Here is a 272,784-nt window from a genome sequence, read left to right as displayed (position 1 = left end):
AGACCGATGGCTGGTGTTTTTCTTTGCTTCATTTTATAGTTCTACCCTCGTGAAATAAACATATAACTTCCCTTCAGGATGGTTCAGTTGAGTGGTGCTCTCTCTACAACGGCCTCAGATGTGTGGATGTATGGATGTGTGGATGTGGGTCTGGACGCATGTGCACTTCATTCCCTGCTATACTTACCAACCTCTGTGAAGTGTTGTGAGCCTTCAGTGCTTTGCCAGGAGACTGGCAGTTTGCTATGCACTGATAAAGTTGTAGTCTGTGTGTGTGTGTGTGTGTGTGTGTGTGTGTGTGTGTGTGTGTGTGTGTGTGTGTGTGTGTGTGTGTGTGTGTGTGTGTGTGTGTGTGTGTGTGATATTTTTGTGGCACTGAAAAGGGATTGTCAGGCTTTGTCTTGATGCATGCTCAATAACCAAGGTAAGGAGGTCCCAGGAAGTTGAACACATCTGGACACAACGTTAAATGGCAGAAACTGCAGCAGGTATCCACAACCTAACCAACAGCACAGCTGCGTAATGACCGCAACCAACAATCGGTTTCGTACGCAATTTGACGTGACCATTAACTAGAATTACAATGGTCATGTGTGCTATTCACAGATTGGGGGAAAGTTGCAATCACGATATTGTAAGATGGTGACAGATTTACTCTTAGCACCCCCCCCCCAGTTCAGGGATGGTCATACCCTCTTCATGGCCTCTTTGACTCCCCGTTCAAACCAGTGTTCTGATATTCACAGAGGATTGGGGAATAGTTGCCACCACTATCGGTTCAGGGAGGGAACGACCATCCCTGAACTGAGGGGGTGCAAGAGTACATCTGTTGCCATCTTACAATGCTGTCATGGCAACTGTTCCCCAACCCTCTGAACAGTACACATGGCCATGGAAACTCTAGTTAATGGTCACAGCAGTTTGCATATGAAACAGATGTTGTTTCGGTTGTTATGCCGCTGTATTGTTTATGAGGGTGGGGATACCTGCAGTCAGTTGAGGCTGACGAAGTCCCTTAGATGAGTGTTGAAAGGTTTCTCCTAATAAACACTGTGTCCAGATGAACTGATGATACTTTCTGGGATTACCAGACTTCATGTTAATAGGCCATTTGTGCATTATGGCCCCTGTGTCCATATCCATATATGTCATTTAGCTTGCCTATATTTCTTCGATATATGTGCATAGATAAAAACAGACATACACACACCATACACCCTGGTCCCTCTTCATTAGGGTAGGGTAGTCTCAGGACACAATTGCCGAAGAATATATGAGTGTGGAGGAAAGACTGCCACTGAGCCCTTTATGCAAATTGTGAAACTGATGAGGGATGAGAGGGCTGGAAGGAGCAGTCCATGGCTCTCAGTGTTACTCAATTGAGCAAGTTTGCATGCACACGGACATACATAATTGCACACGCACACACATGTTCACTATCTCTCTCTCTCTCTCCCTCTCTGTCTCTCTCTCTGTCACACATACACACACACACACACACACACACACACACACACACACACACACACACACACACACACACACACACACACACACACACACACACACACACACACACACACACTCCACTTCTGAAGCATAAGTCCAGGTCACCGCTCATGCCCTGTGTTCATCAGCGTAGCGCTGTGTAGCAACAGAACAGTCAGTTGCATGTCCTCTGCGCTGCTGTCCGCTCTACATGCTGGCTCAGTAAACTTACAGTTGAGCAGTTAAAACGCTGCTGTGTCGTTGAGTCACAACTGGCCTCGGAATTAGATGAGCAAGTCAAATTCGGTGTGGCTGTGTCGGGTTTGAGATCAGATGGAAAGAAGCCGGGGCTTTAGCCTAGCATGTCTGGCTCACATGTGTTGCCCTGGGAGAACGACCGCATCGCTCACATGCCGTTTGGCCCAACCAGGGGAGGCTGAGCTGTGAAGGATACGGAGGGCGAGCGAATTTTTTTTCCCCCCATCAAAAAAACATACTTTTTTGTGCGTCTATGTTTTGATGAAACATTAGATTTGGACACAACTGATGATGTGTCCTGGTGGTGGCAATGTCACCTTGGCAGACATCTCCAGTTTAATTCCCAACGAAACTGTTGCAGTGCAAACACTAGGGATTTTAACAACCAGTCCTTTTTTTTATCTTGAATATCTGGAGTAAACCAGTGACTGCTGCGAAAGGGCAGCTGACAATCAGAGAAACACCAGATGATGGCCTGGAAAGACTGCTGAGAGGAGGGAATAGACCCCCAACGGGGCTGGTATGGGCTAGCGACTCATACTAGCAGGACCCAGCGCTAGTTAGCGTTCCTGGATCCACCCAATATTGCTACGAAAAGTTTAAGGAGAAGAATGCCCCCAGAGTCTGTGAGTGCGAGGGCACAAGATGACTCACAGGTGGATCACATGGTAACGGAACAAGGAAAGGATTTAACAATGAGTCGGACAACCAGCACTGCAACCGATGAATCATCAGCACTGGCAGGACAAAAGCTGCACAGCTGCATCTGTGGCTGGTCAAAGGTTACATCAGTGAAAGGTCTCAAGATCCATCAAGGCAAAAAGAAGTGCCTTAGTGAGCTCGGTAATGGGCCTCACATTGACCAATACTTTTTAAAAAGTAGGCCAAATCAGTCGAGTGAAGCCCGGAGGCAGGAGAACCCCCATAGTCCTCAGGGTATCAGCACCCCAGACGAAGTTCAGCTTTGCATAGACCCTCCAGTGGACTCTGGTCTGGAGCCCGGCCAGCCACAGCCAGCAGCAGAGAGGAAGATGGAAGGAAGAAAACCTCAAATCCTGTGGCCCAAGTCCAGCCAGAAGATTGAGTGGGAGACCATCAACTCTGACCTTGTCCTCTTGCTAGAAGGTCAAAAGGGAACAGTTGAAAGAAAACTGGAGAACATGGGAGCCATAATTTACAGCTATGGCGTAGAGAGATTTGGGGTAAAGGAGAAGATACCCAGTAGGCAGAAAGACTCTTCAACCCAGCCCAAATCCAGGAGGCAGTGGGAAATTGACAGGTTGGTGAAGGAGAGAAGACAACTGAGGAAGCAGTGGAGGAAGGCCACAGAGAGAGAGAGGGGGTTGGGCTTGACGCACTGCAGGCTGAAATAAAGCTGCATTTGACAAAGCTGCGAAGAGCAGAACACCTCAGACGACAGCATAAGAGGAAAGAATGGGCTAGGACTTGCTTCTACAGCAACCCTTACAGCTTTGTCAAGAGCCTTTTTGACAGTGAGAAGAATGGGAGTCTCAGAGTCCCCATATGAGATCTGGAAGAGCACCTAAAGAAGACCTACTCTGATGTCCGGAGACATGAGCCAGTCACCATCCCGGATGACATGCCACCAATTCACCCACCTGACCACCATATGGACACAAGACCCCCCCACATGGAGCGAGGTGGAGAGGACGGTAAAGCAGGCAAGATCGATGTCAGCTCCTGGGCCCAATGGTATTCAGTATAGACTCTATAAGAACACTCCTGGAGTCCTGAAGCTGATGAAAGTGGCATGGCAGGAAAGAGTCATACCCAGGGCATGGCGAAGAGCAGGAGGCATTCTGATCCCCAAGGAGAAGAACTCTTCCTGCATCAGCCAGTTTCGCCAGATCAGCCTTCTAAATGTAGAGGGAAAGATCTTCTTTAGCATGATTGCCGAAAGGCTCTCCACATTCCTGCAAAGAAACATCTTTGTCGATACATCAGTGCAGAAAGCCAGGAGGGATCCATGGCTTCTCCGGATGTCTGGAGCATGCTAATATCATCTGGCACCAGATACAAGCTGCCAAGAAACGGAGAGACCTGCATGTGGTTTTCTTGGATCTCGCCAACGCTTTTGGATTGGTTCCTCACAAGATCCTATGGATGGCGTTTGATTTTTTCCCATGTCCCCAGAAACATCACAGAGTTTGTCCAGACCTATTTTCAGGATCTCCAGTTCTGTGTCACAACACAGAACACTACCACCACTTGGCAACATCTGGAAATAGGCATCATGGCGGGCTGCACTATTTCCCCTTTGGCATTCACCATGGCAATGGAGCTTTTCATCCGTGCTTCTCGATGGGTGGTGGGAGGTGAAAGGTCCAGGAATGGCCTGCATCTTCCACCAATCCGGGCGTACATGGATGACTTGACCACCATAGCAACAACAAAACCATGCACCAGGCGCCTGCTGCAGAAACTCCGGGAAGACATCAAGTGGGCACGAATGGAGTTTAAACCAAGCAAATCTCGAAGCATCTCCATTGTTAAAGGCCAACTAACAGATGAACGGCTCTGCATCAGTGATCAACCAATCCCCACAGTCCGGGAGAAGCCCATCAAGAGCCTCAGAGGGTGGTACAATGCAGACCTCAAAGTCACCCAGCAACTGGAGCAACTTTGTCAGGATACAATCAGTGACCTTAGACAAATCAACAACACTGTATTGCCCGGGAAGTTGAAGCTCTGGTGCTTTCAGTTTGGGCTGCTACATCGACTCATGTGGCCAATAACCATGTACGAGGTCTCACTATCTCATGCCAATCGCTTGGACAGGCTTGTGAACTCGCAGGTGAGGAAGTGGCTCGGACTGCCAAAGTGCCTCAGCAGTTTTGGACTCTATGGCAATGGAGCCCTCACACTGCCAATTTCCAGCCTGGTTGAGGAATTCAAATGTGCCAAAGTGAGGCTGGACATGTCCCTCACAGAATCCTGAGACCAGGTAGTGAGAGGAGTTGCTCCAACCCTAGCAACAGGGAAGAAATTGACCCCAGCTGTAGCTGTTCTGGAGGCGAAATCTGCCCTCCGCCACCAAGACGTAGTAGGCCATGTTCAACAAGGCAGAGGTAGCCTTGGCCTGGGAATAAAAACTCCTACCTGGCAAAACTCGACTACTACCGAACGGTGAACTATGGTGGTTGAGGAGGTTTGCCGACAGGAAGGAGCAGCCACATGTTCTAAAGCCGTAGCACAAGCCAAACAGGGCCGCTGGATGAGGTGGGAGGGTGTTGAAAAGAGGAAACTCACATGGAGTGAGCTCTGGAGCATGGAATCAACAGGCTGAGTTTCATCATCAAAGCCACATATGATGTCTTGCCCTCTCCCACAATTCTAAATCTCTGGTTTGTAGAGAATCCATCTTGCTCCCTGTGTACAGCCCCAGCAACCCTCAAGCACATCTTAGTTGGCTGCAAGACCAGCCTTACCCAAGGCAGATACACCTGGCGACACAATCAGGTGCTCAGGTGCTTGGCAGCTGAACTCGATCGCAAGAGGGTTTCCATCAATGCCCAACCCTTCAACAACCAGGAAGGGCCCCGGCGTTTTCCAGCTTTCGTCAGGAGGAGGATAAATTGAAGGCCAACCCTTCACTTCCCAAACCTTAGGCTCACTAAACTCAGCCAGGGATTGGGAAGTGCAAGTGGACATAGGCCAGAAGCTCATCTCCCAACAGAGATCGCAACAACCACCTTGAGACCAGACCTCGTCTCTGGTCCAAATTCTTGCCAGCTCGCTTACATCATTGAGCTGACAGTCCCCTGGGAGGATGCAGTCGATGAAGCGTATGAGCGTAAGAAGCTGCGGTACGCCAACCTAGCAGCCGAAGCAGAGGACAGAGGCTGGAAGGTGAAGGTGCGCCCTGTGGAGGTGGGTTGTAGGAGCTTTGTTGCCAGCTCCACAGCAAAACTCCTGAGGGAACTAGAAGTCAGGGGGCAGGCCCACAGGAGAGTGATCAAAGAGCTAGCCAACACTGCTGAGAGGACTAGCCACTGGATCTGGATCAAAAGGAGAGACGCCGTCTGGGTTGCCAGGGTGAACAGCTAACCACAGATCACACACCCAGGACCAACCAACCTGTGGTGGGCCTGCCTCAGCGGAGGATGTCTTGTGATAAAAGGCCAAAACACCCTGTTGATGCTGAGGTACACAACTGATGATGTGTCCTGGTGGTGGCAATGTCACCTTGGCAGACATCTCCAGTTTAATTCCCACTGAAACTGTTGCAGTGCAAAACACTAAGGATTTTAACAACCAGTCCTTTTTTTGAATCTTGGTCTCCACACATTTCCTGGTCATGCCCTTTGAGGTTTTTACTGAGTCATATCCCCCCTCAATGTATCGATTCATCAACCTCAACTAGTCACAGTGCAGACTCAATATTTCCATTTGTTCTCTCTCCTCTCTCTCTCTCTCTCTCTCTCTCTCTCTCTCTCTCTCTCTCTCTCTCTCTCTCCTCTCTCTCTTCTCTCTCTCTCTCTCTCTTCTCTCTCTCTCTCTCTCTCTCTCTCGCTCACTCTCTCTCCCCCTCCCTTTCTCCCTAGTCAACTCTGGAGATGGCATTGACTATGGCCAGCAGAAGAGACAGAACATCGGCGACCTGATTCAGGAGACTCTGGAGGTGCTGGAGCGCTTGGAGGCGAGACTGCCTTCATCAACATCAAATACATGGTGCCCACCTACGAGTCCTGTATGCTCAACTGAGAGGCGCCCAGCACAGCATGAACACAACACTTCCGCCTCTCTATTACGCTCCCTCCTGCTCGCGCTCTCTCTCTGCTTACCCTAGCGTTATCTCAAAACCCTTTCCTTCTCTTAACCTCTTTATCACTTTACCATTTCCTCAACATCAACCCCACCCCTGTTGGCCTCCGTTCACATCCTTTGCACCTTTAGTACCTGTCTCACCCTGTCTAAGTCTGTTCTACCTAGCTAGCTCTGTTGTGCCTGAGTCAAATCCCCTCTCTCCTCACATGCTGCATTTTGACCTCTATTAAGTATACTTCAGCAAAACATTAATGATTTGGCTGTGTTTTAGGGGAAAGCAAATGTGTTTTCATCTCTTTAAACTCTTTAATTTCAAAACAACCTGTTCTTATTAAAGCTTACCTATCTCATGTTCTGTTTTCCACATTTTACTCTCGCTCTCTCTTTTTTTTTTTTTGTTTCTTTGTGGTTTTCTTTAACAAGCTGATATAGAAATCATCGCCCATTTCTATATTTTGGTCCAATGTGTGAGGAACTTCCAGCAAAGTAGGGCAAGATAGCTGAACTGATAGCCGTTAAGGCGTGAGGCCATGAAATGAAATGGTGATGATATGATTTGACAAGAGAGCAAAGTGAGGGATTTCATTGAGCCGGACCAGCTTTTCCTGTTGTCTGGCTGCTTTGTGTTCCCTTCTAAAGTGACACAGCACCACCGTAACACTGCACCGTGCTTGTAGTGGTGTGCTCCCGTACCCATTCTGTCACCAACCCAGCTGGAGATGAAGCCTGTCTGAGCATGTCAGCAAAGACCCTAAGGAATGAAGGCTGGCAACATTTCTCCAAACACACATGTATGAAAACACACATACATATATACACAGGCACACACATGCACATCTGATAACGTGTTCTTTGAACCCTGTTGTGAGCTCTGGGATACTCGAAGTGTGTCTCTTTGTACACATATATACTTTGTTTATCTGGTGCTTAGACCATGCCATTAACTTTGCTCCACTTTCTCTTCATTCAGCAAGAAGGAGGGAGGTCTCTGTGCTCCCCCCCCCCCCACACACACACACACACACTCACACACACACACTAGTCCCCTCCACTGTGTTCCTTAAAACTCGGTAGCTGGTAGCTGGAGAGTTGCACAAGAGTTAATTAGATCTGACTCGGAGCTTAAACTCAGAATGAAAACCTCTTCCCAAACACAATGGAAGTATCACCCAGCCGCGCATGCGCGCACACACACACACACCACACACACCAACATCCAGGTACAATCAAACAAGCATACACATTCATACAACCCCTACGACCCAGAGGGGGAGTGCAGTGTAATTGATTTCTGACACTCACAAGGACAGTCTCACTGTCTCTTATTGTAAGTCATGTCTCCAGCAAAAGCAACTTTACAAGCCTGCAGAGGAATCTATTCTCAACCAGAAGGCAGGTTCATAATGCTCATATTTCAACCTCAGCACATCTTAAAAGGACCATTACTGAATAGGTGTTCCTTGCTGCAGAACCTGACCAAGCTGCTCCCTCTCTGTGCCTGGGTGGCACCCTGCAGCAAACCGCTCCAACCGTCGGAAAGACGACCCGGAGCACGCAAGACATTGCTGATTTTGTTTTAATAAGTCTAAACTGCAGTTGAATTGACAAACTTAAATATAGTTTGTTGAAAAGAAAAAAAAAAGGTACAGAAACACTTCCCCTCTCACTTGGTGACTGATCGAACTGTGTGTAGCCTGCAGTTCTGTCGAAGTGTATCAGTGACACCCCGCCGCCCTGCTCCCCCTGTCCAATTTTACTGAGCCACAGGCTAACAGTGGGCTCGCAATAGAAGGAGGTGGGGTTGGGCCAGCGAAGAATTATAGGTACTGTGTGTAATTCTACTTGAATCCTGACCTATGTCATTCACCGACATGAATAACAACAGCAAATCAAATCAGACAAGACAAATTCAAATGGAAAGGTAGAAGCAGACACAGTATATTTGCCACTGTTTTTTTTTGGGGGGGGTGGGGGGGGTGGGAGGTGGTCTTTTTCTTTCATACACCGCTTCAAAATGCATCATGGTAGAACAGAACTTGTCAGAAATTTCCTCCACAGCGATCTGTCACATCATCATCACAGCCCTTCCTGTTAGACTTCAGACTACACCGGTACTGCTGAATGCAAAGTCACACATCTAATACAGAGAAACGGCTTTGAGCTCACCTCACTTCTCCACACTAAAGAGACTAAGTGTGGACATGCTCTCAGATTGCTTTGGCTCAATTAGATCACATCACAGGCGCTAACGGGCGTTAAATGCTAAACGCTGTCCATTGTGACCTCTTCAGGAACCCACCACAGCTCATTAAGGAAGGTGAGGGTCTTGAAAGGGACATCGGCATATGTGGTCTCCTCCTGTGGGTCACAAGCAGCAAAGGCACACAGACATGCACATATGCATGCTTGGATGCTCGCAAACACACACACCATGACAGCCTTGTCTACATCCAAATGGCAATAGTTGCTCATGCAAGTAATAGAGTGTGAACTGTGAAATGAACGGGAAGGGAGACAGCCAATAAGGTTATCTGGCCTATCAACGGTGTCATCGCATGACTGAGCCAGACCTACTGGCCAGAGAAGGCTCAGCATTGACATGATTTGTCTCTCTCTCTCTTTCTCCATCTTCCTGGACATGAGAGAATGCTTCAAAACAAATCTTGTTTATAGCAAAGATTGTACTGATAATAATATTGTGACCCCTTTGCCTTCACTGTAATGGGCAATTGATCGCTTTGTCGCTGAAGGAAGCCCTTACAAACACAGGGATACAAATGGACTGTCGTTCATTTTATTTCCCCCCGACCGTAGGCACAGGTTATAACATCATGCTCTACTTCCCCCTACAGCAGATAGCATCTGTTGCAGATAAAGCCACGCTATACCTTCCCCCCCCCCCCCCCTCAGTTCATAGAATTGTAGAGAGTTTGTTTGATTCTCCGCTTATTGTGAGACATCTGCCCACTGGTGTGCATAGGAGATAATACAGATCTGACGTGTAATTTACCCAACTTGCAAAACATCTGTTTGTCCAGTGCCTTCTACAAAGTTCCTCTTTCCTCAACTCAGATGTGTGTGTAGGAGATTAAGAAGGTTCTGGCTTTGCTGAATTAGCCTCGGCTCCAAATCCAAAGTAAGGAACTTGCCTTGATCCCACTTGTGCCGTTTTTCACTGCAGGGTTTTCCATCTTCTGAAAGATTGGTGGGAGAAAAACCTGGTTTGTATCTGTCTCTGTGTGCAGTGTGTGAGTTCTGATCGGTGTGTATTATACACTCCTGGCTGACAGGATTTGCGAGAAAAACAACTTATACCAAACAAGACCCGAGTGTGTATTTCCCAAAGTTTTGCGAAGTTTGTCCCACTACAGCGCTACAGCCTCAGCAGTACACAAACACATGCATTCACCACACAAAGGTGAAATACCTTTCCTTAATCCACAACCTGACCTAATCCTCACCCTCTATTGAAACTGGATGCCTGGGGGTCACCTCTGAGCAATGTGGGCCCCATGGTCTCTCGATTAAGGAAGGTTATTATTAGTCTAGCTAGCTCAGCCCCCCACAACAGCTGCCACTGCCCTGCAACCAGTAAACCCCCTCTGATAAACTCATACATCCAATTTCCCTGAGGGGAAACAGTCAGAAAGACAGCGACACTGTCAGAAATGCTTCGATTTGGAATCAGAATCCGTTTTATTTGGCCAAGTATGTGGAGGCCTACTCATACAAGGAATCTGACTCCAGTTCCTCCATTGCTTTCCATGTACTTACAGAGAAAAGACAAACAGCTAAAAAAGACAACAAGGTCAACATAAACATTTAACTCCTATGTACAGATATAAATGTAAATAAAAAAAGTGTATTATAAAAAGAAAAAAACCCGACAGTGACGTAACAGGAAGACAATAGTGCAATGGTGCAGAGTGCAAAGATGCTGCAATAAATATGTTAACGGGTCACTGTATATACATGAAATAAAGCACGCGCTCACCATCATAGAAGCATAAATAAATAAACGTCTGCATACACGATTGTGCAGACATGCACTCTTCCACTCTCTTCCACACACAGACACACACTTATGTGTTTCTGTCTAGCTCCCCATGCTCCTTTAGCAGGGTGAGCTGGCATGTCAGAATGGAAGGTGACTTTCTCAAAGCTGGATCTCGGGAGCTCAAGTTTGTCCTTGTGCATCTCCGTCTCGCCACATCACAGTGATGGCAGGCCAACAGAGGCTTTTGCACGGCAGTGAGCTGTAAGACAAAAGCTTCACAAACAAACTGATAGCGTTCTGTCGACAAAGGGGAAGAATAACGACATCGAGCAAAGTAGCGGACGGCTAACAACAGGCTAAGAAGAAGAAAAAAAGGTAATTACTGCAGAGAAAGGCAGCATGCAAACGTGTGCGCTTGTGCGCATGCTACAGAGAGAACATCTTGAATAGCGAGGAAGGGAGAGAGAGAGAGAGAGAGAGAGAGAGAGAGAGAGACAGAGACAGAGAGAGAGAGAGAGAGAGAGAGAGAGAGAGAGAGAGAGAGAGAGAGAGAGAGAGAGAGAGAGAGAGAGAGAGAGAGATATTGCAGCCAAGCCTGCGGACACACCAACAGCCTGAGATGAATCTGGAGAGGAGAGACAAAGATAGAGAAATTGAACAATTGAGGGAGTGTGTGGTCGCATGGGGATGGATGGATGGAAGGAAGCCGGCTGTTGTGTCACCTGGCGGAGAGAGCTGTCTAGCTCTGGCCAGCCAAGAGATTTAGGAGCAGTCAGCTGCAGAGAGAGGGAACAAGGAACCAGGGAAAGGAGGTGGGGGAGTACAAACTCTGCCAGTCGTCCCCCCCCCCCCTCACTCGAGGAAAACACAACAGAATGGAGTTGACAACTGGCACGTTGCGTCATGGCATGCCACACTCCCTTATTTGAACAGGTGAGCTGAATGCGAAGGTCCCAGTGTGTTGCAAATCCAATCGTTCCCCCATGCTGGCCACATTTCATGTGATCAGAGTCATATTATGTGTTGCCTGTTGTAATGCGATGTGCCACACACTGGCAAACTTATTAAGTATTCAAGAAGTCTCTTTTTGCTGGTACTGTGGATCACATACATTTCTTTATCTATCTTCTCTCATCACTTTCTTCCCTCTCTCACATCTTGGCCTCTCTCTCTCTCTCTCTCTTCCCCCTCCTCATCCCCTTAAATCCTCCAGTCTCAAAAAGCAGATTGTTAGAAGCAGCCATGAGACAGGGGATTGCGCCATGCAACAGGAATAAATGTCCCCCTGGGAATGATTCGTCTTGTTCAAGTCTGCTTGGCAGAGGCCACGCTCAAACACGAAGAGCCACCGAGCATGTGCGAAACACAGCAGCACAATGGAGATTTATCTGTGTGCCTCTCCACACACCGGGTGTCTCCTTCACAGGCTTAATTCAGGAGCGGGGGAATAATGTAAACACTTTGAAATGGGAGCTGGTATTCTATTTTCCTCGCACAGTGCCCTGTAAAGCATCCCTTCAATATGAATAAAGTTAGAGGCTTCTACGGCCCTACATGTCCCTGTTTCCTTGTGTCCTTCCACCTGTGTGTTTAGTTTTCTGAGGCATTCTCTTATCTGTGACTGGCAGCGTGTGCGTACGCATTAGGTCCAATGTGTGTAGGTGTGTGTGTGTGTGTGTCCGTGTGTGTTTTGTGCATGCCAGTGTGTTTAGATCTCAGGAGACCACACCACAGGATCAATCCTTCTCCGCAAAGATTTGATCAATGAAGACCTCTCTTTCTCTCTCTGCCCTTGTCTCATTCTCTCTCTCTCTTTTTCCCTCTCTCTTCTTACTCTGTCCTTGTCTCATTCTCTCTCTCTCTTTCTCTCTCTCTTCTCACACTCTGTCCTTCTCTCTCTCTCTCTCACTCTCTCTCTCTTTCTCTCACCTCACTTTGCTCTTCTTCCTCTCCTGCAGGTCTTATCACTCACAGACACTCATTTCTTTCTTTGCTACTGCAGCGGACAGACACACACGCACAAACGAGCATGCAAGTAAACACACAGATATATGCTTGCAGCAGGGGCAGGAATAGATCCACAATGTTAACAATCACCTGGGACAGATGTAGCATTGGCTGGACTTCTGTAAAGTGTATTGACACCTGTGGTGTTTCCACCAGGGACACGATTTGTGGAGGAAGAGGAGGTAAGTGTTGTTTTTACTCAGCCTTCAGCCTCTCAAAGTGACCCATACTCAATACTCCATTCCAGCCTCCCCTCGAAAGGTGTTTTCAGCTGTCCTCATTCCTCCAACCCTCCTACCCCCCACTGGGGGCGGGGCCAATGTAATTTTCAGTTTCCAGACACCAGAGCCTCTTGCCAACGGGACCCAAGGTGACCTCTGACAAAACAGAGGGCCATGGACAGCTGTGGTGTGGTGGTTGGAGCCAGAATGGGTTATTGGAAACACAACAGAAGTGGAATATAAGCTGAATTGTGATCGATTTTTCACGTCCCTCTCCCCGCACCTGAGCACTCCACCAACCACCATTTATCTGGCTCTCAGCAGATGGATAACCAGGCTAAGGCTGGTCCCAACCCGGTATCAGGCATTCCTCACTCAATAGGCTTATTTGCACTGGCCCACCACAATATCAAGCGGCCCCATCGCAAATGGATTTCCCAAGAAAATACAAGTGCCGCTTCTGCAACATGCCACATCATTTGTGCACTCCACCTTTGTGAGCATCACAGAAAGTTGAATCAGTTCATCTGGACACAACGTTGATTGGGAGAAACATTTCATCACTCATCCAAATCACCTCTTCAGTCTCAACTGACTGCAGGTATCCCCACCCTTATAAACAATACAGTGGCATAACGACCAGCATCAACAATCGGTATCATATGCAAATTGCAGCGACCATTAACTAGAGTTATATTGTAACTCTAGTTAACTAGAGTTATATTGTAACTTTAGTTATTGGTTATGGTAATTTGCATATATGAAATGGATCATTATGCCACTGTATTGTTTATAAGTGATTTGGATGAGTGATGAAATGTTTCTCCCAATCAACGTTGTGTCCAGATGAACTGATTCAATATTCTGTGATTTCCTTACCTGAATTATTGAGCATGCATAAAGACACTTTTGTGTACCTTACCATCCCCCGTGTGCTGCCACCACCACCACCACAAAATAACCCAAGAATCTGTGGGAAAAATAGTTGTGTCTCCGTGGGGTCCAGATCAATGTTGTAAAGACCCTCTCCGTAGCAAAAGATAGGACCGATGCCCAGAGTTTGAAGGGAGCTATGAGAGGAGGGCTGGCTTTGAGGAGAAATGATGGGTGTCAGAGGCCTCCATCCACCATGTGATATCTACATTGCCTTCCTGCTGACCGGATTGCCAGAATAAACACAGGAGAGGTGGCCAGCATGCCCCAGCACCGCTACCATCAACACCACCTTTCTTCTGCCGCTTCTCATTCATCCTTTGCACTTGGAGTGATTGCAGGAATAATATCTAATCAGTGAGTTTTCACAATCACTGACACTAACAAATGATACACGTTCTTGAATGCTGTAGCACACATACACACTAGCGAATGTGAGCGCAGGCATACAAAGGTGCTCACACAAGCACACACAAACACAAATAGGGCATTTATCATGATCGTGATAAGAGTTACAATGAAAAATGGGTGCATTATGTATTTCTCTGTATGTACTAGGTGTATGCTGCGGTTGCCAGAGGGACATTTATTTCTGTTGCACTGCGCTCACACCTTCCTCAAAATGTAAATGACCCAGATTCTGTCGGCATGTTTTTCCCCATAGTCCCAAAACTGGTTAGTCAAAAGAAAAAAGGAAAAGCTGTTGTATTTGTTTGTATAGATTTTATATCTATGTATGTATGTTTGTATGTGTTATTAAAGCCTATGAGGCTCTGTTCTCCTGTGCCAGAGCCATGGCCCTTATTACAAACAGACTTGCCTCACCAGAGTCGCTGGCTGCCCTTCACTAGCCTGTGGCTGGTGTTGATGGGGCAGGGTGCAGCTAGGTACAGAACCCATGCTGATGGGGGGGCAGGGTGCAGCTAGGTACAGAACCCATGCTGACGGGGGGCAGGGTGCAGCTAGGTGCAGAGCCCATGCTGACGTGGGGCAGGGTGCAGCTAGGTACAGAGCCCATGCTGGTGCGGGGGAGGGTGCAGCTAGGTACAGAACCCATGCTGTGGACGGGGGGCAGGGCGCTGCTAGGTACAGAACCCATGCTGATGGGGAGCTGGGTGCAGCTAGGTACAGAACCCATACTGACAAGGGACAGGGTGCAGCTAGGTACATAACTCATGCTGACGGGGGCAGGGCACTGCTAGGTACAGAAACCATGCTGACGGGGGGCAGGGTGCAGCTAGGTAAAGAACCCATATTGACGGGGACAGGGTGCAGCTAGGTACAGAACCCATGCTGACGGGGGGTTGGGTGCAGCTAGGTAAAGAACCCATGCTGACAGGGGGACAGGGTGCAGCTAGGTACAGAACCCATACTGACAGGGGGACAGGGTGCAGCTAGGTACAGAACCCATACTGACAAGGGACAGGGTGCAGCTAGGTACAGAACCCATGCTGACGGGGGGCAGGGTGCAGCTAGGTACAGAACCCATACTGACAGGGGGACAGGGTGCAGCTAGGTACAGAACCCATACTGACAAGGGACAGGGTGCAGCTAGGTACAGAACCCATATTGACGGGGACAGGGTGCAGCTAGGTACAAAACCCATGCTGACGGGGGGCAGGGTGCAGCTAGGTAAAGAACCCATACTGACAAGGGACAGGGTGCAGCTAGATACAGAACCCATGCTGACGGGGGGGGGGGGGGCAGGGCGCTGCTAGGTACAGAACCCATGCTGATGGGGGGCAGGGTGCAGCTAGGTACAGAACCCATATTGACGGGGACAGGGTGCAGCTAGGTACAGAACCCATACTGACAGGGGGACAGGGTGCAGCTAGGTACAGAACCCATGCTGACAAGGGACAGGGTGCAGCTAGGTACAGAACCCATGCTGACGGGGGGCAGGGCGCTGCTAGGTACAGAACCCATGCTGATGGGGAGCTGGGTGCAGCTAGGTACAGAACCCATACTGACAAGGGACAGGGTGCAGCTAGGTACATAACTCATGCTGACGGGGGCAGGGCACTGCTAGGTACAGAAACCATGCTGACGGGGGGCAGGGTGCAGCTAGGTAAAGAACCCATATTGACGGGGACAGGGTGCAGCTAGGTACAGAACCCATGCTGACGGGGGGTTGGGTGCAGCTAGGTAAAGAACCCATGCTGACAGGGGGACAGGGTGCAGCTAGGTACAGAACCCATACTGACAGGGGGACAGGGTGCAGCTAGGTACAGAACCCATACTGACAAGGGACAGGGTGCAGCTAGGTACAGAACCCATGCTGACGGGGGGCAGGGTGCAGCTAGGTACAGAACCCATACTGACAGGGGGACAGGGTGCAGCTAGGTACAGAACCCATACTGACAAGGGACAGGGTGCAGCTAGGTACAGAACCCATATTGACGGGGGACAGGGTGCAGCTAGGTACAAAACCCATGCTGACGGGGGGCAGGGTGCAGCTAGGTAAAGAACCCATACTGACAAGGGACAGGGTGCAGCTAGATACAGAACCCATGCTGACGGGGGGGGGGGGGCAGGGCGCTGCTAGGTACAGAACCCATGCTGATGGGGGGCAGGGTGCAGCTAGGTACAGAACCCATATTGACGGGGACAGGGTGCAGCTAGGTACAGAACCCATACTGACAGGGGGACAGGGTGCAGCTAGGTACAGAACCCATGCTGACAAGGGACAGGGTGCAGCTAGGTACAGAACCCATGCTGACAGGGGGACAGGGTGCAGCTAGGTACAGAACCCATACTGACAGGGGGACAGGGTGCAGCTAGGTACAGAACCCATACTGACAAGGGACAGGGTGCAGCTAGGTACAGAACCCATGCTGACAGGGGACAGGGTGCAGCTAGGTACAGAACCCATACTGACAGGGGGACAGGGTGCAGCTAGGTACAGAACCCATACTGACAAGGGACAGGGTACAGCTAGGTACAGAACCCATGCTGACGGGGGGCAGGGTGCAGCTAGGTAAAGAACCCATACTGACAGGGGGACAGGGTGCAGCTAGGTACAGAACCCATACTGACAAGGGACAGGGTGCAGCTAGGTACAGAACCCATGCTGACGGGGGACAAGGTGCAGCTAGGTAAAGAACCCATACTGACAAGAGACAGGGTGCAGCTAGATACAGAACCCATGCTGACGGGGGGGGGGGGGGCAGGGCGCTGCTAGGTACAGAACCCATGCTGATGGGGGGCAGGGTGCAGCTAGGTACAGAACCCATACTGACAAGGGACAGGGTGCAGCTAGGTACAGAACCCATGCTGACAGGGGACAAGGTGCAGCTAGGTAAGAACACATACTGATGGGGGACAGGGTGCAGCTAGATACAGAACCCATACTGACAGGGGGGCAGGGTGCAGCTAGGTACAGAACCCATACTGACAGGGGGGCAGGGTGCAGCTAGGTAAAGAACCCATATTGACGGGGACAGGGTGAAGCTAGGTAAAGAACCCATACTGACGGGGGGCTGTGTGCAGCTAGATAAAGAACCCATATTAACGGGGACAGGGTGCAGCTAGGTACAGAACCCATACTGACAGGGGGGCAGGGTGCAGCTAGGTACAGAACCCATACTGACAAGAGACAGGGTGCAGCTAGGTACAGAACCCATGCTGATGGGGGGCAAGGTGCAGCTAGGTAAAGAAACCATACTGACAAGGGACAGGGTGCAGCTAGGTACAGAACCCATGCTGACAGGGGGACAGGGTGCAGCTAGGTACAGAACCCATGCTGACAGGGGGACAGGGTGCAGCTGGGTACAGAACCCATACTGACAAGGGACAGGGTGCAGCTAGGTACAGAGCACATGCTGGCGTGGGGCAGGGCGCTGCTAGGTACAGAACCCATGCTGATGGGGGGCAGGGTGCAGCTAGGTACAGAACTCATGCTGGTGCGGGGGAGGGTGCAGCTAGGTACAGAGCCCATGCTGACGGGGGGCAGGGCGCTGCTAGGTACAGAACCCATGCTGATGGGGGGCAGGGTTCAGCTAGGTACAGAACCCATGCTGACGGGGGGCAGGGTGCAGCTAGGTAGAGAGCCCATGCTGACGTGGGGCAGGGTGCAGCTAGGTACAGAGCCCATGCTGGCGTGGGGGCAGGGTGCAGCTAGGTACAGAACCCATACTGACAGGGGGGGCAGGGTGCAGCTAGGTAAAGAACCCATATTGACGGGGACAGGGTGAAGCTAGGTAAAGAACCCATACTGACGGGGGGCTGTGTGCAGCTAGATAAAGAACCCATATTAACGGGGACAGGGTGCAGCTAGGTACAGAACCCATACTGACAGGGGGGCAGGGTGCAGCTAGGTACAGAACACATACTGACAAGAGACAGGGTGCAGCTAGGTACAGAACCCATGCTGATGGGGGGCAAGGTGCAGCTAGGTAAAGAAACCATACTGACAAGGGACAGGGTGCAGCTAGGTACAGAACCCATGCTGACAGGGGGACAGGGTGCAGCTAGGTACAGAACCCATGCTCACAGGGGGCAAGGTGCAGCTACATATAGAACCCATATTAACGGGGACAGGGTGCAGCTGGGTACAGAACCCATACTGACAAGGGACAGGGTGCAGCTAGGTACAGAGCGCATGCTGGCGTGGGGCAGGGCGCTGCTAGGTACAGAACCCATGCTGATGGGGGGCATGGTGCAGCTAGGTACAGAACTCATGCTGGTGCGGGGGAGGGTGCAGCTAGGTACAGAGCCCATGCTGACGGGGGGCAGGGCGCTGCTAGGTACAGAACCCATGCTGATGGGGGGCAGGGTTCAGCTAGGTACAGAACCCATGCTGACGGGGGGCAGGGTGCAGCTATGTAGAGAGCCCATGCTGACGTGGGGCAGGGTGCAGCTAGGTACAGAGCCCATGCTGGCGTGGGGGCAGGGCGCTGCTAGGTACAGAACCCATGCTGATGGGGGGCAGGGTGCAGCTAGGTACAGAACTCATGCTGGTGCGGGGGAGGGTGCAGCTAGGTACAGAACCCATGCTGATGGAAGGCAGGGTGCAGCTAGGTACAGAACCCATGCTGACGGGGAACAGGGTGCAGCTAGATACAGAACCCATGTTGATGGGGAGCTGGGTGCAGCTAGGTACAGAAGCCATACTGACAAGGGACAGGGTGCAGCTAGGTACATAACTCATGCTGACGGGGGCAGGGCACTGCTAGGTACAGAAACCATGCTGACGGGGGGCAGGGTGCAGCTAGGTACAGAACCCATGCTGACGGGGAACAGGGTGCAGCTAGATACAGAACCCATGTTGACAGGGGGGGGGGCAGGGCCCTGCTAGGTACAGAACCCATGCTGATGGGGGGCAGGGTGCAGCTAGGTACAGAACCCATGCTGATGGGGAGCTGGGTGCAGCTAGGTACAGAACCCATGCTGACGGGGGGCAGGGTGCGGCTAGGTACAGAGCCCATGCTGACGTGGGGCAGGGTGCAGCTAGGTACAGAGCCCATGCTGGCGTGGGGGCAGGGCGCTGCTAGGTACAGAACCCATGCTGATGGGGGGCAGGGTGCAGCTAGGTAGAGAACTCATGCTGGTGCGGGGGAGGGTGCAGCTAGGTACAGAACCCATGCTGATGGGGAGCTGGGTGCAGCTAGGTACAGAAGCCATACTGACAAGGGACAGGGTGCAGCTAGGTACATAACTCATGATGACGGGGGCAGGGCACTGCTAGGTACAGAAACCATGCTGACGGGGGGCAGGGTGCAGCTAGGTACAGAACCCATGCTGACGGGGAACAGGGTGCAGCTACATACAGAACCCATGTTGACGGGGGGGGGGGGCAGGGCCCTGCTAGGTACAGAACCCATGCTGATGGGGGGCATGGTGCAGCTAGATAAAGAACCCATATTAACGGGGACAGGGTGCAGCTAGGTACAGAACCCATACTGACAGGGGGGCAGGGTGCAGCTAGGTACAGAACCCATACTGACAAGGGACAGGGTGCAGCTAGGTACAGAACCCATACTGACAAGGGACAGGGTACAGCTAGGTACAGAACCCATACTGACAAGGGACAGGGTGCAGCTAGGTAAAGAACCCATACTGACAGGGGGACAGGGTGCAGCTAGGTACAGAACCCATGCTGATGGGGGACAAGGTGCAGCTAGGTAAAGAACCCATACTGACAAGGGACAGGGTGCAGCTAGGTACAGAACCCATGCTGACGGGGGACAAGGTGCAGCTAGGTAAAGAACCCATACTGACAAGAGACAGGGTGCAGCTAGATACAGAACCCATGCTGACGGGGGGGGGCAGGGCGCTGCTAGGCACAGAACCCAAGCGGATGGGGGGCAGGGTGCAGCTAGGTACAGAACCCATATTGACGGGGACAGGGTGCAGCTAGGTACAGAACCCATACTGACAGGGGGACAGGGTGGAGCTAGGTAAGAACACATACTGATGGGGGACAGGGTGCAGCTAGGTACAGAACCCATACTGACAGGGGACAAGGTGCAGCTAGGTAAGAACACATACTGATGGGGGACAGGGTGCAGCTAGGTACAGAACCCATACTGACAGGGGGACAGGGTGCAGCTAGGTACAGAACCCATACTGACAGGGGGACAGGGTGCAGCTAGGTACAGAACCCATGCTGACAGGGGACAAGGTGCAGCTAGGTAAGAACACATACTGATGGGGGACAGGGTGCAGCTAGGTACAGAACCCATACTGACAGGGGGGCAGGGTGCAGCTAGGTACAGAACCCATACTGACAGGGGGGCAGGGTGCAGCTAGGTAAAGAACCCATATTGACGGGGGGCTGTGTGCAGCTAGATAAAGAACCCATATTAACGGGGACAGGGTGCAGCTAGGTACAGAACCCATACTGACAAGAGACAGGGTGCAGCTAGGTACAGAACCCATGCTGATGGGGGGCAAGGTGCAGCTAGGTAAAGAACCCATACTGACAAGAGACAGGGTGCAGCTAGGTACAGAACCCATGCTGACAGGGGGACAGGGTGCAGCTAGGTACAGAACCCATGCTCACAGGGGGCAAGGTGCAGCTACATATAGAACCCATATTAACGGGGACAGGGTGCAGCTGGGTACAGAACCCATACTGACAAGGGACAGGGTGCAGCTAGGTACAGAGCGCATGCTGGCGTGGGGCAGGGTGCAGCTAGGTACAGAGCGCATGCTGGCGTGGGGCAGGGCGCTGCTAGGTACAGAACCCATGCTGATGGGGGGCAGGGTGCAGCTAGGTACAGAACTCATGCTGGTGCGGGGGAGGGTGCAGCTAGGTACAGAGCCCATGCTGACGGGGGGCAGGGCGCTGCTAGGTACAGAACCCATGCTGATGGGGGGCAGGGTGCAGCTAGGTACAGAACCCATGCTGACGGGGGACAGGGTGCAGCTAGGTACAGAGCCCATGCTGACGTGGGGCAGGGTGCAGCTAGGTACAGAACTCATGCTGGTGCGGGGGAGGGTGCAGCTAGGTACAGAACTCATGCTGGTGCGGGGGAGGGTGCAGCTAGGTACAGAACCCATGCTGATGGAAGGCAGGGTGCAGCTAGGTACAGAACCCATGCTGATGGGGAGCTGGGTGCAGCTAGGTACAGAAGCCATACTGACAAGGGACAGGGTGCAGCTAGGTACATAACTCATGCTGACGGGGGCAGGGCACTGCTAGGTACAGAAACCATGCTGACGGGGGGCAGGGTGCAGCTAGGTACAGAACCCATGCTGACGGGGAACAGGGTGCAGCTAGATACAGAACCCATGTTGACAGGGGGGGGGGGGGGCAGGGCCCTGCTAGGTACAGAACTCATGCTGACCGGGGGCAGTGTGCAGCTAGATAAAGAACCCATATTAACGGGGACAGGGTGCAGCTAGGTACAGAACCCATACTGACAGGGGGGCAGGGTGCAGCTAGGTACAGAACCCATACTGACAAGGGACAGGGTGCAGCTAGGTACAGAACCCATACTGACAAGGGACAGGGTGCAGCTAGGTACAGAACCCATACTGACAGGGGGACAGGGTGCAGCTAGATACAGAATCCATACTGACGGGGGGGGGGCAGGTCGCTGCTCGGTACAGAACCCATGCTGATGGGGGACAGGGTGCAGCTAGGTACAGAACCCATACTTACAGGGGGACAGGTTTCAGCTAGGTACAGAACCCATGCTGACAGGGGGACAGGGTTCAGCTAGGTACAGAACCCATGCTCACAGGGGGCAGGGTGCAGCTACATAAAGAACCCATATTAACGGGGACAGGGTGCAGCTAGGTACAGAACCCATACTGACAAGGGACAGAGTGCAGCTAGGTACAGAGCCCATGCTGACGTGGGGCAGGGCGCTGCTAGGTACAGAACCCATGCTGATGGGGGGCAGGGTGCAGCTAGGTACAGAACTCATGCTGGTGCGGGGGAGGGTGCAGCTAGGGACAGAGCCCATGCTGACGGGCGGCAGGGCGCTGCTAGGTACAGAACCCATGCCGATGGGGGGCAGGGTGCAGCTAGGTACAGAACCCATGCTGATGGGGAGCTGGGTGCAGCTAGGTACAGAACCCATACTGACAAGGGACAGGGTGCAGCTAGGTACATAACTCATGCTGACAGGGGCAGGGCACTGCTAGGTACAGAAACCATGCTGACGGGGGGCAGGGTGCAGCTAGGTACAGAACCCATGTTGACGGGGGGGGGGGGCAGGGCGCTGCTAGGTACAGAACCCATGCTGACAGGGGGACAGGGTTCAGCTAGGTACAGAACCCATATTGACAGGGACAGGGTGCAGCTAGGTACAGAACCCATACTGACAGGGGGGCAGGGTGCAGCTAGGTACAGAACCCATATTGACAGGGTGCAGCTAGATACAGAACCCATGCTGACGGGGGGGGGGGGCAGGGCGCTGCTAGGTGCAGAACCCATGCTGATGGGGGACAGGGTGCAGCTAGATACAGAACCCATGTTGACGGGGGGCAGGGTGCAGCTAAGTAAAGAACCCATATTGACGGGGACAGGGTGCAGCTAGGTACAGAACCCATACTGACAGGGGGACAGGGTTCAGCTAGGTACAGAACCCATGCTGACAAGGGACAGGGTGCAGCTAGGTACAGAACCCATATTAACGGGGACAGGGTGCTGCTAGGTACAGAACCCATACTGACAAGGGACAGGGTGCAGCTAAGTACAGAACCCATACTGACAGGGGGGCAGGGTACAGCTAGGTACAGAACCCATACTGACAAGGGACAGGGTGCAGCTAGGTACAGAACCCATACTGACAAGGGACAGGGTGCAGCTAGGTACAGAACCTATGCTGATGGGGGGCAAGGTGCAGCTAGGTTAAGAACCCATACTGACAAGGGACAGGGTGCAGCTAGGTACAGAACCCATGCTGGTGCGGGGGAGGGTGCAGCTAGGTACAGAACTCATGCTGGTGCGGGGGAGGGTGCAGCTAGGTACAGAACCCATGCTGACGGGGGGCAGGGTGCAGCTAGGTACAGAACCCATACTGACAAGGGACAGGGTTCAGCTAGGTACATAACTCATGCTGACGGGGGCAGGGCACTGCTAGGTACAGAAACCATGCTGACGGGGGGCAGGGTGCAGCTAGGTACAGAACCCATGCTGACGGGGGGCAGGGTGCAGCTAGGTAAAGAACCCATACTGACAGGGGGACAGGGTGCAGCTAGGTACAGAACCCATACTGACAAGGGACAGGGTGCAGCTAGGTACAGAACCCATGCTGACGGGGGGCAGGGTGCAGCTAGGTACAGAACCCATACTGACAGGGGGACAGGGTGCAGCTAGGTACAGAACCCATACTGACAAGGGACAGGGTGCAGCTAGGTACAGAACCCATATTGACGGGGACAGGGTGCAGCTAGATACAGAACCCATGCTGACGGGGGGGGGGCAGGGCGCTGCTAGGTACAGAACCCATGCTGATGGGGGGCAGGGTGCAGCTAGGTACAGAACCCATATTGACGGGGACAGGGTGCAGCTAGGTACAGAACCCATACTGACAGGGGGACAGGGTGGAGCTAGGTACAGAACCCATACTGACAAGGGACAGGGTACAGCTAGGAACAGAACCCATGTTGACAGGGGACAAGGTGCAGCTAGGTAAGAACCCATACTGATGGGGGACAGGGTGCAGCTAGGTACAGAACCCATACTGACAGGGGGACAGGGTGCAGCTAGGTAAGAACCCATGCTGACGGGGGGCAGGGTGCAGCTAGGTAAAGAACCCATACTGACAGGGGGACAGGGTGCAGCTAGGTACAGAACCCATACTGACAAGGGACAGGGTGCAGCTAGGTACAGAACCCATGCTGACGGGGGACAAGGTGCAGCTAGGTAAAGAACCAATACTGACAAGGGACAGGGTGCAGCTAGGTACAGAACCCATGCTGACGGGGGACAAGGTGCAGCTAGATGCAGAACCCATGCTGACGGGGGGGGGGGGCAGGGCGCTGCTAGGTACAGAACCCATGCTGATGGGGGGCAGGGTGCAGCTAGGTACAGAACCCATATTGACGGGGACAGGGTGCAGCTAGGTACAGAACCCATACTGACAGGGGGACAGGGTGGAGCTAGGTACAGAACCCATACTGACAAGGGACAGGGTGCAGCTAGGTAAGAACACATACTGATGGGGGACACGGTGCAGCTAGGTACAGAACACATACTGACAGGGGGACAGGGTGCAGCTAGGTACAGAACCCATGCTGACAGGGGACAAGGGGCAGCTAGGTAAGAACACATACTGATGGGGGACAGGGTGCAGCTAGGTACAGAACCCATACTGACAGGGGGGCAGGGTGCAGCTAGGTAAAGAACCCATATTGACAGGGACAGGGTGCAGCTAGGTAAAGAACCCATACTGACGGGGGGCTGTGTGCAGCTAGATAAAGAACCCATATTAACGGGGACAGGGTGCAGCTAGGTACAGAACCCATACTGACAGGGGGGCAGGGTGCAGCTAGGTACAGAACCCATACTGACAAGGGACAGGGTGCAGCTAGGTACAGAACCCATACTGACAGGGGGACAGGGTGCAGCTAGGTACAGAACCCATACTGACAAGAGACAGGGTGCAGCTAGGTACAGAACCCATGCTGATGGGGGGCAAGGTGCAGCTAGGTAAAGAACCCATACTGACAAGGGACAGGGTGCAGCTAGGTACAGAACCCATACTGACAGGGGGGCAGGGTGCAGCTAGGTAAAGAACCCATATTGACAGGGACAGGGTGCAGCTAGGTAAAGAACCCATACTGACGGGGGGCTGTGTGCAGCTAGATAAAGAACCCATATTAACGGGGACAGGGTGCAGCTAGGTACAGAACCCATACTGACAGGGGGGCAGGGTGCAGCTAGGTACAGAACCCATACTGACAGGGTGCAGCTAGATACAGAACCCATACTGACGGGGGGGGGGGGGGCAGGGCGCTGCTAGGTGCAGAACCCATGCTGATGGGGGACAGGGTGCAGCTAGATACAGAACCCATGTTGACGGGGGGGCAGGGTGCAGCTAAGTAAAGAACCCATATTGACGGGGACAGGGTGCAGCTAGGTACAGAACCCATACTGACAGGGGGACAGGGTTCAGCTAGGTACAGAACCCATGCTGACGGGGAGCAGGGTGCAGCTAGGTACAGAACCCATGCTGACGGGGAGGAGGGTGCAGCTAGGTATAGAACCCATACTGACAGGGGGGCAGGGTGCAGCTAGGTACAGAACCCATGCTGACAGTCTCCATTGTCTGTCAGCAAACTGTTAGCTGAAAACCCAGGGCGCTCTCCAAGTACACCTCTAGCAAGCTAACAGCCTCTCTACAAAAAGGGCTAAACGCATGTTCATTAATTATCTGGATCCCTGTTAATTGGATTAATTGCTGAATAGAAACCCGTGTTATTAAAAATGACGAAAACACAAGGGCTGGGGGAGCAATGGGGGGATTAATATCAGTTCTGTTCACTCCCAGGCTGTCAAGAGACTCGCGCGCACACACACACACGCATAGACATTCTCTCACACACGCAGACACGCGTACACACACACACACACAAACTCCCTCTGTCTTTCTATGTCTGTCTCTCCCCTTCTATTTCCCCCCCCCCACACACACACACACACACACGCACGCAGCAGCGTACTGTATAACCCAACACAGAAGAATCAGCGCTAGGCAAGGTGCAAATTACCATGTGTGTCGTTAGAGATAAGAACTAAACCCATTTTCAAAGCTGGGAATAAATGCCAGATTCTTTTTTGATGCCAAAAGTCTGTGACTTTTCCCATCAGTTACATTCAAAGAAGAAGGGTGGGAAAAAAGGAAAAATCTAAAGTGAACACCATAAGCAATTTAGCTATCTCCAAGTTGCTTGAAAAACAGGGTTTCTCATCCCCCCCCCCTGCCTATATCTTCTTATCACAATTTGAATTCAAAGGATCTTTTATAATCTGGATGTTCACAGGACACGCCGATATTTGAGGTGTTTGCAAAACATAACATGTAGAATACAATTGTTAGCCGTGCTAAAGACAATGAATTATGCAAAAAGCTATAATAATGTAACGTGCATGGATAAATAGACACGTTGGTCATTGTCTAACGGGTCGGACCCTTTAGTCGACTGGTTAACGTTGTCGCTTGTGGAGTTGAAGATATGGGTTCGCGTCCCGACTGTGGCGGTTCCCGGGCTGTCCCCCTAATTCGCTTTAATAATATTGTATAGCCATCGGTGAAAATGGTGGCAATCAAATGTCCAGTGGTAAATCTAGCACAATACACTAGCTAACAAAACGTAGGGAGCTGCATTTCCATCATATGTCGTACGATGAATACCCATGATGACGAAATGAACTCTAATTTTAAGTAATTGATGTTCATGTCTCAGTGCATGCTCAATAATCCAGGTAGGGATGTCAGAAAGTTGAATTAGTTCATCTGGACTCAGCGTTTCTCTGACATGTTCTCTGCACCATTGCACTTTATCGCCTCTTATTTTGCCTGTATAAGTCAATCCTTGTGTATATATCTGAAGATTGTTATGCTGTAGTGTAGTTATTCTACGTTAAGTGCACCGAGAAAGCCACCAAACCGGAATCAGATTCCATGTATTTGCAAACCTACATGGCCAATAAACATGATTCTGATTCTGATTAGAGAGAAAAGTTTCATCACGCACGTGACCTCCTCAGTCTCAACTGACTGCAGGTGTCCCCACCCTTATAAACAATACAGTGGCATAATGACTGAAACCAACGATCAGTTTCATATGCGAATATGCGTGTGACCATTAGTTGACATTGCATCTTCTAACGTTGTTTAGAAAGGTGGGATATAAATAAAGTTTAATATTGACTTGTTCGTATGAAAATGGTCACGCCCATATTTGCATAAGAAACTGATCGCTGGTTTCGGTCATTGTGCAGCTATAAGGGTGGGGATACCTGCAGTCAGTTTAGAATGAAGAGGTCACTCAGATGAGTGATGAAACGTATCTGACATTAAATGTTCCAGATGAACTGATTCAGCTTTCTTTGATTTTCTTACCTGGATTATTGAGCATGCATAGAGAAACCAACTGTAATGAGTTCGGGGGCAACCACAGGAGCTGTCGCAGCCGGGACGCGAACCCGTACCTCCCGCACCGCGGGAGACATCGCTAACCAGTCGACTAAAGGTTTGGACCAGTTAGCCAAGGGCCAATGTGTCTCCTTGTCCATGACGTTACACAACGAACGGTTTCGTGTGCAAATTAGTGTGACCATTAATTAGAGCTTCAATGGCCATGGGTATGATTCACAGAAGACTGGGGAATTGTTGCAAAAACAGCATTGTAAAATGGTGACCGCTGTACTCCCCCCCCCCTCCCGTTCAGGGATGGTCCTTCCCTCTTCACATAGATGGCCTCTTTGACTTTCCGATGTTTAGTGCGCTGTCATTCTGGTTAATGAATTTTGGTTTCACCAAACATTTTTAAACAATTAAACTGGAAATAAATTGGCCACAATGATGTAACCAGGGTATCACAGATAGTTGAATCAGTTCGTCTGGACACAACGTTTAAAGAGAGAGAAATGTTTCATCACCCGTCTAAGTGACCTCTTCAGTCTCAACTGACTGCAGGTATCCCCACCCATCTACGGGCCAGTGGCCACTCTTTCAAGGATGAGGATGTGCGCATCCTTGGTTGGGAGGAACGCTGGTTTGAACGAAGAGTCAGAGGCCATCTATGTGCAGAGGGAACGACCATCCCTGAACTGAGAGGGGGGCCTAATATTACATCTGTCGCCATCTTACAATGCTGTGATTACAACCATTCCCGAATCCTCTGTGAATAGTACACATGGCCATTGAAAGTGGCGCTGCATATGAAACCGATCATTGCCACTGTATGGTTTATAAGGGTGGGGATACCTGCAGTCAGTTGAGACTGAAGAGGTGACTTAGTTGCGTGATAAGACGTTTATCTGTCAATAAACATTGTGTCCAGATGAACTGATTCAATGTTCTGTGATTTTCACACCTGGATTATTGAGCATGCATAAAGACATGATGAGGATAATTAAAGAATATGCTATGAGAAAATATCTCAATGTCCAAGTACTCTTCCTCTGATCTAAAAGCACAGGATTAATGTGAACAGTCTTAAAGTAATAACGGTTATGGATGCTGCAGTACTTTGTATGCCTGTTAAGAATGCAATTTTAGGTCTTTGTGTCACCTTAACTAGGCTTGATTGAAGTTTGTACCGGACAGTCTGAGACAAACCTTGATGGAGTCTAGATGGAGTCTGAGACTCCATCCAAGTTATGACTCTAACCCTCAACTCCATCCTAATATCAGAGTCAGAATCATGTTTGTTGACCATGTAGGTTTACATGGAATTTGACTCCGGTTTCTTGGCTCTCTGTGTACTTAACATAGAATAACAACACTGCAGCACAAAAATCTTCAGACACATACACACAAGGATCGACTTGTACAGGTGAAATAAGGGGCGATAAAGAGCAGTGGTGCAGAGAATGTATCAGAGATGCTGAACAGATGTTAGCAGGTTACTTACATACATGCCTGAGGTAGCTGGGCATGACAGAGTGTACCAGTACACGTACAATGTACAGTATACGTATACCAGCAGTGGCTAACCATGTGCCATGGAGAGCCATGTGTATGCAGGTTTTCATTCTAGCCAGACTCCACACTAGGTGATTTCGCTGATTAGCAACCCTTCAGCCAAAGAGGAAGAATGTATCAGTGAAATCACCTGGTGTGGAGTCCGGCTGGAATGAAAACCTGCATACACATGGCTCTCCATGTCACATGGTTAGCCTCCGCTGGTATATACAACTAATATAGGCCAATGGCAACCTTATCTGTTTCCCTGCTTTGGTCTGAAGGGTGCTGTCACCTACCATGCTCCTGCTTAATGCTGTTATCTGTGCCGGAGGAATGTGTCTTTGTGTATGCATGCATACTTTTGTGTCTGCATATATGTATGTGTGTGTGCTGATTATGTTATTTTTGAATATACAGTATGGCATCTTGTGAGATAATCAGATGAACAAATCGGCATGAGTGTCACTGGCCATTTACTCAAAAGACGTCCAACAAAATGATGCTGTTTTCTTAGGGGGGGGGGTCCATTTCATCAAGTTGGCAAGCATGCCAAGCTGACCCAGAACTCCCTGTGTCTCCAAGTCCTATCACCCAATCTGACGCAGTGGGGCCTTACTGAAGCCAGGAGGTCATAGTGCAGCTGCTTGAGTATTCATGCGCCCAGCCCGGGGACTACTTTTACAAAGACACGAGGAGGCAAGCAGTAAACGGACAAATTGTATGAGGGCCAAGGTCAGGGCTCAGATTTAGCCGGGCCCCTCTCAGCCGACAGCTGTTAAAATTAAGCGAGCCAGTTCTGGTTTATATAGACGAGGCTGGATGAGAGAGACCAAAGGTAGCTTGCCTGTGCATGTACCAATGATTCTTCAGTTACCTTCTCTTCAGAGGATATACTGAAAGACCTTCTCAAGGATGGGACACTGAAAAGGCTACACTGATAATCATTGATTAATTGATTAATTGGTCCTAAAAAAGAAGATATGCTTTATAGGACAGGTGCTACAATGGGCATCCTATGTGATAATGAATACACAAGTTCATAAATTTTTAACACGTCGGCACCATCATTTAAACCTCGCATATGAAGGCAGCCTGTATGTAAGCTATAAAATAGGCTGTAGAATGTAGGCTATAGGATATCGAAGACAAGGCTTTACAAAAAAGGTCTGATTCTTGCTCGGATATACAGCAATACTACTCATAACATTTTTGTATCAGTGGGCAAAGGGGGGTTAGTGAGTATGTGCGGTAGCCTGCCTGTGAGTACGCCTCTGTTTAGGCATATGTGTCGATTGGTTCTGATACCTGTCGATCATTTAACCAACGGCAACTACTGGCATTTCATCGCCCTCATGGCTCAATCCTGCCCATCTATTGGTGAATCCGTCTATCCCTTCTAAGCACCTCTGACCAATCAGCGCTGAGGAGGACGGACCCTGTCGGCGGATAGCACAGCTTTAAAAGCGGTGGAGTGACCGTACACACAGTATCGAGGAGAGTAACGGCGTACGACTCTGCACGGAGATAACGGCTTCGTTTCCCCCCTCTCCAGTCAGACAAGCGAGAACAAATCCAATCACATTTTCGGTCCAGAGGGTCGTCTAACTGCAAAGACCGAAACGTGGGGGGGAACAAGGGATTTGATCCGCAAGTTTTTTCTTTTGCTTTTTTTCCTCCCTTTTTCACGAAAGAGGATTCTGTTGGCGGCGGTTTTCATCACACTCTGGTCGCAAAGATGATGGTCGGGGAGATCGAAGTGAAGGAGCGACCGAGGCCGAGTCCCGAATATTTGATGCAATTACTGAACGAAAAGAAGCTCATGACCAGTTTGCCAAATCTCTGCGGTATCTTCACACATCTGGAGAGGCTTCTCGACGAAGGCAAGTGGACGTCTGGGGCGGCCGGCGGGGGGGAAGCGTGACCGCAGCTCAGCCCGGAGCTGGTTCGGTGGGCATGCCTGCTGCATTAAGAGGCGCAGGCACGCACTAGCTTAGGCTACCCGTGTTATTTGGATGGACCTGGCACTTCCGTCTTAACCGAGCATTAATTTTAGAATTAACAATATACGACAACGTCTTGGGGGGGGGGGGAGTGAATTGTTTCTGTGTGAGCCCAGAAAAGACGCGAGGTTTTTAGACATCGTGGCGGAGTCGCTCCAGCAACCGGGGCTTGACTCCGCGAGTTTGTTTTGTACTCCGTGACGACGCGGGGCAAACTTTATATCGCTCATTGAAAACGGGGGAAAACTTGCCTCGGCAGCGTTGCCGCAAAACAAAACACAAAAAACAAACAAACAAAAAAAGATAGCCACTTTGATTCGTGAACAGTTCGGAGTTTTTATCTCGTTAATATTCTCAATTACGGCCTGATTGCACACACGAACCAGCGCGACTTAGCTTAGCCGCGATGTAGCCGCGGCACGAGGAACCAACGCTAGCCGATGTGCGTCCGCGTTCCATCGAACTCTCGGAGCGGAAGGGCTGCGTCAGCCCGCATCCCATAATACTTAAAACGTCTCATCTCAGACCACCTCGAAGTTAGATTCACCGCCTACTATCCCCATGTTGCCGTCGGGGTAATGTTTGGGCAGTTTTGCCCCGACAGTCGCACTCTTTAAAAAAAAAAAAAAAAAAAAAAGCGCATCGGAATGTGCCAGGTCGTCTCTCAGACAATGGGAGCGAGTAACCGGGGCGGTTTACGTTATGTGAGCTGTTCAAGTTGCTGTGTGAGGAGACACGTTTCGTCTGCGGCCCCCCCTCTCATCCCGCCCACTGAAAGTTGTTAAACGATCACATCGCATCGTTTCTCGGGTGACGATTGTATTGTTGGCCCTATTTACTGTCGTCGTCGTGTTTTCCTTTTCCTGCCCGTCTGCCTCTTACCAATCGCATCGCTTCTGTCAACAGGACTCGTAACAGTGCGGATAACGAGACTCATTTGTTGTTTTCGGTATCGGTAACCGTAACCGGGCTTGGCGTGGGGTTTGAGTCGGGGTTTATGTAACGGAGCTGGGGACACTAGAGAGCGCCACCTCCCCTGGCAGACTGTCCCCGTGGTGTGCGGTGGATGGCGGTGGCCGTGTCACGCGACGGAGTCCAAGTCTTTGGTGTTAATTTGAATCCAAACTTGTCCTGCGCACATGTCGGGTTAAGGGGCGTTTAAGTAGCGTTCGGTTGTTTCGGTGAGCAGACCGTAGCAGTGTAGTTGAGAAACCGGTCTGTGAAGATTGTCTGCGTTCCGGGACAAATGGTAAACAAGCTGTGTTTTTTTCTTTATCGTAAAAGGACGTACGGACGCTGTTGGTTTCAGTTTGTTTTTTTTTACTCCACCGGTTAAAACAATAAAAGTCTACGCTTAAGGACATTTTATCTTGTAATTTTCCAGTTTACTTTTGCCCCATAGCCTAATTACAAAATCAGTAGCCCATCAGCCAATGGAGACACAAAGTTCCGATTAGTGCGCAACTGTTTTGTTTTTTTTTAACCTAAAATTACATAATGCTTTATTTTATCTTGGTGGTGGGCACGTCGAGGTGATTGTTGTTTCAACTGGGGAGAGACAGGAAACAGAATGTTTTTTTCATTCCTTTTCCTCTGTATGCTACCCAACCCCCACAGGCCTACACCCCAACAAATCTCTTGTGAACAATAAGGGGAAAGGGTTGTGCACGGTCTGCGTGCTCTCTCTCATCTGCTCTGGCAACTCGACCGTGCTTGAGTCTGAACACGGTGCATGAAATAATCCCATCGCAGTTGAGGAATACTAGCTTTGCTTCCTTGTGTAGTGTCTGTGTGGATAGCGATTGGATTTCTCTCTTTCACATGCACACTCACTCTCCTCTTGAGTAAACACGCACTTCACTAAGTCGTACTATATATATAATCATGAAACCACGGCTGGGTCCCCTATGTCTCATCCACCCCTTTCTCTTTTGTGTCTCTCTTTCTCTCTCCTCCAAAGCCACACAATTCTGGTTTACGGGGTTTCCACGGCACCAGCCCAAATGTCACCCCTCTGCCAAATGTAACGTGTGTGTGTGTGTGTGTGTGTGTGTGTGTGTGTGTTGAAAGGCACCCCAGTGTATAGGAGGCCTGTTTCCTTTTAGAAGCTGTTTGGTTTGCACACACCCCTGGCCTCGGTCTGAGCTCTGGTGCAGTATTTAGGGCCATCTTGGTTCCTTGTCCCACCCTGGTGTAAACATCAACCCCATTCTCGAGGTTAAGACACTGAAAGAACAACTTGTATGACTTTCGATTTATTATTTTTATTTTAACTCTTGTCTGAAGTCATTCTCATTAAAAAAGTTAAATTGGATCAGTTAAACTGACAGTTCAGTGTAATTATAAGTGGTTTTGGGATTTGTGGCATCATGGTACATCCCGTCAGTGCCTGCTCAATGCTGATGTTGAGGTGTGGTGTTTGTGTGTTGCACAGCCTATGCAAATCCAGAGCAAATAACAGTGGCCACAGCAACCCCGTGTTTATAATTCACTTCACTGACTTCAGTCAGCCACAAGACAACAGGCTTCCTTTAGGTACAGCTGTGGAATTTGAGTCAGTCTTTTTTTAATTATCAAATTATTATCATTATATTATTTACCCACCAAGGCTTTCGTTGAGTCTGTGCCGTTTGTTTGTTCAGAATAGCCTTTTGCCTTGGAGAGGCTCCTCTGACTGTCCTGTTTCTTTACAAGTGGGTGTCTAGAGAGGGTGACGAGGAGAGAGCAAGTGCTGCTTGAAAAGCTGCTGATGCGGAGACGGCAGTACAACTGAATTGAGTTGCCTTTTTTTTTTTAAACGGAAAGTGGCAAAGGTGAACTTGGGAGAGACAGAAATTGAAGCATTCTCTGTAAAACAAAGTGTGGGCAGCTTCTTCTCCTCCTGATGGAAAGTATCTTATCGATAAAACAAAACACATCTCGGGACAGTGCTTGCTGTGATTTGAACAACGGAACTGTCCTTCCTGCGTCAAACTAAAGAGTACATGGTAAGTGCCAGAGGCATTAAAATTGCTGGTTTTAACCCCCCAAAAAAACATGTCCCAAATGGCATCCTCGAAAGCAGTACACACGTTATGCGACATCTCCATCTGCCCACCCATAACTTTGTGTGTGCGCGTGCTGCTGTTTTCTATGGTGGAAGAAAGCCGACACCATGGGGTTTACCCGCCTGCTCCTGTTGTGTGGATGTCCATATAGTGATCCATGTATGGATATTGTCCCGTCAAGGTCACTCTGACTGAGTTGACAGCCCCCCTTTTGAAATCCCCTTGCGTTGCAGTTGTTCATCTTGCTGAGGTGACAACCACTGTGCCGTTTCTTTTCCTTTTTTTCAAACGATTGCCGATTTACATAGCAGCCAACTTGATGCTTCAAACTGCTATATATATATATATGCTCTTGGCAGAAGGAGACAGCTCATATAGCATGCAGAGCCTGTTGCAGCGAGGTGGGGCCCCTATTGTGAGATGCAAAGCACTTTCTTGCTCTTCGTGTAAACAATTGTAAGATTGACCTGGATTGTTCCAAGTTCCTCTTTAGCTTTGCAGGGTTGATTCTGACCCTTGTTTGTGCAGTAGATTTAACAGGATATTGTTGTCCGGTGCCAGGTTTTACATATTGGAACCCCTTCAGACTGGAGCTCCATTGAATATTCAGGATGCGAAATTAATGCTTGCCAAGCGCCACATGCCGGTAGATTTTCCGTTTGGCGAGTAAATCTGGGAAGGGTATCCGCCACATGGCGGGTAAATGTTTGTACCAAAATAGTCGTGTAATGAAACTATGCCGTGAGAGTCTCTAGTGCGTTTTTGGGTTACGGGTGCGCTGCTGCAGGCTCACGCTGCAGCGTCGGTCCTCTGCTGACGGAGTATGACAGCGGGCAGGCTGAGCTACTGCACACACATTCACACACACACACTCACTGGCCACCAGTCTGCTGCTAGCTACTGGTAGGCTAATTAAATAGCTATTAGGTGGCGCTGTTGACAAGGAGAAAGGCTACTGTCACACATGCGCGAAATTAACATTGGCAAATATTCACGTCCCGTTCACTTCCACTCTGTGCGAGCGAAGGGGCGAATAAAACATTCACTTCCGGTGGCGAAAGAAATTTGCATCTTCGCTTCGCGTGGAGTTGAACTTTGGTGCGCTTTGACCGGTGAATCTGCAGCCTCAGCCAATAGCAAAGAAGTGTGTTTGGTTGACCCCTCTTGGCTGTAGTTTTTCTTAGTGAGCCAGGATGGAGGACACTTCGGTTGTTGCTGTTTCTAACCAGCCATTATTGTACAACATTGCTCATGAAAACTACTAACTGCCCCACAAGAGCGATGCTGGCAGTGAGTCCGAAGACAGGCATTGAACGTAAATAAATGGAAAAAAAATATTATTTACAAATATAACTTGTACACCAATGTTCTTCCTCCGTATTTGTTCATAAAACATTATTATTATTATAATAACATGTATAAGTGAGACAAGTCAAATCATTTATTTATCTTTCGCTGGACTTAAGTCATTTTCCCGTCACAAAACCAACAGCCTCTCGCGTGTGGCCGTTAAACTACTTAAATGGACTATAAACCAGAGGCACGTACAAAAAGAAAGACCTCTAAATTTGCTTTCATGTAAAATATATAAGTATATTTAATAGCAAACGCTTGAGTAGAATTTTGAGATCTAGACTTCTTGAGTTGTATTCAGGCTTGAATTGATCAGTATATTAAAATAATTTTGCTTCTAATTTTGCTCCGGCATCTTCAAGTTTGTGTTCAATATAATACCTTATCTCCATTAAATATACTGAAACGAATATGCTTGTTTACGTAACACCAAAAAGACATTATTTTGGCTGGTAAAAAATATGCTTTGCTGGTGGATTTTCTCATCTACCATTGGTCGTCAAGAAAGTTAATTTTGGGCAATGTTTGTTCTTTTATATTTCTGTGGCCTGTCTGTCACTCCGTTAATCTAATGTCTATTTCTCCACAGTATTCCTCTCTCTGGCTTTTAGTTTCTCTACATTGTTCCTGGCTATTACACTCCTGCCAGCTGACCCTGGGTCAGACCTGCACTAACCTGTGACACACGATCGTTTTTGCTAGCTAACAAGATTTGGCAGAGTAAGACGCAACTAATGGTTCAGAGACAGCAGAAGTTGACTGACACACCGCATCCACAACATACACCCGCATCATTGAAGGGTTGTTGTGCAAGCTAAAACCTGTTGTGTAGCCCCGCACCCCATTCCTCTCCTCCCCTCGCTCCCAAGGCACCACTTATAAGCTGGAATTTAATTAACCAAGAGCCATTCTGTGAGCTGCTTTACTGAGCTGCCGCCACCACCGCCAGTCGTAAAGCTGAGTCGAATGCGTATCCTCCCGCTTTGTTCCGTGTTGTTTTCTTCGTTCCTTCTTTCTTTTGTTACTTTCTTTCTCTTTTTTCATTTCTCTTTTGCTTTTCCTCCTCTTCTGTTTCCTCTGTAACCCTGGTACTAAAAGCGAGAAGCCACTTTATTTTTTTCATTGCAGTTTTCTCAAAACACATTTCTTCTCTGCATTTAGCCCAACCTATTGTATAGGAGCAGTGGGCACCAACTCCAGTTCTTCTCCCGTTGTCTTGGTCAGGGGCACAGACGGGAGTATTAACCCTAATATGCATGTCTTTTGATGGTGGGAGGAAACCCACGCAGACGTGGGAAGAACATGCAAACTCGACACAGAAAGGACCCGGGACGGGCTGGGGTTCGAACCCAGGACTTTCTTGCTGTGAGGCAACAGTGCTGCCCACTGACTGGGCCACCATGCTGCCTTTTTTCCTGTTTTTTTTTTTTTTTTTAAATGAAAGGTGGTGACTCAACTCTGTCAGGGTGAGGTGAAGGGGACATGGAATGGCCCCTGTGTTCGTCTCGCCCAGCAAGAACGTTTTCTCTGGGAGCCCCCCAGTGCCACAACCCCACCACTGTGCCTGTATGTGCACCCCCCCCCCATCTCTCACAGACACTCACCTCCCTCCCTTACAGTACGATAAAGTCATCCAGTGATAGCCCCAGGTGTTTATCTTGGGCCTCTATCCCGCGAGTGCGAGGGCCTTCTTATCGCTGCAGCCTCTGCCTGCCCTCCTGTCGCCTGGCCTGGCTCTGCTCTGCCTGCTTGACTATCTGGCCAGTTGACTGTCCCCAGAACTAAGCCCCCCCCCCCTTTCTTTCTTTCTTTCTTTCTTTCTTTCTTTCTTTCTTTCTTTCTTTCTTTCTTTCTTTCTTTCTTTCTTTCTTTCTTTCTTTCTTTCTTTCTTTCTTTCTTTCTTTCTTTCTTTCTTTCTTTCTTTCTTTCTTTCTTTCTTTCTTTCTTTCTTTCTTTCTTTCTTTCTTTCTTTCTTTCTTTCTTTCTTTCTTTCTTTCTTTCTTTCTTTCTTTCTTTCTTTCTTTCTTTCTTTCTTTCTTCTAATACTGCTGGCTGTGAAGCAACACATTGCCAGAGTCTAATTCCCTTCTCTGTGTTCTTTTGCTTAATCCTCAAGTTTTAAACAGAGGTTTTCTTTTCCACTAACAGCGAAGGGAGATGACTGTGTTTCCTGTTGAGAGAGAAAGTCATGGGCGCTGTCTGTTATTTGTTAGTCTGGCCATGACACGGCTGTGTGTGTGTGTCCCAGATGACTACTGGTAGCATGAGAGTGAAATTTGGGAAGGTGGTGGGGGGAGTTGGAATGTTGTAATGATAACTTCCCAGAAGCTTTTTGGCTCAGATTTTTTTTAAGTCAACGTTGGGTTGTGTATTACATTCACAGGTCGGGCAAGGAATGCTGGTTCCACACTAGAGTTTAATCGGGCAGATTTTGGGTCTGATTCGACAATCGAGGGGGGCATTCCTGATTCGAGGATGGTCTGAACCAATTATCTGCCTGAATGGTCCTGTAGTGTGAGGAGTTTACATATATGATCTTAATGATACTGACTGGATAGGAGTCTCCCTGAGTTAGAATCTTAGATATCATAATAAGTAAACATAATTAACACCATGTTTGATATTTACGACTTAAAATCCTGTAGTGTGAAAGGAACAGTGATGAAATATTGAGCAGAAACCCGAAATAGCCAATGAGAACGAGCTGACCGGGAAGCGTCACCAACTGGATGTTGTGCACTTGTGTAGAATGGAAACATGGCTGCCAACAGCATGAATATGACTTCTGTCTCCCGAGCCAAGTGGACAATGGAAAAGGAGGACAATCTTGTGGAATTATGGCAACAGCATGAGTCAACATTAGCTTGTGGCAGTAGTTTGCACTAGCCCCGTTTGAGACTAAGAATAAAACTTAAATTCAAAACTCAACTCGCCTCCAGCTCGTGCTGCAAATTGTATAAGCCATGCTGATTCAGTCTTCTCAGCCATGACTTCATCCACAGCTTTTTTTCCTTTTTTTTTTCTTCCCCCTCAGTGCACACAGACACACATAATGCAACCAGCTGACGACGATGTTTGTTTTGCTCTGAAGTCACATTTGATCATGCGAGTTTCTGTCCTTGGAATCGCCGCTCTGAAATCGTTTAGTATAAATGCCAAGTGGTCCTGCGTCTTGACTGAATCTTCTGGTGTGTGTTTTCTTGTGATTAGAATATTAAAAATCGGTTAAATCTGTTGTCGATAAATGCAGCTCATGTAAAGCAAAATGAATTTATTGATATTGCTATTTTTGATATTCAGCAATATTGCGGTGACATTAAAATGTATAGTTGTCAGTGCAGTTTCGTGTCATAGCGATCAGTGTGATGCATGCTGTTTTGGTCAAATACACAGGGCCAAGATGTTGATTCAACATGCAGCATTTCTCTAACAATGTATACCGTGAGTTCTTTTTCAATGCTTTGTCATTCATGTTATGGGAACTTTTAACTGTGACGTCAAGTCAAACGTGCAGCGTGAAACTGTGAGGGTGCTAGTTCTGTGTTGAGACATTATGAATGAAGCACGTGTGTGTCAGTAGGCAACATGAATGTGAATCAAGAAAAGACAAAAAAAAGTGTGTTGTTTCCTCATAATGTCCACTGTTCTCTCCCCTGTCGTTCTCTAACACGCTCGCACTCAATCTAATTCAGTTATTGAATGCTGTATGTATGAAAAGTATATGGACAGTGTTACATTAGGTGCTTTACCCATCTATTAGTATATAGAGACTCTTAATCTGCAGGGAATGGTCAAATAAAATGTTTAAAAAAATCTGTGGTTAAGTCTGTTGTCTGCCATGTTTTTCAAATCAGTTAAGAATTGAAAATCCTCTAGTGTGCATCGGACAGAAACTCCTTGGCACATTACCCAGGCCTTGTGGCCCTGCTCCTCTTGTGTTTGTGTGTCTGCGTCACAAAAACATTCACAGGAAATGGTGTCTGTAGCAGACCGGAAAGCACCGTGATACAGATATAATTTTTTTTTCTTCTACATACAGAAGGAAGAAGGGAGCCACCTGCTTGCTTTCTTCAGTGACTGGAGAGTGGTCTGCTTTTCTTTTTTCTGCTGCTTTTCCTCTCCTGTCCTCTTCCACTGCGGCGGTTGCAGCTGTCTTTCGGCTCTCCCCTGACTAATTTAGAATCTGTTGTGAAACCCCCCCCCCCCCCAGCGCGCAAGCGAACAACACGCATACACCAGTATGCACCCAATTACATTCTTTGACTGCTTAGAATAGCGCTTCCTTCCACCCACACTAACTATTAGTTACCCCCCCCCATCATTCAGTTTCTGGCTTTCTTGTCTTTTGAGCTGTTGTTACAGATGTGGTTTCAAACAATTAGACTGCTTGGCAGTTGCGGCAGCAATATTTGTAAGTTTCCCTCCTGTTATTTTGCGTTGTTTTGTTGTTCTTCAGCAGAGAGAGGTGAGAGAAACCAGCCCTCGCTCTCTTTGACGCTCTTCTTCACTTTTTTTTTTCCTACCTTCTCCCACCCCGCCTGTATTTTCTTTCGTTTTTTTTCTTCTCCCTTCCTCGAGGTTGGCAGCAGGCTGAGGAATGTCTCTGAGAGCACAATCGAAGCACTTGACCTCCAGGCTCGTGTTTGTTTTCCTGCATGCACGCACGCGCACACACACACACGTACGTTCAGTGTGTTTAAACTCTGCTTGAGCTGTGTGCCTTTTACAAGCCAGCATAAAATGACTTGGGCTATCTAGTACACGACTAGGAACGGCATATCTAAGGTTGTGAAGAGATAAAGCTGTTGTCTTTACGACGCACTGTAGCAGACTGTCCTGCACTCTTACAAACATCAGAGGCCAGCAGGCGAGTCTTCCCTCTTGTTTATCTTCTGCCATCTTCTCATTGTTTTGTGACACGCTCGCACAGATCTTTGTTTTAAGCCTGTGTTTACCTGGAATGACTTGAAGCCCCGTTCATAAGGGCTTAGTCACCCCCCCCCCACTATGTCAAAGCCCCCTGTCTGGGAGAGCTTTCAGTATGTCCCCTTTTTGTCCATAGATACTGATGGAGAGATTTGCCGCAGTCACCTGTTTCTTGCTAGCTAATTTCCCACTGATACATCAAGGATAGATGATTTCACCTGTCCCCGTGCAACCTGTGTTGTTTCTCTGAGCCGCGTCAAGAGCAGCGGGCCCCTCCATAGCATTTACCTCAGGGCAGAGGCGGGCAGTGGGAGAGACACTAATCGGTCGTGGTTATTTTTGCCTTAAAACACATACAGAAGACTCTGACCCCAGCCAGCTGCTTCCCCTGTGTGTCAGTACAGCCTGGATGTGTGTCCTTATCCCTTTTTACATGTTGCTCAATCCCATATGATACAACGCAACATCCAACACACCCACAACCACTCGTTTCTGCGCTGTGGGTATGATGGGGGCTGTGTGTGTGTGTGTGAGATTCCTAAGTGGGTACACAGATCTGTGCATGAGTGGCACTGTATGTGTTAAAAATGAGCCCTCATTGTCTTGCCCATTTTTCCACGTCGGTGCTTTTGAATGCATGTGCTTTGGCTGATGGTTGGTAAGAGCTGATTTTTAAAGATGGTGGAACAGGTTTGAGCACATGTCAAGTGTGTGACTGAAAAAGGAGCCAGGGTGGTAGAGGGAAGGAATGACAGCCAGATGCAATCGTGTTGGAGGGCTTCCAAGAAGGGAGTTGTGTGTATGTGTGTGTGGGGTGGGGAGGGGGTTGTTGACAGAAGAGCTCCCTCATTCCACACTGCAGTTGTTGGAAGTACACAGTGTTTTCAGTGGCTCCACCCCTACCTCTCTGTGCGGACTTCTGATTGGATGTGTCATCAGATCAGGTGATGGTAGCATTAGAAAGGTTTAGTGGGAGCTGGGTTTTTTTTTCCAGCACCTTGTGATGAAACGTTCATAGCAGTTTTTAGAAAGAAATGTCAGACAGAGCAGTCACTTGTTCCATGCCACTCGGGTGACTTTTCTGCGCATTGCTGCTCGCTGTATGTTCTGAAAACATTCTTCGGTTTCTGAAAACAGTTTCTACAACAGGGCCCACCTTGTCTTGTAAACCAAGCAATGCAGCCTCTCTGAGTACTCTGTAACGTCTGTGGCTGTTTGCCCTGCAGTTTCTGCTTTAAAGGGATAGTTCGGGTTTTTTTGAAACGGGGTCGTATGAGGTACTTGTCCATAGTCGGTGTATAACCCACTGTAGATCGTGGTCAGTGCCTTTTTTAGGTGGTTAAAATAGGTTTTGTTTTTGGTCCCTTCCTCAGCAGTACATTGCTTGCTAACCCTGCCTATAAGTCAGCCTGCTTCTCAAAACTATGGGCCCGCCAACCGAGACACAGACTATAGATAAGTACCCCATACAATCCCACTTCAAAAAAATCCGAACTATCCCTTTAATGTAAAGCAGAATTCACACGGCAGAATGTGTGCCGGTGCTTGACGCAGGCTACCCAGAGCGTCACGACTGGTGCACGAATGAAGTCGTACCCATTTAACCGCAAGTTAAACAGAGCTTAGTGTCCCTGCTATTTGTTTAGCATTTGTCGCGGCATGTCTGTTTATGGTTAAGCTTGAGTCCGCCTGTCCTTATCAGCGCATTGGTCGGAGCCAGATTACAGGGCAGAAACAATGGCTGGTTTTTGCATAATTAGGCTTTAATTGGTGAAACAAAGAGCTTGTTTAGTGCCTTTCAGGACACAGAAAAGGCAGGCATGAAACCTCGTAGATAACTAGGGGGAAGGAATGTGAAATCATTGCGGTCCATATGAAAGGGTTAGTGAGCATGCTTCTGGACTCAATTGATTGATTGTGCACACTGAAAGGAAACAGGGTGAGCAAGGCCGCACAGAGCGAGGGAAGGATAGTGAGAGTGATAAGAACGGGAGAGAGAGAAAAACTCCTATGTGCTGTGAATGAGGTCATCTGGTCGGCCATGAGGAAGGTCACTGACCCCTCCCCCATCTCTTTCGCTCGCTCTGTCTCAGTCTGTCTGTCTCTTTTTCCCTCCCGCTCAGTTACTAACACACAATGGGCCTTTGTGTTGTAACAGACCAGACATAGGCCTACATGCACCGAGGGCCAGAACCAGTTCACATCCAACCAAAAGCACACAAATGCAACGGCCGTAACTTTACCCAAAGTCGAGTTTAACTAAGCCCCATAAATAAGAAAAAAGTAATTATAGCTCAGTATTTAGGTGTGCATGAGAAAGTAATAACAGTTTTGCAAAATGAAATTAAAACCAGTAACCACAGTGGTTAAGCACATTGTAGTTGGAGCACAGCCTAACCCTTTCATTGCAGCTTGTTCGGAGCTAGTGGACGCTGCTCCGGTGCACCCTGACCTCAGCTGCCACCCGTCCCGGCAGCTCCGAGCGCTGCCGTAACGGTGGAATGTCAGCCATAAAAGAACTTACAAGGTGTTGTTTTATTGTTCTGGATGAGATTACAGCTGTCCCTCTCTGTCTGTAATAGACAATTTCCTGCCAGACTTGCCAAGGCAGGCAGGCCCACTAAAGTGCTGCACGGATGTTTTGGAGATGGTTATTTTTGACATGTGCAAAGAAGAAGAAGGGGGGAAAAAATGTGATGGATCTTTTTTCTTTTTTCTTTCTTCTTTCTTTTTTTTGTTGAATGGTTTATGCACAGTTGGCTGTAATTTGCAGCCCTTTTGAGCACAGTTGTGAATCTGTAGTAACTTTTAAGTATGCGTGCCATGTATGAAATGATGAATTGAAAGCAACCTGACGTGAGTGTATTAATTTAAAAGAAGAAAGTTGTTAGATGATAAATTACATATCTGAATACTGTGTAATATGGTGTCCTGTAGGGATGGGCAAATGAAGCCAGGATAGACTGTAGGTGTGCAAGGTGGGAAGACAGGTGTGGGCATCAGCAAGGTGCCAAGGTACCAGCTGCTGTTGCCACCTTGAAGGGGGAAATGATCGGCTGATGGACCCCCCCCCCACACACACACAGACACACACACATGCTTCCAAGCTAAAACAGAAGGGCAGACACACGCACACACACACACACACAAATGCAAAGTTTTCTGTGACAATAATTTTTGCTGTTTGTGATATGGGAGTGTTCCTGTGAACTTATATTTTATTGAATGTGTTGCCCAGATATAGCTATGTCTATATCTCCTTGTCACAATGTACAACCTCCTCCCATTCTTCTGCCTTCTCTCCCTCTTATTTCTAAAACACTCTTTGCTCTCTCATCTGTTAGTTTTATATTGCCATCATTTCTTTGCCCAAGAAGGGCTAGTAACTGTACCACTGGCTCAGAGGGATGTTTTCATAATTTTCCAAAAGGAGGAAATCGGTATCTGTTCTTTGTAGGGAATGGCTAATTTTTCCTGGCTTTGTCTTTTCTACCCGTTTGTCTTGGCACAGCGACTCTGTAGACAGTATTTCCTCTTGTCTGTTTGTTCTCCTCTCTCCTGCCCAAGATCCCTTTGTCCTGCTCTCCTCCTCACTGTTTCCCTCGCCGCCACTTCCATCTGTTTTTTCTCTTCCTGCGTTCCCTTTCTTCTCATTGTGTGTGTGTGTGTGTGTGTGTGTGTGTGTGTGTGTGTGTGTGTTTTGTAGCAGTATTGCAGCCTTGGGGCTACGTAGCCTGTCTTTCATGTGAGGACCAGCAGTCACATTAAAGGTCTTGTAACGTGGCCTGTCGCTTCACATCAGGCGCTGGCCCTCAGTCTCTCTGCACGTGGGACTCTTTCAGACATTCGCTCGCCTCTTCTGCAGTGGCCTTCTCCGATTCGCTCACACACACACACACACACACACACACACACACACACACACACACACACACACACACACACAGTCCTATGTTGGCAGGGAGTAACATGTCTACACACACTGGCAGTAATTGCACACATATGCACTGGTAGATTTCCTGAGCCCTCACACCCAGTGGCTCTGAGGCACCTCTGTGATTGGAGGCTTCGTGTGAGTGGATGCCTGGCTAATAACTGTTGAGTTGGTGATTAAGGTTGATTTGTCGCTTGCATTCTACCCATCTTTGGCCTCCTCATCCATATAGACACGGTTAGATGATAAAGACCAACAGGGCACTCACAAGGACTGGACTCCCCTGAATCGGCACACCCGCAAAAGATCAGCTCCTCTTGCAGGAATCGCTGGGCGAGAATCGAGTTTGGAGGAGCGTATTCCTTGTCTCCTCTTTTTGATTGCATTTCGCTTAAAGCATCACTTGGAGGTGTCCCAGGGAGGGGGGGAAAACTATTTTGGCATCCCTGACAGCACCGGCATTGTTTTTTTTTTTCGTAGGGAGAGACATAAAACTAGTTTGACAGAGAACTACAGGCCAGACACTTGTTCACACGCAACGCCTCCCTCCCTGGATACTTGGGGCCCAGAATAATCAAGATGTGGCAGTAGCCCATACACAAACATCCACATATTAACCCCCCCCTTTTTTTATTGCATCTAGGCTGTACTGTGTAAGAGAAGGTATTTTGAAGCAATGGCGTTCATAACCTAATTTGAAATCCTCTTGCCCAGAGACGGTTACAGACTGGGTGTTGAACTGCAGATGTAGACAACTGCAGTGAGCCAATGCACCTCGGAAGGAAATACCAGCTCCCTTAAAAAAAAAACACACCCATCCTGAGGGTTGCATTATGGGGAATTTTCTGTCCTTTGCTGAATTTCAATAGAGTTGATGGATAATTCCAAACGGTAACTGTCATTTTGATGGCATCAACTTAAAGACCACTTAGTTGATGTCACTATGCTACCCGGACACCTCGGTGTCCGGGTAGCATAGTGGTCTAGTCCATTTCCTACCAACATGGGGATCGCCAGTTCGAATCCCCATGTTACCTCTGGCGTGGTCGGGCACCCCTACAGACACAATTGGCTGTGTCTGTGAGTGGGAAGTCGGATGTGGGTATGTGTCCTGGTCGCTGCACTAGTGCCTCCTCTGGTCGGTCGGGGCACCTGTTTGGGGGGGAGGCGGAACTGGGGGGAATAGTGTGATTCTCCCATGTGCTACATACCCCTGGTGAAACTCCTCACTGTCAGGTGAAAAGAAGTGGCTGGCGACGCCGCATGTATTGGTGGAGGCGTGTAGTAATCTGCAGCCCTCCCTGGATCGGCAGAGGGGGTGGAGCAGTAACCGTGATGGCTCAGAAGAGTGGGGTGGTTGGCCGGATACAATTTGGGAGAAAAAGGGGGGGGATTGTAGGTGACAGCCTCTATTCGCTTGGCTCTTTTATGGTACTAAGACCTCCTTGTTATTGGATGTCCTCATTTGCTGTTAATGAGAGGGGGGGAAAGGAATATGTTAGCTCCTCAACCCCCCCACCCCCCATTTCCCACTGCCGAAACACACAGCGATTGGCTGAAAAGGAGTTATTAAAGATCCTTTTGTCATGTCCTTTTGTGGTTGAGTGTTTCTTTCCTCATACCATGATTTTGGCTGATTCTTTCTCTTCTCAGCTGTGCCTGCATCCCAATTTACTGATTACCGCTGATAAAGAAGCTTTGCTCCATGTATAATATTTATAGTTAACACAAGTCTTCTGTTTCCTTCTCCCTGTAAGATGCCATTTGATAATGTGTTGCTGTTATGTGAGCAACAGCCCAAATATCCTCCACCTCCCCTCGATGTCACAGCTCTCATCTTGCAGTCATACGCTGGCAGCCATTTTGTGTCCCTAGTCTGACGTAACTTGAATGGTGATGGAAATGTATGCCGTGTTTAAAAACCCACACAAAGCATGGCCTGGCCCTGCCCTTGTTTATTCTGGCTATTGTGGTGGAAGTATTTGGAAGGAGGACAGTTAAGTGCCGCCCTTGGCTCACAAGGGACAAAGATGAAGGCCAGATGAAAAGGGGACCTATAGTTAAATGTCTCTCTCCACTGAGTAGCAGCGAATACAACAATTTTGCCCCTTTCCCTCCCCTCATTGGCTATGGGTGGAGCAGTATCCATGGTTACGGGCCGGGACAGGAAGCTGTGATCTGGTTATCGTCTCCTGTCACATTGACAGTCAAAGACCTTCCTTCCTCCTCTTCCCCGCTCGCTTCCCTTTCTGACAGCTGGACCCTTCCTGCCTTTGTACAGGGTTTGGGGAGTGTCTAAATGTGTTTACACCACACAGAGGACGACTGAAGCCACACACACCCCTTGCATTGCTTCCATGTAGTGTTGCGGTTCTATATTTGTTACTACGAATGGTATGTCCCTCTTTACAGGTCATCCTTATTTACACCCCGATAAGAGTCAGTCTGCCTAGAGAAAGGAAGCATTATTCATCCTGGACCCCCCCTTCTGGTAGTGAGCAGAGGAAAGGCTTCCCCATAGTGCAGAGTAGATGGTTCCATGGCTACTACAAAATAAAGGGAGGCCAACACGCATAGACACACACACATTCTCCCAGTCAGCCTGCGTCCTGACTCCATCCTGTTATTGTCCTGGTTCCTTATCTCATATCCTCACATCTCAGTGTGGGCGCAGCGTGCATCCTGCGCGGCACTCCGCACAGCAGCTTTCGCATTGTTTTGGGGTGCTTGTGTGTGTGTGTGTGTGTGGGAGTGTGCTTGGGGGCATAGTGGATAAAATGGTTTGATTGATATACGTATGTGTAAGAGTGTGTATGTTTGTGTTCGCGCTGTTAACACATTCCCGCTGCTGTACCGTGCTGCTAACACATTCCCGCTGCTGTACAAGTAAATGGGTTAAAGCGAAGAAAAGAGGATCTCTGCAGTAGTGCAGAATAGCTCAGGTCCTTCTTTTGTCTGAGTGCCTGATTTCACTGGCAGGTGAAGTCTGAAATGAGTTCCCATGAGACACCCGCAGAAACTGACAACCTGTTTTTGTGTTCGCACGCACACCCATGTTCAAAGTATAGGGTTGTGTTTCTGTGTTCGTGCTGATTGCACCCCAGGTTTGAGTGAGGCTGCTGCAAATTGGCAACCTTGTTTTGGATTGTGATGGCCCCAGACGACACTCGGCACAGACACTTTATTTTGTGGAATGAATTGAAATATAGGGGTTACTCCTGGTACAATGCCCTTGTTTAACAGGGCTGTCTCCTTTTTCTTTTCTTTTTTATGTTTCCTCCTACCAAGTATATCCTCTCAAATATGGGGGGACCACTTTCAGCTTATTAGACTGTCCTTTTAATGCCAGCCCCTTAAATCGCTATTGCTACACCTTCCAATTCAATGCTACATATCCCTCTCCCCATCACCCCACAGATGGTGAAAGCGGCAGTAAAATAGTTGTTTTAAAAGGGAGTCTGAGTCTGCATTTGTTTGCAGCAGGTTGGCTGTTCTCAGCTGAGTTAGGATATTGGGCCGCTTTAAGAGGAGCTGAGGAGAGAGAGGGAGATTAAGCTTCTACCATGTTGGATTAGAATTTCTGTATGATAGCTGAATAATTAGTGGTATTATGAAACAGCTATGAAAATGGGCTTAAGCAATCTGCCAACTACTATACATAGCTGACCCGCTCCCCTCTGTTGAAGTAATGGCCTCTGAGATAGGTGTGTGGGTGTGCTTGTTCTTTCCCGCTCTCCATTGCATATGTGACTGTCTGTGCAACGTTCTTTCTGTAGCTTCCCAGCTTGCACGCTCACCCTGGGGTGCCCCCACCCCTCAAGTTCAAGTGTGTGTGTGTGTGTGTGTGTGTGTGAGTGAGAGCATGTTCACCCCAGGATCTTTCCTGAGGTCCCCCCACGTGGAGAGTAATGAATGCTGCCCCCAACCCCACACCACCCCTGTGGCGGCCATTAAGGGTAGGCCATTACGGTTCAGCATTGAGCCAGCCCTCCTCACAAGTTTTATCCCACACTATGGCAGACCCCCCCCTGTGTGTGGGGAAACTGGTACTCCCATGGCTCACTAAGCCAACAGCATGCCCCCTCCCCTACACACACACACACACAGTGCTCCATAAAGCAGTTCCACATCATCAAATGTGATGATCCCTCTTTCTAATTTTAGTCTGATGTCTTAATAGCTCTGCAGAAAGACTGTCTGAAACTGGTCTTTGTTCATTTGTGGGGATTGTCTCATATGATTAGAGGCTGAAGGAAGAAAAGATTTTTACTTTAATCCACGAGGAATCACATTTCTTTTTTTGTTTTTTCTGTTTGGGCTTTTGTTTTATTTGTAACAACTGAACAGTTGATCAAATGGTGACTGACAGAGATATTGCTGGTTTTCTGCAAGTAGAGTTTTAAGTCTAAATAGGTTAACCTTCACCCAACTCTGTTGCCTGGATCTCCTCAGTTGGTGGTGACTAGCTGAATATTGCCATTTATAGTCTCCACAATCAATAGTCATCGACTGTTGGCATGCAGACATAAGCCAAAGCGTTCACTTGAAAGCCCCAGTACAATAATGAGGATTATTATTGTGGTTAATTGTCTTTTGTATTGTTAACAGCCTTTGTATTGCCTGGCTTGTTTACCCCTGCCCATTGTATTGCCTCTGCCTCCATCAGGATCAGAATTGATATCTCTAGGCTGTTAAGCATGTTGCAAAAGAACCTAAATGCTGGAATTGGCTTTCTGCTCTTCCCTCCCCTCATTTCACCTCCCTCGCCTTCCATTCCTCTCATCGTTAACCCCTTCTTTCTCCCCTAGTAGGCGGAATCTGTTTGGCCCATGGTGACAATTACGTTTTCAATGCGACATTTGCTATCAGATCATACGATTTTACAGTTCTACATATGTTTTTCTTATGTAACCAGTGCTGAACATGGCAGCAATCATGAAGGTTGCCATAATGATTATCTCCCAGCAGCACACAATTGATGATTATCATTAATATTCTTAGTACAGGGGGTGTTCGGGTGGCGTGGCGGTCCATTCCATTGCCTACCAATACGGGGATCGCTGGTTCAAATCCCTGTGTTAACCTGTGGCTTGTTTGCGCATCCCAACAGACACAATGTGCCGTGTCTGTGGGTCGGAAGCTGAATGTGGGTATGTGTCCTGGTTGCTGCACTAGCACCTCCTCTGGTCAGTTGGGGCACCTGTTCACGGGGGAGGGGGAACTGGCGGGAATAGCGTGATCCTCCCATGTGCTACGTTCCTCTGGCAAAACTCCTCACTGTCAGGTGAAAAGAAGTGGCTGGCAACTCCACATGTATCAGGAGACGTGGTAGACTGCAGCCCTCCTCGGATCGGCAGAGGGGGTGGAGCAGAGGTCATGACTGTTCAGAAGAGTGGGGTAAATGGCCAGATACAATTGGGGAGAAAAAAGCCACAATTTTTTTTTTATATATTCTTAGTACAGAAAAGGGGAAGGCAGTCTCACACCCAAGTGCCATAGTTTCTCGGAGCACCAATTGCACAGAAGCATCAGGTCTGATCACTATCTGAACAGGCAGGTGGCGTTGAAGTGTGGAAACACACATGCAGACACGATTGAGTTCCGACCTGGCGCATCCGATCACAAAAGTCTCATTGAAAAGACAAGTTTAACAACAGCTTTTGTTATTGTCTAATCACCTTTCTAACATGTTCCTGTAGCAGGGCTGCTGCCACTAATGCCAGCAGCCACATAAAGCCACATTCAGTTTGGCAAAGCCCCCCACCCCACCCGAATCAGCAACTCTGCTAATGACCTCCACACCCACACAATCTAGTTTTAGCATCCATCTGCTCAGGGGTGCAGTCATAATTGAGGAGGAGTGGTGACACCAGCTCGCATCGTGTAATCGGTAACAGTGATGACTGTTGGCTATTTTCTGGCATAGCCAACACCTAGGCCACTGTTTGCACCTCATATCAATACCATACAGCAGCTACCTTCTCCTCTTCCACCAGTCATAGCACCTACCCTCACTGTGAAGTGACTCGAGCCAGGCTGCACAGAGGGGCTGGCATAGGTCGCCAGGCAAGAGAGTGGGGATGTGTGTTTAGATAGGCTTTGTTTTCCTTGCAGCTCTATAGCCTCAGACAAAATATGTGAAGCTCTCTGGCTAGTTAGCGCTGTAGCTCTCCAGCTTACTTACTTCCTTTCCGTATCCTGTCGTATTTGTTCAGTTGCCTTTAAAGGGGCACTTCTCTCCGTTCTCCTCTCCTCTCCCTCATTCTCTTCCTCTTGCTCCTTTTTACCCGCTTCTTGCGCAAACAGGCTCATTAGCTGTGTGTGTGTGTGTGTGTGTGTGTTAATGTTGGACGTTTGTTTTGTCTGTGAATGTTCTCATTCATCCAGGTCATGGTTATCCAAAGGAGTTGAATCAAGTGCAACTGGACTTGGTATATATCTGTGAAGATGTTTCGCCTCTCATCCAAGAGGAAGCCTCTTGGAGGAAGCCTCTTGGATGAGAGGCGAAACGTCTTCACGGATATATACCAAGTCCAGTTGCACTTGATTCAACTCCTTTGGATGACGTTTGTTTTATGTGTGTGAATTGTATGAACTTTCATTAGTGTCAGAGCACACACATTTTTCATTGCTGTGATAGCAGACGCATAGATGATCATCAGACAGAGGTTTTTGTGCATGTGTGAGTGTGTTGCTTTCAAAAAGGTAGCTGGCTGGGATAACACCCCTACTCCCCTATACTCACATACAAGCAGGTTTTCACTCTGTCCGCCTTTTTTTTTTTTTTTTTTTAGTAGGGCGCATGAATGATAGGATTCCGAATTCTTGTTATGCCGGTCGTTTGAGTGCCCTATCCGCTTAAAGGGTCAGTTCACCCAAAATACAGAAAAACCCTATTTTTTTCCCCCGCTTACCGTACTGCAACTTATTCAACCAGATAGTCTCATTGCGATCTGGCAAGGTGTGGATTTGTCTGCGGTAGCGCTGTCTCCTTTCACCCCAGTACAATGGAGTTGAATAGAAATCATTTGTATGGAACTCAAAGCGGAAAACGAATTACAGTTGAAAAACTCAACAGCAACGTCTCTTTCCCCAGAAAAATGACAGTTATTCGAGATAATCCAAAGACCTCATAAAAAGTTTGGTTGAGAACTATTTTCAGTTGATGAAAACCCACCAAACTGTCTATGTCTGACTGGCTTCTGATGGCCTTTGATTTCTTTTTTTTATATGTATACTTTATTAATCCCCATGGGGAAATTCTTCTCTGCATTTAACCCATCCTAGCTGTGTAGCTAGGAGCAGTGGGCAGCCGCCGTGCAGCGCCCGGGCACCAACGCCAGATCTTTTCCCATTGCCTTGGTCAGGGGCACAGACAGGAGTACTAAGCCTAACATGCATGTCTTTTTGATGGTGGGGAAAAGTAGAGCACCTGGAGAAAACCCATCATAGACATAGGGAGAACATGCAAACTCCACACAGACAACGACGTGGGATGAGCCCCAAGGTTGGACAACCCCGGGGTTCGAACCCAGGACCTTTTTGCTGTGAGGCAACAGCGCTAACCACTGGGCCAACATGCCAGCATTTCTTGCAAGAACACCACCAATCTGCTATTGTTCTGTTATCAGCAGCTCTGGGTCAGCTGCAGTAGCACCCACTACTTCTGTCTGAGCTCTTGCTGCCTCTGCATCCATATTCACTCGAGCCCGACCGATAGGGGATTTTTTAGACTGATACCAATTTTAGAGGGGGAAAAACCTACATGGAGGCCAATATAGTGACTTTTTAAGCTGGAATGAAAATAGACCTTTTCTCTATGGATTTTGCATGTATATGACTATGCAAAGGTACTCAGAAGGAAGCTTTCTCAAACAACGTTATTAAATAATATTTAACATTATAGATTGTCAACCAATTCTATAAATGAACACTGAGGAGAAAAAAAAGAAAAAAATAGCTAAGTAAACATCAGTACTGTATGTTCACTATCACTCAATTGCTGACTATGTGTAGCTAGATAACTTTGTTTGGCTACCAAGCCATGTTACATAATTGTTCAGCTCGCGTTTATTTACGTGTCCCTCTGGTTTAACATTTTCTAATGCACCGACTGTAACCACAGACATGGGAGTTGCAGATATATTTACCATCGCTTCATTTAGGCAGACTAAAATGCTATAGTTTAACAGCTCATCAACGTTAGCGGTCTTGCACTGATAAACATGGCATTAACTAGCTTTGTGGCTAACCTAATTTAGTAATGGACAGTGTTGTAAGCTGCTGTAAGAGATGTCTCCGGAGAATTTTTAGAAAGTGACGAGGGAGACATGATAGGACTACTTTTTTTGTTGACTTGCAAGAACTGCCTCACTGTTTCATAAATAAGCCTACAGTCAAGTTTGTCAACAGCTTAACCTACACCACTCAGCTACTGTGATGTTAAATGTAATTTTGATGTTTGACTGACGGTACCGGCTTCCAAGTTACTGCAGCCAAACAAGGCATGGCTGACATGAATGTTGTCAGGCTTACGTAGGCTAAGAGAAGTGATGAGGGATATTTGTTATTTAAGTAATGTATTTCACATGACAATTATCAATTTACCAAGAACACAGATGATCTCCATTTTGGGCTACTCTGCTTAAGTCAGTTGGTTGTTGGGATTTGTGGCGTGTTGCCACAGTGGAGTTGCAAACTATACAACGACAAGACTGATAACATGGTTAAAGGATCCACTGTCAATCCTTTGCGGTCATTTAAATCCCTCAGTATATATATATATGTGTGTGTGTGTGTGTGTGTGTGTGTGTGTATGTGTGTGTATGTATATATGTGTATGTGTGTGTATGTGTGTGTATGTATGTATGTATGTATGTGTGTGTGTATATATATATATATATATATATATATGGGATTAGCAGTTATATTCCGTGTTAAAATAGATAAAATTTCTTAAAGGATTTTAGAGGCAGCGGGGGTCCTAACTTTTTAGTCTCATTTACCATTTTGTAGATTTTCCCTAGATGTGAAATGGTCTAACACAGATCATTGTTTTCTTCTTATACGGGTGTATACCCTATTGTAACCCCCCCCCCCGCCAACCTTGTTTATAAGGCTTACAAAAAAGTATATTGTTCATTTTTTTTCTGTGATGGGACAGTCTGTTGAATTTGCAGTCACAAATAACTTCTGTGGAAGTTGGAAACCAGGGAAAGCCTGAGTTTGAAGGGTTATGGGGTACCTGAAATGTTTGAGCCTCCTCTCATAAGCCCTGCTGAATTGTATTTCAGAAAGACGCTGCTCCCCTGCTAGCTCCTGGAGTGCTAGACCTGACTGACCTGACTTTTTCAAACCCGCTGATCGCTGGTTTCTCCTCATGCATCATGAAGGTCTTTGATACTAGCTTCCCCCACCAGCGGCCTGGTCAAATAATTCCTCTGTTCTGACCAGAGATGATAAAACATGGGGGACTCTTTTTTTAAACATTTTTTTTACCCATTATTTTACTGGAGTTAAATATAATAACATCTTGTCCGCAATTGTAATGTGAATGTGGCTCCTCAGAGGCTCTCACCAGATGCTGTTAGACAGCCTCCCAAATGAGGGAGATGCAGATTTATCTCTTACCTCTCGAAAGGACCCTGTTAGTGTCTTAAAGGGTCAGTAATAGAAATGTAAGTGTCCTAGGGAACAGCTCTTACATGTCTGAAACCTGAATCACAGTGGAATTCTCTTTTTAGCCATCTCTGCGAGGCTAATATTAGAGCAGGCTCATTAACAGTAGTGGAATAGTTGCGTGAGTATCAAAGACCCATGCCGCTTTAAACCTACTGCAAAATCAAAAATCATGGAGTAAAAATAAGACACTATATCTCCTTCCCCGTTCATCAAGAGAAGAAAAGTAGAGACACACAGCTGAGTGTTGACGATAAGTTCGAGAAATGCATACGTTTTTCATGGCTCAGTCATCCCTGCGGGAGCACGCCATACCTCTGTTCTCCGAGACCCCCCCCCCACCCTCTTTCCCCAGTCTCTTATATTGCCCAGACTGCCAAAACCCCAAACCGTTGAAGTGGAGCGTCGCCTTGGATAAAGTTGTCTGTGGAGTGAATAAAGGGAGGGAACGTGCTAAAAGCCGAAACCCTTTCTCCTGCTGCGGGTAGCCAGGCTTTGTGATTGCTTAAGTGCACAGCTTTAAAGTGGAAAAGCTTGTACCTCGCCAACGTCTTGTCTCGCCCTTCTACCGCCACACAGGTATATATTTGTGACGGTCCTCATCCGGTCCCTACCTCCACCTCTTGCCTCTGCTATATCTACCTAACTCCTTACCACTGCTTTTTACTTCTCATGCGTCGTGTTTCAGTCACACCTCTCTTTGTGCGAGTGTGCGTCTGCATGCTGAGAAAGGTGGAGTGGTGTTTGAGCACTGTAGGGTTTTGATCCTCAGACGTGGGGAATAAGCACCTGTTGGGCCTCCCCTGCAGAGTTCAACATTTGATCACATTCACCATTTACCTGTAAGTTTAATTGGTGTTAAGACACCCATCCATTCCAGGTGCCAGGTATTATCAGCCTAATTCCAGGCATCACAACACATTTAATGCTGCTTTACTGATGACGCTGATTTCTCAGGGATTGCATTTCTGTCTGTCTCTGTCTGTCTGTCGCTCTCTCTCTCTCTCTACATGGTCAGGAGGACGTTTCATGTTGAGGTACAGGGTAAGGACAAAGCAGTTAAAGTGTCCCTGCAGAACCTGTCTATTTTAGTCCTCTTAATGGGCAAGCTCCCTTCTCTCTCTAATGGGACACGTCTTGCTGGTTGAACTCCGGTCCTAAACCTGATTATATTAGCTCCCTCCAGACCTCCCTTTATATTTCTCTCTCTCTCTCTGGCGGGTGCTTCTCTCTTTCTCTCTCTCTCTCTCTCTCTCTCTCTCTGGCGGGTGCTGCACTCTCCCTTTGATCCCTCCTCTGCCCCCTAGTCCCCATGCACTGCTTATCCTTGCACTGTGTTTACACTCATTAGATCATGTCAGATCAGTGACCTGAGGCCAAAGAATATGTTCTTCTCTTGCTTGGCTATTTCTTTTTTTTTCTTCCTTGTCATTGGTGTCAGTCTATTATGTGGGGTCTCGGTTGTTTTGGTTTGGCAATGCTGTCATAGTGATATCGGCTAATATATGAGCCTTGAAATGATCTATTGTTGTACCGAGACACCTAAAGCTCCCCTCTCGTAACCCCTGATCCATACATTTCACATTTTGCTCTGCTGCACCTCCCCCCACTTAATAATACAAGTCAACAGCTCCGCAGAGCTCCCCCAGACTCTTCATATGTCCACATTTTCATCCTTGACATTCTGACCACCCTGCTATTCACTCATCTTGCACAACTTTTAACCGCCGCTCCACCCCTCTTCTTCTCGACGTTCCCAGTCCTCTGCTACAAGCAGGACCCTTTACTCCATTTTCCTGCATCATGTTGTAAGGAGAGATGAGGACAAATCTCCCACTGTGAATTTACAGGGAGCAGATAGGGCTTGGCAGCCATGGACTGTGACACCCTCTTTCTTCACACCACAGATTGGAGAAGAAAACTGCAGAAGTAGTGGGCGTGAGAGATGAGATGAAATGTTTTAACTTGCATGAAAGCAGTGAATAGCCGCGCGAATCAAAGCAGTCAAAAACCGCTCTCCTCTGTCAGTGTTGGGGTCGTCCTTCTTTATTTTTCTCTGACCGTTTCCCCTCCTTAAGATCGTTCAGTTCGTCCTCTGTCTGCCTCTCAAGGTCGATGTTTCTTTCTTTCCTGTCAGACGTCTGGGTAAAGCTGTACAGTCATTTTAGTGTGTGTGTGTGTGTGTGTGTGTGTGTGTGATGCTGGTGAGTTTGCTGACTCAGGCCTAGAGTGACACATTAGCAGTGAGCACAGAGATGATGGCTAAGGGGTAGTAACAGGAGATCTGTTGCTCCCCCCCCCCCCCCATGTGTGGTGCAAGTGAGTATGGCTTTGTTAATGCACTCGTTTGAAACACAGCTGATGGCTTCCTTATCTTCCCTCCACTGCCTTTCTTTTCTTTCTTATTGCATTCAGTTCTCTTTTTCTCTGGGGTGGACAGCTAGACAAATGGTTTTGTCGGTCACACAAGGCAGGGGGTAATTTTTGGGTGAGCACAGCGCTTCAGAAAATGCTTGGCGTGGAATCCTTGCTGTGCTGAAATTAGAGGTTGTCAAATGTCGCAAGTCTCTGCTGATGCCCCGGCACAGTCCCCTTATGTTAATGTGGCATTTCAGCTGTAGGAAAGAGAAGTGAAAGGAGAATGAGAGCTGTAGGAAAGAGAACTGAATGGAGGGGGGTCACAAGGATGCCCCCCCCCCCACACACACACACACACAATTTCCACACACACCTTCCATGGCTTTTTTCATGGCCACATGGAACTTTTGGTAAATGTGTGTGCAGGCGATGGTGAGTAATAGTCTTGTGCATTGACCTGATTTTATCAAACCCGCTGACCGCTGGTTTCTGCTCATGCATCATGAAGGCCTGCTAGACACGGGTTCCCTCCACCAGCGGTCTGGTCACCAACGCCTCATAGTTTATTGATGGCAGGTAGAAGACAAATTGAGAAAGCATTCTGCTTCGAAGCATTATATTTGAAACTGCTTTTTTTTCTTTTTTCTTCTTTTTTTGGGTGGGGGGTGGGGAGCATTTCCAGTTTCAAATGGTAGCCATTCAGCAAAGGCACTTTTGTACCAACTTGCATGAACACAATCTCATCAACTATCAGTACGAGTCATGTTTAAGATTTCGTGCTGAATATGACTCAGGAAGGACTCAGCCAAAGATTTCTCGGTTCTCAGTTTAGATTGACGGCGTAGCGCCGCAACACGTCTTTCGGTTTAATTATAAAGGCATTAATTTTTTTTTCTCCCCAATTGTATCCAGCCAATTACCCCACTCTTCCGAGACATCCCAGTCGCTGCTCCACCAACTCTGCCGATCCGGGGAGGGCTGCAGACTACCTCATGCCTCCTCCGATACATGTGGAGTCGCCGGCTGCTTCTTTTCACCTGACAGTGAGGAGTTGCACCGGGGGACATATACGTGGCAGGATCACGCTATAAGCCCCGACCGATCAGAGGAGGCGCTAGTGCAGCGACCAGGACGCATACCCACATCCGGCTCCCCACCCGCTGACGCAGCCAATTGTTTCTGTAGGGATGCTCGACCAAGCCGGAAGCAACATGGGGATTCGAACCTGCGAACCCATGTTGGTAGGCAACGGAATAGACGGCGACGCTACCCAGACGCCCCTAAAGGCATTAATTTTTAAGGATTCTGCTATTCTACAGTATTGTTGTTTGTGTTATTTGTTGATAAAAAAACATTTCCAGAAGGGTTTGGTGTGTTTGGTACATCTTTGTAATCCCGAGGGGTTTGGTTGAACAAGGTCCTGTAGTATCTATTTACTTTCTGTGATTTTTCTGCTTGTGACAAATTTTGTTATCTTGGATAAATTTATAGACTTCCATAACTGCTCATTATAATAAGCTGTGAATCTGAGACAACACCTGGCAAAGCGTTGTGAAACAGAAATAGCAGCTTGAACAAATTTAAGATTTGAGATATATATTAATAATATATTTATTTACAAGTTATTTACTGTCATTTCTCAGTACTCATACACTGAATCAGAATTATGTTTATCGGCCATGTACTAGGTTCACTCATACATGGAATCTGACTCTGGTTTCGTGGCTGTCTGTGTTCTTAACATAGAATAACAACACTACAACACAACAATCTTCAGATACATACACAAGGATTGACGTTAAACAGGTGATATAAGAGGTGATAAAGTGCAGTGGTGCAGAGAATATATCAGAGATGAATATATTAGATACACTGAAATGAAATGTGGCCTCTGCATTTAACCCTTCCTATACACTAGGAGCAGTGGGCGGCCGACTGAGGATATTTGGCACACTGCGTTGTCATTGCTCAATTTAAAGTGTTCCCCCACAGCTGAGGTCTTCGGCATTTTTTCTTCCCTTTAACAGCCAAGGTGAACTGAAGCGTGATGTTCACTGCTATGAGTGAAAGGGATGTCAGATGCCTAATCTGAGATGGTATATATTCCCACAATTAAAAAGAATAAATATAGTAAAGAAAGTGCTGACAGAATGTATGTTGCAGGTAACCTATATTGATAGCCTACATCTAGCGAATAAAAAGGATTATCGGAATCCCAAAATTGAAAACTGAATTCTCATCGAGTGAATGAATATCTGAATAGTTGAATATTCGGGCCTAGCCCTAGTGTGCGCTGTCATATCATTCGCACAATATCTTTTGTGAATCGGGCCTTGAGACGGGGCAGATAGCGGTTGCAAGTGATGCGCAGTTCCCGGTGCCATCAGCGGCCACAGTCCATTCTTCATGAATTCACCTGTCAATACAGTCGTAGAAAAATGTGACATCTGCAGATGGAAACAGATGAAAGAGGAAGGACAGATATTTAGAATAGTTATAATTGAAATTAAATTAAGTTCTCTTTCAAATCAAACATTCCAAGATGAGTGGAAACTATTGTTCTTGCAATTAGGGGTGGGAATCGTTTACGATTTTAACGGAACTACTACTCTTACCGGTTCTGCTTATCAATCCGGTACTTCAAGTGAAGTTCATTTTATTTGTATAGCCCAATATCACAAATTACAAATTTGCCTCTTCTCCTTAATTGTATCTGGCCAATTACCCCACTCCTTCGAGCCTTCCCAGTCACTGTTCCATCCCCTCTGCCGATCCAGGGAGGGTTGCAGACTACCACATGCCTCCTCTGATATATGTGGAGTCACCAGCTGCTTCTTTTCACCTGACAGTGAGGAGTTTCGCCAGGAGGATGTAGTGCGTGGGAGGATCACACTATTCCCCCCAGTTCCCCCTCCCTGAACAGGCGCCCTAACCGACCAGGGGAGGCGCTACTATTGCAGCGACCAGGACACATGCCCACATCCGGCTTCCCACCCGCAGACACGGCCAGTTGTGTCTGTAGGGACGTCCAACCAAGCTAGAGGTAACATGGGGATTTGAACCGGCGATCCCCATGTTGGTAGGCAACGGAATAGACCGCTATGCTACCCGGACACCCCCTTTACACTACCTTTTTAAGAGGAAAAACGAAACAAATTAAGAACAGAATGAACATTGCTTTATTTTCTCATGTCTGGGCAGAGCGTTACTTTTAATCATCAACCCATGTTTGTGTAATTTTGTTAACTCTGTGTGGGCTCCAGGCTGCTAGCATACATAACGTACCTGACGTGGATGGCCCAACGAGAGAGGAATTATGAGCTAGGAAGTCAAACTGCATTTCTCCACCTGTATTTGATGCACTTTCGATAGATATTTTGAAAGATTGCTTGTTTCTGCCCTTGCATGCAAAAGACTTGTTGCACTTGTGGCAACGAGCATTGTCAGCATGGACTCTAGTGAAGTGTAACCAGACTTTTTATCATTTAGCGCTCTCTCCGCCATTGTCACTAAGAGCAGGCTGTGTGTGTTTGCGTGTGAGTGTGTGTGAGAGACTGTGATTAAGGCAGAGAGAGCTGGCCCCGCCCCCCAGCTCATATATAGGACAGGCTCTCTCTTCTGGATTGGGAATGGCAAGAATGCATCGTGACAAACGTCTTAATATTATTGCAAATTAGAAACGGAGTTGGTGAGATAAAAGGTGCAAGATAACATTTATGTAGCCTAAATAAATAGGAAAGTCATTTTCTTAATTTCTCCAATACCGATAGAAGAACCGTTAATGTCGGAGCTTATCAATACTACAGTATTTTCTTTTTTTTTTTTTAAATAAATTTATTTCTAGTTTTTACCCTTGTCGAATAACTCCCCTGGCTCACATTTCCACAGGAAGGAGATACTCGTAACACCAGCTTCCTTCAAACTCGTGTCGGCTGCTCTCGCTATTTTACACACTGACTCCTCGCATGGCTTGCATTACCTTCAGGCCGCAAAGGAGGCGTAGGGAGAATGCTTTCGGTTTCTTGGCTGCAGGTGCCTGGATGGGCCAGAGGGGTCGCTGGAGAATGACGAGTCCCTGAACACCACCGATTTACACCCACTATCCCTCAGGTAAGGGTGGCCTAATGAATGCCTTACCCCGTGGACGCTCTGGCCGTGACCGGTTACGGCGAGTCTGGGATATGAACCTCCCAGCCACATGACGAGCGGATTGCAAACACGGCGGTTTATCCACTCGGCCATCAGAGCGGCCCTATACTACAGTCTTTTAATAATAAAGCACCACTGCCCGTTTCATACCAGGTTTTGGTACCCATCCCTACTTGTCCAAAGGAGTTGAATCAAGTGCGACTGGACTTGGTATGTATCCGTGAAGACGTTTCGCCTCTCATCCAAGAGGCTTCCTCAGTTTGTGCCTTTCTGACTAGACCAAGCTAGTCTGGCTGGTCTAGTCAGAAAGGCACAAACTGAGGAAGCCTCTTGGATGAGAGGCGAAACGTCTTCACGGATACATACCAAGTCCAGTCGCACTTGATTCAACTCCTTTGGATAACCATGACCTGGATGAATGAGAACATTCACAGCCATCCCTCCTTGCAATCGCACTGTTTTTAACCCAAACGTAGCTTAACCATGTTGTGATATGCTGCTACAGTACACTTTCACAGCAAATATTACTGGGACCACTGTAGAAATTGCAGATGAACATTTAATATCTTGGAAGTCACATTACAGACTACCCGCTAGCTATTCCTGTAACAAACTGGACACATTTTTGAACATTGACCATACACGGTCCAGCCATATTCTAGGTTTTGACCTAGTCTCGTTTTCCTTTTTAAAGAGCCTACAACCATTTTCCTGAGTTGAATACCCCCTTTTTGAGGTCCTGGTCATCCCTTTTATGTTGTTTTTCTCCCAGGCTTCAATCCACCCAGAGCCTGGATGTGGCCTGAAGCCAGTGGTGTCGGCTGGGACTGGTGTAACTTGTCCTCCCCCTAGCCCAGGGAGGATGAGTTCATTTGGGTTTTAGGGGGAGTACGGGAGTGTATGTGTGGACTAGGGAATGATGAGGGTGAGATCATGCGGTTAGGGTGGGAGTAACTCTTAACACCAAGGCTCTCCTGCCTTTATTTGTGAAGTTGTGATGTGTCCCACAGGTGTTTCTTCACTGCCGGTCCACACAGCTGCATGCCAGATGTGTCTCTATAGGTCTGGGTTGTGTGCGTGTGTCTTAGTTTGGGTCAAGGATCACATCAGTAACAGACCTGTCTTTCCCATAGCAAACACTTTTTTCAGATTTGACAGGAAATCTCAATGCAACCCATTCACTGTCAAATCCCACTGCAGCAATCCCACTATCTCTGTTAATACATGCAATATTTGTCACCACTGGTATAACACAAGCCACTGACAGGAATATGCTAAGGCCTAATTCTGTAATTTTATTTTCTTTTGTTGTTTTTTTCACAGCAGTGACCCGTACCTTCTAGTTTCTCCAGCCCAAGGCTCCAGCGGTGGGGGTCATGTTTGGGGATCAGGCATATGCTGGGGTGTTTTCCCCCAGCTGGAGTTTAAATAGACCTCCTGCTTGCCCAAGAGGTGGAATTACTACCCCACCTACACCCACACAAAATTCCACAGTGGCATTGCATGGCCCACTTGCTTCACCAGTTGCTTTCAGTTATTTCCGAGTCACGCATTTACCCCCGCCATCTTTGGTTTTCTCCTTCCCTCTCAACATGTTTTTCCTGCATTGATAGCGGCTGCTTACCCTTTCGGTTCAGGCCCGCATTGTGTGATTTTGTCTGTGTGCGTGTGTGTGTGTGAGAGCGAGAGAGACGACTGTGCAGTGATGACATACATGGGCAGTGAGAGCATGACCTGTGAGTGTCATGGGGTGTTACAATCACACACACATACCAGATACCAGGAAGTATGAATGATCACTTTGTCTCTCCACCTCTGTAACATCGCATTCCTCAGCCGTGTGTGTGTGTGTGTGTGTGTTTCGTGAAGAATTTTTTCTCTCTCCAGTCTTTTTCTAGAGCATGTGTGTAAGGGAGCGCCCATCCCTTAGGTCCATTAGTTTTATCTGACAGGGGGATCAGATCTGAAGGCATACACCTCAGCCAGAAGGATTCCATGTCTTTCCTCTCCCCTCCTTTCCTAGTCGCTCAAACAGACTGCTATATTAGAACAGCCCCTGGGGAATTGGCAGGCAGGGAGGGAGGGATGTGGCCTTAACCCCTTGTGCACTACACAAGGGGTTAAGTATTTGTTTTATTTATTTATTTATTTATTGTAGTTGAAGTCCCATTGAGATGGACTGACACCTGAGCATGATAATGTTTCATTGTTGTTATTGCACGATCTACATTTTTGGGGTTCTTGTGGCAACTGCATTGTCAATTTTCAAGTCAATTTTATTTGCGTAACCCAATATCACAAATTACAAATTTGCCTCAGGAGGCTTTACAGCAAGACAAAATTCTGTCCTTACAGCCTCGCATAGGATAAGGAACAATCAATTCTTCTTTTGCAGAGTGATTTGGCAAGGCTTTTTGTGGCGCTTCCTGTTTTGTCTGAGGAAAAACTGAGGGGGCAGTGTGGATTTAATAATAATGTCTAAATCAAAACGCTGTTTTGCTACATTACCATATGTGTCAGGGAATGTTTTTGTTTTGTTTTTCATGCAGTTTTCATTAGAGATAGACCGATATGGTTTTTTTCAGGGCCGATACCAATTATTAGTAGTCAAGGAGGCCGATAACCGATATTTGGAGCCGATATTAATTTGCAGTAAAAGGGAGAATATTGGCGTCAAAATTTTGAATAATACAAACTCCAACACTTCACTTCGTTTAAATGCCTTTAAGCATATGTTTATTAAACAGCTTTTCAGATTTGCAACATGTTAAAGGTTTTTTTTAAATCTTGGACAATAGACATTTTTGTTTTAAAATTCTAACAAAAAGTGCAGGGAGCTCCCAGGCTCAGCAGCATGTCTTATAAAGTTAAATGAAAACTTAAACAAATAAATAGCTCCCTAAAGTTGTCTACAGTAAATAAAGTTGTCCAAAATGTCACTATAACTGAAATATTAATCTTTCACTTATCTTTGTTTTAAGTTCAAACAAAAACAAAAAGTGCAGGGAGTTCCCAGGGTCAAAGTTTTATAAAGTAAATAAAACAGATTTAAATAAAATTTGCACAGAAATGTGAGTCTAAAATCAATTAGTAGTCCCAATTGAGCAGCACCAGATTGTGGTGCAAAAAGCAGAGTTGTTCAGCGTGCTCTCCAGTGAGACTGCTTCTCTTGCTCTCATAAATTGCAGAGACTTCACTGAAGACGCGCTCACTTGGGACTGATGAGGGTGGTGCACAAAGAAACTTTCTTGCTTGTTTCGCAAGTAGCTTGAAGCGCCCATCATTCTGTCTCCACCACTGGAGTGGGTCCCCTTTACGTCTGTCGATCACTGGCTCCTTGAGGTACAGATGTAGCTCATCCTCAACGCAGCTACTGGCCAGCAGGTCACCAGTGTCATGTGCCAGCAGAGAACTGAACATCTCATCAACACGGCTGCAGAAGGATGTGTGTTCTCTCTGTTGCCTTTTGTGGGTGTTTCCGTCATTCTCGTGTGTCCCATACTGGCTCCTTCTGTGGCAGCCTGCTCCTCCATATTGGCTCCTTCTGTGGCAGCATGCTCCTCTCGAGTGGTCTGTTGTGTGGCAGCGTCCTCTTCCTCTTTCAACCATCCTTTGGCCTTGCTCAATGTCGTGGCAGAGGAGAATGCATGACTCTTATAACAAGGATCTAAGAGACAGGCCAGCACCACAGTTTTTGTGTCTTCTACTTTTGAGAAACGCTTGTCGAGGCTCTCCCTCAAGGCTTGCCTGAGCATTCTGATGCCTTTTGTGGGGGGCCCCTCATCATCTTGAAGAAGCATCTTCAGCACAGTCAGGCATGGAATGATGCAGGATGCTGATGAGTTGCTGTGGCTCACCTGAAGTGTCACTTCCTCTATTGGGAGAAGAGTTTCAATTAAATTGGACACAAGGTCCCATTGGTGAGCATTAGGACCTGCAAATCCTCCATGTTCACCACAGTAGATGGTAAGCGCACGATTTTGCTCCAGCATTCTTTGCAGCATGTGGAGCGTTGAGTTCCACCTCATTGGAACAGCCTGGATTATGTTGTGCTCTGGCAGGCCAAGTTCCCTCTGAATGACTCGCAAACGCTGTTTGGCCAGAATGGAGTGGGGGAAATGTGTGGCACACTTCTTAAGCATTGCAATGACATCTGTGACGGCTCTTTGACTTGCCAGACCGTCATTCACCACAAGTTGCAAGGTGTGCGCCGTGCAGCTGAGGTCTGGGAATTCAGCTAGCCTCATTCCCTTCACAATATTTGCTCCGCTGTCTCGAAGCACTAGTGCTACACGGTCTTTGCTTATCTTCCAGTCCTCAAGCATATTGAGGAATGTCTCTTTAAGGTATTCCCCAGTGTGGGACCCATGCATCGCTCTTGTATTTAAGATGACCTGCTTTCTTGTTCATTCAGCGTCGATGAAATGGCATGTCAGGCTCATTAGAGACTCTGTCACACCAGACCAGCAGTCTGTGGTGAAGGAGAGAAAGTAGCCAGCATTCTCTGGTTGAATCAGCGCTTTGATCTTGTCCACAATCTTGTGGTGAACTTCTTGCAGCTTCTCAGTTCGGTAATACTTGTCATTTTTCAGTGCATATCGTGGCTCTGCTGCAGCCATGAGGCGCTTAAAGCCAACATCAGACACCACCGAGAACGGTTGGTTGTCAGTGACTATCATCTCTAGGACTAGTTTGTCCGTTAGTTTCGACCTGTCATCTGAGTTTGTCCACTTTCTTTGTTTCTCTATTGTTGGCTGAGATGAAGTTGCCTCATCCTGATGAGATTCAGATTCCCGTTTCTTCTGTGCTGTTTCATACAACTCAGGGTGATGAATCCTAAGATGGGACCACAGGTTTGAAGTATTTCTGTTTTTCCCAGTTGTTGCTCCCATGCTGACACCTTCATTGCATGTATTACAGACTGCCTTCCCTGGTGTTGGTTGAGTGTAATACTTCCATACTGCACTTTTAAACTGAAGTCTATCCATCTGCAATAAGGGTTTGAAAAAAAGAGAGAGTTAAAAGTGGGGCCACATGCTGTGACATATGCTCAACTCATCATGCTTCATTTATCACAGCATTTGGGAAGCCTGTAGTTGATTTTATTATGTAAATGTTACATTTTAACAACATGTGATAGTGGGGACCCTGTAATTCAAAACTAGGCTGCTACATTAATAATGATTAATGTAACTATATCTGAAAAAATAGTACAATAGCAATAGGAGAGACTATTCATCCCTGAACACCATGCAGTTCATGTAGGCTTTATGATGCAGTTACATTATGTCTTAAGTCTTAAACAGCAATATCCTGCTCCTCTCTACAAGAAACTATCAAAGACAGCTGCGGGACACACTTAATCTAACAACATGTCATTTTCTGCTGCTTGGGATCTCTCAATCAACACAGAAAAAGGTAAAGTAAAATAACTTGGTAGTTAAACAGCCATTATTGCCTTACAGTTTTCTCTCAGACAGACGGTGCTGTGCTTACTTTTATCACTATTTCCCTATCAATATTATCAGCAACCTTGTTTCAAGTGATTAAACCGTTAAAAACACTAAATAGCCTACAGCATCTTCACTGTAATAATCAGTTTATCATAGGAACAGACAGCTGCCGCTAACGTATTTGGCCTCACAGTAACGTTAGTAGTAGTGAATTGTAGAGTTTCTCATGTGGCTTCCACACAAACACACTATTCAGACATTCAAACAGACATTCTCCCCATTCATAGTATTCCATGACGTCACTCAAAACGAACCGCGGCCAGTATAACAGCACGACATCGAGTGTGATATTACTTTTATACAATATTCTACAAGCGCCATTTATCAGTTAACAGTAATAAGCGACAACAGATAATGATTAGCTAGTTTATTTAATCATTTATTTGACTCCGCCAACACAAATACTGCTGCATAGCACTAATTTTGCACTGTTGGTGCATTTCTAATGTTAGCTTTTGAACGCTGGTATCTTCTTGCTGTTTCTGTCCCTGTTGGTTAGCTAGCTGGCTGGTTAACGTTAGCGCTAATGCTCCTGCTAGCGTTCGCTAATTTACGTTAGCAGAGAGCGATCATTATCTTAAATGTATTTGCTATGGCAATGGCTGTATGTTTACTAGCAGAGTGGCCAGTGTGCTCATTTAAGATAACGTAAGGATATCTCTCTGCTAACGAAAATTAGCGAACGCTAGTTGCAGCATTGGCGCTAAAGTTAACCAGCCAGCTAGCTAACTAGCTGGCTTATGGCTTGTTACCCTGCTATACTAACGTGACGATAACGTTAACATTAGTTGTCAACACTGGCATTAATCCATTTGATCTGGCTAGATTATAACCTCAATGAAGGTGCTCAGAACACACTCTGCTGCTTTGTGAAGGCAGGAAATTTTTCCGGTTTATTCTGGCTAGCCTCCTGGCTTGGAGAAGGAGAAAGCGGACCGGTGGGCTAACTTTACGCTAAAAGCTGATAAGCCTTCACCTCAACATGCTTCCCTGCAATAAAACTGGACTGAATTGAGTTCATTAGGTTTTTACTCTCTCTCTCACTCACACACACAGACTTCTGCTATCACGGACTATTTCCATATCGATATTATCAGCAACCTTGTTTCAAGTGATTAACAGGCACGTCTGGAGGGACTGCGAGCGAGCAGAGCTGCCGCTTATGTTTATATAACGTTAATGGGCTCACAGTAATGTTACTAGTAGTTGTGAGTTGTAGAGGACTGGGATGTTTATTACAATTTCAGGAGAGTCTGCTGCCTTAACTTACCTTCGAAACATATATCTGCTCTCCGAGTCCGGACCTTCTCCAGATTCGGCAAAACTTTTTCTCCTCTCCCCCGTGTGTGAGCACCGTGCATGCACAGCTATCACTGCTGATTGGCTGTTACCCGTGCCGTGGCTCTGCGTGTAACCAATCAGATAGTGCTGTGGGTGGGACAATGCTGGAGAGACAGAGTAGTGACAGCAGACAGAGAGGCGCGCCTGCATCAGAGCCAAAATAACCCCGTTTTAAATTGATCTCTTATCGGCCGTTGGATTTAAAAAAAAAGGCCGATGCCGATATGCGTCAAAATGCCAAATATCGGCGCCGATAATCGGCCCGTTCGATAATCGGTCTATCCCTAGTTTTCATGCTTTTATACATTTCATACACACACACACACACACACACACACACACACACACACACACACAGGTCCATGCATGCACAGAGGCAGTAGTTTTTTCATTCTTGTATTCAGTTGCTAACCACTGTGGTCATGTTAATTTTTGTGTGTTGCAGAGATCAACAGAGTTCGTAAGGACATGTACAATGACACGGTGAATGGCCTGGTGGACAAACACCCCTTGGAGCTGCCTGAGCCTGTGGGACCCATCATCCTCCTGCAGGAAAAAATCTTTGTGCCTGTCAAAGAGTACCCTGATGTAAGGCTTACAGCAGACGTGCGCGCGCGCACACACACACACACACACACACACACACACTGGCTTGCTTGTTGGTGAGATGCTTGCCAGCTATATTTGTCCCTTCTTCTATCTGTCTGCCTTTTCATCTCTTACTCACACACCGTCCGAAATTAACGTTTTGGCTTACCAGCCAAGGGGACTGGTAGATGAAAAAATCTACCGGCCAACCATATTTTTTACCGGCCAAAATAATTGGTAGTTTTTTTGCACCATACATACATTTTCAGGAGGCACTAGTGCAGCGACCAGGACACATACCCACATCTGGCTTCCCACCCACAGACACGGCCAATTGTGTCTGTAGGGACGCCCAACCAAGCTGGAGGTAGCACCGGTATTCGAACCGGCAAGCCCCGTGTTGGTAGGCAATGGAATAGACCGCTACGCCACCTGGACGCCCGCCAATTTTTCCATTTGACCTACCATCAACATTGGCCAAACAAACAGAACATTTGTTCCCTGAAGTATGTTTATGATCAGTTGGTAGGTTGTGGTGAATGACAGGAGAAACATATTCAGCTAGGTAGGAGCCACACGCGGTGCCCGACCACCTGTTTAAAAAAATCAACCCAGTGTCTCTGCAGCTTGTCTCCCTTTCAACTCGGCAACAAAGACCCCCCCGGGGCCAGCTGGGCTGGAGGTCAGAGGACTACACAGCTGAAAGAAGCAGGTGGACCAGAGAAGACATTCCGGTGGAGCAGGAGGAGCAGGTCTTGGTAGGTGCAGACATGACTGTGACACCAGAGAGTGACAGAAAAAAAATCGCAGATCTGTAGTCAAGGTGGCTGAGTGAAAAAGGGAGACAAGCTGTGGAGACACTGGGGTTTTATAGGTGGTTGGGCGCTGGGTGGCTCCTACCACTTGACTGGGTGTTGAGGGAAAAGATCTGTCTCAAGTGCCAAGGCGGAGCCTTGAAGGGGGTAAACCAATAGTGAAGCCTGTTGGAGGGTGGCGCATGTATGACTCAACTGTTTCATTAATTAGCAGTATGTCTGCGCAGCCAGTGGTTGCTTGACTTGTCCCATCAGTCCCGTGCTGTGTCATTAATATACCAGTGTGACGTGGCTATATCGAGTCACCAGTCTAAATCAGGCCTGGCCAAAGGAAACCTTGACGTGCTTGGCTTGTCATGTTTTCCATGTACACACACAACTTGTACATGGAGGAAGTGGAAAAGAGGGCTCTGATGTCCTATCCAGGGACACCACGTAGCCATTGTTTCACGTTTGACACCTGGGTTAAAATTAAATCTCAGGTTGTACCACATTTCACCGACCACGTTAACTGTGTGGACAACCACATCAGGTTCACCAGGGAGGATGTGAAAAATTACAGGTTAGCCTTCTTAGACTGAAATTGCAATTGGTGATGGGGGACATTTGATTGTTGATGTTTACCATAAATCAACTCATCATCCACAAACTAGGAGTCATCAGGACACTGTACCACCGAGCTGACAACGTCCCCACCGACACAGCGGCCGGGGAAGGGGAGAAATCCTACATTAAACAGGTCCTGGTTAAGTGTGGTTATCCTAACTGGGTGTTTGTCAAAGCCAGGAAGATGTCCAAACAGTGCACCAGCTGATCGAAAAGAGGAGGGGGACGACAGCTGCCTAAGTGTAAACCAGTGGTGATTCTGTATGTGGCGGGAGTGTCAGAACAGTTGAGACGCGTATTTAACAAACATCATGTCTCAGTTGCTTTTAAAACCCCAAAACACACTGTGCCAGAAATCGGTCCACCCCAAGGTCAGGTCCCCTGGCACAAATGGAGCAATATAGTGTACGCTGTTAAGTGCTTGGGAGTATTGCAATGACTTGTACTTCAGGGAAACCAAACAGACGCTGGCCAAGAGAATGGCACAACACAGGAGAGCTAACACGTCAGGCCAGGACTCCACAGTCTACACCCATCTACAGGCCAGTGGCCATTCTTTCATGTATCAGGATGTGCACATCCTTGATACGGAGGAACGCTGGTTTGAACCGGGAGTCAAAGAGTCCATCTATGGGAAGAGGAAACAACCATCCCTGAACCGAGAGGGGGGCCTAAGACTACATCTGTCGCCATCTTACAATGCTGTGATTGCAACCATTCCCAAATCCTCTGTGACCAGTACACATGGCCATTGTAACTCTAGTTAATGGTCACAGCAATTTGCATATGAAGCCGATCATTGGTTTGGGTCGTTATGCCACTGTATTGTTTATAAGGGTGGGGATACCTGCAGTCAGTTGAGACTAAAGAGGTCACTTTAGTTGAGTGATGCAACGTTTCTGTCAAGAAATGTTGTGTCCAGATGAACTGATTGAACTTTCTGTGCTTGGCTATTTACTGGCAAGCTATGAGGTAGGTTGGTTCTGAGAATGAGGTGGGGTGGGGGGGTTGAAAACTAGCTTTTTGTAAATACTCCAGGTGGAGAGAACAGAAAGCGTTCATGAGTAAGTAAGGCTGGACGCACAACACTGCTCAGAAGGACAGACGAATGGTGACACACAAATATGAGAGGTTGAGAAGGGCACAGGGCACAGTAGAGCTGTCAGTTTGGCTGTAGAGCCGGATGAAGAAGATGATGGGAGAAATGAGGCTGAAGGCTTGTCTGAAGGATGACTGAGGTTTGTGTGACAAAGAGTAAGATCTACAGATAGATGGGAACTAACTTTACATGAGTGAAACGTGTGTGCTTGTGTCTGTGTATAAGTTTCTGATCATTGTTAAATTGACCAACTTCCTCTTCTCTCATCTATCTTGTGTTGACAATTCCTATGGGAGAGGTAGTACACACACACACCCACACATACATACATACCTACACACTCAAATGCGTGATCAGCTGCATCCCCTCTACAGTAGAAACATTTTCTTGGTAATCCCAGCAGCCAGCAGAGAAGGAGATGTGTGTGTGTTTGGGGGGGGGGGGTGAAAGAAGTGGCAGCACAGACGAGCAAGGCAGGGCTCAGCTAGGCATGAATTGCATTTTCCCCCTGACAGAACTGATAAAGGGCACCAGGGACCTGTTCCTTGGCTCAGCTTTAGGCCAAGCCCAGGCCCCCAAATCCAGAAATCACCAGCCTCAGGCCGAGTCCCGAAACCCCGCTAGCCCAGCTCAGGTCTTCTGACTTTCCACCAGTTTACCCTTGCTGTGCCCTGCTGAGATCTTGTAGATAAAAAGTGTTTGCATTTACAGTGATATTTTTCTACTTTCTCGAGCACATTAATTGCATTCAGCTCCATTGTTGATTCCCGCTTCTCCAATTTGACTTCTTAGTGTGATCCACTTTCTGTGGTAAATATTGACATGATAACTGGAAAGTTGGCTAAGAAGCTTTTTCCCTCTTAAGTGAAGCTAGACAAAGGCTTTGTCAATCTTGGGCTGAGCTATCTATAGTACATTTGCTGTATATGCATAATAGGAAGGCTTTATATAATTATATAAATGGTAGACACGTTCATTATAGCTCAGGGTGTGTGTGTGTGTGTGTTTTTAACTGTAAATTTAGCTCATGATTGCACCAGTAAACAGAAAAATGATTGAAGCTTGTACAAGGAACAGCAGTGGTACTCCTTTTGACTTTAAGCGGCCTTCTGCATCATCCGCAGTCACTCTTCCTCTTAAATACACTCGCACACCATTAAATGTGCTGGCATCCTCGGATGACCCCCGTGTCCCTGCTGCACAGTGAGCTGCTCCACTTTGTGCTGGAGACAGCGCTGCAAGTCCAGTGTGTTTATGAGCAGCCTGGCAAGCCACTAAATTAATTAGGCCTCCCCCTGGTGGCCAAAATGAGTCACTGATAGCCTGACCCAGGCACGCGTACACACACACACACACACACAGATCCATACTAATGCACTTACAACCCAGTTTGATCACTGAATGATTCAGTTTGACTAGTGAATTGTTTGTTTTTATTCTATACGGATACATGCACACACACACACATCTGCAGGAGTGTGTGTGCACATGTAGTTTAGTCATTAAGTTTGTAATAGAAAAAGGCCAAATAACGTTGTTATATATAGCTGTGTTGATTGGGACCAGGGGAAATCTGCAGCAGGTCTTCAAGGACTTGTTCTCGGCTTGGAGAGGCAAAGTTTCCTTTAATGGCTCAGGAAAGATTTGTGTTCTCGACTGGAGTTTTAATTTCTGAACACAAAAAGACATTGTTTAAAAGGGCAACACCGGCAAAAGTAAATGCATTTGAGAGGCGCGGCGGCACGGAGAGCTTGTCCTGGTACTCTGGAGTCTGGCGGTTCTTATCCAGAGATCAGGTGACCCATCTCCAGATTCCGATGGAGACGGAGGTGAATGTAGGAGAAATGACGAAGGGAAGAAGACTGTCCCTTCCTGTCTGCATCTTCTTGCTAAGAGGAGAGGGGCCTGTAATCACAATTATTAGACTGGGGAATATCCTCCACCCAGCCCTTCTACATTTTCTCCTGATGTCCCAGATACTTTTTCCCCTAACATATATTGAGGTAGGATTTAGTGTGTGTGTGTGTGTGTGTCTGACAAGTAGTTTTCCCAAGAAAGTAGATAATGCTCTTCTCTTTTCTCAGCATCATGGGACATCTGACTTTTGCTCATCGTCTGTCAGTAATAACCACTGGTATAAATTCATACCCTCTTTTACCTGTCATGAAGATGCCCAGCTCATCTCTGTCTGTCTCTCTTTGTCTCTCTCATTCGGCCTGCCTGTCTCTCATTCTGTCTGTTGCTCTCTCATTCTGTGTGTGTGTGTGTGTGTGTGTGTGTGTGTGTGTGTGTGTGTGCGTGCGCGCCTATCAGCCCCCCCCCCTTCTCTGTTGCACTGACAGATAATTAGATCGTCTTGGTGCCTGGCTGCAGTGCAGCATGTCAATTCCACCAAAATAACTTGCCATGCCAGCACACTTCCCCTCTAATTCCTTTAAGTGTGCACCGGTGTGTCAGTTTTCGCCGGTGTGTGTGTGCGTGCACCTCTGTTTGCCAATGTGTGTGCATAGAATGTGTCCATGTATATCCGTTTGTGACCACCAGTCTGTCAGTCCGTCCCCCTATGTTCCTCTGTGTGCTCAGCCTCTTGCCATGCTCCAAGTCAGCCAATATGTGATATCAGCAGCGTACTTAGAGCCCTGTGAAGCATCACCGTGGCGACCGCATCCTGACTGACAGCAGAGTGGCGGGCCATCTGATAACGGCAACCTTCAATTAAGTGCTATCTGCGATTCGCTCTCTCTCTCATGCACACACACATGCACACGTGCGTGCACACACCGATAGGTAGCTGACTGGCAGCTCAGCATGTCATTTCCATTGACCTTCAGCTGTCTGATAGGGATGTCTGTGTCTGTCTCCACTTCGTTCCTTGTGTTTGCGTTTGCTGACTGTTTAATGCCCAGGTGGGTTATGGTTTAGGCATAGGATTGAGAGATGACTCTAGGAGCATGCGTCTACACACACACACACACACACACACACACACACACACTCCTCTTCCTGTGCTGACTTTATGAAATGGGACACTCAGACTTTAGCTGTTGGTAAACGGATCCACCTGAAAGGGACTTTGAAGGAGCTTGAGGGAAGAGAAGGGACTTGTGTATTGATGGGACTATAAAACATTGTACATCTCACTGCTGAAACCCTCCTTTAGTATGATCAGCACTGGAACATTTTGCACATTCCAGTTTTATTTGACGATGTGTTAAAGTTGCTGTAGGTAACTTTGGAGAAGTGAGCAATTTGATACAACACTCCTGAAAATATCCAGCCCTCCCTGCACTCTGCTTCCTCCTCCCCCTCCGTTAACTCCTCCCTCCAAACCAGGTTCATGCACATGCATGAGTCTGCCTGTGTCATAACTGGCAAAATTTGTATTGTACTTGATAATCTATGCATAACATTTTTTTTTTTTTGGCTAGCAAATCTCTTAAACTATTGTTAACCTCTCTTAGCATTGTTGTGGTTTTCTTTAGGAGGAACTGAGCGTTCTTTACAAGGACTGGTGTTCTTTCTTTACGAGTACCGGGCTGCCCTGCGTGCGCACATGACTTGATTGGCAGTTAGGGATGCCCCCTAGTGGTGATTGGCAAAAAAAATCCAATTGGTCCAAATGAAAACAACCAAGCAGAATACATCCTAGGTGCAGCCTGAGACATCGGAATTTTTTCACAGTACTTTTACTTGAGGAATATCTGTCAGGAATAGGAATTTCACCAAGCATGACAAAATGTTGGTCACAGAAAGTTACCTACAGCAGCTTTAATCCCAAACTGTGTAATCCTGTAGACAAAAGTGCAAGGTTTGAACCAACTATTGCTCTTTTCGGCCTTCTTACTCTGTGGCAAAGTAGTTTACCTTGGTTAGCACATTTTCTGATCCGTGCATTTTGCGTTTTATGCGATGGATGTGCTGCATCTCAGTTTCTGTTCAGTTTTTGGGTAGTTATGTCATTTTAGGGTGTTTACATCAGCAGTGGTATCCTTTTTAAAAGCAACTTATGGGCAGAAATGTGTCACTAGAAATTGAATTTAAATTTGGAAAAATAAATTTTTGAATCACATAATTTGAACTTGTATTTAACTTGAATAATTGCATTGAAAAACTGAATCTGAACAGCATAATTTGAAATTGAATTCATTAATTTGGACTGAAATCCAAACTGTATTCAGTTCCCACAATTCAAATTCAGTTCTCGTAATTGAAATGATATGGTGGCTGAGCAGGTGTCCAAAGCTAACGGGTGCAAGTGACTATGGGCTATGCGTAATGACCGATCTGAATGAAAAGGACCTCACCCTGCTCTGTGAATCTGCACTCGATTGCGCTTCCTCAACGACCGGATGTGCATCTTCCTGAACTGAAATTGAATTTCAAGAACTGAATTTGAATTGAGAACTGGATACAGTTTTTAATTCAGTCCCAAACTAATAAATTAAATTTCAAATCATGCTATTCAGATTGTAATTCAAGTTAAACAATATAAATTCAAATTCTGTTTCAAATTCGGTTTTTTCAAATTGAGTTTCGAGTGACACATTCTGCCCATAGCAACTTCCTTCCTGTCTCCATGGTGCCCGGGCTGTCAGTCATCACAGGAACACCTGTTTGATCCCAGACCGGTCTTGTTGGTCATTAGTCTGCCTTTTGAAGCCAAATGACTGCAATTGAGCGTCGCAAATGATTTCTTTGGTCTTCAGAAAAAAACAAGTTTTGATCAAAATTGCCCTGTGCACTCTGTTGCTGGAAGCTGGCACTGGATGTTAAGTTTATGAACGATGGAGGAATGGTGCTCATCAGTCTGGCCTTTGCTCAGGAAGCCAAGATTTGGCGTTTACTTGTTGAGTCTTCCTCAGTTGGCCATCCATTCAAGTAATGCAAGTTCAAGATGTGTAGGTTAAAAAAAAAGATGGGTTCTTTGGTGGTTATCAGCCTCATCTTTTGTGTGTCTTTCTTTACATCTGTTGGTCAGCGCATGTGTTCCTTTGTCACCACAGCTCTGCCCTCTCTCAGGGAGTACAGCAAACCTGAAACCCTATGAAGATCTAATAGGGGGCAGCCTTTCATAAGTGCTAGATGTCTGAATGAATGTATGTTTGGAGAAGAGCACCCTATCAGCATGAATAATGGATGCGCCGGGGAAACGCCATGACTGTGTAGAATAACCTCATCAAGGGAATTAGTGTCATTTCCAGATAGTGTGTGTGTGTGTATGCGTTTGTGTGTCAGGAACAATATTTAGGACAGAGGTCTCCAAAGACATGCTTTCTGTGGCAGGTAGATGGGAGTCTGTTGCACCATGCAACTCATGTCTGTCGATATGAGCGTGTGTGCTCGTGTTTGCTGGGACATGTCGTACAGAGAATGACCAGAAAGGGAAATAAGCCTAGCTGTGAGTGAGTGAGATGAGAAGTAACAACATCAAAATAAGAGAAAAAGGCTGTCTGAGTGTTCACTAGAGCCGTGATGCATCATCCCCACTGTAATGGATGAAGATTTTGCAGGGCTCTGATATAGGTATGGACACTATAGAAACATGAGGAATGTGTTTAACCATTTTACTTTTATCCCACAAAAAGGTCTTAAATTGAATGAATTGAAATTGTGGTTTGGTCCTTACATATGACTTGACATTGAATGTTCCAGTACTGTAACCGTTAGCGAGTGGCTACTCACATCAGGTGGGACAATTTTGTCAAGATTGTGACTGACTAAAGATCAGCACTACAGTGTTTGTAACAGACAAATTGGTGCATGATACAAGGTCAAGTTATTACTCTCGTTCACCGCAGTCAAATTACCAGGCCTTGGCCCATGCCAGCCAGTTAGCCCAGCCCAGTCAATGCACGCCATTTAAGCCAGCTCCCTTGAGGGTATCATCACTTACACATGCCAGCTCCTGACATCCTCAACCCCCTCAAGCCCTCAAGTTATTAACAGTCCTGGGAAAACTCAACACCTCACCTTACCTCCCAGATCGAGCCAGAGAGAGGCAGAATTTGATATTTCCAACCTACCAGTCAGCCATGCATGGTGATGAAGATCATAATGATTTGATAATCAGGTTTGCTTTCAGTTAGCTAACTGAGGAGAAACATTCCAGCAACCATCATAATAAAGCTGTATTCCCTGTTTAGGGATGTCTTGGTAGTAATGAACAGTACAGGCCGTTCAATGCACATGTACAACAACAGAAATGCTTGTGATCAGTTCCTTACGAGCTACCTGTGCAGCTTGTGTTGGAGATTTACTGGAATATGCTGAAGGTAGGGTGTGTATCCACCCTCCTTGGTCTCTGTGTCTCTGTAGTCATATACAGAGAGGGAAAGGTGGAGGGGGGCAAAGAGCGGAAAATGAAGGACGGAGGAAGTGGGTTGCTCACATGGGGGATCAAAGGCTGCAGCAGAGGTGTAGCACACATACTACACACGTGTACACAGGCACACACATACAGACATATACGCAAGGGGCTGAAGATGTGGATTAAACATGACACTGTCGTCGCTTCTCATTGCTGCCAGCACATCCTCGCCATCACTGCTGTCGAACCAGACTGCTAACACACACACACACACACATACATACACACACAAAGGCAGGCTTGCACTCTTGGCTCCTGCTCATCCACAACTATGAACCCTTCCTCAGCTCATTCACACCCATTACTTGGCCAACATGCATTAGTACACATCTTGGTCTCATAAGGGTCATTCAGTGTGTCTACCCTGTTCATATTTTCCATAAAAAGCCTGTGTAAACACAAGCTTATGGGCTTTCTGTCCAGGTTCATTCATCAGGCACGGCCCGAATATTCACTGGTACTATTTAGTTAATGTTAAGTTCATGAGATGCGCATACAAGGAGTCTGTAGATATTTATGTATTACCCAAAACAGGGAATCTCTGACACCCCCCCCCCCCCGTCTCTGTCTTTTTCTCACTCTGTGAGGTGGGGTGGCTGCTAGGTAGCATGGCTAGCATAATTCTACAGCGTGCTCAACCTTGTCAGAGGGCAGACCCGTGATCAACTACTGCTCAGCTGAATACTGAGGGAGTGGCTGGCTGTTTTTTTTTTTTTTTTTTAAGAGTCTCTAATTTTTTTTTCTCTTGTACTTCGTTCTTCGATACTCACGTAATAAGAGTTCATGAATGTTGCTCTGTGTTCTCTTCTCTCCTCATTCTTCCAAACTTATAACTGACATCTATCTTCATGCTCTCCATCGCTATCTCGCGCTTTCTTCTCTCTCTCTCTCTCTCTCTCTCTCTCTCTCTCTCTCTCTCTCTCTCTCTCTCTCTCTCCTCACCATATTTCCTCCCCTGCCTGCAACCCCAAAATAAACCCAAACAGAATTATCAAAGGAGCCAAGGATTAGGCGCTAAACGCTGGATGTGCTGAATAGAGAGCTTTGAAGTCTATTGGGCTTTGAGGCGAAAATGTCACCCGCTGGAATCTAAGTCTAATTTTCACTCTTCAGACACCCCAGCCTCACCGTCTCTGTCCTCCCTCTGTAGACCCGAGGATGCTGTGCTCCACAAGTTCTACTCCATTCATCCCTGGCCTCTCTGAATACCCTGCTCTATCTTTCCCGTTCTCCCTCATCTCGCTTCCATTCCATCCATCCCTCGTGAAAGTGTGTGGAAACGCCGTGTGGTGAGAGGGTTGTGTGCATGTATCGAATGTATTGTGTCGAATGGTGCAGACTGCATTGTGAAGGTGTGCGAGATTAGTTAATTGAACAATAGAGCATTTCAGTGCTCCGAAGTATGAGTGATGAAAGGCGGGCAGTCAGCTGGTGGCAAGGTGTGTGTATTCATTGATTTACTCTACGTGAGACTCACTCACGGAGGGAGGGAGAGGGAGGAGGGTGCACAGATATGCAAATGAAGGACGACAATGATTTCAAGACGTTGGGGCGTCTCAGAATGTATGTGGATCCAGAATTGAATAAGGAGAAATGCTTGGGGTGGGGAGGTGAGAGCTCAGCTAGGTGCCACCTCCCTATCTCGGAGAGAGCACTCTCAATAACCCACAGTGACGCAAAAGAGGAGGGGCGTTGTTGGTGTGAGGAGCATTGGCGTTCCACTGTAATAAAAGGTCAGCCCTTACTTTGCTGGAAATTTTGCAAGAAAAAACTATGCGAGGGCGTTGGAGAGAAACAGATAAAGAGAGAAAGTAATAGATGGTGATTCCTGATGTGACCTCAGTTTCCACTGCGCTGATCTGCAGCACTGAATGAATCGCTCATTTCTGTGAACCAAGCAGGGCTGGCTAATAAGTGATTGGTATTCTACTTCCCGGCCAAGGCTCCGCTCATTGCTAAGCCTGAGCCTTCGCCATTCTCTCATTGCCTGTCTTCTTTCAACAGCCGCGAACAAACATCGGCACAACATGAGCACAATTGTGAACACAACTGTTTTGCTTCTGTGAACGTCGTCGTGGATGCGGCAGTCGGTTAGATTCTGTGTGCATTCAGTGTCTGTGAAAGATCACCCTGCACATCCGGATGCGCACATGCACCCTCCCAAGTGCATATCTATGTGCGTGTTGTGCACACAGATATGCACGTGCACATACACACACTAGCACCCGCCTGCGGACCAGTGATAAGGGGGGCTAAACAAAGGCCTTTTAATGTCAGTGTAAGCCCTCGTCCTGAAGGGGGCTGATGGTGTGTGTGTGTGCGTGTGTGTGTGTGCGCGCGCGCGTGTTTGTTTTTGTGTCGGTTGTGCTTTGAGCAAAGTCAGATAAAAGAGATGGGGAGGGAGTGAGAGCAGTGAGGGAGAGAGAGTCCATCCACCACAGGGCCCAGTGTCTCTAATCTCCTAATGCCGTAAATGAGCCGAGGGAATAGAAGAGAGGGCAAGAGATACAGAGAGGGAGTGACTGGCAAGAGAGTTGACGAACTCACAAAACGGTTAATGCGTGTTTTTGTTCACCGGATGTGAGACGGCAGAAGATGGAATAGAACCAGAAACATACACTCTGTTGTTTTTTGTTGTTCAGATAATGTTTAGCCTAGGAGGGAGTCGGGGTTTAAGTGTTTTCCGAGACAGTTTGCAGTGGAGAAACTATGAGCAAAGATCGGTGTATCTGCTTTCTAAGGACAACCATCAGGGTAGTACGGAGTAAATGTCAGGCCAAATGTTTGTTTGTTTGTTGTCAAAGGTAAGGTATTGTGAAGAATAAAATGTAATTTGGGAATGAAAGTGAATATTGTAAAATAAATAAATAAATACATTTTTGAAATTGTTTATTTGATGATTGCAAGAAATGTATTACTTTGGGCCCTTTTGTTGCATTTGCAATACTTCTTTACATCTTATTTTTTTCTTTGAGTTTAATTTTGTGGCCTCTGTGCTGTGAGAGCGGGGTTCGAGGCGTGAGGAGTGTCCAGAGAAGGTTCAGCAGGCAGCTGCATGACATGTAATCAGTTTGAGCCAAGCACCAGCTGCTTGTCAGGCCTCCAATGTTGCATAAGCGCTAAAATAACTACAAATGATCATGTTTTACATCATCAGTCTTCAATAATCAATCAGTTAATCTTTTTAACAGTCACTTTTTATTGTGAAAACGTATGTAGTGCTCGCCATTCCTGCAGTCTTGTGCATGCTAGATACATGCACTTCGCACATGCGTAGGTGTCTAACGGGACCATAGAGTCAGGTTACATAATACTAACTGGCATCCTTACCATGATCACATACAGTCTCCAGTCTGCATACCGCTGTTAAAATCTTCTGACTGGGTTGCACAAACACCGGTGCAGCAGCAAAAAAGTGCGCATTGATGATAACTGCAGCCGGAAAAGAAGATTGAAATGTGATGCCGACATTAGACAAACAAGCAATATTACTGAAGAACGGTGTTAAAATACATATGGTATGGGGATCCCATTTTTACAAGGGTGCAGACTATTTACTGGTGAGCTGATGGCACACAAGTGACAATGGTTGCCGTATTGGAAAATTTTTCTTACTGTAATATTGACTGTCTCCCCAGGAGAATCAGCACATCATCACTATGTTTCAGATGTAAACAATGGCGAGAAAAGTTGCGGATTGCTGCTTTAAAAGCGTGTACTCTCACCCACCCAGAAGAACAATATCCATGCGTATCCAGGTTGCATTGTAACTAATGGAAGTGGACGTGCGCGAGCAACTAGTGTGCCCGAATGGCAAGCACTAAATGTGTGTTCATGACAAAAAGGGGCTTGTTAAAAAAAATGGACTTATGGCGTCTGAGTGGTGTAGCGGTCTATCCTGTTGCCTACCAACACGTGGATCGCCGGTTGAAATCCCGGTGTTATCTCCGGCTTACTCGGGTGTCCCTACAGACACAATTTGCCGTGTCTGCGGGTGGGAAACCGGATGTGGGTATGTGTCCTGGTCGCTGCACTAGCGCCTCCCCTGGTCGGTTAGGGTGCCTGTTCGGGGAGGGAAGGGGGAACTGGGGGTAATAGTGTGATCCTCCCATGCACTACATCCTCCTGGCGAAACTCCTCACTGTCATGTGAAAAGAAGCAGCTCGTGACTCCACATGTATCAGAGGAGGCATGTGATAGTCTGCAGCCCTCCCCGGATTGGCAAGAGGGGGATGGAGCAGTGACCCGGACGGCTCAGAAAATAGGGTAAGTATTGGCTAATATTGGCCGATACAAATATTGGCCAAGTAAAATTGGGGAGAAAGGGGGGGGGGTGGACTTGATCACCATTTCAGTGAGTTTGCTGACATCTACAGGTTAAAATCCATGTAAACGTTAAAAACGTCAGGCTAGTCTTGGTACTCTGTGATGTTAGCATAGGATAAACACAGCTGCAGCTAGTAACATTAATGGATCCATTTGATTTAGGTGTACCGGCACACTTGTTAGATTTGACAGACCCACAGAGCCAGCACTAACAATTGTCGATAGTACTGCTGGTCTTCTGGCACACCGACATCCAACAGATCCGTTCATCAAACCCACTAAAATGGTCTAGAGTTTAGTTACACTTTAAAACTTATTTATTAATAGAATTGTATTGGTACTTGTGCATTGTTTGGAACTTGATGAGCGGCCAGTCCCTTGTTCAGGCTTGTGACCTATCATGTAGCTGAACCTCTTCCCTCCAACCTCACCCCCATGGAAAAAAGTCCAAAAAGTGAAACGTAAAGGGAAAAAAGTATCACAAAGGAAAAAAAAAAGCATTGTAAATGAAACAAAAGGGCCCGAAAGGATACGTTTATTAAATAAACGTGTTTTAAAGTATATTTGCTTACAAATACCCTACTTTAATTTACAATGCTTCGGTTTCATTTGCAAATGGCTTTGTCTTTACCATACTTTTTGTTTTTAATATTTTCTTATGTTTGCAGTTCTATGTGGCCCTATCTTGACTCCATAGTGGAGAAGGCAGAGTTGGTGTAATTGCGGTAGATTTTTCTTTTTAAGTAGGTGGGGAGGTAAGGTGGTAAGAAAGGAATAGGAACTTGAGCGGGGAGGGCCCTGCAACCATCCTTCCTCCCTGGCTGTGCTGGTTGGAGCCTGTGGCGTGCTCCCCGGGCCCTGCGAAACCCCCTTTTTTCTATGCATGCAGAGTGCATGCATAGAAGAAAGTAGACGCAGCACAGAGCTGCAATCTTAACTGGCGAAGTTAACAATATAAGCTGCTCCACACTCCTCTTAAGACACACACACCCTGCCCACCCCCTGAAAACTTCGCTGCTTGACTCTTTCTTGTGTCCACATTCCAGCGGCTTAAAATGGAGAGCGCCCTTTCAAGTGATATATCAACTTCTGTGAGAAGAATGTCAAGCTGCAGAGGACTTTGCAAAGCAGGAATGCTTACGGCAGAACAGGCCAACCAGGAACAAATCAGCAGAGCTTTCCATAAGCGCCGGCTGTCGGCTAAACAGCCGACTACTCATTTAAAAAGATACTTGCATCAAAATTCGACTTTTCCTGTTGTTAATCGATGTGAGGATGTGATCGATGAGACAAATGGTAGCCCTAAAATGACATTTATGGCCAGACGAGAGATATCGGTGGTCGAGTAACTGATTTCCGGTTGGCAAAAATGTGGTAACTTGCCGCATCACAAATTACATTAGCATAAGAGGGCGCGTCCTTATCGAGACGCTATAAAAGCGGAGACACACCCTTTTGGCTCGAAGGAATATGGCTGTATTGGCTGAGCAACATATTCGTGATGCGAGTGGTCAACTTCCACTGAGAAAGAGGAATCGTCTTCCACATCCTCAACCTCAAAAGCTGCTGTCGGTGGTCTCATCGCTCACCTTTTTTTTTTTGTGAAGTGACGACAGAGCAGGAAGGGGGCTGTCACCAGTGAATTTCTAATTTTTCTATGCCAAGGGGTTTAGCCCCAGTGTTTAGCTCACCCAGCCACACCCACACGACCGTCCTGAATTTCAGTAGCCAATAGCTATGAAACCATAAAACAACACCTACCTTTTGGTTGTAATTCAAACCAACCCGTGTTAAAAATGTACTCACAAACAGCATGAAAGTATCTCTAAGTCCAGCCGCCTACTTTAATATATTCATTTTTGATTCAAATATATCAAGTTGTGATTTGCTATGCATGTACATTTGAGGCCACTAGCCTTCGCTTCAAAACAATGCAAGCATGATGATGGAGAAACCTGCCGGTTTGTATCAGTCCCACCCCCCCCGTGTGTGTGTGTGTGTGTGTGTGTGTGTGTGTGTGTGTGTGTGTGTGTGTGTGTGCAAGCACATTGAAACAAGTGACATTTTATTTTAGGTATTTCTGGCAAAGGTTTATTTTGTAAATAATTTAAAACCAATAACATAGGTTAGATAAGACATGGTATTAAGTCATGTCCCCCCTTTAAAATAACTTGCTTATTTTCATTGCCCCATGGACCCACCCCACCCCAGCTGCCTACTTTTTCCCCACTGGCTAGCTATTACATATCCTTGTGGAAAGCCCTGAATCAAAGTTTAATTCCAGCATGGAGACCGTTTCGGGTACGTTTTGAGCAGGTATTTAGAGTAGAGTCCCAGCTGGAAATGAGAGGATATCATAGCACGTCACAGTATTTTTCTCATCCCCCGGCCTTTAGCCCAGTGTGAAGATCAGAGGCTTTGTACTGGAAACCCAGACGTGATGTGGCTGTGGCTTGGAATTTTCCTGGACTGGGGAGAGGCACTGTGTTGGACTGGGGGAGAGGCTGTGTGTGTGTGTGTGTGATTCAGAACACAGTCAGCATGCACAGCTGCTGGGTGACCTCAGAGAGGACAGGTGTCCCATCATCCCTCACCAGATACACACATTCCACCCCTGCACCGGTTTCGTGACCAGGGTACATGAAACAGACGGTGACCCCACGACAGACAGGACAGTCAAATGCACACAGAGAGTCAACGGCGGTGCATGCTGTCATCCTCCACAGGGACTCCAGTGTCTCCAGCTGCTGGGTGTGTCCTGCTAGCCTGCAGTCAGTTCAGCTTTGCACACAGACTAGCCATGTGGCAGGTACTCAAGAAGACAACAGCCTAGAGTTTGATTTTTTTTTTATTTCCCCACTCTCCTGTTTTTGTTTACCTCCTTGAGAGAAAATTCACCCACATCATATTAGATTTGTAAACTCTCTGTAATGAAATGTGGCTTCGTGGATGTCCTTTTGGATTTCATAGCGGCCTCAGTGCAGTGGAGTGTATAAGCAGATGTGACTGTGTTTAAGAATTTAGTGTGGCGGGGCCACCATACATTGTAGCGGCTAGAATTGTGCCCCTGATTGGCAAGGAAAGCTTTCCACCATGCTATTGTGCTCTTGAATATTTCAGGTTTGGGGAGGGGGGGGGGATACAAGAGCAAAAAAAATCCCTTTTTTGAATAGCATCACGTCGCTTACCCGTCATGCTCTCCGTCACCCACTGCGTGTTCTTTAAACACGGGTGGTTTGTTTACCTTTTCTTGCACCCCATCCCACCTCTTTCCCCTCCTTCCCTTCTGTTTTTATTTTAGCTGAAAATGCTGTTGGATTATTTTGACACATTTTCCTTTTATCCCGATGGAAGCCAGTTTCAAGTGGAGAGGATTACGCCAGTAAATACATTTCTTTCTTGGTACAAAGCCACTCACCAGTGAAAGGGGGTCTTGATAACAAAATTGTATCAAGCAGGGTACCTCACCTCATGACTCAACTCCCCCATCCCCTTCCTACACACACACACACACACACACACACACACACACACATGCAGACCCCTACCTGTCCAAGTTTAATGTCCCGTAGTTTTTATATTATGGGAGATTTCATTTTTTATTCATCTATATATTTTCTGTAGCCCAGCAGGCTTTGCACACAGTGTGCGGCAGTAATAAGGACTAGTCCACCTTAACTTGACGGGGCTGTAAGCACCATGAGGTAGATGAAGGACCACAGCTGACAGGTTTACCATTCACTTCCCCTTCGCATACTTGTCAGGCACATAGGGAAGTGGTCTCTTTGAGTCCTGCATGAAGTAGATTTGGTTTGGGGTGTTTAATAATACCAGCAACAACAGCAATAATAATAATACTACATTTTATTGATAGTGCTTTTCAGAGTACTCAAAGACGCTTTACATAAGTTAAAATATAAAAGCAACACACCAACAACAAAAAAAAAAACACAATCATACATTGAAAGCAATTCTGAAAAGGTGAGTTTTGAATAAATGATTTAAACAGGACAGATCGGTGCAGTATCTGGTGTGTTTGGGGAGAGAGTTCCAGAGGGAGGGGGCAGCTATAGAGAAGGCTCTGTCGCCCCCAAGTCCGGTGCTTGGTCCTGTGTGGTGGAGACAGGCGGTTGGCATCAGAGGAGCAAAGGCTGCGGGAACAAGTGTGGTAGTGGAGTAGGTCGCGGAGGTAGGAGGGGGCCTGGTTATGGAGGGTTTCGTGAGTGAGAAGGACTTTAAATTGGATCCGTTGTGGGACAGGGAGCCCATGGAAGTTTTGGAGGACAGGGGTGATGTGGTCACGTGAGTGGGAGTGGATGAGCAGGTGAGCAGCAGAGTTCTGGATGTACTGGAGTTTGTTTAGGACTTTGGATGATGAGCTGTAAAGAATGCTGTTGCAGTAGTCAATTCTGGATGTGATGAGGGCGTGGATTAAAGCTTCGGCAGCAGATACGGAGAGTGATGGGAGGAGACTAACTATGTTTTGAAGGTGAAAAAAGGCAGTTCTGGTGATTTCATTGACGTGGTGTTCAAAGCAGAGTTTGCTGTTGAAAATGATTTCAAGGTTGTGAATATATTGGGATGGAGACAGGATGGAGTTATTGATGGTGAGGCAGAAATTGTGAGTGATTTTGGTAAGTGATTTGGGACCGGCAATGATCATGCCAGATTTATCACAATTTAGTTTGAGGAGGTTGACTTGCATCCATGATTTAATTTCGGTGAGGCAGTTGGTCAGACTGGAGTGAGTTGCAGTGGTGTTGGATTTAGTGGCGATGTAGAGCTGGATGTCTTCATTGTAGCAGCGGAAGTGGAGACCATGACAACATACAGTGTTACCAAGGGGGAACGTGTAAAGAATGAACAGGAGAGGACCAAGCAGCGAACCCTGGGGGACGCCTTGGGACAGAGGAGCGGTGAAGGAGGTGCAGTTGTTGATGCTGATGAACTGTTGTCTGTTTGTGAGGTAGGACTTTAGCCAGGAGAGGGCAGTACCGATGATGTTGAGGGAGGATTCAAGGCTGGAGAAAAGTAGTCATTGCAGTGACAAAGTTATATCCACCAAAGCTGATGTCATGCTATCTTTGGACTTCATGGAAACTGGAGGTGTTTTCTGATACAAACCCCATTGAGCCATTTGCAGGATGGAACTTTTGGCTTTGTATTTGAACACTGATCCTGAGGGCTGGGGTTGGGGGGTAGCTCAATAAGGCTCTGCACAGTGTGTTCTGATTATAATGGCTGCACTCCTGATGTGAAATAACTCCGTGCCGCTCTGTAATAGTAATTTAAATCTCCCATATTCCACGTTCAGTTATACTCTTCAAACTCACTCATTTCTTCCCCTCTGTTTCCACAGTATAATTTTGTGGGTCGGATCCTTGGCCCCCGGGGACTCACAGCCAAGCAGCTGGAAGCAGAGACGGGATGCAAAATCATGGTGCGAGGCAAGAGCTCCATGAGAGACAAAAAGAAGGTAAGCTCATCAAGTCACTCCCCTTTACCCCACTCTCCAAAGAAACCATCCTATCATCAGTAAGCTGAAGTATTGACCGTCATTACACTGATTCAGAGACCCTGGATCCTTTATCTTTGCTTTTTTAAGGTCAAACGCATAAACCAGATGTTTGGAACAGTCCATTTAAAATACAAATGGAGTGGGGCGCCCCCACCCATTTAGCTCTTCCCTCTGCTTTCACCAGAGTTGAGAATTGAGCTGCCCAGCCCGCATAAGACAAAAGTGGTGTCCATTTGATACATTCGGTCTCCTGATGAGGTCATTAGTGTGGCGGCATATCCGGTAGACACCACTCATTCACACTCACTTAGTGCAACATGCCCAGGAATGTGAATTGTGAAATGTGTGTCCTAAAATGCTGTTTAGGAACTACTTTCTGAAATTTACCAACTGTGCTATGTTTGAGAAATACAGTTCATTCTAATGTCAAAAATTAACTATTTTAGGAGAGAACATAACTCGAATAACAACCCTTTAAGTAAATTTTTTACATTCAAACAACTACTTTTGTAATAGCATGCGTTACCAGTTCTTTCGAATGGTGAATATTAATTTTGAAACGAACATTTTCGAGTAATCCTCCAACACAAAGAAACGGCTATTTCCAGCCCCACCTGTGTACACCCATATCTTGTCATTAAGGGTTTAGCTAGCATTTTCACGTATTATCCAACACTCTGGAATTTGTTCTGCTCTACACTGTCTTATGTGTGTGCGTGTATGTGTGTGTAGAAACTCGTGATGCACACACAGAGACTTGACACCTAGTATCTGAATCTAGAAACCTGATAGGGCTGGCATTGAAAGGCTGTGCAGTGGAAAGTGCAGGAGGCATGAACACAGTGCCTCTATTTCTGGACCCACCACCACCACACCCCTCCCCACGTTGAGATGGACGCATGAGAGGCCAGTGTCATGCATGTTGTACATGTGCACATTTGAGCCAGTGGCAAAAGCTGAAATGAATTTAAGGGAAATTGATGGGTAACAAACAATGTGTTTTGAATTAAGAATTTATTTAATCACTATGAATGTACCCGGGTGGCACATGCCAGTGGAGTAATAAGTGATTAGCTCCTTCCATTCTCTTCCACAGCACTTCACCATGATAAAGACATGTTGTGAGCTAGGCGGTTGTATTAAGCCTTGGCATCCAGCTTTGGAGTTGTATCTCTCAATTTTTTTTTTTTTCCATGAACACTCTTCTTTTGCTCACGAATGCACCAGGCGGCAGCCCTCCATTACAACACCGTTGCATAGGGCAGGAGAAGTGTATTTTATCCGCCTCCATATGGGAATCATCTCTCAGAGGCACGTGCGCGCGCGCACGCGCGCGCACACACACACACACACACACACACACAGCCTGGAGGGCCTGCTATCACAAACGGGCTACAATCAACGCTGGCGTGCCTGCGATGCGCTGATATTCCCAACAGAGCTACAAAGCTCCAGTTTGCTGCTGCAGGTCCAGTTTTCTGACTTCCTCCCATCATTTTGTTGTGGCTGTTCATCTCTCTTCAGAGTGTATTAATTATCCCAGTCCAAGACAGAGGATGGTCTGCCGAGTGCCTGCTTGATAACCAGATTTAACACGAGTTAAACAGGAACGAACACAGCTGAGCACGTGTGAACATGCGCCGCGAGACGGCACTTACTCATATCTCATTTCAATGCTCTCAGCTCATTACAGTAATCTATGATTACCTTGATAATCTCTTACAATCTCGAATCTTAATGACCTACGCCTGCTTGTTTTCTGTGTGGCTCCGGGACATGTCCGAGGCCCTGAGGTATTACAGAAACATGAAATAGTGCCGCACAGTGAAATATTAATACAAGCATACAGATGAGTATTGAACTTGAGTTTCTTTCTTGGGGGAATAAGCTCATATTTAAAAATGTAATTCTTAAGGGCTTTTTACACAGCCTTTTCAAGGCAGGAACTTCGCGCCATTAATCCGTGTCGCTGTCTGTGTAAAACATACAAATATGCGGGGGGGGGGCTTTCTTGTTCCGGCGTTAAGCCAACAGCGGAAGTAGTTACAGAGCTGAATCGACGTCTGTAAAAGAGACAGCTGGCAGGATAGGACGGCCAGTGTTGTTGTGTTGCACGTCGTGACGCCTCTACTTCCGGAATGAGCATGCTATGTAAAATCACACTGGCTGGCATTATGTGGCCTTTGTTTAGTTCAGTGTGAAAAAAGAAAAAGAAAGCCAGCATAAAGATGGGTCTTCATGATGGCAGTATTACATTATCTCTGTGTAAAAATGCCTATTGCCCTAACAGCCCCCTCCCCCCTTTTTTTGATTCCCCCCATCTCCCCAATTGTATTCGGCCAATTACCCCACTCTTCTGAGCTGGCCCAGTTGCTGCGCCACCCCCTCTATTGATACGGAGAGCGCTGCAGACTACCACATGCCTCCTCCAATACATGTGGAGTCACCAGCCGCTTCTTTTCACCTGATAGTGAAGAGTTTCCCCCAGTTCCTGGGAGGATCACGCTGTCCCCCCCCCCCCCGCCTGAACAGGCGCCCCGACTGACCAGAGGAGGAGCTAGTGCAGGCATGGCCAATTTTGTCTGAAGGGATGCCCGACCAAGCCAGAGGTAACATGGGGATTCGAACCGGGATCCCCGTGTTGGTAGGCAACGGAATAGGCCGCTACGCTACCCGGATTCCCTAACGGGTCATTTTTTATAATTTGTTGATTGAAGGTGGAAAATAAATTGAAATGAGTTTGAAGATTAAAGGGGAGGGGCATTCTGTGTGTGTGTGCCTGTGTATAATTTAACCCTTCACTGAGCCCTGTCAACACACAGTTTAACAATCTGTTGCCCTCCATTCAGTCGGTCAACGTTATTATTCCTGCCCATCTTCCCCTGCCATGCATCCTCTGTCTGACATAGCCCACACCGAGAGGCAGGGCAAAGGAAGCGCGCTAGCAGGATACTCACTTGGCCCCAGCAAGTGGAGCCTCGTCCAAATCAGTCATTTATCGTTTGACAAATCTGTCGATATTTTGTATTCTTGCTGCTATGTCATATTGCCTGTTTGTGGGTTCTTCTGTTTTTTGTTTTTTTTACATAATTGGTAATAAATGGTCTGTAAACCTCTAACAAATTAACATCTTTGTTTCGCTGTATGATGGTAAAAGACAGATGGTATCATTAGTGTGTTAGCTATACTCTATAAGTTCCCAGCCTGGGGCATCCGGGTAGCGTAGCGGCGTATTTCATTGCCGACCAACACAGGGATTGGCGGTTTGAATCACCATGTTACCTCCAGCTTAGTCAGGCGTCCCTACAGACACAATTGGCCGTATCTGCGGGTAGGAAGCCGGATGTGGGTATGTGTCCTGGTCACTGCACTAACACCTCCTGTGGTCGGTTGGGGTGCCTATTCAGGAGGGAGGAGGAACTGGGGGGAATAGTGTGATCCTCCCATGCGCTACGTCCCCCTGGCGAAACTCCTCACTGTCAGGTGAAAAGAAGCGGCCGGCGACTCCACATGTATCGGAGGAGGCATGTGGTAGTCTGCAGCCCTCCCCAGATCGACAGAGCGGGTGGAGCAGCGACCGGGATTTCTCCCCTTGGGGAGAAAGGGTGTGTGTATAAATAAATAAAATAAAATACAAGTTCCCAGACTGTGTGTGTGTGTGTGTGTGTGTGTGTGTGTGTGTGTGTGTGTGTGTGTGTGTGTGTGTGTGTTTTCCTCATAACCAATTGCTGAGCCCCTCCAAACAATGCCATAGCTGCAGCCGCTCCATTTTAAGCGCTGGTCTTCTCAGTCTCATGCATTGAAGCAGCGGCCGTAGCAGCTAAGCCAGGGTGTTTGTTCAGGATCCATTAGCGGCAGTGTTTTTATGCTCTCAATAATTCAGCCGGCTGCTCCCTCCTGGGCTGTGCTGCCTGACGGAGGAGCCTGCCCACTGGAGCTACGCGAGGAGAGGAGGAGAGGGGAATAGGAAGGAGCAGGAGAGAAGATGGGATTGGCTGCCGGGATAAAGGGAGCGTGACTAAAGTAAGACCAAGTGAAAACGATGGGAACAGTGGAGAGGAATAAAAACAGATTAAGGAGATACTCAGCAGAACAGGAGGCAGATGAAGGGAGATTAGTTTTTTGTTTGTTTGTTTTTTTTTTTACCCCATTAATATTGGTGCTTAATCTATATGATATTCAGTCTCTTTACGATGAAACCGTCTCTGGGTAGCGCTGGCATCCCTCCCACCCCAGTGAAACGGTCAACATGGCGGATTTAGGTGCAGCATTCATGGAGCCCTGATTGTCTCTGTGCATTTCTGTGTACATGCAAATTGATGTCTAGCCAAATTCGGTGGGGACAAATGCAGGATAATAACATGTCTCCAGACTCAGATCAATCAGGACCTAATCAAAGGTTTTTACATGCACAGATGTGCAACTAGGGATGTCTTTTCAAAATCTCTTCATTTAGTCTGTTGACACGCAGTTTTCACGCCAGGCTGATCACACACCAGTTTCCTAGAAAACACTTGGAAGACGTTTAAGACAATGCACGCCTGCACACATACGTGTCGTCCCCCTCCTTGTCTCTTGTTTTTGTGATTGTGTAGTCAAGTTTGTTTTTTCTTTCCTAGTCTTTAGATGCGGCCCATAGGGTTATTGCTGCCAAACCGTGTCCCTTTCTGATGACTATTGTCTGAACGGCGGGAAGGATAGGAACTCCCTTCGGAGGCCGACTCCTTTTAAAGTTTCATCTAATGTGGCAGCTTTGGTCTCTCTTGTTTAACGCCCTTGCGGGAGAGCTTAATACAAAACAACAGCAGGAGCACTGCCAATTAAATTATGCAGGTATGTGATATCGACCACTATGCAAGTGAAATGGGGAGCTTCCTTCCATTTGCCGAAGCAATTCGCTAATTTTATTCCAGTTTGCACACAATACGGTATCCTAGTCAGTGGTGTAGACAGCAGGTTTGGCTCGAGGCATACGGAGTATGCTTTCAAACTTTCACCTTTTAAATTGCTATTTATCAAATGAATTTTTTTTTTCCTGATTGTCCCACCACCTAATAGCCAGAGTTGTGGTATCAGCATGGTCAGTAGCGGAACAGATTAAGCCTTGGGCTTGGCCCCTCCACCCCCACTAGTTAGCTGACATGGCCCCCCGCCTGCATTTTACTGCTCAAGAAGTACTGCGTGGCATTGGCAATCAATAGGGTGAAGTTGATTGGTTTGTTGGCGCCGCAGTGAGACCACTCGTTTTGTTGTTTGGAGTTTTAGCTGATGGTATCATTTTTTTCACCTCCAAGTTGCTGATGATTGTCCAGCTAAGTACAATCCAGAGCTCGTTTCTGCTTTATTAAGTGTTTACAGGGGACTGTTACGCTGATGAGAAAAGTAGAGTGATCTCTCCAGATTGTTCCTTTAGAGCCTCGGGCTGTCAGTTGGAAATGGCTTCCAGGGAGAGAGGGCAGTGACTCAGGACACAAGGAATAAATGGCTATAGGTTATAGTAACTGCAGTGTTGCAAGATATTGGTGCTATAATTTATATATTGGCCTCTGACAAGGTATTTAAGGGAAGCTCTTAAAGCTTAAGTGTAGCTCGTTTTTTCCCCACACAGCTTGGAATTGGGTTCCAGCTTGACACTGCCATGACCTGTCCTTTGTGGCCACTAATGCTTCCTCTTCCTTCGCCTTAGTCCAGTTTGAAACTCTTAATTAAAAAGAGAACTGATTTGGAACATGTGAAGGAAGTGTTAAGGCGTGTATCCACTGAAAGCGGTCATGATGTGTTTGTTGTGTGAGCAGTGCGCGGGTTGGCGCCGACACAAGGCCGTTTTTTACAATGTGTTTATGTCCACTGACCGCATGAGACAGACGTGTCTTGTGCGGCGGTCTTTGCCGGTTTGCTAAATTTACGCATCTAATCTAGTTTTGCTGTAGCCACTTGTATCTGTGAAGCATGGAAATACACAATAAAGACTTAGAAACTCAATATATGATCACTTTATTTAGCTAAAATAGCATTTTTCTTGTTTGAAAGGAACGAATGAATAAATGGTGATACCCACCCACTTAACTCAATAGCCTACAGAGCACGTCTCTATAATATAGTATTGTATAGGAACAGGGATTAAACTGGGTCGGGCCTGTCTGGGCCTCAGCACCGCCACATGGCATCAGCCAAAAAATAAAATAAAAAAAAATCTTCCTTCAACAATTAATTTATTCATACATGTTTACTCTGCCTTTATTATATATTTTACATGCTGGCCATTCAAATAAACAATGATGTTTTTTCGAGTTTAAAATTACGGTGTTTCATGACTTTCATGGTCAGCAGCGAGCTGCCGGTCGTATCCAATGGCTGCCCCGCCTGACTCATGCGAGATAGGCGAAGGCGCACCCCCAGGGAAAATGTGGTGTATCCAGTGACACCGATGTTGTCATTGAATTTATTAACCGGCGGGAAAATTTCCTCGCCATGGCATCCCTAGTGGGACTATCAGACGAGCGGTGTGGACAGAGAGCCGTGAGAGGAGTGAGTATACCGCTCTGTTCTTCTGATATTCCCACGAAACAATGTCTCCTCTATTAACATCGATAGTTTAGCAAACTGCTGTAAACTTAAACTACATGCAGACTCATCATATTCTTAGCAGGCATAGTAACTTATTGTAGCTGTTTAGCTATGGCAGTAATATCAACAGCCAGGGCCGTTTTGCTAGGCTTAATTTTGTGACTTTTTAATTTTGTAGTTTTGCCCACTGCCAGCAGTATCCAGAATGACTTTAATTAGTGTTTTAGTGTTCAGAGCAGAGGGTTGTCTCATCTTGTTATATTTTATTTACAGTTTGTGAAGTTATATCAATCAGATTTTGTAGTCTATGCGCACACACGTGCATCCACTGCAACCCTGAAACCAGAGCCCGTCCACATAATAAATCCCAATTTAACCCCTATATAGGGATGTATTTCATCTGACTGTGGTGTGCAGATCTGGGCATGAATCCAGGGATGATTTTGATGTTTTATCTCTTTCCATCCCTGTTTGCACCATTATATTCATTTAACTGAGATGACTATTTGGATAGTTCTGAAAGAAATGGAAATGGATGATCCACTGTGGCAACCCCCAACGGGAGCAGCCGAAAATAGTAGTAGTACTATTTGGATAGTTGCGTGGTTAGCACATGCATATCAAAAACATAACACAAAGGGCTGTCGGGGTAGCGTAGCCTTCTATTCCGCTGCCTACCAACACAGAGATCATCGGTTTGACTCCCCATGCTATCTCCGGCTTGGTCGGGTGCTGCACTAGCTCCTCCTCTGGTCGGTCGGGGCGCCTGATCAGGAGGGAGGGGCAACTGGGGGGAATAGCATGATCCTCCCACGCGCTACGTCCTCCTGGCAAAACTCCTCACTGTTAGGTGAAGAGAAGCGGCTGGCGACTTCACATGTATCGGAGGAGGCATGTGGTAGTCTGCAGCCCTCCCTGGATCAGCAGCGGGGGTGGAGCAGAGACTGGGATGCTCGGAAGAGTGGGGTAGTTGGCCAAATACAACTGGAGAGAAAAAAAGGGGGGGGGGGTTCGTTTTTCATTTCGTTTTTAACACGTGCCTGTACAGTATTTTTATTGACAAAGTGAATTGAATTGAAAATGAAAAAAAGAAAAACAACACAAATATCTCATAAATTAAATATACAACCTTTATCAAGTATTTGTACCAGAAGTATTTGCTGACTCCTGTAAGTTGGATTAAGAATTAACAGGAAACAGTCATGGGTCAGCACAATCATTGACTAGAACATAGTTGCTCACACAGCATGGAGGAATTACCTTCGCACTGCTGCAAGGTAACCACACTGCACGCTGCTTTTTACACGGTATGCAGCAGTTTCCTGGTAGTCGTTCATTTTCAGTTAGTAGCAGGCGGGGAGGTGCCGCAGAATGACCAGCTTAGAGGCGGGGCGGGAAGCAGACTTGTTCCTGTGAATTTATCACGTTCATGCACATGTCATGCACATCCCCACCTGCCCGCTCCACTGCTCAGCCAAAGTTGAAAGTTTTTGTCAGTGCGATGCAAAATTTTCCCAAAGAATGGGCCATCACCATGTTGCCTGACCAACAGAATCAAGCTTTATCATGTTGTCAAGTAAAAAAATATTAAAAAAATGGAGGACCAGCTAATGTAAGCAGTTGGTGAATTTCCCGAGCTTGATTCTAAAATTTGGCACATCTGGCGCAGCACATTTCTGTGCTGGGTTTTTTTTTTTTTTTTTTTTAATCTAGTCCAAGTTTAGGTTTTTGAGAGTGCCACACAAAGGTGACAAATTTGCAGGCAGTTGTTGCATACCGGCTGAGCCACACTGAATGCCATTTACAATGCAACCATTTTGCCTATGTTGATTTTTAAAAGAAAAATTTTTTTTATATAAATTTATTTCTGCCCACCCTCGTACTGCATGCGTTCGCCAGCTGCATCTCTCCGGCCTTGTCACGGAAGGCGAATCCGGGCCGAACCACTGCTTTTTCCGACACACCCAGAGACGCATTCACGTGACGAACACAAGCCGACCCCACCCCCCTCCCGAAGACAGCGCTGCCAATTATTGCTGCTTCATCGAGTCCGGCCATAGTCGGATCTGACGAGACCTGGGCGCGAACCCCGGTCCTCAGTAGGCAACTGCATCGACAAAAAGCCGATGCTTAGACCGCTACACCATCGCGGACCCTTGCCTATGTTGATTTTGTACTGGACGTGGACAGTTGTTACGAAAGGGATGATGGGATATCTTGCCATACGAACCAAGCTTGCAGTCTGAAGAAAGGGGCGGGAGAAAAGTTGAGGTTTACTTAACTTCATGCAAATGAGTGGGCCACTTCGTGATGCGATTGGCCATTTAATTGAATAAACAAGCAAACAAGATTCGGTTCGTTCTTGCAGTCATTCCTCTGGGATCTTATTAAATTTCGTTTCCTTCCTCCCACCAGGGGGGGTCATGTGCAAAAGTGATCACCTTGGTGAGGCGGATGCAAGTTTATGCAAATACAGTGGGGCTTGGTTGTAAAAAACTCTTAACCACAGATGGTGTTCATTACTTTCATTGCACCATGAAGCTGCCATGATTCTTCATGCTCAAGTGATGTTTGCTCTGGCCATGGTGCTTTGGGGTTTATATCAAATTACCCCAGCCAGTCATAAACCAGTCATAAAAAGTTTGCATGATTGAAATTCTCTTCAGTCTCACTGTATACAGGGTAGTCTCTTCCACCAGTTGTTTCACAAAATGCCACAGCGTCCCATAGTAACAATTTGGAAGGTAATTCAGATTTTCATGTTTCAAGTATTTCACAGTGACGGCCCCTTTTCCGCTGCAGCCCACCCTCACCTCTCATGTCCTTTAATGCCCTCCGCTGTCCCAAATTGCACCCCTACACCCGGCTGGCATTTCAGGCTGAAGTGCATCTACCCAGATTTAGAGTGGCCTTTGGGATCCAGGGGGGTGAAAGGAGTGTGAAGATGCGGAGAGTTCAAACAGCGGGATGACTGTCACTGCTAAAGTCAAAGGCCCAGTGTTGCTGTTGGCAGAGAGGGACATATTTATAGCTCTGTATCTCCACCCCTGAGATCAGATGGCTCACCTTTTGAGCCTTGAGAGCTGTTCCGGGCACACTTGTTTTCCAGTACAACGTATGGAAAGACGGTGGGGGTGGTCATATGAAAAGGACACATGATCATCTATTTCTGTTGGCATGCGATGCGTCTCGTGCGTCAAAGTTTTAGGATTTATTGGGCTCAAGCTGAGGGGTGGGAGGGCAGGGAGCCACATGGGTGTCAGGGAGTAGACTTGAGACCGATAGCCTTCTTTCTTGTTGATCTCGTGCAGATCTGTGGAAGTTGTTTGTAGATGGCATGTCAGTGTGTTTTATGATTATTATATTTATATAATTGATTACTCTGGAATCTAGTTATTGCCACGGCATCTAAGGGTAGCTGCCATCGGATATGCTCTTCAAACGCCTTTCTAGCATTCTTTTCATCGTTTGCCTTCTCTCTTCTCTCTCTGCCTCTCACCCCTCCTCCCATTCTCCTCGCCCCTGTTTGTCATGCTGTCACTTTCTCTCGGAGGGCACACAGTGACCTTGTTCACTGGCAGTCATGCTGGTGAGAGTAGAGTGTGTGTGTGTGTGTGTGTGTGTGTGTGTGTGTGTGTGTATTTTTATGTGCAGGCATATATGTGTATGTGCAGTTCTTTTCCTAATCTCAGTCCGCCTCGGCTTCAGCCCAAACCACATCAGAATCAGGCAGCAGGCACACACACATTCCCAACAAAATGCTCAGACACGCACATACACAAACACACATACGCGTTGACACCGTTGCTGTGATTGACAAGTGTTGGAGGGGGAAATACTCTGGTTATTAACAGAACAGGTGCACCTCGGCTAGATATTTATAAGCGGGAACTGAGGGCTGAGGGCATGCGAATGTGTGCTTCTGCCCCGTGTTTTTATTTCTGTATTCCAGTGGCCCTTGTGCTCCGCCTGCCTATCTGTCTGTCTGTGTCTGTCTGTGTCCCATCTTGAACACGCTGACTCACCTTCCAGTCCTCACATCCCCTAATAGGCCATAAGCAAACAGCCACGGTGAAATAATGGCCTGGCTGCTGAAACTAGGCCCTCCTCCCTGGGAGGAAAAGGGGGAAACGAGCGAGGAATATTGAACTCTGTGTGTGTGTGCGTGTGTGCGTGCGCGTGTGCGTGCATGATAGAGATTCAAAGAGCAGTGCCATGGCAACAGCTCTCTGTAGAGTAGAAAGCAGGTGGGTGGCACTCAACCCCAACTCAAAGCTGGTAGTGTGTGTGTGTGTGTGTGTGTGTGTGTGTGTGTGTGTGTGTGTGTGACGCATGACTTTGCGTGTGTATGGCAGTACATTTGCACAGCAGTGCCATGCTTGTTCGGCATATTGAAAATGTGTCAGGTGGACCTCCTGCAGAGCATCACAATACATCGCTAGTAATTACACTACTCCACCACCACTTACAGCACAAGAGGTGTGTGTGTGCGTGTGTACGCACATGTGTGTGACTACTTTGTCTTGCACATACTCTCATATCTGTTGCGCCTTGCGTGAACTTTTCGAATCCATTTCAAGTCAAACATCATAGCTCTTTATAAATCTTAGATTTGCTGAACCAGGTCAAATACAGATTGACTCATATTCATACATTAAACTTTTTATTCAGATTTTCTGAATGATTTCAAGTCCGACACCAAAGTTTAATTCTTGCCTCTCTTGAATGGCCCCTCATAGTATTATGTAGGCTGACTTCTTGGTTCTTGTTTAGTCTTGATGTGAATGTGTGGCCTATTTTTTTCCTTATCTTTTATTATTGTATTTTTCTATTGTTTTCTTCCTACGTGTGTCCAGTCGTTTCTTGTATTTTCTACCATGGCTCACCGGCTGTTATTTCCTTAAAACCTAAAGTCTATGAAAAAGAAATCAAAGTCCCATATAAAAACTTGCATTCAGATTGTCTGATCAATTTAATTTAAATCGACCCCAGTATCAGAATCCCATTTTCATCAGCCGTGGGTTTGTTTCCTGTGGTAATACACACAGGAGAGGGAGTCTTAGGTTAAGCTGTCTGTGTGAGATGTCAAGCAAGACCTCAGCTCCTCATCTCAGGGGGAAATGGTTAGTTTTCCAACCGCTGACTTTTGTGGTCGCACAGTGACACACGATACAACCTCAAAAGCTTTTTAAAGCTCCTTCGGTGTCGGCTCACCGCGTTTACTGTCAGCAAGTGGCGAGGAGAGCCAGGAAAAGGGCTATGCTCAGTGTGGGAGTCTTAATTTAAAAAAAAAAAAAAAGATGCAAAAAAAAAAATTCAAGTGCTTCATACCTGCCACTACTACATATGCCACTACATATCCTACTTTACTGTTCCACAAAAGAGCCAGACGGAATAGGATCCCCCCCCCCCCCGTGATTCACAGAAACCTAAATGGCCGCTGCCATTTTCCAACCCTTTCCCTCTACAATTTGAAAACGTCTTTCTATTCAACTACATTAAAAGCATCCCAGGGAGGGATAGCCAATTTTGAATAAAGCCCTTTTCACCTTCTAGTGAGTGTAAGCATCACAATTTAGCACATTAAGTGCTTTGACTCTTCTTTTCAGTGGGGCAAACGACTCCCTCCAAAAGCTGTTGTTACCTGGGTGCTATTGTCGCCACACGGTCATAGGACAGAGCCAGCGACAGAGCGCCCAAGTCTCTCTCCCCCTCTCTCTCCCCCCAACACCTTTGTGACATTGATGTACTGTCACCGTATTTGTGCCAGTGAAGTTGATAAAGCACAGAGGTCCCTCTCTCTCTTCTCTCTCTGTCTGTCCGATCCCTCCATCCATCCATCCATCTTGGCTTGTGATGTTAATTGCTGGAGGGCTTGCTGGCGTCTGTGTCTGTGTGAAGCGGGGGATCTATTAAAGCAAGGTGTCCTTTCAAAGTTAAAGTTAAATAGCTGACTAAAGGGCTACGCCTGTCATCCTCCCTCTCTTCACAAGGCCCCGTGTCGTCCTCTGTCTGTGTGCCTCTCGCCCCTGCTCCCTCTGATACGCTGCATTACGGCGCTGGCGCTCCAACACACCCACAGTGTCACATCCACTCACCATCTCTCCCTCTCTCTTAATCACAGGAAAGATGTTTCTCTCTCTGTCTTTCTGTCTGTCTGTGTGTGTCTTGCCTCCTGTCTTTCTTTCTGGCTCTTAAATGTTCTCTGTCTTTTTCTCTGTCTCCCCTCAGGAAGAGCAAAACAGAGGGAAGCCAAACTGGGAGCATCTAAATGAAGACCTCCATGTTCTGATCACAGTGGAGGACACGCAGGCCCGAGCTGAGATCAAGATGAGAAGGGCAGTGGAGGAGGTCAAGAAGCTGCTGGTGCCCGCTGTGAGTACACCCCCACACATAAAACCACCGCAGTTCGCTTTGGCATGATCCCGAGACATTTTCCGCTCTCCACAAACATCGTTGATAGACAAAAGCATTTGACTTTGAGTTCTGACCTTAGATGTTTTAGTGCTCATGAATTGGGCAAGAAGAGTTCTTTGCAGCCAGAGAGTGACGTATTTGGCCAGGCAATGAGATGAGCGTTTCAGATACCCACTATGGCACAGATGGTACACCACTCCCATCCTACTGTTAGCATCCTGTTTACACTCACGTAAATAGACCATGGGACAGGTTGATTTTCACTAGCCCGCTTCCCTCGACCCCATAGCACACCATGGCCAGCACAGTGGAAAAACATTGCTAGCTTCCCTGAGGACCAGTTCTCTTTCTCACCTGCCCCCTGCCCTCCACTTCCTGATCTCTCCGTGCCACCGGAGATCGTTGCCTGTAGTTTATTGGTATGTGCAATGTCTTTTCCTGATGCCTGGGGTGACCAGGTGGACTGCACAGCTGTGGGCCCAGATCTACCATAAGGTAGCCTAGCCAGAAGGTTGGCTGACCCACAGCACCCGGGTGAACCTATGCCAGGCAAGTCAGGTTAAACAAAACCGGCTTCAGTCTGCTCTTCGGTTTCAATCAGGATCACAGTGGTAGAGACTCCCCAAAAGCTTTCTCTGGAAACGCAACAGCCGAACGGGGTAGAAAAATGGGTTGAAATTCAAGCCGTCCTATGAAACGGTTCAGTTGTCCCTGTACCGCCCTTTTTATGTTGAGCTCTATGTGAATGTCGCCCAGGTTTAGGTGAGAGAAGGGTCTGCGGTGTCGTCACACAGGGATCCCCTCACCGGCTTGTTTGGACCTCTTCCTCTGTCTCACTGGTCAAAGCTTCAGTCTAGCCCAGCGACACAGAGAGCGCTTCAGTCCTGTCCTTGAGTTTCCGGATTAGCTTTCTGTATTCTGCCAGCTTCTCTCTGAGGCTCCATGGCTTGTTTTGTTTCTGACGATAGGAGCACTTGTGATCTCAGCAGCCTGTGGGCGCATATAAGATTTACACTTGTGCACACACACAAGCACATTCAGTGATGAATCCATCTCTGGAAGCAACATGGGTTTGATGAGTGATGCAGAGTGAGTCACTGCCTCATACATGCGTGTGCGTGTACACACACACTCACATGTGCACGCACACACAAACCAAATAAAAGAAACCCCTTCTGGCATCCTTTTAAATCAATGGTGGCTCTCAGCGGTTAACACTCATCTGAACAGAGTGCCACAAAAATAGTGTTCATGCTTTTCCAGAAATGCCCATGTCCTTCCTAGCTTTACATGTGCTGTGGGGGTGGTTCGGTGATTCAGCACCTGTGACAGGTGACCTGCTGCCAGCGAGGCACGAGGTCACATCAGTGTAAGCTCCACAGAAAGCCTGCACAGGCTCTTGCTCATTCAGGCCTTTCAAGCTGTCCATTTGGTGTGTTTGAGTCCTACGGAGGATCACAGCTCCTCTCTTGTCCGTTGAAAAGCTCTCTCCTTTCATTTTCACCAACACAAAGAGCAGCTGCTCTTTTTTTAGTCACTAATGAAATCTTGAAGGTAAGACACCCCCCACCACCACCCTTAAGAGTTTTTTTATGGAGTCAATTTAATGCCCAATTGCAGTACTGGAGAGGTCATTTTTCTTGCATGCAAGCCATCTTTGTTCATTCAAACATAATGAAAAGATCATTCCATTCATCCTGCTCTGTATGTGTGTGAATCAAACCTAAAAACATTATCAGTGCACGGAAACTTGAAGAGACTTGTCCTATGAACGTAGAAGGAGAGGCTTTGTTTCCTATGTTTGAACAATACCAATATTCACCTTTTGCTGCAAATTCACACCTGGTTATCAGCTTATGTAAACCCTGCAACAGAACTTGTGTTTATTCTCTGGAGAAAGGGAGAGTCCGTCCTGTCACACACTTTCTGCCATGGTCATTGGATTAACTTTGGTTTTGTGCTTTTCATCAGAGCTGGTCCTTAAATGCAACTAAAAGAGAAACCAGCTTAGTTTGTGGCCTACATGAACTTCATTAAAAGTGAAGCACTTTTAAGTCGTACTGCGCTGGTCTCACTGGACAACCATTAGTCTAGCTATCCTCTGTCCAGGAATGTCTGTTGTTGTTTTATCCGCCCATGAGCCCCCTGGGGCACCACATTTTCTCCAAGTGTTGCCTTATTCGTTGAGCTTGTGTTTTGAGAGTGTAATTGCACAGGCAGCCGGCTGGCCAGCCATAATGTCCTTTATCGTACTAAAATAAATTGGATTAAACTATGGACACAAGGTGCAGCCGTCTCCGCCTGGGCACACAGTGTTCTAATGAAGGGCATCTTCTCCACGTTTTACAGCACAAAATCTCTTTTATTAAATGGCACAGGAAACAAAATGGTGTCATACTTTTAATTGTCTTTCAAGGAACCAGCCTGACTTGTCACTGATGTGGGCGCAGCCCGAGAGAGAGAAAGAGGGAGATGATAGCGATTATACAAAGGGCGATACTGTTTTACTTTGCTTTAAGATCCAGTGGTAAAATGGGGCTTTGGATTTTTTTAATTAGAGTTTGATATTTTTAAAAAAAAAACCCCAGCTAAAACCCCATAGCAAGATTGTGTGTTCCAAGTGTCTGCAGCACAGTGGCCTGTATTTTAGCATGGCTAATATTTGTGTCATGGTCTCTCATTGTTGGCCTCCTACAGACTGACTGACAGCAAGGAGAGGGGTGGTGATGGGAAGCGGTAGAGGTATTTGGTTCCCCTTTGACCTCAGAAACACTCGTTTGCTCCCCCATCCCGTGAACTGTTAAACTCTCCATGAACCTGGAGCAGGGGGAAATTGGCAAGAAGAGAGGGGAAAGGGACGGAGAGGGGGAAGCTTGGTGGGAGAGCTTGATTGAGCTGCTCTTTCAAGTGTGGATTTACTCCACTGATCCTGCCTTGCACACACAAGAATCTACATGCTCAGACGTACACTACCACTTGTGCGCACTTAGACTCGATCGCTCTCGTCGTCCTCTCAGTTAATAAGGCCCTCAAATATAGCTCCACTGCACTCTGGGTAACCCCTGCCCGTAACCCCTATGGAGCTACACCCCTCATCTGCGTTCTTGGAAATTCTTTATTAGGAATAACCCCTTGAGATGTACCATCTTGTATTTAAGGGGGTCCTCAACAACAACACTATATAAGCACAATTGGGCAAAACATTTATAACAACAAGATAATTAAACAATACTAATGTGACAAAAAAAGAACAATAAAGGCGTCCGGGTAGTGTAGCGGTCTATTCCGTTGCGTACCAACACGGGGATCTCCGGTTCGAATCCCCGTGTGACCTCTGGCTTGGTCAGGCGTCTCTACAGACACAATTGGCCATGTCTGCAGGTGGTAAGCCGGATGTGGGTATGTGTCCTGGTCACTGCACTAGCGCCTCCTCTGGTTGGTTGGGCCGCCTGTTCGGGGGGGAGGGGGAACTGGGGGGAATAGCATGATCCTCCCATGCGTTACGTACCCCTGGTGAAACTCCTCACTGTCAGGTGAAAAGAAGTGGCTGGCGACTCCACATGTGTTGGAGGAGGCATGTGGTAGCCTGCAGCCCTCCCCGGATCGGCAGAGGGGGTGGAATGATCGACACGGCGCGGAAGAGTGGGGTAATTGGCTGGGTACAGTTGGGGAGAAAAACGGGGAACCCCCCCCCCCCAAAGGAAAAAAAAACAAAACAACAAACGTCAAATAATAAGACGATACAAAGGCAGGAGGTCATAACTCCAAGCAGAGCATGAGAGTGGATCATTCATTTATAGATTATAAAAAAGTCAGCGATAGCATTAAGTTATAAAACATAATTATAGGTGTTTTTATGTACATGTACAACTGATCCTATAATAAAAAGACACTCTGATCGGCCAAACCCCTTTCACCTTTCTGTCCCTCGAAGGCAGGAGAAGGGTTATCGTTTCCCTTTAGGCAAGTTGTGTCTTGTTGTTGACAGTGCCCTAGACCTATGGTGAAAGGGACACAGACTGTGATCCCTGTATGTCTTTCTGCATGCACAATAATCCAGGTAGGGAAATCACAGAAATGTTAATCAGTTCATCTGGACACAACGTTTATTGAGGGAAACAGCCATCTATGTGAAGAGGGAACGACCATCCCTGAACCGGGGGGCTAAGAGTACACCTGTCACCATCTTACAATGCTGTGATTACAACCATTCCCAAATGCTCTGTGAATCGTTATGCCACTGTATTGTTTATAAGGGTTAGACTGGCGGCCTGTCCAGGGTGTCTCCCCACCTGCCGCCCAATAACTGCTGGGATAGGCTCCAGCATCCCCGTGACCCTGAGAGCAAGATAAGCGGTTTGGATAATGGATGGATGGGATACCGGCAGTCAGCTGAGACTTAAGAGGTCACTTCGATAAGTGATGAAATGTTTCTCCCAATAAACGTTGTGTCCAGATGAACCGATTTAACTTTCTGAGATCTGATCCCTGTAAGATTAAACCCTGCTCACCAATATAAATATGAGTTAGCTCTCCAACAGCTTGTATTATTAGGTAAAGGTTTAAATTAGAAGCCATTTGAACTATCGCCACACTTATTGGTTTTTTTTATTTGTTTTTTTTGTACACTGCATGTTCAACAAAGCTTAGATGACGAACAGAGAAGTGTCTGGTGTTAAGGCTCAACCTATCAACTACACACTCCCAAGTGGGGCCATACATCTGCACCACCTATTGTCAAGATGATCCTTTGCTTTGGAGCGTTGTGTTCGTGATCTGCACTAACAGAGCAAACCGGTATCATGCATTAGTGTGGAAAACATGCCCTGTTAATTTGCCAACAGTTATGATTGCCAAGGGCAATGCATCCAAATCACCCCCTTGCTCATTGAAACCAGCTGATAATCAAATGTTCTACAGTGTGTGTGTGTGTGCGTGTGCGTTTTATCGGGGTGGTGCGAGTGGAGTATAGAATATCCCTCAGTTCATTAATTAGCTTCTCAAATCTGATTTAAAAACCCAACAAACTAGTTTCTTGGTTTGACCAGCATAAAAAGTATAAACTAAACAAATGGCTGCACCCCGAGATAGCCCTTTAGCATGTGTATAGTAGTCATCTTGGCCTTGCGGGTATGATGTGTAGGTGACTCGCAGTAGTGTGGTGGCTCAGTGTGACAGCTTATTTAGCTCTATGACGGATCCTCAGTCTCTCTGCAGGAAGGCTCTGGCAGATGTGACAGCACAACTCAAGGTGAAACTATGCTTTCGCACACACTCATCTGCATTCTGTCTCCAGTGTGTTTACAGGCGTGGGCACATATCTATTTGTGTTTGTGTGTATTCATCTGTGTGTGCATGATTGACGTGTGTGTGTGTGTGTGTGTGCTGGACATTGTTATGGATATAATAAATCCTCATTGGTCCCCTCAGGTCACTGCGCTGCTATTTGAAGGGCTTCCAGGAAAATAACACAGTTCAGCAGGCTGACAAAGAAAGATGGCCATCTGAGCCCTGTCCTCAAGCAACCTTGGGTGCTTTTTCCTTATACCCTCTTCCAAGCAGATCTTGTGAAAACTAGAAAATTTTACTTGACACCAAGATGCTTTTTCCCCCATATCACACAAGTTTCCAGTACAATAGAATATGTTTGAATGTGCCAATTGGTTGAGCGGGGAGGGATATTGTGCACCGTGACATCAGAACAAAACCAGTGGGTACAAAAAGAAGCCGAGACACTATATAAACAGAATGAAAGACAGAACAACACAACATGGAACTAAAATGGTGATATACTTTCCTCTTTTTTTTTTCTTTTCCGACTTACAGCGATGCATTGACATGCAAGCATAAATCAAGCTCCTCTGTCACAGGCTGAAAACATCCCTTCAGGAAGCACTTCACATCACCCTGTTGCATCTGATTCCTCTCTCTGACCAGCTTCTTACTTCGCTTGCCTGTTTACACTCTCTTCATGAATTTAAAAAGAAAATCCAGACTGTCTTTTGTGGCTTCTCCCAACCATCATTCTGGGGTCACAGGGAAGTTGTCCTGGATCTTTGGCTTTGATTCGCATGTTTCTTGCTACCAGTTGCTCGTAATGTTGATGTCCAAAGGATCTGAATCTTATTCTACCATTGTACATAGTACACTTTGTTTTGGATAGGAGTGTCGGTGCTAAATGCCCAAGATGTAAGCACGTTACCTTGGAAACAAGCCCCTAGCACCAGCATCTCGCCTGAGATGCTCAGATGTCAATCAAAATGGTACGCCCCGAGTGATTAGGTAAGCTACCTTTCAGTCTTCACACATGAGTGGAGAAAAATGATTTGGGAGTTGTTTGAGCTAGCATTTCTTTTAGTGATCATTTCCAATGGTTTTTATTTTTTTGTTGTATTTTTACCCTTTTAGCCCATGTTCTCCTCACACTCAAGATTAGTTATGTTGCATGACAACTAAACAAATCCTTTTATTTCACTGAATCATGACCTTAATCTGCTTTGTGTTGCACGTGCAACAACCTCTGTCCTTGGTCATGTTTTCACCAACACTGAAGCCAGTTCATCTCATGAAGTTGTGTGAGTTGGGGCCAGCAAGTTGTTCTTTTGTTTTTTGTTTTTTTTTGGGGGGGGGGGTTCTTTCAAAACTTTGCTGATGCTTCATGCTAAGGTGCCAACATAAGAGGCCACAGCTTCCCACCACAAATGCACATGCGTATACATACATGGCAAACCCACAAAACAAGAAAGGTCCAAGTTTTGACGGGAGAAAGGCCCACAGAGGAAGAAGAAAGCCTTTCTGTAAAGGAGCACGTTGACCCCACAGAACTGGGGGCATGTCTCCTGAATGGACTGAATGGAGCCGTCCTTGCCAGGAACAAAGTGAGTGGTGGCAGCTTGAGCAGACCAGCAGCCTCCAGCACTGCTCTCCACTCCATTTGCTACACAACTGCTACCCAGTCTCTCTCTCGCTCTCTTGCCCGCTCGCTCGCCCCCTTTAATGTGCTATTTTGGTCGTTGACTTTTATACTCCTAGTATACATTATGTAAATTAAGAGGCAGCTTCATTGTTCTATTTTACATTTAAAGGCCATTATCCTTGCATGTGGAAGCCAATCTGGAAGCCAGTGTAAAAGCTTGGTGCTTTTCCATAGATTGCTGAGTTTTTGTTCACCAACCTCCTTATCCTCATTTCTTTGTCCGTAGTTATGGGGTAGCATTGTCTGCCACACAGACATGCTTATTCTCTCAACATATGGTCCCTCCCCTCTTATTGTCCTTTGCATCTCCCACTGACCACTGGTGAGGTGGGGCAGAGATTGTGTTTGTATACTGGGCAGACAGATGGACGATAATGAACACCAGGTTTGGTGATCTGCGGGGTGTTGTTTCCTTGCTGCCAGTTCTCACCCGGCTTGGCCGCTTGGTAGCATGGCAGGGCCAACCAAAACACACACATAAACACACACACACACACATAAAGATACAGCAAAACAGGAATAGATGCAGAAGAAATCTCAAACACATGCACACAGAGGATCTAGAAAAGGCAAAGGTGGATCTAAACGGAAGAAGTCTGTTCTGGACGGAAGTGTTTTATAGACTGTGTAATCAATAAATACCCCTATTTCTATCTCTGTACCACCACCACCCCTTTCCACTCCTCCCTGTCAGCATTGCATGACAAATTAGTACAAAACACCATCTGGCTGCATCCATCCATGTTCGCCTCCCCAATTAATGATGTTTACTCTCTATTCTTTCTACCTAGCACTACTACTCTCTTCTTATTTACTCTTGATCCACTTCTCCTCCTCACATCGACTGCCATGCATGGGATCCCGCCAAGTCCATAAGGACAAGAGCTGGCATTTCTTATTGAGTCTGATTGATTGGCTTATGCTGTAGTAACTTGGAAGAGATTAACACGCTTTTGTGGCTGCTCATACCCTCATGCAAAGAGCATCACCACAACCATTACTGTGGAGGCACCGCAGTGTTGTGACCTCTGGCTTCACCAAGGCATAGTCACTTCGAAGTTTACTATTTTTCTGTTTGAAAACAGGCAACTTCTGGTGGGTTGTATGGTACGAGAGTAAATTGCTCATTTGGATCCTGACCTGAACAGGTGTAGAAACACCCACTTTCAAGTGTCTGGGTTTGAGTAGAATGCCCACGTACAGTGCTGCTTGAAAGTATGTGAACCCCTTGAGCAGTTTAGATGTTTCTGTTGTTTTACCATGATTTTCTTATTCTATCATCACCAGTTTTTATGTATGAAATGTCAGATATATGTTTATCAGTTGCATGTACTTGTTTAGTGGGACTTGTTTAAGTAGCCCAAAAACTACATGAAACATGGAATTAGGGTATGTGCAAAAGTAAGTGAACCCCCAGCTGCATTGGTTAAGTCAAGCAGGCAACAGACTCGGGTGAAACACATTTGGGTGCTTAATTAATCATATAAGCAGACCAATGAAATGAGACATCCTTGGGAAAGGGTTTGGCCTGCACTAATTAAAAGAGAGAGGAAACCAACCAAACCACTGTGGTCCCATACAAATCAACAATGCCGAGAGCAAAGGAGATATCCGAGGACATGAAGAAGAGGGTAGTGATAGCCCATCAGTCTGGGGAGGGATATAAGATCATCTCCAAAAGATTCCAGCTCCATCCATCCACTGTAAGACAAATAATTTACAAATGGAGGGCCTTCAACATGACAGCAACTCTGCCTAGAAGTGGACGCCCATCAAAACTATCTCCCAGAAGCACCAGAAAAATAATAAATCAGGTAAAGGCCAACCCACACATCACCTCTAGAGAGTTGCAGACCTCTCTGGTAGCATCTGGGACAAATGTGCATGCGTCTACAATCAGACGAAAATTGAATAGCCATGACATTCATGGGAGGGTTGCTAGAAGGAAGCCTCTGCTCTCAAAAAAGAACAAAGCTGCCTGTTTCAACTTTGCCAGAGAGCACTTGGACAAACCAGAGGCCTTCTGGAAGTCCATTCTCTGGACAGACGAGTCCAAAATAGAATTATTTGGTCACAATCAAAACCAACATGTTTGGAGAAAAGCCAACACTGCATATGAAGAAAAGAACCTCCTCCCAACAGTGAAGCATGGTGGTGCAACTGTGAAGGTCTGGGGCTGCTTTTCTGCTTCTGGACCTGGACGACTCCATATTATCCAAGGAACCATCAATTCTCCGGCATATCAACAAATTCTTGACCAGAATCTCCTGCCATCAGTCAGGGAGTTGAAGCTGGGATGAAAATGGATTATGCAACAAGACAATGACCCAAAGCATTCCAGCAAAACTACAAAGGAATGGCTTCAGAGAAAGAGGATCCGTACTCTGGATAGGCCCAGTCAAAGTCCGGACCTTAATCCAATTTAAATGTTGTGGCAAGACCTGAAGAAGTTGGTACATACCAGATGTCCCTCCAACCTCTCTCAACTGGCTGTGTTCTGCAAGGAGGAGTGGGCAAAAAGCCCAATAAGCAGATGCGAGAGACTGGTTAGTGGTTACAGAAGATGTTTGGTTGAAATAATGGCTGCAAAAGGAGGAGCCACAAGCTACTAATACAAGGGTTCACATACTTTTGCACATGTTAAATTTTCAGTTTTTGTGAAATAAACCACCTTTGTTGAATTAAATAATGAAAATATATCACTTTTTGTGTGTGTGTCCATTATTTGGAAGGTGTGCTTTACAAATTGGGATTTGGATGTATGTGTAATAAGCTTATTTTAATGTTTTTTACAAAAACAGTGACCATGTCTGGAGGGTTCACAAACTTTCAAGCAGCACTGTACCTGCCCTGGTCTCTGAACTCCAGTGTCAGTATTGTGCCACAGTCAAACACCATTCTATATACTGCCCACAAACTGAGTCCCGCGTTAGAGAATCTGAGGAAAGCAGAAAGCCGTCAGTGTGACATGCACACACCAAAACACATACTACAATAAAGAAAGCTGCCGCCTCGTCAGCACAGTATGTGTTTTAGTGTGCGAGTGTACCCCCTATGGACAAAAAAACAAAACAACTAGCCCAAATGTCAGCTTGCCAGAGAGTTCGTAGAGGCTTGGAGGGCTTGCAGGTAGTTGGTAGACAGTTGAAGTCCACCTGGTGGTCTCTCTCTCCCTCTTTCTCACTCTCCCTGTAGGCTTTTATTGCCATCATCACTCTAATGAAGCAGTTGGATTGGATCATATTAACCTCCTGATCCCAACCTCCCTGGACGCCACACTTACAAAAGGCTAGACTGCGCTGTTTGCAATTCATTGTGCGTGCTCTCATTCAGTGTGAATGTGTGAGCACGTGTGTCTGTGTGTGTGTGTCTGAGTGACTCGCACAACCATCTCACCTGCACGTAGACACTCCCTTTCCCACATGAATGTTAATCATCTTTTTAATTGGGTTCCTTGACTTGTTGACCTCTGCTTGAGACGCAATGACTGTATTGCTGTGCTGCTCCTTTCCCTTCAGCTGCAGGTGTGATTGTGTGCGTGCATGCATGCTTTCCTGCTTCCGTCCAGCTTCAACAAAACTGGCCTCAACGGAGGTAATCTTGAGCAGGCTTGGAAAGAGTATATCTCCTCACACACACACACACACACACACCAACACTTTTGACTGCTCTCCACTTGCAGCTTTCTTTGTCCTCATCTCCCACTCTCCACTCATTTATCCTGCCCTTAAGTCCCGCCCCTAACCTGCTCGTAAGACAGATACTCCACTCTCCAGGAACATGAGAGCAGGAGAGGGAGCAAGCACTCTCCTATAGCTTGTGAAGTATGAAATCCCCTGTGATTAATGAACTGGAAGTGATAAGGGTAATTGGAATTGACCGCTCGTCGTTTTACCATGGAGAAACGGACACAGGTTTTCCGACACTTCTGCCAATAATGATCACGACTGCACGTCGGTCGATTGGTTCGTGTGTGAAAAGTAACGGACTGGTCAAGTCAGGTGTGGCAAACTTGCTTTTGCGTGCAAGCTAACGCACACAAACTCTGATTTTATGTTGAAGTCACTTCCTGCCAACATCAGCACATGAACTTGGCCTTTTCAGCCCACACTGAATTCATAGGTACCTGGCAGGCTGAGGTACAGCAATCCAAACAGAAACCAAAATAACAATAAAGGACCTCCAAAAGAGTGGAATCAGGTGCAACTGGACTTGGTATATATCCGTGAAGATTTTCGCCTCTTATCCAAGAGGCTTCCTCAGTTCGTGCCGTTCTGACTAGACGAAGCTTTGGATAACCATGACCTGGATGAATGAGAACATTTACAGACGATAAAGGACCTCTTTTCTCAGGCTTGGATGATCATCCGTAGCATAGTGGCAGCAACTGCAAACACCAGCCTGGCTCGAAGTAGGGGCAGGCAGGCAAGGATCTGTCTGCATCCCATCACACCTGCACTGACTGGGTGGAATAAATATGCCCACATGTGCACCCACTGTGACTGGCAAGTGATTCAGGGAGCTAATTTTACCTTGGCCTTACCTTTGCACCTGTGCAAGGGGGGGGGGTTTATTTTTCCTCTTAAGCTATAAGCTTGTTTATCGTTTCAGAAATGCCTAAGGAGGGGAACCACCAAGCTCCCCTCTGTGAATCAACTTGGGACACCATGCTGGTTAGAATATGTTCTCCACACTTACATTGATGCATCTCTTTCTCCTCTCCTTTTTCTGCCACCAAAAACCTTTTTTTCCTTCCATGCTCAATTAGGGTTGTCTCTTTCTGAGCATGGATCATAAAGACGGAAGAGAAACGTATATTTCCCCAATGCTGCCATTTGTCGTGTTCACAGTGGTGCCAGGATAAGGTTTTTACAACACCAATGCATAATTTATAGTGACAGACATCTCTTAGTTGTTTTTTTTGTTTGCCTTGCTTCGTTTTTAATGGCACTTATCTCAGCAGGCAAACATGCGCTTGGCTTCGGATTCTCCCTCTGCGGTTCTCTGTCTTGTTTCTCTCTTCTCCCTCTCTTGTCTCTCCTCTCTCTCTCTCTCTCTCTCTCTCTCTCTCTCTCTCTCTCTCTCTCTCTCGTGGATTGAAGCAACATGCCATTCACCAGTCTTTTGCCTATTAAAGTGTATCTGCTGTGGCCTGAAGGTCTTCAGATCCTTTTAACAACACATGGATTAGAAACCACTGAGCAAGGCTGAAGTTGTCTGCTGCAACTGTGCCACTTACACAAAACAGAGTGTCCTATTGATGCCCCTGATGCCTCAGAAAACTACAGAAGGATTTCTTGTCTCCATAGATTTGGTTGCTGTGAGGAGGATATGCCACAAATGGCCTCAATTTTCTCCTTGCAGGCCAAAGTTCTAATGATTCACAAGTAGCACACATTTTCAGTCTAATTTATTTTCATACCAGATAATGACTGAAGTTTTTGTCCATGTGTACTGAGACCCTGTCTCAGAGGTTGAGTGAACAGAGTTTTTGCTCAGGGGTGGTTCTTGGCCCAGGGCTTCCTACCCCGTCATCTCTTCCCTCCCTTTCTCCATCTGTCCATCTCTCTAGTCGTCCGATTCTCTGGCTCTCCCGTGGGCAGACAGGTGGCCCTGACCCCGAGAAACGGCACTCCCTGTGGAGAACAGGCTGCCACTGCCTGGCCCCCTCCTTCAGTCCTGTCCTCTCTGTCTCTAATCCTCTGGCCCTACAACTGGGCTACAGGCAGGCAGGACCCTGCAAGCTGTGGCAGGGATTCAGGAGCCTTCAGAGAAAGTTCAAAAACCAAAGCTAAAGCAAGACATCAACCTCCGACCCAAGTGGTTGAAATTCCAGGAAAGACCAGATAATTTGCCTCCTGATGGGCAGCTGAAAAACACATGAAGCCTTATGATGCTCAGCAACTGAAATCTGATTTGGATCAGATTAAGAAATGGCCATTTTCATGCTAGCAGATAATTAAACAAGTGATTTAATGCATCCTGTCAGGAAACGGTTAACAGTTTTATTTTTATTATTGAGCCCTTAATCAGTGCTTACTTAAAATCAAAATATTTGCTTTTTATGTTCACTGTAAGAACGTGTGTCTGTGCACGTTACGTGTCACGGACACAAGATCATGGGAAGAGACACAGTAGTCTTAATTTCTACTTTCCCTGCTCTTCCTGCATCATCAGGACTCAGCTCATGGAGCCAGCCATGGGGAAGAGGAAAACTGCAAGGCGAAGGGAAAAGACATAGATTGCAATAACAACAGCACTGGGTGGCATCTTTTATCTGTGTCTTCCTTCGCTTGCTCAGTCCTTCTGTCATTCTCTTGCCAACTTATTGGAAATGAACATGGGGAAGAAATGAGAGGCAGCACTCATTGCAATGCTCACACACACACACACACATACACACACTTAACTGGCTAGTTGAACAAGCCGAGAAAGCAGACTAGACTGTTGAAGACTGAGGCTAACTCACTCTCGTCGTCTAATAATTCTCTGCTGTAAAAGTCACCTCCTCAACTTTGAAACTAAGGCGGCCCTGGTCCCTAAACGAACCCTTGCCTAATCACCTTGCAGTTAGCGCTCCCTTCTCTCTTTCCATTCCCTTTTGAAAAGTCAAACTGTTGCTAATCCATCTCTTTCTAGCTTTCCCTCTGAGGGATGTTAGTTCTTTTCCTTGTCCTGCTTCTCTTATTTAGGTGTCAGAGGTGACTTGTGTCCCTTGTGAATGTGGTTTTCTTTACCTCCATGTCCCCCAAACCATCCACACCACTTAGAGAGAAGCCCCAGTAACTTAGTCCCTTTTAATTTGGGTACACACACATACATCTAGGATAAAATAACCTCCTTCCTTTTTTCTAATCCACCTCGTGTTTGACTCCAGGGAGTTCTCCTGGCATGTTAGCCCAGTGTGGAGGAGGCAGAGGCGGGCACTGAGGCAAGCAGAGAGGCCTAGGCAGCTTTAATCTGCCCTGGTCCTCCAGAGGAGAGAGGAGAGGGACCCCGCAAGCGCCTGGGCAATCTTTCTGCCTCTCTTTGAAGGTCCCGCTAATCCTTTTATTGTAGGGTGAGGAAATGTAGAACTCTTAGTGATGTTGAGTGGATGTGCTGTGCGTTTAGGGCTCTCGACAAGCTGAAGGCCCACATAGACTTCTGCAAACAAGTTCCTCTCACACACACAAACACTCTCCGCACTATCTGTTGTCCACCCACAGTAACTTTTGGACATCCCATAGAGACTTAACTAGGGCTAGGCTCTGGCATCTGAGGAAGTGCCCCGGGAACACATATTTACACACACACACACACACACACACACACACACACACACACACACACACACACACACACACACACACACACACACGCAAGCAAGCACTTTCATCTCAGCCACACTCTAGCATCTGTGTGTCCCAGTGTTTAGGCAGAAAAATAGGATTGTGTAGAGCTCAGCATTTAGAGAGCCCAAAGGTCCTTCCGTCAAATTCAGCTCCTACTGTCCGTGATGCCTCGCTCTGCCAACTATCGCTCCTGTCATTTCATACCAACTCCTCTCTCTGTGTGTCAGCTCGCCAACTCCAGACTGCTGGCTGTCTTTTCATTCACTCTGTTTCTTTCTTTCTCTTTTCTGTGTTCCTCTCGTCTTTGTCTCTTTCTGTTCCTTGGCAGCAATATTTGCAATACTGAAATCCCTCTCTATTGCGCTGACTTATTCATCCATAGTGGGATCTGGATTGTGTTCAGTGGGGTATAACGAAACCAGGCCCAAAACAGTTATGTTATTCATATTAAGCTTCAATTCACTTTTTTAGTGTAGGGAAAAAGATCATTGGTTGCTCTACATAATCAAATGTGGATCAAAAATGTGTCGGGTGCTCTTGGAAAGCAAGGAAATTTTTAAACTACTTCAAACAAGAAGGCAATCCAAAAATAAGAAATATAACAGCGAGGAAGGATATATTAAAAGGCCTTTATTGTACTCTGATGAAGACCTACAGTGGTCGAAACATGTTGGCTTTTTTATGATTTAGCCACTACAATAAAGGCTTTTTAATAGTGCTTTCTTTGCTGTTACATTCTCTTATTTTTTGAGCGCCTGGCTTGTCTTCTTGATTGAAGAACTCACTTTTTAATGTTGATTTAAATGAGAAGCCTATTCTTTTCCACAGCATTTGCACATTAGCAGTAGTAACATTTTCAGTTGATGGCATATCCTCCTTCAAGTTGCCATGGGTATCGACTTTTCAGTGACATTGTCTTTAAAGCTTTCCTATTTTCCCGAGCATGAAAATCTATGCATTTGATTAATTATGATTTTTTTTTGGGGTTGGGGACAGTTTTATGCATTGATCCCCAAGGATTTCAAGATTTTATGGACACAGAATTCCTATTTGTTTTTAATGGCCGAGTCCAGTCTTTTTTTGGAGCTTTAAACAACAACTGAGTTACGTCCTGCAAATACAGCTAGCACTCGATTGTTTTGGACTATGTTCATATTAATCCAGCGAAATTTTAAAATGTTGTTTTCATGTCAAATGGGTCCAAGTTTTCCATCCACACTAGTGCCGGATTGTTTTCAAAATGTTCACCGTCCACATTAGATTGACAAAACGATAGAAAAACCGTGAGGGCCATACCAGTGTTTTTGCACGTGTTTGCCCATTTATTATAAATCCTGGGTACTTTACGTTACTCCCGACCATATATCAAAGCGTGTCATAGTGTCAGAGGTCTTTTGAACAGTAATCCATCACAGATTACTAGAGGGGTTTTGTCAGGGGGGCCTTCGCTCAGCAGTGGTGCCTCCTGCTGTGATCCGGCCCTGCTTTACAACCCATGGCACAGGATCATGGTCAGAGTGCAGCCAGCAGCTCATTGGTGGTAAGCTGCCTCACTTATAGCCACACACACTGTAACTTACACTGTTCACACCGATATGACCTTTATTACAAATTTCCCATCACTCAAAGCATTTGAGAGCTAGCTGACAGGGCTGGTGGTTTTAATGTAACTTTAGATATACATAATCCCTAATTGTTGCTCACGGCAGGCCAGCAAAAGCAGCAGGCCGGCAGCTCATGTCCATGTAGATCCATCCAGTTGGTTCCAGTTTTGAATCCTGGCCCTGGCCCCAGCCATCTCTCGACCCCTGGTTTAGAAGAGGGCTCCGATGATCAGTTCTAAGTCAGGATCCCTGAATCTGATGCAACCCCCCCCCCCCCACAGCAGCAGTATTTAAAGCTCCCAAATCATCCCTGGCCAAATCCCTTCAAGATATTCCCTGCTCGATTGGATGGCATTAAAGGATCACAGTGACAGAACAATGCATCGTCTGGCAACCCGGCAGTGGGAGGGAAAAATGGAGGGGAGGGGAAGAGTAATGGATGAAGAAGGTAGGGGTGGGGGGGTAGAGAGAAGAGTGGGAGCTAGAAAATGGCAAAGAGAATTATAACAGAAGGAAAGGAAGGGATGAGAACTAGAGGGGAAATGTAGGGGGAAGTCGGACAGCTGTCTGTGGGGGCTTACACCATGTCTGGATTGTAGAAAACATCCCATCGCTTCAGTGTGCTGGCTCTGAGATCTTTCCTCTCCCCAGTGGTAGCTTGTAACATCCTCTGTTTGTCAAATCTGGCACAGACCATCAAGCTCTCATAATATATCCAAATAATGTTGTTAAATCTCAGTATATTTTTCTAGGTTATTTATACTAAGTTTAATCCCCCCTTAATACCGTTATGTTACATGGAATAGCAGCCTAGTTTCTGAGCATAAACAAGATCACTCAGAATTTCCACACAGATTTTTCCCTTGAACTGTGCGTCAATAGAAAAGGTTTTTGATGGTGGAGCTAACGAGCATGTTTTTTTTTTTTTTTTTAATTGTCTTATTATATGGAGGCAAACGAGGAAAAATATATCTTCCCACCTTTGCGTTCCTCCCTGTCCAATTCCCTGTAAGTGACAGTCTGTGTAATAGTGTGTCAGTTGATATTGATGGGACTGCCATAGAGCGCCAAGGACGCCTGCTCCACTCATCTCCAGACCAATATAAGTCTGTAGTAAGCACCAAAGATGCCAATACCAGTGGCTGGACCATGGCTGTGATGCAAATCAGTCGTTCCCTATCCCCTGCACACAGCTCGGACCCCCCTCCCAAAGCTGTGTCTGCAAGAGTCAATGTAAGACAAATTCAAGTTAAACACACTGTTGAACAATATTATCCATGTGCTTTCTTCTATTTCATGCCAGGAATGCCTAGAGTGACATGTAAACTCTAAGCCCTTGCCATCGTGAGCTTTTCTGTGTAGAAAAAGTATTTGACAGATGAGTTGGCTCATGACTTTGGTATGTGCCGGTTTTCAAGTGTGCTTCAGTAAGCGGTGTGATTGACAGTAATGGGGTGGAGTAGCTGTGATGTGTTTGTAATAATCTGACTGGAGCCAGGTTCACTTCTATGCTAATGAGTTAGCTTGTTGGCGGTTTAGCATGACTAATGGCACACATCGCTAACTGACGTCTGGAAACCGGAGCAAGAGAGAGGGAAAAGATGGAATAGAAGGAGAAAAGGAGGAGTAAAGAGGCTTTGCAAGAGTGTTGTGAAGGTTGAAGACAGTTGGAAAGCGGAGTTGCAGGAGATTGCATTGTTAGTGTTGGGGGGGGGGGGGGATACAGTTGAGGCCCGATTCTCCAGGCAGATGTGTTCATAGAAGCTGAGGAAGGAAAGGAAAGGGGAGAGAGAAAATTGCCTTAGAAAGTGCTGCAGTAAGATTTGAGAAAGGACAAATGGCACTTAAGCCCGCATGCTCTCAAATGCTGCACTGTTGTATGAGAGAGAAAAGGTAAAAGGTTTTTCCCGGTATTTTTTCTTGTCCCTGTTTTAATTGATTGATTCACTGTCTTGCCTGGGTGTTCAAATGCATTTCTGTGATTTTCCCCAAAAGCTGCTCACAAGTGTTCTTTAGCTGACTTAAATTGATTAAACTTTGCCAGTTATTTATTTAGTTTGGAGATGTTTTGAAGCTCTCTACAAGTGCCCATTCCTTCTCCTCTCCCTCCCACCATCCTCCATTTCTGGAGAGTCTGGAATTGTTGATAAGTCGTCTTGGCAGCGCAAAGAGAGTAATCATTTCCCTCCAGATGTTAGAGTTTGGGAGGGAACCAAAGAGGAGAAGCGAGGAGGGTGGTGAACTGGGAGAAGAAAAACCAGCTGCCGCCACCATCCAGCACCACCCTCAAACATGAAGTCATCTGCTCCTCCCTCCTCTCCCTGAGGCCCTTGCCCCCCCCCTCCTCATCCTCCTTTTCCTCTTTCCTCCACTGCACTCTGAATTCCTCTCCACACACACACACACACACACACACACACACACACACAAACATCATTCCTCAGTTCTACACATTCTGCCTCTTTGTGTCCCAGGAGGCGGCCAGGGCAGGCTGTGTTTACTGCTGAGGTAATTGGAGTAGTTTGGAGTGAACCTGACCCTGGCCCTACTCAGGCCCAGTCGTGTGTGTGTGTGTGTGTGTGTGAGAGAGGGGCAAGTGCATGTGCTTGTCTGCGTGTGCGTGGTTGTGATGACTGGCAGAGAGGCCAGGGAAGGAAAGCATGCCCTACCCACGGTGTCAGCCCACTGGGGAACAGACAAATTGGGTTTTTTCGCTACTCTCTCTCTTTTCTTCTCTCGTATTCTGTAGCTATTCGTCTCCTCTTCCAGCCTGTATCTCTCTTCGTCTCTCCGCTATCTCTCAGACGATTCTTCACACTTTCCTCTTGACCCCCCCCCCACGTGTTTTCTCCTCCCACTCCCCTTGCTTTTATTTCACCCTGTCTTTGCTCATCACACTGTCTCTGCGAGCAGTAAGTCTCAAAGACTCCCGCCAGATATGAGCGAGAGCTCCCGCTCTGCCGCAACAGCAGACATGAGCAAATGCACTCGCCCTGATCCAGGCGCCTATTTAGTTTATCTTTGGATGAGATGGGGTGTGTTAGGGGGGATGTGGTGTGGTTGGGGGAGAGTGAGGGTGTAGCTCTATAAACACCATCAGACATCATTCCTACTGTTGCTCATTGTAACACATCCAGAGTGCTGAACTCTGGTGTTTGTCTCCTACAGCCACCGAACTTTTGTGTTTTTGTTGTCATAACAGTCAACATTAGTCAGTTTTTTTTTTTTTTTTTTTTTATCTGACTGTCCTCTTCTGTGCCTGTGTGTGTATTTGAGAGAGAGAACTGTGAGTTAGCATGTATCTAGTGACTTCATTCGTAGGGTTGTCAGGTAGGCAGTGGGACACATCTCGCCTCTTGCTCATCCCAACTCCCCTCTCCCCTCGTCTACCTCCTCGTCTCATCTCTCTGTATGCCCCTCTTCCTCCCCTGATAACTTTTACCGCTCTGCTGATTTCACAAATAGGCCTCATTGATTGAATCTGATTCCTCTGGATAGAGCAGCTTTATTGAGTGGCTTCTTGCTGATAGACAGGTGTGTGTGTGTGTGTGTGTGTGTGTGTGTGCGCGCGCACACGTTTGGGACAGAAAAGGAAAAGTTCCTTCTTTCATTCCTCTCATTCTGTAATTAAGCAGCCGTTTCCCTCCTGGGGATCCTGGCAGTCTACAGTTCTGCCAGCGGCAGTGCACACACTTGCGCACTCATTGGTGCCGTTTATGATTGCTAGTGCATGCCATCTGAAAGAGTGGGTTAACTGTGGTGTCACCTTGGGTAAGGCAACATTAAAACGCCAACCACTCTCCCTGGTTCTCTTCATCAAATATTTATTTGAGTGCCCCGCTTTTACTGGAAGAACCTGGCCCAAGTACATGTAAGGCTTGGTTAACCCAACTGACCAATATTTTGGTTTCCCAACACGTCACCACTTCAGTCTGCAGACACTTCGGAGCAACGATTTCAACGTCTTATTACAGGTCAGCAAATAGAGCATGGCGCTGACCTCCGAGCATGGGTAGGAGCTCGATGTCCTCTTGTCATACTGTTAAGGCAAGTCAGATGAACGTGACCACAAAATGGCATGTGTTGCATTGCAGCCCCCCCCCCCCCAAAAAACAAATCAGCTAAGGTGGGACCGTTGGCAGCTGTTGCATTTGATTTCTCGAGACATCGTGGGTGTAATGGAAAGTAGCATGGGGGAGGACTTTGTATTTTGATGAGGGGGAAAATGAACGCCTAATGGACACAAAAGAGAAAAGCTCTACCAGGATGTTTGGCTAATCTACCAGGATGTTTGGCTAACAAACTGTTATTGAGGAGATGGAGCTAGATCAGCAGGACTCCAGTTGGGGTACACATGCTCTCGCACAGAAGCACACACCTCATCCTCGCTGTAGCATCTGTGCTCTTCCCCTTTTGCTGCCCCCTATTTTGCCTCGCTCTCCCCTCTACAGGCGCCGTGCCACCTAGGCAGAGGTGGATGGATGATGGCACCCGCTTCCCTCGGGCCCATTTAACCCCTGTAGCCCTGTAGATCCATCATCACATGTCTCACACACACACACACACACACACACACACACACACACACACACACACCCAGCAGCTCTCCCACTCTTTTCGTTTTGTTCCTGAGCCACAGCCAGTCAGCAAGCTGCCTCCTCTTGCACATCTATACACAAACTACACACATGCACGCCGGCAGGCAGGCACGCACATCTTCAACCTGTCAAGGACATCCCCTGTTCCTCTAGCATATATAAGCCGTCTCGCTTTTTCTCTGTCTCTCTCTCTGTCTGTCTGTTTCTCTCTCATTGTATTCATTATTCTGTCTAAAGTTTTATAAGCGTTAGTCGTGTCACAAAGCATTCAGCTGTTGCCACAAAGCAAGCCAACCAGCGGTTATCCAATCTTGTGTACCCTGACCTCTGGCCAGTTTTCCAGTTTGCAATCAGAATGGTAGCACACACACCATCACATCACATTGGGTTTATCCACACTCCTTGGTCAAAAATGTGTGCCTTGCTTTTGTATTTTCATGTGTTTTTATTGAAAATTCAGCTAACAACCAGTTGTTGTGGGTCATCCTGCAGCACAGCTATGCCAGTAAAGGTTTAGCAAAATGGCTTCTGTTCCTACAGCTCTCCACACAGACTAAGAATAAAAGGCTGAGTAATGTTTGATTTACTGTTGTTGAGCATAAGCCACAGCTTAACACAGTCAACCCCTCCATGATTTGCACCCTGTCGGTGTTTCTTTTCTTTTTCCTCTTTAGCCCGCCCTCCTTTATTTCTTTCCTCTGCTCACTTCTCAGTTTCGTCTATCTAGTCAGCTTGGCCCACTTCCAAAGAGCCACTGATGTGTGTGTGTGTGTGTGTGTGTGTGTGTGTGAGAGAGAGAGAGAGAGAACTATGAAGAAGGACGAAACTCAAAACCCAGCTGTCTTCATTGCTGGAGTCATTAGTGGATTTTGACAAACTGAGGACTTTATCAGTTCATCTGGACACAATGTTTATTGAGAGAAACATTCCATCACTCATCTAAGTCACCTCATCAGTCTCAACTGACTGCAGGTATCCCCACCCTTACAAACAATACAGTGGCATAACCACTCAAACCAAATGGTTTCATATGCAAATTAACTAGAGTTTCAATGGCCACGTGTACTATTCACAGAGGATTTGGGAATGGTTGCAGTCACAGCATTGTAAGCTGGCGACAGATGTACTCTTAGCGCCCCCCCCCCCCAGTTCAGGGATGCCGTTCCCTCTTCACATAGATTAACTGAAAGAAGGAGAGCAAGCGAAAAAGCAGATAGAAAGGAACAACCAAGGGAAAACTGATTATCTCCTCTGTCTTCAGGCATGATGGGCAGGTATTTGAGGGTTTGCTTGTTCATGATGCATGTAGTACACATGTAGTAGCTTATGAGCAGCAGCTAATTAAGTGATTTTAGCTTTCCAACTGCGGTGGGGTGAGGTTTAGCTTGCTAGCCATCATCATTAGCCATTGACCTAGACCAAGTTTAATTAGCATAGCATGTTCAGCATGCCAAGTGGTCCTTTACTCACCTCCATGGCTACTTAAGAGAGAGCCGAGTTGGCCTGTGGGTGTGTGTCCATGTGAATGTGTTTCAGGTTGTGTTGACAGTATTCATTCCGAACAAATATTATATGAGCTGTTAAATTGTCCTTAGATCAGCACATTTCTGTATTAAGTAAAAAGTAGCTTGGGTTTTTTATTTTTATTTTTAGTGCCCTGGCCCTGCTATTGTGCTGCTAACTCTCAAACAAGCCCCGCAGCTGAGGCGAGGATGAACAGGACGTCACTCAATGGTCGAAAATTTCTTTATTTTTAACCAACAGGTTACGAACCTTGAAAAAGAAAACACACAAAATACAAACATACATCATTCAAGTACCCTCAACTCAAAGCTAACACACAATACAACTCACTCACTCCCGCAATCACTCACCAGTCCGTCCTCGTCCCGTCATACTAAAGAGTCCCCACTCCGAAGCTGCACCAACCTTCCCGACGTCACCCCCAGAACGCAAACCAGCCAATCACAGCAGCTCCCCGACTGAGACCCCGGATGCACGCATCTCTCGCCAATAGAACCTCGCAATAAAAGTCCTCATCAAGCACACAGAAATCACATACAATCGGAACTGGAATAAATCTCATTATTATTATCAATACTCAGATTCACCTATGTAACTAACAATTCAACAATGCCACAATTCAACTACATGTAAACGAAATAACTTTCACAAGTTTGTACCCAAACCAAACAAAAATCTCTGACTAAACACAACTCAAATCCAACCACCCCACAGAAAGCAACACACCTCCCACTTGGTCTACTGGACTCTAGACCTAAGGAGACCACACTAATAATCACCGCTTTCTCTTTGGTGGTGTTTCTTCGGTTAACTCTTTAATTTCTTCTTTAAGTCTTTAACGACCCCGGAGCCAGGTCCCCCCGAAGAGGCATGGCCAGCATCACAGGGTCGCTCGCTGCCAGCAGGGTGCTTATCCATGCTCCATACGGAACCAGTGGCACTCCTGTCTCTCCTGTGGTCTGGACCCTTCCATAGCACAACAGTAGTCCTGACATCTCTTCTCTGACGACTACAAGCCTGTTCAATGTAGACTCAGGGAAAGCTACCCCCTCTTGGGCTGCCAAGCATAGGTCCCAAAAGGCAGCTCTGACCTCCCCCACATCGATAACTGGCTTGCCCACCTTCCCTCTCGAGTGCTTAGCCTCCCACTCTGCTCTCTCCATGGCTCTCCCGCGAATCATCCGTCTCTTAACAGCTCGGCGAACCCAACCGATCACCCCACAGAGCTTGGCCAAGCTACTGAACTTTTCAGGCTCAACCAGATCAACGATAGCCGCGCCCCAGAGCCTCTCCTTGTTTTCAATCTTAGCGGAGGTCGACTCTTCCTCCTTCACCGTGTGCACAGGAGCCTCGTCAGTCCCATCCAGACGCCCCTGGACAGGATTTGCCGTCTTCTTCTTCCGCTTTCTTTTGGAGAAGTTGATTGAAACCATCAGGAAGAGTCTGTCGCTGTCCACGTAGTATCCAACACCAAGAGCCTTGTTGTCTTCCTGCCCTAGCTGGTTGGGCAACATCAGGCTTCCGGACTCTGGACTTGGGCTTTTAACAGCTTGCCCAACCTGACTACCCTCGCACCTCCCACTTTGACCGGACCGAACCCACGGTTTGAGCGAGAAGCCTCCGGCCCAGAGTATCTCCTCCACTCCTCTGGTGATCTTGTCCAGCTTCCCTGGGTCATTGTGGGACGTGAAGATGTCGTCCACATAGCTCTCCTCTTCAAGCACTCTTCTCTCGTCGCTCATGTGAGAGAACCTGGGCAGTCTCGCGGTTTCCCTCATGGCCAACTGCGCTATGCATCCCGCTGGCCTGTCTCCAATATTGACCCGAGTGATAGCGAAGTCTCTGCTCTCTTCCTCGAGTGAGTCCCTCCAGAGGAACTGATGAAGGTGAACCTCTCTTTCGTTCAGCCACACAGAATTGTACATCTTCTTGATGTCTCCTATGGCCGCATGCTCTCCTGCTCTGAACCTGAGCAGAACCGCCCGGATTGGGTTTAGCACATCCGGACCCTTCAGCAGGATGTTGTTCATGCTCGTCCCTTTGAACTCTTGGCTACTGTTCCAGACGAGCCGCACTGGCGTGGTGACAGAGTGAGGGTTCGGTGCGATTAGGTGACTTACGTACCAAACTGGCCCTCTCCAACTGTTGATTGTGTCCTTCTTTAACTCGATGGCTGCTCCTCTTTCCACCATCTCGTGTACTTGGGCTGCGTAAGCAGCTCTCCACAATGGGTCCTTCATGAGGCGCTTTTCGGTTCTCAAGAATGTCGCTTCCACCACTTTCCTGTCATTTGGAAGTGAAGCCGGGTCTTCAGTCCAGGGGTATCCCGCGTTCCAGTGCGGCGAGTCACTGTGGTCGTCAGTAGCCACATAGGTCAGGCCTTCCTTGATCTTTTCTAGTTCCTTCCCTCCTGGCTGGCATTTCCCGCACCGGCATCCTCCACACTTCGGCTCACAGGCAGCTCCGATGCTGTCCCATTTCCAACACTCAAGAACTTCCTTGCTGGTTGTGGCCATGTTCCTGATCTCCTCACCACTCTCTTGCTCCAGGCCCAGCGTTTCCTCTCTGGAGCTATTTGGCTCTCTGGAAATCTCTTCGACCTTGATCACTTTTGCTCTCATTGAGCGTGCAAAATGTGTTTTTGAGTTGTGAATGGATACCTTCACCTCTTCGAACAGATCAGGGTGCGCTCCCCCCCCAGTCTTGCCCAGTGGGCCGTCCCACAACACCAGGTCTCCCACTGTCTTCATCCGCTGCGGAGCAAGCCTACCCTCTCGGTGGCTGATTAACAGTTCGATTTTCTTTGGCCTGACCAGTTCCTCTGTCTTGACCTCCGGGAAGAACTTCTTGAGCTGCTGCGGGCTAACGACATGGTCTGCTTGTGCGATCTCGTCCAGTCAATAACAGACGATCTGGTGGGGACTCCACTCATTCTCTGAAGTCCACATTCTGACTTTGAGCAAGTACCTTTTTGTCTGGACTCTTACTTTAATTCCACCAACTCCATGCACGACCAGCATTACCTTCTCTCCTTTCAGTCGGAGTCTGTTGGCGGCTTGGTGGGTAATGTAATTAGTGTCAGACGCAAGGTCCATCAGGGTCCCAATAGTTTGTCCTCCATTGGTTGTGACCTCCATGATCATCATAAGCACTGGATGCTCTGTCAAACCCCTTTCTTCAAGGAGACCATCACCGTTTGTGCTCGCTCTCATTGATGCTGTTGTCTTGTTGGTAAATGCCCTTATTACCCTTTCCGCTACTTCAGGGGAGACATCAGCTAGGGCCTTCTCTTGTTCTTTTGAGAGCCTTCCTGCCTTTGTGTCTCTCTTTCCCCCTTCTTGCTCTTCCCTCTTTTTCTCATCACTTTTGTGCCCTCCTTCCACGGAGCACAAGAGGTAGTGGTGGTCTGAGCCATCTCTTTTCTGGCAGCACTTCTTCTTGCAGAGGAACCTGTTACTACATTCTCCATCCACACCATGGGATGCCAAGCATCTCCTGCAGGCTCCATTCCTTTCGATGACGTCTTTCTTTTCGGCTAGGCTGAGCCCTTTGAATTTCTCGCAGAAGAAGATCCTGCCTCCGTGTTTCTCATCTCCACACATGCTGCACTCCTCTTTTGCCAAATTCCTTCCTGTGGCCCTTGTGAACGCCCTCCTTTCCGGTTTGCTCGATTTCTCAGGCTCTTCTGACACTCTTAACTGCTCCAACCTTTCGAAAACCGCTTCTTGCTCCTTTAGGAACTTTAAGAGAGCATTAAAGCGACCATCAGCGGTGACACCGTTCTCGGGTTTGGTTTCGAATTTGAGCCAGTCCATCTTCACACTGTCAGGTAGTTTGCTCTCTATAGTTTCCATTGCCAGCGGATTCTTTATGGCATCAGTATTTCCGAGATCCGTCAGATCGGTCAGGGCCTTCTCCACAGCTTGAATTAGATCAATTGTCTTTCTTGGTTGGTTTCCTTTCACCGCTGGAAACTTCTCCAACTCCCTGATTATCTGAATCGCGATGGTAGTCTTGTTCCCAAACCGGTTCTCTAGGACCCTGAACATTTCTCCTGCAGTATCATAGCTCGAAAGTCTGAGGTCTTTGGCGATTTTTTTCTTCCACGCTGTCTAGGAGCTGGAATTTTTTCACTTCCGGTGACTCTGACGGATCTCCCTGTCTCTGCAGACTCTCCCAGTCTCTTCGCCATCGGTGGAAGTCTCTCATGCAACCGCTGAACGTCGGTAGTCTTGTTGGTTGGAGGCGCACTCTCGGTTTGGCTGCTGCTTGCGCGCCTCCCGCTCCCAGGCTTGCCATACTGGCCCTATGTGCTTCCTCCCATGCTTTCCGCTGAGCCTTAGCTAGCTCAGCACGCTCTTCTTCGGCAGCTTCTGCCATCCTTTGCTGAGCTTCAGCAGCCTTTTTCCTGGCCTCCGCAGCCCTCTCCTCAGACTCGGCGTTAACTTCGGCAGCCTTTAGCCTGGCCTCAGCGGCTCTCTTCTCAGTCTCGGCGATCTCATCGGCCTCCTTTTTCCTGGCCCTGCCGAATTCTGCCAACCACCTGATCCAGAGCTCGTTTCTCTTGTCCTCCAGCACCCGAAGCCGCTTACTCATGTCGCACGTAACACCTTCAGGGATCCACTCTTCCCAGACAGCCAGCAGATTTTCTGCCTTGGCGATGAGACCTTCCAAGAGTGCGTTTTGCTCCTTACCGTTGCTGTAGGTTACTCCTTTCAGGCTGACTCCTTCAGCGCTTTCATAGCTTCTTTCTGCCCGTCCAATGGCAGATATTAGCTCGGTCTCCGCATATCTCGACCAAAGGCTGGACTTGACTGCCCGTCTCACCTCTTCAACTTTGAGCTCACACTCTCTGGTTACTCTCTCTATGTCTGCTTTGAGCTGCCCATCCAGTGCCTCCGCGTCATCGTTCGCTTCAGCTAGCAAGCCAGCCTCATAGTCATCATTTGCAGAAAAAACCCTTTTTGCATCATCAGAAAATGATTTCCACTCAACTTTCAGCTCATCTCGAACCATGGTTGTTGCCATTCTAAGGATGTAATTGGCTCTTTTCGTGAACGCCGTCTTCACTTTGGTCCTCTCTTTCTTTAGTGATTCCATTTTTATTGATTTACCTTGGATGCTAAGCCCTGAGCGTACCTGTATCGCCTTTTCTAACTCAAAGTCTTTCGCCCTCTCTAGCTGCCTACACTAGCTCAGAATCTTCTGCCCTGACTAGCTCAGCCTGACTAGTCTTCAGCGGCGTTACCGGGCTCACCAGGGGTCCCCCCAGGGATACCGCCCAAAATAGAAAGCAACACAAATGAATAAAGTGGGGAAGGTCTCACCTTCCCCCGCCGGCTTGCTACCCAGGTACGCTCAAAACTAAGCTAAAGCTTAGGCCATTCATTTAGACGGCTGCTAAATGTGATCACTGGCATCAGCAGGTAGCTGTTTAGTTAACCAGCTCCTATTCTACTGGCTGGGCTAGCTTTCCTTGCTAGCTCACGTCAGCTTTTGTTACGGTAATTACGTTAGCTTCCGATGCTAACTCACGTTAGCTTTCCCTTGCTAACTCTCATAATTGCTAGCTAGCCTACGAGCTGTGCTTACTTTAGCTAGCAGCGGTAGTTTCCTAAACTGCTAGCTGAGCCCTTACGTTAGTCAGCTACACGGACCTGAGCTAGCATGCTAGCTACAAACAGGTACGTCGTTGAAAGGGAAATTTCACCACCTGCCCGCTGACCCTAGTGGCCTTATGTGCGGGTTTATTACGTTTACACCAACAACATGGATACCACAACCTTTTTCGTCCAGGCGACGGTTCAGCAACTCTTCTGCCGTCGTGGTGGTTCGTAACTGTGCTGCTAACTCTCAAACAAGCCCCGCAGCTGAGGCGAGGATGAACAGGACGTCACTCAATGGTCGAAAATTTCTTTATTTTTAACCAACAGGTTACGAACCTTGAAAAAGAAAACACACAAAATACAAACATACATCATTCAAGTACCCTCAACTCAAAGCTAACACACAATACAACTCACTCACTCCCGCAATCACTCACCAGTCCGTCCTCGTCCCGTCATACTAAAGAGTCCCCACTCCGAAGCTGCACCAACCTTCCCGACGTCACCCCCAGAACGCAAACCAGCCAATCACAGCAGCTCCCCGACTGAGACCCCGGATGCACGCATCTCTCGCCAATAGAACCTCGCAATAAAAGTCCTCATCAAGCACACAGAAATCACATACAATCGGAACTGGAATAAATCTCATTATTATTATCAATACTCAGATTCACCTATGTAACTAACAATTCAACAATGCCACAATTCAACTACATGTAAACGAAATAACTTTCACAAGTTTGTACCCAAACCAAACAAAAATCTCTGACTAAACACAACTCAAATCCAACCACCCCACAGAAAGCAACACAGCTATTAGAAGAAAATAGAAACATTAAGAGAATGAAGGCGGCGGCAAAGGGGAAAGCAGGACAAAGGGAGCTTCCCTGCTTTGTTAATTGGCAGCTCCGAGGTACACTAAAACATCACTTGCACACGCAGAGCTGAGTACTGATGAGACTGCTCTCTCCATAGCCTCGGACTTGGTTAACGGAGACCCTCTCACACACTCTCTCTGTCTCTCTCATACACAGTCTCAGGGGATGGCTTACCTTAGAGCCCCCACCCACATGCACACACCCTTTTCTTTCTCCTCTCCTTTTCTGCCTTTTTTCCATTACCTACCTCTGGCTGAATAGAGAATAGAGCAGATGTTGAACTGTGAATTACTCTAACACGCAGACTCCACACAGCGATAGAAAAGGGAGTCGGCACATGATCACTGTCTGCCCCCTCTCTTTTATTACTGCCACCGCTAACAGGTCGAGCTGCCTCACTCTGCCTGTTTCTGTGTGAATGCACAAGTGAATTTGCACACGAGCAGGCACACATGTTTTTTTTCTCCGAGTCCGTGTTTGATTGCAAACACATGCAAGAAAAGGAAATGGTCCGTGAGCAAGTCATCTAAACATTCCCATTCTTTGTCAGCCCCACCCACTATATAAGGAATATTTCAAATACTGAAGCAAGGCCTGAGATCGGTGTGGTTTTCCCTGCCTTGGTTTGTCGAGAGAATCGCAACAAGGTCCTACTTAAATTATGATGCACTACCTGGTAAATCACAAGGGCCTTTGTGTTGTCATGGTTATTGAGCGATTGCTAGCTTCATGGGAAATGAACGGGGGGGGGGTTGTTGGAGGAAAAGGAAAGAAAAGGAAAGGGGGAACGATAGATGGATAGGGTGTGAGTGGGAGGAGGGCTACTATCTTAATTGCTTTCCATGAATAATTTCAGTCTGCTAATTTGGTGATAATGACGGTGGCTGCTGCTTTTGTATTTATTTATCCAAACATTAATTGACAGGACTGACATTAGCCAAGGCGGTTATTGCGCATTTGATTGCGCACAAGGGAACAAAGAAAATTACAGTAATTATTGTTCTGATATGGATTATGAATATGCATTCTCACACTTAGGGCCTCTGTCAGCGCTTAGGCAGTGACGAGGCACTCCACCGTGACAACGGCACTTTAGCTTATCGCCATCTCCATTTGCCTGAACCCCATCTGACCAATGCTTGTATAGAATGAATAACAAGCCCAAGCCTGGTCCAAATTATTTAGCGCCCCCCCACACACACACACTTTTTTTTCTTTTTATAACCCTTGTATGCAAAAGCAAGGGGAAATGGTCATCATGTTGATTGATTGTTTAAAGTACCCCGTAAAAGCCACGCAATGGCCTGTATCTCATGTAATTACTGTGATGCACATTAATGCTAATGTGTGCTTGTATTTTGACAGGCGGACGGAGAGGATAATTTGAAGAAGATGCAGCTGATGGAGCTGGCGATTCTCAACGGGACGTACAGAGACAACAACATCAAGACGCGTAAGCACACTCGCATATGTACATCTCATGTCAGTCCTCACCAAGGGACGACTACCCTTTTAAATGTACAGACCAAGTTTAAGTATGTCTCACAGACACCCGTTTTATCTCCGAAAAGCTAATAATCTCACCAGTCATCGACATCGTCCTAATTAGTACTTGGTTAAAAACGGCACCATCACACCAGCTAATGGCTACCATATAGCTCATTCTAACATTCCAGATGTTATTTACCTACACAACTCACTTGTACAGAACTACAGCAGGTCCATCCTTCTGGTTCCCCCTCTCTTTCTCCTCTTACATTTCTCCATCCATCCAAATGTGCCTTCCGTTGCCACCCCGATGCTCTTGCTCTGCATCACAGCCAGGCACAGTGGTCTCTAAGCCTTCAACACACTACAGAATTCCACTCGCTCATTTGTGCATGTTAGATGCTAGTTCATGCATCTCCACTGTTCATTCCCTAATCAGCAAATGTCATCTCTGAGTCCATACACATGCTTGTTACATTTGCCAAGGCATAGCCGAAACTGCTCCAAAGCTTCTTCTCTTGGTGGCAGCTGAGTATAATTGGCTTTGAACACTTTGCTTTGTTTTTGATTGTCAATCAGAATTCAGTGAATGTGTTCTCATAAACCCTTTCAAATGTATTGTGTTCTCATACACCCATTCAAATTTCTTGAAATTAGAATCCCCAACTTCTAAATGTAGCAGTAAAATTGATGTCACAGAAAGTTGAATTGGTTCATCTGGGCATGGCGTTTGAGAGAAACGTTTCAAAACTCATCTAAGTGACCTCTTCAGTGACTTCTTCAGTCTCAACTGACTGCAGGTGTCCCCACCCCTATAAACAATACAGAGGCATAACGACCAAAAACAACTATCTCTTTCATATGCAAATTGCCATGACCATTAACTAGAGTTTCAATGGCCATGTGTGTACTATTCACAGAGGATTGGGGAATAGCTGTAATCACAGCATTGTAAGATGGCGACATATACTCTTTGCCCCCCTCCCCCTCGGTTCAGTGATGGTCGTGCCCTCTTAACATAGATGGCCTCTTTGACTCCCCGTTCAAACCAGTATTCCTCCCTATCAAGTATGTGCACATCATCATCCTTGAAAGAGTGGCCACTGGTCAGTAGATGGGTGTAGACTGCGGAGTCCTGGCCTGACACGTTAGCTCTTCTGTGTTGTGCCATCCTCTTGGCCAGTGTCTGGTTGGTTTCCCCGATGTGCAAGTCAAGGAATCCTTCCGGCACTTAACAGCATACACTATATTGCTCTGTTTGTGCCAGGGGGACCTGATCCTTGCGATGGACCAATTTCTGGCACCGTGTGTTTTGGGGTTTGAAAGTAACTGAGACGCAGTGTTTGAAAAATACACATCTCAACTATTCTGAAACTCCCACCACATATGAAATCGCCACTGGTTTATGCTTAGGCAGCTGTTGCCCTTCTCTTCGATCTGCTGGTGCACTGTTTGGGCGAAACTGATCGTTACGCCACTGTATTGTTTATAAGGATGGGGATACTTGCAGTCAGTTGAGACTGAAGAGGTCACTTAGATGAGTGATGAAACCTTTCTCTCAAGAAACGTTAGGTCCAGATGAACTGATTCAACTTTCTGTGATTTTCTTACATGGATTATTGAGAATGTATAATGGGTTGATTTGGCCTTCAACATGACTAAGGTAAAGGGACTACAAAAAACACCACCGATTTGTGTGGCCTGCCTTTGTGAATGCTCGTCATATGGTATAGTTGAGGGTACTCACAAACCCAAAAAATAAATTGTCAAAAACTTTTTTTCTTTTTGCCCCCCACTCAAATGGACAGCTAGCCATGTAGAGGAACAATATTCGCTACAGTAGTTAATTTAATGTGGCTTCAATGTGACCAATTCTCATGTCCAGGCCTGGCCTGTAGTTTAGTCCAATACCTTGATATACTCTTTAATAGGTTGATGTGTGCTCACATGTTTCCTCTTAATGGTAAACTGTTCCATTTCCTCAGTTTCTTTGGTTATTTGCTGTGTATGTTTGATCACCTATACAATCTCAATATAAATGTGTAGCCTTAGTTGCTATGGTGATTGGTATGCTTTGAATTATGGCTTTGCATTGGGATGATAGCAGCATATTGTCCTTCTATGTTTTGTTTTGGGGTTTTTTCACTGTTGTTCTTTGGTGTGAAGGGTAACTTTTATTATTTTCGCTTTTTTTATTTCGCAACAGATTGTGGCTTATGTGGTCCACCACAGTGATCATTGCATGGACTAATTTTCCCTTTTTTGCCCCCCTCTCCTCCCCCTTTTCTCCCTGCCATTCTTCCTTCCCTGCTTTTGAATTTCCACTCTTGCTGTTTTCTTGATCTGATTTTGATCGACCACACTACCACACAATGTCTCTTTGTCCTCTCTGACTTCTATGGATCTCTCTCTGCTGTCCTTCACTTTCTTGCTTATGGCAGCCACCCTTGCGTTTTCTCTTGCAGCGGCGGCAGCAGCCGCTCAGGGCCCTCGTCTCATAGCGGCCCCCACAGGCCAGGTGTTGCCTCCGCCGGCACTCCGGCCCCCGACACCTGCTGGTGCCCCAATCATGAACATCATCCGGCCCACTCAGATGGCCGCCATGCTGCCCAACGGCACCCCCACCCTGGTGCCCCCTACGCCGGACGGCGGGATCATCTACACCACCCCTTACGACTACCCTTACGCCCTGGCACCCACTTCCTTGCTGGAGTACCCCATCGAGCACAGTGGGGTTCTAGGTAAGAGACCCTGGGGCGGCATGGGTGCAGCAGGCGCAGCAGCCAACTTTAGCCAGCCCGGACAGGAGGGCAGCTTGTTTTACCCCGGCGCAGGGGTGCTGGATGCGGCTTCCATGAGCCTCAGTCAGGACTTGTTGAAAGGTAAATATATCGTGTCCACCTGAAGAGCAAAACAAAACAGACATTCACAGGGTGGAGGTGGTGGTAAAGCTGTTGGTAATGGGATGACTGTCTGCATTGCTGACATGGACGCGATGATAAAAGGGCAAAAAGGGGCAACTGAAGTCATCCTGTCAGGGTTAGGCTCAATGAAGGATTTTTTTTTTTTGTAATTTAAGGTCTTCATGTGAGCTTGTTTTCCCCTTTTAGTTCCTCTTTCACCAAACAGATATGCACTTTGATTTAGCCTCTGTTCTGCGAGGTTTATATAGGACTTGCCTCGGTTTGAAAAGGAGAGAGACAGACATGCTGACAGAGACATGCTCTCGCGTACACACGCAAGCTGCACTCTAACCCTTTAATGCACTGGCCCGGAGGCATATTCAGTCTGGCGGCAGATGCCCTTGGATTTCTGCGGCTTTTGAAATCATCTCTCTGCGCTGTTCTCTGCAGGCAGCTCTTGATGCCTGCAGAAAGTCCTCCCCTGTCTCCTGCTGGGGAGGTTCATTAGATTCCTCCAGTTGCCCTATTTTTTTTTCTTTTCTTCCTTGCCACTCTATTGTTTCACCCCTCCTGAACATTAGCTTAGTGCGAATACCTGACATTCCCCTTAGTTTCTATGGCATGGTCTATATATTATGTGTATCATATATTATATGCATTCCCAACAACACAAGCATAACCAAAGAGGTTGGAGAACACTGCTGATAACACCACCATATATTGAATTTAGGCAATATTGTGGCTGTAGCAATCTAACCAAATGAGAATCATTGTGCCACACACAGACATTCGATGCCTTTTTCTTCTGGTTGCTCCAGCTTTAATTGTACAACACACCTCTAATGGCTGCCATGGCATCATTAGGCAGAAGCAGAGACACAGGCGCTATTCCGTCTGACCTGTGTGCTTGAGGTGCCTCTGGGAGCAGTGTGTAAAATGGACAGGAGCAGCTGACTGGCTTTTCTCTCTTTAACTCGTAGGGTTACACCAGCTTAGTGCGTTTTATTTACTCACGCTATCGATCGGTGCCTTCAGCAACACTGTGCCCTGTGGAACGCACACACACACACACACACACACACACACACACTTGGCCCTGTTGGCAAAGCAACTGTATCTAGCCAGCATAGGCTTCAGTGACTATACGGAATCATCAGGCCATCTGCTACTTCAGAGTAGAGCATAGGTGGCTGTGTAGTTATCAGCCAAAACTGAAGTGTGCGTACACACAAACACACTGATTTAAAAAAACGCACATTCTTTCCTTGACAACTCCAGAAGAAACCCCTTAAGAGCTTGCTTTTAGAAACATTTTACTTTCTTTTTAATCCTCCTTCCTGCGGCAAGTGCTACGCGTGCTTTTGACTCCTTGCCCAGTGTTCTGTCAAGGGGTCAAAGCACCCATCTTTCAGGTCCAAACGGCTTCTGTTTAGCCAATGAGAGCTCCAGACACAAATCTCTCTGAAGACTCACTGTAATGAAGAAAGAAAAAAATATGGCAGTGGCCCCAACCTCCCTCAGTGTGTACCCTCATACTCACCTGGAACGACCATCCTTTCTGGCAGAAAAACTGAATCTAAAATATTGATGCTGCCACTTAAAAAGAAAGAAAGATGATCTCCAGAGTGCAGAAGCGGTATCATGCTGTGCTGAGTATTTTGGCTAGCATTTTGATACACATTTTAAAAAAAATGTTTGAGTCAGCCATTACATCAGAGCTTCACCTCCTGCCCCTCTTCATTGTTGTTTCTTGGAGAGCTGAGTTAAACACTCCTTAGCCTTTAAAATCTAAAATTTTTAGACAAAATTTCTGAACATATAGTGTGGCTCATGCGAGTTTATTTGTGGCTTGTATGGCTTTACCAGGAGAGCCCATGCGCAGTTGGAAAGAGGAGATGAGTTGTGACGAATATGAGGAGGAAAATGACAGCCTCACCCGCCAGCGAGCATATTGACTTGGAGAGAAACGATGAAAGAGGGGGAAATTAATGCTAGGGAGAGGTTTGAGAGAGGCAGGTGGTGTCTGGCACTATTCAATTACCATCAGAGCTCTATTTGATTTCACCACCTTTCAAAATAAAGAGACAAATTTCTCTCAATCCCCCTCTGGATCCCACAGGAAGAATCACATTATTTTTCAAGACAGCCTGAGAGCCCCCACCCCACTCCACACACCTGCCCAGCCCTTTTATAGAGTCCTCTATATAATCCTGAGCACTGTGGACTTTCATTATCTAAGTTATACATTCAAAAATACCAAGTAAAAACTTCAGAAAGGTGTACTGTTTTTTTTTTAATTGCATTTTTTAGGCATAAATGTTATGTCTGTGTGGTGTTTGTATGTGTATTATATTCTGTATGACATATTATTTTTTTGTATCATTGTGTAGTCCCAAGCAGCATAAATGGTATGGTTTAAAAAAACAAACAAACAATCAAAAAAAAAACAATGTGAATGTCATTACTGCAAAAGATGACTCTTTTTCTCCCTTCTCAAAGTGAATGGTTTCTAACCTTGTGGACCTGTTATGATCTAGGTGCAATGGCTACTAAAGTGAGACGACATGATACGCGGGTCCATCCTTACCAAAGGATTGTGACCGCTGACAGAGGTCAGTGTAGTCTCCAAGATACACTCTTTATATTGACTGATGCATTGCAATGTTCTGTTATGCCTTCGTGACTTAGCCGGGAATATATATATATATATACACTACCGTTCAAAAGTTTGGGATCACCCAAACAATTTTGTGTTTTCCATGAAAAGTCACACTTATTCACCACCATATGTTGTGAAATGAATAGAAAATAGAGTCAAGACATTGACAAGGTTAGAAATAATGATTTGTATTTGAAATAAGATTTTTTTTACATCAAACTTTGCTTTCGTCAAAGAATCCTCCATTTGCAGCAATTACAGCATTGCAGACCTTTGGCATTCTAGCTGTTAATTTGTTGAGGTAATCTGGAGAAATTGCACCCCACGCTTCCAGAAGCAGCTCCCACAAGTTGGATTGGTTGGATGGGCACTTCTTTGAGCAGATTGAGTTTCTGGAGCATCACATTTGTGGGGTCAAATAAATGCTCAAAATGGCCAGAAAAAGAGAACTTTCATCTGAAACTCGACAGTCTATTCTTGTTCTTAGAAATGAAGGCTATTCCATGCGAGAATTGGCTAAGAAATTGAAGATTTCCTACACCGGTGTGTACTACTCCCTTCAGAGGACAGCAAAAACAGGCTCTAACCAGAGTAGAAAAAGAAGTGGGAGGCCGCGTTGCACAACTGAGCAAGAAGATAAGTACATTAGAGTCTCTAGTTTGAGAAACAGACGCCTCACAGGTCCCCAACTGGCATCTTCATTAAATAGTACCTGTTAGAGCCTGTTTGTGCTGTCCTCTGAAGGGAGTAGTACACACCGGTGTAGGAAATCTTCAATTTCTTAGCAATTTCTCGCATGGAATAGCCTTCATTTCTAAGAACAAGAATAGACTGTCGAGTTTCAGATGAAAGTTCTCTTTTTCTGGCCATTTTGAGCGTTTAATTGACCCCACAAATGTGATGCTCCAGAAACTCAATCTGCTCAAAGAAGTGCCCATCCAACCAATCCAACTTGTGAGAGCTGCTTCTGGAAGCGTGGGGTGCAATTTCTCCAGATTACCTCAACAAATTAACAGCTAGAATGCCAAAGGTCTGCAATGCTGTAATTGCTGCAAATGGAGGATTCTTTGACGAAAGCAAAGTTTGATGTAAAAAAAATCTTATTTCAAATACAAATCATTATTTCTAACCTTGTCAATGTCTTGACTCTATTTTCTATTCATTTCACAACATATGGTGGTGAATAAGTGTGACTTTTCATGGAAAACACGAAATTGTTTGGGTGATCCCAAACTTTTGAACGGTAGTGTATATTGTCAGTTTAGTTTTTTTTTTTTGTCCTTTCCACTGCCACCTTTCCGATCCCATACTTCCACACACCAGCTAAATGGTTGACTGTGGTTGTGCACATTTTGTTTACATGTACTACCCTGCGGATATACATAGCATGTATATGTATATAGCCCAAAGCCCACACTTGGGTTTATGTGGCTGTAAACCCAGGACAGGTAGTACTACGCAGGAAATGTTTGAGCCGTTTCATGACATTCCTCAGATGGGAGATAAGAGCCCAAAATAGGGCAGACTTGTTCCCATCTCCTTGGCTCATAAGGAACAAAGGAGAAACGGCTCAATTCTGTAACGGTTAACCGAGAGAGAGCAAGAAGATGATGCTGCCAGACACCATTTTTCCCTTGATATTTAATTTCCTATTTTGGATTTTATTTTTTCTATGGAAGACAAACGCACAGACATAAGCTGAGCTAGCTTGGATTTTCACCAGTGTATTACAAATATTGAAAAATAAAACTAAAATACTTTATATATGTATATATATATATATATATATATATATATATAATATCAGTTGTACAGGAGGTACTGTCATTTTATATTTGAGCATTTTATATCAAAGTATTTATGGTTCCTGTGTGTATTTAAATATATATATTTAAAATATTTGGATAAATAAAGAGAAAGAATCGGAAAACAGCGATTCATTTATTCATTGCACATGTAACACTAGTCACCGTTACCCATTGCATAACATTAGCTACTGTAAGTGTCCTTACCACTAATCACACTGTTCATAACTTGCATTCCAATTCCAAAGAAACTAAAACACTAGATTTTTTTTTTTTTGTACTATTTTGTTTGTTTGTCCGTTTGACCTCTCTTTGCTTCTGTATGTTGGTACCGGGGCAATGTAGCGCTTTGATTAAACCGCCTAGCTACCTGGTTCAGGGTGGGGGCTTAGTAACTGTGGGTATCATGAGGCAACTGCGTCATGATTGCAGCCAGATTAGCTGGGTTCATCTCCTTTTTGGCAGGGGTATTAGAACGGGGACGACATAAGAGATTGCATTCATTTTATTGTTAAAATGATGTCATTCCAGTCTCTTCTTGCTGACACTAATATCCTTTCTATCTTTTTTTTTCTGTTTGTTTTGTTTTTGTTTCTAACCACCTAGCCGCCACCAGCAACTAACACATGACCTTCTGACCTCTGAACTCTTCACCCAATGACGAGCCGCCCCAAGCCTGCCTGCTGATCAGTTAACTGGTAATTGCCTTTTGCTAGCCTCTCGGACGCAAGGGAGAGAGAAAGGGAGAAAGAGAGAGCGAGAGGCGCCTGCCCGCAAAAGTTACCCTAACATGTTTTCATTAAAAAAAAAAAAAAACAAACAAAAAAACGCAGAACCTTCGAAGAAACGCAACAAAACCCAACAAGTTGTGATTTTTTTTCCCCTCTCTGTTCGTTGAATTTAATTCCCGTTCTTTCTCTTTCTTTTTCTCCATGACTCATCTAGGGGGTGGATGTGTGCATTCTGTTACTCGTAAATCTGCACTGAATTACAAAGCAATAAAGACTAGACCCCCCCCCCCCACCTGGCCTCCGTTGCCCTGCTCTGATTGGGTGACCTGACTAATATGAATTCAACTACACTCAATGGCAACGAAGCCCAGAGCATTTTGTCTCAGTGATGATTTAATTTTCCCTCTAATGTTCATCATTACTTTTTCAAATAAATAAATATATATATATATATATATATATATATATATATATATATATATATATATATATATATAAATAAGAGAGAGCGAGCGCACCCTTCCATCCTTCCACCCTAGTCCAATACTTGTTTATTGGGAGAGAAAAAGAAAGAGAAGGAAAGAGAAAGTATACTCACACCAACTTGTTTAATTTCTGTCATGAGTAGTGCTGTTCGTATTAAGCTCTGAGACATAATTATTTGCTGACACATTCTGGGTGTGCCCCTCAAAATGGCTGTCTGTCTATTTTTCTTTAAAAAAAAAAAAAAAAAAAAAGCATGGCTGAATTTATGGCAAATTGAGCTTTTTTATGATTTCTGTATTTTTGTTTCCTTTTTTTTCTCCTCCATTTTATTTTTACTGTGAGTCATTCACTCCACCTGATTTTGGTTTGCTCTGTCGTTCACACTAAAGTTTTTAAGGGCTAGTCAAAAAAGGCAGGTGGTTATATCTGCGGGGATGGGGGTGGGGGGGGGGTTAGCTGAAACTAGAGTGAGCTTAAGGCCAGGAGGGGAAGGGTGAGGAGTCTGTGTGCTTATTAATACTATGATGAAACCGGATGTGTTGCTGTTGAGGGGATATGGAACAGTGCATTTAACCTGCTAGATGCTGACCATTACTATGCCCCCATCCACACAACATCCATTACACAGTGCCTGGTGTATTTAGAAAAAGGAAATATCTCAATGAATTTATGAGCTGTGATGTAAAAGACAAAAAAAAAGTATTATGTGTGCATATTTAGCCAAAGGGTTTTCCAATGAATTATTTCTCATAATTATGTATCTTGCGGAGGGCTCTCATCATGAATTGTAGTTTTTGGAAAGGTGTGAAGTTGTGGTGCCTGCATTTAGCTGGAATTGACAGCGAGTTTGACTTTTTTTCATCTCCATTTTCCCAAAGAGACAAATACCGACAATTAACACTAAGTCAGGATGCTATGTTACAGTAAAGTACTGGGGGGCGGGGGGGCTCTGAAGATTTGTATATACAGATTTTGTTTTGTTTCTGTTAATGTTGTATTCTGCCTTCTATTTTGAGTTGTTACATTCACAACCACCTTGCCAAAATAACCATTTGGTTGTTTTGTTTTTTTTCCTCTCTCTCATATTGCTTCTCAACATTTGCTTTTATTTCTATGTTATCAGGACGTCGGTTTGGCATGATAGGAGCCATCCTGAAAATAAGAAAATGAGTTTGCATTTCAATTGTTATAGGGAAAAAAAATGCAGTTTCTCTTTAAACTGTTGACAAACCAACTAAAAGCAAGCGCATCCACAATGTGTCATACCTCCCCGTGATGATAGTCCAGCTCCTGAGCCCATTGTGTTTCTTTAACTCTTTCTCAAGAAAAACTAGGATGTGAAAGCCATGCCTGCCTGTTCAAATTGCTTTATACATACCTGTTCTATAAATACATATATAAATATATAAAAATGTAGATAACTGTCATTGCATATACAAATACAGAAGAGAACAAAATTAGATAATTTTACAGGGTGCTGGAGAAGAGAAGAAAATCTATTTTTGGCAATTTTAGCTTTTTATACTTAACTTGAAGTTACAAAATATAGAAGAAAAAAAAGGAAACGGGGGAGTAGGAAGGGTGGGGTTAGGTGGGGTGAGGAAGACTAATGTGTTAACTGGGATATTATTGGCTAGGAAAACGAAGACCAAATGAGTCATACCCCCCCAGGAAAAGTTGTGCGAGGGTGGGATTTTAGAGAACGGAGGGAGACTGATGCAGGGAGAGGTTTTAAAAGGATAAAATCAAAAGTGCCTTATTGACAGTCGTTTGTTTTGTTTGTTTTTTTCCCCCCGACTCGTGCGATTATTTTTCCTATAATATCCAGCACCGACCAGGATGGCGCAGAGAGGAATGGTTAGTACGCCGTGCTCTGAACAGATGAGCAGGGTGGCTCCTCCCGTGTCGGGGAGCTATCACAGTTATTCTATGCAAAAAGAATAGCAGTCGTTTTTTGACCAGCTAAACATGTGCCATGGTTTTGTCTTCCTGAATTTAGTCCCCACCATCCTCCCTCTTTTTGTTCCCTCGTTGGCCCTTTACTCTGCCATATGAGCAAGTTTGGTTCTCTTTTACATTTGATTTGAATGACTTTGGGTTATCGTCTGGATTTTTATTTTTATTTTTTATGTGTGTGTGACTGTGACATACTCTTCCAAGAACAAATTGAACTGCCATTTGCAATGCAGTATTCTGCCGGGGCATGTTTTTATCATGAGCTGAGAGAAATACATAGAATTTGAAGAAATGGATCATGAATGGGGTCGGCCGCCGTTGGCACAACGCCCGTTTGTTTCAACAGCTGCAAACTGAAAGCCGACATCTCCCCCCTCTCACTGGTACAGAAGAGTCTGCTATTGGTGTCATAAGATTTAGTCTATCATTGGCAGGCGAGCTGCTGGATATTGAATTAAGCCCCATGTAACGCCATTTCATAGCCAAACAGTTTTCAGTTTTTGAAACAACCAAGAGTTAATCTTCGAGTAAAATGACATCAGGACTAAAATGCATACATTTTTAGATCTTGATATCAACTTCGGTGGTTTGTTCTTCTACTCATATTTCCTCCGTCATGCTGTTACAGCGAAAGGTCAATTGATTTGTTTCTCAGTGTTATTGTTAAGAACTCTTAGCGTAAAATGAAATGCAATATTAAAGTGGAGCGAGAGATGACAATTCAGCATTTGACAGTATTAAGAAAACTCCCTCTGCAATGTTAATAAACCTTGCTGTGTCATTGTAAAAGGCTGGATAAGTCCATCAGGTCAATGGTGAACTCTATACTTAGCGTATTCTCTCTGGCCTGCCTACTACATGTATGATAATGTAATTAACAGCCATTCTTACAGGTTTATAATGTATTTTTCTAATGTCATTTTATATGTATATTCTAAATCATTTTTCTGACTTTTTTTTTGATGAAACCCACTGCAAGATTTTTTAACCCCCCTTCTACACCCCTGTCTTACATCTTGAAAACTGTCTCTCTTGTGGGGAGTGTTGCCTTTCCTAGTTATATTTTGTTTTGTTTTCTTGCCAATTCCTAGCTTGTTTAACTCATTAGCGACTTTATTAGTTTTTCTTGTCATAAGTATTTTTACATGCTTGCATTTAGTTTTCATGGTGTATGCTGTTATTTTTTCTTATTAACCTCTTGCCATTTATTTTAATAAAACATTCTTAGTAAGAATTTTACTAACTTGCTGATATTTTTGTCTTGTGTTTTTAACCAGTTTCATGAATGTACTACCTTGGTCTGGTTCACGGACTAACACAATTAAAACCGGTGTCTGGCCACCGTCACTTACACTGACTGATTTAAGTGCAGACAAGCAGCACCACAGCTTACATGCACAACGGGGGGGGGGATTAACCACACTCTATACACTGAACATTCGTATACTGCTCACGTGTGCGCGCATGCACATATGCACACAGCCAGACTGGAAAGTGCACGAGTCGGTATCCGTCCCTCACTCCCGCACACGCACTCTCACCTTTGTTGCTGGAAAAATCTGCTGACACTTCATCCCCCCTCCTCCCCCTTCAGCACCAAACACTGTTACTGTGTGTCGTCCGTCTCTGTCAGTGGCAGCTCTTTCGTTAGTTGTCCCTGCCCCATCTATGCCAGTGTGTGTGTGTGTGTGTGAGAGAGAGCCTGCAGCCTCTTTTTGCGTAACAACACAGGTATTGTGCTGTATTATGATACAAGTGGGGCATTATCTGAGGTTCCCAACTGGTGACTTTTCAGTTAATTAGTCGTAGCCCCTTCCACAAAAACCTCAGATCCACGATAGTAGATTTGCAGTAATTGTCATAGCTGTGTTTTAACACACTACAATGGTACATTTGGGCGACTTTCATTTATTCAAATCGTCCTGAACCTGATCCAGTTTCCACAAGTATCGTCTGCCAAAACCATTGAAAAAGCGAAGGGCTTGCTGTAATCTGTGTCATGCAAAATATACTGATACCAATGCACAAATACCGTACAGTAGTCTTTTAGTTCACTGCACGAGGATTCAATTTGCAGTGGTTAATGCAGTGCAGAACATCTCATCACCACATTAATACATTTAGTGAGCTATTTACATCGATGCATGCTGGGGTAAATTCACAGATGGCAGTCTTGTGATACATTACTGACAATTAAGTGCTCCCATGGCTTGTTATGCCCAAATGGGATCATTACAGTTTTCATACTGCTAGCTGTTGAGTCTTCGGTGAACACTTCTCCACTCAACTTACAGGCTTATTGTCATAATGGGTTATTCTGCACCGTTTGGGAGCATCCATAATGCTTAGAAATAGAGCACAGCACCCTGGCTTGTTATCTACTGCCCTCCGCCAACGCCTCGCACATTTTGAACATATAGCATCAAGTAGCCAACGTGAAACTTGGGATCAAATCTCATTTCCATGTAAAAAAAAAAAAGTTGATGTTGGCATTAAGCTAGATATTATTTATTTGTTGCCGTTTTTTGGAAATATTCAGAAATAATGCAGCCAGCAATTTGCTTCTTCTGTCCCCGGGTTCATTTATCTCTTGAGTCCTGCTCTTCTTCCTCCTCCCCCACTAATCTGAGGTGTTCACACTGACACACAAGCAAAAAGATTAACTTCATTAATCTCTTTTTGTTTTATTATGACCTTAACCCACTGACTGAAGCCTCCATGTTTTGTTTTTCTTTCTTTTTTCAAAAGTATCTTTGCGCTACGGAAAAGAAAATAAACAACTTGGCCTTTAACCGTTCTAATTCCCCTTTCCATGTCTCGACAGACAGTACTGTGCCTAACATCTAACAACATTCTCTCCTGTCTGAGATTAACATTTTGTCTTCTTTGATCTGACAATGGGTGTAACGCCTGCCTTCACACCAGCAACCCAGAGACACAAATACTGTGTCCCTGGCTGTGTTTTAGTTCCCCTTTCGCTTCAATTTAGCGCAACCCCCCCTTCTTTTTTTTTTTTTAAATTGTCGTTGATCTGAACCCGAACCCTCCTTCCAATTCATGCCTCTACGGTTTTTTGATTGGCTTCTCCGTGCCGTGTAGAACGCCTCGTGCTCAGATCCGTCCAATAGCGGTGGGTGTAGTCATGGCGTCAAAGGCCCGCGTGTTGCCTTTTTACTCTGCTGTTCAGCGGCTCCCCGACACCGGGCCGATGAAAGGGGACGTTACGTGGCAAGTTCTCTTACAAGAGCACAATGCGTTGTCAACACTGCCCTAAAATATTGCGTCTGCGAGCAGCCCCAAGTGCCTTTTCTAAGAGATTGGACATTTTTATATTTTTGTATCGCCGTCATTCAAGTGCCAACTTTGTCTCCCTTTCTCTAATCCAGACATTTTTTTTTGTCGAGCAAAGAAAGAGTGAAGCCCACGCCTTTTCAGCACAATGTACATATCATGGGACGTTTCTATTCTTTAACTGGAAAAAGTTGGTCGAATAAAAATTTGGCCACGATAGCTTCCATCCATTAAAAGTTGGTTTTAATGGCCTCGAGTTTTGATAACTGAGAACTTTATTTTTCTTCTATGATTGGACCACAACACGGGTGAGCATACAGCCATCTTTGGCCAAGTTCTCAGTGTCTTTCCAAGTCTAATATACTGGGCATTTACCGTATTATGGCAACTACTTATTTTTTGCCTGTTATTGATGGGGTTTTTTTTTTTGAGAAACATTCCTCAGATGATCTCAGCAACAGCAGGTAAACCAGTCGGTATTGGTCTCAGTGACGTAACGCTCAGGGGGTTAAAGGGCAAATGCCTCTGGAATACAGAATGAGAATTTTTTTTATTTTTACCCCCACTGGATTTTAGTTTTTTTTCCCTGTCTGTGGCAAAGGTAAATTCGAAGTCTAATAAAAAAGATGAAATAAAAACCTTTTCCTGAAGATATATAAACTGCAAGTTTTTCATCTGTATAGTGATGCACTACAATCTGTGAGGTTTCTGTTGCTTTGTGGAGTTGTAAGTTTTTATGTGAAATAGTTTTGTTGTTTGTGTTACCTTGTTTTTTTTTAGAAGGGATAGGGTGTAAAACATGTAATGGCAGTTTCGTTGCTCACACCAAAAGAAAAAAAACACTAAGGAAAGAAAATGTCATGTGTGCAATAAAGACTCATATTTACAAGCTTCTTTACATTTTCTTATTGTTCTACTTGAACTGATCATTTTGCCTCTGGCTCACACTTCTTTATTCATGACAGTGTCTCTCTGGATTTTCTGTGACTCCAGGCATTTAAAGGTAGGTGCTCACGGTTGACGGAGAAATAAAATGTGAAAGTTCAAGCATCTCGGGAGGGGCTGCATAAGCTCTGAGTGAGATCACGCCGTCCACTGGACTTAAGGGTATAATTGGGGGAAAAAGCTGAAAACTCTGACCTTCTGAAAGGGTCAAAGCTGAATTCTCTATAGAGATGGTATTTAGCGGTCAAATCTTATCCTGGATGAGGTCAGTTTGATGTTTAAAACTGACCCCAAGCGTATGCTGAAGAACAACCGGCACGAGGCCTTCATAATGTTAAGTGACAGGGATGAGAAAATGTCACCATGTCCCTGCAAACTCCTCCAGCTTGTGGGTCCACGAGTCGAACACCCACGTATAAGGTCTGACATGAAATATAATGGTCTGGGGGCTTTTCAGTAAAGTGACACGTTGAGCTTGCAAAATTGTCCACAAGAAGCTGAAATTCAGCTTGCATTTCAAAGTACTTTCCCCAGACAAAAGCTGATCAGATCCTCATGGAATGTAGGTTTACATGCTGTAATTGCTACACATGAAAGAAAAAAAATCAGTAACTTAACACACTGCATGAGCGCAAAGGTAGATAAATGAATTCATGGAGGGAAAAAAAAACCCTGGATCAAATAAAGTTGACTTCCACCTTAAAGGTTCATGATTATGACCCATCAAAAGGTGAAGACAGCCAGCTGTCATGTATACAGCATAGTGCGATGGAGGAGTAAAGAAATTTCCATATCTATGGTGCTACATTCACATTGAACATCTCTGGCATAACCTCATTCACATTCAATTTTTTTTTTTTAATGAATTAATCCCAAACATAGGGGCAGAAACCATAGCGAAGATAACGAATGTTGAATTCAAAGCAGACGTTTTATGTGGTCAGGCATGAGCCAGCGACTCTACCGGAGGAAAATTCAAAGCCGGGCAGAAAAATTTGGTTGTCTGCCCTCATCACGTTGGAGGACAGAGTCTCTGAATAGGGCGGTGGGGAGTAACGGTTCACTGGGGCCTTCTGGATGTGACTTAAATGTCATGCACAAAGCAAAGAGTGAAAAGAGAGATGGCAAGGGGGGTTGGTGGTGGGATGGGGGAGTTAGTGGCTTTGGCCCCCGGGAAGATGCATCAAAGGAGCATTTGTCGCAAGGACCAGCTGGGAGTCTAATCAGGGAAAAAGAGCTGGAGCTGTGTGTGTGTGTGTGTGTGTGCACATACAGAAATGGAGCTGAGCAGGGGGTTGAGTGGAAGGGTTGCATCAGTGGTGACAGATGAACCAGCTTCCTGTGGAATGAATATAGGGCATTCATCAGAGTGCAGCTGTTTCTCTCTCTCTCTTGCTCTTACTCTCACTGTCTCACACCGTCTGTGTGCGTGTGGTTATGTAGGCAAGGGAGTTGTTTTAGAGCACACAGTTGTTGCACATTTCAAGCACAGACTGATGAATGAAACTCTATAGTTGTCCAGGCACCTGTGCTGACTGACACAACTACGCAGCTGGACTATGCGGATGCATACAAAAGAGGATTTTTTTTCTCCTTCTCATGAGTGGGGGGAGGGGTGGGGTTAATTGTACCAAATACACTCGTAAGAGCCATTCCCCTATGTCCCCACCAAACATAATATAGTCTAATTTTCACAAAGGCAGCAGCTCTGAGCCTTCTACGGCATATATATAAATGTCTACATTGAATAGCTAGAATTAATTGGCCAGCAGGTGCAGACATGGATATAAGCGTCTATTTTGTAATTATACATAAATCATGGCAATAGACAAATACCATTAACCTTGTATGCAACCTACCCCCCCCCCACCCCCCTGGATGGTTAGCGATCACGTTTTGGAATTTTTGAATGTAGGCACCTCCCCCTTCCCCATTGGACATTGTGCACATGATGTGCATGACGAGGCAGTTAATATGTTATGTTCTTTCCCGTGTAGCTTTATTGACAGCTGATGATTGCTTATGGCATGAAACAGGCTTGTACTGTCTCATAAAGAATTTACTTGAATCACTGGATTATTTTGCTCCTTATTTTGTTGAGCACTTTCCCTATCGTTCAGTGTTTCTTTTAACAAAGTTATATATCTAAAAATCACCATTGAAGCAAACAAAAAACAAATTGACTTTCTGGACATCTCAATGGACCTTAGCAACAGCACATACAAGCCGTACATTAAGCCCATCAACATGCTGCAGTATGTTCACAGAAAGAGCAACCACCCACCCTCCATTTTGAAGAACATCCCAGAAAGCATTAATAGAAGACTCAAAATTGTCATCTAGTGAGTCCATCTTCAATGAAGCTACACTCCCAAACCAAGATGCATTACAAAAGAGCAGCTACAATTTTAAGCTCAAATACAACCCACCATTAAATACTGACTGCCAGCAAATCAACAAACGTAGCAAAAGACGAAACATCACCTGGTACAACCCACCCTCTACAGTGATACCGTGCCCACAAACATCGGTAAACAGTTTTTTGAACTTTTGGATAAGTGCTTTACCCCGGACCATCAACTGTGGAAGATATTCAAGAGGAACACCATCAAAATGAGTTACAGCTGCATGCCTAACATTCAACAAATAATATCGTCCCACAACACAAGAATCATCAACAAATCCATGACACCTTCATCACAACCGGACTACCCCAACTGCCGTGTGAACGACTCATGCCCCTTGGAGGGGAAATGCCAGACAAAGGGAGTTATCTACCAAGCTACGGTGACGAGAGATGACAACACCAAAATAGAGACATGTGTCAGTCTAACAGAGGGAACATTCAAAAAGAGGTTTAATGCACGTGTAGCTTTAGAAACTACCGTTTAAAGAATGTAACATCTTTACGCAGTTATATTTGGTCACTGGTGGACAGAAACATTAATTATTCAACCACCTGGAAAATCCTCTCAAAGAACAAAGCATATTCAACCAGTACTAAAATGTGCAATCTATGTATAACTGAAAAATATTTCATCATTTGCAAACCAGGAATGTCCACACTGAATAACAGAAATTAATTGGCCAGCAGTTGCAGACAAAGATATAAGCACCTATTTTGTAATTATAAATAAATCATGCCAATAGACAAATACCCCTCCACCCCAAATTGGACCGTTAGTGATCACGTTTTTGAATCGCACCTCTGTTAGCGATCACGTGTTTTGGAAAATGTTGTATGTTACACATCTCCCTTCTCCAATGGACAATGTGCAAATGATGTGCATGACCAGGCAGTAGATGGTATGTCCTTCCTCGAGTGGTTTCATCAACAGCTGATGATTGCTTATAGCGTGAAACAGACTTGTACTGTCTCATAGAGAATTTACTTGACTAACTGGATTATTTTGCTCCTTATTTGTTGAGCACTATCCCTACTGTTGAGTGCTTCTTTTAACAAAGTTACATATATACATAAACGTAGCACAAAAAGTAAGGAAATTTGAGTTTGTTAGATTATTTCTTTGTTGTAACAATGCTTCTTGGCAATAAATCTTATATCAGGCACCTGATTGTCAGCACCTGGGGTACCAGAAGCTCAAAACAAGAGTCAATAGCAACAGCAAAATAAGCTGTTTGGCACTGGCAGAGAAGATTTGGCAAATTTTTCATGGGCGCAACCCACATACTCAGCTCTGCTGCTCATCCCACGAATGCATGTTCCTTACAAATGTGGCCTCATTTAAAAGGGAAATAAAAAGGCTTTCCAACGGTATAAGATTTATTGCCAAGAAGCATTGTTACAAGAAAGAAATAATCTATCAAACACAAATTTCCTTACTTTTTGTGCTACGTATATATATAAATCCCCTCTGTGGATCAATACAATTTTGCATTGTATGACATGACTTCACATTTTACTTCATCTCCAGGTCTAATGAGTTTCTTGATTTGTTAGTGTGTTCCTCCAACTGCAGGGTTGATTACATCCCGACTAACTGTTTGAAAAAACAAACAAACTCCTGAACAAATCACCAAACCGCACCATATTGGATAAAATCTTGAACAATATCAGCCTCGCTCGTCTTCACTGTTGAGAAGGTCTTGTTAAGAGTCTCTACTATCTCTATGCTGACTGATGCAGACAGATGCACGTGCAACGCCGATTTGCTCTGTCCGCAAGTGCTGATGGAGAACTTCTAACAAGCGTGTGTGGGTGTGTGTCTGTTTTTCTGTTTGCCTATCTGTGTTAATGGCCTGTTTGTCAGATCTGTCTACCTCTTTCTATCTCATTGTCTGTCTGTACCTCACTGTGGTTGTCCATAAATCAAAATTAATTTGGATATAGCCGAGTATTCCAGGGACGCTCTGTAAACACAATATTTAACATTCACAGCCAAGTGAGGTGGATTTACATCAACGGCCAGAAAATATCTCGCTCCAGCCCTCACAAAAAAAGATCCTTGTCTAGATGGAAGAACTTTTTTATGACCGTAAACTGAGGAACGAGTCTATGTATGTACATATAGTATGTTTACATGTGCACCTGTGTGTGTTGGTGTGTATTCTGTGCAGCAAGTGCAGGTGTGTTTATGCCAGACTGTCATTTCAGAATGGTGCAACTGTGTGCACATGTGAGTGAGTGTTTGTGTCTGTTAGCACCTTGGGAAAATGAAAATGCTGACCCAATTTAATACACCTGTGCCTCGCCTTACTCTGGCCCAGCACTCAATCACACACATATACATACACATACACACACACACACACACACACACACACAAACACACACAACCTGACTTCAGGCAGAGTAAAGCTCTCACCACATAATCTTGAAGTCCAGGCTTTGCTACACAGATAAATTCAGCCAATACAAATATGTTTTAAGCCGTAACAAATTCAGAAAATAATAAAACCATAACCTAAAGATGTATCCCCCCCCCCCGGGAAGTTCTCCCAAGGTAGTGAAATAGCTTCACATTGCACTTTTTTGCCATTCAACCTAACAACTAGCTTTCAAAGTGGAGTTCCATAACGACATTTTTTTTTTACAAATGCAAGCCGATTAATTCCTCTCAATTTATCAATAGATGTCAGAGATATCTTAAAATCCCACAAAGTGCATCCCTACCGCCAAGGTTCTCCAGATACAAATGCATAAATGCAGTCTGATACCATTTGTTGAGGGAATTATTTATTTTCAGATATATGCCTTTTACATTTTGCACTGTTGGGACAGATTTATCTCAATTAGATGAGCAGAGGAGAGGGCCTGCCTCCCTCAGGCAGCTCCCCCACTAGGCTGCACAGGCCCCAAAAAAAACTATGTCATGGGTGGCCTGAGTCTGAGAACTGAGGCAGTAATGAACTTCCTCACAATTACCACACAAATGCACGGTTTTACACACACACACACACACACACACACACACACACACACACACACACACACACACACACACACACACAAATACATAATCCCATCCACACCCTTGGGATTTGAATAGATGCTACACAAGCATAGTGCTATCTTTTTTTGAGAGCACACGTGTGTGTGTGTGTGTGTGTGTGTGTGTGTGAGCGTGCCTGCGTGCGAGTGAGAGAGAGAGAGAGAGAGAGAGAGAGAGAGAGAGAGAGAGAGAGAGAGAGAGAGAGAGAGAGAGAGAGGTAAGACAAATGAAGGCATTGTGCCAGGATGTGTGCCTCCAGTATGTGTCTGTAATTAATCTGGGCACGCGGCGGGTGTAAACATGAGGAAGGACGCGGTATTGTCTCCGATTAATCTCATATGTCAGATGTGTATCCACACTAAATTTTAACACCGGGGCCTGGCGGGGGACCCAAACATAAGATGGCTGTACAGTCAGCAAACGCAAGTATAGCAAGACACTCGCTGATTTACAGTACGCATATTTTCATGCGGGGATGAGGTGCATAATATTTGTATTCATCTGTGTGGTCGCCTATTCCACTTTGTCATTGTAACCCACCCTCACACCCCTCACATACTGTAAACTTGTCTTTACTCAAGCTTGGTTTTTCTTTCCCGGGTCCATCTAGTCCAAGCCTTGTTTCAAAGCCCACCTAACTAGGCCTTACCTCGAGTCATGTCTTCTCCTCTGGCCTCAGCTGCTTTCCCTTCCTATCCTCTGCTTTTCCCCATCAGCCTTTTCTCCACTGATACCGTCCTCCGTCCCTCCTCATTCGGCACTTTCCTGAAGCTCCAATTGTTCCTCACAGTTCTCTCATCCAAGACAGCTGGGGCTGGATTCACAAAACCTTCCTAAGAAAACAGAAAAATTTTTCTCAAGTATCATCCATTTTCTTGCCCTCATAACTTTAATGTTAAGAAAAAAGTCATGAAAAGAGGATATTCTCCAAAAAAAAAGAAGTTATTTTGTATTCCTGAGGAAAAACATGAATGGGACTCTTAAAAGTTCTCAAATTTACTTTTCTTTTCTTGACTTTAAGACAACCCGTCACCTGTCTAATTATAGTTGTTACAGTGAAAAAGTAAGCCTCTAATTTCCCTCCAAAGCTAGAGAAACCAATATCTAAAGCTCACTCTGTACTTAAAGTTAACCACTTAAGCAAACCATACATTTTAGTTGTTTCCCCAACTGCTCTTTACAATTTACAATTTCATTTAGCAGACACTTTTATCCAAGGCGACATACATCTGAGAGTTAATACAACACAAGCATGGATCTAGTCAGGAGACAACAACGCAAGTGCCAAAAAACTAGGTTCAAGTCCGATAGGACATACGTGTCAACAGGCAGTGCACAAAGGCAGTGGGATTTATTTTTTTTAATTTATATTAAAACCATCAGGTGTGACGGTATTCAAGAAAGAGCTGGGTCTTTAGCTTCTTTTTAAAGACGGAGAGGGCCTCAGCGGATCGAGTGGAGTTTGGTAACTTGTTCCACCACCGGGGAACTACAGAAATGAAGAGTCTGGCTAGTGACTTAGGGCCCCGTTGTGGCAGAAGTGCCAGGCGTCTTTCATTGACAGAGCGTAGTGAGCGGGACTGAGTGTAGACCTGAATGACGGAGTTCAGGTAGGCGGGGGCTGTTTTAGTTGCTTTTTTGTAAGCGAGCATCAAGGTTTTGAATTTGATGGGGGGCAGCAATTGGGAGCCAGTGGAGGGATATGAACAGCAGAGGGACATGTGCTGTTTTGGGTGGGTTGAAGACCAGCCATGCCACTGTGTTCTGGATCATTTGCAGAGGTTTGAAAGTGCATGCAGGGAGACCTGCCAGTAAGGAGTTGCAGTAGTCAATGTGTGATATAACAAGAGCCTGTACCAGGAGTTGTGCTGCATGCTCGGACAGGTAGGGTCTAATTTCCCTGATGTCTTACAGGGCAAATCGGCACGACCAAGCAATTGAGGCCACGTGACCCTCAAAGGTTAGTTGGTCATCAATCATGACAATCTTTAGACTAATGTACATTTTACTCTAATACCAGACAGGCAGCATTAATATTAAACATGTTTATTTTAATTGATAGACATTTAAAATTTGGTCTCTTCATTCTAATCAATAGCAGCAAGCCTTTACATAATGTTTCTACTTATTTTGAAAAGTCAGAAAATAAAAAAGTTCAGAGATGAAAAAAAGGAAATGCACTTGAAAGCCTTTTTAAGAGCTTCCCAAAATTTCTTCATAGGTCATTACTTAAGATCTGTCTTAACACTTTCGTGAATCCGACTTAATGATCTCTAACTGAAGCTGACAGCTACCTGGATTCATGTAGCATCATCACACAGCACCCAGTGCATGAGAATCAGGCACCATCAAACACAAAAAACTATGAAATTATTCTATTAATGACCAGAATGGCACAACTGGGACCTTTGCGCTCATCAATATGGTCGTAATTGGCACAGGAGGAAGACATGACTGTGAAGCAATTAGTGCAATTAGTGAGTTCAGAGCGTCTCCTTCTTGCTATTTAGCGATGGGGGGTACAAAGCGTTGTCAGAGCACGCATGAGCTAAGTGTAATTCATTATGGTGTCTGGGTAATAGCTAATGATTCCACAATGTAACCAATAATACAATACATTACATTAGAATTTAGACTTTACTGTCCCCAAGGGGCAATTCCTTTCCACAGCACACATCAGACAATACATACAACAGCACACAGTAACAACATACAATGACAGACAACAGTACACACTCAGGCCTGGTCAGTGAGGCCTATTGATTAAGGCGGCTCTGGCTGCAGGGATCAGGCTTTTCCCAAAGCAAGTCCTTCTGCACCTCAGTGCTCTGTACCTGCACCTGGAGGGCAGCAGGGTAAGGTGGTGATTGAGTGGGTGTGTGATGTCCTGTTCTATTGAGGCTACAATACATGCAATGGCCTTATTGTTTAGCCGTGCAAGGTTGGGTGTGGGGAGACCAATTATCCTGGCAGCAGTGTTGGTTATGCGTGTGGCCCGGTTAGTAATGGGTAACATTTTAAAGAAGCAGGTGGAACAGTAGAGTAGGATGGACTGAATAATGCTCTGGTACAACAATAGGAGGAGATGGGGGCAACACAGAGCCCTGAAAATCTGCGGATGACTGATTTTTGGTGGCTCCTTTTTTGGGTGTCATTGGTGTGCTGGTCAAAGCTGAGCCTATTGTCCAGTGTCACTCTGAGGTGTTTGAAATTTTCAACCATTTCAACTGTTTAGTTATTGATGAGGATGGGGTGCTGAGGTGATGGGGGACCAACTTATTTTTTCCTTATTCTTGTTGACATTGAGGTGAAGATGGCTATTCTCAAACCACTGGATGAAGTGTGCAACCATGTTGATAGTCCAGGGCAGAGTGGTTGTCTGTGAGTAGAGCAAGAATGGCTACGTTGTCTGAGTATTGGAGGTAAAAGGTGATGGGCGACGGACTGTTGCAATCATTGGTGAAAAATGTGTACAGAAATGGGCTCAACACACAACCCTGTGGTGCCTTGTTAATATTGGTGAGTGCAGGTGATGTGGTTGTGCCCACCTGCACAGCTTGCAGTCTTTCACTGAGGAAATTGTGCATGAGATGGATTAGACGGGGGGGTTGTTTAGATGGTGTGGCTTCTGGATCATCAGATACCTTTAGATGGTATTAAAAGCAAAGCTGAAGTTCACAAAGAGGATCCTGACAAAGGTGCCAGAGAAATCCAGGTGCTGGAGGAAGAGGTGACAGTACTTGTGACATCTGGGAAAGACCGTTTGATTACAGCCAATATATGAAGAGGAGAAGGGAAGCCAGACAGACATATAAACTGCAATGTTGTTGTGCAGTGTTGGAGACTTGCTGTTACCTTTGGAAGGAGGGGAGAATGAGAGACGATGCGCCCATACAGAGATGAACGAGATGGGCTGAAGAAGGCAAATGAATGAGTAATTTACGTATATGACAGATACTTGTGAAACAAATAAATATATGACAAATATATATATTAAAAAAAAACCCACACAGGCAAGAAATAGACAATGTGCCAAAGGCCAGAACAAAAACAGGCATGGGTATGAGAGACACAGAGAAAGAGAAAGCAAGAGAGACAGAGACAGTCTTTCAACAATACTTTAATATAAATCACACGAAAATTACAACACAAACACCAACATGGTCAGTAACATCAGATTCACAGAATCTAAATCATCTCAGGACACTCCCCAAGATCAGCTCATCATCCACAATACAGCAAAGCACATTTTTATAACACCACACATTGTGAAAACTTTCCAGATCGTCCATCAATTTGAAGCAGCAAAAATCTACTTTCAAACGAGCTCTTAACATTTTTATAAACACAAAAACAGCATCATCATCCCCAGTGTCCTCCATTCTGTTTCTTCTGCTCAGGTACACGACCATCTTTGCACTCCCCAGAACGAAATTAAGAAGCTGGCATTTGGCCTTGTTTTTCTGTGAGTACCTGTAGCCCAGAATGAACATGGGTTTGGAAAAGACCTCCCCAAACAACCCAAAAACATTTTCCAGCAACGTAAACAGTGGCAGCAGTCGACAACATTCCATGAAGCAATGAAAGACAGTTTCACGATTAGAGCAAAATGGGCAATCATGACTAACACCAGAATTAATAACAGAGACAAAAGCATTAACAGCCACGATACCATGTAAAACCCTCCACTGCAGGTCTGTGGCTCTTTTGACCAATGGTGGTTTGTACAGCACTCTCCACTCAGGACCAACACTGTCACTCAGACCTAAGTGAGCCCTCCATGGGGTGTCAAGTTTACCATTTAATTTGTCCCTGTGCAGAACTTTTACAAACATTTTGTACACTGAACCTTCCATTTGGACCCTGAAAAGAAAACACAGAGGGATTCTTACTTTTTAAAAGAGGTCCTGTACAGTCCTTAAAATCTGGGGAAATGTTAATTGAAGGAAAAACATTCTTCTCATCAGGTCTAACAGAGCCATTGTAATGCTGGACCAACAGTGTCCGCTCACCACTTGTGAGAGCTTCTCTCCATTTGGTAAGCAGCAGAGTGATGACATGAGTTGATCTCAGCTCTAAGCGGGAGGCAAGAGGATCTGGATTGTCCATGTCTGGGCCTGAAAGCTGAACTCTATGTCCCAGAGTCACCACGTTCGACACACAGAACCGCCTCAGCAGAGTTGGCCCCACTTGACAGACTGTACTGAATTGGAAGCCATGTATGATTGGCTCCTGGAACAGCCAAAACAGAGAGCTGTGTTGTCTCAGTCTCTCTTTGTTTAACAAATTCCACACCTTGAACAGCCCACAGTAGAAGTCAGGTAGGTCCTTGATGTTAAGCGGTTTCAGGTCCATCAAAACCAGAGATCTGTCCAGTCCCAGGCCACCTAGCTGACTCAGAATGGTGCAAGCCAGCGACCTCCACACTAACTCAGCAGGACCGTACAGAAACCTTTGCAGGAACTGGAAACTGAAGGTAGCCCCCCTGCTGCTCAGGTGGATCAGGTGCCCTCCTTCAACCCTTGGCAGGTACAGCATACACTGAGGCACCCAGTGCAGTTTGTCCCAGAAGATGTCGACAAGAAGTTACTGGATCTTAGGCAGCAGGCCTGGTGGGGGGTCAACAACTGACAGGCGATGCCATAACATTGATGATATCAAGTTGTTGCTGATCAGGACTCAGCCTTTGTAGGACATCTCGGTTATGATCCACTTCCACTTTGCCAACCGACCTTTGACCTTTTCAAGAACATTTTCCCAGTTTTAAGAACAATGGACTGATCACCCAGGAACATTCCGTGATATGTCAGCCCCCCTACCTTCCAAGTCAACTCCCCTGGCAAAAGGAGCTTTTTCTCCAGTACACCCCCAACACTGACAGCCTCGTTTTTGATCCAGTTCACCTTGGCCGAAGACATTAAGCCAAACTGGACGATGTCCCTCTCCAATATGTCAATCTCCTGCTGACTGTTCACCAGAATTACTAGATCATCCGCATAGGCTGACAGTTTTAAGGGTGTACTGCAATCTGGGATAGTTATGCCCCGAAGGTCAGATCTGAGTTTGTGTAACAATGGCTCAAATGCTAGGGAGTATAACGTGCCCGAGAGGGTGCAGCCTTGTTTAATCCCCCTTTGCATTTGAAAAGAAGCACTCAAACCACCATTAATTTTCAGCACGCTCTGAATGTCACAATACAGAACCTTAAGTTTGCTAATAAAGCCAGGACCAAAACCAAAGGCCCTCAATGTGAGCCACAGATATTCATGCTCAACACGATCAAAGGCTTTTTCTTGATCAATTGAAATGATGCCGGCGTTGAGGCCAAACAGCCTACAGATCTCTAAAAAGTCTCGAATCAGAATGATGTTAACTGAAATCAACCTGCCAGGTACACAGTAGGTCTGGTCACAATGAATGACCTGTCCCATCACTTTGCTCAGTCTGGTTGCCAGCACCTTTGAGAGGAGCTTATAATCAGTGCAAAGCAGTGACACAGGCCTCCAGTTTTTAATGGACTGGGTCACCTTTCTTGGGCATTAAGGTGAGAACCGCCCGCCTGCAGCTCAATGGCAGACGCTCTCTGGCGAGACAGTCATTTAGCACCACCAGCAGATCCCCCCCCAATCACCGACCAGAAAGATTTGTAAAAGTCAACAGGTAGACCATCAATTCCAGGAGCTTTCCCACCTTGCATACTCTGCAGAGCAGCATAGAGTTCATCAGAGGAAAGAGATGCTTCCAACTCTACATTGCTCTGCCGGTCCACCTGAGGGAGATCGGTATAAAAACCCTGAGCCACTGCCTGCTCTTCTCTATGCTCACAGCTAAATAGGTTACTGTAGAAGCTGACAGCACACTTATGAATCGCACTATGGTCAGTCAGCACATGCCCAGTGTCATATCTTAAGCTGTGAATGAACCGCTTCTGTCCATTCTTATGCTCCAGGCCAAAGAAAAAGTGTGATGGGATATCCATCTGGGCTACATGTTGAAAGCGGGACCTGACCAAAGTGCCCTGAGCTAAAACACCCAGCAGGTTGTTCAAACGAGACTTTTTTTCTGCGAGAGCCTCAGTATGATGTTGGTCCCCTGTGGCCTCAGCCAAGCCCTGGAGTTCCTCTACTTCAGACTCCAGAGCTTTCACTGAAGTCATTAAGGTTCGTGTGACATTCCGAGTGTACTGTTGACACAGTTGTCTTGTTTGGACTTTTCCAATATCCCACCACTGTTGTACAGACACAAATTCTGATATTGTACTTTGGTGGTTTTGCCAAAAACAGACAAAAGTGTCCTTGAAGTTTCTATCCTCCAGTAAGGCTGTGTTAAAATGCCAGTAGGCACTATTGGATTTTACGCATTTTATAAAGACAGAAACCATTACTAGTGAGTGGTCAGCAAACCGACAGGGCTGATGATGCAACTTTTGAACACATTAAACTGATGTTTTAAACAATAGAAACGATCAAGCCTGGCCATAGACACCAAGTTATCCTTAACATGTGTCCAGGTGTATTGTCTCTGTTTGTCATGAAACACTCTCCACACATCACACAGCTCATGAGCCTCAATAAGACGAACCACACGACTGCGAGAGGCAGCATGAGGCTCTGCATGGTTCCTGTCCAACCTGCTGCCCTCAGTGCAATTGAAATCTCCACCAATGAATAACTAGTCCTCACTGGTACAATTCTCAATAACCTAATCTAAAACATCCAGGAAGACTAACCTTTCCACTCCCACAATTGTAGCATAAATATTAATAAACACAATTTTTACCTGTTCATACACTGCTGTTCATTTTAACAGGCGGCCTTTAATAACTTCATCAGACTCGACAGACTGAGGAATAAAATTCCTGGAAAAAAGAATACCAACTCCACCACTGTTACTGGTTTTGTGACTTCAAAAGGTCTCACCAGTCCATTCTCTCCGCCAGTCAGCCTCATTATCAGTGGTCCTGTGTGTCTCTTGTACAAAAAGCCCATCTAACTTTTTAAGTTGACACAGCTTGAAAAGAGAGGCCCTTTTCCCTCCATTCCTTGCCCCATTTAAGTTTAAGCTCCCCATTTTTATGTCCTCCATAATACAGAAAAGAAGTTGAAAAACAGAAACAAGTGGACAGAGAAAGAATAAACTGAAAAACTTATTCATCATTCTTTAACTGCTTCCTGACCTTTTGAACTATTTTTTTCAAACGAAAGTTTCCTGTTCAGTGAAGGCTTTCTCCCCCAGACCACCAGGACTTCTCAGAAAAGTATTCACTGAATCAAGGAAGAGTTGCAAATCAGGAAACACTTTGTCAACTTTTACATTTCTGGTCCCCTTAGTGTCCTGCAAGAACTTCTTAATACTCACTACAGAGTATCCAGTCTGTTGTTGAGTTCCCCTCTGCAAGGCAGCCAGAGACTCCACATCACTGGCTTCATCACCTTCACTCTCATCCGACTGCAGACACCTGCTCCGATGAGAAACCTTTGTCACTATACTAGAAAGCTGAGACACCTCATCAGGTTTGCTCTTCTTATCCTTGACATTGGAAGAGTCTTTCTTTACCAACATCACACATTCCTCCTCCAGAGAACATTCTGCTTCATTAGTTTCAGACTGTGTGTCCACTGTATCACAGTTTATAATATCTGTGGGACACTTTTCAACAACCTCTACAACAGTATTGTCCTGTGTAGGGCCCGGATCAGCAGTACCCAAACCCACAACCCCTGAACTTGCCGAACCCAGATCGTCAGCAACTGAGCCAGCAGCCCCTGCTTTAGCAGAACCTGAATCAGCAACACCCGAACCAGCAGTCTCTGGGTTAGCCGAACCAGGAACAGCAGCACCTGAACCGGCAGCCCCTGCTTTAGCAGAACCTGGATCAGCAGCACCTGAACCAGCAGCCAGAAACTCAGCGTGCCTCCAGTTTTCTTCCTGCCGCGTTTCTCCCTGCTTTGAGCTCGGCACCACAGTCCCAGTTTGCTCGGGGCCCTGTGCTGCTGTCTCACCCTCATTTGGCTCAGCAGTTGATTTCTCTGGACAGGAACATATGAGATGACCCTCCATTCCGCAGCCAAAACATTTCATTGCCTCTGATGATACATACACATCGTAGTCAAAGCCATCAACTCTGAACTTCAAAATTAGATTTAACTCCATTTTGTTCCTCAGAACCATAAAGACCTGCCTTCTGAAGGTAACAACATGTTTTAAAAGTGGAGATTCGCAGCTCGGATTGATCAGTTTTATAGGTGACATTAATTTTCCGTGTCTCGCCAGTTCTCTCCACAACATGTCATTGCTAATGAATGGAGGGACTTTAGACAAAAAACCTTTTTGGCCGGTCTGACCAGCGGCACCACCTGAACAAAGGTGTCCTGGATTACCATGCCTTGCTCCACAACTATGCTGACCTTGTCAATACTATCGAGAAACACGACTCCACTATTCATCCTAGATGCGGACTTTACACTGTCATAGCCAACAATTTTTCCAATTGCTAAACCACAATCTTCTACCGAGCACTTGGAGTTCGGACAAAGTTTAACTCCATGTTGGCGTGTGAGCTCCTCCAGCCCCACGCCTCAGACTCCACGAGTCTGCATGACTCACAGCCGGGCCAGCCGAACCAACTTCGCTATCAAAATACACCACCATGACAGTAAATCTGTCAAACTACAAATCCCCCAGAAAACACGAAACAACGAAAAATAGAAACATTAGAAAAGATAGAAAATGCCGAAACGCGCACTCACTCACACTTCTGCTCTGCTCCGAGAGAGAGAGAGAGCGGGAGAGAGATTTAAAAAGAGAATCACTTTTATTAGCAAGTTCATGGGAGTACAGAGTACAGAGTTTGTCTCTGATATATCACATTAAACGTGCCAAATCCAAATTTCAAAGCAGTATATAAAAGTAGATAAGTGGACTGTGCACTTGTATTCACAGCAACATTGTACAATATTTACTGAAACAAAGACAAACAAAATGAAACAGGTAGGAGGAACAGGCCATGGCAGCCGTCCAAGGCGCCATCTTAAAAAAGAGAGGAGATTGGCTGTTGGAGGAAAGTCAGGGTTATGAGCACTGAGGGCTGAGGCCACAGAGGGCCTTGTACATGTCTGCTCCTATCACAGTCAGCATCTCTCTTTTTCTCCCTTATATTCTCCCATGTCTGCCTGTCTGGTTCTCTTTAAACCTTATTCAGTGGATGTACTGTAGAGCTCTCCCTCCTCCCTGTTCCCCATTCCTGCACTCCATTCACTTGTCTGGCCCCTGCACCCACATGTTGCAGCAGCTCTACCTCTGTTTGGAGGGGGAAACGGAAAGAATAAACAAATTAAATAGGGTGCCTTCGCTCTGTTTTATTTTTTTTTCAACCACACTTTGTGGTGAAAGAGCAGTAGACACTTGATTTTGATGGATGTGTCAACCATTCTATTGAGGCAGTGATGGCATATGTTGTTTGGTGTTCACTATAAAATAAGGCGTTGGTGATATGAACAAAAAATACATGCCTGCGTGCTACACATTCCACTTAAATCTATTTTCATGCATTTTGCCCAACCCTGGTGAAAACAGACTGAGCATGCAATCTTCAGCAATAAACTCAGAGGAGCCAGTCAAGTCCGCCTCATCCTCATGACTGGTAAGTTCTCAAATGTAAAAACAAAAAATCTTTACATCATCCTCCTATAAAGCTGTTTTATCACAACTTAAGCGCTCTGCAACTCTGCACGGCATTTTTTTTCTAAAACGTTGCTCTCCATCCGCCAAGCAGCATCTCTAGAAAAAGAGTCTTGCCTTTGTATTCTGCTGCAGACTTTTGATTTAAAAAAAAAAAAACTGTGGTGGTTTGATAAGTGGATTTGAATAGAAACAACCCCTTATTAATAAAAATCTTTCTGCCATATTTAGGCATTAATTTTAATACCGAGGGTGTGATATTTTAGCTGATGTGTCTTCACGCAAAGACCAGTCTGGCCCCCCTGACCTTGAGTGATTTTACTTAGATGCATTTGTGGCCTTGCAGCATTATAAAACATCTCGCACCAATCTCAACAACAACTCATAGGACATACACACACTGCACCACGTGTAACTGAGCGTCGCTTGTTATGGAAATCACTCGCCGTTGCAAAATGTATTACTTTGTTTAGCAAGTGAGGAGGCTAGCTGGTCATGCATTAGCTTGTAATTCTTTCTTGCCTGGATGTAGCCTGATCAATGTCAAACAAGAGTATTTTCGATTTGTATGTCATGTGAACTTCATTTAAAGCAATCCTAAAGATATTCATTAGTTACAGTTAGATGAGTTGTTAGATAAGAGCATATTTTGTTATTTGTTCTTTTTCATGGGGGGGGGGATTTTTCCTTTTTCTCCCCAATTGTACTTGGCCAATTATCCTATTTTCCAAACCGTCCCAGTCGCTGCTCCACCCCCTCTGCCAATCTGGGGAGGGCTGCAGACTACCACATGCCTCCTCCGATACATGTGGAGTCGCCAGCCGCTTCTTTCCACCTGACAGTGAGAAGTTTCACCTGGGTGACGTAGCGCATGGGAGGATCACGCTATTCCCCCCAGTCCCCCCCCCCCAAACAGGCGCCCAAACCAACCAGCAGAGGCGCTAGTGCAGCGACCAGGACACACACCCACATCCGGCTTCCCACCCGCAGACACGGCCAATTGTGTTGGTAGGGACGTCCAACCAAGCCGGAGGTAACACGTGGATTCCAACCGGCGATCCCCATGTTGGCAGGCAACAGGAATAGACCGCTACGCTACCCGGACGCCCCATATTTTGTTATTTACCATTGAGCAGCCAAGATTTCGGGCTACTAAAAAAATCTGGCAACACCTATGGAGGATAATGCATGACCATGATTCCCAGTTTCGATTTTTTGTAGATATTGTCTTTTATGTAAGTAAACATTGAAGACGTAATGATGACTTTTGAAACTTCCTTCTGTTCCACTTTCCCCACCACTTACTGAGCCAAGAATACAAATCAACCATTTGATGGAGAAGAGCAAAAACATCTCCTCCGACTGAGGCCTTTGGGGCAGTTATTGGTTCTACTTTTTGGGAGGCTTTACACTCCATTTTGGATATAAATGGCCGTCATTCAATGACACAACCAACATTACCACACGCCATTAATGCTCACAGTTACTCACGTTATGAGTCATGTTATGAATGTGTCGCTCCCTTGGGTCTACCTCCGAAGCTGTGATTTGACCATCTGCTATGTGGCTGCACCTGCCATATTGCCAGGAAGGAGACCAGAGACCAAATGCAGTCTGATTTAAGTAGTCAAGCTGCGAGACTCATCTTCAAGCAAAATCAAAAACAATTCACTTAACGATGTAATTCCACCTGATCGATAATGGTCTACCAACCAATCGTACCAGAGATCAGCAAGGGGTCTTGGAAGACTTTGGTTGCCTTTTGAAGACACGCCACAATAATGCAGAGATCAGCCTGTGGAACTGCAAGGCAGGGTAAGCCTCATTCACACTGTCTTTTATTCATCACTGGGAAATATGCAGCGCTCCAATTCTTTGTAAGCTCTCTTTGGAGTTTTGGTCTAAGGAGACAGCACATTGTGTAATGTTTATTTCCCTTGTGTTATTTGGCTACATTACAAGGTGCACAACAAGAAGCAAGGTGAAAGATAACACTGTCACTGGTCTCTAGTTTGTATTGTTGTTAGCTGAGTCATTATCCTCACCATCCTTCAACATATTCTTCACCAACTTCTACATATGAATAACAGAATAGTCAATGCTGCAGAATTAAATGATGCCTCAATTGGCGCAGGAATCAAGGGCGAAATCCTCACTCAGACTTTAGGAGGTACCACACTTATTTTGAGCCTTACAATTGCTCTTAATATTTGGAAATGATTTCCAAGTGTTTCTAAAGCTTCTTATTATATTCTAGTTATGTGATTATATTGTTTACATTTCACTTTATTGAATATCATTATGTCGCTGTAACTGATTTTTCCTGCGGTTACTACGTATCACATGACCGTTTTATCTCATCTCAATCCTTCATTCATGGTTCTGATTATGTGGCTTATAACATAGTGGCTAACAACCCACCTCTTCCGCTCATGGCTGGAAATCCCAGTGTTAACAGAGACAGGTGATAACAAGCTTCACGATACCGGTTCGCCAGGATCACCAATGTTAGTTTTAGTGAAGCAGGTAACCACTTAAGGACAACAGCTAGCAATATGAAGGTTGGTTGCTAGCCAAGTTCTACAAATTTTTTGTCTCACCCTGGACAAACTCTGAATTAAGATTAAGGTATACTTTATTAATCCTTGTGGGGAAATGTATCCTCTGCATTTAACCCATCCTAGCGCCGTAGCTTAGAGCAGTGGGCAGCAGCCGTGCAGCACCCGGGGACCACCTTCAGTTCTTTTTCCTACTGACTTGGTCAGGGGCACACACAGGAGTATTAACCCTAACATGCATGTCTTTGATGGTGGGAGGAAACCGGAGCACCCGAAGGAAACCCACACAGACACAGGGAGAACATTCAAACTCCACACAGAAAGGACCTGGGAAGGGCTGGGGTTCGAACCCAGGACCTTTTTGCTGTGAGGCAATAGTGCTAACCACTAGGCCACCGTGCTGCTAGGGATGCCCCCCGAAACCCGGTTCTAAACGGGAACCAGTTCTAAATTAGTAAAAACCGGAGCATTTTTAAGATCCGACGTTTTCGGTTCTGCTATCGGTAGTCGGTAGGTACTCGAGAAATCATGGAGTGAGATTTATATTGTGGCAATTGTGTTTTTCGAGGAATTTAAACGTCGCGAACATAATCTTGTTTGCCGTTTTCTCCATCTCTCTGTCTCTCTCTCTTACTGCGCGAGGGGCGGGGCTGTGCTGTGCTCCACACACTCGCTCACACACGCGCAGACAGCTCTGCTCAAGGGCTCATCATGGCGGAGAGAACTAAACGTTCAAAAGTTTGGGTATATTTTTCAAAAGTCGATGACAACAACGCTCGTTGCCACAAGTGCAACAAATCATTTGCCAGTAAGGGTGGCAATACAAGCAATCTGTCGAAACATCTTTTGTCGAAACATGGTATTAATCTGCAGAAATGCGGCGTTTTCCACTGCTTTGCTCGTAGTGTTCCATCCACGTCCACTGCAGGTAAGCCGTATGAGCCATAGATACGGAGTTAACTAGGCTAATAACGAATTATTACGAATAGGCCAATAAATAAAATATAATTGCTTAGCTAATTGTTTAGCTACAAATATATAAGCCATAGATACGGAGTTAGCTAGGCTAATAACAAATTATTACGAATAAGCCAATAAATAAAATATAATTGCTTAGCTAATTGTTTAGCTACAAATATATAAGCCATAGATACGGAGTTAGCTAGTCTAATAGCCGGGGACACTATAAGTCAGGACAGATCACGACTCCTGCCGGAGAAGGCAGATATGTTGATTTTTCTGCAGAAGAACTGTTAGGATAATGTTCTAGGTTCTTGTTTGTTTGAACTTCCGTTAGCCTTTTGCTGTAAAAATTTATTTTTAATATATACATCTTTTTTTCTTTATCTTTATCTACTTTTATTTTTTATCTTATTTGTTGTTGTTGAATGTTGATTATAAAGTCTATAATTCAGACGCATTTAAAACATTGCTGCTGCTGTTGCTGCTGAATAAATAATATTTGTTTATATTTATATAAAGTTATATAATAGAATAATAAAGCAATGTCGATTCTGTTCTTAATTAAGTGTCTTTTTTCTTGCATAATAATCAAAAAGAACCGATAAGAGTATCGATAAAGTACCGAACCGATAAGCAGTACCGATAAGAGTAGTAGTATCGATAAAATCCTAACGATACCCATCCCTACGTGCTGCCCAATAAATAATGAACTTCTGTACAACACGTGACATGCTGCCAACAGTATTGTCATGGGAGTGTTGTTTGAGTAATATAATGTCTTGGGGTTCACCTCGAACCCGCACCTTTAGACTCAATGCCGCCTCTATTCAACCGAGTGTAATTAAACACAGAAAAGTAACTGATATATTGCATTTTCATGAGCTTGAACCTGTATTGATGGATGACAATTTTTCCCTCTTTCGTACATTGGGGGGGGGGGCATGTCCCCCGGTCCCCTGTGGCAATGACGCGCTTGGCAGGAATGAACAGAGACTGTCTCTACCAGTATCAGGATGGCCCACATTATGGGTAGATAAAAAGTTGTGTTTGATAAAAAAAAAAAAAAACATACAAATACAGAGCTTTAAGTCAGATTTTTTTCAGTGAGAAGAACATGTAGATCGTGCATTAGCATTAACTGGGCTACAAAGGCAAAAAATAAAAAAGTGTCAAAGGTTATCCAAGGTTGAAAAAATGGACATATAGTGAAAGAAAAAATATAGAATGGTATAATAATAACTAAGTTAAATGCGTTATCCGAAACTGCTGGGTTACACATCTATAAACAGCTTGGAAATGATGTCTATCAATTTAAGACTGAATATATGTATACACAAAAACAAACACTGTCCACTAAGGCCCAGTGTAAGCCCATCTTGTACTTTATACAGTGTGCGCAGACGCACGCGTGCACGCACACCCACCCACCCACCCACCCACACACACACACACACACACACACACACACACACACGTGTGAGCAAAGTACAAATTTATTCATTACACATTAATAAATGTACAAATCACATTTATGCATAAACATGCACCCTTCACGCATGCAGCAGCATGCTGCACGCGTATTCGCTGTATTCGCTCAGTAGTTGGTGGAGTTAAGAATTAAATCCCTCATGGTTCAACCCTCTCTCTCTATCCGAGTCTTTATCTCTGTTGCTCTCACCCCCATCCCACCACCCATTTATGCTGGCCTGGGGCGACTTTTCATTAGTGTTGGGGTATTACTCCAAACCCATTAAAATAGGCCCCTCCTAATCTAAATCCAATAATTTGTGCACGTCTCTCCTCCCCTCGCTGGCATCATGCTGTCCTCTATATCTAACCCAACGCTTAAAGAAAAGATTCATTATCTCTTGTTTGGACAGGGATTATGCTGATCAGGGCGGCTTAAGCCAGACAATATAAAGACTCTTAATAAAATTCTTTAGCCATTGACGCAATGTGCCATCTAATTTAAAGCAGACAGATCTGTCCTTTCCTGTTTACCTCTCTTCTTTCATAGTTCTGTCTCCTCCACACCTTCATCCCAGGACCTTCCTGCTATTCACCAATTCCCCCTGTTTCCCATGTTTTGTTCTCTGAACCATGTCTGATGGAGCCAATGAGCAGACTGAAGGTCATGTTCAGTTTCTTCATACAGGTACGTCTTCGGTGGGACTGCAGCGCTTTAATTTCCAACCTCTTATTCTACATTTCTTCTAGCCCAGAGCTTTGTGAAAACCCAATATTAAACTGTTAACAGAGACGCCAACATTTTTTTCATAATTTTCTATGTATACTGAGTTCTTGAGAATAAACTTTGATGTATTGACTTTTTGTGTCTCATTGGAAAATGTCTGCTTCCTCGAGCACATGCGACACAAAAGGTACATACCATAACGTACATTCAGCGAACACTCTAGTATGTATACATGCCTGTTAATGCAAGCAACCTGCTCCTCCAGACAGCAAATCACATGGCTATGACACAATATATAAAGCATGCAGAGTCAACAGGTTCAGTAACTGTACTCCTGGATGTTAAATGACCAAGATGTGTGATTCAAGCCACTTGGATCACACGTGGAATGATCTAAGGTGTCATATTTGGTGGTTACATCATTTCTTAAACAGCTGTCCCCTAATATGTTTGTGTACTACAGCATGTAGAGTTTACTGAGAATGGTGCAATAATCGAAAAACATCTGGTCAGAGGCGGTTCTGTGGGCGAAATACCTTGTTAGCGAGAGAGGTCAGAGGAAAATAGCAACACTCTTTCAAACCAGGGACGAAGTGGGACTAAAAAACTGCCCTGGACTTTGTCCCAGATAGGCCCACCACAACCAGCACGTGTACACATAGCCCCTAGCAGGGTTGTCATGATACTGTCTCACAATACTATACCGGTCAAGGTATCACATTCACAATAGCAGGTAACATCACACCACCACTGATGATGACTGGAGGCTGTGTTTATTATTGTAAGCTTTCATATAATCTGCTAAAAGTATTTACCTCATATGATGCATTTCTTGAACAGGCTGGAGGCAATTGTATGCCCTCACATTTGACAGTGCTTTTGCAGTGAGTGCAATGAGATTACCTCAACATATAAAGGACAGATTACAAATAATGACATCTCATATTCTAGTCCAACTACAAAACTGCCATCTTTTGAGCTGAAACTATCCTCAACCTGAATAAACAAACGATTTAATAGATACATTGTATGCTTGATTTTATCTACCACATTTGTACACTGCTTTGGATAAAAGTGTCTGCTAAATGAATAAATGTAAATGGAAGTTATTTTGGACACGGGGTTTACATGTTCAATTGCCTATAACAGCACTTCATATAATGTACTCCATGCAGATTTATATCAATTTAATATGTTTTAATGTAATTACATTTTTTATATGAATTCATCTGGATAACGCAAATGACACTGTCATTTTATAAACATGATTATTTTGCCTCGTCTTCATTCATTTTAGAAAACCGGAAATACTTTGACTTGATGGAGTGGCGTCACGTGGGTAAGTAGGCTAACCGCGCACACCTCGTTGATAGACGCCAAATAATAGTGAGAAAGGGGCAACGGGAACGGCAACCTGAATAAATGTGATGGTGTCTCTGGCTGGCTACTTACCAGTACCGCTTGCCCATATGAAAGTCCCTCTGCTGTCCGTCCCTCATCGTCATGGGCAGCCGGCGGATGTAGCTCAGGCCCAACTGCCACCGGGCCCTCAACACTCTCGTTCGGTGATTACGTTACTGCTGCTGGCGCCAAACAGCTCCGCCAGCTTTTTACATTTCGAAGAATCAGTCTCCGGTGCCTTCACTTTGTTTTTCTTTCAACTTTTCCCACCGACTTCTCTCCGTTCGTTTTCCGCTTGCCGCGACCAAGGAAAAGTCAAAGCACTCTTCTTCGTCATTTGTTTCAGTGTGTGTGTGTGTGTGGGGGGGGGGGTTATGAGTAGCAAATAAATGATTGCATTAGCGCCCTCTGCTGTCGACTGTCAGGGTCACTCGATGACTCGTTAGCGAGGGTTGCCAGCACCATCAGGATGACGTGCTTGCCAAACAAGTCTCCTTCAGTTCTTTCTGTCCTGAGCTGATCGTGTTGCCTCCGATATTTACAGACTAAGCCATTCTTTGATGTCATCGTCATACTGCCTTTTCGGTCGGCCTCTCTTGCGCTTTGCTGGTGTAGTTCCCAAAATCGCTGTCTTCGTTAATTTACTTCCACCTGGCTACAAATCAGGCTGTCAGGCTACAAATATGCAAATATCCTCTCAGTACAAAACTGGTGCGAAGAAGGGCCACTCTGACTGCACAACTTGTCAAACATGTCCACATGCTCCTGGCTAAGCCTAGCTCTTCTTGGAAATTTGAGTTAATTCACAATTCAAACTGGATCGCGAGCAAACACCGCCTATTATTACTTTTAAAAGCAGGTTGAAAACCTCCCTTCCGGACGCCCGGGATCGCCGGTTCGAATCCACGTGTTACCTCCGGCTTGGTCGGGCGTCCCTACAGACACATTGGCCGGGTGGGAAGCCGTATGTGGGTATGTGTCCTGGTCGCTGCACTAGCGCCTCCTCTGGTCGTCAGGGCTCCTGTCCGGGGGGGGGGGTAGCGTGATCTTCCCACGTGCTACGTCCCCCTGGCGAAACTCCTATCTATCAGGTGAAAAGAAGCGGCTGGCGACTCCACATGTATCGGAGGAGATATGTGGTAGTTGTAATGATCTGTGCCCTCTGGCTATGTTAACTTATAACATTAATGAAGCAAGGACGACTTCTCTCGTGCTGGGTGTTTATTCACCGACCGGATTCCCACTGACGTTGTTACGTACATCACGTGACTTTGTTGTGGCGCTACGGAAAGCCGTAAGGGACATTAGCAAATCAAATATTACTAGCAAATATTACATCTCCCTTTTTCTGAAAAGTGCTGCTTTCTCTGCAGAGATACAGACCACGTTGAGCACGTTTATAAGCGAATACAATCTTAATAAGAAAGAATATGAAAGTGGAACTCTTATATAACTGGACTGCAACAAAGTAGTGTAAAACATTTCCTTCACTGTCTAAATGTGACACCGTAATAACATTTCATCTTTTTTTTCATTTCATTACTGGTAACTGCAAACAGCAGGTAGGTACACAAGGTAAGTGAACGCTGTAAATATTTCTTTTCAAAACATAGCAGGTATAGTACAGGTTGGTGTAAAATTCTCTTTTTTTAACATTCATAAGTCAAGGATTTGTCTTGGTTTGATCGTGCGACCTGACCTCGTGGTGTAACCAGGCTGTGTGTCTGGTTGTCGCTGATTGTTCGTGTCTGGAGGTTCAGCATGCTCTTGCTGATGGGCTTGTGTGTTGTTGTTAGCGCTGGTAACAGTCTGCTGTGAAGTGTGTGTGTGTGTAGTGTGAGTGTTCACTCTGCTTTGTCGCAGGTGTTGACGGTTGCGTTGGTAGATCTGACCTTCTTTGGTTTGGATGTGGTAGCTCCTGTCTGTGTTCGCTGGTCTTTCCACAGTTGCAGGTCTCCAGGATCCATCCTCCTGCCGGAAGCGGATTGGTGTGCCTGCGGGCAGGTGGGGCAGAGGTTTGGCTGTTCGGTTGTAGTATGCCTGCTGGCGCTGTTGACATACCTCTCTCCTTTTGTGAACATCCTCCTGACTGGCGATCTGTGGCTGCAGGTGTTTTGCTGTTGATGGGAGAATGGACCGCAGCCTCCGACTCATCAGTAGCTGTGCCGGTGATTTCAGGTTGTCCACCGGTGTGTTGCGATACTCCAGTAAGCTCATGTAGGGGTCTTTGTTCTCAGCTTTGGCTTTGTCCAGGATGCGTTTGGCCGTCTGGACAGTCTTCTCGGAGAGGCCGTTGCTCTGTGGGTAGTGGGGGCTTGTGGTGGTGTGTGAGAAACCCCATGTCTGTGAGAAGTTGCGGAACTCACCAGAGCTGTAGCACGGACCGTTGTCGCTGATGATAGTCTCGGGGATTCCGTGTCGAGCCATTGCTGCTTTCAGCTTCATGATGACGGCAGATGAGGTGCAGCTGTAAAGTCTTTCTAGCTCGAAGAATCTGGAGTAGTAGTCCACAGTGACTATGAAGTCCTGTGAGTTCCATGTGAATAGGTCTGTGCCTATCACTTGCCACGGCCGCTCGGGTATGGCGTGTGACATCATTGGTTCCTTTGCATTTGCGCTGCGCCGTTCTTGGCATATGCTGCAGTCTGCTACCGCATCCTCGATCTGTTTCCCCATGCCAGGCCAGAACAGTAAGTCTCTTGCTCGGCATTTGCTTTTTTCCACGCCAAGGTGGCTGGCATGGATGCGCTGTATCATGTCCTTGCGAAGCTTTTGGGGGACAATGATTCTCTCACCTTTGAACAGGATATCGTCCATTTCTGAGATTTCTGCTCTGTGGTTCCAGTATTCCTGGATGCTGGGCGGGCACTTTTTCTTTGTGTCTGGCCAGCCAGTGAGTGTGGCTCGTCTGAGTGCGGTGAGCTGTGGATCTTGCGCTGTTTCCTGCTTGATTTCTGTGAGTCTTGTGTCGCTCACAGGGATGTTGCTGAGGACTGTGTGCACTTGGGCCTCCATCCCTTCCTGTAGGTCACTGTCGTGGTGTTCTATTGACTTGCGTGACAGTGTGTCGGCCACCGGTATGTCCTTACCGGGGCGGTGGATGATTTGGATGTCGTATTTTTGGAGCGCCAGGATCATCCGTTGCAGCCGGGGTGGTGCTGCTGCCAGTGGCTTTTTTAGTATTGCCTCCAGAGGCTTGTGGTCTGACTCCACAATTACTTTTCGTCCATACATGTACTCGTGGAACCTCTTGCAGCCGAAGACCACAGCGTAGAGCTCCTTCTCTATCTGTGCGTAGTTTTCTTCAGTGCTGTTGAGTGACTTGGACGCATAGGCAATTGGTTTGCCATCTTGGAGCATGACAGCCCCAAGGCCACTTTTGGATGCATCCACTTGGAGTCGCAGCTCTTTCTGCGGGTCGAAATATGAGAGTACTGGACCTGGGTGCTGTGTAATGAGATTCTTCATCTCTTGGAACGCCTTGTCGTGGACTGCATCCCACACAAACTCACTGTCCTGTTTCAGAAGCTGTCTGAGGGGTGAGTTTATCTGTGAGAGGTGTGGAGCAAATCTGGCGAGGTAGTTGATCATGCCGAGGACTGTCTCCAGCTCTGCTTTGTTCTGTGGGGGTTGCATGTCCTTGACCGCCTTCACCTTGTGTGGGTCTGGTTTGATGCCTTCGTGTGAGAGCGTGTGGCCGAAGTAGCTTACCTCGGACACGCATATGTGACACTTGTCGGGGTTGAGCCTCACCCCTCGCTCCCTTGTGCGCTTCAGCATCGCTCTGAGATGCTGGTCATGTTCCTCTTTAGTCTTGCCGAACACTAGTATGTCGTCCACTATGGCCGTCACACCGTCCAATCCTTCATATGTTTCATCCACGCGTCTCTGGAACTCGTCTTGAGCGGACACGATTCCGAATGGCAGTCTGAGGAAACGATACCTGCCAAACACTGTGTTAAATGTCGTCAACATTGAGGATTCAGTGCTCAGTTTGATGGCCCAATAGCCTGACCGCGCGTCTAACACGCTAAAGTACTCAGCTCCAGCGAGCTTTGTGGTGGCGTCCTCCAGCGTGGGGAGGGGATAGTGAGGTCGTTGTATCACTTTGTTAAGAGCTCTGGGGTCTAAACACACTCTAAGTTTGCCTGTCTTTGGCTTCTCAACAATGACGAGTGCGTTCACCCATTCTGTGGGTTCTGTTACCTTACAGATTATGCCGCCTTTCTCCATGCTGTCAAGCTCGTCCCTCAGTTTGCTGCGTAGGGCGATGGGGATTCTGCGTGGCGGGCAGACGACCGGCGTTGCATCTGGTGTGACGCGGAAGGTGCACTCGCCTGGGAACTCTCCTATTCCCTGGAAAACATCTGCATACTCATCCATTATGCTCTGTGATGTGACATTGTTTTCCTCGCTCACAGCCATCACTATTTTTACCAAGTTTAGGTCACGGCATGTTTTCATTGCCATGACTGGTGGGGCGTTTGTGTCAATGACGTAAAAGTCCAGCATCATTGCATTGTCTCTGTACTTACATTTGAGTTTGCATGTGCCTTTCACGCTCAGCGCGCCTCCTCCATATTCAGTGAGTCTGTGTATTGCTGGTTTCAGTGTCACATTTTTGAACAGCGCCTGGAACAGGTTGGTGGGAATAGTATTGGCCTGTGCCCCAGTGTCTAGTTTAAACTTTACCTTCTGTGGAGGTGTGCCAATTCCAACCTCTACGTAAGCCTGCTCGTTGCTTTTTCCGTTGTTCTCTATTGAGATGCAGTCTATGTACAGCTCTGTCTGTTCTCCCACAGCGGTGCTCTCCACTGTAATGTTGTCGAAGTACAGTTCTTCCTGTTCTCTGTCAGTGGTGCACTCTTCTGGGTTCTCTCCGACGGCATGTACTGTGCCGCGGTAGTACTTTGTCTGTCCCTGGGAGCTAGACTTGCATACTTTAGCAAAATGATTGAGCTTCTTGCATTTAATGCATTGTTTACCCTTAGCTGGGCAAGTGGCTTTAGCGCCGTGTAGCCCTCCACAATAGCTACACGCCCTGGCGGCGGTGCTAACGTCCCTTTGTCTGAAGTTAGCGTTAGCTGCTTTGGGTGCGTTCGGTTTGTAAGTCTTTCTGCCTATTGCGTGCACCGTTTCATGTGTGCTGCCCTGGCCCATAAACGTTAGCTGTTGCTTTGCTAGCTCGTGTGAGCGGGCTACATCTATGGCTTTTTCTAGCGTTAGCTCAGCTCCCTGGCTAAGTAGCTTTTCTCTCACTCTGGGTGAGTTGGTGGCAAACACGATGCGGTCCCTGACCATCTCGTCGGCATTTGGGTAGTCACAGTCTTTGACTAGGAGCTTTAGCTCAGTTACAAATCGTTCGAAGGATTCACTCTCTCCCTGCATCTTTTCATGAAATTTATATCTGGCATAAATCGGGTTTGCTTTGGGGGTGATGTACTCAGTGTACTTATCGTAGTACGTTTCTAGCTTCTTGGCTTGTTCTCCGCTGAGTGTCCAAGTGTTGTGCACATCGCGCCCTTTTTCCCCTATCCAGAGCAGGAGGTAGCTGCATTTCTCCTCTTCATTCTTCCCGCGCAGGGGGCCCGTGAACATTAGCTCCGTTGTTTGTCGAAATCGTCTCCATGCTTCAGGTAAGTTCGCCGATTCCCAGTCCATCCGTGGAGCTGGAACGCCGTACGAATCCATATTGGGTATTTAAACTCCGCTACTCTGACACCATGTAATGATCTGTGCCCTCTGGCTATGTTAACTTATAACATTAATGAAGCAAGGACGACTTCTCTCGTGCTGGGTGTTTATTCACCGACCGGATTCCCACTGACGTTGTTACGTACATCACGTGACTTTGTTGTGGCGCTACGGAAAGCCGTAAGGGACATTAGCAAATCAAATATTACTAGCAAATATTACAGTAGTCTGCAGCCCTCCCCGATCGGCAGAGGGGGTGGAGTAACGACCGGGACCGCTCGGAAGGGTGGGGCAATTGGCCAAGTACAATTGGGGAGATAAAGGGGAAAACTTCCAAAAAAGAAAAGAAAAAAGAAAGAAAACCTCACTTTTCACAACAGCCTATGGCCAATATCTCGGTGTGTGTGTGTGAGGGTTTGATTTGTGTTTTTTATATTTTGATATTTGCATATTCTGCTCCAAACTGCAGTAACCTGGTGATATGCATATTTATTTTCTACATTTGTAGTTTTATGATTGTGTTTTGACTGCATTGTCACTTTATGGAAAGCACAATGTGTTGCCTGTCTACGAAATGTGCTATATAAATAAAGTTTGACTTGACTTGACGTACAAGGAATTCGACCCTGGTTTAGTGGCTCTCGATGTACTTACACAGAATAACAACAGAACAGTCTTCAGCAGATTGTTGTTATTCTGTGTAAGTACATTGAGAGTCACTAAGCCGGAGCCAAATTTCTGTTAGCCAAGAACAAGAAAATGAAGCTTAAGCTGATATGTGATCAAAAACTGGGTGATTAAAGAATGGAACAAACATCACGTGGTCTGATGAAGACTGGTTTCTGTTGAAACACGCTGATGGTAGGGTCAGAATTTGGCATAAACAACATGAATCTATCAATCTGTCCTGCCTGCAAAGATGCAGGCTGCTGGTGATGTAATCGTATGGTGAATGTTAACACATATACATTAATCTCCTAACTGAGCATGACTTGAACAACATATAGTATATCTAAGTATTCTTTGCTGTCAAGCTGCATCCCTCCATGACCTCAGTGTAGTCTCTTTCAAATGGGTACCTTCAACAAGACAATACATTATGTCGTAACAGTCGGTCACATTGTCTAAACATGGCTCCAGGAACATTAATGTGACTTGGGCTTACTTCAATGGCCTGCACAGTCACACGTCTCAACACACCGGAGCACTTCTGAGACGAGATTCGTAATGGGAGGTTTGCAGAAGAAAATATGGCGAAGAAAAACCTGCAAGAATAGTGTGATGCTACCAAGTCGGCATTGACCAAGATCCCTGTGGATCCTTTCCAGCACCTTATTGAATCCATGCCTCATAGAACCCAGGCTGCTCTGGAGGCAGATGGCATTAACGAGAACATCTAACCAGCACTATGACTACCAGTCAGTGGCCACATTATTAGGGACACCTATTTAACATATATGTAAAATGTACGTACATATACCGTATATGAAAATTATAGGAGAGTTGTATGAGGAATGTTGAGAGAATATAATTAAGGTAAGTAGTAATGTTTACATACATGTACAGTACAGAAGACATTGGGTTGTTTTCCAAAGGGCTTTGTAAAATTTAGAGGAGTCAAAATGTGAATTCATTCGGTCAGGAAACTTCAGCTTTTCTTCGACTATGCAGGGAATGTCCTGAGCACTCTGCAGCTCTAGGAGTACATTCTGATGCCATCGGGCTGAATTCTCAAATGCACTCCAATAGGTAACCTCAGACCACTTCAGGCTATCGCAGCGGAGCTACTTGGTGTATTGAGACGCCGGTGGATGCAATTAATTCTGCATAAACCCAAGAATGCTTGAATTGATTTGAATTTTTTTTTCAGAGTGTAGCTTCAAGTCATTAATGTTTCGGCGTTAAAGAAAGGGTTAACCCAAGACAGTAGCCACCTAGCCAGTGGCTCCTCGAACGCTGCGCTTTCATTGTCATTGGCATGCCATGCACATGCAGCAATGTGTCTGGGAGACATGCAAAACACACTGATGAAACTGGGATGTGCTCGAAATGGGCCAGAAGCTCCCTGGGACAGAGACACCACCCATCCATTCACCTCCTCATTGGGCTAATGATCATAGACCTCGCCCCATTGGACTCCTTTGCAATATGAACTGCAGTTCGTTTCCTGCAGCAGTTTGTGCGCTGGTGGCGCCACTCTTTATGAGGGTATTCGTCATCTTGATACCAGCGCCATTTGACTCGAAATGGTGAAGAAGCAATTCGTTGTCAGCTGAATTGGTTGGATGAATGGTAGACTGTTAACTGTGCCGCTTCCCAGACATAATGTTAGAGTTTAGTTTGTGTTTTTTTGTTTTTTTTTCTGGCTTTCTCACATGTTCTGAGATCTCTAGCCTCGCCTTTGTTTACTCTATTTGATGAACCCGTGCGAGAATGAGGTAAATATTCAATTTTATGGCATGGAGGCAGCTGGCTGCTATTGAGTTGACAAAATTCGATGATTCTATTTTTTTTCCTTCCCTTGAAATGACGAATTAACTAAGGAGGAATGTGCAGAGACGTGAGAAAACAAAGGCCATTATTTAGACAGGGCCAAGGAGTGTGCTTGGAAAGTGGGGAAATGAGTATGCATGGAGGTGGAGATCTATGGCTGGTCACTGTACAAACACACACACACACGCACACACACACACACACACACACACACACACACACACACACACACACACACACACACACACACACACACACACACACACACCAGGTCACCTGGGAATCACCATACAATAATTTGCAGCCAGCAGGCCACATACATAAATAAATGCATACTGGCACTGTTAGGTACACTTAAACACACATCTTACAAGCACACACACACACACACACACACACACACACACACACACACACACACAACACACATTCATGCTTTCACAACCAACCAAAACCATTTGCAAGTGCACATGCACACACACACACACACACACACACACACACACACACACACACACACACACACACACACACAGAGAGAGAGAGACAAACAAACAATTTTCTAGCAATACTAATAAAGTAATACAGGTGTCTTATTTCGGTGTACAGCTGTTTCATTCATCATCAATTTCAATTCACAAAGAAAAGACAAACAGTCTCACTCCCAAACCTTGAGAGCGCAGGAGCACAATATCAAAATCTTTAAAACAAATACATAAAATATGACCTGTTGGAAGGTGAATCAATATTGCATGTTTGTCTGCGGGAAAGCAGCTGATGCATTTGCTGTGCTGACTTTTCCAATTTCTACATAAGATTACCATCGCGTTTGAGAATGCGGTTCATTTTGAAAAGCAGAATTTCCTTCAGTCTCTGCAGTAGCTGTGTGCCCCTAGGCTCTGTGTGAGAGGGGAAAGTGTATTAATGAAACGAGAGTCAGAAAGTGTTATTTAAATCATCTCAACAGCATAACCTGAAGCCTGACATGGGGTCTCTGCTGCTCTCCAGACATGTCGGAAGAGACTGATGTGTTTTCACTCTTCAGCCGAACCGAACCGAACCAATCTAAACTAAATTAAATCCAATCTAAACCATTCAATTTCATCCATCTATCCATCCATCCATTATCCAAGCCACTTATCCTGCTCTCAGGGTCGCGGGGATGCTGGAGCCTATCCAAGCAGTCATTGGGCGGCAGGCGACGAGACACCTTGGGCAGGCTGCCAGGCCATCACAGGGCCCGCCCACACACACGCACGCACACATACACACACACACACTCATACCTAGGGACAATGTAGTATGGCCAATTCACCTGACCTACGTGTCTCTGGACTGTGGGAGGAAACCGGAGCACACCCACGCAGACACGGGGAGAACATGCAAACTCCACACAGAGGACGACTCGGGATGACCTTCTAAGGTTAGACAACCCCGGGGTTCGAACCCCGGACCTTCTTTCTGTGAGGCGACCGTGCTAACCACTGTGCCACCGTGCTGCCCATTCAATTTCAATCTAAATGAAATTAAAACACTCAAAGTCTCACTATGTGAGTTTTCTTTGCTCGGTAGTGATTTCTGTGACAAGTGAGTGATAACTGCACCACATTTGGACCAGATTCCATAGAAATCCTGTTCCCTTTAGTGACGTCAGGCTGTTAACAGCATTGGCCTTTGAACAGAGTTGTATAATCAGCCCGGTGTCGGGAAAGGCTCACATAGATAGATGACCATTTGGATAGATGACCAGATATGTCCTCATCTGCAATTACTACTAGTACTGCTACTAATTTCGGCTGCTCCCATTAGGGGTCACCACAGCGGATCATACGTTTCCATGTCTTCCTGTCCTCTGCATCTTCCTCTGTCACACCAGTCACCTGCATGTCCTCTCTCACCACATCCACAAACCTCCTCTTTGGCCTTCCTCTTTTCCTCTTCCTTGGCAGCTCCATAATCAGCATCCTTCTTCCAATATACTCAGCATCTCTCCTCCACACATGTCCAAGCCATCTCAGTCTTGCCTCTCTTGCTTTGTTTCCAAACCGTCCAACCTGAGCTGTCCCCTCTAATATAACCGTTCCTAATCCTGCCCTTCTTTGTCGCTCCCAATGAAAATATTAGCATCTTCAACTCTGCCACCTCCAGCTCCACCTCCTGTCTTTTCATCAGGGCCACTGTCCCCAAACCATATAACATAGCTGGTCTCACAACCATCTTGTAAATCTTCCCTTTGACTCTTGCTGGTACCCTTCTGTTGCAAATCACTCATGACACTTTTCTCCACCTACTCCACCCTGCCTGCACTCTCTTCTTCACCTCTCTTCCACACACTCCCCATTACTTTGGACAGTTGACCCCAAGTATTTAAACTCATAAGCCTTTGTCACTCCTATTCCTTGCATCCTCACTATTCCACTGTCCTCCCTCTCATTCACACATAGGTATTCCATCTTGCACCTACTGACTTTCATTCCTCTTCTCTCCAGCGCATACCTCCACCTCTCCAGGCTCTCCTCAACCTACACCCTACTCTCACTACAGATCACAATGTCATGTCCTTATCTGCAACTAACCGGAGTTTTTATCCTGAACTGTGGCAGAAATTTGTAGTACTCAGCACCTAGAAAACAGATCTGCATGCGTCTATCCAACACTTATACATATATAATTCATCAATATTTGGCCTATGTTGACCACAGACAGGATAAATAACTGGCTGATTGTAGTCGTTATCACTGCACTTTCCAATAAAAAAGCAGCCATCTCTGCAACCATCAGGATGTCTAGCTTCTCCATCAGATTCCATTGCATTAAAGCAGCACCAATACTTATTCTAGTTTTATTGCTTCATTTATCACTTTCACTTTTTACCTGTTCTTCCTTAGATGTTATCATTTCTTTATCATCTTATTATTTATTGTGAAAGTTGAGGCTGTGGCACTCTTGCTGTCTTTTTTTTTTTTTTTTACACCAAAGCAATACAGACTGCCGGTGCACAGTATTTTTCGCTTCACATTTCCAGGTTATCTGAGGGAAAACTCCCATGGAGTCATTAGGTATCACTGATAAGTAAAGCGCATCACTTCCTGTGCACCAGCAAGATATGTAAAGAAGGCAAAATACTGATTTGTGCCCAGCCAAAAAGTGTGAAGGAGTCGAAAATAGGCAAAACCACTGAGTGTAACCGATCTGGATGGGTGGATTTTATTTTGTAGCATCTCGACACAAGTATAAAATGGAAAATATGGGTGCTATTCATTCATTCCAATTCTACATGTTGAGACTTTAACCAAGCTAACTCAATTCAAACCACCCGATCTAATTTGAGCCGCTCCGAACCAAACCAAAATGTACCACACCAAATGAAACCAAAGTAAACAAAACCAACACCAAATCAAGCTAGTCCAACCCTAATCAATTCCAACAATTCTTAATTAAACCAAAGTAGCTGAAGCAAAATCAAATCAAATCAAATTGAAGTAAGTTAGGTTATGGATCTGGTGCTTCATTACATACGATATGATGAAGAAGACTCATCTGGAAAATGCAGGATGTGCAAAATGTGTGTGTGCGCGCGTGCGTGCGTGTGTGTTCATGTCCACAGCTCTGCATACCAAAGCTGGATCAGTTGTAGACGCTACCTGTTCCCCCAGAACAATCAAGCCAAGCCTCTTTACAGTATCTCCGCTCCAATTAATTTTAATATTTAAACAGTCACGCTGAGACTCTTGAACCCGCTGATGCAAGATTAGAGCAAATCTAATTAAATATTGATGGCCATAAATAAACAGTCTAATTTGGAGAGCCGCCACAGTGCGCGCTAAGTCAAGGAAGAAGATAAAAAGCGTGGTTTTTGCAGAGATGCTATGCTCATTAGCTCTGCAAATGTTGAACTTAGTGGGTCAGGAGAGAAAGGGAAAGTTGGGAACAGAGGACTAGACAGATGGACACCGACGGGATGGTGGGGATAGGATCGAGAGGTGAAGCGGGGAAACATGTGGCGCAATGGAGAAAATCCCGAATGTAAACATAGCTGTTGACTCACCACCTCACAGTACCGATCAGACTTTGTCCGAGACATGACTCGAGTTCATGTTGTCTTTGGTGCCTGCCACACACACCGTGTTTTAGACATCCAACTCGGTGACAATATGATTAGCGGAGCTACAGACCTCGACCGCCCAGAATTAAAGGGTGCGTCATTCTTGTGGGGACGCGGATAAATAATCTTGAAATCTCTGCAGGTGAAACGATAAGAGGATTCATGCGGCTCCAGATGGCCACCGTGGCAAGTGTTTGTCACAGGAAACTCCTCAGACGTTAAAATATGCACCTTCCCTCTAGCCCCCGGGATGATTTTGTTTTTCAGATGAGCAGGAGATCTTGCAGAAGCTCCAGACAGAAAACAAGCGCTTGACAGGCCGGCCACGTGTGCAGCGTTGACTGACAGTGAATCATTCATGGCGCGCGGGAGAAATGATGAGCGCCTGATTACGAACAGGGAGCGAAGGGCTCCGGTGTCAAATCAGCTCAGACCGGCGGGCTGATTGGACAAGAAGTTTTACATCCTGAACTTATGAGTAATGAAGGCGGCGAACATTTTACAGTCAGTTCTGCCCCACCTCCGCGAGACAGGTAGACCTATATTTGATTCGGTAAACAAAGAGTTGGGAACTTTCTAGAAACTGATGCAACGTAGAGTACATCATGTACGCTACGCAGTGTGATGCAAACTCGCTCCGATGACTTCTTGCTTTATCGCTGCTGACATAAGCCTAGTTTTTTTTCAGATTTTGTGTTTGGTGTATCGCTCGCAGCATGGCTTTTAAGTAATACTTGCATGCGAGTGTAGCACAGACACACACACACACACACACACACACACACACACACACACACACACACACACACACACACACACACACACACACACACACACACACACACACACACACATACACACACACACACACATACACACACATACCATCACACATTTACATGTAGACATGCGCACAAAGACAAGTACATAGAGATTTTTTTCCAACTTCAAGCTCATGAATTCATAAGACAGTGTGTATGCCAAGCAGAGAAGACTAACATGACAGCCTCCTGACAGCTCCCGTACACAGGCGGCCTGCTCTGTGTTTTAGATATATATCTTGAAAGTTATTCACGAGCAAGTGAGAGAGGGGCGTGGGGGGTAGTGAGTCGGGGTTGGGGGGGGGGCTAAGAATAGGAGACACCACAGGAATAAATAGAAATCAAACATTCAGCAGCGGTGGTTTTGGCACTTTGAGCGCAGATATGGGGGAAGGTGTCAGGGGGTACGGCTACAGGGTTTGACAAGGGGGCCGCGACGGGCGGCAGCCGCTGTCAAACCGCCAGGTGGTGATGCGTGAATCGCGGGGAAAGGAGACGTGACGCCGTGGTCTCCTCGGCCGGTTGCTGGACAGGGCCCAAGGCTCTGGGAGGAGCCCTTAACACACCATCCATCTGTCAACGTTTTGGCCACCTAACACACAAACAAGCCACACACACGCACACACACACACATGCATGTACACAATCACTTGCCTGTGTGCATAGACACACACACACACACACACACACACACACACACACACACACACAAACGTGCACGTGTGACATGTGACATCCTGCCAGGTCATGAAAGAGGGCAGACAGAGAAGGGGTGGGTTGATATTCACATGTGAAAACAGTATTCAAACCAAGCAAACACAGGTAAAAGTCTGAACCTTTAGCAGTGACCCCTGACCCTTTGCTACAGCTTAACTGTGTTTTTATTCTACCTTTTGAACATAAATGCATTCTTAGCTCATTTTGCTCAGAATCGGTCATGGTATGTAGTGCACCTCAGACTTGACTCTTCTCATTAGAGCTCATGTTGGGTGGCAGGTCCAGCATCTGGTTGCATTTTCAGGAAACGCTGAAACTAGATGATCTCATACTTCTGGTCCATAAGATAATATAATGTAATATGGAGGGAGTATATAGGTGGTGACAGGCATGGGCGCAAGTCCATGAATACTGGGATGGCATCCAGCGCTTTACCTGTGCCCCCGTCCATAGGGTTAGTGGTTGTGTCAGGGAGGGCATCCGACATAATATTTTGACAAATCAATATGCGGATTGACAAGACCATACCAGATCGGTCGAGCCTCCATTTTGGATCGGTCAAGGCCCGGGTTAACAACGGCCACCATTGGTGCTGTGCCCTCACAGGGTACCGATGGAAACTGTAAAATCCGCTGTGGTGACCCCTGAGAAACAGGGAATAAGCCAAAAGAAGAAGACGAGAGAGGGAGTTTATATGCTGTATTGTATATGGGTATGATGGGTTGTGGAGTTGTGGTATGGTACATGGTATTGTGTATGGGCAATATAGTATAAATGTAATACGGTATAATATATGGACATGTTATTGATTACTCAACCATAACAAGACTCTGTATAGTAACGACATACCTGCTGTGTATACATGCCTGCCTCCAATTTCCTGTCGTTCCATTTACTTGTTGTCTTTTTTTCTTTTCTTTTCTTTTTTCTTTTTTGTGTGTGAGTCTGCAAGTGCTAGAAGCTGCTGTGAACCAGAGTCAAATTCCTCGTGTGCATAGGCACACTTGGCTAATAAAGTTGATTCTGATTCTGAGTGTGACTGTACTCCATAACAATATATCATCCACGTAATGACCTTCTAAATATCTTAATATGAGCCATTATTTTGTGTGGCACATAGCTTGCCTCTCTCTCTCTCTCTCTCTCTCTCTCTCTCTCTCTCTCTCTCTCTCTCTCTCTCTCTCTCTCTCTCTCTCTCTCTCTCTCTCTCTCTCTCTCTCTCTCTCTCTCTCTCTCTCGCACTCCCCACTATTTCTCAGTCTGTCCATCCTCTTGGGTTTCCGGAGGGAAGAGCCGGACAGAGGGCAAAGTGTTTCTAGAGCTGTGAGGGGAAGGAGAGGAAAGAGGGAAAAGAAAAGCATCCATTCACAGCCCCCATAATACTCTATTCATGCCACCCTGTGTGCTTTTATCATTTAAAACATTCTGCCGGCACAAAGCCCTCCGTCCTGTCTCGTTGTGAAGTCATCATCAGAGGAGTCATTTCCTCAGATGCAAAAATAGCCCTATTTATGAAACACTGATTATCTTAAATGGGACCCCAGGGCATTGCAAGGGAAGGGAATTAAAGATTCCAAAGGCTTCCTCATCCCAACAATGCATTATGGGTATAGTATAGTCTTTGCCTCATTCCACCTCTGGGTGCTATCTTTAGAGGGACCTTGAACGATAACTGTCGGGAAAAACAGAGTATTATAATGCCTCGCACTGTCAGTTTATGCTAATCTATTAAGATCTGTAGGCAGAATGAGAATTATGTCTCTTTTATGAAACATTAATCTTGTGATGTATCAGCGACATCGAGGGGGGAAAATTGCTTGATTTGCAGGTTTGTCATTTCGCAGTCAATGCTCTAAACTGACACCTAAAGTAGAAAAAAATTCCAGAAATCGCACGTGCCTTGATGGATGAGTGCTTTGTTTGTACTTACACATTTGCACGTGTGTGTGTGTGTGTGTGTGTGTGTGTGTGTGTGTGTGTGTGTGTCTAGGCAGCTGTCGCTCACTTCCAGACTTCCTCGCTTTGCTCTTGCCTGTCTCTGTTATTATTGGTAAATGTTCCGCTCATCCTGTGTGCCTCCTCATCACCCGGTCCCTTTGTTGCAGGAATCGAGTCAGATGAATTGGGTCTAATTGAACATGTGTTGATGAGGCATTAACTCAAACACAGCACTCTGAAGGTCCCCTTCGGCAACCCTGAAGTTGAAAGCCTCATCATCACAGGGGGATTGGAGTGCCACGAGAGACACTTTAAGACACTTTAGATAGAAAAAAAAAACATAAAAATAAAAGTGAAAGAACAAAAGAGACGAGGAGAGAGAAAGAGAGAGAGACACAGATGGGAATTTCAAACTCAGGAGGTGAGACTTAGGCAGTCCTGGAAAAAGGAGGCGTGATGGAGAGGGGGAGAACTAAAGAGAAACGGCGCTACCTGTCACGTGAATCTGTGTGATCAAGGCAAAGGTTGCTAAACACTAGCAATCAGGACAGATTCATAAGAGCTTTCTCCTCCTGCCAGGGAAGGCAGCGCTCTGTAATTACGTAGTGGCAGCCACCCACGCTAGCTGTAATTTTGCCCAATTTACTTTAGAAAGCTTCAAAGGACTTAATAATTTGAACCCCTTCAGCTTTATGTTAATGCAACGGCAGTGACTCTTGCGCCCCTGTGCTCACATGGACTGGTGTCACGTGTGGCGAGATGTACAAATAACACGGGAGACGATATCTGCTGTAGGGGATCAGCTCGGAAAAAAAGAGGGGTGGCCGTGTTGACTGGGGGAGGTCTGGAAGCATGTCGTCGAGAGACAGAGTTCACAGAACAGGAGGGTGAGAAAATAAATGCTACGCAGTCTCTATTTCTCCCCCTGCCCTTGGTGTGTGTCTCTGTGTCCATTCGGAGAATTACACACCGTTAATGGACACAACTTGACTAAAGGCCATTGGCTGCAGTACGGGCAGGTCAAAGGTTAGGGTCACTGACCTCTGAAAGCTTTTCTTTGGAAATCAATGGGCAATGTTTGGCATTGAAAATGAATGGTAACAGCCAATCGGTGTCATCGGTAAATGACTAGAAAACATGCTGTCGAGGTCAAAGGTCACACTTCTTCACAATGTTTCTGACATGGTGAAGACAAGGATTCACAATATCTCTCTCTCTCTCTCTCTCTCTCCTCTCTCTCTCTCTCTCTCTCTCTCTCTCTCTCTCTCTCTCTCTCATCCCTCCACCCTCTCCCATCCCCTCTGTCTCTGTCCCTCTCTTGGTGAGCTTCTTAATTACTAACCTGTCAGGATTAGCATCTCTTCCTATTTCACACCACGGTCTCCAACCTGCTTCTCATCCTCTAATGAACAGCTAGGCTCCAAGGACAGAGCAGACAGGAATGAAGACAAATGGAAACCTCAAAAGCACACATCACCGCCGTGCCTCACATTTCACCACTTTAACCCCCCCACCGCCCCTTGCCGAGCCTAGCCATGCCCCCCCCCCCCATTTAATGTCCTCTGTGTTATCCTGGCTTCCGCTCATTAGGACAACTTAATTAATCACTGTACGGCTGGAATGAATTTACCAACTAGGATGTATTGATCCCTGGGGTATCAGCGTCTCGCTTTTGTGAAGTCTAATACCCTACGTGGAGCTCACGCATCCCACATCTTGAAGGAAAAAGAAGTCGAGAAAAATATCGCACGGAAAGCCGTTCTCTCTCTCGTTTTTCTAAAGCGTCGGGTGGAGGTCAGCACAAATAACACAGGCCAAAGCCACTTCAGCAAATATGTGTGTTAGACAGAAAGCAAATCCTCCTGTTCATCTGTCTCTCTCTCTCTCTCTCTCTCTCTCTCTCTCTCTCTTGCCTGCTACCGTCTTTTACTCACCCCTCAGCTCGTTTTACATGTGCCACATTTATAGAAATAACACTCCCCTCGTCAAGGGAATTAGTGTTATATTTCAGGTCGTCTCAAATCAGGAGAGGGGCTTACGGCTTATTAAAGTCTCGTCATAGCACCGCAGCTGAGGACATGGGGAATTTGGCAGGCGACTTGGAGAGAGCATCACTCGGATCTCTCCTGGGCCGAGGTCAGATCAGGCATAGATCTGGAAGGCTAATTTGATGCCAGATTATAGCTGGGAAATTGCACCACTGTATGCATCCCATTTAGGAACACAAGCTGGACAGCTGTCTCTCTCTCTCTCTCTCTCTCTCTCTCTCTCTCTCTCTCTCTCTCTCTCTCTCTCTCTCTCTCTCTCTCTCTCTCTCTCTCTCACTCTCTCTGTTATGTAAATGAACCGAGCAGGAGCAGGAAAGACTCAGCCACGTTCGTTTTAGCACCAAAATCAATGACTGCTTAACTAAACAAACCGCACGCCATTCCCTGTGATACAGGGACTACAAAGAACCAAGGGAAGGACTCGTTCCCACCTTTCACCCATGCTTGGTTTTCCTTGTATTTGGTTACACCAGAGTTCCCACAGAGCATACGTTTCCATTCATGAGGCATGTAAAATGCTATAAGCCTGTATGCAAAAGACTGTATGGTGTAGGTGAATTTGTCGAGAACATGTGGAACAGGTGTGAGTTTATCCTGCTGCCACACCAGTCAGGTGCTGCAGTGGGTTCATTGTTCAGCTGTGGAGTTAAGCCTCTTTAATTGAGTTAGCGCCAAATGGGAAATTTAAACCATATAAAGAACCTGTTTTTTGTTTGTTTGTTTGTTTGTTTGTTTGTTTGTTTTGTTGCGGTCAAAGTTTTCCGCCCTCCAAAACTATAGTATAGCTTCTGTACTGAGCAAAAGAAATGAGAATATAATGAGTTGGTGAAAACATTAGGTTCTGAGTAGCCTGTTGGTAGTCTACAGTATGATGTGCATTAACTGTATGTGTTATCATAATGTCTTCCACAGTGTATAACAGGCACCAGAAGCAGTTTAAATAAGGGCAGGGCAAGCATGTTACGCCATTTATGAAAAAAGTTTTTTTTAAAATTTGAAGTCATTTCAGGATGTGTGTGTGTGTGTGTGTGTGTGTGTGCATGTGTGCATGTGCACATGCACATGTTTATCCATGTGGGCACTTTTATGTGCAGGTGTGTGTGTGTGTGTGTGTGTGTGTGTGTGTGTGTGTGTGTGTGTGTGTTGTACATTGGGTGTTCTGAGCCTGCGCTCTATTTTATCTGGCTCTATCTGGCCACAAGGCTTGGAAGCAACACTATACTGTATAGCTATTTTCCACTGTGACTGAGTGAATGACAAGAGATGCCGGCAGATTTTGTGTTGAGGACACTTTCTTTCTGGAATTCACACACCACAGAACACAACACAATAGAGTTAGCCAGTAAAGTCTATCTGCCACAAGCTAAATCCCTCCAATACTCTATGCTAACACCTCGCCAATCGCTACGCTGCCTGTACATGTACATGCTCATGCTCTCCCTTCTCACACCAGTACTCACACACAGACACACACAGACACACACACATACGCAAGGATATACACACACATTAAATGAAGTGATCTTTAACTTCATTGGATGCTGAAGCATGACACTTCTTTCTCTCACATTCACGCTCTCTCTCTCTCTCTCTCTCTCTCTCTCTCTCTCTCTCTCTCTCTCTCTCTCTCTCTCTCTCATGCTGTCATGCATTGGGTAGGATTAGGTGTGAAGGCTGTGCGGTGGTTGTGCCACACTCTGTGGTGCCGGGCCATGCACTGCTGGCCTGTGTCTGTAGGGTTGACTGTATTAAATATAAGCAGCTTTGCTTGATAGGGCTCTATCCGCCCTTAATTACCAGAAACCCACAAAGTCTGTGGACAGCGCTGCCTCTTCCTGCCACTCTAGAGAACAAACTGGGCAAAAGCCACTTGCCTGTAACTCTGGGTCTGGAGAGACAGCGACAGAGAGAGGAAATGAGCGTACAAGCCGATCTCTGCTATGTTTATTTTGGGATGATCTGTTGGTGCATGAAGATTGGCCTCGAAGAACAAAACACAACTGGTTAGAAATATTTGACAATCAAAGGAAAGCAGTTGAGAAATCCATCAAATACACTTTTCTGCAGCTGACAACCTTCTAAATGGCCCTGATTGTGTAAGTCTCCATAAGCCCACATTTGGCACTGCCAGTAGGTTATGATAAACTCTACAAATTATTTCAAAGTGCTGTGTCACCCAGGTCTGGTACTGACAGGAAGGCCATACCCATCCCAACATTAAACCCATTCTGTGCTGAAAAAGGGCTTTGGAATATTACAGTATTGTATCATAAATTAATTATCCTAAAGCGCTTACTGCAAGTCACCACAATAGCTTGCTTTGAAGGAGAGAAGTGGAAAGGAGGTTAGCATGCAGGCAAAAATAGGGAAAAGAGAAAACTCAAGTTTCATACACTAGTTGTAAGTGTAATCAAAGAAGCTTGACTGAATTATGTCACGCTCTGAAAATAGTGCTCCTGCCCTGGCAGTGACCTACACTTTCTAAATTTCTCCAAATTGAATGAAGAAATAGGACAAAAATAAGAGACAGCGAGAGAGCGAGAGAGACAGAGAGAGAGACCTTGACCTTTAACCAATCCTTTAATGGGCCAATTTTTCATTTACATTAAAGAAACAGTAGCATTAACACAGATACTCCTGTACATATTGAACAGCAAGCCCCACACATGGCAAAAAACATCTCCATTTCCTCAAACAGAAACAAATTCTTTCAAGTTAGAAATCATTTTGTAATATGTGAACTCAATTTTCAGCCAAGCAGCCATTAGACCCCCGATGAGTGTAGCATCCGTGGACCCTGTGCCTTTCATTTTGTTTCTTCTACTAAGCCAAATGCTCATTTTTGCCTGATCTATCAGAAAGTTTACCAAGTTGACACATCTGCACTGTTCTGCCATGTACCTAGGAACAAAGACAAACAAGCTGTCTTCCAAAACCCCTGAGCCACCGCTGCAGCATAGAGAAGAGAGGGCTCAATCTGGGACAGCTGAGCCACAAGTGCTGCAGAATTTCTTCATCATTACAGAAAAAAACAGTGACTCCCTGCTCTAGGATCTATATTGCTACGTGTCTGTTCATAGCCACAGCCCCATGTACCACCCTCTACTGTAGATCCGCAGTAGGTTTCTCTATGGGGGGTTTGTACAGGGACCTCCAGCTGCCTTTGGGACATGAACCTGGTGTCAACTCACCCAACCACCGTGACTCCTGTACACCGGCTAATGATGTTCTGTTGAGAACCTTTACAGTGACTGCATACAAGACCTTCTTTGATGTTCCTCCACACAGTCAGCCACAGTTCTCCGCACTGAACAGGCCACTGTAAAAGTCTATGGCCAGCTTCCTCAGTTGTTATCGCCCCATGTGGAAGCTTGAGATGTATCATCACATAATTTTTTTTCTAATTTTTCTCTCAAGCTTAAAGAATCTATATCTTTGATAGTAGAACTTCGAGTTCTGATTAAAGCGCCCTTTGCTTTCTCATGTAAAAACCTACCTGGAGCCTTTCTCTTATTCTCCCAGGTCCTGCTGCTGCCATCATTCCCAATTATCACTTCATCTTCAAATATCTTAATTTCTTTCTCTAATTCTTCAAAGCAGATTTTCTCTATAGCTAATCTGTGTTTTATGTATTACTCACAGAAAATCCTAATTTGTGTTTTTTTCTACCTCCCACCACTGAGCTAAGTTTTCAAAATGTTTCTTTGTCAGCCTCCATTGACTCCAGAAGTCAGAGAAGAACTGTCAGAAAGTGTTATCATGTGTTAACCGTACATTGAAGTGCCAGTAAGGACAGTGTTGAAATTGTACTAGAAAGGAAAAAATCTTCCACTACTAAATGGCGATCTGAAAATCAAACAGGAGATACTGTGGAGTTAATTAACCTGTTGTTATATGTTTGATTTAGATAAATCCTACCCAGCCTGTCTGCTCTTACACTACCCTCGACAGCTTTCACCCATGTGTACTGCCTACCTGCTGGGTTAAGTTCCCTCCAAACATCCGTGAGGTCATTTACTGCAACCACACTGGACAGAAATAAAGTTGATGGTGGATGAGGCGGATTTTCTTTCAACTGTAGGATGCCTGGGTGCTATTTGAGTCTTCTCCCATTACTATTATTGAGCTACTATTGAACTGTTTGTTTGTCATTCAGCTTGTTATCTCAAATGATCAGTGCCAGAATTATAAGCATACACATTTATGAAAACAAAAAGTATATCTCAGATTGTTGCCTGAACTACTTGGATTCTGCCCCGCTCCACTTCACATGCCAAATAATTTGTTAAAAGGAGGTGCTGTGAGAATAGAACAGCTACACCCTTATGAGAGAGAGAGAGAGAGAGAGAGAGAGAGAGAGAGAGAGAGAGAGAGAGAGAGAGAGAGAGAGAGAGAGAGAGAGAGAGAGAGAGAGAGAGAGAGAGAGAGAGAGAGAGAGGGAGAGAGAGACTGTCCTTGTTGAAAAGGGGAAATTGATCTCCCTTTTAGATGGGGCTGGTAAAAGCAAACAAATATTAGAAATAGTTTCAGAGTCTGGCTTTATGAAGAGTTTGACCCACAGGTGTGTGATGACGGGCGAGTAACAAGGTGTTTTTATGCATCATTTGGTTCTAACCCTGCGTGGATAGTGGGGGGTAATCCTAGCACTCAGGGTGTCTGTGTCTGATATAGAGTCTATGTTGTCAACGGTTGCGTGCATACGTGCATGTGTGTGTGTGTGTGTGTGTGTGTGGGTGGGTGGGTGGGTGTGTTTCCTCTAAGGCCATGAAACCCTCTGGGAATGACTGGGCTGCCTACTGTCAATGGAAATCACCCATCTTTCTCTTTCCTGCTCTCTTATTCATGCCTGGCTCTGACACATTCCTTCTCTCTACCTCATTGCTAGTTCATTATCTGGATGAGTGACTCTGTCCCATTTAAGTAAACATGTGGTTTCATTTTATTGTGGAGATGTTTGACTGTAACATCCCGCCAATCATACATAGCCTAATGTGTTTCCTCTTTTATTTTGAATTATTCACCTGTCTGGTCGTTTCAGTTCCTGCCCTTGTGTCTTTCGCTCCTTCCTGTTTCCCCCGACTCACCTGTGCACTTGTTCCCCATTTCCTCATTAGCTCTTAGCATATATATACTCCCTTGGTTCCCCTGCCAGGTTGTCTTTGTTCATCACGTATTATAATTTTTTCTTAATGCAAGTCTCCATGGTTTTTTGACCTTGTTTATTCTATGGTTTTCAGATTTTTGCCTACTGCCTGCCTGCATTTGTTTGCTTTGATTCGGATTGACCTGTGTATGACTGCCTGGCTTTCCAGTAAAGAAACGTTACATTGACTGAGTCATGTCCGCTGATGGATGCTCTTTTTCTGTATCAGGGATCAGACCTGTGACTGCTATAAGATAGTCTCTCTCATCATTATATGAGATTGAATTTAATGATTCTGTGTCCAAAACATCATCTCATCTCATCTCATCTTCAGCCGCTTTTCCAGGGTTGGGTCGCGGTGGCAGCAAGCTAAGTAGGGCACTCCAGACGTCCCTCTCCCCAGCAACGCCCTCCAGCTCCTCCTGGGGGATCCCAAGGCGTTCCCAGCCAGATTGGACTTGTAGTCCCTCCAGCGAGTTCTGGGTCTACCCGGGGTCTCCTCCCAGTTGGCCGTACCCGGTAAACCTCCAAAGGAAGGCGCCCAGGAGACATCCTAATCAGATGCCCGAACCATCTCAACTGGCTCCTTTCAATGCGAAGGAGCAGCGGCTCTACTCCAAGCTCCCTCCGGATGTCCGAGCTCCTCAGCCTATCTCTAAGGCTGAGCCCAAACACCCTCCGGAGGAAACTAATTTCAGTCGCTTGTACCCGTGATCTCACCCTTTCGATCACTACCCAAAGCTCATGTCCATAGGTGAGGATTGGAACGAAGACTGACTGGTAAATTGAGAGCTTTGCCTTCCAGCTCAGCTTCCTCTTCACCACAACGGTCCGGTACAATGTTCGCATTACTGCTGATGCTGCACCAATCCGCCTGTCAATCTCCTGCTCCATCCTACCCTCACTCGTGAACAAGACCCCAAGATACTTGAACTCCTTCACTTGAGGCAGCAACTCATCCCCAACCTGGAGGGAGCAATCCACCATTTTCCGGTAGAGAACCATGGCCTCAGACTTGGAGATGCCTTCCAAAACATATACAACCAAAAGAAAAGGATGAAAATTTATCCAAAGTGGGCATTCAACACAATGCTACCGTCACATCAAAACTTCAAACATATAAATTATCAAGTTTAGCTGAAAAAAAAGGAGTAAAAAATATTAACGAATGAGTGAAGTTGTGAAAGCATATTAAATCCATCTGAAGTCATGGTAAAGTCGTGGAATTTAAATCTACATTTTTATAAAATTTTACTCTTAGCTTCATGATGGTTCGGTATTTTGTGAGTCATTCATCTGCCCACAGCACTCCTTGTGTAGGTTTAAGTTGCTCTGCTTTCCAAGGTGATTGCCTTAATTTGGCTACTAAGGAGCGCAGGCGTGGGCGCGCTAGCACCATTTGATGTAATGTGTTGACCTAATTACCCACTAACAACTTACCCTGACATCCAGCTGTGCTCCATCAGTCACCCCGACGTTCTCGGTACCGCCCCCACAACTCCGGGCCTCCTCTCTCATTCGCTGTTTCTAGGATGCGCACCCATCTCATTTCAAGTTAAATCTGTTTGATCCACGAGTGAAATCTGGCTTGCAGACTTGGTTTTGAGTGAAAACACACAAGATGCATGGTGAAAAAGCAATACAAACACATACTATATTATAATTTTATGTTATATAATACACATTGCAATACAATAATACATAATACATCCATCCATCCCTTAGCTGAACCGCTTATCCTGCTCTCAGGGTCGCGGGGATGCTGGAGCCGATTTCAGAAGTCATTGGCTGGCAGGCAGGGAGACACCCTGGACAGGCCACCAGGCCATCACATGGCTCACACACACATTCATACCTAGGGACAATTTGGTAGGGCCAATTCACCTGACCTACATGTCTTTGGACTGTGGGAGGAAACCCACGCAGAGAACATGCAAACTCCACACAGAGGATGACGCAGGACGATCCACCAAGGTTGAACTACCCCGGGCTCGAACCCAGGACCTTCTTGCTGTGAGGTGACCACACTAACCACTGCGCCACCGTGCCGCCAATACATAATACAATGCAATACAATTCACCCATCCTAGTATGTTCTTTATTTAGTGCTTTGCAGCTTCTCCATTTAATGCAAATTATCTATTTGGGATTTTTAAATTGCTGAAAATTTTTAGACTCATTCTAAGGATATTCATAAAGGACTTAGACACTTACACAAACACTGGGTCAATTGCCATTCTTTGTGAGAGATGGACAGACATTTCTTTGAATGAAGTATTGGAAGCATTCTCATGAATGTGTTTGCAACCATCCACGGGTATTCTGTAAAAGTCAATTATGTTATTTAAAGTGAAATTAGTTTAAATGTTGAGGATTTTTCTCTCAAGTCTCTTGCGGGTCTGTATTTGATGAGTCTCCTTTCTGCTGCACTGTGGAAGATAATCAGTTCAAGTTCCATTAAGCAGTCAATAGGACAATGTGATGTCTGCTGGGATTTAAAACATATAAATAATTTTGTAGGCCAGTTTGTATTAAAATCACCAGGGTTGGGGGGGGGGGGTTCCTTCATAAATGTATTCCATTACAATTACAAATTACCCATTGAAAAACGCATTCAGTAACTTACTCTAAGTATGACAATATTAAAGTAATCTGTTACTTTCAGTTACTTTTGGAGTACCTCAATACCAAATATATAAAAAAGACAGAAGGTACCAATAACATGACTTTTACTCAAGCACATTTTATAAGACACCAAAACAATCTAACCCAGGGCTGTTTTTGCCTCTTTGCATTATAAGCGACTGCAATGGGCCCCCGTGGGGTAGTGTTTTGTTTTGTTTCTTTTCCCTCCTGCAGACAGGGGGCTGTCATAAGATCACATCATTCTTGACTTTACATTAAAAAAAAAATCCAGAAAACAGAAATTCTGAAGAACATCATGAACACATCCCTCACTGACTATTACATGTAAGACCTGTTCCAACTCCTCCCCTCTGGTAGGCGCTACAGAGCACTGCACACCCAAAACAACCAGATATAAAAACAGTTTCTTTCTGCGGGCTGTCATTCAAATGAACGCTTAACATTGTCAAATAAATCCAACCATTTTGTATATACTGTACTGTACATTGTATGTATACTGGTACGCTCTCTCATGTCCTTCTACCTCAGGCATGTATATAAGTACCCTGCTAACATCTATTTCAGCATCTTATATTCTCTGCACCAATACACTTTATCACCTCTTATTTCACCTGCACAAGTCAGTGCTTGTGTATATATCTGAAGATTGTGTTGTAGTGTTGTTACTCTATGTTAAGTACACTGAGAGAGCCATGAAACCGGAGTCAAATTCCATGTAGTGCAAACCTACGGCCAATACACATGGTTCTGATTCTGATAAGCAAATAGGATTCACTTCACTGAGATGCAGAGTATTTCAACTGTTTATTGGTATTTGTTCAAAATTGTACATTTGAATTATTTAAAATTCTGTTTATATTCATTTGTATTTATTTTGTTATTTTCATTTTCACATTAATAGATAGACACTTGCGATTTGTTAATATTCATGAACATGTTCTAGTTAAAGGTTATTGTTTCTGTATTGCATTAGAATAATCTTGGAAAGGATCTGTGTTCTGTTGCACTAAAATGTGTGCAATTTTCTTTTGTAAAAGAAATTCTTGCACATGGTTATTTATTGTTTTCATATTGTGTTTTATTTGTTAATTAAAAGCTTTATTGATAATTAAGTGCCTAGTCATTAATTTTCATTCAGGGATATTAACCCTATGAGCCCTAGGCTATTTTCAGGGTAATTTCACTACCTTTACTTTTAAGCTCTTATCTTTGTCATTATCGGTGCTTGAAGTGTAAAATAAATAAGTGCCAGTACTCCTCTTATTCACGTTTTTCTTATTATTATTTTTACCTGTTTATTAGACAATGGCAGTGGAGAGGTAGACAGGAAGTGAGGGGGGGAGAGAGAGAGAGAGAGAGAGAGAGAGAGAGAGAGAGGGATATGACAGTTGCATGTCACCGGCTGGAATTGAACCGACAACGTTCTGACCATGGGGCCATGTTGTATTCGACTATGGAGACCCCCCCTTCATGTTTGCGTGTGTATCATCCCATATCAGCAAATCATTACTACATTCTGAATTTCTACAGTGAATAATATGATGTTGCTGATGTTCACAGCATAAATTTATCTAATCAAGGGGCCAGCCATTTCAATTACTAGAGTAACACATATTTTACTATGTACACTAGCTTTAGTGTGTGGTGCAATGAAGTCATCAGGCCGGGATGCCCTTAGTTTCGGCGATATCCGATACTTTCTCTTCTCTACTTTTAGTGTGTCACACAAACTAAGCACCTCTGCATCGCCATGCTCTATGCCCAGTTGTCCTTCAGGATAACATTGGAAGGTTAATGTAACGTTACTTACACTAGCTGCCGACAGAGAAAAGCAGGCAGGCGAGAATGGGAACAGGTGGGCGTCAAGTGGTGCCCCTAGTGCCCCCTGGGTAATGCAGTTTGGAGCTGATATGGAGAGGGCAGAAAAAAAGCACCGGCGGCTTGTGGGAACTGCTGGTGCACAGGAAAAAAGTTATGGTACAATAAAGAGTAAAATGACCCACTTCAAGAACTGGTCATTATAAGGGCTAGCCATACATGCTGTAGCTTGTTTCTCTCTCTCTCTCTCTCTCTCTCTCTCTCTCTCTCTCTCTCTCTCTCTCTCTCTCTCTCTCTCTCTCTCTCTCTCTCTCTCTCTCTCTCTCTCTCTCTCTCCCTCCCCCCCCAGAACAGTCTAGGTCCTCCTGATAAAACTTGCAGATTTTTTATGTTAGCCTTTATTTCAAGGGGGGGGGTTGCGTCTATGAAATTATTGTGTTTTTACATGCGCCTCACCATGAAATGCTGGCAGTAGAGATATCGTTTCATTATTGTGTAGGGGATAATGTCTGGAATCTGGCAATATCAGAACCATGATGGGGGGTACTCTATGACTGACCTGAAGTGACTTGAGGTGACTTGTGGTTGTACATGTGCACATTTGCGCATGAGCCTACTGGTGCACAGGTGACCTGTCCACATCTTTTGACCACAGCTTTTGAATCACTGCAATGAAAAGCAAATACATTATTTTGTGTTCATTTTCATACATGTCAGTCCTAAGTTGGAGACAATGTAGACATTTTCTGTGATTTCACAACTGAATTAGTTGACAATGCTTTTTAGCGGAGAGAAACAACTAGCATCATCAGAAAGGATTGGTTCTGCTGTTTATTTTGATATGTGGTACGTTGTGAACTGATGGGGACATCATGACTTATTCAACAGAGAAGGAGGAGTGTGAAAACGGGTGAAGAAGTTAGTGAAGCTATTAGTTTGCAGAAGTAGGATCTGTCTTCATACTGTGATTACTTCAGTATGTAAAAATATGTGACTAGCGTCATTACAAAGTTCCAGTTCTGCTCTTTATTGTGATAAGTGTTCCATATCTATGCAATGATGAGTTCATGAGCAATTCAAACAAGAGTAATGGGTGTGGAGATGGAGGCAGAGCTGTATGCAGATTGTAGCTACGTTTAAATTTGATGTATAAATTCAAAAATATTTTTCTCACCAACACTTCATCACATAGACAAGCAACTAGCATTGTTGGAAATCTCAAGTCATAACGTTTAATTTGAAATGCACTCCACCTCACTCCGATAAATACGTTGTGAGCAATTCAACTGAAAAGAAGGGATGTGAATTTGGATGCAAATTGCGTCTATTAAGGGTTAAAATGACAGTGGTTCGAGTTTTTTTTTGGGGGGGGGCTGCAACATGTCACTTAGGGCCCCAAAATGTTCAGAAACGGCCCTGATGTAACTTTAGAAAGGACAATAGGGACACCAAGCTTTTAAGCATCAAAACATATAACAAAAAGGCAGACAATGTTGGGAGAGAGATCCATCCTCTGTTGCCCTCCCTGAGGTTTCTTCGTGTTTTTGCTCCCCGTTAAAGGGTTGTTGTTGTTTTTAGGGAGTTGTTCCTTATCAGATACGAGAGTCTAAGGACTGGATGATGTATTACTATAAAGCCCACTGAGGCAAATTTGTAATTTATGACATCGGGCTATACAAATAAACTGACTTGACTTGACAATGCTGTTGTAGTTGAATACATAGATTGCAGGCACCCACACACACCTCTCTTTTAGGCCTGCTACATGAGTTAAGAGGATCCACTGTGTTTTTTTTAAATCAACAAAACTGAACTGTCAAAAAGAACATCATCATAAAATAAATTCAAGAAGTAGGCCTCTGGATTCCATATTAAAGTATAGGCTATGTCCATACGTGTCCCTCACAAACACACTATTTGTCTCACGTTTGGTTTGTTGGCATCTGGTCGCCCTACATGCAAGCCAGAGTAAAGCAACATTCCACAGAGACAAATTTGGGCAGCCTGTCAGTAGGGTTGCCACCTTTAGCTCAGGAAAAAAAGAGACACTTAACCCTATCCCATCTCGGCTCCCATGACCCTTACCCAGGCCCCATGACCCCCACCTCAATGGAAAAGGCTGCTTTGTTTTTAATAAATAATAAATTCCCTGATTCTATGGATGCACACACAGTGTGGTACAAGTTCAAAATGTGCAAGGCTTGAAAGGTTCATGTAAAGGAAAGATACAGTAAGCTAGACAACTGCCTAAGTAGACCTGTCAGGGTAGTATGTCTCTAGAAAACAGAGATGAAGCCTACATAATCACAGAAAGGTTAATCAGTTCATCGGGACACAACGTTTATTGGAGAAATGTTTCATCATTCATCCAAGTGACTTCGTCAGTCTCAACTGACTGCAGGTATCCCCCAACCTTATAAACAATACCGTTGCATAATGACCGAAACCAACGATTGGGTTCATATACAAATAGGCATGACCATTAACTAGAGTTTCAATGGCCATGTGTACTATTCACAGAGGATTGGGGAATAGTTGCAATCACAGCATTGTAAGATGGCGACAGATGTACTCTTAGCCCCCTGCCCCCTCGGTTCAGAGATGATTGTTCCCTCTTCGCATAGACGGCCTCTTCTTTTTTCTGTCACCATCTTACAATGCTGTGATTGCAACTATTCCCCAATCCTTTGTGAATAGTACAACATGGCCATTGAAACTCTAGTTAAAATTCACGCCTATTTGCATGTGAAACCAATTGTTGGTTTCAGTCATTATGCAACAGTGTTGTTTATATGGTTGGTGATACCTGCAGTCACTTTAGACTGATGAAGTCACTTGGATGAGTGATGAAACGTTTCTCCCACTAAACGTTGTGTCCACATGAATTGATTTACCTTTCTATGATTTCCTTACCTGGATTTTTGAGCATGCATCAAGACATCCATCCATCCATCCATCCATTAGCTGAACCACTTATCCTGTTCTCAGGGTCTTGGGGATGCTGGAGCCTATTCTAGCAGCCATTGGGCGGCAGGCGGGGAGACACCCTGGACAGGCCACCAGGCCATCACAGGGCTGAGACACGCTGAGACACACACACACACACACACACACACACACACACACACACACACACACACACACACACACACACACACACACACACACACACACACACACACACACACACACACACAAACATTCATACCTAGGGACAATTTACCATGGCCAATTCACCTGACTTACATGTCTTTGGACTGTGGGAGGAAAGTGGAGCCCCCGGAGGAAACCCACGCAGACATGGGGAGAACATGCAAACTCCACACAGAGGACGACCCCAGATGACCCACCAAGGTGGGGCTCGAAGCCAGGACCTTCTTGCTGTGAGGTACCACGCTGACCACTGCGCCACCGTGCCGCCTTGCATCAAGACATAGCCTACATAATGTTTCACTTAAGTGCTTTATTGGCAAACAAAAGCAACACGCCAAATAGATTCAGTGAACATAACAATGTACTATTGTACAAATGTACAATGTCCATCCCTCAATTATCCAAACTGCTTATCCTACTCAGGGTCGCTGGGATGCTGGAGCCTATCCCAGCTGTCATTGGGCAGCAGGCAGGGAGACACCCTGGGCAGGACGCCAGTCCATCACAGGGCATATTTCTTCACAAAATTATATTATTTGATGTAATAATAAATGCAATTTTAGGACTTAGGCCATGTGCCCCTGGTACCCCGGGGAAACTGCTCTGGTAAACAACCACAATTTTCAAGTGACGGAGAAGGGAGACACTGCCTGCGTATTTCTCCCTTCTCCAGTTGTGAGAATACGGAACAAATCGCACTCCATATCGGTTCAGCAAGGGATGTATCATTTTCTTCTAAACTACAGGACGATTCCGTATTTCAAGGAACGGGTGGTAAAATAAACAAGCGCCAGACCGTCCAGACCGACGGTGCACCCGCCAAGTGTCGAGTCGATCGGTTTTCGAGAAAATCGAAGGACAAACACACAGACAGACCGAGGCTTCTTCCATTTCAGTTAGATTAGTATTATTCTGATCAATTCTGCAAAATTAATAGCCTATACAGGAGACAAACGAGCATTGTGTTGGTGTAATCAGCAGCAATAGCAGCCAAAGGGCATTTGCAAGATGAGTTTTAGAACTGGCTTTGGAAACTGCTTGCAAGCTAGAAGCATTTTTGACGTCCGTCACTCGCGCGTCTCACGGAACAGATACGCTTCCATTTTATTAAATGAATCAATCCACACCGACTCCTCCGCGTTTTTTTTACGCTTCGAGTCCATTTTTTGTTGCGTTTAGTGAAGCGTGATCTACACAGACAGCAGTTTAAATCCCACAGTTATCCCGCTGTACGCGTGTTTTGAGCTTATTAACCGTATCTACATTGGTTGGTCAAGACTCCCAGTCTGTCTGTGAGCTTGCCTGTTTCACAACAGGCAGACTCCCCTCGCTCGCTACGGCAAGCGTGGAAATAAAATCAGCCAACACGCACAAACACTGTTGGCTTCTTCTCACGGAGCCAACATGAAAACTATTTTGTCTCTGTAAATTTCTGCTGTCAGCCGGCCTGCTGAAGGCAGGTTAGCCGGCTGCTGTCCACCCGGCTCCCCAGGAGCTGCTGCTGACAGACGGGCAGAGACGTCTGGACGCAGACGGCAGAGTCAGCATGGATTGGATGGCAGAACGCACGCGCCGCTCACGTCTCGCGTCCCTCTCAGGTCGTCCATGAGTGAGTGAGTGACCACAATTTGCAATGCATAGCTTACGTGGGGAAAAAAAAATTATTCTACATTATTTTTAAAATGTAATCCTGAAAAATAATCCCCGTTTTTAAAAATTGTGTCAGTAATTTGATTAGTCTTTTTTTCTAGAAATTGTATTGGAATAGTTACATTTTTTGTATCCTAATTACGTAATTCCCGTTACTTTATCCCATTACTCTCCAAGCCTGAAAATCCCTCAATAAGGGAAAATGCATTAAAGATTACCTGACTCTCCTTGCGAGAGCCAGTCTTCTGCAACGGAAAAAGGCATTTCAGACTGCCTGACTCTCCACATGAGAGCCACAGTCCTAACAATACATATATATCCCCCCCCCCCCACTAATGCTTAGCCTTAAATCCATTTTTCATGACAGTTGCAAAATCTGAGTGTAAATGGGGCCAGAGTGCGCTAGCCGCCGTCTCACCTCCCTGGTAATGTTTTATACATAGACATATATAATTAGACATTTGGGGCAAAGGGAGGCTCAACATTAACACAACATAGTAATCTGGGGATATGATTTACACATGCAAGGAGCTATTCCACATGACAAATCTCGCAAGTCTTCTAATTGTTCGACAGGGTTCATATTTTGCCCAATGCCTTGCCAGAAAGATTCAAAACGTGAAAGAGCAGACGGCTAGAGCGGGAGGGTGGGCTGTGGAAAGGGCTTCCCATCATGCCTAAGTTATTGATGAGTCTCCAAGCGAGGCATGCTAGCTCGGGCGAAGGATTAAGATACTTTTTCTCTCTCTGCACCTCCCTCCCTCACTTTCAATTTCTTCCCCGTCTTCTTTCACCTCTATGTCATTTTCTTCTGACAGTTTTATCTTTATGTTGTCTATCAGCGTTGTCTCCCAGGTCTCATCCGGTCTTGTGTTATTTGTGTCACTGCAGAGCTCACATTGCGGTTTATGGAAGGATTTGAAAGCTGACGGTCTCCTTCTTCACTATCATCCTAAAGATGCTTCTTTTTTTGTCCTTTTCATCCTACTATGAATCCTTCGGGAAAAGGTGAAACTTGTTTTCTTTGATTATGAACATTGCTTCAGTTAATCCTGTGAATTCTAAACCTAAACAAGCACAAGCAATAACAACTAGATGTATGGTATGACTTTTAGTGCAGTCTTTGACATATGGAAACTTTGTCTGTTTCTCTCTCTCTCTCTCTCTCTCTCTCTCTCTCTCTCTCTCTCTCTCTCTCTCTCTCTCTCTCTCTCTCTCTCTCTCTCTCTCTCTCTCTCTCTCTCTCTCTCTCTCTCACACACACACACACACACACACACACACACACACACACACACACACACACACACAGAGGCAGGGCCTCCAGGGCACGAAGGCTAGTGCAGTGGAGCTCATCCTTCCCTCTTCTCTATATGCTCTCCAGTCCCTTTTCACCCTTGGGATCTCCTGATCCCTTCATCCTTCCAGTCCCCCAGACCTGCCCACCCCCTCCACCTCCCAGTCAGAATGTTCCTTTCTTTCCTCTTTCTCACTGTCTTCCTGAATCAATCACAGAAATGTGTCCACCCAATTCTATTCTGTTACTCCCCCCAAAGTCACCCACCACCACCATTCTACCCTTCCCCTACCCAGTGGGGTTTCATTCTTGATAAACTGTAAACAGTATAATTGTTTGCAATCCAGTCCTCCAATGCCTCATTCCCATCATCTTCAGAGAACAGAGAAATCCAATGTAAATTGTTGCCACACTGAGAGCAAAGAAGGTGAGTCAAGTAAATTCTTTATTTGTTGAGCACTTTCCCAACCATTGAGTGTTTCTTTTAACAAAGTTTTATATATAGACGTATATACAAAAAGTAAGGAAATTTGTGTTTGGTAGATTATTTCTTTGTTGTAACAATGCTTCTTGGCAATAAGTCTTATATCAGGCACCTGATTGTCAGCACCTGGGGTACCAGAAGCTCAAAACAAGAGTCGATAGCAACAGCAAAATAAGCTGTATGGCACTGGCAGAGAAGATTTGGCAAATTTTTCATGGGCGCAACCCACATACTCAGCTCTGCTGCTCATCCCTCAAATGCATGTTCCTTACAAATGTGGCAACATTTAAAAGGGGAAAAAACAGGCTTTCCAACGGTATAAGATTTATTGCCAAGAAGCATTGTTACAACACAGAAATAATCTACCAAACACAAATTTCCTTACTTTTTGTGCTAAGTATATATACATATACACACACACACACACACACACACACACACACACACACACACACACACTATATGTACAAAAGTATTGGGACACACCTCTTAATCACTGAATTCAGGTGTTTCATTCAGACCCATTGCCACAGGTGTATAAAATCAAGCAGCTAGCCACGCAAGTCTGCATTTACAAACGTTTGTGAAAGAATGGGTTGTTCTGAAGAGCTCTGTGAATTCAAGCGTGGTACTGTCATAGGATGCCACCTTTGCAATAAGTCAGTTTGCAAAATTTCTTCCCTGCTAGATATTCCATAGTCAACTGTAAGTGGTATTATTGAAAAGTGGAAGCGTTTAGGAACAACAGCAACTCAGCCACGAAATGGCAAACCACGTAAAGTCGCACAGCGGGGTCAATGAGTGCTGAGGCGCATAGCGCGTAGAAGTCGCCAGCACTCTGCTGACTCAATAACAGCAGAGTTCCAAACTTCCTCTGGCATTAACATCAGCACAAAAACTGTGCGCCAGGAGCTTCATGGAATGGGTTTCCATGGGGATAGAGTGGTGTGCATGTAAATCTAACTAAAATGGAAGGAGTCTCGGTTTGTATAGGAGGGTTTCCGTGCAACGTCATTACAGAGATGTGTGCGCAACTAGGGGGCAAAAAGCAGCTACAACGCAGAGATTTTAACCAAGATAGAGCTCAGCTCAGCGGAGAAGACGCGCAGTTGTTGTGCAATAAACTGCACAAACCGCCAAAAGGATGGGTGGGAAATGTTCAACATTGGAATGTTGAACATTTTCACTGCTGAACCGCTTTATAGCTCTCAAAAGATTATGAGATGCATATTCTTTACCAAAGCGGTTTTGCCCCCTGGCTGCGCACGCACCCAGTAATGTTTGTAAACAGGAAACCTGTGACTATGTATGTATGTCTTTCGATTTTCTCGACAACCGTTCATCCGATCGACTTCATTTCTGAGGACCCGAGGAAGTGCGGTGTCGAGTGTGACGTTATTTGGATGAGCTGCTCCTGAGACAGCTGCAAGCAGTGAAGTTTTCACCGAAGTTAGTCACGCTGTTTCTTCACTTCCCGTGGAGTCAACGGGTGGAAACACGAATAGCGTCACTCTGCTACTGAAACCCCAAATTGTGGTCGGACAGGGGATTACACTCGCAGTCCTTCGAGTGCCGAGTGTGACGTTGTTTGGGTGAGCGGCTCTCGAGAAAGCTGCAAGCAGCAATACAGGAAGAACAGGCACGTTTTGAACGGGCAATGCACTGCATCCCCGCGACCCTGACAAAGGATAAGCGGTTAAGATAATGGATGGATGGATGCACTAGTTTGGAAAAAGGATTGGAAATAAAAAATGTTATGGATTTATAATACCCCCGTTTGACATTTCTATTAAATGCTTTACTCGTGTGCTGCAAACCCCAATTCCAACGAAGTTGGGACGTTGTGTAAAATGTAAATAAAAACAGAATACAATGATTTGTAAATCCTTTTCGACCTATATTCAATACCTCGAGTTCTCTTTGAAGGATAAACAGCCCATATTGTTCTCTTCGTGACACCCAGGGACGGGTTCACAATTGCTTTTTCTTTGTTTTCTTTTTCTTTTCCAAGCACAAGACCGCTAGCATTACACACAGCGCTTCTTCCATGATTGACACTTCTTGACCCGCCTCCCCGACGACATATGACGACTTCTTCTTCTTCTTCTTCTTCTTGGATATCCAAGGTGAAGCGTTCACCTGCTCAATTATGCCATTATCAAGCATGCGCTGTAGCTCAAATGAGATGTTGTCGCCCAGGGCCAGAGGAGAGCAGTGGAGCGGCTGCATGATAGCCGTTACTGCTGGGTCTAACAGGCGCCGGTGGGTAAAGGCTGTCAGACAACCCAGCCCGTCAAACAGTGCAGGCCACTGTTGCGGCCAGGGGTTGGTGATGGTGTGAATCTCTTTGCCAGTAGTGTCAAACAGGGTGAAACCTAGGCTGCTGAAGAGGTCGAGGCCAAGGAGATTGGCCCCATGGCATGACACGTGAAACGTGAACGTCGGCAGAGTCCTGTCCCCATGCCTCACGGGCAGCTGAAGAGAGCCCACAATGTTGATTTCAGCATTACCGTAGCCGTGTAGGGTCATGGAGGGTGGTCCCAGTGGCTTGTGGGAAAAGAATTGTTTCCAAGTTGCAAAGTTCAGCAGTGATACTTTGGCCCCCGTGTCGAAGAGGAGGGGTACAGTGATGCCATCAACCATCAATGAACATGTTTTAAATGACATTCGTCCTGAGTGAACATTATGGATTATTGTTGCAGGAACAGGCACGGCTGGCGTTGTCGGTGGGCTCTGGCTGGGGCAGACCTACAAACTTTGTGAAAGTGGTTAAGCTTTCCGCAGTTGGAGCAGGTTTTCCCATGAGCAGGACAGGTTTGTGGTCTTGAATTGTGTGGGGGAGCCACAGTTCCCACATCGCTGCTGTGAGCAAGCATGGGGTTGTGAGGCTACTTGTACACTGTCTGGGCTGCTAACAGCACTGGCGAGGGGAGTTGGTGTCTGTGGCTGGGTTGTACCCACTGGCTGACCATTCAGGGGCAGCGAGGTGGGAGAAGACAGACTGGCCGCACATTCCAATGCAGACTCGACCCGCAGTGCTATCTTAAGAGCCTGGGCTAGTGTCAGGTCATCATTTTCAAGCAACAACTTATCCCTAATTCTGTCACAGTTTGTGTGTAAAATGAATTGGTCACGTACCATTTCATCTTGTAGAGCCTCAAATTTGCATATGCTAGCTAGGCCTCATAGATCAGCCACATACTGGGATACAGACTCACCCGCTCGTTGGTGTCAGCACCTGAATATAACGCGATGGAGAAGAGCACTATGTGGAGTGGCAAAATGCTCTTTGAGTAGATTGACATCCTCTTCATATTTGGTTGATTTTGTGAACGTTCTGAACACGCGCTGTCCCTCTGCTCAGAGACAGTGCGGCAACAGTGCACACTTTCTCCCATCTGACACGTCGTCCAAGCCGGCAGCGAGGAGATATATGTCTCAAACGAGGATATCCAGCAATTCCATGGCACGGGTGGTTCTCCGGGCAAAGCCAGGAAAGGGGAGGGTGGCGGCAGAGAACTGTCAGCCATCTCTCATCGCCAATGTTATGTTGTGAAAAATACATGACAGGCGAAGCTCTAGTCGGAGCATACTCCATTTAATCAAACAACACAACTAGCAACATTCACTCATCTGAATCAGGTCAAAACGGTTAACCGGATCGGAACAAGGCATTGTCACAGCAATGCTAGACATAACAGCCACTTTATTGTGTCTTCACTTGAGTATTTCTCCAACTTGTACTCATCTCATCATCAGCCACTTCTCCGGGGTCAGGTCGCGGTGGCAGCAAGCTAAGTAGGGCGCTCCAGATGTCCCTCTCCCCTGCACCACCCTCCAGTTCCTCCTGGGGGATCCCAAGACATTCCCAGGCCAGATTGGACATGTAGTCCCTCCAGTGGGTTCTGGGTCTACTTATACTATAAGTTACAATATGAATCACGGAGACCGATGTCTTGGTGCAGCGCGCGCTGTATTATTATCATTATTGTGTGTGTAGTGGGTCCAAAGACATGTAGGTCAGGTGAATCAGCCATATTGAATTGTCCCTAGGTGTGAATGTGTGTGTGGGCCCTGTGATGGCCTGGCGGCCTGTCCAGGGTGTCTCCCCACCTGCCGCCCAATGACTGCTGGGATAGGCTCCAGCATCCCCATGACCCTGAGAGCAGAATAAGCAGTTTGGATAATGGATAGATGGATGACTGACCTGACCAATCCGGGTGTGTTTTGAGGTGCCTGATAAAATTTGATGTGGTCCAGCATCCTTTATTTTGATACTGCACACCTTGCATTTAGCCATTCTGTTGTTTGGGCCTTGTGTGAAGGCATTATAGCCAAAGGTCATTGCACAGCAGCTGCAGATGTGCTCACCATGATCACACGGTTGTTGCTGCAATTTACAGTCATCTGTGGCCACGCACATGCGTAAAGTTACGCATGATAATAAGGGAGGGAATGACATTCAGTTCGTCAGACATTTCCTTAATGTTTATGCACCAAAAAATAAAATAAAGATTGTTCACAAGTCCCAAATCTCGAGTCTGAGTTGAGTCTCAAGTCTTTTGGGGAGGAGTCTCAAGTCAAGTCTCAAGTCACTGTGTGTGTGACTTAAGTGCGACTCGAGTCCAAGTCGCAAACTCGAGGCCCCATCTCTGCCCTGTATGTATATTTACATAGATAGCTTGATAGACAAACAAACAAACAAACAGTGACCAATGGTTTGATACAGAAGAAAGAAACCACTCGTGTATGTGCGTGTATGTATGTGTGTGTGTGTGAGAGAGAGAGAAAGAGAGAGAGAGAGAGAAACCAGTGAGTATAAAGGGGTGGAAGGTGGAAAGGATAAAATCTATATTCCTTCCCCTCTAACGTGCTGGCGATAACCACAGAGGCCAAGCTCTTCTTTTCAAAGCTGTCTAAATGAGGCAGCAGCTAAAAGCCCTGACAGCCTTTCAGCTGGGGCTCGCCACAGCCAGCCAGTCAATACAACACGGCCACAGGCTCAGAGAGAGAGAGAGAGAGAGAGACAGACAGACAGACAGACAGACAGACAGACAGACAGACAGACAGACAGACAGAGAGACAAGCAGACAGAGAGAATATTCGAAATTAAAAAAGAAAAAAAATACCCCGAGGCCAGTTACAGCATCTGACAGAGATTCGGTATAAACATGTTCTCTTGTCGCACACAGCATGATTACGGCCAGGCCGCATCTGCCATCGATTGCTCTGAGTTTGAAACAGAAAATAATACAGGGCATTTTGGGAGCTATTTCTTCCACAAATTTAACACAGATAGATGAGGGAATGCTCTGGGGGTTGGGTTAGGGTTAGATCAAGAGACAAGCACACCACGGCCCATGTCAGGATCCAGGAGGAATAAGAGGAGACTGGAGATGAGAGCCATGGATGGAGAACAGTGTACCATGGAGCAGATGCCCTGTGCACATGTCATAAACAATGACATGGCTAAGAGATTCAAGATTCAGCGGGGACACCCTGAAAGTGTCACAGCGGCAAAACGTTTTCTGTGATAACCCCTTAGCAATATTTTGAAATATGCATGGCATGGGAATATGTATGTAGCCAACAGCCAATAATTCACAGAATATGTCAATATATTGAACTTATTTTTTTGTCATTACAATTAACTGATGCAGGCTATGTCCACTAATAAAAAGATCTTGTAGTCGAGACCACCCAAGATGAGACCAAGTCCAGAGCAAATCTTTGGGGGGCGAGTCTGAGTGAAGTCCAAGGATTTAATGTGGCAAGTCCAACTCCAGACCAATGGGGCGATAACTTACACAAATACTGACACAAGAAGAGTGCAAGTCCAAATAAACATCAGGACTGTAACTGCAGTAGTCTATCATCATAGCAGAAGTCAACATTTCACTACACTATCTATATAGACCTTTTTTTCACTGCCAGGGAAGGAATGTTTCAGATTCCAATTTTCCAGTATTTCAGAGACACAAATAACAAACTATGTTAGACTGCACTTTACTGATCTCCTGAGGGCAACTTTAATATTAATTTGAAAAGAAAAAAGTAAATTCAAGTTTTGTGCTCAGTTGGTCTGGAAAAATGATCACGAGTCAACACAGTCCAAGTCAAGTCTGAGTCATTAAATGCTGTGAAGCCGGAGACCCAAGGCGAAGAACTTTGACGAAGACACAGAACTTTGAGATGTGGACTCCAGACCCAGTCCAAACTGGAGCACTGCAACCCTGCTAATGTGGCATTGCACCTCAAAAGCTCCTGGCAAATGATCAGACCATGGTCAATTTCAGTTTGCTCCATGTTTATTTAGCGCTCATATGAAATATTAAATGTATATTCAAGGTGTTGTCGGGGGTGCCAAGTCTACGCTTGGACCTCGTGGATAGGTTGACGAGAAGCATGCTGAAGTAAATCATGGTACTGACAGACGACTGCACTTAAAAAGCATAGATTATTCATTATTTTGTGTGCTGGAGGCACACAGTGGCTAGGGTAGTGATGCTACTGAGCAATAATAAGTGAATGATGAGCTCAGAATCTGCTTTTAGTTAAAGAAAGACTGTATATGTACTAATGGGATTACAGTGTGAATTTCTTGCTCCAGATGGCAGCTGTAGTGTACTTTTAAAAACAATATTGTGTCAGGGCAGCTGCAGTACGGGTCAGCGGCTATGTGGTGCGGCTTCGATCTACAACAGATGGGCCCCGCAGCAGTGCTGGAAATCCCCTGGTATCCCCACAAAAAAATACAACACCGGGCTGTCTGCCTCCATGCTACATCCAGGAACTGTGTTTATTTGAATAGCTCCTCCAGAGCCATTATCTAATGACATGACTCAGTGAGTCACTATTCCCCAGATAAGACTAAAGGAGAAACATTGGGTTTTTGGCAGGGGCCTATTAGAATACTCTGGGAAAAAAACAAAACAAAACTGTGTTTCAAATGAATTTCAGAGGAATGGGATATTGGAAAAATTACAGCACATCAAACCTGCATATCTACAGAGAGTAAATATAGAACTGTGAGGGGATTACCTTCACACACACACACACACACACACACACACACACACACACACACACACACACACGGTCTGCCAAGTCTTCTCTCGGCAGCGTTCCTCTTCCAGACGAATGATGCACAAAAGTTCACTGATTACCCGCCACTGATTACCCGTTGTCATGGCTACAACCCTACAGCGTGAGGGCTTTATGTCCGCCGGATCATGACCGCATCAGGCCGGGGCTAAGAGAGCTGAGCCTTTGTGGTGCGAGGGGACGACGAGCTAAACTAGACAGACACGGTCTCCAGGGGACGTCCGTAAATACCCAGGCGTTACTGGGAGTCTAATAAGAAAAGAAGGGTTTAAGTTTGGGACAAAGAAAGTGACGTACACGGGAAGTTGGAGAAAGAGAGAGAGAGAGATTGACGTCCCTGTATTCGCTCTATTTGTTTCGTTGTCTTTCTTGTCTGTTTAATTGCACCATATGTAAAACGTAAGACTAATAAAAACACAACCAGTCCCGGGTACAGAGAAAACATTGTTCCCTTTGTGCTTTTCATCTGTTTCCAGTTGGACATTTCATCAAAAGAACAGCAAACAAGAGATGTTGGGGGGGGTTCTCATTTCCATTTCCTTTCTTTTTTTTCTTCTCTCTTTCGTTTTGAGTGCAGTTGGGGGGTGAGATTGAAAAATCCATGTAAGGATAAAAACAAGGAATCCTTCTGTGGTCTAACATGTTCTCTGGACATGGCACCTTGACCTCCCAGGAACAAACCTGCCACTGCAAGCCCCGAGATTAGTCATTTTCAGCGGGAAGGGACGGGAATGTTTCAATCGATGGAAATGTCACTGGGGACAAACCTATTTTCTCCAGCTCTCTTGTAGATAAATATTGTCCAATCCTTGAAACAGTGAGCCCCCCCCCAACACACACACACACATTTCTCAAACAATAAGTTCGATGAGAAGAGAAACAACAGTTCAAGAAATGTGCGGTTGCTGGCAATGATGTTTGTGTCATTTATAGATTTGTCCAATGCTGATGAATTACATGTTTTGAAAAGATAACCTCCTTCATTCTTCTCGGCACCCCAAATGCATAACAGCTGACACATGCTACAGCGCACAAAATCAATGAAACTAAACACAAGTGCACACATCAGAAAGAAGGGAAAAGAGATGGATTTCAAGAGAGACATTGAGAGACATTGAGAGAGAGAGAGAGAGAGAGAGAGAGAGAGAGAGAGAGAGAGAGAGAGAGAGAGAGAGAGAGAGAGAGAGAGAGAGAGAGAGAGAGAGAGAGAGAGAGAGCACAGCAGAATAATGAATTGGTCAAAATATATATATTTGGAACATTGGAGAAATGAAACTAAAACCCAAAGTAGACTAAACTGTTATTTGGCCCTAAACAGAGAATATAGATTGGCCGAGTATCTCCACTCTGTCAGAGATACGAAGCAGAGACAGATCCTGACCGGATACAGCCTCAGTGACCACCAGTTGGCTATAGAAGCAGGAAGACACAGACCAACATGGCTGCCCAGAGAGGAGCTTATATGTGGTCACTGCTGGACAGGGGAGGGAGAAACAGAGATGCACTTCCTCCTCCACTGTGAGAAGTTCTCTTCAGTAAGAGACTTGCACTTCGGGGAAATAGCCAGGAAAACACCAAACTTCCTATACTGTGAAGCCCAAAAGAGAAACTGGCAGTTCTCCCGGGTGAAGGAACAACGGCTCCTCTGGCAGCTAAATACGGATCTGCCTGCCACAGCCTGCGGGACTCACAACCACTATAAGATCCCCCAAATTATATGCTATTAAGTAATTGTATTACACTGTACAACATTTATTGCACTGTACTGTATGGCAAGAAAAAGTATTTGACTGCTTCAGTAGGCAAAAATATTGAACCTGCTTATGTAATGACACCTATGTATTTAATATGTGAGGTAATGTGAATTTAATGTGTATTTGATATGTGATGTAATGTTTGACTCTTCTGCAAACTGCTTTAGCAACAACGTATTTTTTGTTCATTCCAATCTATTTGAATTTGAATGTGAATTTGGAGATGGTCATCCTCCCTCCAGTAGGAGAGTCATCGTATCAGCCGTGAACACTGGAACTTATCTCAGAATGGAAAGTAAGGATGCAACAACAAAACATCGATTGTGTAACTGGTTACACAACTGATTACACTGTGTCTCGTTGCATTGCATGGAGACGCAGTGAGTCAAGGAGAGCGAGCACTAAACTGACTGCCATTCGTCATGTCTTTGTCTACAGCAGAACTGATAACTACCTAAAAAAAATGTTTCTTTTATAATTTTGGTTTAACTAAGCGTAAATGGGGAAAGCACACCAGATTTTCAAAAGTAAACCTTGGCAAAACGGTGGCACAAATCCCATGATTTGATCTCTCGTTTGCAATATTGGTGGCTTTTTTTTCTCTTGCATCAGCAACAACCCGAGTGCAAATATCACATCTAGAAAAATGCCAAAAAATAAAACAAAATAAATAAAAATCAAGATTCACCCTTTTAAAACCAAGTTTTTAACATTTCAAAACTTTTTTGTAATCTTCAGTCCATTTTTTCCCCTTCTTTTTCAAAACATCAATTAGGAGCTTTCTTACACCCAAAGAGAAAAATATCAGATTTGTGACTCTGCGAATGTACCTGGCCAGTCTCCTTGAAGCGGCTCTTGTAATCTTTCATTCTAGCAATTTCTATTTTAAGTGTGCCAGCAGTTACCAATGAAAGCCAAATTTGAAAACACAATCACAGATTAATGCCCACATAGACTCACAACTGAGTTTCCACCTTCCAGATTTGTTTTTTTTTCACAAGCAGATTTTGGCGTTGTATTATGCTCCAGAATTGCAGCGAGTCTCTCCACGAAATGATGCAAAAGCCTTTACACCCAATGCCAAGCATAAGTAAATTCATTTTCCAAAAACCATTTCACTGGTGTTTCTCACAGCATAGCACAATGCGTCATCATACCACCACAGTGTTAGTGATGTAATTTGTGACACTGGGAATAAACGTCTATAAATAAAATTCAAAAAACAAAAAAACAAAACAAAACAATGTCTATGCTATGTAAATGCAATTGATCCCCAGACCCAAATCTAACAAAACTTTTAGGAACTGTAAAGGAGTCAGACCAATACAGACAATACAACATGTTGACTTTGAATGGGGGGAGGAGGGGGGTCAGTAAGGACGCTGCCTTTTTGGGGCCAAACTCTATCGCCCCTTAGTGGCTGGTTTCATTTGGCATTTCATCCCCTGGAGAATGGTTGATCGCCGTTTATATGGAGCTCCAATTCCACATAAAGTCATAAAGCCAGAGCCCCAGCGGGCCTCACAATGGTCCCATCCCCGTTGACACACACACACACACACACACACACACACACACACACACACACACACACACACACACACACACACACACACACACACACACACACACACACACACACACACAGAGGACCCATCCAGGGCATGGGGCAGAGACTTGTGTGTGTGTGTGTGTGTGTGTGTGTGTGTGTGTGTGCGTGCGTGTGTGTGTGTGTGTGTGTGCGCGCGCACACGTATGAATAAATTGGGCCAGGAGCCATTACTGGCAGGGTCTTATCTCCTAGGATGTGGCATCATACAGAGGGGCCATTGTTATTGGATGGGCTCTCTCTGTTTCTTTCGTGTATGGGGCCATACAGACCCCACTAGGCACCCGCTCCAGAGTATGTGTTGGCAAGACATCCATTGCCATCACACTGAAAATCTCTTCCTCTGTAGCCCCAAGGGGACCAAGGCTTTTCACCCCTGAGATCACCGTACAGGCCAAGAGGAAGACCGAGGGAGGGTCAAAAGGGTGGATAGGTGGAGGAAATGGTATCGGGATAATAAATGCATGGATGAACACAACATTGGCATTTTCAGAGAAGAGCACAGTGTGAGAACCATCCTTCCAAGAATCAAACTGACTCGTTTGCCTGTAGACATCTCACTTTTTAAAATTTCATGGTTTCAATTGACTATCTACTACTACTACTACTACAGTGAGATATAAACAACCAGAACATGAACCAGAACCCCGAACATGAAAAGGAGTATGAAACAGGTGGAAATAGAGAGGTAATTCGGGGTAAGGGCTGTGGCCAGTCAGAACTGACTATTCCTCACCACTCAGCATGCCTCGCTGTGAGACACTCACAGTCTCTGGTGTACAGGAGGGGATTCTCCGACTCACAACTACTGGGGGGGCAAAGGGTAAGTAAAGGCATGACAGTTAAAAGATGTAACACATGCTTCTTGCTATTCCTCAAGCATTTCGAACCGTGTTTCAGACACTTTATCACCCTTCTGACAAACAGGAGTTCAACAGATCCCACCTACTCAACTTCAGTTCAATTCAATTCATGCCTTTTACTTTGTTGGCCACCTTCAGATCGAGCATATCAATCGAGGACCACACAAATGCCCACAGGTGTGTTTTAAATTGGCATGTGACGTGCTGGAGCATACTCTACATCCAGACAGTTCCTAAAATTCAGACCTCTGTCGGAGGTGCCATTTGTAGATTCAAAGCATGAGCCTCACAAAAGAAATTCAGACGTGCACAAGTGGGATGCACAACACAACATTTGAATATTCACAGCTACAACTAAGATCCATCTAACCGTCTACGCTCGTAAACAGATTATATTCCTCAAAGAAACCAATAACACATTTTCAGGCCAGCTTTTTAATTAACAAGCTTGCGAGAGGGACAATTATCGCAAATGTGACTGAAATTTATTTAAACTTTTTAGTCCTGGCTTATTTATGTCTGCCTCCTAAAAATGTTTGCGAATTGCTCAGATGTACTAATTCCTCCTGGATAATCCGGTGCATCATTATGAACCAGTAAAACCCTTAAGACATGCCATTCATGCAACACTGTACATAGCTCACTACAGGACAAGCCTCGGCTACAATAGGATCATCCAGGAAGACGATGCGATCTTTGAACAAATTTCATCATCAGTGAGAATTAGAAATGATTATAATGGGCATCCGGGTAGCGCAGCGGCCTATTCCATAGCCTACCAACACGGGGATCGCCGGTTCGAATCCCCGTGTTACCTCCGGCTTGGTCGGGCGTCCCTACAAACACAACTGGGGGTGTCTGTGGGTGGGAAACCGGATGTGGGTATGTGCGCCTGCTCCGGGGGGAACTGGGGGGAATAGCGTGATCCTCCCGTGCACTACATCCCCCTGGTGAAACCCCTCACTGTCAGGTGAAAAGCAGCTGGTGACTCCACGTGTATCGGAGGAGGCATGTGGTAGTCTGCAGCCCTCCCCTGGTTGGCAGAGCAGCTGGAGCAGTGACCGGGATGGCTTAGAGAGCGGGGTGATTGGCCAGGTACAATTGGGGAGAAAAAAAAAAGAAGGGGGGGTTGGTGGGTATTCCAAAAAAAAAAAAGAGAAGAAAAAAAGATTATAATTTGGGTTGAGAGTAAGAAATAGAAAAACAGAAAGACAATTGCACACAACATGTTCAACACGTCTTTGTGGTAAGCTGTTGCCGTGATTACATTTGATTTCGCTGTCACGTTATACTGTATTGCCCACGTGATGTCACGCACCCTCTACCTCGCACCTAAACGCTTCTGTCCTTTATCCATTTCTTCCCATTAAACGTTCCACCCCATTCCGCTGACAGCCTGTTGTGCACTTATCTGGCTAATCAGGGTCCCCCGCCGTTTGAATGAAGTTTAACTGTGTTACACAACACTGTTTCGTAACACTGATCATTAAGTTCAATTGATTGGCACATTAATCAAAAGAGTTAATTGGACAAGCACATGAATGCTAATAAGTGTCTGATTTGACAGAGCCAGAAATCTGTTATTACATCGTACATCATCATTACCCACAAACTACTGTACCCTGTGCTAAACCGTGAATACGTAATGCGGTGCGTATCTCTCAAATAGATGAAGTTCACTATAATTAAGCTTTAATTGGAAGTGCACAGCTGAGAAAAAAAACGGGTGGGAGGGTGCGCGGGGCAAAGTTAATCTCGGAGAATATGAAATTGGATCGAGTAGGGGGGCCGGCTGGGGCGGGTGGTGGGGTTTTTTCCTTCTTGGTCGGTGTCAGCACTTTCTACAGCAGGCTTCGTTTAGGTGGTTGGCAGCGTTATTAGTGTGTTTTGGAAAGCCGCTGACCTTCTCACCCACTAAGAGCCAAACCCTTCCCTTCCCACAGACTGCCAAGTCTTGCCAAGTCCCTGTGGTATCTTAAAACCCAGTTTCCAGCAGACGAACACGCCATATAACCCAATCAACATACAGTAAGAGAGCTATAAAGTATTCAATTAAGCTCAATATGATTCGGATTTCACTCCTGGAAGAACAATTAAATGGGGGATTGTCAGAGCACAAAAGAGAACAATTGCAACTTATTTTTAGCATAAGTGCAGATGAAAAACAACACAATTGTGTCTCGAAAATATGCTTAACTGTTTTTAATGATTTCTTTATCCGACAACATAAACATACAGCTGGAAGTACATCGTTTACTACAATAACCTGCGCACAATATTTCACTTGCATGCTCATTCTTCCTTGTGTATTTCACTTAACATAGTAAGCTACAAATTTTTTTAATAATAATAACAATAATAATAACAACATTTGCATTATGTTTTATTTCGGCACATTTTTTACACATAGAAAATCTCAAAATACTACATGAAAACATTAAAAATGGGACAACAATAATAAAAGTGATGACCAAAAGGACAGGTGTGCAGGTAAAAGCAAATAATTCATGGGGTTAAAGGTTAGGGGTAAGGGGTTTGCTGTTCTTTAAATGGCTGTCAGATGTGATTATGACACCACTATGTTGCAGGAAGTATAAGTCAGCTGTGGACCATAGCTGCAGCCTACTGACCCACTGGAATGGACTGACTGACTCTCCTCCCCGTTCGACTGGCACTCAGCCAAGTGGTAAACTCCACGCCTTGCAGAAATAGCAAGATCAATTGATCGATTGCCAGCATATGTGGCAGTAGGGATTTGTACTGTGCTAGACACAATCCAAACATGGTCCGACCTCTGGAAGAAGTTCAGTCGACTCCATCGGTCTGTGCATGTCCAGTTCTATCACAGTGCTAATGGATCATGAGAACAAACAAAAACAAACAAACAATGAGAACCTATGGATGTACAGTGGAAGAGGGAGTCAGGTGTGTGTGTGTGTGAGGGGGGGCGTTATGGGGAGAGGGTGTTGGGGATTGGTAGGTCAGGAGGAGTTGCCCAACCTGTCAACAATGCACACCAGCGACCAATTAACCTCTTCCCAGGAGTCGATGTGAGAGGGGATGTGAGGAAATGCCATACCCCCTGCCAAACAAATTAACAAAAGCCAACCCTTTGTAAAAGTGACATCCCCCCTCTGCATCCCCCGATTGAGTTAATGCAGCAATGTGATATATCTTAATCAAGTAATGTTAGTACGTATAAAGAAATCCAGTACTGGTATTTCAGTTCTGTCCACGATAAGAGATTTGCCCATGAGTAATAATGCCAATCTGCAATGCAGAGTGTCCTTTTTTGGCTTGAGGCTCATGAAGTGTGTTGTATATGATGTTCTGTGGAATGAACATTGTAATAAAATGAATAATATGAGCATGAAGTTTCTATAAAAAGTGATGCTGAGTTCTGATATAAAGAAAAGGGGAGTCTTATTCCAAAACTTAACCATTAGACCAGAGACTTTTTTTCTGAGCTCTGAAATCATGTTAAAGTACATTTGGTGTAAGGAAACCTGTCATGATTGAAGTTGTGTATGCCTATGGCTGCAGTTTAAAAGGTTTTTGTGGTTTTTTGAAGTGCCCCCCCCCCATCCCCAAGAGACCGAAGCCATCCTCTTTGAAATGATTTTTACAGATGGACCACTGCCTGTTTCCTATGTGCAGTCTCTCTCAGTCAGTGCAAACAGAAAGACGGTGGGAGAAGGCATTGGCGAGTAGTTATTTTCCATTACACATCCACTACCATGTTGCTGGTGCTGAAAGCTTCTCCAGCATCCTTCCTGCTAAAGATTGCTTGTTCATCACCAAGATATTTATTAACAAGCAAACCAAATCTCAAGATGAAAAATAGCAAATGCCTCAAATGAAGGGAGATTCAGATGATTACTGCAAAAGCTGTCCTCTAAGCCAGTTTTCCATCAAGGATTTCCAGTACAAGGCTTTGACAACTTCTGGCTTGGAGTTACTGTTTATTTCCCTTATCTCATACATATGCTCACGACCACCGGCCAAGCTACTTAAATTTAATTGCCAAGAGCCTGAGAGATCAATTATCCCCTGTTTGAATCTTACATTGGGAATTTCGGGAAAGCTGCTTTGAGATTTGCAGACACCTGCCTCCCATATGTTTGACACTAAAGTGTATGGGAGAAATGAGACTGTGCAGATGACAAGGTCAAAAAGGAATAATGTGATTGGCACAGCCTTGTAACATATGCTGTTTGTTGGATATTTTGATTTAAAGATCCTCACGGCACCATGAGTGTGTCCATCTATGGCATTTAGTGGCCCCGGTGTGGATGTAAGCCCTTATTGTGGCAGCGTTACTGGCAGGCTCTATCTACTAAGCTACAGTACACAGGATAAACCGAACATCCATCAAGGAAGACTGTGTATATTGGATAAATGGATGGTTACAGTCACAACCGTGTTGCAGTGAGCTACAGCATAAAGAGTGGATGTATTTTTGTCAGGTTGATGTTTAATTCCCCATACAGATATGTTCCCCCATGATGCATCCATTCGTGTGCCAGTGTATCTTCATCAGGATGGGGTTCATTTTGTAGTCAGCGACAGCAGTACCGGATACTACTTCGCTACGTTTATTAACAACTATTAAACAAAATTGACTGTTCAAAGTAACGGGGAGTGCAGAAGAGAGGTGAAGAAGAGAATGCAGGCAGGATGGAGTGGGTGGAGAAGAGTGTCAGGAGTGATTTGTGACAGAAGGGTACCAACGAGAGTTAAAGGGAAGGTTTACAAGATGGTAGTGAGACCAGCTATGTTATATGGTTTGGAGACAGTGGCACTGACAAAAAGATAGGAGGCAGAGCTGGATGTGGCAGAGTTGAAGATGTTAAGATTTTCATTGGGAGTGACAAAGAAGGACAGGATTAAGAATGAGTATATTAGAGGGACAGCTCAGGTTGGACAGTTTGGAGACAAATTCCACCCGTGCCTTTCTCACAGGCCTGATTAGTTGTTTGGGTGGCATGGTGGCCCAGTGGTTAGTGCTGTGGCCTCACAGCAAGAAGGTCCTGGGTTTGAACCCCAGGGGTTGTCCAACCTTGGGGGTCATCCCAGGTCATCCTCTGTGTGGAGTATGCATGTTCTCCCCATGTCTGTGATGGATTTTCTCCTGGTACTCCAGTTTCCCTCACCATCAAAACGACATGCATGTTAGGGCTAATACTCCTGTCTGTGCCCCTGACTGAGGCATGGCAAGATGAACTAGAGTTGGTCCGCAGGCACTGCACAGCAGCTGCCCACTGCTCCTAGCTACACAGCTAGGATGGGTGAAATGCACAGCATGAAAATTTCCCCACGGGAATTAATAAAGTAGTATATCCCTGCGACCCTGAGAGCAGGATAAGCGGTTTGGATAATGGATGGATGGGGGAAAAAAAAGAAAATCAAAAAAGCAAGAGAGGCAGGATTGAGATGGTTTGGGCATATGTGGAGGAGAGATGCTGGGTATATTGGGAGAAGAAGGCTGAATATGGAGCTTCCAGGCAAAAGGAAAAGAGGAAGGCCGAAGAGGAGGTTTATGAATGTGGTGAGGGAGGACATGCAGGTGGCTGGTGTGACAGAGGAAGATGCAGAGGACGGGAAGAGATGGAAACGGATGAGCCGCTGCAGCGAGAGCAGCTGAAAGTAGTAGTAGTAGTAGATTAACAAATGGCGGATTGGGCTATTGTCAGTGGAAAGTCATACAAGTAGCAAGAGACAACTAATGCAGGTGCGCTGTTGGTAGATGAGCAGCTGTCTGGGACCACATGGAGCTGCATGGAGGAATACAGTGAGCGAGGGAGAGTCTGGGCATAGCCAGAGGCACTTTAATTAGAAACTAAATAATGAAACAGAGTGGAATACTGATCCTATAACAGGAGTCTGGCTGGCTGGTGGCCAGACAAAAGGAGGGGGGGGCTGTCTCTTAATCATAGTTTTGTGCCTTGGAGCATGGTAAATCTTAATGAATGATAGAAAGCCAATCATCAATGTGTTATATTAAAACAGCAGTATACCAGATGACCTTTTCTCTTGGATTGAGTGAAAAATGGACATTCCAGTCAAAGATTTTGATAGCTTTTTTAAAGGTTTACTTTTTACATCATTTTTTTGCCCCCCTTGCTACTACAATCCTCCTCCCAATCCCTGAGGAGATTTCTGTTGAATTGTCCCACTGAGTTCTTCACTTACTTTTCTTAATCTGTCTCTTGACTCGAGGGAAAATGTGACCGTGTTCTTTCCCCTCCTTTGCTTTTTCCAATTTAATAGAAGTTGGTTTATGTTGACCTGCGTTGTGAATTAAACAGTTTTTTTTTAATGGGTGAAGGTGCATGCCGCCACGGTCGGGTGCCTCTTCATTCAAACTCTCTTTACCTTGAAGGTGAATAAGGGCATTGTGTGTTGTTTTGGTGCTGCTGAAGGCAAAATCTTTACCCTTGAGAAGAACTCGTGAGTTCAATGGCCACTATTTTTCAAGTAGCCACACGTGTATCTTGCAGTAATTTCAATCTAGAGAGAAAACCAAAGAGACTTGTGAGGACGAGTGAATCGTGGTCATTCATACATTACAGCCATCTATGTTAAATAATAGCAGGCCTTGATGCTCTGAGAATATTCCAAACAAGATGAGACTCGTCTGTCCAATAGCTCGTGTCAGTTTGCTGACCATAAACCCCACATTTTGGGAGAGGCCTCTTGACTCTAAGCCCTCAGGTAAAAAAATAAATAAATAAATAAATATTGGAGACACTGATGATCACAAACAAGAGAACTGCCCTTCCTTTCATTTCTTAAAAACACGTAGAGACAAGTCTGACGAATTTTGAAACCTGGCAGACTCACCAACAATTCGCTGGGAGAAGGTGCAGCCTTTCAGATCTACTCTGGGAGCCGTTTTAGTCCTGCTACCCCCATTTCATTGTTGGGCCCACCTCTATCTAACCTTGAAGGTTGTCGGCTTCACCCTGATCCCTAACCGGGTTACTTGGACTAAGGGCCTTCACAGTTACAGTACATTAAAGCTAATGAGCGTCTGCCGTTATGGGGCACTGGTCCAAAAGACTGCCTGCGGGTTCATAGTACATTTTCATTAATATTATTTGTCTGTTAGTATACGAGTGGGATGTCTATGTGTGAGTGTGTGTGTGCGTGTGGTGGGAGAATTTTCCTCTCTGTGCATCTGATAACCTTTGGGCCAAGCAGTTTGCCTGTCATTCACAGCTGGTTTAACAAAGGCTGGCCAGTCAGTGGCTGCCATCAACTCTTTATAGCCATGTAAGCCTTTGGCAGGCAAGCCGCCACCCTCTGCAGTCTGAAGGCCATTTCATAGGACTGACCAGTGACTCAAATCATAACTCAATCATGTTGTGCTGTCTTGTGTGGGATTAGAGTATTGCCAGCATGCTAATTGTTATGAGCAACCGAAAATCCCATTGATTCAAATTCATAGGCTATGGTGGAAGCCTGGCACTTGATTACTTTTTTCCTTGTGTGTGTGTGTGGGGGGGGGGATTGGCAAGACAGTGTGTTGTATCTTAAGTAAGAATGCCGAAGGACAGCTGTTTGCATCTGCAACAACAATCAGTGCATGTGAATAATTACAACTGAAAGGAGTTTTGCAATGATATGTTTTCTTCATCCTGCAAGTAATTCTGCTATGAAGTAGCTCAGCGGCAGGGAAAGGGATGTACATCTCATCTCAGTCTTGAAAGGCTGACTTTGATGGAATGAGGTTGGTCGCTGTGAAGTCTTTTTCTTGGGAACTTGGGAAGTGGTGTTTGCTGGTGTCAGCAGCTTTGATGGCCAGGCTATATTAGAGACTCTCTCTCTCTCTCTCTCTCTCTCTCTCTCTCTCTCTCTCTCTCTCTCTCTCTCTATATATATATATATATATATATATATAGACACACACACACACACACACACATACATATATATATATATGCTGTAAAATATGACTTTGTTTTGGCTCCATTCGTTTTGTAAGCACTTCCCCGTTTTCTGGCAACCCACCTAACCTGTATCAATTCATCATGGCAGATATTAGCCTGTCTTGATCCAGATGCATTTTGTGGAATGATTAAAATTCAACCCCTGTGCCCAAGTTGCGTCAGCCATTTTACAAAGTGCTTTATACTCTCTGGCTGCTTCCTTTGCTTCAGGGTCAAGAGCTGAAGTCTTAAGTGGAATGTTTTTGCCAATATATAGATCATGTGTTCACTCCCTCTAGCTCACTTTTTTTTCGCTTTCTTTGTTTTTATGCATCTCTCTCACTCTTGCTCTCTACACACAGGTGCACACACACACACACACACACACACACACACACACACACACACACACACACACACACACACACACACACACACACACACACAGAGTCATGCTTAATGATCTGTGTCTGAATCAGACTTGGGCGGGTATCACTTTGTCATAAATCTATCTCTGCTGCAGTGTGGAGATGTGGTTTTAGTGGAAGGAATGTATCAGCACTGGTGCGTTAAAACAACTTTAAGAGCTTACAAATTTAGACTTCTAACCTTATTCTCCCAAAGCCTATCCCACTTCGCCTGTGGGTTATGTTATGACAAATGGGAATCACAGATTGCTGACTCTCTTGAGTAGATATTACTAAGGAGTGATAGGGGAGAGGTAGTAGAATTCAATGTAAGGGTGGGAAAAGACAGAAGGGAAGGATGGGGGTGAAGGGAGGGACATAAAGAAACCAACCAGGCAGAGGACGTGAAGTAAAAATGGATCCGTGAAAACCAGAATACGGTAAATGAATCTAGACGGGGGGATAAGACTAGATAGGAGGCTCAGGCATGGAGTATCATGTCAGGCAAATACCATGCTGCTGCAAATCACATCGCCAACTCCCAGCTGAGAGTTAATCTGCCAGCCGTCTGCTTGCCCAACCACATGACCTCACTCGCTGACTTGCTCGCCAACTGACTATGAACTGGCTCACAAAGATAACTGCGTTGGCATGAGCAGGTCACTGTGAACTCACGATGGGAGTGTGATGTGCCAGGGAGGGATGGTGGGGTCAAGGCTGTGACAGAGGGATGGTAGAGGGAGGATTAGCAGCCCTGCACAGGGAGAGAGCGGCCTCCCTCAGGTGGAGAACCAGCTGGTCAGCAGGCTGGCCAGCACGGCTCCATCTGTCACTCACCTGGATGACCCACCAGAGGCTCTGGCAAATCACTCCAACTCCTGCAGCTCAGCACAGAGATGATGTCACTGAGTTTCAAGTTGCATCGTCCGCTCTGATTCAGTATGTGATACCTTGATCATTTTCTTCTCTGTGCGGGGTACTGTCAGTGGTTCATATACAACTTGTTGCATTTCCCAAAAATATTTTGATTTTCTGTCACGTGCAGATGATGCATGTCAACAGCATATCAAATGTTCAGCACGATGTGAAAAATAAAATAGCTACATATTTAACATGAAAACAGGCGCAGTCTTTATAGTTAATACAACAAATGTTTGTCTGGTCACAGTAACTTGTGATCATTCAGCAACATTAAACCAGTGTTTAAAGTGGGGAAAAAATAATTGCCAGTACTCTCCTTTTTCAAATGTTGGCGTGTGTATCGGCCAGTATCTGCAAATCATTATCAAATTCTGAATTTCTACAGTGAATAAAAGGTACTAGGAGATATTGCTGATGTTCACAACATAAATTTATTTAATCAAAGGAGTAGCACTAACGTTAGCTTGCTGCTCCCAGTCTGCGTTTAGTAATGTAGGATTTGACTAACAAAGCTCTGTTGCGTCATCTCCTGACTCTGTTCGTGTTCTGTTTGTGTTGCCCTTTTGGAGCCAGACCAATAATATTGTAAGGTTAATGTAACGTTACTTAGACTAGCCGCCAACAGAGAAAAGCAGGCAGGCAAGTAGGGGAACAGGTGAGCATCACGTAGTGCCCCCTGGGTAATGTAGTTTATTTAGGGCCATTAGAACCTGCTATGGAGAGGGCAGAAAAGAGTATGGCAGCTTGTGAGAAGTGCCAGAAAAAGTCACAGTACACCAGAAAGAGTAAAATGTAGAGTGCCAAAACTGCATACCGGTGAGTACCAGCCCACTTCGAACACTGCATTAAACAGGAAACAAGCTGTAGAATGACAAGTGGTCAGACACTGGAGAACGTTTAACACGTTTGTTGATTGGAACAACAGAACTCTTTGTATGTAACCAGCAGACCGACTGCTGACATACTTCCTGTAGCAGTAGTAGGCAGTTACCTTAGTATGGTGGCTGTTACATGTCAAACATGTATTGGAACAAATACAATGTTCTACATCCTTTCTCTTTAGCTACGCTTCCAATACTAAGAACACAAATAATAATCTGCAGGCAAGTATAACAATATAGTTCTGGCCATTACAAGTATGTATGAAATAAAATGAATATGAGGTCAAATGTATCCAAATCCTAATGTCTTGCTGTATGCATATAAAAAACTTTTTTTTTCCAACAGCCCCTCTGATTGTTGTCCTTATACTGTTCATGGCATGTATTTTCTGTTTGGCTTACAAACACGGACAGGCCGTGTGATGTATGGGTCATCAACCGATTTCTGTGTGGGCTGGAAAGTCTTCTGAACTTTTGTTCCCTGGTGTTTCACTGTGAGTTTTGCTGAGGGTGCCTCTCTTGAGGGACGGGATGATTGTCGTGTCCACGCTGGTCAGTTGGTTGTTGGAGAATGATGCTGGGATCACTGAGGTCAATCTGTGGTAGTGGTGGTTCCAAGACAGGAAGAATGTGTCTCCTGTTTCTTCTGTACTCTTTCCCTTCTGATTGTATAATGTAAGATCTTGGTTCTTCACAGATGTTCTTTACTGTACCCATCCGGTCAAACCCTTGTGGAGTCTGCAACCTTACTACATGTCCCTGGGCCAATGGCTGAAGGGGCCTGCTGGATCTGTCATAGCAAGTCTTTTGAGCATTGCGTTTTTTTTGTAAGCTGTGCCTTGATCATACTGCTGTTCTTGGCAGCTGGAACCAGCAAAGTTTTTCAGATGGGGAGGGTGGTACATGTCTGTCTTGACATAAGTCGTTTAGTTGGTGAACCAAGTGTCTGGTCATGTGGTACATTACGAAGGTTGAGCAGGTCCAGGAAAACATCTGTTCCATCTCGCTTGGACCTTTCCATCAATTATTTTGCAATGCGCACAGCTCTTTCAGCTAAGCCATTAGCCTGAGGGAACTCCGGGCTGCTGGTCACATGGATGAAATCCCAGGTTGAGGCAAACTCTTTAAAGCGGTGGCTTGTGAACTGGACCCCATTGTCTGAGATTACTTTGTGTGGGCTCCCATGAACTGAGAAATGTCTTTTTAGTTTTCTTATCACAGTGTTGGATGTGATGTCATGAAGCAAGTCAACCTCAGAACATCCAGAGTACAAGTTGACCAATACCAGGTAGTGCTGGCCATTCCACTCAAAGATGTCTGTTGCTACAGTTGACCATGGTAAGTATAGGATGGGATGTAGCTTAAGTGGCTCTTTTTGTTAGTGTGGTTTTGTGCTGTTACAGACAGGGCATGAAAGTGTTCTCTCAATATTCTTTGTCATAGTGGGCCAAAACACAATGTCCCGGGGTGGCCTCTATGTAGGATTGTGATGTAGTCCCTTTGTAGCGATTTGGCGATTACTGCCTTTGGGCCCTTCATAACGATGCCATCTTCGATTGTGAGCTCGTCCCTGAATGTAAACTACTGACGAACATCTGCTGGCAGTTTGAACTCCTTTGTAGGCCATCCATGGTTGATGATGTTGCATATTTTCTGAAGGGTTGGGTCCCTTTCTGTGTGTTCTTTGAGCTCTTCTAAATGTGAAGAAGAAATGTGTCTTAATGCCATGACCTCAAAATCAGTCTTTTCATTGCTGTGCTGCTCGGTGATCTGTCTGGGGGCTCGTGACAATGTGTCAGCAAGGTACATGTGTTTCCCTCTTTTGTAGATCAGTTCAAAGTCATACTTTTGTAGTCTTAGCATCATACGTTGCAGTCTGGCTGGAGCTGTGTGTATGGGCTTGGATAAAATAGTGACTAATGGTTGATGATCTGTTTCGATTTGGACTCGCTTTCCGTATATGTAGTCACTGAATTTGGAGCACGCGAACACCACAACAAGAAGCTCCTTCTCTATCTGCGCATATCGCATTTCCGTTTGTGTTAAGGTACGAGACGCATATGCAATTGTAAGGGCTTCCTGTAAACATGCCACACCTAGGCCGTACTGTGAAGCATCACATGTAAGTGTGATGGGCTTGTGGATGTTGTAGTACTTTAAGCATAGGTGGGTTTGAGAGACTGTTTTAGTGTATTAAATGCATCTTCGTGCTGTTTGTACCAGCACCACTCTGTGTCTTTGTGAGTTAGCTGCTGCAGTGGAGCTGAGACCTCACCAAAGTTTGGGATGAACCGCCCCAAGTAGTTGACCATTCCAAGGAATCACTGCAGAGCTGTAACATATTCTGGAGCAGACATTTCACTGATAGCTTTTGTCTTGGATGGGTCTGGCTTTTGCCCTTGGCTTGTGAACATGTGACCCACATAACTGACTTCCTTCAATCTGAATCTGCACTTCTTTGGGTTTAGCCTCAAGTTGACTTCACATGCTTGATCGAGGACTTTCTTGAGATTTTCGTCATGTTCTTTCTCACTGCTTCCTCCGACAATGATGTCATCAACTATCACTGCATAAGGATATCCAGCGAAGATTTGCTCCACTGTGACATTTATTTGAGGATTGCATAACTCACAGAATGTCCTTTTAGGCACTCCGGGTCCTCTCTTAATTCAGTGGGGACAATTATGCAGCGATCGTCTCCCACACCCTCAGTCACAGCTGGAGCATACATAAACATGTGCTCCTGCTCGATGGCTTCTGAGCTGGCCAGGTTCAATAAGGTGAAAGCTTGTGTGTGAGCTGGTTTATCTGAGTGCGCAGCTTCAACAAATATGTCATATTCCTGTTCAAATAGTCATCAGCTCTCAGCAATATTGTTGTCAAACACCAGTGGATCTGGTTTACGGAATCCCTCTGCCATGATTGTCTCTTTGAGTTTCAGTAATTATTTCTTTCTTCTCAGTGTCTATACGATAGCTTCCATGCTAGCCAGCATTAGCCATTAGCCTTCAATTTGAACAATGTCCTATGCTGATCAGATTGTGTTAACTTTCAAACTTTTGTTTCTCTTGCCACGTCATTCGATGAGACTACTTCCACGTCTTCTGACACCATGTAGAATGACGAGTGGTCAGACACTGGAGAACGTTTAACACGTTTATTGATTGGAACAACAGAGCTCTTTGTATGTAACTGGCAGACCGACTGCTGACATACTTCCTGTAGCAGTAGTAGGCGCTTACCTTAGTATGGTGGCTGTTACACGTCAAACATGTATTGGAACAAATACAATGTTCTACACAAGCGACCCACATGACAAAAAACACCACAAATCACATGGTGTCATTGACCAGCTGCAGGCTAGGGTATATTGCAAGAAACAAAGATATGCAAAAATATACGGGAAGCTGATCTGAAGCTGCGCATGAGGAGGAAACACAGAGGGCGGTCTGACAGGACGCGTAATCTGGGCAGGCTAGGCTAACTGCTAGCCCATGCAGACCGGCGGTTCTGACAGTCGTCCTGGCTGGCGTTTGTTCCCTTGGACAGTGATAATTTTTTGGTTTGGATATATGTGTTAGTTTGAATATGTGTGTTTTGTAGTTCTTGAATGTGTTTTTTTCTGTATGTTGCACTGCTGTGGGCTGGGGGAAATAGCATTTCGTTTTACTTCATATGCGCAAATACATGAGGTGAAATGACAACGTGTTCCTGGTTCCTGATTCCTGAAATACGCTCAGTGTACATGGATAACTATTATTAACAATCAGAATCCCAAATCCTTTACCTTGATATTTTAACCACACCAAACCCACACCTAAACTTAATCATCTCTAATCTGATACACATAACCATACATAAAGTACTACACTGTTTGCTGACAAAACGTTGTCAGTAAATGTAGTTTGGAAACCGGAGTACGTGTGTTTGGTTTTTTTTTGGAAACGCAAATGAGTTGTATACGAACGTTTTGTCTTTGAGACTATGTTGCCATATTTATGGTGTATTGGATTTGATGGGAGAATGAGATGGTGAAGTGAGATGGAAGGGAGTGTAGTGAATTTAGGGGGCAGCCGGGAACCGCCACAGACGGGACACGAACCTGGGTCTCGCACACCATGGGTGACTATGTTAATCAGTCGAATAAAGGGTCTGGCCCGTAAGCCAAGCGCTAGCGAGTCTAGTCATCCGTGGTCCTTACACTACCCCACTCCCCCGGGAAGTGTGTCCCCGCGCTTCAGCATATCAGCTCCCTTACGCTTTTTGGCACTCGTGCTTCCAATGGCTTCATGGTCTCACCATCCCACTTCTGACATTAGGGGGCAGCTGGGAGCCACTGCAGCTGGGAGCCACTGCAGCTGGGATGTGAACCCAAGTCAACGTGGGAGACTGCGGATGTATGTGTGTGTGTGTGTGTGTATATATATATATATATATATATATATATATATATATATATATATATATATATACACACACACACACACACATACATCCGCAAAACATATCAAAACATATATATATAACCATTATCCAAACTGCTTATCCTGCTGTCAGGGTCGCGGGGATGTTGGAGCCTATCCCAGCAGTCATTGAGCGGCAGGCAGGGAGACACCCTGGACAGGCCGCCAGGCCATCACAGGGCAATATATATATATATATAAATATATATACACACACACACACACACACACACACACACACGCAGCTGATGAGTGCAAGACGCACGAAACAGGCCTGTACTGCAATGCAGTGAAACTTTTTTCCTGTATCCGTGTTGATATATATTTATATATACGTATATGTAAATATTTTTTAATGCTTTAATTCAGACAAGTTGAGGGCTTTCCTGAAAATCCCCTTTTACAACCGCCCCAGCCCCGTTATAGCTTCTGTATCTCATCCACACCCAAGTCTGGTAGGCCACCAAAAAGTCGAAGGATATTTGTATTTTTTTACCCTACCCGAAATGAGGCTGCATTTTGTTTCTACTGTGGAAACCCTCTGACAGCTGTTGTGAGTTCCTGTCAAGAAGAATTTTTTTTTCCAGCCCATTTCCCAGCCTCAGTCAGACTAACGGAATAAACAGTGGGAGGAGCAGACAAGAAATAGCACTGGAAATGGCTCTGCACGAGAGTCAACACAGCTAAAAAGCTATAAAAGGTTAAATTTTATGTCATAACCTGAATTGCTTCCCGCCCCCCCTTCAAGTCTATACAACACATGTTTTGGTGTAACATATTGAACATGGAAATGCAGCATGGTAAAACGACATATAGGGTGCGGGTTGTTTTGCACCGCACATTTCTCAACAATGCCTCATATTCTTTCATGTGGCTGTTTAAGTACCCAGCACTGAAAGCAGCTCTCTCTCCCCCAACAATAACAGATGTCAAAATCATGTTCTCTTAAGAGTTGATAACTGGTCTCTTTATGGCAACCATCCTAGTAGAAAGCCAATTTTGTTTGATTGACTGTGACTTTGATTGGCAGAAACTCGGCTCTATTGTGTGCCCACTCATGTTATGACAATTGAGGAGCTCAGCTAGCCTGCAGCAGTAAAAGCGAGAGGGAATATTGGCTCCTGAGTGGCTGGCATCTTGCCGCTTTCAGACTGACAATTCCAGGGGAGCAATTGTCTAGTTTAATTGTTCCAAAAAAGAAAGACGCCGAGGTGGTGAGACCAACAAGCTATCTGCAGAATCTGTAATTTACAGTGATTTCTAGTCCTCTCTCTCTCTCTTTCACTCTTGCTCTCTCTGTTCCTGTTCCAGTAAAATATTCACGAAGCAGATAATGGTCCCGGTATGAGTTGTAAATGGGATGTGCACAGTGGGACAGATGTACAATCAGACACCTAGGCCGGGTTGATGGACCGGAACCCTGGTTTAAACATAACGTCATCAATGAGCCCGTCTCAACTGGGAAGAAAACATACCCAAATCACCTTGGCTATTTCATCATCTTTGCCATTATCATTATCATCATCATTTCTTCTTTTTTTAAGATTATCATATTTGCTTATATTTTTACTTTTATCTTTGCATTTGAAAGCAAAAGTGGAGAGGGCCAGGAAAGACAAGGCAGAGAGAGACAGACAGACAAAGACAGAGAGAGAGTGAGACGGGGGGGGGGGGGCGTTCAACAAAAGACTTGAGCCAAGATTCAAACCAAGGACATTGCGATGAGGCCTGAGCCAACATGGTGTGCATTTAACCAGGTTGAACCATCAGGGTGTAACTTCTCCATTTTGTAATCATCTTCATATGCTTAGTCTCGTCACCCTTTATCCTCTATGCCTCAAGCACCTTACGGAGTGATGCACATATGTTAAATACTAATCAATAAGGATAGTGAAGGGTAAAGTGAGGTGTTTCCCTTAAATATTTCTGCTGTTGCAAGCTTTCTTAAACCCAATTTTGCTTTTAAACTAATAAACCATTTGATTGTGGTATGTCATTCCTAGTGCTAACAAGTGGAAATAGAGACAATGATAAGCTTTTAAATGGATGGTCTCCAAGATCAGGTGGATCAATGCTGTTTTCTGTTTACAGTAACCTGGACACTTTAGATGGATATCACATAACCTACCTTATTTGGAAATATGAAAACCAGCGGTACTGACCCCCCCCCCCCCACCAACCCAACCTGCATTGGAAAAGAAACCTGTGACTTTACAAATGTTTTTAACTTTCCTATGTGACCCCCAAAAAATAATTTTAGTCTAATTTTTCTCATTTTAAACCTCCAGGTTAATTAGCTTGTACAAGTACAGATTTATAAACCTAAAAATAGCTGTGTGGTGACACAGGGACACTCATTGACACAGACTCACACACGCACATGCACACACACACACACACGAAAATATGCATGCACATGAAAATATGTATGTGTGTGAAAGAGAGAGAGAGAGAGAGAGAGAGAGAGAGAGAGAGAGAGAGAGAGAGAGAGAGAGAGAGAGAGAGAGAGAGAGAGAGAGAGAGAGAGCGGGCAAGAGAGAGAGAGAGAAGTTGTGGGCCATGGCTTATTCCTCTCCCCTCTGCAGCAGCCCCATCCATATTCATGACCTCCCAGAGCTCTGGTGGAGGGTAGAGGGGGGAGGAGGAGGGGGAGGGGCAGGAGGAGAGGAAAGGAAAGGAAAGGAGTGTGAGGATTTGAGAGTGTAGAAGTAAAAGGGAAAGAGAACAAGGATTATAGGTTTCTGTGTGTGTACATATAGGTACGCGTATATGAAACTTGTATTGAGTGTAGGTGATTTTGTGTGGGTGGATGGGTGACTGTATGTGAGCATTGTGGGTATGTGTATGTGTGTATACATGGGCAGGCATGTGTGTGTTGATGCTTTTATACGAGCGTGTGTGCTGGGTGTGAGGGATTCTGAATGGATGGCTGAATGTGAACATTGTATATGCAAGTTCAACTTTATTGTCATATGTATTTAGAATACAAAGAAATTCTTGTGCTCTGCCTTGCTCTGCTTTAACACAAGGGACACAATGACAAAGAACATAAGGACACACCATCCAATAAAACAAAACAGACTATGTACACAATGAATTCATACGTTACATACACAATATACAGTGTGTACCCAAGGAGGAGAGCGTGGTGATTGGAGTGGACTTCAATGGGCATGTTGGTGAAGGAAACAGAGGTGATGAGGAAGTGATGGGTAAGTATGATGTCAAGGAGAGAAATGTGGAAGGACAGATGGTGGTGGATTTTGTGAAAACAATGGAAATAGCTGTGGTGAATACATATTTCAAGAAGAGGGAGGAATACAGGGTGACGTACAAGAGTGGAGGAAAGTGCACACAGGTGGACTATATCTTAAGTAGAATGCGCGATCTAAATGGGACTGCAGACTGCAAGGTGGTGACAGGGGAGAACGTAGCTAGGCAGCATTGGAAGGTGGTCTGTAGGATGACTTTGGAGACCAAGAAGAGGAAGCAAGTGAAGGCAGAGCCAAAGATCAAATGGTGGAAGCTGAAGAAAGAAGAATGTTGTGTGGAGTTCAGGGAGAGTTACGACAGGCACTGGGTGGTAGTGAAGAGTTGCCGGATGGCTGGACAACCACTGCAGAAATAATGAGGGAGACAGCTAGGAAGGAACTTGGTATGTTATCAGGACAGAGGAAGGAGGACAAGGTGACTTGGTGGTGGAATGAGGAAGTACAGCAACGTATACCGACGAAGAAGTTGGCAAAGAAGAAGTGGGATAGTCAGAGAGATGAAGAAAGTAGATAGGAGTACAAGAAGATGCAGCGTAAAGCAAAGAGAGGTGGCAAAGGCAAAGGAAAAGCCACATGGTGAGTTGTTTGAGAGGTTAGACACTAAGGAACGAGGAAAGGATTTGTGCCGATTGGCGAGACAGAGAGACCGAGCTGCGAAGGATGTACAGCAGGTTAGGGCAATCAAGGATAGAGATGGAAATGTGCTGACAAGTGAGGAGAGTGTGCTGAAAAGGTGGAAGGAGTACTTTGAGGGGCTGATGAATGAGGAAAATGAGAGAGAGAGAGAGAGAGAGAGAGAGAGAGAGAGAGAGAGAGAGAGAGAGAGAGAGGGTTGGAGGATGTTGGGATAGTGAATCAGGAAGTGCGGTGGATTAGCAAGGAGGAAGTGAGGGCAGCTATGAAGAGGATGAAGAGTAGAAAGGCAGTTGTTCCTGATAGCACACCTGTGGAGTCATGGAGATGTTTAGGAGAGATGGCAGTGGCGTTTTTAACTAGATTGTTTAACACAATCTTGAAAAGTGAGAGGCTGCCAGAGGAGTGGAGAAGAAGCATACTGGTACCGTTTTTCAAGAATAAGGGCAATGTGCAGAACTGCAGCAACCACTACTACTACTTTCAGCTGCTCCCGTTAGGGGTCGCCAAAGTGGATCATCTGTTTCCATTTCTTCCTGTCTTCCGCATCTTCCTCTGTCACGCTAGCCATCTGCATGTCTTCCCTCACCACAACCGTAAACCTCCTCTTTGGTCTTCCTCTTTTCCTCTGCCCTGGCAGCTTCATATTCAGCATCCTTCTCCAAATATACCCAGCATTTCTCCTCCACACATGTCCAAGCTATTTCAATCTTGCCTCTCTTGCTTTGTCTCCAAACCGTCAAACTTGAGCGGTCCCTGTCCTTCGTCACTCCCAGTGAAAATCTTAGCATCGTCAACTCTGCCACCTCCAGCTCCGCCTCCTGTCTTTTCGTCAGTGCCACTGTCTCCAAACCATATAACAGCTGGACTCACAACCATCTCGTAAACTTTCACTTTAACTCTTGCTGGTACCCTTCTGTCGCAAATCACTCCTGACACTTTTCTCCACCTACTCCACCCTGCCTGCACTCTCTTCTTCACCTCTCTCCTGCACTTCCCATTACTTTGGACAGTTGACCCCAAGTATTTAAACTCATATGCCTTCGTCACCTCCACTCTTTACATCCTAACCATTCCACTGTCCTCCCTCTCATTCACACATAGGTATTCCGTCTTGCTCCTACTGACTGTCATTCCTCTTCTCTCCAATGCATACCTCCACCTCTCCAGGCTCGCCTCAACCTGCACCCTACTCTCGCTACAGATCACAATGTCATCTGCGAATATCATCGTCCGTGGAGACTCCAGCTTGATCTTGTCCGTCAACCTGTCCATCACCATTGCAAACAAGAAAGGGCTCAGAGCCCATCCTTAATGTAATCCCACCTCCAACTTGAACCCATCTGTCATTCCAACAGCACAACTCACCATTGTCACACTTCCCTCATACATATCCTGCACCACTCCTACATACTCCCCCGCAACTCCCAACTTCCTCATACAATACCACACCTCCACTCTCGGCACCCTGTCATATGATTTCTCTAAATCTACAAAGACACAGTGTAACTCCTTCTGGCCTTCTCTAAACTCCTCAATCAACATTCTCAAAGCAAACATCGCATCTTCGGGGCTCTTTTCTGGCATGAAACCATACTGCACCTCACTAAGCATCACCTCTCCTCTTAACCTAGCTTCTATTAGTCTTTCCCATTATCTTCATGCTGTGGCTGATCAACTTTATACCTCTGTAGTTGCTACAGTTCTGCACATCGCCCTTGTTCTTGAAAATCGGTACCAGTACGCTTCTTCTCCAATCCTCAGGCATCCTCTCACTTTCCAAGATTGTGTTAAACAATCTAGTTAAAAACGCCACAGCCATCTCTCCTAAACATCTCCATGCCTCCACACGTGTCATCAGGACCAACTGCTTTCCACTCTTCATCCTCTTCATAGCTGCCCTCACTTCCTCCTTGTTAATACACTGCACTTCCTGATTCACTATCCCTACATCATCCAACCTCCTCTCTCTCTCATTTTCTTCATTCATCAGCCCCTCAAAGTACTCCTTCCACCTTCTCAACACACTGTCCTCGCTTGTCAGCACATTTCCATCTCTATCCTCGATCTCCCTAACTTGCTGCACATCCTTCGCAGCTCGGTCCATCTGTCTCGCCGATCGGTACAAGTCCTTTTCTCCTTCTTTTGTGTCTAACCTGTCATACAACTCACCATACACCTTTTCCTTTGCCTTTGCCACCTCTCTCTTCGCTTTACCCTGCGTCTCCTTGTACTCCTGTCTACTTTCTTCATCTCTGTGACTATCCCACTTCTTCTTGGCCAAACTCTTCCTCTGTATAATTTCATGTACTTCCTCATTCCACCACCAAGTCTCCTTGTCTTCCTTCCTCTGTCCTGATGACATACCAAGTACCTTCCTAGCTGTCTCCCTCACTATTTCTGCAGTGCTTGCCCAGCCATCCAGCAACTCTTCACTACCACCCAGTGCCTGTCTTAACTCCTGTCTGAACTCCACACAACAGTCTTCCTTCTTCAACTTTCAGCATTTGATCTTGGGCTCTGCCTTCACTTGCTTCCTCTTCTTGGTCTCCAGTCATCATACAGACCACCATCTGATGCTGCCTAGCTAAGTTCTTCCCTGTCACCACCTTGCAGTCTCCAATCCCTTTTAGATCGCACCTTCAACATAAGATATAGTCCACCTGTTTGCACTTTCCTCCACTCTTGTTGTATGCCACCCTGTGTTCCTCCCTCTTCTTGAAATATGTATTCACCACAGCTATTTCCATCGTTTTCACAAAATCCACCACCATCTGTCCTTCCACATTTCTCTCCTTGACACCATACCTACCCATCGCCTCCTCATCAGCTCTGCTCCCTTGTGAAGGGAACAGAGAACTGCAGCAACTGCAGAGAACTACAGAAACTACAGAGGTATAAAGTTGATCAGCAACAGCATGAAGATATGGGAAAAAGTAATAAAAGCCAGGTTAAGTGGAGAGGTGGCAATTAGCAAGCAGCAGTATGGTTTCATGCCATGAAAGAGCACTACAGATGCAATGTTTGCTTTGAGAATGTTGATTGAGAAGTATAGAGAAGGCCAGAAGGAGTTACATTATGTCTTTGTGGATTTAGAGAAAGCATATGACAGGGTGCCAAGAGAGGAGGTGTGGTATTGTATGAGAAAGTCAGGAGTTGCAGATAAGTATGTAGGGGTGGTGCAGGATATGTATGAGGGAAGTGTGACAATGGTCAGATGGGCAGTTGGAATGACAGATGGGTTCAAGGTGGAGGTGGGATTACATTAAGGATCGGCTCTGAGCCCTTTCTTGTTTGCAATGATGATGGACAGGTTGACGGACGAGATCAGGCAGGAGTCTCTGTGGACCATAATGTTTGCAGATGACATTCTGATCTGCCACGAGAGTAGGGTGCAGGTTGAGGAGAGCCTGGAGAGGTGGAGGTATGCATTGGAGAGAAGAGGAATGAAAGTCAATAGTAGCAAGACGGAATACCTATGTGTTAGTGAGAGGGAGGGCAGTGGAATGGTCAGGATTTAAGGAGTAGAGGTGAAGAAGGCGTATGACTTTAAATACTTGGGGTCAACTGTCCAAAGTAACGGGGAGTGCAGAAGAGAGGTGAAGATGCGAGTGCAGGCAGGGTGGACTGGGTGGAGAAGAGTGTCAGGAGTGATTTGCGACAGAAGGGTACCAGCAAGAGTTAAAGGGAAGGTTTACAAGATGGTTGTGAGACCAGCTATGTTATATGGTTCTGAGACAGTGGCGCTGACAAAAAGACAGGAGGCGGAGCTGGAGGTGGCAGAGTTGAAGATGCTAAGATCTTCATTGGGCATGACGAAGGAGAACAGGATTAGGAACAATTATATCAGAGGGACCGCTCAAGTTGGACGGTTTGGAGACAAAGCAAGAGAGGCAAGATCGAGATGGTTTGGACATGTGTGGAGCAGAGATGCTGGTTATATTGGGAGAAGGATGCTGAATATGGAGCTGCCAGGTCAGAGGAAAAGAGGAAGGCCAAAGAGGAGGTTTATGGATGTGGTGAGGGAGGACATGCAGGTGGCTGGTGTTACAGAGGAAGATGCAGAAAACGGGAAGAAATGGAAATGGATGATCCACTGTGGTGAGCCCTGACAGGAGTAGCCGAAAGTAGTAGTAGTATATACACAATATACAGTACACGATAACACAACATTACAAGGTGTGTATAGGTGTGTCAGCTGTTCAGCAACCTGACTTCCTATTACTGAAATGGTTGGGGTTTTTTTTAGATGGAATGAGTGAAAACAGACCATGAGCGGGGTGGCTGGTGTCCTTATTGATGTTTTGGGCTTTCTTTTGCAGTGAATGGTATAAATATTATGAAGTTGTGGTAATGCCATGCCAATTATTTTTGCTGTTATCTTTACAGTCCTTTGAGGCAGTCTGCAGTCCTGAGTAGCCAGGTTGCCGAACCACACTGTGATACAGTCTGTTAAGCCACTCTTGATGGTACAGTGATAAAAGTTTATAAGACTTTTGGTACTCAAACCAAAACTCTTGAGACACCTCAGAAAATACAGTCTCTCCCCATGTTACCTCCAGCTTGGTTGGGCGTCCCTACAGACACAATTGACTGTGTCTGCAGGTGGGAAGCCAGATGTGGGTATGTGTCCTGGTTGCTGCACTAGTGCCTCCTCTGGTCAGTCGGGGTGCTTGTTCAAGGGGGAGGGGGAACTGGGGGGGAATAGCGTGATCCTCCCATGCACTACGTCCCCATGGCGAAACTCCTCACTGTCAGGTGAAAAGAAGTGGCTGGAGACTCCACATGTATCAGAGGAAGCATGTGGTAGTCTGCAGCCCTTCCCAGATTGGCAAAGGGGGTGGAGCAGCGACCAGGATGGCTCAGAAGAGTGGGGTAATTGGCCAAGTACAATTAGGGAGAAAAAGATAGAACATTTTAAAAAAAACCTGAAAAGAAAATACAGCCTCCGCAGTGCCTTCTTCGGGACGCAGTTGGTGTTGAGAGTTCATGTGAGGGTGTCTGCGATGTTTAAACTGAGAAACCTAAAACTGTCCACGTTTTCACCAGATGACCAATTGATAGAAACAGGAATGTTATTTTCTCTGATCTTTCTAAAGTCAACAATGATTTCTTTTGTCTTATTGATATTTAGAGAGAGGTTGTTATCATGGCACCATATGGTTAAATCTTCCATTTCCCTCCTGTAGGCCCTCTCATTACTGTTGCTTATTAGTCCAATAACTGTGATGTCATCTGCAAATTTAATGATGCTGTTGTCATATTTGGCAACACAGTCATGTGTAAACAGACTGTATAGTAGAGGACTGAGATAGCAGCCCTGAGGTGCGCCGGTCCTAAGAACTAATGTGGATGACTATGTTTTACTTATACTCACAGTCTGGGGCCTGCCTGTCAGGAAATAAAACAGCCAAATACAGATAGTTGCCCAGACCAAGTCCTCTCAGTTTCAAGACCAGTTTGGATGGTACAACTGTATTAAAATCAGAGCTGTAATCAATAAACAAAATTTTGACATGGGCATTTTTCTGTTCAAGGTGTACCAAAGTAGTATGCAGAGCAAGTGAGAAAGTGTCATCTACAGATCTATTGGAACAGTAGGCAAACTGTAATGGGTCAAGGGTAACAAGAATATTGCATTTTATATTTGATATAACCAATCTTTCCAGGCACTTCACGTGTATGTCTATGTGTGTGTGTGTGTGTGTGTGTGTGTGTGTGTGTGTGTGTGTGTGTGTGTGTGTGTATGTGTGCATGCATACATGCACAGGCTTAGACACTTACCTTAAACAGATTTAGACACTGTATGCCACTCCGATGCTCTAGGACAATTCAGCGTAGATTTGCAAATTTATTTTATTTTCTAACGAGGCTTGATATCCTAAGCTGATGCACAAAGACACTTAGAGAGGGATGGCACCGATGCAGGCACGATCAGGTCCTGAAGACCATCGCTGAAGGCATCAGTTCAGGAATTAAGTAGACGAAGTGGTCTCAACCCTCCAAGCAGGCCATCGCTTTTGTCAGGGCTGGGGGGCAGCCAAAACCCGCTAAAAGAACATCTGCAGGCATCCTGACCTCAGCAAAGGACCGGCAACTATTGGTGGACCTCAAACGGCAGCTGAGGTCCCCCAAACAAATTGCGGACACAACCTTGTGACCAGACATTGTCCTTGTGTCTGAGTCCACCAAGCAAGCTGTGCTGCTGGAGCTGATCTGTCCCATGGGAAGATCACTTAGAGGAGGCCTTTGAAAAGAAGCTCACCAAGTACACAGGACTGGTCAGCAACTGCCAGCAGGCTAGATGGAGAGCGAGGTGCCTCCCAGTGGAGGTTGGATGTAGGGGATTTGCAGCCCATTCTTTAGCCAAAACCTTCAGAGATTTGGGCATTGCGGGAGATAAGAAGAGGAGAGACATCTGCAGTACCATTGATGCTACAGAGAGGGCCTCAAGATGGCTGTAGCTCAAAAGAGGAGAGCCATAGAGTCATAAGTAGCTAGCCATCTGGACACAAGCTGGGGTCTGATCAGCCCCGGCTGGGTCAACTGGGGGAAGACCCCACACACTCAGTGATTCCAGGAACATCACTGAAGATGTGTCCAAGGGCCATTAAGAGACTAGTCATAAGACTAAAGTGAGGACTGTAAAAAAGGAGATGGACTTTGTTGAACACAGTGATATTACATCAGATGATTTCCCAGAGATATGGTCACATTTTCTGGTTGATAATTGTTTGCTCTACCATTTAATCTCAACTAAATGGAGGTAAAACCACAAATGTGAAATCAGTGAATGCCATTCAATCATTTGATCATTGGAAGACAACAGACACGGTTCTTCTGCTTTCCTGGTTCATACTAACAAATATCAACTGAATTTGCACAGGGGAGGTGACATTATATAGCGTGGTAGATTGTCATCTGAAAAAGTGAGTGAGTGAGTGTAAAAGAGATTAAACATAAATTATTTTGCCCACAGTGCACTGTGTGTCTGCATAAGATAGTGTGACAGAAAACTGATGGCACGTCAGTCAGCAATATACTCCCACCTTGGTTGTGCTGCCAAAGCTGCAGCATCCTCCTCTCTGATTCTTCTCATATCCAGCTCTCCCAAATACAGTCTATGAGATACCCCCCCCCACACACACACACACACACACACACACTTACTTATTTGGTCATTAAAATGTTCTGTTTTATCTACAATCTTTTTAACGTCATTCTATCCACCGGTCAGTCATATGCAACAGTCAAACTTTACCACTTCCTTGTTTACATCTCTTGGATGACCTTTCAGTTGAAGGAGAGAGTCTAGTTCTGAGTAGGATTGGCTTTGATTGGTCTACTGATTGCAAATCCGTCAGTGGTTTTTGCTGTGCTCCATTATCACTGTAGGTTTCACTGATTCCTCTTTTCATTTGTTCTGAAAACTCGGGGAAATGATTCAAAGCTGCATTTGTTGAAGGGGATACAATCTTTTCCACTGAAAATGTTGAGATCTCTGCTCATCCATAACATTTCACCACACACACACACACACACACACACACACACACACACACACACACACACACACACACACACACACACACACACACACACACACACACACACACATACGCGCGCGCATGAGTGGTGAGTGTGGGTGTATGCACATGCATATACACATTCACATCTTAAACGTTCAGCAAAACTGGGGGCGTTCGGGTAGCGTAATAGTCTTTTCCATTGCCTACAAACACGGGGATCATGGTACGAATCCCCGTGGTGCCTCCGGCTCGGTTGGGCATCCCTACAGACATAACTGGCCGTGTCTGCGGGTGGGAAGCCGGATGTGGGTATGTGTCCTGGTCGCTGCACTAGCGCCTCCTCTGGTCAGTTGGGGCACCTGTTCGGGGGGGAGGGGGAACTGGGGGGAATAGCGTGATCCTCCCGCGTGCTATGTCCCCCTGACGAACCTCCTCACTGTCAGCTGAAAAGAAGCGGCTGATGACTCCACATGTATCGGAGGAGGCATGTGGTATTCTACAGCCCTCCCTGGATCGGCAGAGGGGGTCGAGCAGCGACCGGGACGGCTAGGAAGAGTGGGGTAATTGGCCGGATACAACTGGGGAGAAAAAGGCGGGGGAAAAAAATTTAAAAAAAATGTTCAGCAAAACTGAGAACAGAAAAAAACCTTCCTGAAAAACTGTTATTCACCAACCCCCACCACCACTACCTCTTGAGATATCTATCAGCAGCACTCCAGGTGTTTGGACTTCAGCTTTGGATATACCTCACTTGTTGGAGTTCTGCTCTTGTTAGAGCCCAGTGTGTGTCATGTACAAATTTAACATGTCCTACTTGCATTTTAATGGAGTAGTCACACATCAGAGAGCACAAGCTTGTATTTCTCTCACAGGAAGAGCTACTTAATAAGAGACATGGTGAACAACCTTGTCCTGGGAAAAAAAAGGCTCTCAATCAACATCCTTTCAAGTTTTGAAAACCATAACACCTTATCATTTAGGCTCAATTTCCAGGGCACTCTCGCTAACAAGTTCCACAGACAGTGGAATCCAGCGTGAGGAACAGCCCCACTCTTCATGCCGGAGAAAGTATAGCTGAGCTGATGCAGGCACCATCTAATTAAGAGTATCTATGTAGCTGACACTTCAAGTTGAGCATCCTCAATCAGTTGCAGGTAGAACGTCCAAATCATGTACTATGTACTGTGCCCATGCTATTAGCTACCACCGTTTGCCTAATTACTGTCATTCATCCTATATCAATGAAGAGTGGTGGGGAGCAGCTGCTGTCGGGCGGCGGTATGCAAATACACACACACACACGAACACATACGTATACACACAGAAACATGGGTACATACAGGAAGATGCACATGCATGCATACAGAGACAAAAACATTGCTTAATTACATTCTGGAGAAATCAGGAAAACAGCTTTTTTTCCCCCACCTAAATGATCTGCTGCTGATACAGCTATATATTCTGTATTCCCACACATTCTCAGAGATCACAATATGTGGCATACGAAGGCTGGATGGGCCGAATGTGATGTACGAGAATCCATTCGTGGCTACCTCTCTGACACAGAGGTGATGGCATATTTTATTAACTCACCTAGGGTGGGTTTCTCACCTGAGAAGGTGACTGTAACATTGTGGCTCTTATACCTCCCTCGTTTCTCCTCATCCCCTCTCTTCCATCTCTCCATGGCCCCCTTGAGCCCTTTCATCCCATTCATCCTTCCACGTAGACGCCCACTGTATCAAGCACCCTAATCCCCTATTCCTTTATATCTTTTTTTATACGTTTTTTATAACGATAGTAGAGAGGGGGGCAGAGAGACAGAGAGAGAGAGGAAAGGCAGGAAAGAAAGAGGGGATAACATGCAGCAAAAGGTCCGGGCCGGATTCGAACCCAGGCCGCTGTGGTAGGGACTCAGTCTTATGTGTTCTACCAGGTGAGCCACCGGGATGCCCCTTCCTTTATATCTTATTCTGTTTCACCTTCATCCCTTCCCTCTATCTCTTGCCAAACTTTGGCCCCGCATTCATTACATTTTCACAAGCCAGTGCCATTAACAGTTTTACTCCTTATCTCACTCTGCTCCCTCCCACCAACACGCTCTCTCCCATGGCGACTAGATAATTAGACATTGCCACCCAGAAGAGGATGGGAAGCAGACAGCCGGTGGGTTTGATGAAATCTATAATCATCCTTGTTATTGGTGGCACCTCTGCCTTATGGCCTCCACACCCTGTGTGATGGCGGCTGTCGTGCATGTTTTATTACAAGTCATATTGTGCAATGGGTAAAAGATAAAATCTTGACTCTCTGCCTTGTCAGACTGTGTGGTTTGATTGACAAGGCAACCGACAGCAAGCCAACTGCGTCTTGTGTCGCTGAAAGAAAAGATGACCCGGGACATTCAAAAGGGTTTTGCGAAATTACACATGCAACTGCATTAATGACAGCAATTATTTTCTTGTAGAAAATCCCCCCAAATAAAGGAAAAAAGAAAAGGACCAGGGTTTTTGAACCCATGTGACATGTTTACCTTTCTATTCACAGCTGGTGCGATAGGATGTATTCATTTTCTACCATGCTCCTATTGGTCACTCACCAGGATGGTGTCGTAGCAGTAATTTTTTTGGGGGGGGATTTTTTTCCCTCTTTTTTTCTCAGATTGTATCTAGCCAATTACCCCACTCTTCCGAGCCATCCCAGTTGCTGCTCCATCCCCTCTGCCGATCTGGGGAGGGCTGCAGACTACCACATGACATGCTTCCTCCGATACATGTGGAGTCGCCAGCCGCTTCTTTTCACCTGACAGTGAGGAGTTTCACCAGGGGGACGTAGTCCATGGGAGGATCACGCTATTTCCCCCAGTCCCCCCCCCCCCGCACAGATGCCCCGACTGGCCAGGCCAGAGGAGGCGCTACTGCAGTGGCCAGGACACATACCAACATCCAGCTTCCCAGCCACAGACACAGCCAACTGACCTTTCGCAAAGTACTGCCCCAGAACGGTGCTTGTCCAATCCTACCTTAGCAACAGTCCGTCAAGCTTTCAAACACACAACAAAATGCTGAAACAGTGTGCCTATGGGATCTGCAAATCAGATACTAGATATCTGAAAAGTTTGGAGGGGGTGTAATTTTCTTTCCCTTCCCGAAACCCAGAACGCAAGAAGCGCAATGTCGGCAATAGATTTCGCAGTGCAGCAGACCCCATGGCCAGCTTAATCCATCAAAAATCAACAAAAATACCTGTCTGCTCCAAACTAAGCTTGCTACTAGCTATTATTGATAGCTAATACAGCTTACATATTATTACTGTTACTTTTACCCACACAATGCGCTGATTTCTTCCTTCATGTTTTGGTGTTTTCCGGCTACTTCCTGGATAATTCTGAAATGCTTGATGGGCACAGCAACAGTAACTAAGGGGGGCAGGACTTTGCGAAAGGTCAATTGTGTCTGTAGGGACGCCCGACCAAGCTGGAGGTAACACGAGGATTCGAACCAGTGATTCCCATGTAGCTAGGCAACGGAATAGACCGCTACGCTACCCAGACGCCCCGTAGCAATAGTTTTTATCCTTGTATGGCCCTGCCAGGAGACACATCTACTGCCTACATTTTCTTGACACTGCTAGAACTTCGTTGGAGCCTACAACTCTGTGGACCGACACTCTATCAGCTGCCCTTAAACCTGCCACACATTATTTAAGCCAGCCAACCATCTTTCATGACAAATGATTTTGTTTAAGACTTGGAAAATTTGTCCAGGATGGTCCTAAGATGGCCAACATCACAAAGCGTGTGAGGGGTCTTTAGAGGCATGGGACTGATGATAGGTGTTAGGTCAATTCAAACGACAGTGGGTCTTAGAGGTCTATTGCCACAATACAAATATCTTAGAATGTTTTTTAGTGTGTGTTAATTGGTGCTCGAGTCAACCAGGCTTTCCCCCCCCCTCTCTCTATGTTCATGTGTATGTGCATGACTTTAGGAGTGATGAGCACAGACATGGGGAGAATAACGTGAAAATAACTGAAACGACCATCCGGCCGTAAAAGTTCACATCCCCCACTGTGAACCTCATGTTACACAAGCGCTTCTTTTTGAATTTCTTGTCAACATTGACATTATCATGAATTTATTCATAATTTGTGATTTCTTCTATGTATTTGTCATTCCAGTGCTACTAAATATTGAAGCTCCTGCATCTTGGAAAGCTCCCCCCTAGGAACCTCATGTTAGATAGTTAGCTAGTAAGCTACTCCATGTACAAAGTAGCTCATGCAACACAGAACTGTAAATGCTTAACAATTGGTACTGTAACAGTGTAACGACCACGGATGTGTAGACTCACTTGCCATTGGCTAATGGGTCCGACCCTTCAGTTGACTGCTTAGCGTAGTCGCCCGTGGTGCGGGGAACCCAGATTCGATTCCTGACTGCCCCCGAATTCCCGCTATATGGGTGACAGCGGTGGGATGCACATGTGCTCAGAGGCGTGAGGGAGCTGATATGCTGAAGCGCAGTGACGCACTTCCCAAAGGAGGGAGGGTAGTGTAACAGTGTAACGACCACGGATGTGTAGACTAGCTAGCCCTTGGCTAACGGGTTGAACCCTTTAGTTGACTGGTAAGCGCGGTCGCCCGTGGTGCGGGGAACCCAGGTTCGATTCCCGGCTAACCCCTAAACTCCTGCTACATTACTTCTAATGCATGCATACATTTAAACTTAACTAAAACATTCAAGGCTGAACTGCTATCAGAACAAGGTTGACTGTGGACTCTGCCAACCTGTGGATGGGAATAAAAGAGGGTGTGGGGGGGTGTATGAGTGATGAGGAGGTGAGAGGAAGATCAGTAGATTGAAGAAGAGAAAAAAGAAAGAAGAACAGCGGCAGGTGGGAGGAAGAATGGGAGACAAACGGAAGATGGAGAGAAGACTGGAAAGAGAAGAGAAAGTCATAGGAGAACAAAAGGCCACTGCCTCCTTTCCATCTAATAAAACACTCTAGTCAGGCTTGTCTACACACACGAATGTGCATGCGCAGACACATACATTGACATTTTACACATGGACACACATGTGCACACACACACAGCTTCTCTCTCTCTCTCTTTCTCGCTCTCTCTCTCTCTCACTCACACACACACACACAAACACACACACACACACTCACCCGCAGTAGTGAGACTACCTGATCGATTGAGCCATGCCCTGCTCTGACGTCTCAGCAGGCCTCAAGATGAATGAGTTGACCTACGAAGGGAAAGAGGATGAGGAGAGATGAAGAAAAACAAACCTTTAGTGTTTAAATCTCTGAGCATACCTTTGTGTCACATGGGTTAGAGAAGGGGAAGAGGCGTAGTGTGTTTACTGGCATGACGGTCATTTTTCGTCTGTATATACGCTGTTTGTAAGCATAGGACCTGGTCATTTGTGTGTGTGTGTGTAGGTTTTGTACATCTATGTGTGTTGTGTCAAGTAGCCAGAGACAGGTGTGAGTTGCTCCTGTGTAACCCAGTTCCTCAGACCCATCCATCACCTCTCAGCTGATGCTCTGCTGCTGGCTGGCCCGTCACTGCCACTCGAACCAGGCAACTCTCATGCAGCAGCAGCCAACAGAGGGGATTTTGGGTACTGTAAGGGTCGCATGAGCTAGTAACTAGGACTGTGTCTGCCCTAATTAATTTTGCATTACTGAGCTTGTATACCTAATACCACTTGAAGGGTTATCGCACTCAATAAGGATGACGTGATTAAGTTCCTTACTGCATCAGAGGCCAAACAAGAGTGTAAACATTTCGGTCTGAAGTCGTCAAATGACAATAAACTGCACTTTCTAAGCTGGTGCTGTTTGTATGTCTTTGAGTTTAACGAGAAAAAAAATGACAGCCAGATATTCAGTTTAGACAAAATTAGTTCTTCATCAAGGCAATAGGAAACAAAACACATAATTAATAAGTCCGTTAGCCGCTTTGTCAAGCATTTGTCAGTCTCTGTTCTGTACATGGTGTATTCACCGCCTCAATGCTCATTTAATGTCAATTCATAATTACTGTAGATCTCAGAGTTTCTGTAAAATGCCAGATCAAAATTAATCTGGTACCAAATTTCATAACGAAATTCTGTGTTCATAAATTCACGAGTTCAGCTCATGTTTATTTCATGTTCACCAACATCACCACAATGGAGGAGTTGTGACTTTGGATGAAGTTATGACTCTGCTGGGGGTATTAGGCAGAACTTTATGATTTCACTGCATAAGAGGAGACCTTAAGTTTGCTGTTCAGGGGGGCGTCTGGGTCTATTCCATTGCCTACCAACATGGGAATCATGGTTCGAATCCCCGTGTTACCTCTGGCTTGGTTGGGCGTCCCTACAGACATAACTGGCCGTGTCTGCAAGTGGGAAGCCGGATGTGGGTATGTGTCCCGGTCGCTGCACTAGTGCCTCCTCTGGTCAGTTGGGGCGCCTGTTCAGCGGGGAGGGGGAATTGGTGGAAATAGTGTGATCCTCCCACATGCTACATCCCCCTGGTGAAACGCCTCACTGTCAGGTGAAAAGAAGCGGATGGCAACTCCACATGTATCGGAGGAGGCATGCGGTAGTCTGCAGCCCTCCCCAGATCGGCAGAGGGGGTGGAGCAGCGACCGGGATGGCTCGGAAGGGTGGGGTAATTGGCTAGGTGCAATTGGGGAGAAAAAAATGGGGGGGGGATTTCCCCCCAAAAATGCTCGTGTCTTTCTGTCCATCTCTTCTTTTCTTTCTCTTCCACTCTCTAATTAATTCCATGTCTCAATTTGCTTTTCATTGAACATGTAACATCCCATTAGCGGCGCCATTTTAATTGCTGTCTTTTTCTGCCCAGAACAGAAGAAGCTAAAAGCAAACTGATGACGTTACATTTTCCAAGGAAAAGAAGCTTGTTAAGCAGCTTAATGCCATAGATGGCAGTCAACACAGTGCACTTTTGTTTGACAGGTGTTGTCTCATAAGGAGCAGAATGGTGCTAAAAGCATTTCTGATCTAGCCCCAGCAAGTCTCCAACACACATGCACAGACACACCCACACTGGCACATACAAATGCATGGTTGTGTACACCCTCAAACTATTACTTGCGCACAAACACACATGCACACACCCAAAAAACAACAACATATGTATGCATGGACAAATGCTACTTGCACTCCCACATGCACAGATTAATTTACACTTGCACACAAACATGTACACCTGCACGCACGCAGACCGTCACTTGCATACACACACACAAACTCGGACACCTAACAGTCAAGTCAAGTCAAACCAATTTTATTTGTATAGCCCATTATCACAAATTACACATTTGCCTCAGGGGGCTTTACAGAAACACAACATCCTTTCCTTAGACCCTCGCATCAGATAAGAAACAACTCCCTAAAAAAAATACTTGAACAGGGAGAAAAAATAGGAAGAAACCTCAGGGTGAGCAACAGAGGAGGGTACAGAATAAAACACAATTTACCAAATACAGCACTGAAAGAGGACAACAGAATTATAATGGAATTATAAAATATATGAAGAATATGATGAGGAGGACGCCAAGCAGTGTCCAGATGCCACCGGCACAGCCCAGGACCTGAGCGGCTGAGCTGCATGACCACTGTCACCATGTAGACCTGACAGGAGGAGATACTACACATGCACACAGGGGAGACTCACATCACACCACTCACATACATGGGAGAAGAGACAAAATACATGAGTCGCACATCAGAGAGAGAGAGAAGGATACAACCTTGAAACAGGATAACAAAACTATATGGATTGATAAGATATATAAAGAATGTGATGAGGAGAATACCAAGCAGTATCCAGGTGGCGACCACTGTCACCATGGAGACCTGGGAGGAGGGCAGACTACACGTGCACACAGGGGAGACACACCTCACACCATTCACATACACAGGAGAAGAGACAGGAGAAGACATCATTCAGAGAGAGAGAAAAGACATGTGAGAGAAGAGAACAGTTTGCAATAGTCAACAATGTATACTCTATGATCTTGTCGGCAGAACAGTACTTGGTAAATTCATTGAGACAGAAACCGACCTGCCATGCAGTACAGGTCATGAAGTATTCAGTTTAAAGGGAACTAATTATAGTGTTCTTATGCATGCTCAATAATCCAGGAAAGGAAATCACAGAAAGGTGAATCAGTTCATCTGGACACAACGTTGTGTCCTAATGAACTGATTCACCTTTCTGTGAGCAACTAATTGTAGATTAAGGCGAAAAGACGAGTTTTAAGTTTGGATTTAATAGACTCAACAGACTCTGATTGTCTGATGGCAGCAGGCAGGTTATTCCACAAGAACGGGGCCCGATAGGAAAAGGCCCTGCCACCTGCTGACTTCTTTTTAACTTTGGGTACACACAGGAGCCCTGTATTTTGAGAACGAAGAGCTCGAGATGGCATGTAAGGTTTAAGGAGGTCAGACAGGTAAGATGGGGCAAGCCCATTTAGGATTTTATAAGTCAGCAGAAGCACCTTGTATTCTGATCTAACATGGATAGGAAGCCAATGAAGGGAGGAAAGTATTGGTGTAATATGGTCAAAATGTTCTAGTTTTAGTTGGTATTCTGGCTGCAGCATTCTGAACCATCTGAAGACTTTTAGTACTAGCATGTGGCAGACTTGAAAACAGAACATTACAGCAATCAAGTCTGGATGAAACAAATGCATGTATGAGAGTCTCTGCGTCAGGCATGGACAAGAGAGACCACATTTTAGCTATGCTATGTAAATGAAAAAAAGGCAGTCTTGGTGATTTCTTTAATGTGTTTATCATAGGAAAAGCTGGCATTGAACGTAACACCAAGATTTTTGGCTAAACATACACACGTATGCATGCACACACAAACTCTTACTTGAATATGCAAAGATGCGCACAGACACACACTTAAAAACTAGCATGCGTGTACACACACATACACAAACACACTCAGTTACAGCCTGTCCACTTAACTTTCAATCCTTGCCATTCGTGGCCAAAATTCAGCTTTAACACTTACACTTACATAATATCATAAATGCAGACTGTACAAACACAAAATGCAAAATATATGCCTACAGATAAACACACACACACACACACACACACACACACACACACACACACACACACACACACACACACACACACACACACACACACACGTATTCACACTCATGCACACTCGCCCACAGACACCTACTATATACACACAGTACTCAAACCAGTGAAGAGTGACAGAAGGGGATTGCTATGATTTATCCGTACTCTCCCAGTACTATAGTAACGGAGCTGGCCACTGGGCATATTGTTGAGTTGTTGCTTTAATGGACTGACTGGCAAGAGACTGTCTAGAGCTTCTGAGCAGGTCTGCTTTGAAAACATAATCATTAGGGAATCTCTTACGCCGGGATCAGACTACACAATATTTTTGTCTTTCACGATGGTCACCATGTCAGATTTGGCAATCACAGTGCTTGACGTGTCTTGTCCGGGAAACTGGCAACGTCACAAGTATGAACCCGACCGATCATCGTATGCTGCCTTTCACGATTTTGCGCGAGTTCATAGGTCGTCGAGGAGGAGGAGGGTCAACAAGTTGTCAGTCATGGCTACAGAAGCGCTGTGTGTAATGCTGGCGGTCTTGTGTTCCGAAAATAAAAATAAAAGAAACAACAGAAAAAAAACGATTGTGGACGCTGTTGCGGGAGGGTGTTTGAGCTAGTGGTGTGTAAAAACGAGGCATACTCCAAGTTAACAGTTAATGTGCTTTAGTGTCGAACTGTGAGTATCAACAACACAGAGATGAACTGACGCACGCAGGAGACTGCGTGCCTTACGTAACATTGACTACAGCTAACATCCACTGGGTGGTGCTATAATACCACCCGTAACAGAGCGCTACTGGGGAACGATAACCTAGCATAGTTTGAGCAGTTACTCACGCTGGCCCGAAGAGCAGCCTTCATTGAGCGATGAAACCGCTTGCACAACCCATTGGCCTGCGGGTGGTACATGGTGGTGCGGTGGAGCTTCACCCCTATGCTCTCTGCGACTGCGTTCCAGAGCGCAGATGCAAACTGTGAGCCACTGTCCACGGACAGGTCAGATGGGGTGCTGAACTGGGCGACCCAGGTCTCGATGAACGCCTGGGCTACGTCGGTGGACGTCGTCGATGACAGTGGGACGGTTTCTGGCCATCAAGTGGTTCCTGTAGTGAGGAGGTAAGTAAAACCATGGGAGGGGGGCAGGGGGTCCACTGGGTCCATATTTACGTGGTCGAACCTCCTTTCGGGCACCGGGAACTGTGACGGGGGAGAGCTGTCGTTGCTGGCGGGATCTCCAAGATGTAGGAGAGCTGTTGTTGCTGGCAGGCGAACCATGGCTCAGCCACGTTGGCCATGGCGAATGTCAGTGGTTTGTGGGCCACAAAAGCCGTGAACTGGCGGGCCTCCAGCAGGGACCGGAAGTGTCGAACAGCGAGGTAAAGAGCGAGGAGCTCCCGATCGAAGGTGCTATACTTCCGTTCGCTGGGGCGTAACTATCGGCTGAAGAAAGCAAGCGGCTGCAAAGTGCCGTTCACCCACTGCTTGTGCACCACCCCGACTGTGTAGTCCGAAGCGTCTGTAGTAATGGCGATCGGAGCCTTGGGTGACGGGTGTGCCAGCATTGTTGCGCCAGCTAGCTAGAGCAGCCTTAGTGTCCACAAATGCCTTGTCCCTCTCCGCAGACCAGTCCACAGTGTGTTTGGTGGCCTTGCCTCTCAGGGCCTTATACAGGGGTCGCATGAGTTGAGCAGCTTGGGGGATAAAGCGATGACAAAACTGTATCAAAATCGGGCTGAATTCGTGTAGTCTGATCCTGGCATTAGCCACAGCAACTAACAGAATTGTAAACTGTCCAAGGTCGGGGCATGGAAAGCTGTTTCTGTTCTGTTAACTCTTACTATGTCCTGTTTCTATGGTACTGCAAGGACATTTCATGAGATAAATCATACAGTGTAGCTCTTCCTGAGGGCTCTGGGTCTCTGTCTATCACAGTGCCTTGTGATTCTATATGGCCCCTTAACCAGATGTTAAAGCAACCTATGATATTAGGTCAAGGAAATGTATATATTCATTAGTTGGTTGAATTTGACCAATGATTTTTTTTTTTGCCTTGGAAAGGTGTATGAGAAAGGCAACTCCTTCATTCAGTGAGAAATGCAGGGAGGTGGCCTGATGTGGTCTGAGTTGCATTTCTCTTATTGTATAATACTATTTGTCTTGTCTTATCTTGTCCTGTTTTGTAAAATACTAATTGTCTTCTATTATCAACCATATTTTTTTCGTGTCATTATTTCTGAGTCCAGAGTGTTTGCAGGTAAATTTACTTGACAGAACATAACATGTTTTAAGTGTAGAATCCATGTTATACTGTAGTAGTAGTAGTAGTTGTAGCAGAAGCCCTTTATTTGTCCCCGAGGGTCAATTGGCTCTGCTGCAATAGCATTAAAAAAAAACGGAACAGGGGAAGATGCACAAGATAAAAACCATACACGCATAACCATGCATAAATAAAAAACACATATAAATACAGGAGTAAAAGGTGAACGAACACATGACATACAAAAGTTATAATATCAGTGAAAGAAGATGTGATAAACATGGATGGAGACTGCTGAGAGTTGAGCAGTGAAATGGCAAGGGGTATGAAAGAAAATGTATATCTGTTAGTTTTAGCTGATGATTGTCTGAGGTGGGAACCAGAGGGCAGGAACTTAAATTCTATGTGCAGGGGGTGGGTACTGTCAGATATAATGGAATCTACTTTCTTTAACAACTGTTTGTTGAACAGTTCAGATAGACTTTTCTGATGAGTGCCAATAATTTTGCTACTGGTTTTCGTCACCCTTGTTAATGAGTTTTTCTGTTTGAGGTTGAGAGCTCCATACTAGCACATAAAAGAAAAAGTGAAAACTGACTCAATAAAAGATTTTTAAAAAACATTGTCATCAGGGATCTGTCAACCTGGAATTGTCTAACTTCCTCACAAAAAAGACCCTGCTGGCTTTTCTTATTTAGAATATCTGTATTCCTATCAAAGGTCATCTTATCAATTATAACACCCAAATACTTGTAAGACTCATCTTGTCTGCTAGCCATAGTATTTTCAGGAGTTGGGTGGGGTGGTGGTGTCCAAAATCAATGCACATGTCCTTGATTTTTGTCATATTCAATTCTAAAAAGTCTTCTTTAAACCAATTCAAAAGAATAGTTTAAAATAGGACCATGGGATATTTCTGCATTGTTCAGCAGGCTCATTATAAGTGTATCATCCGCAAACTTCACAATGTGATGCTTATCACTCACTTGGGCAGTTATTGGTGTACATAATACATGAGAGGAGAATAGGAGTTGGATACAGTTTGAGTATACTTTTTTCCAAACAATGCTCTGAAAAAACTACCAGTGTGGCGGACACTAGGGGCTATGCCTCTCACCCAGCAGGACTGTGAGCTGGGGGCGTGGTTTATGTTCCCGGGCTCGCCGGTGCAGGGTTGTTCCTGCTGCAGTTGGTTTTTGGAGTTGAGGAATAAACATCAAACGCGCCTTGGTCTCCTGTGTTTTTCCTCATTCCTGCCACACCAGCATTGATTTACTTTATACTCTTCTACTTCTCCTTATTTCAGCTTACTCCTTGTTTCGCAGGGGTTGTCAGAGCGGATTTTATAGTTTCCATTGGTACCCTGTGAGGGGACAGTACCAATTGCGGTCGTTGTCAACCTGGGCCTTGACCGATCCAGTATGGTCTTGTCAATCCGCATACTGATTTGGCAAAATTTTATGTCGGATGCCCTTCCTGACACAACCACCAACCCTTTGGACGAGGGTACAGGTAAAGTGCTGGAGGCCATCCTAGTATTCATAGACTTGCGCCCATGCCTGTTGCTAAGCATACAATACAGAATCAATTTTAGTAAATTTGGCATAGTCACTTATCTTTTCCTTTGGTGTATGAAGATCAAGTGATGACAGCTTCAAAGGATTTGGCAGAGACCTTAGTCAAAACAAATGTGCTGCTAGTGCCATATTGGTAGGGGAGGGTTTGAATAAACTCTACAAATCATATCAACATATCAATGTAACTCAAATAAAGACAAATTTGAAATAGGACACATTGAAATACAAAATGAAACTGTGTACTTGTCACTGAGCTTCTTACTTGGAGCTTTCCATGGTCAACTCGAACCACTGCTCCTCGTTGGTGGTGATGTGGACGGCCGCCACCGTCAGTGTCATCTGACCCCATTCCTCTTGCTGCTAGCATTAGCAGCACTCCAATGCCACACCAGGGCACTGTGCCTGCTGAGCGGTGGCTGGCTCACCAAGCTGTGAGCCTGCTCCTCCCCCACAGACTCTCCAGCAGGTCAGCAGGCCCAGGCCAATGATGCAAGGGTCTTGTATGTTGGTGAGCCAAAACTTGTGCGCCAGCTCCTGGTCTCCAGCCCGGACTCGCAGTGACTTCTTCCCTCTCATGCCAGCATTTCGCCTGTCACTGTTATCAGCTGGGTGTTGGTTGGTGACCATGACACCAAGAGTGGGTTTTGGTGCCCAGGAGGATGCCAGGTCACACCAGGGAAATGGTAGACCCAGCAGGATCGACCGTCGAGTTGGCAGTCTAGATACAGTCCCTTGGTGTGACCTAGGCAGCCAATCAGCATGCATCGGCCTTGAAGGGGGTTGGAGACTGGAGTGGCAGTCCCCTTACTAGGCCATTCCCCCACCATTTCCCCACCAGCCGGGTGACTCTGGCTTTTGGCACCGGTGCTGAGCAGTTGCAGGCTATGTGACCAGGCTCATCATACCAGTAACATCAGTCAGTCGGCCGGGGTGGACATCGCCTGGATGTTGGAGGCCATCACCGATACTACTGTGGTAGAAGCCGAACTTGGTAGACCGCTTCTACCTCTTCTGAGGAAGAGGTAGAAGCGGTCTACCAAGTTCGTCAGGAGGGCCGACAATGAGTCGGCCCTCCTGACATGCTAGGAGAGCAAGGGCCCTCTGCTGGGTAAGCCATGTGGAGAGTACCACCTTGGCCTGCTCAGCTTTGCAGAGAGCCTTGCTGAGGGATTGGGGCATGGCAAAGTGGACATGCTGGCGTAACTCCTTCTGGCATGAGCCCCTGCAGGAAAGCATGGTGGGCCAGCTCTTCTTGGGTAGCTGCACTGAACTGTGAGCAACCATGTCAGGTGTGCAGCTGCACATTTGCAGCGAAGGTACCCAGGCTCTTTGCCTCTTGGCGGCGGCAGCTGGCTTGATGGTCCCTGCTCTAGTCAGTGAAGGATCGTTGCTCGAATCGCCTCTCCAGCGCCATGGTCAGCACCTGGAGATCCCGCTGCTCTGCTGGGGCTACATCAAAGATCACTCCAAAGCCTTTCCTTCCACTGCCAGAGCCAGGTGGATAGCAGCTTCTTTGTTGTTCCATCCACTGTGCCATGCTGCTAATTGGACTTGCAAGAGGTAGGCTCTAGCTGTGTCATCCCATTGTACTTGGACAGCCTGGTTGGTGTTCTATGCACAGCATCCCTCCCGGTCGCTAGGGGGCAGTCAGTGATGGACGGCAGCAGGCGTTCCCGTGTACCCCTTTATTGGCCTTTCTGGCCTTGAGGGGGCAGAGGGCTGTGGAGCACTGGAGCCACGGGCTGGAAACCTTCCATCTCTGACGGGCTCCGTCTTTTGCGTTCCCCACGCCAGGTTTTCCAAGCACCAACAGGTCTGCTTGATGTCCCATTCCAGTCTATGGATCTCCCTCTCCACTTTTCAGCGAAATCCCACTACTGACATCAATGTGGCAAGCGGGCGTGGAAGGAGTTGAGAGGTAGAGATCTTTTAATGGCAGCTCCCATGTCCCATACACTGCACGACCCCGGGAGTACCCTGTTATTTACACACCTGCCGGAACTAACAACACAATGACCCCCACTCCAATGTCACAACTGCCGACGTTAGTCTGAGTCACGGTCTTACAGTCAGTCAGTAAATGATCTTCTACTTAGTCTGAGTCTAACCCTCAAACAAACAACACAAAAATAACCACAACATGAACACAACATCACTAAAACACAACTTTAACATGAACGTCAACCGTCCCATCAGCCATTGCGCTCCGACACAGTGCAGAACCACCAACAGTCAGAGCGACCGCCTTCCTCGGTCGCTACAATACAATTACTAAACCTGAAAGACTTTTACGTTCACCTGTTCATCTCTGTTGGAGTCGCAGTGTTTCGGCGTGAGTGGTGTTGTGAGAGCGAGGTGCAGAGCCTGAAAGTGTGAGTGTTGGCAACGCTGAGTCCTAATAGAGTCTGGGTCTAGGCTACTAAATAAACAGACAAATTGTTCCACACGGTGTTCATTATTGTTGAATAGCAGCAAAACAAGTAACCCTTCATCAAAGACATGAACTCACTCACTCGCTCGCTCGCTCTCTCTCTCTCTCTCTCTCACACACACACACACACACACACACACACACACACACACACAAACAAGCCTCTTCGGCGGTAAAGCTACAGTTACCACTTAGGGAAAAAATTTCTAGTTGAAGCCTCAACACTCTAAAACACATGCATTAACCAAATTGATGAAAAAGCTGCTTGTGGCTATTAGTGTGTTTGAGAGAGAAAGAGAGAGAGCCAGAGAGAGGGGAAGAGCTGGTGGACTAGTAGTAATGCACAGCCTACCCTATTGCACACAATGTTTCTGTAACTTACTCGGAGCGCTGCTTTGTCACTTTTTGACCCGCCCGCCCGCCCCGTGATATTTTCTAGTAAGCTTACCTGAACCCGTGGGTCGACCCGCGTATCACTAGTTCCTACCACTGGTGGTGGTGAAATGTGTAACGTAGCACCTAATAATCTACAGAACCAAACATCTAATGTTATCAAAAGTGTGACCACATATCATCCAAAGGTCTAATAATACAAGATGTTTAATTCCGATTAATACTTCATCTAGTGGTAGCTCTTAAGTTCTGCCTACTACTGATCACTGCAACAAGGTGCTTAAATTGGGTTTTATAAATAGCAGACCACTGTCTACCAAAGCCTCATTAATAAATATCTGATTCTTGAACATATGATTGGGTTATGTGAAACATGGCTGAAACCAAATTTTTCCCTACCCTTAGAAGCTGCCCCACCTGACTATACTTATGCCCATGTACCAACAGGCAAATAAACAAGGTGGGGGTGTCGCCTTAAAATACTACTACTACTACTTTCGGCTGCTCCCGTTTGGGGTCGCCACAGCAGATCAACCGTTTCCATTTCCTCCTGTCCTCTACATCTTCTCCTGTCACACCAGCCACCTGCATGTCCTCTCTCACCACATCCATAAACCCATAAAGGGGGTGTCGCCTTAAAATATGTCTATTTTCAATTTAACTTCTACATGATCAACCAAAACATTAAAACCGCCTGCCTAATATTGTGTAGATCCCCCTTGAGCCCTAAAAAAAAACTCTGACCCATCGAGGCATGGAGTCCACAAGATTTTTGAAGGTGTCCTCTGGTATCTGGGACCAAGACTTTAGCAGCAGATCCTTTAAGTCCTCTAAGTTGTGAGTTGGGGCCTCCATGGGTGGACTTGTTTTTCCAGCACATCCCACAGATGCTCGATTGGATTGCGATCTGGGGAATTTGGAGGCCAAGGCAACACCTTGAACTCTTCTTCATGTTCCTTTAACCATTCCTGAACAATTTTTTGCAGTATGGCATGGCACATTATCCTGTTGAAAGAGGCCACTGCCATCAGGGAATACCATTGCCATGAAGGGGTGTACTTGGTCTGCAACGATGTTTAGGTAGGTGGTACGTGTCAAAGTAAGATCCGCATGAATGCCACGACCCAAGATTTCCCAGTAGACCATTGCCCAGAGCATCACACTGCCTCCATCTGCTTGCCTTCTTCCCATAGTGCATCCTGGTGCCATCTCTTCCTCGGGTAAATGACGCACATGCACCCAGCTGTCCACATGATGTAAAAAGAAAACGTGATTCTTCAGACCAGGCTACCTTCTTTCCACTGTTCCATGGTCCAGTTCTGACACTCATGTGCCCATTGTAGGTTCTTTTGATGATAGACAGGCGTTATTATGGGCACTCTGACTAATTTGTGGCTATGCAGCCCCACACACAGCAAGCTGTGATGCACTGTGTGTTCTGACACCTATCTATCATAGCCTGCATTAACTTTTCAGCAGTTTAAGCTACAGTAGTTCTGTGGGACTGGAGCAAACAGGCTAGCCTTTGCTCCCCATGTGCATCAGTGCACCTTGGGTGCCCATGACCCTGTCGTCTGTTCACCGGTTGTCCTTCCTTGGACCACTTTTGGTAGGTACTGACAACTACATACTGGGAACACCCCACAAGACCTGCTGTTTTGGAGATGCTACGACCCAGTCATCAATTCATCACAATTTGGTCCTTGTTGAAGTTGCTCAGATCCTTACACCTGCCCATTTTTCCTGCTTCCAACACATCAACTTCAAGAACTAACTGTTCACTTGCTGCCTAATATATCCCACCCCTTGACAGGTGCCACTGTAATGCGACAATCAATTATTCACTTACCTGTCAGTCGTTTTAATGTTTTGGCTGATCCGTGTAAACTTGAAACCGCATTCAAATAATTTGAGGCTCTTATTCTAAGTCCATATCTCTCGGCCATGAACAGACTCTGCTCAGTCCACATTGTGACACTCCATTGGCCTCCTGGCCCTTACTATTTCTTGAAGAATTTGGAGAATTTATCTCAGGTCTTGTTTCTCATTCTGATGAGATTCTAATTCTTGGAAATTTTGATATTCTTCTGAATAAGGTCAGTGATCCTCTAGATAAGGCCTTTCTGGTGCTTGTTGATACTTTTGGGTCCGCTCAGTTTGTTCAAGAGTTTCCTCGTTGCAGTGGTAAAACCCTTGATTTGATTTTATCTAAAGGGAAAGCTGTTTCTGATCTGACTGTCTTTGCAACCACATCCGCTGTGTCAGATCATTTTCTCATTAAATCTGAAGCATCATTGGCCTGTTCGGTTAATATCGGCCCAGATGTAATTGCCACTTGCCACACTGGTCCATCCACTGTAGTTGCATTTGGCCAGTGGCTGCCTGAAGTCTTGGCTCCTTTCACTGTAGAGACAGACTCTGCTGAAAATCTCACTAGTGACTAAAATATGGCCCTCTCTAGTCACCTTCATTCAGTTGGATTTCTCACTACCAGAGCTAGGCAACTAAAGAGGCCTACACCCTGGTTTAATGATGAGACACGTGCTCTTAATCGGGCATGCAGGAGACTGGAATGTAAATGACAAAAATCAAAATGGGAAGTTTTTTACCTATCTTGGCATGAATGTTTATTGAAATACAAATGTGGTTTATCTTCTGTGAAAGCAGCGTATCTCTCTCTTTTAATCAATATTAATAAATATAATCCTAGATTTATCTTTGACACTGTAGCTTAATTTACTAAAAAGCAGCCGTCTATTAGGTGTTCATCATTCACCGCCCATGATTTTCTAGACTTTTTCTGTAATAAGGTTGATGAGATCAGAAACAAAATTATTTCTTCAATTCCAGCTCGTCCTGTAGATCCTGTCTTACCAAATTCATATTTATACAATAAGTCAGAGATATTCCCTGTCATTACAGCTTTTGAGACCGTCTCCCTTGATACTTTGATTAAGCTCTTGTCAGCTTTTAAACACTACTTGCCTATTTGACCTTTTACCAGAAAACTTTTTAAAGACCTCTGGCCTTTTCTGGGACCTACAATGCTAGACATTGTTAATCTATCACGTACTACTGGCATTTTCCCAGCAGTTTTAAGACAGCTGTGGTCAAACCCCTACTTAAGAATCTACACCCCAATCCAGGGTCTCTTAAAAACTATCGACCACTCTCTACTCTTCCATTCTTTTCTAAAGTACTGGAGAGAGTTGTGTATCAACAACTTTTGACCCATATAGACGAAAACTATCTAGATTAACCTTTCCAATCGGCTTTCAGGGCCTGTCACTCCACCGAAACTGCTCTAACCAGTGTTAAATAGTCTTCTATTTGCTATGGACTCTGGTTCCACCTCTATGCTTTTATTACTGAACCTCAGCAGAGCGTTTGACACTATTGATACTACACTGTTTACTATTAGACAGATCATAATTTTGGTGTCTCTGGCTTAGCTCTCTCTTGGCTTAAGTCCTACTTATGTAGAAGAACACAATGTGTCTGCTATATTTATATTACTTTGAAATTCTCTGATGTTAAATATGGCGCACCTCAGGACTCGGTTCTTGCCCCTCTACTTTTTTCTTTATATTTCGCATCTTGGCCAAATGATATGCAGTCATGGAATAAATTTCCATCGCTATGTGGATGATACTCAGCTGTATGTGCATGAAGGGCTGATGATCATAATCAAACTACTAATTAAGAGGCCTGCTTGGCTGCTATGAAAAATTTGATATCATTAAATTTACTACTTTTAAATTTAGATAAAACAGATGCTGGTCATTCACCCTGCTAGACACAGACAACAATTTGATCAAGTAACAGTAAGGCTCAACAACTCTGATTTCACAGCGTGGCAGCCAAAAATCTTGGTGTTAAGTTTGATCTCAGCCTTTCCTTTGATAAACACATTAAAGAAATCTTCAAGACTGCCTTTTTTCACTTATGTAACATAGCTAAAATGTGGTCTTTCCTGTCCATGGCTAACACAGAGACTCTAATACCTGCATTTGTCTAATCCATACTTGATTACTGTAATGTTCTGTTTTCAGGTCTGCCATGTGCTAGTACTAAAAGTCTTCAGATGGTTCAAAATGCTGCAGCTAGAACCCCAACTAAAACAAGAAAAGTTGGCCATATTACACCAATACATGCCTCCCTTCGGTGTCTTCCTATCCATGTTAGATCAGACTTCAAGGTGCTTCTGCTGACTTATAAAATCCTAAATGGACTTGCCCCATCATACCTGTCTAAATCTCCTTATTCCATCCTCAGCTCTCTGCTCTCAAACTATAGGGCTCCTGTGTGTACCCAAAGTTAAAAAGAAGTCAGCAGGTGGCAGGACTTTTTCCTATCGGGCCCTGTTCTTATAGAATAACCTGCCTCCTGCCATCAGACAATTAGAGTCTGTTGAGTCCTTTAAATCCAAACTTAAAACTCATCATTTTGCCTTAACTTACAATTAGTTGCCTTTAAATTGAGTACTTCATGACCTTTACTGCATGGTGGGTCGGTTTCTGTCTCAACGAATTTACCAAGCACTGTTCTGCTGACGAGATTATAGATACATTATTGATTACTGCAACTGTTCTCTTCTCCGTCACATGTCTTTTCTCTCTCTGAATGATGCCTTCTCCTGTCTCTTCTCCTGTGTATGAAAATGGTGTGATGTGAGTCTCCCCTGTGTGTACATGTAGTCTGTCTTCCTGCCAGGTCTCCATGGTGATGGTGATCACCACCTGGACACTGCTTAGCATCCTCATCACATTCTTTATACATCTTATAAATCTATATAATTTTGTTATCTTGTTTCAATGTTGTATCCTTCTCTCTCTCTGATGTGTGATTAATGTCTTTTCTTGTCTCTTCTCCCGTGTATGTGAGTCTCCCCTGTGTGCATGTGAAGTCTGTCCTCCTGTCAGGTCTACATGGTGATGATGGTGGTAGTTTGGCCAGGTCCTAGGCTGTTCCAGTGGCATCTGGACACTGCTTGGCATCCCCCTCATCATATTCTTCATATATTTTATAATTCCACCATAATTCAACATTGTATTCTGTAAAATGTGTTTTATTCTGTACACACAACATCCATTGCACACCTGTCTGTCTTGGGAGAAGGATCTCTCCTCTGCTGCTCTCTGTGAGATTTCGTCTCATTTTTTTTCTCCCTGTTCAAGTAATTTTTTTTTTGAGGGAGTTGTTCCTCATCTGATGCAAGGATCTAAGGACAGGATGTTGTATTTCTGTAAAGCAAACTAAAACAAATTTGTGATATTTGTCTATACAAATAAATGGGTTAAATTGACTTGACTACTTTGAATACGGATGAAGTGAATCAATCAAAAGAATAACAGCCTCCACTTTTCTTTTATTCTACGTCTTTGAATAATCTTTCACATAAATGATACACTGACAAAAGCAATAGATTAAGAATTTCTATCATTACTAGACCATTGTAGTCAGAGCAAATGGTTATGATTGACGGTTTTTTTTCCAGAAATGTACAATTATTGCCTGTTGACACTCCCATATTTTAAGAAGTAGCAGACAGGTGACTTGGATGACAGGTGTAGACCATAAGAAGTCATGTCAGTTTCTGTGTCTGTCAACACATTTCAGGAGCTTTAAAAAAAAACACAAAAAAACAGCGTTATATAGTACATTTTATTTAAAATGGATGTATGTCAGTTTGACTGCTGAAGTGAATACCTCCACATCAGAATCATCCATCCATCCATTATCTGAACCGCTTATCCTGCTCTCAGGGTCGCGGAGATACTGAAGCTTATCTCAGCAGTTATTGGGCGGCAGGTGGGGAGACACCCTGGACAAGCCCCCAGGCCATCACACAGCCCCCCCCCCCACACACACACACACACATTCATACCTAGGGCAATGTAGTACGGCCGATTCACCTGACCTACATGTCTTTGGACTGTGGGAGGAAACCGGAGCACCCGGAGGAAACCCACAAAGACACAGGGAGAACATGCAAACTCCACACTGAGGACGACCCGGGACGACTCCTAAGGTTGGACTACCCCGGAGCTCAAACGCAAAACCTTCTTGCTGTGAGGTGACCGCGCTAACCACTGCGCCACGGTGCCACACATCAGAATCAGCATGACCTTTATTTGCCAAGGTACATTAACATTACATGCACTAGTCAGTCTTATTTGTGTAACCCCATATTACAAATTACAAATTTGACTCCAGGCACTTTACAGCAACACAACATCCTGTCCTTAGACCCTCGCATCAGATAAGGAACAACTCTCTAAAAAAAAAAAACCCTTTAACAGGGAGAAAAAATAGGAAAAAGCCTGAGGGAGAGCAACAGAGGAGGGATCTCTCTCCCAAGACAGGCAACGTGCAATGGATGTTGTGTTTACACAGTTTACAGAATACAACAATTGAAAGAGACAACATAATTATAATGGAACTCTAAGATATATGAAGAATATGATGAGGAGGATGCCAAACTGTCCAAACGCCACCAGAAAAGCCCAGGACCTTAGCCATGCAACCAGCGTCACCATGTAAAAAAATAAAATAATAATAAAATTAGTCAAGCATCTCACTGAGAGAAGGATATAACATTAAAACAGGATAACAAAATTAAATTGATTGAAATTAAATAAATACAATACAGTGTGCAATAGAATAGTGGATACAAGACGTACAATATACTAGGCATGCGCCGATTGTGAAATTCTGGGCCAATACTGATGTTTAAAATAACAGTTTTGGCTGATAACCGATGTCGATACTGATGTGTTAAAATTCTTGCTTGTTGTACCTCCTCTCGAACTATTACTGGAGTATGTATTACAAACTGCATATCACTGATCTTTCTCCAAGACAGTGAAATACTCCCACACGACCAACGTTTTTTTTTTTTTTTTACTTTTATTTGAAAACAAACCACATGTGCGCACTGCACCCGTTGCCCTCTTACATCATGCCAGAGTCGTGTCCAGCCAGTGGCTGTTGCGGGTTGTATTATAGTACCACCTATTAGATCTCTGAATCTTCAGTTGGGTAGGCTACTGTTGGCTGAGTCAGACCGCAAATAACCAACACAACATTTAGCCAATGCAAAATTGATGTGACACAACAGTGTCACATCAATTTTGTGTCAACATCAGCCACTACCATTGGTGAATGTCATCTAATTTGCCGATAGGCCGGCGGCAGTCAACAAGGCGAATATTGGCTGATACCGACATGCAGTCAATAAATTGGTGCGTCTCACAATATAAGACCTACAATACACAATGCAATACAATAAAATATATGCTATAAAATATACAAAACACAATACAATATACAACACAACACCAGGTGGTGAGTACTATTAATTCAATATAAATAAATGATAAATGATGTATAGAAATCACAGTAGGTAAGTGGTAATGAGGTATGAGTAATCAATACTGAAGGAACAGTGGTACCACATAAATACAATATACAATACAAGATATCAGGAGGTATTGAGAAGGGCTACTGATTTGGGATAGAAGCTGTTCTGGTGTGTGGTTTTAGTCTTGATAGACCTGTACCGCTGTCCGGAAGGGATTCTAATGAACAGGCTGTGGGTTGGATGGGAGGGATCAGCCACAAGCACCCCTGCCTCTTTCCTGGCTCTGGAGCTGTGTAGGTCCTTGATAGAGGGCAGGTGGCAGTCGATGGCCCTCTGAGCCGTGCGTACGACTCTTTGTAGCTTGGCCTTAGAGCTGGCAGATGCAGAGTCATATCAGACAGTGATGGATGAGGTCAGGATGTTCTCCATGATGGCCCTGTAGAAGTAAACCAGGATGTGTGGGCTGACATGGAGCCTCTCCAGCTGTCATAGGAAGAACATCCGCTGCTGTGTTTTCTATAGGATGGTGATGTTGTCATCCCATTTTAGTGTATTGGAGATAGTGGTACCCAGGAACTTGAATGATTCCACCTTGGTGACTGTGGTGGCATTAATTTCCGGAGGGAGTTGGGGCATTTTTGCGGTAGTCCATAATCTATGCTATTCCTCAAAAGTTTAATGGACAGAATTTTCTCAATAGAGAGCAACTGCTACTAAATGCATGCAGAGTTGTTACTGATGGTTGGTTATCAATGCAACATTGGAGGTTTCACAGCAAAATGAATGAGAGAGTGAATGAAGATGGCGGTGCAAATTCACTTTTGCGGCTGCCTCACCCAGTACCGTCTATGCAGTTTCTTTGTCCACGTCTAAGTTTTGTCTTTGTTTGATGGCTGGCAGAGCTGGCGCTAGATCTGCTGGGAGAGCTTAGTCTGCTGTGTCCTGTGGGCCCAGGGATCACGGCCCTGCTCAGAGCTGTGCCCAATTACGTAACATCGACGGCGGTCTGACAGGACGCGGAAGCGGGGCATGCTAAGCTAACTGCTAGCCCATGCAGACAGGCAGTTCCGACAGTTATCCTGGCTGGCGTTCATTCCCTTGGACAGTGATTTTTTTTTTGAGTTTGGATATATGTATATGTATATGTATGTTCTTGTAGTTTTTGGATATGTGTTTTTGTCTTTGTGTTGCACTGCTGTGGGCTGGGGGAAATGACATTTCGTTTCATTTCATGTACTTGCGTACATGAAATGATATGACAAAGTGTTCCTGATTCATGATAGTAACATATAGTAACCCAAGACATATTGGCACAGCAAAATACCTAATTCCTGTGAGGTTGCTAATGGGTTCAAATTATATTAAGAGAAGGGGAAAATAGCAGTCAACCCTCAAGTGGAAGTGGAAGTGTAGAGTATGGAAGTGTGTTTCTGGTAGTATGAGTATTATGTGGCTGTGTGCTCCGACATGGAGTATTATCAACATTCTTGTTTATGTATCTGAGCATCTGTTGTGGACGCCATAGAGGTTAGATGAAAAAAAAATACAAAGATGATTGTATTTTCCCTGTGAGATGTTTCAAACTAAGGGACAGTTTAATCTGCCTTTGAATCGGAGCGCAATGGCTAAATCAAATGAAGTAGTCCACCACTGCGAGCAGGAAGACAAACAAATTAATCTGGTTGAAGTGTAAATATGAGCAATCAGAGTTGTGCTCTGAGCACTGACGTATTCATCTTGTGTAAAAGAAATCTCATAATGAAAAGGCTTATGAGAGCCACTTTACCTCACAAACACATTTGCATCCTTCTGGCAGGGCGTTGTGGGGCAGCCACAATGTAGTTTAACCAGCGCTGACTACTACCCATAAGAATTCCACAATGGTTCCTCCTGAGGGACTTGAACAGAGTTCAACCTCATTGGCAATTCAAATGACTTTTTCATCACAAACAAGCCAATTATTAAATTGTTTATAATGCTATAATGGCTGCTTGGTTGTTTGCTTATTCTTTTTAATCTGGCATTAACAGTTTGTTTGTTTTCCCTTAATCCACTGACAACAAGCTGGTGATGATGGTAATCAACCTTAATTGTGATTTTTTTTTAATAAATTCAAACAAAGAAGAAGCCAAGTAAAGTTCAAAGCTCCGGTTTTCTCCAAACAATTCTGATTGTCATTGATTGGCCTGAAGTCATGTGTCATTATGCCATGAGCGATTTTTCTAATGCAGCCACATGCACTTAACTTGCACACTTGCAAGCACACACACACACACACACACACACACACACACACACACACACACACACACACACACACACACACACAAACAATGTTGTCAGATGCAATGTTAATAACTCCCTTCCCCTCAAGGACTAGTGAAGTAAACAGGGCTTATATAAATGTTCCCCTGTGCTCCCACACTAGTTAATACTTGTAAATAAGACAACAGAAATAAGCAGTAGACAAGCATGAATGCCTGGAGACCTTCATACGTGCTATTTGCCCTCACTATAAATTGTAGCAAGTCAGATGGAAAACAGGGGATGCAGAAAGCGCCACACTACCTTGGCCATCCAACACACACACACACACACACACACACACACACACACACACACACACACACACACACACACACACACACACACACACACACACACACACACACACACACACACACACCAGAGGTCTCAGAGACAGGGGCTAGTGTGATGATGGATGTCCTATATCTACCTCATCCAGACAACCTGTCTACAGAGTGGACAGAAGGATAGCAGAGGGCACTGGCTAACACACATTTTAGCCCCTATTTCATTGAGAGTGTGTGTGTGTGTGTGTGTGTGTGTGTGTGTGTGTGTGTGTGTGTGTGTGTGTGTGTGTGTGTGTGTGTGTGCGCCATCGCATATCCTGGCTCCTGTCCCATCTCTAATTCTGACCGTGATCCTCCGGTCGAGGACTTCGGGCCTCCTTTTCCCTTCCCATCTGCCCTGGCCCTGCCATTTCATTCCCTGGCTTGCCGTGCTGACAGGTGGAGTTGCCACAGTGATGGATGACTGTGCGCTTAGCTTCAGCGGCAGAGCCCTGCGCCCCTGTTACCTGCCGTGTTGGTCCCTGTCAAAGACTTCCGGTCAGGTCAGCTACTGTATATTCTTTCTTTCTCTCTCACTGTCCTCCTCTCTCTCTGACGCTGTATCCATAAACCCTGATTGTGCTGTGTATGCATACTATATCATCACATAAACAGTAAGGGTTTTTCAAACCCCCCCAAAACAAATTCTGAGAATCAGTTGAAATATATTACCTTTAAGTAATTAAGGTGGACTATATCTTATGCAGGTGTTGCAATCTGAAAGAGATTGGAGACTGCAAGATGGTGACAGGGGAGAACGTAGTTAGGCAGCATTAGATGGTGGTCTGTAGGATGACTTTGGAGATCAAGAAGAGGAAGAAAGTGAAGACAGAGTCAAGGATCAAATGGTGGACTTTGAAGAAGGAAGACTGTTGTATGGACTTCAGGGAGGAGCCAAGACTGGAACTGGGTGGTAGTGAAGAGTTGTCGGATGGCTGGTCAACTACTGCAGAAATAGTGGGGGAGACAGCTAGGAAGGTACTTGGGGTGTCATCTGGACAGGATGGAAGGAATGGAAGGAAGACAATGAGACGTGGTGGTGGAATGAAGAAGTACAGGAAAGTATACAGAGGAAGAGGTTGGTGAAAAAGAAGTGAGATAGTCAGAGAGATGAAGAGAATAGACAGGAGAACAAGGAGATGTGGCATAAGGTGAAGAGAGAGGCGACGAAGGCAAAGGAAAAGGCTTATGGTGAGCTGTATGAGAGTTTGGACACTAAGGAAGGAGAAAAGGATTTGTACCCATTGGCTAGACAGAGGGAGTCAGCTGGGAATGATGTGCAGCAGGATAGGGTGATGTAGGACAGAAATGGAAATGTGTTGACAAGTGAGGAGAGTGTGTTAGGAAGGTGGAAGGAGTACTTGCAGGGGCTGATGAATGAAGAAAATGAGAGAGAGAGAGAGAAGGTTGAATGATGTGGTGATAGTGAATCGGGATGTGTCGTGGATTAGCTAGGCGGAAGTGAGTGCAGCTATGAAGAGGATGAAGAGTTGAAAGGCAGCTGGTCCAGATGACATACCTGTAGAGGCATGGAGGTGTTTAGGAGAGATGGCAGTGAAGTTTTTAACTAGAGTGTTCAACACAATCTTGAAAGTGAGAGGATGCCAGAGGAGTGGAGAAGAAGTGTACCAGTACTGATTTTCAAGAATAAGGATGATGTGCAGAGCTGTAGCAATTACCGAGGTATAAAGTTGATCAGCCACAGCATGAAGGAAACAGTAGTGGAAAGTAGGTTAAGAGGAGAGGTGATGATTAGCGAGCAGCAGTATGGTTTCATGCCAGGAAAGAGCACTACACATGTGATGTTCGCTTTGAGAGTGTTGATGGAGAATTAAAGAGAAGTTCAGAAGGAGTTACATTGCATCTTTGTGGATTTAGAGAAAGCATATGACAGGGTGCTGAGAGACGAGGTGTCGTATTGTATGAGGAAGTTAAGAGTGGCAGAGAAATATGTAAGATTGGCACAGGATATGTATGAAGGCTATGTGACGGTGGTGAGGTGTGTGGTTGGAATGACAAGTGGGTTCAAGGTGGAGGTGGGATTACATCAAGAATCAGGAATCATGAACACTTTGTCATTTCACCTCATGTACTTATGCACATGAAGTGAAACGAAATGCCATTTTCCCCAGCCCACAGCAGTGCAACATACAGACAAAAACATATTTAAGAACTACAAGAACACATATATTCCAACTAACAACTATATCCACAAAAAAAAGCACCGTCCAAGGGAACAAACACCAGCCAGGATGACTGTTGGAACTGCCGGTTTGTATGGGCTAGCAGTTAGCCTAGCCTGCCCTGATTACGCGTCCTTTCAGACCGCCCTCCTTGTCTCCTCTTCGGGCGCAGCTTCAGGAAGGTCAGCTCTGAGCTTTTTTTTTGTTTGCAATGGTTATGGACAGGTTGACAGACGAGATCAGGCAGGAGTCGCCGTGAACTATGATGTTTGCAGATGACATTGTGATCTCTAGTGATATTAGGGTGCAGGTTTAGGAGAGCCTGGAGAGGTGGAGGTCTGCACTGGAGGGAAGAGGAATAAAAATCAGTAGGAGCAAGACGGAATACCTATGTGTGAATGAGAGGGAGGACAGCAGAATGTTGAAGATGCAGGGAGTAGAGGTGTCAAAGCTGGATGCGTTTAAATACTTGGGGTCAACTGTTCAAAGTAACAGGGAGTGCAGAATAGAGGGGAAGAAGAGAGTGCAGACAGGGTGGAGTGGGTGGAAAAGAGTGTCAGGAGTGATTTGTGACAGAAGGGTACCAGCAAGAGTGAAAGGGAAGGATAACAAGATGATAGTGAGACCAGCTATATGTTGTATGGTTTGGAGATGGTGGCACGGGAGGTGGAGCTGGAGGTGGCAGAGTTGAAGATGTTAAGATTTTCATTCGGAGTGACAAAGAAGGACAGGATTAGGAATGAGTATATTAGAGGGACAGCTCAGGTTGGACGGTTTGGAGACAAAGCAAGGGAGGTAAAATTGAGATGGTTTGGACATGTGCAGAGGAGAGATGCTGGGTATATTGGGGGAAGGATGCTAAAGATGGAGCTGCCAGGCCAGAGGAAAAGAGGAAGGCCAAAGAGGAGGTGTATGGATGTGGTGAGGGAGGACATGCAGGTGACTGGTGTGACAGAGGAAGATGCAGAGGACAGGGAGCGATGGAGGCGGATGATCCGCTGTGGGGAACCCTAATGAGAGCAGCTGAAAAAAGATCTTTAAGTAATTAAGAAACAAGATATTGTTTCTAAATTATCAAATAATGGACAAAACACTTTTCAAAGGGTTTAAATGACTAGAACTGGATATGTACCTTTCTGTTTAGTGCTTGCGGTTATTTCTTTTTTTCTGTATGAGTGTGCATGCATGCAGGCTCGCACTTATTCATTTTTCAATGGGTGGCCTTGTGTCTGTTGAGTATTCACAACACATCTCCTGCAAAGTGACCCCAGTATTTACGCCAAGCATTTTCAACGCTCACCCTTTGGAATGGGGGTCTAAAAGCAAGGCACTCAGGACCTTTGTGTGCAAATGTAATTAGCCAATTAGTTTATTCTCTATTAGAGACCAGCTGCTGCCAAGGGTCTCTGCTACCAGGGACTAGTTAGTGGGTTCTAATGAGCCTTTCGCTTCCAACCAGAAGCCCTGTCAAGCATTATTAATAAAGAGGCATTATAAAGAGGCTATTTGTGCAGACCTTTCAGTTCAAACACTGTTAATACCAGAGCTATGCTTATTTAAGATTTATCCACCAGATTAATTTGCACAGAGTTACACTGAGACACTGTGAAATCAGTGACTCAAGAGCACAGATTTCTTTTGGAAACAGGGAATTATGCTTTAGATTGGTAAAGTTTTAGTAATTTGAATACTATTGAGGTTCTTGCTAAACCAGTGATACACGGAAAAAAATAAACATTTTGCAGATAGGCATTTGATATGTGTAATAGTAAAACAAAGAGACTATCATGACATCCAGTTCAGCTATCTTCATAGTAAAACGATCAAAGAAATGTTTTCTGCGACAAACATCCTCAAGCTACAACACAATAACTTTCATATTGTACCCACATATATCATAACGATTGTATTACACAATTAAACTGTCACTGAGAATGAGGATGAGCAAAGATGTATGGAATTACTTTTCCGTTATGCGGCAACGAGAACATATTTAAGATTCAATTCATTGCGCTCTGGCGTGGTAATGTAATCATAATGAAGTTGATATGCTAATAAAAGAAATTAGGTGAGAGGTGAGAGGTTAGTTTTAGAGTAATTTTTGTAAGATTTTGTTTTTAGTTTTAGAGTAATTTTTGCAAGATTTTTTTTTTATCTTAGCTTTGAATTGATCAAACAGACAACACACAAAGGCACAGAAACTGCTGTAATATTATGTTTTCAAATATAACTAGCAAGTTCCCTACCTCCGAAATAATAAAAGCTTCTCATCATTTTCACACCCCGATAAAAAGAATGCACACTCTTGTAAATAGGATGTTAAGATGCAACAATGTTTCAGATGTAGACATGTTCCTGTTGATGTTAGTTTGACAATATGGATCCAAAATGTCTGCCCACCGCCACTTGAAACAACAAAGTAGAAAGGTCATGCCTGGGATAAGCCACTGTGTCATAGATCACAAACATACAAGAATTTGTGAATGACAAAAGTAAGACAATGACTTGTGTATTACACCCGACCCCACTGCTATCACCTGAAGTCAATTTGCTCACAGACAAATGCAATATAATATCCACAGGAAAACTGTTGAATATTCATATGCTAATACACAAAGCATCAGTGGCCCAGTGGTAAGTACTGTCGCCTCACAGCAAGAAGGTCCTGGGTTCGAACTCCGGGGTCGTCTAACCTTGGGGGTCATCCCAGGTCATCTTCTGTTTGGAGTTTGAATGTTCTCCCCGTGTCTGTGGTGGGTTTTCTCTGGGTACTCCGGTTTCTCCCACCATCAAAAAGACACGCATGCTAGGGTTAATACCCTGTGTCCCTGAGCAAGGCAATGGAAAGAGGAACTGGAGTTTGTCTCCGAGCGCTGCACGGCGGCTGTCCACTGCTCCTAGCTACACAGCTAGGATGGGTTAAATGCAGAAAAAGAATTGCCCCATGGGGGATTGATAAAAGTACTAAATCATCCAAAATAACTCCTCTACCTAATTTCTTGGGGGGAGACAATCATCTTATTAGCACACAATTTATCTTGAATACAAGATGACAAATTATTTTAGGTGCCTCAAAGAAAGTGAACCATACATTTTAGAAATAGAGACATTTCCTACTTAACTACATCCAAAGGAAAAATGATCGGAGCTGTCAAGGGGCCTCTGGTACACTATTTCATGTCATGTTGGAACATCGTCATGCCAGACTAGCAGAGATACATTATCTAATATCAAACCTGAACGTCAAATCAGTTCCTTTGACTCCATCGTTTGGTTTAATTAGTAATTATACTATCCTATTTCTGTCTGAGCGCTTACATGCTGTAAAAACAGGCTTTAAGCACAGCACTGAATAAGATGGTTGGTTATTCATAGATGGATTTCATCATATCCGGTGATGGCTGGTGGGGATATTGGGTGGGTGGGCAAACAAATGCATTACAGCCATCAATAAGTTCATGCTGCAGCAACAGCAGGATCATGTCTGAGATACCAAGTTACAGCAACGACTCTATGTACCTTGTCATAGCAACAGCTCTACAACAACATTATACAGAGAAGTACCCACGATAATGGCCTGATGCCAAAACAAACTTTCTGTCACACACACACACACACACACACACACACACACACACACACACACACACACACACACACACACACACACACACACACACACACACACACACATTTCCTAATTTTGGAGGATAAACATTTCAAATCCACAATTCATTGTTGGGTCCGAGCTGTGTCTCCCCCAAAAAAGCAAGCATGGGAAACAGAAAAGTGAATTCTTAGCTACACTTTCGTTAGCCAGTCCTTTCGTTGAAACCAAGTGACACAAACTTACGATTTTGTTGTTTGTCCTTTTATGTTATTTGAACATCGTTTGGACAATGTGTCCCCAGTCTCTTCACTTCTAACTTTTCCTCCAAAGACATCAAAGAAAATGGATAATAAAATATTCCACCTTGTTCATGTTAATGCCAGTGCTCACCTTCCCCTCCCCGCCCCTTCACAAGTAGTACCTCAATGTACGTACTGTTACTTCATAGTCTGCTGTCATTGGTCAAGTCAGCAGCTTGAGGGCTGAATGAATTTAGCCCAACTGATCAGCAAATCAAGGGGGTGTGCCACGACACCTGTCACTCACTTAGGATGATGATGAACGGAAGCTCATGCTTCTGTGTTTGGGTTGTAAAAAATAAGCCCATTTAGATATTTTCTGTGTCTTTCTTGTGGCTATTTGGTGCTGGGGCGGCACGGTGGTGCAGTGGTTAGTGCAGTTGCCTCACAGCAAGAAGGTCCTGGGTTTGAGCCCCGGGGTCATCCAACCTTGGTGGGTCATCCTGAGTCGTTCTCTGTGTGGAGTTTGCATGTTCTCCCCATGTCTGTTTGGGTTTCCTCCGGGGGGTCTGGTTCCCTCCCACAGTCCAAAGACATGTAAGTCAGGTGAATCAGCCACACTAAATAGTCCCTAGGTATGGCTCTGTGTGTGTGTGTGTGTGTGTGTGTGTGTGTGTGTGTGTGTGTGTGTGTGTGTGTGTGTGTGTGTGTGTGTGTGTGTGTGTGTGTGTGGGGAACTTGGGGGGAATAACGTGATCCTCCCACACACAACGTCCCCCTGGCAAAACTCCACGCTGTCAAGTGAAAAGAAGCGGCTGGCGACTCCACATGTATCAGAGGAGACATGTGGCAGTCTGCAGCCCTCCCCGGATCAGCAGAGGGGTTGGAACAGCAACTCGGATGGCTCAGAGGAGTGGGGTAATTAGCTGGATACAATTGGGGAGAAAAAGGATAAGCGGTTCAGATAATGGATGGATGGATGGATATTTAGTGCTGTTGCTGCTCTACGTTCCACCAAAATCTAAGACAATCTGTTTTAAGGTTTTTTAACATTAATTTGTTGTGTGTGTGTGTAGGTACACACAGGGTGTTGTGATGCATCTAGTGCAGCAGCGTGTAGTTGGAGGGAAGGTGCATGTGTTCTTCCAACCCGCTTGTGTCCTTCTTGCCCTTAGCTTGCTGCCGCTGGCTAGCCTTTGTGGCGAATAGGGAAGCATCCTAGCATGTAAGCCTTCCCTTGCCAGTACATAGCCTCTCCTTCACCAAGACTCCTGCCAGGCCTCCCCGTGGCCACACATGGTAACTGGGGTCTTGCGGCCCCAGGCTAACTTGGCAGGGGATCTCGGAGCAGCAGTGGGCCCCAGAGATATGGTGTGCAGGCCCACCCTGGTGGACACACCCTGGCACCTATCAACCACTGCCCCGCTGCCTTGTGGGTGAGTCTGGAAGACATAAGGCTAAGGAAGCTTACCCCAACAGAAAAGCAAGCTGTGGCGGCACGCTTCGAGGCGGTTCCCGAAAAACTGGATTTCCGGCAGCCCCCTGCAGTTGTGTGGAGGTGCCGGTCGTCTAGGGATCCCCCTTGCCATCGGAACCATCTCCTCTACAATCAAGTCATGTGGCGTTGGGAGAAGCGCACCCCCCATGCCACTTTAAAAACCATCTCTGCGCAGGTATCTTCTGCTATCTGAGTCCCCGACCTCACAAAGTCTGGCGGCGATGGAGTATCCAATGACGGGAGCAGGTCTGAATGAGCTGGGAGCTCTTAGTTGGAACTCTGCACGCCAGCGGCACAGGGCAACGGTCGTTAGCAGCTGGGATTGAGTGGCAGCTGTTTCCGGCAGACCCCTGTGCATCTGAGCAGCCCTATTTAGGGACCGCACTGCTCACCCCTTTCAGGGAACGGCCTAGAAAAGGTGGCCCAAAAATTGCCCACTCAACACTGCGCCTGGGCAGGAAACCGCACCTGCCGGGCCCATTCCACTATGCGGTCGAAAAACAAACATTATACCACTAAGATTTGCAGCATGGAACATAAGAACACTCCTGGACGTCAGCCATGGTACGGACAGACCTCAACGCAGAACAGCACTTATTGCTAGCGAGCTGAGGCGCTATTGTGTGGATGTGGCGGCACTCAGTGAGACCAGGCTCCTTGAAGAGG

General features: G+C 45.5%; 2 protein-coding genes across 8 annotated transcripts in view; both read left to right on the top strand.

Moving 5' to 3' along the window:
• pacrg (PARK2 co-regulated) overlaps positions 1-6,778 on the top strand; it is a 180,849-nt gene extending 174,071 nt beyond the window's left edge. Inside the window, 2 exon segments of the mRNA XM_056296409.1 lie at positions 6,312-6,398; positions 6,401-6,778. Of these exon segments, the coding sequence (XP_056152384.1) occupies positions 6,312-6,398; positions 6,401-6,471 (158 nt within the window). The 3' untranslated portion in view covers positions 6,472-6,778.
• A 23,514-nt stretch (positions 6,779-30,292) lies between these two features.
• qkia (QKI, KH domain containing, RNA binding a) lies at positions 30,293-141,168 on the top strand. Of its 7 annotated transcripts, none has more exons than XM_056295491.1 (8): positions 30,293-30,664; positions 67,529-67,671; positions 86,244-86,360; positions 99,201-99,344; positions 129,272-129,359; positions 131,836-132,135; positions 134,835-134,909; positions 137,368-141,168. In XM_056295491.1, the coding sequence occupies exons 1-8, from the start codon at positions 30,520-30,522 to the stop codon at positions 137,382-137,384; spliced, it is 1,029 nt and encodes a 342-aa protein (XP_056151466.1). In that variant the 5' UTR covers positions 30,293-30,519; the 3' UTR covers positions 137,385-141,168. The 7 variants fall into 7 exon arrangements, with proteins under 7 accessions (XP_056151466.1, XP_056151462.1, XP_056151463.1 ...); XM_056295487.1 differs by having other exon boundaries at positions 131,836-132,276; XM_056295488.1 differs by lacking the exon at positions 134,835-134,909 and having other exon boundaries at positions 131,836-132,276.
• Positions 141,169-272,784: the final 131,616 nt, after the last annotated feature.

This window comes from Lampris incognitus, chromosome 16, assembly GCF_029633865.1.
Source record: "Lampris incognitus isolate fLamInc1 chromosome 16, fLamInc1.hap2, whole genome shotgun sequence".
Lineage (NCBI taxonomy): Eukaryota > Metazoa > Chordata > Actinopteri > Lampriformes > Lampridae > Lampris > Lampris incognitus.
The sequence above is the reverse complement of the archived record's forward strand: the minus strand, read 5'-3'. Positions and strand labels throughout refer to the sequence as shown.

What these genes read in the sequence shown, in the direction of transcription:
- qkia (XM_056295484.1), top strand. Translation starts at nt 30,520, where the DNA reads ATGATGGTCGGGGAGATCGAAGTGAAGGAGCGACCGAGGCCGAGTCCC. An exon ending in GGAGAGGCTTCTCGACGAAG is followed by an intron (nt 30,665 to 67,528) that starts GCAAGTGGACGT and finishes TGTGTGTTGCAG; the next exon opens with AGATCAACAGAGTTCGTAAG. An exon ending in CTGTCAAAGAGTACCCTGAT is followed by an intron (nt 67,672 to 86,243) that starts GTAAGGCTTACA and finishes CTGTTTCCACAG; the next exon opens with TATAATTTTGTGGGTCGGAT.